This window comes from Rhamphochromis longiceps, linkage group LG20 (genome assembly GCF_057381845.1).
Source record: "Rhamphochromis longiceps isolate RC_006_pf linkage group LG20, R_longiceps_female_GT1.1, whole genome shotgun sequence".
Lineage (NCBI taxonomy): Eukaryota > Metazoa > Chordata > Actinopteri > Cichliformes > Cichlidae > Rhamphochromis > Rhamphochromis longiceps.
This window is the reverse complement of record NC_140576.1, coordinates 4471359-4715504: the sequence shown is the minus strand read 5'-3', so window position 1 is coordinate 4715504 and position 244146 is coordinate 4471359. Positions and strand designations below refer to the sequence as shown.

General features: G+C 43.4%; 5 protein-coding genes, 1 long non-coding RNA gene and 1 pseudogene across 16 annotated transcripts; 1 reads left to right on the top strand and 6 right to left on the bottom strand.

The window, feature by feature from the left end:
* Positions 1-15535: 15535 nt before the first annotated feature.
* LOC146644737 (uncharacterized) lies at positions 15536-18512 on the bottom strand. The gene is made up of 4 exons (XR_014909016.1): positions 18447-18512; positions 17393-17446; positions 16481-16541; positions 15536-15635 (listed from the first exon to the last, which is right to left on the bottom strand). It is a non-coding gene; the product is annotated as an uncharacterized LOC146644737 (long non-coding RNA).
* Positions 18513-34017: 15505 nt separating this feature from the next.
* On the bottom strand, positions 34018-164334 carry rerea (arginine-glutamic acid dipeptide (RE) repeats a). 6 transcript variants are annotated; one of them, XM_085393043.1, is made up of 23 exons: positions 164022-164334; positions 131670-131750; positions 105873-106383; positions 98157-98227; positions 73480-73585; positions 70897-70993; positions 69173-69277; positions 61381-61429; positions 60275-60399; positions 58258-58357; positions 57458-57556; positions 50512-50592; positions 41520-41682; positions 41305-41397; positions 40562-40761; positions 40222-40383; positions 40014-40127; positions 38540-39918; positions 37678-37900; positions 36857-37577; positions 35906-36076; positions 35616-35796; positions 34018-35505 (listed from the first exon to the last, which is right to left on the bottom strand). In XM_085393043.1, exons 3-23 carry the CDS (start codon positions 106237-106239, stop codon positions 35472-35474), a joined length of 4641 nt encoding a protein of 1546 aa, XP_085249169.1. In that variant the 5' UTR covers positions 106240-106383; positions 131670-131750; positions 164022-164334; the 3' UTR covers positions 34018-35471. The 6 variants fall into 6 exon arrangements, with proteins under 6 accessions (XP_085249169.1, XP_085249170.1, XP_085249171.1 ...); XM_085393044.1 differs by lacking the exon at positions 164022-164334 and adding an exon at positions 155113-155161; XM_085393045.1 differs by lacking the exon at positions 131670-131750.
* Positions 164335-167096: 2762 nt separating this feature from the next.
* Positions 167097-175685, bottom strand: eno1a (enolase 1a, (alpha)). 2 transcript variants are annotated; one of them, XM_085393238.1, is made up of 12 exons: positions 175553-175685; positions 173420-173514; positions 170987-171082; positions 170808-170866; positions 170011-170080; positions 169560-169693; positions 169191-169413; positions 168622-168819; positions 168054-168255; positions 167865-167973; positions 167706-167764; positions 167097-167614 (listed from the first exon to the last, which is right to left on the bottom strand). In XM_085393238.1, exons 2-12 carry the CDS (start codon positions 173502-173504, stop codon positions 167551-167553), a joined length of 1299 nt encoding a protein of 432 aa, XP_085249364.1. In that variant the 5' UTR covers positions 173505-173514; positions 175553-175685; the 3' UTR covers positions 167097-167550. The 2 variants fall into 2 exon arrangements, with proteins under 2 accessions (XP_085249364.1, XP_085249365.1); XM_085393239.1 differs by lacking the exon at positions 170808-170866 and adding an exon at positions 170452-170510 and having other exon boundaries at positions 175553-175683.
* An 11377-nt stretch (positions 175686-187062) lies between these two features.
* On the top strand, positions 187063-192409 carry ca6 (carbonic anhydrase VI). Its single transcript, XM_085393803.1, has 10 exons — positions 187063-187223; positions 187798-187977; positions 188922-189070; positions 189468-189563; positions 190463-190529; positions 190667-190824; positions 191001-191127; positions 191263-191346; positions 191445-191477; positions 191562-192409. Exons 1-10 carry the CDS (start codon positions 187133-187135, stop codon positions 192194-192196), a joined length of 1620 nt encoding a protein of 539 aa, XP_085249929.1. The 5' UTR covers positions 187063-187132; the 3' UTR covers positions 192197-192409.
* On the bottom strand, positions 192261-201024 carry LOC146644733 (solute carrier family 2, facilitated glucose transporter member 5-like; annotated as a pseudogene). Its single transcript, XR_014909051.1, has 12 exons — positions 200857-201024; positions 200655-200753; positions 200409-200569; positions 200205-200329; positions 199962-200114; positions 199725-199859; positions 199457-199644; positions 199221-199331; positions 199017-199118; positions 194410-194485; positions 194061-194188; positions 192261-192875 (listed from the first exon to the last, which is right to left on the bottom strand). The product of XR_014909051.1 is annotated as a solute carrier family 2, facilitated glucose transporter member 5-like (transcript).
* A 4636-nt stretch (positions 201025-205660) lies between these two features.
* Positions 205661-222257, bottom strand: LOC146644732 (solute carrier family 2, facilitated glucose transporter member 5-like). 4 transcript variants are annotated; one of them, XM_085393376.1, is made up of 17 exons: positions 221908-222257; positions 221444-221534; positions 221139-221232; positions 220574-220869; positions 220220-220405; positions 218112-218236; positions 217910-218008; positions 217664-217824; positions 217460-217584; positions 217217-217369; positions 216989-217114; positions 216006-216193; positions 215766-215876; positions 215566-215667; positions 209790-209865; positions 209384-209511; positions 205661-207471 (listed from the first exon to the last, which is right to left on the bottom strand). In XM_085393376.1, the coding sequence occupies exons 6-17, from the start codon at positions 218154-218156 to the stop codon at positions 207247-207249; spliced, it is 1539 nt and encodes a 512-aa protein (XP_085249502.1). In that variant the 5' UTR covers positions 218157-218236; positions 220220-220405; positions 220574-220869; positions 221139-221232; positions 221444-221534; positions 221908-222257; the 3' UTR covers positions 205661-207246. The 4 variants fall into 4 exon arrangements, with proteins under 4 accessions (XP_085249502.1, XP_085249501.1, XP_085249504.1 ...); XM_085393375.1 differs by lacking the exons at positions 220220-220405; positions 220574-220869; XM_085393378.1 differs by lacking the exons at positions 220220-220405; positions 220574-220869; positions 221139-221232.
* A 1390-nt stretch (positions 222258-223647) lies between these two features.
* gpr157 (G protein-coupled receptor 157) lies at positions 223648-240199 on the bottom strand. Its single transcript, XM_085394211.1, has 5 exons — positions 240001-240199; positions 232850-235977; positions 227614-227827; positions 225384-225578; positions 223648-225059 (listed from the first exon to the last, which is right to left on the bottom strand). The coding sequence occupies exons 2-5, from the start codon at positions 233230-233232 to the stop codon at positions 224853-224855; spliced, it is 999 nt and encodes a 332-aa protein (XP_085250337.1). The 5' UTR covers positions 233233-235977; positions 240001-240199; the 3' UTR covers positions 223648-224852.
* Between the last annotated feature and the right edge of the window lie 3947 nt (positions 240200-244146).

The window sequence follows — 244146 nt, the reverse complement described above, 5'->3', positions numbered from 1 at the left end:
AATCGCCACAGAAACAGAACCAATCAAATAGTTTAACTCCTGCAAAAGCTCATCTACAGCTGCATTAGACACAAGAAAGATGTGTTCCAACTTAAGGAGCACTGAAGCAATTTTAAGCTCAATATCCTTCTCTAAGTTTTCAGAATACCCATTGTCAAAAGCAGAATTTAAATTTACATCACTCTCTATAATTTCCACATCTGAAATATCACTGGCAACACTGGCAAAAGATTCATCAACAGAACTTATTCCAGGCTTAAATGTGTTCACTGTACCAGAGTGTTTTCTGTATTTATGACTTTTGAAGTTCTCATAGACATTGGTTTTATATTCACAGTTTTGGAACACACATGTTACAGTCTCCTTATTTTTAAGATGCTGATAGATATGTTGAAAATATTCTCTTTCTGTGGAGAGTTGATTATGGCCACAAATATGGCAAGTGAATGTGGACGCAGCTTTGGAGACTGCTTGTTGGGCAGGGTGATTTCTTGATAGATGGCTCAGTAGGGCGTTCCAAGTCTTGAACCTACATGCACAATTTAAATAAGTGCATGGATATGAGTGGCCTCGTCCGTAATGCCTATGAATCAGTTTGTAGTGTTTGAGCAATTCAGATCTTTTTGTTAATGTTGTCCCACAGTCCTTGCATCTCCACATGAAGCATAGCACTGGAGGAACAAAGAGACACGCTTTACTGGGTGTATATAAATAATTTGAGAAAACACAGAGGGAGAGTTGGGCAATATTACAATATATCAATATGGTGATATGAGACTGGATCTCATCTCAGCTTTTTGCCACATTGCCCAACACAAAGCGAATCATTTAAACACAAAATGTATTCATCAAATGTAGCCAGCCCTCTCTAATTAGATTTTAAAGGGATAAGTTCAAAACAAAAGTTTAAAAACAAAACCCAAATGCCCATAGGTACATTTTTTTTTTTTGCAATTGTTTTATATATAAAGCCGATTCCTGTTCAGTGTAAAACTGAATTAAGTTTAAATGAGACATTACTATTTTGAACTTGCATACCTTTGTTGTTGATAAACTGAAAGTACGCAAGTTCACAGGTAAAACGAGCTGCCTGGCACGCCTCCACACAGGAATGCCCCTCTTGAAGTAGTCAGAGCTGAGAAGAAGTTAGGTCAGAAGGTGGCGATGGGGCATCACATTGGACACCAAGCCAAAGGTTGTGGCACTGTCCAGGGTTCCAACCAGAGGTGATGTAATCTTTCTGCCATCAGCAGACACCCCTCTGGAGAGGTTGACAGGAAGGAAAGGAAGCGCTACCCAAAGTCCTAAAGATTAAAGATATGTTCGAGTTAGTCTGTCGATCTTTCATCATGTTTACAGTGTTCATCTGCATCTATGTACTTATATATGTATTCAGACACAGACCAGAAGTGTGCTAGGTCTACAAGAAATCTGATGGCTGTATTTTCTGTGTTCAATAGCGTAATACTTTCTTCTATGATTTCTAATTTTGATTTTCTGCCGCACACCATCTCCCTCTCACACGGCTGATCCGTGCGTGTACGAGCGCTGCACGCACCCTTTCTCCTCGCCTTCTTAACGTTATGTACATTGAAAGCAATGCAAGCGGCAGTAAATGCATGCTTCCTGGAGCCACCACAGCTAAACTTTACCTCCTACATCACCCGTGGCCGTGACCGCGTGAACTATTCGCGCCGACAGGCATACTGCGAACAACCACTCGTGTATAAATGCGCGCGCCCGAAGTAACGTATTCTGAAGAGAACCGCGGCCCAGCTTGCCGCTATAATGTGCTAATGCTAATGAATAACTAACAGTAAGCCAACACCGACACACTGCATGAATACACAACTTTAAGCTAGCGTTACGATATTAAAACAAGAGAGTACCGCCGGAAAACTACTAACTTAACCTACATGTCCAAGCACAAACTACCAACAGGTCTGACATTTCGCTAATGTTAGCAGGGCTGAATGATAGCGGTTTGGTCAGGTCAGTTTACTAAACACTTAACAAACTTAACAATACAGTTGGAATATTTTTATATCTAATATATTAAAATATGTGTTCTACATTTGACTTACCTTCAAGGACTATGGAAAAAGTAATATCTTCGTTACCTTATTGACCAAATTGTTCACGAGGTCTTGCCTGCAGCCAAGTGCCTCTCAAATTGTTGTTCTCAACCGCAAGTAGAAAATTCTGGAGAAGGCGGAGACGTCATGACATCAGATGCACTGCGTCAGGAGAAACCTAATTGATGCAGGTTGACTCTAATGAGAATAGCAGGTTACATGTGTACTGAGGGAACAACACGTAATAACAAGTTGATATACTCCACAAATTTAGACTGGCTCCACTAAAGCAGAAATCTTAATGAAACTGACTCTGAACTTTACATAACTTCAACTACTGCTGAAATACACTTTTTAGAGTGTAGCCATTCTCAGGGGAATGTTTTTGTGGTTGCTGTTTGTTAAGCCACCTAAAACTGACCCTTGTATTATTCAAGCATAAAAAGGCCCCTAACTCAAGGGATGAACCAGTGTTGGCATGGTTCATGCCAAGAAGCAATTCTTAAGAAAGGGAAACTGGGAGAAAAGATTGAAGTATGAAAAATTACACAAGAACTGGGCTTGAAGTTGGTGACAAAAGCTCTTATGGAGTGATGACTCCAAATTTAAAATTTTGGTTTCAAATTAGTCATTGTTATGCAACTTCAGCATTACAATGATCTTAAACACACCGCCAATGTAGTAAAAACTTACCTGGACAGTATGTTATTGTTTATTTTCCTATCAGTCACAGATTGGCCCCCTACATTACTTATTAAAGCACTTGGGGATCCTCTGCAGACAGCCAAAATTCAAGAAGAGCTTTGGATTTCCTTTAACAAGCCTAGAGAATTATGCTTTAACTATTAAAGAAATTACAAGAAAGCTCATCTAAGAGAGTTATGTTCAAGGTTAAACGTGGTCATGCCAAATATTAAAATATTTACTTTCAAGCTTGTTAGAATTGTAAAAAAAAACCCCAAAAAACCCTTTTTATATGTATGTTTGCATATTTCAATTTAATCGTTCCACGCATTTCCCATTTTGCTAGCAAAATATAAAGAAATGAGGTTCAAGTCTTTTGCATAGTACTGTACACCACACTCTTTTTGGTGTTCTGTTGTAATTTTATATTTTTTAAATATGGGGGAGACCACAACTTTAAATTGCTTTTGCCTTACAACCATAGCGCATGATAAATGATCGCCAATCAGAAATCCTGGGTCTAAGTTAAGCGTTGGTTCGCTCTTTGGTTTGTCAGGTGAAAGTTAAGGACAACTACTGCTCCCTGCAGTCAGAGCAAAGGAGGACAAGAGATCAAGATGGAAAGAGGAGGGAAAGAGATCCAGGAATGCACGGCAAGGCGGCTGCCTTGGCAGGTAGATGAAGTGAGGATCACATGGGCCAGCGTGGGGGGGTGATTAATGCGCGAGGGAATGCACGGGAAGGAAAACAAGGCTATAAATCAGCCGCTGGGCCTCCATGCTAATTGTAATTGAAATGAATTTGTCTGGCCCATAGTGTAGGGAGTTGCATTTACTATTGACCAATAGGGCCCCAGTGGTCTAAGGGAAATGAACAAGGAGCGGGGCATGTCCGTGCCAAGATCGATGCATAACCCAGCGCGGATATTTGTGTCCCGTAAATAAAGGTGATTTGGGACTAAAACATGTAACAGGTGAGTCACTGTGTTGGTTCCCATGGTAACTTTGGTCAATGTGATGATGGAGGCCTTAACTCAGCGTACTGGGTTCTCCGCCTCTGGGCCACAGTTCAGAAGTGAGGATGTTTTTAAAATAATAATACAGTCACATTCACAGTGGTATAGAACTTGTTTTAAAAAAATGTCCGTGTCACTGCCCTCTGAGTACAAGAAAACTTCATGTATTTGTTGTTATAAAGCTTGTATTTGGCTACAAAGCCGCAAAACTCATGCAGAAAATGTTTAAATCCCAAACTCCAGTCCACTACCCGAAAAGGGCATGTAGTCCTTTATTTATTAATCCAACTGCACATCATGTAAGTGGGACAAACATACACCTGCCAGCGTGTGAGTGTCTTTTAAATGAACCTGAAGATAAATAACAACATAGAACGAAGACACCAGTGTTGTGCTGTTGCTTAAAGATCTCCACAGGGATCGTGTATTCATGAGCCTTTTCTGGACATTTCTGGAAGTTCACAACCAAGCGGCTTTCAGCATATTCACAAAGAGTTGTCACAGTAGCTGGATCCCCCACATTTGATTTGGCAGACTTTTATGCTGGATGTTCTTTCTGACGCAACCCTCCCAGGCATTTGTGCTTCCTATCAATCTGAAACTAGGGATTTTTCACATGTTAGGCTAATGTGTTAACCACTACACTAATGAAATGTAAAAAACACTACTACTCACCTCATCTGCCACATTAAAATGCCTTTTTACTAGAAGAAATTTTGTTTTTCTATTGAGGTAGCAAAATATTTCACCAAAAAAAAAAAAAAAGATTAGATAACACATAGAAAATGAAACCCCAAATGAACAACCTTGCTCAAAGCCTAAAGCAAAACGAGCCTTGGATAAATGGGATGTTGTGCCGAGCACCCAGCAGAGTATTCCCTCCTTTCTCTCTCTCTGGGATTTGATCTCCATGTTGTGATCTAATAACATTCCCCCATGAGACTGCAGATGGCATCCCGATTACACTGCAGGAAAATAACATCCTTTCCCATTCGCACACATAGCGTTTCATAACATACCCTCATCAGGACATGGTTAAATGGCAACTGCAGTTGGGCAGGCTACTCATTCAAACCATTTCCAGCAGACATTCAGTGAAACACCAAGCACTGCGCTACGTATCGGCCAATTCTCTGCAACACGTTTGAAATTGCTTAGAAGATTTCACATGCTCCGCGACAAACTACACACACCAAAAAAAGAAAAAAAGAAAAAGTAATTCACCCCCGCAATTTATAGCTCTTTGAACCCTGCGGGTGCAACGAACAATAGGAACAAAGCATTGTCTTTCAATTGTCTGTGACAGTGTGGGCTGCTCAGCACAGAGGCCTTCGCCCTAACTATTGGGGCTGTGTTTGCTAAATGAGCCAGAGCAACACAGCGGAGCCCACAAGGCTCCACACTCTCTGATACGTCCAGGGGCTTTTCTCTGCCTGCACACTCTCTCCACCACCTTACCTCCTCCTCTACCCCCCAATCCTTCCCCTCCGTCAGGAATCTATATTTCATAAGCGAGCTGTGGAGCTCCAGTGCCCAATTATCAGCAGATAAGGCACAGGAAGCCCTGGAGCACCGGCACGGCTATTTAGACGGGGAGGGGGGAAGGAGCTGGAGAACGAAAGGCAGCCAGGCAGGCAGGCAGGCAGGCAGGGACCCAACCCCCCAGGGGCACTTCGCCCTCGCTATTTTTTTTCTTCCTTCTTTTTTCTTTTCACGCTCTCTCTTTCTCTCTCTCTCACTGACAGCCTCCTCCCCCCCTTACCTTAGCGGCAGGGTTCAATTAGTGCCGACGGCGGCTAGCACCCACAGCCCCGCTTAGCCCGGGAGCTGGAGCCTCTATCAGCACACACCAACAGCACGCAAGGCTGAGTCCAACGAGCAAACTAACGTCAAGACAAGTTTTGTGTGGGTCTTGCACATATAGGCATGCACACGTACGCACACACACAATCGCACAATCCGAGAGGCTTTTAGTATCTCAGCCAGGAAGCACCACAGAGTCATCCACATAAAATTTTAAATAAAAACTGAAAACTTTTTACTACATTTTTTCTTTTATTCTTGAGACCATGGCATGGAGGTAAGGGCGATTCATTGGCTAGCCTTAACATCCACGTCATGCATGAAAATGAGATATTATTCATTGTCTCCATGTAATAATCACATCTCACTAATCCCTAGGATGTTACTTTTAACAATGCAGGGATTTCCTAGTTAAAGAAAGGTCATATAAAAATATAAAAAGCTGACCAAATGTGAAATTAACAGCAGCCACACCAAATATTTCCTGTTATTTCAGTGTTTTTCAGACACGTCGTTGCTGCCTCGTCGGGCCAGCACATTTAATTCAGGACTTTTCACACTCTTCTGCAGCCCCAGACCTTTATTAGCGACGGGGTAAAAGTCAATGTGCCTCCTGCATTTTCAGACCCCACCGAAAAAAAAGAAAAAGAAAAAACCACGAACTCCAACTGCCAATGCTGAGCAAGGTCGGCCAGGGGTCAGGCACAGCTCACGGATACGAGACGGATATCGATTCGCCGGGACAGGCCACAAGCGCCACTTTCTCTCCTCCTCTTTTTCCTCTACAGTCACAGGGCAGGCATCAGCCAATAGATCAGCCAAGGGCAGGAAACGGCCGGGGTCAGAGGGGACGCTGAGAGTATATGTGTGTGTGTGTGTGCGTGCGTGCGTGTGTTTGTGTGCAGGCGCACGTGTGTGATGATAAGACTAACAGCCACCCGAAAGCTGCACCACAGCTATGGGACCTTCAGGCTGGGCCCAATCACCTGCGACCAACAAAGAAAATCACTCTGACCAAAAACTGATAGAGTCATCTTACCTTATCTTCTATGACTGCTTCAGCATCTTGCCTGTTATTGCTATGGCTTCTATCAATAGGCAGTTAATATTACCAAACACTTGTCACCACAGGACAGTGTTTGGGTGTATTTGGTTTGTCATTTTTATCCAGTGGCCTGGATCAGGGAATCCACCAACACCAGGAAAGAAGCTGGAGTCGTGCTCTTAAAGCACCAGCAGTGCACTGGTCATCATTGAGTACCATGTATGATTGTTATACTCGAGTAAATAAAAAGTTTATATTTCTCAGTTTTTATGGATGTGTGGTTAAATGCACAGGTGGACCGTATGTTTGCAAGTCTGAAACAGAGGAGAGCAGGCAATGCTCCCAGGCATAGAGAGCAGGGCAGCTCTATCTTCCACTACTATAAGGCAGGGCAGTATAAAGAAAACGAGTAAAGTGCACTGGGCTGCATCAGTAGAGTTGTGCGATATCTACAGTTCAAACCCAATAACTGCAACATACTGTAGCTCAAATGCAAATATGTGAATAAATTAAGTATCTGTTGATGCAAACCCTAGTTTCTATCCTCTTTGAACCTTCTCATTTTAGGTTTACACATAATTTTGGAAGACGTGACTGCCCTCGATATGTGGGGTACTCAGAAAGTCAATTTCTTGGTCATCTTGCTCATCTCTTACGCTCTTTTAGCCGTTTCAACCACAAACTGCAGAAACAGAGCAATTTTGATAAATAAGGAAACGACTACAAAAGAAAAGCTTCAGATACAAGACAGAGAAGATAGCGAGGCAGTGAAGGGGAAGTGAACTTCCCCCGCTGACGCTCTTGTTCCACAGCAAGAATCCCCCGGTCGGTAGCCTCAAACATCTGGTTCCAGTTAGCTCTCAGTGCTTTGACGCGTTTCCTGTGCTGCTGCTGCTCCACGCAGCCACGGCGCACACACCCCTCCCAACAAGCATGACAGCAAAACTCTCTTGAGATGATACACTGTAGGTCACACACAGACGCATACGTCTACTCTATGTTCAAACGAGCCAAGAGTGCTTGAGGCTGTACTCTGGCTTCAGACCGTCTGTTACAGAAACGAAGGGGTAATGACATCATAGCCAGAGTTACATTAATAATCTGTGGCATTTCCAAATAAATGTTTTGATGCCATCACACATTTATATAACAAGCAAACATTACTCATCTCATGAAACTTAACACTGTATCTTTTTCTATGAATAATAGCAGCCAGTTCTATATTAAAACCACGAATATGATGGAAGTAAGAGCTAGAAGAACAGGACAGTGACTTTACAAAAGAAATTATTTAGCCTTTTGTTCCCAATATGAAACTCATAGTAATACTTTCTTGAAACCAATCCGCAGTGAGAATTTGCTCAGCAGTAGTGGTGCGTGCGTCACTGTAAAGCAAACATCTAATGCTGTTTATGTTTCGTACCTTAAGCTGAACCGAGGCAATTTCCTGCCAGTTACACTGATGCAGCAATAAAGTATCGAAGCTTTGAGTCTGACACACGGTCACAAACAAGCTCAGAGGCACAGATTGTATTTTTGACCTGTCATGACACCATGTTATGTCACTCACTCTGTGTATGACTATAATGTTTCAGTGTAACTGCCCACATAATTAACAAAAACGCCTTCCAGTGAGGTGATTCCCTTTGTGGGGGAGTGGAAAAGGGTGAACCCAGAATGGAGAAATACATGTGAGATGTGCAAAAAAGAAAAAAACAAAAAACAAAAGAAAAAAAACAAAAACAACAAGGAGCCCACACAGCCCTGCTGCCGTGCAGAGGAACATTGTAACCTCGTGGGCTACACCGGGGATTACGGGTGGTGAAAGTGAGAATGAGGGGGTGAGAGGAGAGAAAGAAACAAAAGTGCAATGAAGAGGAGGTAAAGAAACAGGAAGGAGCTTCTCAAAGGCTTTCCTGCGTTGGAGGGACTCCCTGTACCACGCAAATTCTCTATAAACAGAACACAAAATCATTCTGTGAAATCACCATGTGACTGGAAATTTACTAACCTTCTGTTCGCCTACGCTTAAAAAAAAAAAAAAAAAAAGAGCCAGGCCAGTTTCCATTTCTATTTTAGATTACGCTACAGACGTAAAAACCCGGACATACAGCAAATCTAAGCAAACCAATATTTTCTTAGAGCTTCTTAAGAGTACAGTAACATTGCAACTTTCAATATATGAATAATAGTGCATAAAGATGTCTCCATCTAAATTCGGTTTGCGGTAAAGCCGTGCTTTTTCTAGATTTAAAAAGACACACTTTAATTGCTCCCAAGCGCGGGTGAGCATGACCAAATGAGGACAAATGAAAGTTTAAGGAGGCAGTATTGATTTGTGTGGAGGTCAGGGGTAGGTCACCCCTATCAGAGAATCAACAAACAGCCGCCAGCACCCTTCTCAGCTAAGCCAATCACCTTCTGACCTGGTCCACTGTTACCATGGCAAATGACCCTGAACCACACAGACCATAAACTCAGCTCCTTACCGAGTGAAAGCAGCAAAGCGGAGCTACGCAAAGATGGTGGAACCACAACAAATCTTTAATACAGATTTTACTCTGTTTTCCAATCTCTGGGACTTGGCGAGTATTCAAAAAAATAGTGCTACTTCAGCAGAGATGTGATCTGGTTGTGCTATTGATTCACAAAACGATGTATTAAAATTCATATTATTCCAATTGAAATGTAATTGAAAAGTAACAAATGAGGGCTTTTGCCTGTATGAATCATTAAGCCCTTAAAGGAACATCAATTTAATGGTTTTACATGCAGTTTAGCGTTTGCTTTTGGGATTTTTTACTCTACAAACGCAAAATTCTCATCAATACAATAATGACTGCAAAAATATCACTCCAGTCATGCCCTTCTTATAATCCAATTTTTTGTATCCATGTAGAAGGAAGAAATCTCAGACTCTTGTCTTATATCTACACTTTCCAAATTATCCTCCTCCTGCTCCTCCTTTTAGCCCACTCTCCTAACACCCCTCCTTCCCTCCGAGGCAGGCAGGCAGTGGTGGTAACCAAGCCTCTGGCAGTGTGTTCCTATCCTGCAGGAGCCCTCAGGTTCCAACCTGTCAATATCCCAGGCAGCATCTTGGCTCTGCTGTGGCTCAGTTAACCTCCTCACCCACCGCTACAGCACAAGAGGCTCCTGTCCCTCTGCCAGCCCAGAGACAAGCACATTCTATTCCCCCCACCCCAAGCACTACTTCTCCTTCACCTCAAATACGCTCCTGCACCACAAACACTGAGCTCACATCTGTAAAGGGCAGCACTATGGCAGCAAAAGCAAGCAAGATGGCAGCCGACGGTAGTTTTCTGCTCACTGACATCTCAGATGCTTTTGGATGACAGTCACGTTGGAAGCTCACTGAGGGTAAAGAGGGAGGATATTGGAGAAAAGCCTGAAGCCTGAAGGGAAGAAAAGCTCAGTGACTCTGTGACAAAGGTCCCATCATCTCATGGTCTATATCAGTTTCAGAGAGAAGAGGGGTCGCTGTAAGAAAATGAATACATTTTTAAAAAGAAATCGATGTATTGACACAGAAACAGGAATTTCAGAGTGGTTTAAGAGTATTTGTAATCTACAAACGCACACAGGCCTGATCCCAACCGTGGTAACAAGCGTGTGGCAGCATGTCACCCATCCCATCTCAAAACACACGCACTCTCTCCCACACACACACACGAACACACACTCCTCCGTGCCTGACTGCGAGGCACCGTGGCTGTCTGCTGGGAGCTCAGGTTACGGCCGACCAGACTTTATGGAAGCCTCTCTCCCACACCCACTCCCCCTCCGCAGGGCTCCGGAGGAGGTATCGAGTTGCCGGTTCAGCGCCGGCCAGGCTTGGAGCTGGCGGCGGCTTGTGATCTTGGGTGCCTGTGTGTTTTATCTCCCACTCTTTGAGGATATCAGCACACAGCGCTGCTGTCTCTTCAGGTATGTAGGTGTGATTTACATAGACCCTTCGTGCTCATGCACGTACACACAAAATGCGGCCTCCTTCTCAGCACCTGTATTTTATATTCCCACATGCAATAAGAATAAATGAGGAACAAAAGTATAAAATGCTACGTTTTCTCACTTAGAAGCAGGTGTCTCTGAGTCTTATTTGAAGATGTTCACATCTGATTTTGCTTTTACCTTTGTAGAAGCAACTTCAATTTTTACTCATTCATTTTAAAGCAACGGGGTTTCAATTTCCATCTTTAGATGGTCTCTAACTCTTGCTTCTATACACGAACCAAGTCAACAACAAAGTGACACTGAAGAAAATCTGATTACTTTCTGGATAATGAGTGAGATCAGAAGTCTCAGTAAAGGTTGCTCCAAAACCATGATGAATAAAACCAAAACTATCTGCAGCTATAGGGTGGATACTACAAGAGCTAAGAGAAAATACTGATATGTTGACTGACTCTACACCTTAATGGGACTGGTGTCAAAACCCAGCACAACTTTTTCACAACTGAAATGACACTTAAAAGCAATGGCGTGCCCCTTTAACCCTAGAACACTATCGCTATAAATAGTAACACGATCACTAATGCCGGGTGATTTATACCCGGTATAATATAACCAATGAAAAGTAATCAAATATATCAAAATATGACAACATCACAGATTAGAGTGGTCTTCTTTTACTTTCAACTGTGCCATGTCTAACAAAATGAAAAATAAAACTCCTAAAACAAAATAATGACTCTGGAAAGCTGGTCTTTGGTCCACCCATTCCTGGGACATTTGAGACTTCCCTGGTGATGGCACAGGCTCCTCGACACGCAAACAGCTGCAGGAGTGAGAAATCATGTAAATGTATTTTCTCGGGTGTAAATCACCCAGCGATAGTGTTCTAGGGTTAAGAAAGACTGTTTCGTGACTCCTACAATTATTCATACATAACCAAAGACCATCACCACAACACCTATGTCCCTTCCAAACCCCATGATGCTATCGGTTCTCTGAGAGAGTGACTTGCTAAAACCCCGTCTATGAGAATCTCATTGTGGCACATTTGCATGAAGGAGTCGCGGGAAAGGTGCACTCGCGGGTCAACATCGAACACACCATCTATATTCAGGGACCTTGTGACGGTTCTACCGCAAGCTCGCTTGCTAGCCTGGCTTGGAACGGCACTCATGAATATTGCATGGGGACATCTGCCACCTCTGAATTATAGATCTGTGGAGGCCCAGCATATGGGAACAGCCCAGCAAGTGCTAATGGCTAGCTCACCATAACAAAATATGGGTTAGAGGCACGTGAATGATAGTTGGGTCATGCAACCTTTCAGTCATCTGAATGTGAGGCGGATTATAAATGTGATTATTTACATGACTCTGTGTGTGTGCTCATGTATGTGGAATGAGGATGGATATAGTTATTTGACCACAAACAAGCAACCAAATTACAGACATCCAACTTGCTCATGTGACTGTGAGAAAGCCAGTAAATCACACCATGTGTAGCCCATGTAACTCTGAAGCTAATGCGACCTTCTCACATGGGGAAAAGGCAACAAACGAATTTCCACACAGGAATTAATAAAAGTCAGTCGATCATTTTAAAACACTTCCCAACGCTAAACTTGTGGATGTAAAAAATGAGACTCAGAAACCCTCAGCCTAACAAGCAATGGTTAATGTCCCTGAGCCTTTTATGTAGGCTTCCTCCAGCTGAAGTGCAGCTTGCTTGAATATTCTATACTCTGGTTGCAAGGCCTGCTCTTTAAAGAAAAAGAGAGAGGACAGGAGGGGGTTGGAAGGATGGGGGGTTTATTTTCTTCCGGCCCAGTCGAGCAGGAGGCCTGGTCTACCCGGGACCACTTCGATCTACGCCTTTCTCTCCGGGATTATCCTCTTATCAGCGCCGCAAAAGCCAGGCTAAGAAGCGCCAGTAATTAGCCTATCTTTAATTAACAAGCACTTTGCTTCAAAACCACCCACAGTCCATGTAGGCTCCCACTTGGAAGGCAGTCAGCACCGGCGCAAGGATGAGCAGACTTAATCTTGTTTTTGTCTGACTAAGAGAGAGTGAACATGTAGAAAAGGGCAAAGTTCATTTTCAAGTAGCTGGAGAGTCACACCATGCAGAAACGTCCCTCATGCATGCTCGATCGCAAACAAGCCTTTCTACACCGCAGGTTTCAAAGGGAATCCTACCACCCACCACTGTTCCACTTTGTTGTGCAAGTGTTTATAATGTGTGTGTGTGTTCATTTGAGTGTGTACACTAATGTGTGGATGGATAACCACACTCAAATTATGCTACCACTCACCATCATTCACAGACCTAACTTTCCAGGTTTACTGAAGCCTCCGCCGAGCCTGCAGTGGAAACTTGTGTGGGAGAAGATGAAGGACAGAAGTGACTTCCATGCACCTCGCTGAAGATTAGAAGAGAGAAGGTTCACAACCCCACTCTAAACTGCCACCTTTTGGAGAATACATAGTTCTGAATACTTGCTATAAAGTGATGTGGTAAACAGTAGCACAGCTAAGTGGCCTGCTAAGTCACATTATGGTCATAGATCACCAAGCACCGGGTTATGGCTGGAGCAAGATGACAGCTCCGGATGAAAGGAAGAAGTGCAGACTATGTAGAAGGTAAACCATGCCCTAGCTCGGCCTGGCCCTGGCAGTGCCAAGCAGGAGGGGCGGCCCCAGCGTGCATACATTAGCGGTGCTTAGGCGCACTAATTGCTTCTCACTTAGACAAATCTCCTGCAAATCACGGCTGTGCCGCCAGCACTGCCCGAGCCCCCCGGGATGGAGAGACGGCAGGCAGGCGGACGGAGCGAGAGGCAGGAGGAAGAAGAGAAGGAGGAGGAGGGGGGTGGCAAGTGGAGCATGTGTACCAGAGGCGCCTTGGAGAAGGAGGGAGGAAGGAGAAGGATGAGGGGGGGGGGATGCTCCCATGAGAATGGAGAGAAACGAAGAGGAGAGAAAGAGAAAGAGAGGGAGAAGCTTCAACACTTCAAGAGGCTCTCTCTCTCTCTCTCTCTCCCCATCTCTGCTCATCCATAGTCCAGGCTGAGTGCCCCCCACCCCAACCTCTTACACCCCTACGCTCAGAAGCCCCACCGCTGCTCCACTCCTCCAACGCTCCATCCCTCCACCTCCCCACCCCCACCTCTCAGATCTGTGCTCTGCCCCCTCGCTCGCCCCTCCTTTCTCACACTCCCTCCCTCTCCATCGCTCTACAGAAAAGTGGAGGAAAGATGAAACTCTACAAAGAGGGGGGGGAAAAAGAAAAGAAAAAAAAAATCAATAACACAGATGGATATCTGGATAACAGGGTCCGGCATGCTTCGGCGGTGAGGCAATCCAGAGGGTGCCCACACAACTTCCACAAAGGCGGAGAGATGGGCAAAAACAAGACGCTGGAAAAGAAGGTGGTGATCAGCCTCAGGAAGTCAACATCACCCGCAACACACAAATACACACTTGCTCACATAGAAGAGTGCTCTCTGCAATGTATGGCTGCAGCCATACACAGACACCCACACACACAAAAACACCCAATATTTCCACAGATGAAAATATAAACAAAAATAAATACGTTTGTTGGAATTACTCATTCTATCCTCAGCCCCACACGGCTAATTGGGGAAATGCTACAACACAATAATAGTCATCAGATAATCTGAGGTAAAAGAAAATAGCCCTCTGTAACAATAAGATAGAATACAAGAGATCAATATTATTGCCAGGTTTATTATTCTGCTGGTGTTAATTTGAATATTGGGTGGCTGAAGGCAACATTTCTCTTTTTAGCAATGGTTTAAAGTATACCCAATCACGAGCACTGTATACAATTTACTAGGGGGAAAAAAAGGACCAGGAGTTAGATCTAATTTTTGAGTATATTCATATATATGATGAAGGTTGACATCATATATATATTATATGACTTAGTACAAGTTTGTGGTACTTTTTTACTCAAACTTTTTAGTTGCTAGTGAGGTCTTGTATAGGGAGACACTGAGCTCATTCAAGTCTAAAGCAATTCATGGACAAAGTTGTCTGAGAAAGGGCAGAGAAGCAGTGGGTATCCAATAAAATTACACTCAGGAGAGGTGAGGGAAGAGCTTGGCAGTAGTCCCCAACAAAGAAGCAAACTTAGTTCTACTCAAGCGCACAACTAGAGCAATGGAAAGCATTTCCAGATATTTTCTGAGCCAAAGACAACAAAACGACGGCTCAAACTTTCTTAATTTCTTATACAAGATTACCATTCAGAGTTCAGAGGCCTTGAGGAGACAGATCTAAATGAAGATTAGCATCAACACTTGTGTTTTTTTTTTGTTTTAATTTAATTAATTGGGGAGATAAAATTAGTGGTAATGGAAAAACAGGTCTATATGTAATATAAATATAAAAGGGAGCTGATCTGACACCGATTACCTCATTTCTATTAGCTTGAGCTTTCCCCTTGTTCTTCTTCACCTTTTCCCCCATAAAGATGAAATGTGACGACATCCCCTCTCCTCTCCTGAGTGTTGCCACCTCAGTAGCTGCATAGGCAGAGGCCAAACTCACTACCGTCACTCATTTTGTTCTATAAGAAGGCCTGAAGTAAGCACCAAGTTCACAAAAAGTGCTTCAGTGGTTTCTCCTAGTAAGCTTTCAAGGAGTAAAGAGTTACAATTCACATTTAAGGAGACAAAATTAAAACAATGTTTCTTTCTTTAAGCCCTGAAATACCTGTTTGAGCCCTCTTACCTGGGATCACTGCAAACTAGCTTAACATAATCAGGCTTACTAAGAATAAACCTGGATTATCCATTTAGTTTTCTTGTAAAACGCACAGGCACTGGGATAATCAGGGCCATCTATCAAATGTCAAAGTGGTTTAAAAAAAACTGTTTGTAGTAACACACCTACTGTCTGTGTCAAACAGTACCTTATAACAGCCCTTTATCTCTCAGGCCATGTGTGATGCACTTCTGCGTGGTTTTTCCTCCCACGAAACCAGTGCAGATTGGGTGTGATGCTTTTAGCAACTGTGGGAGAGGTGACAGGGTGAAGACTTCATTATAATGAATGTCAGCGATGACCCCAATCTCCCATATGCACACATGCACATATACATGCAAATTCACACATGCACATATTCCACCCAGCTCTTCTCCTACAGTCCAATCTTTGCTGAAATTACTATAATCCTCCCTTGGGCATAGTGGTTCTTCTCTCTGTGGCCACGCTGAAGCTGTCCTCAGCAAGCTATTGCAGGTCTGTTACAGTTGGTAAGTGACTGAGGTACATTTGATTATTTACATTTAACACATTTTATTTTTTTCAGTGTATGAAGATTTCAGAATTCTCTTGTCTGAGTTATAATGCTGAAGGTGATTAGGGTGCTGGCTGCGCCCAAGTTTGAGGTTAAGCCTGTTAAGTCAAATCAGAGTAAGTCTAAACTTATATTTACACCTCTGAAGTGGTTTTGTTCAGTAGTAGTGATAAAGTTGATAATGAAAACTATTTAAACTCAAAATTTGTGATCAATTAACACAAACATTTCAGACATTTAATAATTAATCCTTCATTTAGACATTTTCCCCCAATATAATAAATCACCAGCACCATCTACTGTCTACTCCCTACCCTAAAACGAAGACACAAACTAGACCCCAACTCTAAAATATGTGCCTACTGCGCCATCTTATGGAGACAAGCAGACAGCTCAACCCCCAGCAGGCAGATAAAGAATATGCAGCTTTTCTTTGACTGCAATATTTGTATGGCCACATTTACAGAGGACTGAAACACAGGAATCTACAGTAGTTTTGGAATGATAAATATATTAGACAAAACACATAATGGGAGATGTTAATAAATATTAGCATACCTTATGTGAACTAGTATTATTCTTATACGAAATCCATGAAATCCTGGATTGATGCTCGATACTAGAAGAAGACAACCAAACAAGATTAATAGCTTTAATTTCATGGGGGTTTTGTTGTTGTTGTTGATTTTCATGTTTTCTAGCTACTAGATGGCTAATCCATCACTGAATACAGACCTGGATTAGGTCAAGCACAAAATGGAGTGGAAGTAATCAAGTGCTGCTGACTGTCAGAAATATAACTAGATTAAAACTTAAAATAGCGATTATACAAAAATCTGAATAGTTATCCAAATCATGCCAGCACAGCATAATTTGTAGAGGTCAAAGCTTTTGTTGCATTGTTGTGCAGGTGGGTTTTGAGCTGCAAGACTCTTACACCCTAGTATTACTGACCTGTGAGATCTACCCTGATTAATCCTGGTATGTGTGCAGCTCTCATGACTGAGGGTAGCTTTACACTGAATATTAATTGCAAAGAGATCAGATTTGCACATTTCAAGTGTTTAGTCTGTCCCACCTGTTAATGCCTGAAAAATAGTATTATCTGAAGAAATCTGATATTCCTTGGCTTGTGTGACACCTGTTACGAAATCAGTTTCACCCTGGTTATTTTTTATTCCTCGGGCATCCAGAGACGGCACCGGACTCAGTAGCCATTTTACAAAACTTTTATTCATCTTCAGTTAAGCATGCATCTTCTAGAAGGGAAGACGTGCAAGGCTGGTGTCCCTTTGCAGATCTCCCACTCCTTTGTTTGTTACAGTCAGCTTTATAGAAGTGACCTCATCATAAAACCCCCATGGTGTGTTGAAAACTGTGTTTGTGCATGTATGTGCGAGCACGTGAATGAGTGTGCATGTAGGTGAGGGTGCGTAACAGTTAAAGCACTGTGGGTGTGTGTGTCTGTACCTGTGGCTTCCTGCTGGTCATAAAAGTAATCTCCTCCCAATCTACACCAAATTCCTTTAGACAACATACAAAACACAGTTAACATATTACAAACACTGAGACCCCCACTCTGCATCCACTGGGCCATTGGCCTCTTGTTGTCTTACATTTACAGATAAGCATGTGGAGAGTCTCCTGCAAACCTACTTCCAAGTTATGGCAATTATGAACTTTTATTAAAGGTACAAGCATCAGCAACCCCCAACTGTAGCTTCCTGTCTCCTTTTATGACAGCAGACCCCCAGTGTCAATAAATTCCTTTCCCTGTACACAATTACACACACACTCTCAAGCCTACAGCTAAGCCAAACTAAAACACACAGACAAATCCTTCCCTATTCCTCTGATCTACTGCTGGACCGTCTCATCCAAGCAAATTTAACATTTTGTATTCTAATAATTGTTTTCTTGTACTCACACACCTTTGCAAGCATATCTACAATATAGCTGGATGTAGCTCTTTGAGTATGTGTGCAGCCTTCAGTGTTTGTATGGACTTTATCTATTTATTAAAAGCACAAAACTGGATAAAAGCTCTTCATTAGTGGTAAGAATTATTTTAAATGACATGTTTTTTGTAATCTTGAAAAAATGTTAAGCAATCTTTACATTTAGAGGAGTTTCAGAGGACTTCTTACAAAGTCTTTTGACTGAAGTGTACCTAGTGCTTGCTAGCACTGCTAGGAAAGGTATCAATTAGTAATTAAAAAGTTAATTTTATGTGTTGTAATGTCAATAATTTTATGGTTTAACTAACAGGGTAAAACACCATAGCTGCATTAGATTACCCAACTAAAAAGTGTCATACTAAAGACATGAAAACAGCTGCGTTTTAGACAGCTAACTGTTAGCAGCGTTAGCTAAGAGCTATCGAATATTTAATTGCTAGAAGCCATTTTTGCATTTGGTAACTAACTAACGTTATTTTATACTTTCTAGATTAGTTGTCTCTTTAACGAGGACATTATAATTATTAACTTTAAGTTAAATGCCCGTGACTGTCATCATTACTTACCGGTCACTGTTTTATTTAACCGTTTAAAATAGAGACTGTATATAAAAGAAAGCGGGAGCAGTCTTTGGTTTCTGTTTGTCATGGGATGCTGCCAGGAAAACAGCTGACTTCCTACTACCAAATTTAACAACATCCGGTTGCTTTCAGTGTAAAATACCCTTTTGGGATGTATGCTTAATTAGGGGTGAAATTATTGAATTAAAAACTCAACTAATGCTTTTTGCACTAGAAAATATATGATAAGCAAGAATGTTACCTCTTCTACAAATCAAATATCCAAACTACAGGCTTTTATTGTGAAAAAAGAGTATTTTACAGCATTAGCTCATTAAGTTAAAAGTCCACTAACACAATCCAAAAACAATTTTAAAACTAGGTCTAGTCAGAATCCAAAAAACTGTAAATTGGGCCGAAATCAAATAATTGGCCCACCTCTTTTGTTGAAGTCTGACAAAATTAATCTACCCTATTACCTTCTTATATTTTAGATCTTTCTTGAATCAGGTTGACTGTGTATGCACAAATCAAAATCCGGATCAGAAACAGCTTCAACAACACAAGTGAGGGAATCATCCTCTGCATGTCCTATTTCTTATTAATAGGTAGCCAGTTCACTTCCTCAGCTACAATCTTTCGTTCCCACCAGCTACAATGGACACTCTCTGATCACAAAAGCACAAAACTGCATGAACAATGTTAGTGGTAACTCCACATACTACTATTAGGTAAGTTGATTTTTACAAATTTTGTAGTAAAAATGCTAGATGAAGTGCATTTAGTGGATCCTATTTAGACTTTCTGTCCTGCTGAAATATTTGAGTTTTATATAATCAACCTTGGCGCTCTGTCGCCATCTTCTGGTCAGCCACCCATAAAAATGACAACAATAACATTAAGACTGGTTGTTAACCATCGTTATAAAATTAAATATTGTTTTGGAGTTTGGAAGAACCTTTGCTGAACACTGAAATGATCCTAAATTACCAGAAGTTGAAAGCTTTAAAGCCACTTCCAAAATTTGTGTTTTGGAAAAAAAAAGATTCATTTGGCATGAAGACTTTTTATTTAAAAGAACAAATAAATATATTGTTTGTAACTTTTTACATCTTGCCTCATGTGATGACATAATAGTAAGTCAGTGACCCTCTGGTTCACCTCCAAGGTGACAGCCCCCTCTAAGGGTTAAATACCTGGAACTCTCCGCCAGTCGTTTTAGAAGTGAAGAGGTCTCTTGGATGAGAGGCGAAGTCCAATCACCTTCTTTTCAAGCGCTCAAGACTGTTATGACCTGGAAGATGGAGATATGGCTGTATAGGTTCTCAATGTAACAGCACAACCACTATGTTTTTACATACATAATCTATTTTTGGATTTTTGCTTATTCACAAGGGTTCGCCAGCAGGTTTCTGCATGTTTGAGTCGGCAGATTTTACATTGGATGTCCTTCCTAATGCTGTTCCACAGGGACTGGTGTCTCCTCCCAGGAGATCTTTCACTTGTTAGGCAAATATGTGAACCACTACACCGCAGGACCACTATTTGCATAATTGCTCTTCCCGTGATGACAGAACAACTCCAGGTGGGGCACATACAAATCAGGCAAAAACATGAAACTACTTTGAATGAATATGATTTGGTAAAATTACATTTGAACTGGTTATTGTTAATGATTAAAAGGAATTGTGGGGTGTGGGGTACAAACAAAGTGGGGCTCAGCAGAAAAGGTGACTGCAACTAATTTGTGAAGCAAATTGTTTGAATTTTTTTGCTTATCAGAACTGTGTGACACAAATAAGTCTGTAAGGCTGCGAAGTATCAAAGTTTTTGATCATAATTATGTCAGAAAAGACTGATTCAAATGAACCAAATACAACTTCATGACTAAAGGTATAACTATTTTTTGGTTAAAACCAAATTAAGACTATAAAATGTGAATATTAACTCATACTGTGATATGGATAAACTTCCAACAGATTAATGTTAGGGGATCACAGCACATCCACAATATTACGCTTAATAATAACCAACAAGACCTAGGATGTGCAAAATATTCCATCCATCCATCTTCTTCCGCTTTATCCGGGGCCGGGTCGCGGGGGCAGCAGTCTAAGCAGAGAAGCCCAGACCTCCCTCTCCCCAGCCACCTCCTCCAGCTTTTCCGGGGGAACACCAAGGTGTTCCCAGGCCAGTCGAGAGATATAATCTCTCCAGCGTGTCCTGGGTCTGCCCCAGGGCCTCCTCCCGGTGGGACATGCCCGGAACACCTCACCCAGGAGGCGCATCCTTGTCAGATGCCCGAACCACCTCAGCTGGCTCCTTTCGATGTGGAGGAGCAGCGGCTCTACTCTGAGCCCCTCCCAGATGGCTGAACTTCTCACCCTATCTCTAAGAGAGAGGCCAGCCACCCTTCGGAGGAAGCTCATTTCCGCCGCTTGTATCCGCGATCTTGTTCTTTCGGTCACTACCCACAGCTCGTGGCCATAGGTGAGGGTAGGGACGTAGATCGACCGGTAAATTGAGAGCTTCGCTTTTACACTCAGCTCCCTCTTCACCACGACGGACCGGTGCAAGGTCCGCATCACTGCGGCCGCAGCACCAATCCGTCTGTCGATCCCCGGCTTCCTTCTCCCATCACTCGCCAACAAGACCCCGAGATACTTGAACTCCTCCACTTGGGACAGGAACTGCAAAATATTATTTTTATTAAATAAAATATATATCTTTATGCCTAATTAACCTTTTACCACCTGCTACTTTTAATCTTTCAAAGTATGAGTCAGCGGAGTATATTTTCTTATTGTCCATAAATCCTAGAGATTATGAATATATCCCAGCATGTGCATGTGCAGCTTAGAGTCAAACACTTAAACATTTTTTAAGATTTACATCTTCGGTGGGGATTAACCTGCTTGGGGTTGAGTAGCTTAAACAGGGTATCAGAAATGAAAGGCAGACTTTGCAGAATTTATTGACATTAAAAGGGTTTAAAAGTTTTACCTTTAAGCTAGTGGCAAATAAGAACTTGGTTTAGATGGTGTACAAAAATGACCACAAGCCATTTAGAGTCATAAAAAGGGAAATTAGTGAGGGCAATGCATTATATTTTATTTAGCTTTTAATTCCTGTTGTTCCACCTTGTCTCACCAACCCGCCATGCACAGTGCACTCAACTCTGTGTGCGCTTAAAATCTAAGCTGCCTTTTTTGGATTTAAACAATATTTTAGTACAATAAATAGAATCGTGAAAGTGATCTTGTAGGGTTTTTTTCTGTGCAACCTTTTTATCTTCAGCTCATTTTCATGGTGTTACGCTGTGAGGGAAGCGAAGCGTACGCAGGAGCAGCGTGGCCAGTGGGTATGTGTGCGCGGCGGGCGGAGAGGCTCGCGGACAAACAGAGTGTGACAGGTCCGCTCAGCCACGCTGGGATAGAGGGTCACGCCTACAGCAGCGCTCGAGACAAGGTCAGCCACGACGAGACTGACGAGCAGCACTGGTGGAGATTACGCATGATAAGCCACCGCTCACCCAGTGGCCTCTTCGCTCGCTCTCATTTTCCCCTTCCTCCCCCTTCACAGCCGGCCTTCTCATATCTCTCTGCCACAATGTCAAGTGTTTACCGTTTTAGTTTGCTTCACTGAAAGCCATTTGGTATGTTCAAACATTTCTGCCTCCCTGGAGCGCTGCTTGCGCAGGGACATATTTCCTTTAATGAGGGCAAGCAGGCAATGCAAGAGACATCTTTCACTGCCTGCTTTTATTCGTACACACCTAGAGACACACACACACACAAGCAAGCAAGCAACTTCTTGATTTAGACACCTTACACTGTACTGTTATGAGCACAGACAGTTAGCGAACCTGCCACATTTCCCTCCCACGCAAAAGTCGCTGAGCTGTTTCTGTCAGCAGCGAGTGGGATAACGTGGCTCCACAGCGTGTTTGCTAACAGTAAGGAAACCCAGCAAAACGCACACACACACACTACACAAACACAACCTTATCAGTGTTTACACATATTGCCTGCTAAAGCTCGTGTATGCACAGCGTGCATGCTGCAATAAAACTTACATTGGCCTGTTTCCACTACATCTGCTAGCTGTGTGAGTAATCACACTGCATGGGCAGGGTGTGTGTGTGTGTGTGTGTGTGTGTGTGTGTGTGTGTGTGTGTGTGTGTGTGTGTGTGTGTGTGTGTGTGTGTGTGTGTGAGAAGAGAAGCCACTTCATGCCATCTGCATGTGCAGAGCATGCTGTATTTGAATCTGAATACAGATACAAGGCAGTTGGTTTCTCCCCCTTTTTTTGCAGCTCAACACTCAACAGAATCAGTGTGTGAGTGTTGAGGATCACATGTTTGCCAGAATTAATTAGTTTACAGCTAATAATCTGACCATATTTGCGGCCAGCAGTAGAGCATGTTGCCAGATCAAATGGAAAAAAAAGACTCCGAGCAGAAAATCAGCTCAGTGTTCATCTGCCTGAAAAAGGAAAAATAATGACTTTTCCTGCTTTAAAAAGAAGAAAATCAGAGTGAAACTTTAATAATTTTTCATTAATTGGTGCACATGCCATCTGGAGAAAGCCACACTTTAAATAAGAGAAAAACTTTTCCACACAGAGGCATACATGTGCATTTCCAGTAGAGGACTCTCTGCACCGCCTTCCCTCCGAATGACATCATGATGCACATTGAAAGCAGATGTGCTGGACGGGTTACAGCGCTCCCCGAAGAGGGCGGCCTTGTCAAGTGCCTTTTAAAGAACCTTTGAAATACACCATGCTCTGCTCTTGTTTCATGAATTAACAGGCTTACACACCCACTGCAAAGAGAAGGTTAACCGCTGCCTCGCGTACAAACACCTAAAAAAAAAAAGGAAAAAATCTGAAAACAAAATCAGCTCTTTTTGTCATATGGGAGGGAAATGATCAAAATATTCACAGTAGTGCTTTAACTAAACAAAAACAAAAACGTCAATCAAATAAACTGAACGAGCACAAGCTGTAAAACGGTTTAATGGTCGAGTGCAGCCCCTGTGCCAGCGCCGCGTTCAGCTCAGGCAGTTGCAGCTCATGTGGCGAGCTCGCTGCTCTTTGTTCTAACCAGAGCATATGCCACAAGCCCTCACTGCTTTTCCTCAACAGCTGCTAAGCCCATTAAATCTGCAGCCAGCCACAGGAGTGGAGGGCGTGCAGGGAGGAAAGGAGGGAGGAGGGCTCGACTAAGCCGTGCACTGTTCCTCCGTAACCCCGGGGGCTGCTCCGCAGAAATGTTCAACACGAGAACACATAATCGGGATGAGCGCTGCGCGTTGACGTGCTATATCTGTTCATTAGATTCACTTTAATCCCGATTATTACGGCATCGTCGCTGTCATATGCTTGGATCATGTGACCTAAAGTAAAGCTATATAAAGAAGATGCACTCAGGCTGCTCTACGAGGTGCCTTTAAAGGAGAATTTATGAGCAGTGTGGTGATTATCCGGCATCCATTCCGCATCATTTAGTGAACTAACACTGCCTGTTTGCTCTGCAGTCCTGTGCCTCAGGCTCCGGAGCTCAATGGCTCCCAGTGCCTCTATTTGCTGTGCTGCAGGATATCACAACACTATTCATTTCCAGGCTTCACATCACCTCATTAAATTGACCTGTCCCTCTGCACAGTATTAAAAACAGCTTTATGAAGACTTTCCTTTCACACACGCACAAATAAAAAAAAAAAGGGGGGGGGGGGGGGGGGGCAGTATAGCTCTTCTATTTTGTCTCTGTATGGCTCATTTCGAGGCTCAGTGATTTGCCTGGATTTGCTTCACACCTCCATCTCGAGGGGGCTTCAGCTTGTCCATAACCTCGCTGCTCTCAGCTGGTGAAAAGCTCCACAGCCAAGGGATTAACCACATCCTGTGATTAGCAGCCCACTACTTCACCCAAAGGAGGATTTTACACTCAAATCACAAACACCGCCTGGATCACAACGCTTAAAAGAAACCGTTTTCATTCGAGTCATTATAGAGATATCAACGTTTCTGCCATTACACTGATGGCATAAATATTTACACTCAGTTATACTTATTATAGTGTTATCAGATCAAATATTAAACTCTAGTAATCTGTGGTAAAAGCAAACAAGGGACTAAGCTATATTGTAAATATATAAGTAAATCTATAATACTGCACTTTTAGGAGATGTTTCATGTAACAGTAAGAGAGAAAAATGGATGATTTACATTTTCTTTCCTTTATAATTGGGCATAAAATGCCGCTTTATGCTCGCAGCCTTCATTAAACAAACCCGTACCAGTGTAATGTGGATTCTTTGCAGCCGCTTGACTTACACATTCAAACAGAGCGTAAAAAAATAGTAGCACAGATATGTCCATTTGCTTTAAGACATTTCAGCCCACAGTCTTATTATCTTGTGAAATGAAGCAGAAAACGTGTGGTGCGGGTAAGGCAATAGGCAGAGAGAAACCAGGCCTCAGTGTAAAATATATGATGACAGTGGTGCTGGAGATGGTCTATTACTGCCGAATCTTCCCAGAGATGCTATTTTCATCCAGAATAAATTGTATTCTGGAGCAGGGACAAATATTGTGCTCGCCTCCTCTTCTTTTGATAACCAAGGTGAGCGAGGAGGCCTGGGGCAGCATGCATTTAAACATCTTTTTTTTTTCTTCTTTCTCCATCTCCGAGGTGGTGCTTGTCCTCGGGGCCTTGAAGGCTGCTGCTGCCCGCCCGCCGGTGAGTTTATCTGCCAGCACAGTGGCCGAGCACTCTCTTCCATGGACTCCAACTGAAGATTAATTACACAGCAGAGGTGAGGGGAAAAAAACAAAGGCCAATCCATCTGTGTCAGGGCAAGTGGACAGCCCCACGGCGCAGTGGGTGAAAGCACTGGCAACGCCATCTATCACGGGGTCGGCTACAGCACAAACACAAGGTCAGGGTGCTCCTTGTCCCCAAGCCGCAGCGTGGTAGCCCCACTTGCACCCCAGAGCCCTTATTTGGCCCCAAGGCCCCCTTCTTAGTCTAGCTATAGTCCTTAGCACAGCAGTAGGTGAGGCTAACCAGTTGCCACACCACAGGAAAAACCAGTAGCGGGCTTCTCCGTGGTAGCAGGCGACTGACAGCATACTATCAGTCCTGGCCCACAGACTGATGATAGCTGAGGAAATTGCTAAGGAGTAGAAGCCATTTACTGCCTGTGATTTATTTAGCTTTGGTGCTGTTGCTACCCATAGACAGGCAGGCTTTTATAAAGCCACCACAGCAAGCATGACAGGCCAGGGTCGAACACGCGCTGTCTGCATAATGGGAGACTGTGAAGCTGCTCTATAGCATGTTAGGCCAGTCGGTTAATGACAACCTGATTCCCCCAGAGTCACATCTGTTGTGCAAAATAAAACACATTTATGGTTTGATTTATCAGGAAAAGTGTCTGTGTGAGGATTTGCAGCTTTGCTCTTTATTTCACTCTAAACTGAATTTTTACAGTTTTTACTCCTGGAAGAGAAAAAAAGCTAATAATAATCGTTGGTTACAGCCCTAATGGGAGTATGTATCTATACCGAGATGATCATATAGCAAGCTCAGCACAGCAGACAGTAAGGACAATAATAAGCATTCCTTTAGGGGAGAGTGGTGCTGTTCCCCTGCTCAGACTACAGGGAGAAAATGCTGTCAATAAGCACCTTTTATGTGTGGGACAGGCACAAGCTTTGTGGCTGTGTTGGCTAGTAAAGCACCTTTATATTGCAGAGAAGATATTTCAGTAGCTGCTTAACAGAAATGCTCAAGTCCAAATGCAGAAATCCACCTTTAGGAAACACTATTAATTAATCTTAAACTCACAATCATGATCTTGTGGGTTTGAGCGGCTAATCTGCTTTTGTATGACTATTATTGTCTAGAAAAGATGCACAGCAAACCAAATTATTTCTATGAATTTTACTGTTTTTGTTCCTTTTTCAGATTATGTCTTTCTTTAGACATCAATATATGAAAAATATAGCATGTAAACAAGCCAGATTATAGCAAAACTGCTCATTTACCGCGGTAGTCTCACCGCGGTAAATGAGCCACATTCCTGGAGCACCATCCACAGTTTGCCTGTAAGCAGCTTCTCCGGTTTATATGTTCAATGATGGTGAGACTACAGCATCTATATATAAAAAGAAGACATTTAGCTCATCTTGGTAAAGCGATGCTGTGACCTTCATCATTTTAAGTCTGTGCAAAGGAAAGCTCTGCTGAACCCTGGGCAGGAAGGAGGTAAGATTGCCTATTAGTAGAGTTAAGCTATCATTTGAAGGTCAAGGCAACAAATTTAGAGTAAAAGAGTGGGCATGACTGTAAAGGTTTGAGGTTAATGTACCACCATGTTAAATTTTAATGGACTTCAAAACACGGAAATGAGACAAAGGCAGAGAACGCTTTAAGTTTTACTTCACACATTATTCAAAGAGCTCGAGTGTAAAGATGGAGGCAGATTGTCAGGGATATGTGGGGGACATTTAGGCACCATGGTTTGGGTCCAACCATCACCTTAGAGGTGAGGAAAAAGGAAAATTCTGGGTGGTCACCTGTATCCTATGATGGAATATTTCCATCCTTATAGGAGTAGTGCTTTTCACGATGAGTAGCGCACCTGTAAGGCACTGATTGGTCTAATGAGTATAATGGCCTTCACAGCTCCCAGATTTTAACTACAGTCATCAGCATTTTGGTTTGGGCGTTCCATCCATCAATCCATTCATCCATCGGTCCATATCCAGTCCAGAGTTGCTGAGGGCTGAAGCTTATCCCAGTTGCCATAGGATAGGTAGCATACACCCCGGACTGGTTGCCAGTTTGTTGCCTGACTTGCATTCTCCTTTAATTTGTTTCACATCTGTGTATTTCCAAGCATTACATGTACCACACATTCAAGGTATGTTAGCTATAGGTGGACATTTTGATGTTATGTAAACAGGTCACCAGTAGCTGGCTGCCTGAGATATCAGACAGGCTGTTGTTCACCATGTAAAAAAACAGGAAGTTCGTGGGACAGTGTGATATGTCTATAAAGACTGTGCTCATCAAAACTGGGTTAAAAATAGTTTGTTATCAGGTTTAACAAACATCCGCTCCGATGGCAGGAAGTTGAATCAAGTCAATAAACCTGAAAAAGAGGATTGAATGTGACCCCAATCTGACCATGCTGTTAGCTTCCTGTCTCTGATTATGAGATTTATTCTGGTGTTAATTCTGATTTAAATTATTAACTTTGATTTGACTCTGATATGGATGATATACAGTGCAGTATTGTGCAAACATCTCAAACCGACCCTCATTTTTTTGTGTTTTGCTTCTACAGAACCACGCTTTGTTGTCATTTTTAAAGTGGCCTTGAGCAACAGTTCTTCAGGCTTTCAAAGTTTTTCTCTGGACACTGGCTGCTTTTTCACTCATGTTCAGTCCAGTCCTGTGGACTACTCAACACTGACCTATGAGTCATTCAAGCATAACAAGGCACCTAACTCAAGGGATGAACCAGTGAACTTGTAAACTGTATCTTTGTTACTTTGTTCCTGTTTCTTTAGTTAAATCTACAAAAAAAGCCAAAGATAACACAGTATGTTATCAAAGATAATGTGTTGTTAAAAACATTGAGGACAAAAGCAGAAGTGGTGGGCTTAACCGCAGATGAGCTGTATCTGAAAGAGAGAGGAAAAAATCCATCAAAGTCCTGACACAGGACCTGAGAGATGTATCTGACCCTTCAGTTGAGCATCTACTGTTCACTGAAGCCTCATCAGAGATGATTTCAGTGGAAGGGTGGCAGTCAAGAAGCCTTAAAGGAGGAAAACAGAGAGAAAAGGCTGAGGTGAGCAAAATTACACAAGAACTGGACTGAAAATCAGCAGCAACAGGTCTGATGGAGTGTAAATCTCTTCTACAGCCATCGATAAAACACAGTGGAGGCTCTGTTGTGGTTTGGGATGCATTTTTTTAGCATGAAAATGATCCCAAGCACAATGCATAATGCAGTAAAAGCATACCTGGATTGAGCAAAAAAGAAAGTTAGGATTGTCAAGACTTTGTTTTTGCCTTATTTGCTGTTCTTCCATAGTAACAGTACAAAAAATGAGTGCATGTCCAATTTTTCTAGTGAAATATAAAAAATAATGGGTGGCTCAAGAGTTTTGCACAGTGAATATAAGCTTTGTCGTCCTCCCCCAGCTGTAATCTGTGTTTGTTGCTTAGTAGCATAAAGGTGTGTCTGCCGTGTGGCATTCACACTTCTGTAGTTGTGCATTCAGATTAAAAACTGTGTGAATAATCTGTTATGAATAGTAACAGTACACTGCTGTGTTTATGTCAAAGATGAGGCTGCAGGGACGCGTTACAAACCCTGTGACCGGCAACAACAGCAGAATCAGTTCATCAAGAAGCACTGATGTACTAACCTGCTGCTCCTGCACAGAATCAAAGCAGTTCGGGGTTTATTATGCACTTTCTGCTTTAAGGACTAAAAGAATTTATTTACAAATGCTGCACTAAAACGAATCTGTTTTTGAGTTCTCTGGGATTTGAAACCCATTAAAAGGGTTCGGGTTAGCCACATGGCAGTATGCAGGCTGTGTCTTAAATTCACTCTGGGTTTCTGTGCCCTTTAAGCAGAGGAGAAGTAAATCAGATCACAGCCTGAAGTCTTTATTTTCATCTGAAAAATAAATTTGACAAGAGTGCACTGCCAGAAGAACCAATATCCCCTGCACTGTCCCACTAGTCCGAGATGACAGTAGAGGACATTTTTGGTAGACTGCAGTCTCGGCAGGGCTCTTATTTTCCCAGGTTTTCCACTGGGTGAATGGCGAAGTGAAATGCTTTGCTCTGAAGGAGCTGAAATGTCATGTCTCTGCGACTCTGACAGTGTACAGACGCCACAGTAAGAAACATGCACGGGGACGGCTGGAAGGGCAATACCCGAGGCTCGGTGTGCTGCGGCAGCCCCGAGTCCCACTGAACGTTAAGTATGTGCCAGCTGCATGCTTTATGACAACACAATAAAGAGGAGCCTGGAAGTCTAGCGTGTGAGCTTAACATTGTCTCTCTCCTGCCAACAAGGACCCGAACCTGGCACGCTTTATTGAGCAAAGAGTTCCTACGACTTTGGCTACAGGCTGCTCCCTTGAAATAAAACTCAAGACAATAGAGACAGAAGGGAGAACGAGTGTGGGAGAAGGAGAGGCAGTCTGTGTGAGGTTTGTGGTAGGCGTCAGCGCAGAGGCCTGCTGAGGGCGTTTATGTGTGTGTGTGTGTGTGTTGGGGGCGAGTGAGGAATGCACAAACCGGGCCAGTGGGTTGATCTGCTGGTGCAGACAAGGGGGAATCCAGATTGGCTATGACACAAATGTGAGGGCAGGATATCATTAGAAGCATGGGAGCTCCAGCCTGAGCCTCAAACACACAGCAGGCAGCAACGCAAACAGATACTCAAAGATAAACACACACACGCACGGCGAATGAACGTTAAAGTTGGTCAAAACGGCAGCAAGCTCTTAACAAAAGACAGGGGTTATGATGCTGTGGTATGCAGGCCTGCAGGATCCTCCTGGGATGGTGCAGAACAGCTCCTTTGTTCTTATCATAAATTATATGCTGCTCTGAGTGGACCTAACAAGCAACACAGGCTTGTTATGAGAGGGTCGTATGAATTTTTAATGTGGAAAGTAACTGCAGTAAAGTTGCACAAAAAAAGGTGAGCTATAGAAGTCTGAAGCAGCGGTGGAGGAAACACCCTGATTATTTCCCAGTGTGTCGGAAATGTGAAGACGTTTTGGATTTAAAATGTTACTTTTGATTAAAACAGCCCCAAATCATGGTGCTACCACCACCATGCTTGACAGCTGGCACGCCTCACCTTCACGCCTCCAAACATACCTCTTGTCGTTGTTGCAGAATAGCTCAAATTTTCCTCCAGAAGGCATTTGGCTTTTCTATGTAGACAGCTGCAAATTTCAGTCCAACTTGAAGGTGTTGATTTTGGTGCAGGAACTTGTTTCTTGGTCAGCAGATATACAGTTGGCTTCACTGTGGACAGTGACGCTGGTCTTTTCCAGTTCATGGCAGGATTCATCCTTGGTGATTCCTGGGCTGATCTTTAACATTATAACAAATTTCCTCCCGTCTGAGGGTGACAGTTTACGGAAGTATGGAAAAAGAACCAATGTGGTGACAAATCTGAATAATTTGGACTTGTATATATTATTGTTTGAACTGATGATCATGGAATCTGCTCTAAATCTATAATTTTCCTTTTTAAATCTTCACGGAGTTCACCTTTTATCAAAATTATAGCAGGAAAAAAAGGAGCTGCAACGTGATCAACCTCATGTATGAGCTCAAGGTTGTAGTCCTGATAGTGAAAGAGTTCACTGATGACTTCACAGCTTGCAGGAGCAACATTGGGCTTCCATTTAGAAAAGATACATCAAAATTAGTTGGATAGCATTTCATTATTTAGCATCACAACCGTCCAAAAAACCCCAAAAACCAGCCATTGAAGCAGCCAAGGAGGTTTTCGGCTTCAGTCGGTGAGATATTCTCATCCAGTCAGAGTTCTGATCTCCCTCTAAACTTTGGGATCAAGAGCATCATTGGTTAACATAAATAAATAAACTATATTTGCACTTTTATGTAAACCCATTATCAAACTATCCACCCCTTTCAGGGTCACATTGGGGCTGGCGCTTGTCCCAGCTGTCATAGGGTGAGGAGCGGGGTACACCATGGACAGAACGCCAGTCCATCACAGGGCCAACAGACGACCACTCAGGCTCACATTCACACCTCATTTAGAATCACTAATTAACCTAACAAGCATGTATGCACCATAGGAGGAAGCCAGAGCACCCACAGGGAACTCCACACAGGAAGGCCCCAGCCGGACGGTGGACCTCCTTGATGATGAGGTTAACCAGAGTTACCCACCAGACCACCGTGCTGCACATCCAACCATTTGTTTCAAATAAAAACAGACTCCCATAATCAACAATAGTCAGCTGTTTTTTTTTTTTGGTTTTTTTTTTTTTTTGGGGGGGGGGGGGATTAAATGATAAATCAAAGGTACGTTAAAAAAGGGACTTTATAAAATCAGTCTCATTTTTCCTCCCCTCACATCAGCTTTGCAGCAGAGACAGAAGTTTCTGCTGCAGAGTTTTCATTCTGGAGTTTTATCATAAAACCTCGCTTTAACCTTTTGGCCGTGCCATCCACATAAATATTCAGCTAGTTCCGAAATGCAGGACTGAAAATAAATTACACATATGTCTGTTGGAGATTACCTCATTTGCATTTTAGATGGGTTTAATTATTATTTGCATGCATCAAATTCCTACAGCTGTGCTCAATTTATCGAGGCTTTATTTATTTTTTATCCTAACTACAGGTTTCCTGTTTTTGAAATGACTGAATGGTGGCCCAAATGTGAATGAGGAACTTCTGGAACATGCACATAAAACTAAAGAGAGTGATGGCACTTGGCTGGATAGCAGACAGAGAAAATGTACAGTATCATGTCTCCTGTCTATGTATTCCAGATAGTGGATGAGGGATAAAAGCAGGAGCAGAGCTGTAAGGGTTTTTTGTTATGTCACCACAGCTCATTTTGAGATAAACAGGGTCGTGCTCAGCTTCAGGGCTGCTGCAAAGCTACCCGGAAGAATGAACCCAGCTACCTTCCGACTGAATGCTCTAATGGCGCGGAGATTCGTCTCCGCCGCCAAGCATCACACTCTGCAGCAGGCAGGCCCAGTGGAGCGAAAGAAAAAGACAGGACGGTGGAGATGAGGAGGCTCTGTGTCCACGACCTGCTGCAACAGACAGAACAGCGCGAGAACAGCACAAGACATATTGCTGCTCAGAGTGAAAGAGCAAAAATGTTTCAAGACCGCCTATCCCCCTTCTCTGCCTGCCTGAGGGGTACACACAGCATTATGAGAAGGATTTGAGCTGACACAAGTCACAGTCGCTCCATCGCCGGTGTGGAGGAGGAAGAGGAGAGGGAGGAGGAGGGGGGGATGAATAATTAAACCAGCCAGTGCTGCTCGGCTCTGACGTCTTGTGTTTTATGGGGAGGTGAGGCGAGCCGGCAACAACAACAACAAGCAGCACCTCCTCACATGACAGCCCGAGGATACAGCATCCAAGGAACCTCGATTTTCCCGAGGACAGGGCATCATTTCAGAGAGCAGCAGTAGAATAATAGCTCCCTCTCAAAATGACACCCGTCGCTGCGGCACACCATCACAGATTGCCGGTCTATCACTCCCCACACACAGGATGAAATGACAGCCCTGCCCCGCTGATAGCAAGGCATCTGAGCCTGAGTAGGTGCTCCTTCTGGCTTAGCCCGGCTTTGATGTTATTATACCAAAGCAGTGCAATATTCAGCTCTGAGATTCACTACCTGCTGCTGAGGTGATCTATTAAAGCTCAGTATTTGTGAAGCTGAGAAAACGGAAGGGTGAAGAAATGTAAGAAGCAGGTATCCTTTTTTTTTTTTAAAGCTTGTCAAGAAGAAGAAGAAAATCCTTTATTCAGGAGCAAATGTGGAAACAGACCCGGCAACAATCCCGTCTGCTCAGCTGCAGAATTACATTTCAATAACACACACACACAAACAAGAGGAATTAAGAGCACTTCCTGCTTTCTTTCTGAGCAATAATCCAAATAGTTTACCCCTAAAACAGGATTACTGTCTCTTTCCCGCTTGGATTTCGCGCGTCGCTTCCAGAAAAATAAATAAATAAAATAAACCTACCACGTGCAGACGGAAAAAGAAAGCGTGAAGAAGAAAAAAGATGAGGCGGTCTTGTGGTGTAACGTAGTTGTTTATTTTAATTCCACAAATTTTTCAAAAAAATTACAAAATACTCAAATGGAGAGAACACAGGACTCACAATTTTTCTTATTATTTCTACTTTTTTGTTTACATTGTGTCATCCCATGGTGACTACTCATATATACAATAAGCTTCAAGATACCAGTATATATATAAATCTTAGCAGTCAGAATTTACATTCTGCTATTGCCGCTTTGAAACAAGAAGCTAAACCATTGACAACACTTAACATCAAAGGCTTCGGAGACACAAAAAAGAGGGAGTAGGAGGTGAGGGATCGTCAGGAGGAGATGATGATGATGATGCTGAAGAAGAGTAGGTTGTGAGGAGACATGGTGGGGCGAGGGATAAATTGGTGGGCGATGGAAAGACAAGAGTGGACAGGCTGTTGTCAGAGCTTCAGAGACGCGAGTGTGGTAAATGATAGTGCTCCATAGGACGATATGGTCACTTTTAAATGCAAGTACAGTTTCTTTGATTAGTTAAAATAAAATTATACAATTATAAAATCAAATAAAATCGTCCATGACGGTCAAACAGTCTTAGTGCATGGAATAATTGCAGAATCTGTGTCATGGGCTACAGAAAGAAAAACGTGGGCTCGTGTGCACTGGTAATGACGGGTCAACACTACATGTAACAGTCAGTGGCAGAAACAAACACCACCTCTGAGGCCTCAGAAGGCCATGTGTATCCCTAAGGAACCAAGGCGTACAAAAAAATATACACACACACACACACACACACACACACACACACACACACACACACACACACACACACACACACACACACAAACATCATCGACCTTACACCTCCTGGAGGTCAAGTGTCGGCAGGCCCCCCTCTAGTGTCACAGTGAACATTATTACAGCCTAGGTGGAGGATGGCTCAGTCGGATTTGAGCCCTGCAACAAACACCGATGACGGGACGGGGGAAAGAAAAAAAAAGGGGGGGGGGGGGGGGGGGGGGGGGGGACATTTAGAAGACAAACTAGAACAGACTCACAGCCACTCATTCACACAACAAAAACAGTCCTGTCAGGCTCCTGTTACAGTGAACACTGTTTAAAAAAAAATCAAAGCAATTTCCCCCCCCCAAATTTCTTTCATTCAGCCGATGTTTCAGGTGACCACATATCCTTTAAAAAGAAATCCTAAAAGTAGAGGATTCATTTGGCTCTTAAATAGTAATTTCAATCAAAATGGATAAAATCAGCTGAGCTCGAGGACGCTCCTTCAGTGCAAACTCTTTTTTTTTTTTAATATCTTCCCTCCATCCTCAGCGTGCACTCCACAGAAGCGCCAGCGACCACGGTGTCACTTCTTCAAGTGCTTCCCCCATCGTTAAAAGTCCACACGCCGAGTTCAACCGGCCGAGCGTGGAAGGCGATGAATGGATGTGGTTGGCGTGACAGGCTGATGGTTTACATAGTGCATGTGTGGCTAAATCTAAACAGTGATGTCAGAGGAACGTCACAACGCAACCGTAACTCTCAGAAACTGCTCGTATAATGCCATGGTGCTCCCCTCTGAAACAAGGGATAATGCTTTGAAACAATTATAACTGGAGGTTGAAACGACTTGGTTTGGAGTCCACACCTAGTAATAATAATAATTATAATAATAATTATATGTTTATATATACTATTTACAGACTCAAAAACGCCATGCTGTAGCTTTTCTTAAAATTATGAAAAACCTCCAACAATGTATTAAAATAAATGTTGAATTTAAGATAGCACTTGTTATTTTTCCATAAATGGTCTGACCGGTCTCGGCTTTTTCTTTTTTTTTTTTGTTTGTTTGTTTTGTAATAAGCACAGTGTCTTGTTCTAGCACCTACAAAAAAAACATCAGGGAAGCTTGTCATGCAGGAGTCTTGAGGATGTTGTCACTACTGGCTATATACCAAAGAAAGTCAATGTCTTGGAAAATAATAATTAAAAGAAAAGAAAAGAAAAAAGGTCCTCGACATGAACAAAAACAAAAATCTCAGGAGAAATCTCAGACGATTCACTTGGCTTTTTCTGTTCGTCAAAACTGAAAGTGTTCAGAGGATCCTGAAGAGCCTCTTTGAAACTGCTCTGTAACAACTTCCTGTGTCCTGCACCTGTCAGTCGCCGCCTCCCTCGGCTCGTTACAGCTGCTTGTCGCTCTCCTTCTTCAGTCGACTGAAAGGACAAAAGAGCAATGTTTTAAAATAAAAAAAAAAAACAAAAAAACAAAACATAATCAAGCATGCTCAGAAAACCCGACTACAACAATAATTAGGATAAACTACCTGTAGTAGTCCTCCTGGCCAGGCAGTGGTCCTCCGTGCATGTGATGGTGCCCGTGCAGCCACTGCTGCTCCATGGCTAGCCTCTGGAGCTCGGCCGACTGGGCGTGCATGGCCTGCAGCTGATGGGCCGCCGACATAGTTGGTGGAATACCTGCTGGTAGGTCCCGTGGGTATGGAGTACCTGGAGGAAGACCCAACACAGAAAATGTGAGCAGGCTCAGACTGATAGATGATAGAAGCTCAGACTGATAGATGTGAGTAAGGAGAGTCAACACTGGCTGAGAACCTACCAAAAACTGGGTGTCGCAGCATCTCGTGTTCGTGCGGCGGCTGGCCCAGGAGAGGGTTGGGGATGGCGCCGGGTGGGTAAGGGAAGCGTGCCAGGTGAGGTCCGGCCAGGGGATCTACTGCCAGCGGATGGCCGCCGGAACCTGGAGGACACACAAGACATTCACCACCACCTTCTGGGAGTCAGAGTCTTAGGTTCAGGGTACACTCATTACAAGATAGTGTATCACACAGCATGCTACAGACATTAATGATACTCAGCTTAATGTAACGTTACTCCTCAAGGTTGATTTAAAGACTGCAGGGACTACGTTACTATATTTATCCATTGTAAAAAATCTGTTGGCTCTGTCAGTAACTTAAGGAAGATATGACTTCCTGTCATCCAGCCTGTCAGTGATGTACACTACATTACAGTGACACTGATCACAAGTCCCTTTGTTCAGTCTTTAATGAGAGGAGTAACAAATTAGTGCAGTACATATTATATATATATATGTATATAAATATAAATATATAAATGATACAATACCATGACAGATATGCTCACTTCGATACTTAATACAATATATCATTTGTTCATTTCACTGCAACAACTTTGTCAAAACATCTCTTTCCTTTTAAACAACATCAGAATAAGTGCAGATAAATGGCAAAATTTCAAACAGCAACATGCTTCCTGAACTCAAAAAGCAGTCTGGCATCTGTTATGTTTAATCAAAATGTAGTAATTAATACTACATAACCAAAAATACAATATATATATTTATTTCAGAGTGATAACAGGTTAAATTGACCTGTGAGTGACTCAGAGCTCTACTTTTGGTCTTCAAACATTTAATTAAATAAAGTATCTGTTCATTCTTAAGTTGTCATCTGTAATTAAAGCTTCTAAATTCAGTTTTTAATTTCACTTGTCATGCATTTATGAATTAAGCAGGGCTTTCGTTTACCTTGGTGTAAGGGATCTTGCTGGTGGAGGTGGAGATGGGAGTGAATATGTGAGTGCTGGTGGTGGTGCGGTGTGACATTGAACATCTGCAGACGAGCGATGGGATCATTGGCCACTGTTGCCATCCTCTCTGCATGGAGTCTCTCTGCTGCCAGCCTCTCTGGGTAGCTCATTTCTGGGCGCAGCTGGGGCCCCGCAAGGGCTAGCCGCTCACGCTCTAATGGGTTCAGGCTGGGATGAAAGGAGGCGAAAGGGTGAGGGCCGGCCATGGGGGGCAACGTGATGGCCCCGTGGCGAGCAAAGTGTTCCATGGGGTTTGTGGAAGGGTGGAGTGTGTCCATCTCTGGAGGCTTGACCTCAAAACCAGGTTTCATCCTTTCCCTCAGCTCCCTCTCGCGGATTTCCCTCTCGCGCATCTCCCGCTCTCGAAGCTCACGCTCCCGCATGGCTGGGTCAGCGTTGTATAAGCTGGGCATGTGATAAGCTATCAGCGAGTCTGCGGGGTTGAGTGACACAAAGAACGGGTGGTTTCGATTGGTGGGGGACATGACGTGGGGCCGGGCATACTCGCTGAGGGTGCGTAGGGCGGGTGTGTCGGGGCCAATGTAGGGAGGCACAGCTGCAATAGTAGTCGGGGGACCGTCGAAGGGTGGACGCATGTGGGCGGGGCCGGCCATCTGAGGTTCGCTCATTCTGCCTTCGTGAGATGAACTGGAGGCTTTCTGTGAGGAGAGGAACATCATGCTTAGTTTTTCTTACTTTTATTTTTTTTAACGAAACCAGTGCGAAACATAAAAGTAAAAGAACGATTACACCACTCACCGCGGCTCTCTCAGCTTCCTTTTCTCGTTCCCGCTCTCTTTCTCGCTCCTTTTCCCTTTCCCTCTCTCTCTCTTTTTCCTCCCTGGCTTTCTGTTCTGCTTCCCGTTTGGCTTTCTCCAGAGCTTCCTCTCTCTTCTTGGCCAGTTTAGATGAAGCCAGGGGCGTGAAGTAGAAATCGGTCCGAGCACACGAGTTGTACCCCCGGTCCAAGTGCTTGTAGAAACTGTAGAAACACAGACACAAAAATAAAAACGTTAAAATAATGTCTTACGTTCATAAACTGACATTTGTTTGGAGAAAAAAAAAAAAAAAACTGATAAAAGAAGGTTTGATCATCATATCCATGTGAAATTTTGTGTACTGAATGGCAGGATAAATGATGAAAACACCGCTGGTATTAGCTTGCATTAGTCCATGTTTTAAAAGCAAACAAACTCCCTCAGCATTCACTTTTCCTGCCACGCTGAGCCTATAATAAACTCCTCATTGCTATTCATTGGCAGTCTGAGAGTCACTTAAGCGGGAGGCAGCAACACGTACTCATATTCGGATGCTTCATACACTTCCATCTCACTGTAATTAATCTCCCTGTTTTCCATCTCTGATAATTCCGAACCATCAGCTACTCAGAGCTCGAGGCTAATTGTGGCCTTGGATGCCTGTTTTTACAGAGGACATTTGATTAGTTGCCTACATTAAAGACTTAAAACCTGAGGGCGACTCTTTGTTGGAGAGCTAATCAGTATCCCCTGATAAGAGAACAGGCAGACTACTGATAAACAGCCACCTGTGCAGGTGTATGTTTTTCTCTTTTACAGATGTTTGATGTTCTGTTGTTTGCTCAGGCTGTTGACAGACGTACCGTGCTGATTGGCTGGCATGGCTGGGCGTATTGACGACTGTAGGCTCCGGGGAGGGGCTTCTCTGTGGGGGTGGCGGGCTCTCTGGCTCTTCCGACTCGTCCAAAGGCTCCTCTTTGATGTGCATGGGTGGGACTGCTGTGGCCGGGCCAGCACAGGTGACAGAGGCAGGAAGTGGCATGGAGATGGAAGAGGATGGAGCCGAAGAAGAAGGAGGCTGCAAGCCAGGCATAGAGTTTGATGATGATGGGGGAGGGGCGGTTGGAGGTAGAACTGTACTGAAAGGATGAGATGAGAAAGGTTGCTGAGGTGGCCCGCTGGGATGTGAGGCTGCTGCGGAGGGTGGCAGAGGAGGAGCTGGAGGAGGTTGGTGGCTGGCTGAAGGTGGGAGGCTCTGTGACTGGGTGAGAACTGGAGGCTGGGCTGGGGGAGGCTGAAGCTGCTGGCCTTGAGGCATGAGCTGGAGGGGAGGCGGATGTGCTGATGGAGGATGATGGTTGGATAAAGAGCTGAGAGGCTTGAGGGCAGGAGGCGGAGGCAGGTTTGAAGGCATCTGAGGGAATGGAGGTGCCGATACGTGGGGCGGGTGTTTGTGAGACTGTGGGTTGGGTATCTGAGGGATGGGTGTAGTTGGCGGGGGCTTGATGTGAGGCATAGATATTGGTGCGGGGGGCAAGGGCTGCTCTCTGGGAGGCTGGGCGCCGCTCTGAGAAGATGACTGGGACTGAGAAGGAGGCGTGTGAGCCCTCTGTTGTGATTGGCCAGAGACCGGCGGGAGTGGGACCTGAGACGGACCCACAGGGAATCCCTGAGGGGTGATGGAGTGAGGGTGAGCCATGTGTGAGGGGCCCGGCTGCAACGGGTGAGGCATGGGAGGCATGGGTCCGTGATGCGGGCTGGGTAATGACTGAGGTGGAACTGGGGGGCCAGGAGGCGGAGCCTGAGTCATAGGTGAGTGTGGAGAGGGAAGCCTTTGAGGGTGCAGGGATGCTCCTGACTGGATTAGAGACATTGGGCTTGCCTGGGGCAGAGGCTGGGGAGGTAGAGAGCTGGAGGCTGCAGCAGGGGAAACCTGCGGAGGCAGTGAGGGGGCTGAGGTTGTGGGTGGAGGGGGCGCCGAAGAGGCGGCTGAGATGCCCGGTTGACACTGGATGACTGGAGGGTGCTGGCTCTGCAGGAGCTGCTGCTGTTGGGCAGAGGAGTCCGAGTCGCTCTCATTGTCACGGGGGCTCGGGATGCTCGGCGAAGAGCTCCGGTTGTCCTGATCAATGTCTTTAGGATCACTACTGAGCTCCTCGTTGATGCTCCGCCCATCAGAGCTCTCGCCCTCTCCCTCTCCTTCTCCCTCGCATTCTGAAGGCGAGTCTGGCCGACTCAGCTCCTGTGGGGACAGAGGAGAAGAAAGGAAGCGCATCAGCACACCAACTACACAACCTCCCCTTAACACATAGAGATAACACAAGCAAGCAGACTCACTTGTGTCTTGGACTTTTTGGCGTTGGCCCTCTCGGGCTCCTCTGTGTCTGAAGCTCCTTTCTCCCGTTGCCGTTTGGCACTCTTCATAGGTGAAGGAGCTTCCTCTTTAATCTTCTGTGGAGCAAAAGCAGCAGAGACACAGAAAGTATACATTACAGAGGTGCATGCAAGGAAAAACGAGGGGTCAGCGACTCTCTGCTGTACTTACTTTGCTTGGCTTCTTCATGGAGTCCGTCTTGCTGTCGGTGCTGTCAGTGCTGGCTGCGCTGGGTGAAGTACGTCCGCTAGAGCGCAAATCCTCGTTGGTGGGTGAGGCTCGGCCATCAGGACTGGCTGTCTGCTTCTTACGACCACTACGTAGCGTCGACATCTGTAGTTTGAACGAAGGAAAATTTAGCCCAATTTATAAAACTTTCAAACTTTGAATAAAATAAACATTTGGTTTGAGATTATGAGCTTATTTCTTTGTAATCTGGGTCTGGATTGCTCCAGGGATAAATCTCAGGGTATGGTTCCTAAAAGTGAAAATAGAAGGATAGCTGGCGCACCGAGCCTCGGTTCCGTCGGGTCCTCATGCTATGCTTCCCGCTGAGTCCATCCTCTTCCTCTTTGACAGGTTTGAACATAAATGGCGGAGGGTCCACGGGCTTCTCGATGGGGGGCAGCTCACCGTACTTCTTGAAGTGAATGCGGCAGTCGGTGCACAGCAAGATGTTCTCGCGGCCCCCGTGGTGCCAGTCCTTGGAGGCTGAGGAAAGCCATTTACAGTTGTGAAATAACACAGTCACACAAGCAGAGAGGCACAAACATCACACAGAAATCATCTGACAACCTGCAGTAATACTGAGGAATACAGGCACCACCTTAAAATAATTTCTCCTTTCAATATTTAACAGAATAAAAATGTTTGTACTACAGGCTCTACATCAATGTCTAATCTGTCCCCTGTTTTATACCCCATTTAAACTCCCAGTAATCTACTAATAAGAGCTTGATGGGTTAACACTATAAAGCCAAGTTATTAGCCACCCTTGCTTGGATGGCAGAAACGTCAGCGTGTTCAGATGGGAGCCAGCTGTGTGCAAAGAGGGGGAAGGATAATGAGGTGGAGAGAGTGAACGAGCTGTGGGTTCATGTCTGATTTGATCAAATTAGTCCTGACATACTCTGATGCCCATCTGTCACACAGTGCTGTGTTGGGTGGGCTCACACCGATCCCAAGACAGGACGGGAATAGCCAAGCAAGTCCGTATGACGGGTGTGCGCACGAAAAAGAGATGTGGCATCTTACTGGTCGTGAAGCAGTGGCGGCAGGCGTAGCCTTTTAGCTCCTGTTCGCTGTCTTCACTGTCAAAGTCATCTTCACTGGCTGAGCTGAGGTCCACTAGAGAGAAGAAGGAAGGAGAAAGATACGTCACATACATCTCTTTACCGACCAACGAGTATATGTCAGGCCAGGCCGTCCCCTCTCCTCCCAGCTGCCACCATGACGTCAAAGCTACGTACAGAACTCGCTCGACGGCGGGCGTGAAGGAGTGTTGACGGGAGTTGAGGCGGTCCGTGTCTTGATGCGGCGGAAGACGGGCTGACGACGGTGTCGGCGATGGGCTCGACAACTGGCCGCCTCGGGAGTCTTCTTCCAGTAGTAGTAGAAAGTAATCAGCTCTCCCTGAAAGAAGACGATAAACAGGCACCGTTAAAACAGGCAGTAACATCTTAGGAACGCAAACGAGCGTCTGTGATAAGGGGGAGGATTCACTTTTGATTGCAAAGAGGTGAAATATCTGCAGTTAGGTGGAATGAAATCTGTGGAGGATACACATTAGCAGTGGGTGCTGCGTTTCACAGTGAAAGGCCATGGAGCGGGTCAGTCCATGCCAGGATTTGTAGCTGGCTGGGCATGTTTGTGCTGCGGCCCTGTCTGTCCCAGGATTAGGCCAGGAGACTCACTGAATGCAGGGATATTAGGATCAGTGCAATGGTGGCTGCCTGGGTGGCAGGAGGTTGAATGGGAACAAAAGAACATGTCAGGCAGAGCTTTGGCGCTACAAATAGGGAGTGAAATGGCTCCTCGCCCCTTCACTGGAAGAGTCAATTGAACTTTAATCAAACATTCGGAGGGGTGCGCTTGCCAGCGAGCGGGGCGGATAAATCCAGTGTACAAAAGGCCGTCAGGAAATCAATACCCAACTGAAACATTAACACATGCAATCATGGATCAGAAAGCACTTTGCTGAGGCAGCCTGTGCATATTAACTGCAGCTTTCCTGCCACACTCGTGAAACACAAGCCCTAAAAATTGGCAACAGGAGTCGGTGGCAATTATGTAGTTTCCTGTAAAGCTTCGCCTTTTCTGCCTCGCTGTGAACTCTCACTTGTTAGTCATCTTCCACTGACTCTATAACAAATTTACAAAAGGTGCAGTGTGTGTTCGCAGGGTGAGCAGTAAGTCACCTGTAATCTCAAAAGCCCCGAGGGCACCCAGCCACTGTCTGAGGTCTGTTAAACCGCTGTTCAACAAAGCTCCCAGGGTTTAATGGCTATTGATTGTTTTCCTTCTCTGCTTCAGCCGAGAAACTTGACATTAATTAGTCACACCATTACTCTCTGAAATGCATTAACAGCTTTTCAGCAACAGCCTGATATCGTCTATCAAAATGTAGCGAAACATGAAAAAGGAGGAAGTGATTTGATGAAATGGCTAAGAAAAGCCCCCCCCCCCACTTTAACAAAAACAGAAAATAAAGCCAGTGAACCGTAGCACACGTACACATACAATGTAACTCTTAGGGGAAATTCATATCTACCAGAGCCTGCAGGATCCACCTTATCAGGCAAAGCAGTGCTGGAAACATTTACTGAGGGTGTCTGAGCTCAATGAAACCTCCTCACATTTCAGGGTAAATTAAGGCACTACACCAGGAAAACCACTGCTCCAGCCGAAAACAGTCTCAAACCCCACGAGCTGGTGGAGGCTTTATCTGGATTGGTGGATGGATTCCACATGCGGTGGGCTTTAAGATAAAAAAGCACATGGATACTGATCATATTATCACCTAAAAGCTACATTATGCTGCTGCCGTTTCAGTCGGCGACAGAACTTTGTGGCCTTTCTTGTGCGCCTCCCACTTCAACCTGCCAGCCAGTTGGGAAGGGGAAGGGCGCAGGTGCTAACTGAAAGAAGGCGGGCATCCTGATGTGAAATCTAATTGAAATGTCCAGATCAAAAGTGTCGAGTGGTGCCGAGCGCTGGCTTTGCTCTGTGCTTAATGACTGTTCTCAGCAGTGCCTCTCTGCCTCCTCGCTGCGGGTTGACAAGTACACGGCCTCAGCAACAGCTTGGCAGACACAAGGAAAGGTCACCCTGCCTCTCCATCACTTACGCTGTGTCAAGTACCATTACATTAGGCAGGGGCTAATGAAAACATTAACTTGGGCTTTTGAATGGGAATTAACAGGTGTGGTGATGAGCTGGTGCAGCTAGATGTAAATAAAAAAGAGGAAAACAAGAAGCACAGTTCAGCAAATTCAGTACAAACATGATGCAGTGGAAATGTCTGCAAGTACAATAATATCTGTAATATACACAGATTTTAAATTTGAATGCAGCAAGTATAGCATGGTTAACTAAAACTAGGTTGCAGGTAACTAAAATGAATTAAAAAAAATAGATGTTTGTGAACCTAATTCAAACTAAAATGAAAATAAAGAGAAAATATCCTCAATTTTAGTGTTCGGTGTTTTTTTTGTTTTTTGCCAAAACTTGCCTTATGAGGCTTTGATATACATGTCCATTAAGACTCAACTGCTTTCAAAATCTCCTGTTTTTAAAAAAAAATTATATCTGTGGTGACTTTCCGAAATCTCGCTTCAAACTGAAATGAGCAAACCTGCACTGAAAACTAACTGAAACAAGACTGAATCCAAAGCAAAAAATCACAACAAAATAAAAATAATAATAAAAGCTCGTTCAAAATCATAGAACTGTAATAACTGTGTAGTGCAGTCGCACTGATAAAGGAAGGACTGTGAGCACAGTGAACGTGTTGTGCAGAGAAACAGCCCGATGTGAACATGCTGCACGTGAGAGAAGCTTTGTGCAATACATTTGTGTCACAGTGAGACTGACAGATTTGGGTCCTCTGAAGTTGTGCAAGTCCCGTCTCTCACACCGACTGAAGACTTTTCTGCATCAGAGCCACTTTATCATGCTGCCACATGCCCGCAGCAACAATTTAACTCCAGTTACCTCGCAGTTTATTCTCCCCGTTTGGCCGTTGTGGAAGCAGGTTTGTGTTTTACCTACTGATGCCATGTCTTTTTCCCCTCCCTTCATAAAATTAACACGTCCATAAAAGAAACAACTAAACAAACCTGCATCTAAAACAGCTGAAAGACAAATTTACATAGTCCCAAGGCTTCTGCAGCATAATTTTCTCCCTAGTCCACTAAATCGCTGCAGAGCGGCACAGAGTGTGCTGCTGCTGCTTTGCAGAACATGAGATAGTGACAACATAAGCTCAGTATTATTAGGCCTTTTAGGCTGCTTCCATCTGCAGGAGCTTTCTGGCCGGTGGATTATCCAGCAAGGGAAGGGCTTACCCTCATATCAGGGCGCTCAGGCCTTCCGTTCCAGTTACTGCCACTTAAAATGGTCATCTACATAAAGATGTGCAGTTATTTAAAAAAATATGTTCATAGTGATTGTTGTGCTATCGCTTTAAATTAAATACTTGCAGTTCGAGTTCATAAAGCATGCATATAGAGATGCGTGACTTTTGTATTTTAACCTTACTGTAATATTATTCTCACAAACAGCTGCTAACAGAGGTTAGCAGGTGACGAAATTAGGAAAATTCCTCCTGAGGCCAGATTTTGACTGAAAGGGTTAACCACTTTAGGCTGCAGTGTAATTGTGGGTGGGAGCGCTGGTTGAGGGTGAGCTCGGTGGTCGTATGTACACGGGTAGAGCTGAGGGCGAGGGCTAAACTCGTGTATTTACACCCTCATCTCCTCTCAGGCCCAGGCCTGAACAGATGGTTTCTGTTTTTCCTGGCAGATTTGTGACAGAGCCACAAAAGGCCTCTGCTTTGACATGAAGCCAAACGGTTAAGGCCGTTATTGGCAAGAGCAGGGGAAGGAGGAGAGAACAGGGGAGAGCCGAGGAGGGGGAGGGCCGAGTGCCGAGGAGAGTCGAGAGGGAGGAATATAAAAAAAAAAGAAAAAAAGAAAGCCAGCAGCGGAGAACAATGGACAATCAACACTGAATCCCAACCACAAACCAGTCCTGAAAATCTCACAGCAAATAAAAATCTCTGCTAAAAATTTAAGGCGGTCGGGGAGCAGAGAGGGCTGGGAGCGTGTGATTTCTAGGTTCTGGTGGCTGACAGCGAGTTGTGTAAACAACCATTAGTGCAGCATGAACCTGCGCTACTCCTGCTTCCTCCACAGCCTGCAGTCAGAGCAGGGAGGACTGCTTCCTGCTTCATTTCAGTAAGGTGAAAGGGGAAGTATTTCTGAGCTAAATCAAGCCAGGGCTTAATTATACATGAGCTGGACCTGTGGACTCCCAACTCTTCCGTCGCCCATGACAGACTGTCTGGAGCGTGCGCGACTTCGCCATCATCCTCACCATGAATGTAACTGGAGGGCGTAACTTTATGAACGTGTATGTGCTTCAGTGGGTTTGTGCGTCCCATTTAATATGTTTCAGTGAAAGTTTATTTTAGAAATTATCAGGATTTTTATTAAAGTTGCCGAAATGGTAAAGATGACAGAAATGTGCGCTTCCAAACTTTTTATATTATATGCAGCCAGTGACACCAGAGTCTAGTTCTGGATTTACAAATTTCCAATAATAAATAAAACATCGTTATGTCAGGTGGAATAAAAACTATTAGTGCTTAGCGTTACCAAACTACACTTTCCCTCCTTACGTCATTTATTTGTGTTTGTGTTGTGTGAAACTAAATGACAAGGCCAAATATTTAAGCTACTAGGCACATGTACAGTATGTGATGAATTCAAAAACACACCTACACCATAGCGATGCCTCAAAAACGAAGAAAGACTGAATAGTGAAAAGATCTTGGCTGGTGGAGCGGGGTGCATGTGAAAGGCGGCTAAATAGACAGCCGTTCCCTGCTGCGCAGCGCCTTTCTGCCGGAGAATGACTGAATAAGCTCTGCTTTCACAGGTCAGGGATGCACATGCTGAAGAATCAGCACTCGTGTTTTTCCTGCTGTAAGCGATTTGGCCAGTGAAAGCAGATTGGATGGCAACAGTGCCTTTTTTGCTGGAGGGTCGATCCTGCGTGTTCTGCTGATAAGCTAGTCTCCCCTCCCCTAAAAAAACAAAAACAAAACTCACAACATGAAGCCTACCAAAGAACTCAATTACACAGGAGCTCTGGCTCTCTGGGCTCCGTCTATTAGGCTGAAAAAAGATTTTGCCTACACTCAGCTGCGCTAAATTGCCTGTGGTCTGTTAAAAGAACATCAATACGTGCTGGTTGAGCTTCCATCAGCCGGCAGCGATTTCACTGCCTAAACAAGTTATATCATTTACCAAACGCGGAAGCTGTTCTGTCACACCGCCGACAGCTGCTGCCAACTGGACCAGGCTCCTGTAGTTTGCCGCTGGTTTAATTAGTGTTTCAACCTAAGTATTTATAATCACACTCATCCCCGAGGTTCTGGCTGCTGAGCTGAGGACATGGCAATGAATTCAATGCGACGTTTGTACAGATTGTACCGGGGCAAACATCTGCTGCGTGAGGTTGTGTTGGGAACACCGTTCTCCTGTTGGGCGTCCCATAAATGACAGGGCCTTCGGGGACCGAGTGGTTCCTTTTTTCTCCGAGAGAAGAAGATGCTGTAAGGAGCGATCGGCACATCGCCTCCTTTAAAAATCAGACATACAGCTCAGATCTAGCATCTCTGTGTGGACCTGAAAATTAGCGCACGCGCTAGAATGATAACAAACTGCAGGAAGCTGATAAATTAAAGCTCCAATAAACTCACCAGTTGGTGTTGGATGCTAACTGTTTGCTGACTGAGAGCGCTTGTTCAATGCGTGACGTTAACAAGAAGAAAACGCACACTGTGGCTTCACCTGTGTTAGCTTTTCTAATGTGCTGCCAAAGCACCTTTCTGTCTTTTTCCCGCTCTGTGCCAAAAACAAAGCAGGAACCAGCAGCATAAAAACGTCTCACCAAATCAGTTTTAGTGTTTTATCTCCCCCCCCACCTTTCCTGCCCTCTACGTCTACACGGATTACAGCTGACATTCTGGGCTGTAACATTACTAAAACGACACCACCATCTAATATATATGACCGAACTACAATTACGGAGTCGTCTTGGTGATAATGCTAGGCCTTTATGAAGTTAAATATTTAAACATGGAGCAAAGAGAAACCAGTAGGGAAGCTGGTAGGGAAAGAAAGCTCTCACACACACTCAGATGCTTTTGTCCTATGCCTGTAAATTGTTTTACACTGCTTCACTGACTTTATTAGATTAAGGCTGCTCTGAGTTGTATTGTGAAACACTTTCTTGATCTATAAATATAGAGTATAATACACTTATGTGTGCATGAAGTAAGTAAATTACCAGTGTTTTCATGCAATTTAAAATCTCACAGGACGCAAAGAGACAACCTGTACTGAATATAATTTCAGGCATGAGTTGCTTTTACATCAGTGTTTTTTACGCTGTCATGCATATTTTACTTTGCTGAGTAACACTGTTGTCTGCACACTGAAAACAGTCTGTCTTTAAAGTAGTAAAAGCCCAGGTATTGCAATACGTTCTCATTTGCAATCTGCTGCTGCTCGTGCTGTACCCTTTTCCACCAGTGACGTCGTCTGGGCTCGGTCCTGCAAGGAAATGGGCCAAAACTCTCTAATTTGATCTAATTTTCAGCTGTCAATTTCTCTGTCGAGCTGCACGGCAAACTAAGCAGTCGCCGATTTAAATCAGTTTGGCAAACACCGTCTGTTGATGTTCTTTATGAAAACGCTCCCAGTGAAAATATCAGGCGCGTAGTTATCTGTGATCTACCATTTCAGCATATTCGGTTGTTTAAACACTGAAGGCAGCAGATCGTGTTCCATGACGTCCTCTCGTGAGTGAAGGAAATGGTGGCCAGTTGCAGACGGTCAGGCGACACACCCACCCACTTCCCCCTGTGGGCCTTTATGTGACTTTATATGAGGCATTCCTGAGTGCTAGTCGGGCCTGGTGTGTTTACACAGCGCTGGGTGCTTACCCTTGGCACTGGCTGTTCGAGCCGTGCTGACGCTTCAGGGGCAGCGCGGCTAATAGGAGCTAGCGGGAGGAGCAGTGAGGGCCGGGCGCGCGGTACCGGACTTCTGGGCTTTGTGCTGTGCGCTCCGCTCAGGACTCATACATCTTCTTTCATGCAACTGGAATAGTGTGTGTGTGTGAGAGAGAGAGACAGAGAGAGACTGGAGATAATGGGAAAAATCTCTGTTATTTCCCACACCTAAAATATCTAGAGATATTGTTGTTCTCATGTTCTGGAGATCTGGGATTTGGGAATGAGGAGGGAGAAAATAAATGGGCACTTTCCTCCGGGTATTAGCTGGCACTTGCTCCGATCAGCCAAGCAGCACAAAAACAAGCTCAGTCATAAGCAAAGATGTAAAGTCTGTGTGAAAACACAGACTTTACTGGCTCTTTTGAGCCAATGCCCATTTTACTCCCTTTTTTCATAGGACGCTACTACCCTCTCCGTGCTCTCCCAGTCATCTTTTCATATTTAAAGGCCAGTTTATTTTCCATTTGCAGGGGGAAAAATTAATCTTTCTCTGCTCTGTGGTGGTGGCAGGCCCATATCCTGGAGGAGGTCTATTACCTCTCCTGCCAAATAGACTCCCCCCTCCAGGTTGAAGTGCATTAATACCTCCTTTATAGCCAATCAACTGGACTAGTCATATATTTCAAAACCAGTAAAAATAATTGAAGAAACCCTCTGCGAGGAAACAGTATTCATACACTTTAATCTCTTATTCAAGAGACTCAAATTGGTTTTGAGGAATAAAGTATGAAAAAAAAAGTAGCACAAAAGGAGACGACACTAAAGAGTTGGGGTGTAAAAATATTACAGGATATGTTGCGGGTTTTAGAAAAGGAGGGCTGACGTACCCTCACCTCAGAGCAGGCGAGGAAATGAAGCAGATGAAAAGTATGACAAACACCTTTGATTTTCCTTTGATGTCTGTGTCAGCACTATATCGGCACACTTCCAGCAGGAGCAGCCTCGCAGAAACAGCAAAGTCTGCACTGTTTCATGAATCAAAATGTATATCTAAGAATTATTTAACAGCCGAGTCTAAAGGCTTTGAAGCAACATGAACCTGTTCGCTCTGCAGCCAATTACAGGCAAAATAAAAATGCAGGTCGAGCCCTTTACGAGGTTTTATATCTAAAGAAGTAAAAGCACAAAAACAGTGTGGCTTCTGTGTTTTGTTTCCAACACAAAGTTCACACTGAACGAGGTGAGCTGCTGTTAATCATTGCCAGGCCTGAATCTGACCTGTTTGTACTGTGGCACGGGTCACACGGACGTTCAATAACGATTACGACACACACCCGCACGAAGAGCAGGGAGCTGCTGACAGGAGGAAATTCCCTCTGCTTATGTACATAAATAGCACATTTACAAAGTGCGAGAGGTACAAAACAACTTTGGCAGTCAGTGACAAAGCTTTTGTTTAAAGGAGGCATACGATACAACCAACAGGAAGCTACCTCTAACCGCAGGCACAATAATCTCCAGTTGCAAAAGTTTGGAGTGTACAAACATTTTCCTCTCCAATCAGCTAAGAAGGAAACAATTCTCTGAATTTATAAGATTAAAAAAAATACTAGCTTAGGTTTGATTAAATGACAGTAATCAAAGTTATGGCCTTTGATTCTCTCTACCAGGCCAGACACAAATGTAACTTTGTTGATGTTCAAACAGTCACGTTTATTGCTTTGTAATCCTAGTGGAAGACATCGCATTGCCCTTTAGTTTGCTCTGAAAATGGCTGAAAGACCAAGAGAAGGAAAGGAAAAATCCCAAGTGCTAATAATAAAGCACTGTAGCACAAACATGAGATAAAGCAGGCTTCTCCACAGAGCTGACATATGCTGTAAACACAGTGGTTCAAATCACATCTGCACTACTTGTTTACTACTTGCTAACAGAGGGTGCTAATTAATGTTGAGTGTGTAACTTGCCTGGGAAGTACATTTAAGCTCAGGTTTACACTCAGGTGCAAACAAGTATTTTTAATATTAATATTATTATTTTCCCCTGAGCCTGATGTGATAATACTACGCTAGAGTTGTTGGCAAGCAGCGCTTCTTAACAATAAGGCCTCACAGCATTAAACTAAAACTTGCTTTCTGTAACTTACAAGGAAACTGCAAATGCTTCAGTTTCTCTGTTTTTGTATCAGTGGCACAGAGAGAAATAAACGAGCTTACCGTCTCTTTGTTGGGCAGCAGCTCTTTCCGGATCCTGAAGAAGTTTTTGCCGAACTGTCTCAACCCTTTAATGAAGCGCTTCTGCAATTTTTTTGCACAGAGGAAGAGAGAGAGAACGAGAGAAAGAGGGGGGGGAGAGGGAAAGAAAAAAAAAGAGAGCAGTGAGTATATGTTAAGTCAGCTAAAGTACCACAGAATAAAGTTTTCTGCTTAACACCATGACAAAGAACATTGTTTTCATTTCGCTAGTCTGCGGTCGTCTGAGGTTTGCTGTGTTTTTTATAAACCTCTACAGCCGTTTAAACTCCGGAGCAAACACAGCCATGTCAGGGCAAAACCAGAGAGGAAATGACAGGCAAGGCAGGGAGAGACGCTGAGATTAAGCTCGTCGTTTCACGAGCGCAGAACATACAGTTAGACAAACACGATCTAATGTGAAAACAAACACAACAGCAGACGTGCCAAACGTGTTGTTAATCTCCCAAGTGAAAGTTCAAAGTCAAAAGCTAAACTTGAAGATGCCTCTCTGTGCGTGGCACTCCGTTTCTAATTCTGTCGTTATATTTTGGCAATCTAACAAACCCCAGAAAAATTTAAATGTCCAAAAAAAAGAATTCTTTCTAAGTGAGGTGAACTACACGATGACAGAGAAGGCTACTTTGTGACACTGGATTTAATCTGACATTAAAAATAAACTGAACGTCAACGAGAGCCCTTACCTCAATGTGAGCACAAAAAAACAAAAAGAAAAAACAATGTCGGAAAGCCCCCAAAAATCAGAGCAACCTACATATATTTCTTCTCCTTTAAGAGCCACAGACTGCGAGCCATAAAAAGCGACGGCTGAAAAACATTCATAACCAGCGAAGCAGACAACCAAAGGGTTTACTTTCTTGCTCCAGAGGCGAGCCCCGTTCCACAGTGATCTCAGCCAACCGTTTCCACCAAGTAACTCCAGCAAAAAAAAAAAAGAAAAGCAGAGAAAAGTCCTCGGGGAGCACAGCACAAATCTCTACGTCCACCCACAGGTAAAGGGAAAATTAAAGGGGGGTAAATCCACAATGTCTCCGACAGGACGTCGTTCTTCTTATGTTTTTTTTTTTTAACAAGAAAGAAATAGCTTGTCACTCTCTGCTCTTCCACTACAAAGGGGAAGGCTTTACATGTGATCTTTCTGCAAGAGAGCCTCTGGTTTGCAGCAGGATGGAAAACCCGAAGTGGAGTCCTGTGCTTCATGTTAGTGTTAGGCACAGCTTTCATTTCAGCCTCTAGCACTGAATGGGCAAGCTTTACTTCTCTACCCACCCCTCACACACACACACACACACACACACACACACACACACACACACACACACACACACACACACACACACACACACACACAGAAACCTAAGCCAATGCTTGCGACTGAAACTACACAGGTTTCTATTTCCTTGTGAGGAAACTACAGCATGGAGTGAGCCTGCACAGAGGCAAAACTAGCTGCCCGCCTGAGAGGGGAGCCAGGCTGACACAATTTGTGTGGAGAAAGGTCTTGGACACGGTGGAAAGGACACAAGTGGGCGGGAAAACCAGATATGGAGCCTCTCCTGTGTTGTCCGGAGTTCATTTTCCATGCCATGTACAGTATGTTATGCAACCACAGATTGTTTACATACCTCATTTTGGTGGGGGAACAAAAGCCAAATTTACAGAAGTAACGCAGCCTGCTGCGAAGCACAACTGTCTTTCAGGGAAAATTACAGGCGAGAGAGAGCTTTGTGAATTACTATACTTACGTCCTTAACACAAGCAAACTTGATATTCTCAAATTTTCCAGCTCTGCTTTGTTATTGTGCAGACAAAAACATAAAGAAAGAAGGCACAGGTCGAAATTAAACCAGACTAAACAAGCAAACACAAAAGGGCCTGATCAAAAAGCTAGTCGCGCTCAGCTGACAGCTTAACAAAACGGCCTGTCCTGTAAGTGTCATGAGACAGCAGCTAATTTGCATTCATCAGCTTGAAGGTGTAGCGGCTGATTAGCCAGTAGATGGAGCCGTCTCTAACACCAGCACCACATGCAACGGGGAAAAAAAAAAAAATTTCCGACCACTCAAGGGGGTTAAGGGGGAGATTACTATTTACACTGTCACTCAAAAGCAGTCTAGAGACCCTATTTCAGGGTTTGTTTGACAGGCGCTGACAAAACCGAGTAAATAACCAGCTGAAGTATTAGCTTCACAAATGTTTGCGGGGGAAAAACAAGAGGAAAACTACCCGAGGATTCACAAATATTTAATAAACCTGAACCTGAGGTAGACCAGATGATAAGGTGGATGAGGGGTGAGGTGGTGCTGAGGATAAATTTCCATGTCTCAGCTTTACCTGAGCCTGCAGAGCTTCTACGTCAAAAATCAATTAGACCTGCCCGTGCAGCCTGCATCTGTCCTAATTATGTCACCTTAATTATGTTTCCCCCCCAACTGTACTATTTACTCAGTGCGCCCGTTCATCTCCACAGAGGAGCTGCATGCGTGCTCTCCCTCCCTCTCGTTTTCTTTCTCTCGCTGGCTCCCTCCTCCCTTCTCTACATGTCGGCTCCAGTTTAAGGCTCCATTTCAGCTGCCTGGGCTCACTGCTCTCCAGCCCAGCTAATAAATCATCTGCCAATCTGCTCCCCGAATCGCTCTGCCCCTGCTCCGATTGCTCCAGCCCTTGGTTGCTAGGCAACACAGCGGCAGAGGAGGGGCTCGGAGAGGCAGAGCAAGCTGAGCAAGGGGGGGGAGAGAGAGAGAGGGAGTGAGTGAGTGAGCAAGAAGGGGAGAGGGGGGCAGCTGGGTGGTGGAAGCGCTACCAAATAGCCATCCGCTGTGCAGAAACAACAGGCGTCTCTCTCTGAGCGTGTTCCAGAGCGCTGGCGCTTTTTACCCGCCCCGAGTTTCCGCCCCGAGTCCAACAGTGCACTATTGTAAGCCCAGAGAGGAGACGTAAAATAAGAAAAATAAGGAGGAGAAAAGAAAGGAAAAAAGGCATTAAATAGCCCTTTGTTGCGTGCAGGCACTTCCTGCTTGAGAGGTGATTGTTCGAAGCAGTAAAACTGGTTAAGATAAATGCAAACATGGGCGCAAAGATAATATCACAAAGACACACACACACACACACACACACAGGACATAATTCCCGCTAAATGTCATTCCATAAAAACACTGACGCAAGACCAGCACAGCAGCAAACAAAGCTACTTCCACTCAATATGGAGTCATTATACTTGACTTGTTGTTAAAAGCTGACCTTTCCGAGCCTGCTGCGAATAAACACAGAGGGCTGAGGGCAATCAGTCAGCTAGCCAAAAACAAAAAGCAAAGAAAAACACACACACACACACACACACACACACACACACACACACACACACACACGTGTCTGTTATGAAACATCAGCCCGTTACATTGGGCCTGGTGAGCAGAAAGGAAATCACAACAGTCTTGAATAGGGGGAACCGCACTGACAGACAAGAGACTACCCACATCCTCTTTGTACAGACACCTCACAGAAAGCACAATCTATGTAGATATGCTAAAATTTGCACTGTTGTCCCGCAATTACAACCATAAAGTATATTTTATAAGCCTTAACTTTTCTGTAAAAGACCTAAAAGTCACCCCGCCCTCAATTTATTTATTTTTTTAAAACAACAAATGTGAGAGTATCCTGATCCTCTGCAAAGCAAAGCAACATCCACTGCTTTCTTTTGCTTGCAGTGACACAAAAGGTGGCAGGAAATTCCAGCACACACCCATCCTGCCTGCTACTTAGTTATCAAACAACAACCGTCTCCTAAATAAAAGAAACACACTGCTGGCACAATAAAGGGAATAAATTTTGCTGTTGACATTAAACATAGCCTGCGGCACGGGAAACAGGGAGGTGTGTTGCATTTTATCCGTCTGCTGGGTGTCAGCTCGGCTCTGCAGGTTTGTATTCTACCACTGGGGGGCCGCTACTCTGCTCTTCTCCCTCGTTCCCCCCCTCCCCACCTCGTTGCTGTCGGAGGCCCTGCTCCAGTCATCCATCAGCCCAAGAAACAGCCGGAGATAAGCCGCAACAGAGTGCAGCTGGCTGAGGAATAGACCTCCCGCCCTGCAGCAGTCGTAGATCAGCCTCGCTATCTGTGACGTGGCGACACACACGGCACGGCTGCTGCTTCTGATTGTTTATAGGGCACCTCCTGTTGGCCGGCGCATTATTAGCACCGCTTATTTACTAGAAGGAATGACAGCAGCCTCGGGTGAAGCCACATTTCATTATGATGACCTTCAGCAAAGTCTGAAGGGCCAGAAGGTGCAGAGGAATCAATTTACTGATAAAACAACTGGATTTCCTTTGAATTCTACAGACACACAGTGGATCTAAATGAATAACTTTAACTAAAATCAGCTCAATGTTACCTCTTTCGATCAAATAAAATGATAATAATCAGAACATATTTTATTTTTACGATTAATTATTATTACTAAATTAGTAACAACTAATTGAAGCTGCAGGAAGTCTCCAGTAAAGCCTGAAAACACTGAGGTACGAGTCAACTTCAAAGCTCAGTCCAAAATTTATTTGTGTATAAAGAAGATTGCAAATCTTGCAATTGTGGTTAAATCAACCACACGCGCCCCCCAACCACCCACTGAGAAACAGCTACAACGAGCTCAGACCGCATAGTAGATGTTTCTGATAAATTATTTACAGTTTCATATTTTATTTTATAAACACGCGAGATTTTTCTTGGGCGTAATCTGCAGTCATCGCCTTAGTCACACGTCAAAGGGTTTTGGTTGGCGCTGGCGTCAAGGTGATGGATTTCCGGTGTCTGACAGTTGCACTAATAATGTCACGGTGAAGGATTGTTCGGGGATTGACTGTCACAAATCTTTCTGGAGTGAAATAATGTTCTGTTCCTGCGAGAGGACAATAAAAATCAAACGACACGCTGCTTTGAGATGTTGTCACTTCGTCCAGAGCTGTAATGAAACGCCAAACATATGACTGTGGCAGCGGTCCTGTCGTTTGAATGTGTGTGTGCGCGTGTGGGGGGGGGGAGATTATTCGCATTTCACTCAAAGTTTAGAAGGTTGAGACGAGGTCCAGGAGTATATGCTGCTGCAGCCGTAATCACACGGAGGACAGGAGATGTGAGTCAAAGAGGGAGGAAGGGAAGGTGGCAAGTGACCCCGCAGACAGGCTGATTCTGTCATTTCAGCGGTCCCTGCTGTCACTTTTATTCACATCTCTAAGAGAATGGCTGGGGTGAGAAAAGAACAGGCAGGGATAATGAAGCCAGTCCTGGAGGCGACGAGATACAAGAGGGAGGAGGTGGAGGAGGCAGAAGAGCGACGGGGGTGATGATGAATAAATGAAGAGCAGCAGGGCTGGTTTCTGCGAGTACGTCAAGGTTGGAGCTGCATTTACACCTGTCCCTCAAGGCTGCAGGGCTGAAAAGGCACAAGTGGTGATCAGATCAGTGGAAGCCGTGTCCTTGGCCAAGAGTCAAGATGCTGCTTCCCCCCCGGGCGGCAGACGCTGTGTGAAATCCTGCTGACTGCCTCCACCCGCAGACACAAAACGCTTTCGGGACAGAACATGGCAGACGCTGCGTACCGGACTCCCCAACAGCTCCTCGGCTCTTGTTACATAACGCCGTCAGCACGGTGAGATGAATCCGTATAAATGAATGAGTGAATGGAGCAGAACACAGAGAGCAGCGGGGTGACGGTTTCAGCACATCATCTCCCAGTGGAACAGCAAAATAACACAATCAGACACACATATATGTACATAATAATGGATGTGACTGTAATGGAATATTCGGTCTATTCAAATTGCCCAAATGATTTGCTGTGAGCTTGTTTTAGTGTCTGAGTCTCCTGCTGCCGAGACAGCGTTTCTTTGACAAGTGGTCTGTGGTCGACCCCGCTGTGGTCGAGTGTGGCAATAAAGCCTCCCATCACCGCGCCCCGTCCCTCGCTCTGATTACCTTTGCACAGCTGTGCCTGCCATCGGCAAGTGTAAATACGAACGCACAAATAAAAGGCAAACTCATAAGTAGTCCACAAAAAAGGAGGGCTCACTTAATTTGTTGTGATCCACCGCAGCACTGCCGTGGGCCGAGGGTTTAATTTAAACGCGTCCGTCGTGTTTGATTACAAGACAAACGACGCCCATTCATTTCCACTGGATACGAGCTGGAATCAAAGTCTGCCAAGTGTCAGGATTACGAAAACAATATCACCGAGAGGAAAGGCTGATTCATTGAGGAGGAGGAACGACTAACAGCAGCCATTCAGCGAGAGAGGCGGGTGTTTGTTTCTAAGATCTACAGTCAGATCCTTCAGCAGTGTTATCTTTAAAAGAGCCCGAGTATATAAACATGCAGCGCAGTGTGTCATAACGCATCAAGGCCAAAGCCGGAGCGCTCAGTCGTTCTGACACAGTCTAATTTGGCGCTTTCATTCCCCTCCTTCCCACTCATGATGCAGTGTTTGATCAGGGAGAAGGGCTGCCATTTTCTGATCCCAGCCCTTCAACAGCTGTGCTGAAATTCACATTGAAATTGAAATGGAGGCAAACGTTACCAGCCCCCCCTTTTTTCCCCTCTTCTCCCCCTTTTCCAGGCTTCTATGCTAAAGATTTATTCTGTGGGTGATAAACAGGATGCAGCTGCTCTTGAGCCTTGGAGGAGCTGGAAACTGACAAGTGTTTTTACTGATGTTTTGTGAGGCCAGGCCAAGAGTCTCAACAGCTCCCTCTAAAGTCAAACGGCAGACGAACAAGAGGCGCACAGAGTGAAATGAAATGACAAAAACAGCAGCTCGCTGTGGAAACCAACTAATATTTATGCAGCCCGTGTTATTTTTAGATCAGCACGCGTTTGCTAATGCGTGACAACATAAAAGAATGGCTCTCTTACCACTTCATCCTCAGACCAGCACTTCTCTATCAGTTTGGGTACCGGCTTTTTCACCAGACGCTGCAGAGCCTTGCCGGCGTCGTAGCTGCTCTCGTGAAGCTAGAGGGGAAGAAAAAACAACAACAACAAATAAATGAGAAAGCAAACAAACATAGCTTTTAAAAAAAAACAACCAGTCTCACTAAGGGCACCTGAGTAGTATCCGCACCTTTTAATGAGCTCAGAAAGCAACGCAAAAAGATTTTACATCCAGGTGTGACTGAAGCTGTTACTATAAATGAGAGGGATGTCACACACTAAAGACCCAAGACCCCAGCCTAGATATAACAACAATAACAGTGACAAAATCAATTGCCGTGCTTCTTTTAAGCTTTGTGTCACATTCGGCTGGGCGAAGCAGACAGCGCTGGAGCTCTTCCTCTGAGAATAAACAAGCATCACTCATTGGAATTGCAAATGGAGAGTAAGGTCAAGAGACAGTGACCTGCCCGCTATGTTAATTTTCCAGTTTATAGATTTGGAATATAGATGCCCTGTTTATGGTGATTATAATCTCTTTCTTGCTCTCAATTCCTCCAGTATTCATTATCAATCCGACGGACAAACCTCGCGTTATGCCTAATGCACTGCCGGCTCCTGAGGATGGGTTTGCTGAAAAGGACTTATCACTGCAAATCACTGCACAGTGAAATCACAGCTGAACGCACCGTACAAATCTCTGCGATTCATCGTTAACTCTGTTCATTTTCTGTGATGCACGCTCGGCTCGCAGTATTAAGACTTGCTGCAAGGCTACTTACAGTGTTAAGTGCGTTTAATGTAGTGTCATCTCGAGACGCTGCTAGACACCCATCTTCTGTTGAGCCTCCATCACACATCCCTGCGAAGGCAGCCATGCTCCTGTGGACGTGACACAGATGATGTAACGTTTTTAAAGGAAAAGCCACAAATCTAGCTAATCATTCCCACACAAACATAAGCAGAGGACACCTGGAAACAGTTCCTGCCATTCAAACGTGGCTACCCACATAATGTTGAATAAACAGCCTGCACACTACCTCAATATTGAAACACAGAGGTCACCTGACTGAACAAACATGATCGCGCAGTCCATTTATGTGCATATCTGCAATTATATGATTACGTTTTAGAGTCAAACAAACATGTGATTCAAGTGCAGACTTTCAGCTTTAATTCAAGCAGTTTAACAAAAGTATTTCATTAACCCTTCAAGAATTATGACCATTTTCATAAAGTCGCATATTCATAATAGGGGGCCATGTATAAAATTTAACTGGACAAACTAACCCAGTATTAAATAAAACAGCTTGTCTGATGTGATCTCCCTGTTCTTGAGTGTAACCGGTGGTTTGCACCTTATTCTAAACTCTATGTGCATTAACGAAGACGTCTCTAGACTGTAGACTGACGATAAGCCAACCTACTTGAGCTCTTGACTCGGTTACATCTTACAAAGTTGTTTTTTGTAACCATGGAAATAATTTAATCATCATGCAGTTTAGTTGTTTTCTGTGGTCTTTCAGGACTTCTATCTCACTGGGCTTCACATTTAAAATGATAGTGAAAGGCTACAAAACATAATTTCAACACTTTGAATCGAATTCAGATATTATGTCTGCCTCATTTGTTAGGAAATAATAAAGATATTCAAAAAAAAGAAAAAAGGAGTGTTAAACAGTAGATCTACTGAATAAATCAGTGCTGCTGAAGTGAGATGCATTTTGCTGTAGTTTCAGCTTGTCGTGCACCTCTTCATTTGTGTAACCTGCTGTGGGTGGCACGCTGCCGGTATCGTGCCAAAAAGCAATTGCCTGCGAAAAACTGATTTCTGGTATTTGCCAACAAATGATTGTGGAAATTTAAACTAAATAAATGACTTGTTGGAGTGTAATTTGTCAAACACATCTCTCATGAATAATAAAAAAAGTCACATTGAGCCAGAAAGAACAGTAAGGCGAAGCTGCAGTTTGTGGCAAAATGACTTTTCTATATAGTTCCCTTCATTTATCCAAGTAAAAAGTATCACTGACATTTAAAAAATGTTAAAACAGAAACCGTAAATAGATCGTAACTCACAAAAGTTACTGCTGGCACCTGCGGCGTGCTCGTGGGCGCGCTGCACCTCATTTGTAGAAAACATGAACAGCTTTGGAAAATTTTACTCGCACGTCATAGTTTATAAATCATTAACAAAATATTGTTGTTGAAATTCTTGAATCACGCAAAAAGGTAAACACTGGTGTTGTTATCAAAGTTTGTTCTGTTATGTACTGATTTTTATGACAACACCTGTGTTCACGGCAGCAATTATGATCATTACCTCACTGGCCAAAATATTATGGACCCGAGTGTAATTGAGGTAAGGCTAAACATAAACTTCAGTGGAAGTTGTGCAATGCTGTCTGGCATGGTGGCATGGTGATTAATTACACTGTGGCCTCTGACACAGAAACCTGTCAACACACATCACTGGAACTGGAACAACATCCCATCGAGCTCTGATGACCGATTGCATCCCAAGATACCGAATGTGATCAGAGGGCAACACTAATAAAAAGCAATAAAATACCAATGTTGAGACTTCAGCAATTCCCATCCTGGAATTGATCCTGGACAGAGAGACATGATCATGACATTTACTTTCACTGACAAAGAGTATTTTATTCATATTTGTAGGTCAGAGGTCAATTTAAAAATCACTTTTTCCCCCTTTTTTGTGTGTGTGTGAAAAACCTCCAACAGCTTTAGACCTTGCATAACTGCCAAGTCTGAGGCCCTGTGTGTCTCTGGGCTCACCTTGCAGCTCTGAGGTACATGAGAAGGTCACAGTCATTGACCCCTGGCATCCAGACCAGCTCCTCATTCTCGGTTACGGCCTGGCCACCAGGGGAGGGGAAAGGCTGCAGCTCCGGGAGCTTGGCCTAATTAGGTCCACGGAGGAGGAGAGAGACAGATGGTGTCACACTACAAATAGCACACAGGCTTGAAGAAAATATCCTCTTTCAGCCGCCTGTCATCAACTTTTCACTGTGTGTTCCTGAGTGGTGGGACGGCAGGAAGCTACTGTCATAATAGTTTAATACACAGTATATATGACACCGAATTATAAATACTCTGAAGGTGTTAGTTTAAGACGGGATTATGTAAAGATACCTGACATTAAGGGGAGGGTAACACACACACACAACTTTGTAGAGTTTCAGCACAACTAAAACCAGCAGGCGCAAACATTACTGTGAACAATCATGCAAACTTAATCCAATCAGTAATTTCATTCCAATGTTCCCAGGCAACATGTAAAGATTTATAACCGCGTGATGTTTGCTTCAAGAAAATTTGTAAAATTAACAATAACTGGTGCTGTGAGTCCTACTAAGTGCAGGCCGGTCATTAATGACTACACAGTAAAATACAGCTTTAATCTGTCAAATAATACACATGCATAAATCACAATGATTCTGCAAAACAAGGGCACAGACTGTTACACTAGTGCTCTCTAAAATCCGGATCTCCTGAAGTAATTAAACAGTAAATTCTCAAAGCTTGGTTACATTTGCTGCCTGTGCTGTATTTATTGCAAAAACTGTAACTCTGAGTTTTTGCTGGAAACCACTACTTACGTCTGTGACGCAGTACTGAACACGAGACTTTTCTGAATCTAGCCACAAAGTCGGTGAACAGAAATATGATAATCGCTGCAACGACTGAGCCGGATATCAGGCGCTCAATCTGAGAGTGTGTGTATGTTCACATAAAATAAACAGATGAACAAAAAAAACCCTAGTATCTCAAAACTAAACACATAATTCCCACCCAGAGATCGAATAATGCAATTATTAGTCTCTTATTCAGGTGAAGCCCTGCGGTTCGAACATTAATGTGTGTGCTGAGCAATGACTTACTTGGTGACTGGGTCCCACTCGGATTTCCCCCTGTGTGCTGTTTAGTCGCCTGAGAAGAAACAAAGAGAGCAGATTGAAACAAAATATTTACACGTCACCATTTCAAAAGCCGGCTGTGAGAAATCTGTCAGCTCTGCAAATCCTGTTTAATTAACTAAACAACTGCTCAAACGGCAAAAATCACAAACTGACGATAATAAAAATCTAACCACTCATGACCAAGACTAGATCCAACAGAGTGGGGATGGTCTGTATTTATTCATTTATTTTCAAATGTGGAAGTCTTTACGGGGAAAAAGTACAAAGTGTTTACAGATTTGGTTCCTGCTCGCCTGCTCCTGCACAGCGAGCCGAGCAGTGCACATTTGCAGGCATGATAACGTGGATGCAGCAATAAAACAGAATCCCCAAAAAGGAGAAGGGGGGAGTGGAGGTGGAGGGGAAACTGGCTCTGGATATGCAGGGTGAAAACGGCTGCTGGTGCAAATGTTGGTAGCCATAGCAACTGCAATTTAATAATAGTGTACCGAATCTCCAGCTGCAGTGGATTAAAGAAAATGACAAGATGTTCCTTTTGAAAAGCCTTTTCCCCTCGGTCGCCTAGGCAACAGCGCCGATTTTCATACAAGCGAGCGCAGAGCAGCCCAGAATCTGTCAGCGTGATTTGCACTGAGAGAAGCTCGCACTCCATCACTGGAGGAAACTCGAGAGGCCGCAATCCTCCCGTCCTCTTTACAGTCCTCAAACCACGCAAACCCTGCGACGGGCTCAGGTTTAGCCTGTTTCCCCTTCTTAAAAAGATCCCTTCAGACAGGAGAGTCCGATTAAAGGTTTAATCCACATCCATCCATAGATGTTATGATCTGCCAAAAACCTCCACACCAGCACACTCCAAAAACCCGAACCTCAGCTGCCAAAACACCACCCGCCGCTCCGAAACATGTCGAAATACTTCACTTGGTTTTATTACCAACGCTCTCAGCGAATAAGACAAACTAAATATAAAGCACTCAGAAACTGGCAGCTACAGTGATGAATAGTGCTGATAAAGATGAAATACGGTGGTTCTCTGCGTCATCAGCACTCCAGATAAGACTATAAAGGTTTCATAACAATTTCATAATCCCACTTAAAGCCGGGTTTCAGACACCATCATATGCCTGAAACTTCCCAAACAGTTGTGAGTGGCGAACAATGAACAAACAATAACCATTCCTTTTGATTTATTAGAGCAGAACAGATATACCATCCACATCTGCACATCTAAACGCCTGCATGACAAAGGGAGAAAAAAAAAAAAGAAGAGGAAGAAAAATTATTTGATTTACAGAGTGTGTTCCTGCACACAGTGAAAAAAGTTCTCACAAAACGCGTTTCTGACAATGTGCAGTCGGGCCAGGTCCACGGCACATTTGGCAGGAGGCAGTAAGGATGACAAATGAGGACCTGTGCTCCAGAATGAGAACAGTGTGTCTGAAGACAGCCGTGCTTTAATGCTGCGCAGGTCCTGAGAGAGGAGGCAGAATACAGATCGCAGCAGGAGGCTCGGAGGAGTTTCCATAAAGACTGCAGGTACTCTTAAACAAAAGCAAGCCTGCAACACAAGCACTGATGCCTGTGATAAAAAAATATATGCATATATATCAAGCATTCCTTAATCATGCATCCAGCAGCTGATTTTTATACTTATTGAGAAATCCTGGTCATCAGCTTAATACAATTATTCATAGCAAACAAAGGAAGGCATGGATGGATGAAGCACTATCTGGGCAGCTGTGCTGAGTATTCATAAAACACTGCCCCCACTAATAATGACCCCCCACCCCCATTAAGCAGCTCAAAGCCTGTTGCCTAGCACAGTAAACACTATGAAAACATGGCCACTTGTTACAACAAGTTCTGCTCTAACTCAGCATTAGCACACAATCTTGTCAAGTAATTACAGGCTTACTTATCAAAACCCAAAACAACAACGTGACAGTCTGGGCAACTTTGTGTGCAATCAAGGATAGCCCCGCCCCCTCCGCCATCAATTCCAGCCAATCGCTGAGCTAGACTGTGGCACACTGACATAATTGTAGCGCAGCAGAAAAAAAAACAGAAGAAGAAGCAGCAGACTCAAGTTGGTGTTGTTGGTATCGTGATCGGTAGGCTTGTGTAAATCGCAGCTGGCAGCACAGCCGTCTGAGCTTTGCCTGCACCCCCTCCCCGGCATTGCTTCATACGCCATGTCATCATCCCGGTTGTAAACAGGAGATGCAAAATGGAGCCAGGGAAGCCTCTGCTGGTCTTAACGCACACCATATAACCACACCGGCAGCACGTTCACCAGCCCCACACTTGCGGATGAACACCCCGACAATGTGCGTTTATCGGAAGCTTGAATGAAGCGCATGCACAAAAAGGTGCGGAGCGACTCCAGACGCGTAACGGCATGCGAGGCTGCGGTGACAGCCTGCGCGTCCAGAAGCGTTCGGGCTACCGACACTCGGTTTTTTTCTCCCCCGCCACCGACACACAAACACAGCCGGTTAACACAATGACAGCGGCGCGGACGGCTCTCACACACATCACACAGTCCTGTCAGACAGCTGGAATGCGACTCCATGAAAATAAGACGAGCCTAACACTCGCGCACTCGCAACCGATAAATGGCACGGGGAAAGCGCGACAATGTGATCGCAAACCTACCTCCGGGGACTGAACAAATCGTCCATTTCTGACATCAAGCCCTAAGGTGGGGGTGCTGACACTGTGTGTGTAACGCTGGTTGAAATTAATTCCCCTCTCACACCTATTCCTAGGTGCTCAAAATGGAGAACCACGCATTCGCTCCCGGAGAGGTATTCACTGAGCTTGTGCTGTGACCTCAGCCAGCACGTACAGCGTCGCAAGCTCGGCTCGCTCCTCTACACACACTACTGAGCATGTGCTGCGACCTCACACACGCACGCACGCACTAAGAGGCAGGCAGACACAGCCGCATGCGGGATACGGAATTCATCTCTCCTCGTATGTCTGCACCATAATAAACAAGAGTGAAATTGCAATGCTGCAGACGCAGAGCTCGGAATACCAAACGAGGAGGGAGGAAGGGAGCGGAAGACCGAGAGTGGAACAGGGGGCCCCGATGAAGGGGGGTTCCCAGCTGGCAACCATCAGTGCCAACAACAAGGACAGCTGTCACTGCAACACGTGAGGCATTCCCCGCACAACCAGTGATAATAACACAAAGGGGGGTTCTCTCGTTTTGTACTCGTGCACTTGAATGAATGAAAAAGCTCATCGTGTCCAAAGAAATGTTATATTTATACTGAAGGGCATCAGCGTAAAAATGCATCAGTTAAAGTGAAGATCAAGAGATCCAACATATTAAAAAAGTTGAAATATTCAAGTGTAACAGAAAAATAGTGGCGGGCGGGTCGATACCAACGCTGGTATTAGTATCTGATTGATATTAGCCCGATAGGATCGATACTTTGTTTCTATCCTCCAAGTTCAGTATGTAGAACACTGAATTGTGCTTCATAATAATTGTTTGGGGGGTTTTTTTGTTTTGTTTTTTGGAAAAACTATGAAAAACGTTGGAACGCTTTTGATTTGACTGTCATGTCTGTTTTATTTACAGCTTATAGAACATTTAAACAACATAACTGGATCCAAAGTGTTTTAGAGATGGACACGTTTACATTACAGGTCTCCAATAAATAAATAAATAATGTCAAAATGCAGGAAGAGCAAAAGGTGTGTTTCGTACACAGTGAAATCGCAGTGATTTAGTGGTCATTAAAATGTGCAGATTAATGATGATTCATCTCAAATCATGACATACTCCTACCCCTATACAGGGATGGGTACCGGTATCCGGTGCCATGATGGCACTGGTTCTAACATAAACGGTAGTAACCAGACCGAAAGCACATTTCGGTGCTGTTTTTTTTCTTGAGATGTCATACACTTTCGATTTTAGCCAATAACTTTACCTTTGCAAGGATAGTGGGCGGGTCCAGGTACATACGTTCTTTTAGAGCAGAGCTACAGATTAAAAATGCCCAAGGCGAAGCGGTCAAAGTCTGGCTGTACTTCACAGCAAAAGATGCAAACTCAGCAGCCTGCAACAAGTGCTTTAAGGTGATACTGTGCAAAGGAGGTAACACCTTGAATCTGATGAAACACCTGGCGACGCATTGCGTTTTTTTAAAAGCCGAAAAATGCACCGTATTTGATAGCTTGCTGCAAGACCTCACACCGGGCACATCTACTGCGGGTGTGGTGCCTGTTATCGGACCCGGAGTTAGCAACATCCCCCCAAGAACCCGAAGAGGAGAGTCCTGGCCCCTAGCCCTGCCAGTGTAGCAGCAGCAGCCGTTCTTCTCTGGGTGAGTAGCTTAATGTTGTTCGTGTGTAATTTACGTTGAGTAGGCTAACCACGTTATTAAATTAATGCATGTAAGGTGAACTAGCAAACACCGTCGTAGTTACATGCAGCTGTTTTCTTATTTGATAGAGTGATACCATATATGCCCTATAGCTGCAGAAAAGGCTAACATTGTTATCTTTTTACAAAAAAAAAAACAGCTAAACATGAGAGGTTTTAGGACAAAGTTTGTGTTTTCCATTGTTTAAGCACTGGTTCCAGCCAAAGGAGGTATGTTGTATCAACAGAAAAGGCTAACTTGGTTATCATTTTGCAGGAAAAAAAGAGACTGCTAAAAATAAAAACATAAGAGGTTTTTGGACAAAGTTTGTGATCTCCATTCTTTAAGCACCGGTCCGAGCACCGTTCGAGCACCGTTTAAGCACCGGCATCGTTTCAAAAGTACCAGTTTGGCAGCGATATTGGATAAAACCTAAACAATACCCATCAATATTGGAATTGGTAATAGCAATACTAGCTCTATATTTACTAAAACTTTGCCGTATTGCATAGCACTACTGAAACACAGCGCTGTGCTAGAAATCGATCCCATGAAGCTCCTGGTGCACAGTTTTTGTGCTGATGTTAATGCCAGTTCAGATTTAAAGCTCTGTAGTTACTGAGTCAGCAGAGTGTTGGAGACGTTTACGCACCATGAGCTTCAGGTCTCCACTCTAACTTTGCGGCCGAGCTCCTCTTGGTTCCGAAACACGTTGCAATAATAGCGCTTATAGCTACGTGTGGAAGATCTCCAAGAGAAGAAATTTCACATACTGACTCCTTTCGGTGGTGACATCATGTCAGAGCATCATGCTCAAATTCATTCAGCTCTACAGAACGACCCATTCTTTCAACAGTGTTTGTAAAGGCAGACTGGGTGGCCAGGTGTTTCATTTTATACACCTCTAGCGTTAGGATGTAGCATCGACTTTCCAAGCATTGCTGTGTTCAGTTATGACACTTAGTAAAACTGCATGCAGTGTCCCCCCTCCCTCATGTTCTACGATAGCCTCCTTGCAAACCTGATGTGCGGTTAAGAAAACGTATGGAAAGACGGTTTGACAAATATTTTGATAATATTCTTATTATAACATTTTGAATATGACTGGGGTCATGCAAGCAGAACATTTTGACTTGATATTTATGATTCAGACAAGGCCTCCATAAATACATGTGGGGATATCCTGGTACCATTCTGTGGACATGTATATAGTAGGGGTGCAACGATACACAAAATTCACGGTTCGGTTCGATTCTTTGGTGTCACGGTTCTATATTTTTTTCGATACAAATTTTTTTTAATGTCTTTCAATTTGTCATTTATTAAAATTATAAATATATATTTGAACTCAAAAGTACAGTTTTTAAATGTAATGTTGCTGAAACAACAAAATAATTAAAAAATAAAATAAATCTATCTGATCGAGAAATCACTCATCTTTGGAAAAGAGTTTATTACAGAGAAATGGCTCTTTCCAAAATAAAAGCTATACTATACGCTTCTTCTGGGCTATATTCTCAGCAGCATATTAAACATATCAGGTCCCCATAAGGAGAATCATGTGCTAACGTCTGTCTAAATGACTCGGGTAAAGTTTGTAGCATTAATCTCGTTAAAATGACATTAACGCCATAACGCGGCAAATCTCCGTTAACGAGTTACCGCGGATCGCCCCGTGCGTGGGACTGGACGGCGTCAACACGTTAACAAGCTAACTGCGCTAACGCACTAGTTCCCACCAATTGAGCATTGCGTGGCACATCCGACATACTGTTTTACTTTTGTCCATGACGCGCTTACCTTCAGGGTCATACGTCACATGAAAACCAAGATAGTTCCAAAGGCCACATCTGAATGAGGGTGGGGGAGGTTCAATTTCGGGTAGCGTTGAGGCAGTTGCCATGTTGCAACTAGCTTAGCTTCTGTCTTGCTAGCAGTGCAGCCTAGGCGGAGTAGTGGAACGCAGATCCACTGAGCGCTCAACACAGACAGCATCGTCAGAAGGAAAGTTGATAAAATAAATAAAAAAATTTGTATTGTTCATACATACGCGTACCGAACCGAAAGCACTGTATCGAACGGTTCAATATCGATACGAATATTGTTGCACCCCTAGTATATAGCACAATCATAATGTGTAATCTGTTGATTTGTTTTGCCTCTTGTCTTAGGGGCTCTGCAAACCCACATTTCTGCACAGAAGGAGAAACACACCTGGATATCAGCAGGCCTGTGGATAAGCACTGCCAGAAGGTGATTGAAAGAATGAAGAAGTGAGGAGTGTTTATGTGGTTGAACAAGACAACCGTCATTGGAAAACTCCAAAACATAATCTAATGCACAGAAGAAAAACAGCAGAAGAGGCTCCGCTTTGTCATATGTTGATGTGCTTAACATAAAATTAGGGCATTATTATCTGAGCATACAAAACTGCGTGTAATGAAAATATGTTTTATTTTAATTAGCTACATAAATATTGTGAATTTTGTCTTCTTCTTTTTTTTTAAAGAGTGTTTTCTAGTTTTCCAGGATGCACAAGGATCAAGATCTGGAAACTCAATCAACATTATTTTTCTTAGTTAACACCCGTACCTTTCCTGTAGTGGCATATCAAAATGTTTTCAGTGAAACCTTAATCAGACGCTTAACGTGCAGGATCTTGATTCTAATCATAATTTTAACGCAAAAGATCAATGTTTAAAACCTGACATGCAACATGAAAAATATCAATACATTCCCAATAAAATTACAAACCATGGGGGGTTTCCCTGGCTCATTCCCCATAATTGGATCACATCGGGATCATTCTTTTTCGTCATCATTAGACATTACACGTTTTTTTAAAAAAAAAAAGAAAAAAGAAAGAAAGTAGAGACCTCAGGTCTCATGTGGGGTAAAAATAGCTTCTCTGTATAGCTCCTGCATGCGTAAGCTTGCTAAGAATGTATTATTTAGCAAGTTATTTAACACTAATGCAAACCCCAGCAACATGCCTCATCCGATATTAGCTGCATCAAAGTGTCTTTATAATGAATGGCTATTTTTGTCTCAACATAACAATGAGCTGCCTCATACAGGCATCGGTTAGCATAAAATTAGCTGTCACCTACATTGATAATTGTGTAGTCATCTTAATCACTGCAGACCTAACAGGCCGGAGACCTGCTGCTTTTCTTTTTCTGATGTGAAAATGAATATTTTTAGATTTTAGTTTTTGTTTGTTAAAAAAATGCTGAGGATGTCAACCTGAACTTCTGATGGCTCGATGTTGTCCTGATTTAATAAACGTGGTGTCAGTGTTGTGCAGGGCTGACTGAATTTCAGAGCTTGGGGGAGAATTAAGACGGGTGCACCATCAGTGCCGGTAAGCTCACCTGGTCTCTGGGTTATATCCAAGGATATAGAAAAAGGAGTCCATGCGGGCTTTGAACTCCCGGGCAGCGAAAATGTCAGAGAAATGGGAAATGTTGCATTTCCCCCTGCAAGAGAGCAGACAGGCTTTATTAGACAAAAACAACCAACATGACAAAGTGACACCCCAGCATGAGCACAAGTAGCCCTAATTAGAGGCTTCTGGTATGTTCGCCTATAGGAGGGGACAAGTGCGACAGCAGGTATCTGCTGCTTGTCAGCACCTGCTGACTTTTGCGGTGAAATATCAGGCTCTGGCTATTTAAGCCGTAAACACCAGCTGAACATGTCAGCGTTGCCTCATCTGCTGCAGACGCAGAGATCTGGAAAAGGAATTCAACCTGCCTGTCTCCCCTCCTAACACGTTTACCCCCCAGTGAGCCGTGGAGGCCACGGCTCTGACCACATCTTGATGCCATTTCCTGTTTCCAGCACCCTGGTGTCTGGCTCTATCAAAATAACAGACATCACAGCCATATGTAGCTGGGCTGCGTTGCAGAGAAATAGTATCTTCCTCCCCCTGAAAAGATTAAAGGGTGCTAAGGAGAGCCGTCTTTGGAGAGCTCAGAGCTGCGGCATTACAGCATCCCACTGGAATTCCCTCCCGTTTATCTAAAGCCCAGAGAAAAAGACAAATCAAAGGGAGCTCTGTGTAGGAGAAGTTGCAGCTAATTTTCCCTAAAATCTGTGGTTTCTGGAAGACATGGCTTTACCGCTTGCAGATGGTTTTGATTAAAGGAAAGGGGAAGAGGAGGGAAAAGGAGGGGAGGGGTGGTCAGCCAGGAGGGAGGAAGAGGCAGGGACAAAGACCGAACAAAGCGTATTTGTTTCTAGACAAAGAAAATTATTAAGTCGGCGAGCATTTCCAAAGACATTAAATATATACAGAGGAGGTGCTATAGGCTGCTCTCTAGCAGCTTGTGCAGGTGTGTATTGATGCAGAGCTGTTTTAATCAGTGTTTTAATGTTCAACAGCATAAAGGTATGTGCCTCAGTTATGGCTTTGCATCTTTACACATCTGCTCTATTTTAGCAGCACCTGCTAAAACCAGTAAAGCATGCTATATGATCACTTTAGGATTGTAAAAATGAAATAGCTCAGTGTGTAGTGCTATAAAGCAATTTGGTATCAGAGCAACATAATTATTCATGGAGAGGTGGCAGAAATATGGGGATAATGGAGGTTTACGTCTCAGAAGGCAAAGGGATAAATAAAATACACTATATTATATCCTGAGTCTGGTTCAGACCCGCCATATGTTTTATGATAGCAGTGTTTCAATTAAAAGAAAAGGGAACTGATTTGCTTTACCATTGAATTAGTCAGCAAAAGTATAATATTTGCTTCTTCTTTTTTCCAATTTCTGATTAAAAGGCATAAGATTATCTTTATCTTGCTGACAGAAACACAAAATCATAGCAGAAAGTGCCACGAAAGTTGAATGACAGTTCTGTAATTTGTATACAAAGGCACCAAAATCCACAAATAAAAGCTGTTCCAGTTACACTGTTATAAATTCAAATACTGTAATAGCCTAGATGTTACCAGAGCTCTAGAAGCAGAAATCTCGGTGTAGAAAAAACCTGTGAAGCCTGTGCTGAAAGTATTCCATTTTTCTGTAGCACTGTTTAGAAAGCTTCCAGTCTTTATGTGCAGTTTTGTTTGCTCGTGTGTGGGTTTGTTTACCTGAGAGCAGCAGCATGATAAGTGTCCACGTAGTCCGAGATAAAGAGTTCTCGACTCCTGACCACTGGATCTGTGATGACCAGCTCCCGGCCAGAGTCTGCAGGAGGGAATAGTGCCTGTGGTCAGTCTACATCATATACATAATCTGTGACAAAAATAATGATTTGAGATAAAGTAGCTCTGTAAACCACAAAAGTATCAGCACAATTCTGTGTTTACCCACAGTAACAAGCACCTCTGTGGAATATTGCGCCATAATTCAATAAATAGTTCAATTCAATAAAGCCAGTAATATGCTATCCCTTCAGAAGAGAGCATAATGTTCAGTTCTCGAGTGAAATGACCCCTATGGTAGTTACGATGCATCACTGGCAACAAGAGGAAGTTGGGACTTGTCTTTGACAAATGACCTGAGCTGTGGCCAGTGAGCTCCGGCCTTGTGACATCAATTCTAATAGTCCAAGTCCCTGCTGCCAGGACAGACTGCTGATAGTATAGCACTGTGTGGCACAATCCTTGTATTATCGTAGAAAAAGAAAATGGCACAACACCGTACTTAGCTGCAACCCTGATCCTATCTGGATTTTTTGTTTGGTTAGGAGGCTGTTTTTACAGCGTGTAAAGGTAGAGATGATTGTACTGTGAAGCAAAGAAAACCGAGCCACTGGGGGCACTCCGGCTAACAAGAACTGCCAACTGTGAACAGGATGTGTCAACAGGTGAGGTGTGTTATTTTATCTCAGTTTGAAGAGAAAATTGCAGTTTATAATCAGGCTGAGAAACATTTCCGGGAACACGCACATTTAAAAGGCTAAAATTAAACTTGTGTGCAACGACAAAGTGTTCAGAACACCGAGTAACACTTAACTACAAAACTAATTTAACTTCAACCATGTTTATAGGACACAGAGTTCTTGCTGCAATAAAACCAAGTAGAGTAGTTGACATTTTCAATTCTGACAGTCAAAGAACACAGAGAACACAGATATATGTAGCCATGGGGTACATGGAGAATAGGTCAGCTAGTTTCTTTAATTACACTTAAACTACTGAGTGGGTTTGAACATGTTTCAACTGAAAAAAAAGTTAAGTAAAAATAATAAACCAATAAAAAATAAAAAGCCCCAAAGAAATGTGGGAATGATTAGAATAGTAATAGTGTGGAACCGTGGACGAAATACGGAGCTAAAACTATGGCTAATAGCTGATTTACTTTACATTATGGATAAGTAGCTTATGTTTAGCTAATAGTAACAGACAAATGTATTAAGTTGCTAGCTAAACACTCTAGATCACAGGTGTCGAACTCCAGGCCTCGAGGGCCGGTGTCCTGCAGGTTTTAGATGTGTCCTTGAACCAACACAGCTGATTTAAATGTCTAAACTACCTCCTCAACATGTCTTGAAGTTCTCCTGAGGCCTGGTAATGAACTGATCACTTGATTCAGGTGTGTTGACCCAGGGTGAGATCTAAAACCTGCAGGACACCGGCCCTCGAGGCCTGGAGTTCGACACCCCTGCTCTAGATGAACAACTAAGGACTAAGCTGTTATAAATTATTACATTTCAAAACAGTAAGGCTGACAACTGAACTCGTGAGCTCATCATTTTGTTTACCAGTTGAATTTGCTTAAAGTTTGGATAAACAGTTGAGCATACAGTAAGAGTTTGTGTTGATAAATGTATTGATAAGCACTTTCAAGCCGTCTGAATTTCACCTTCTCTCTCCTTTGGCTTGTTTTTTTATCCTTTCTCTCTATGCCCTCCTTTTTCCTTTTCCCATCACCCCGTAACCGGTTGCAGCAGAGGAGACTCTCTGAGCCTGGTTCTGCTGGAAGTTTCTTCCTATTCAAAGGGAGCTTTTTTCTTCCAATCATCACCTAGTGCGTACTCACAGGGCGAGGTCATCTGATGTTTGGGTGTTCTAATACTGCAGGGTCTTTACCTTATAGTATAAAGCTCCTTGAGGCGACTTGTTTTGAACTGGCTTTGGTTTTGACTCTGAATCCAAAAGGATGATACGATATTGGTTTAGTGATATAACTAAACAATTACTCATTTACCTGTTGCAGGCCGTTCAAAGATTTGCATGTATGACTGATGGCTTCATTAATTAAAATATGTTTTTAAAAAATACTAATAAAAATCTAAAAACAATGCATTAGAGTGCTGCGAGGACACCCGTTACTCCAACAATGTTAAATTTCTCTCAGGATTTGATATTCAGTGGCTGCAGATCACTGGCAGGCTCGTGTTCCTGTAGATGTGAATGTGCTGAGAGTGTGATGAGTCCACTGGCACTGACTGGGTTGAGAGCGTGTACACTGAAGGGCCACATGACACTGCGGGTTATTAACACTCCACTGTGCTGCTGTCTGGCCTGAAGCAGTGTTACCCAGGGAACCAGCACAGAGCCACGGTATTGGCTCGGCTGCCAGGGACACAGCGCGGAGAGCACAGCCAGGTGTGTGTGTTTGTAGAGGAGGAACAGCACAGAAAATTAAATGGATTTACTCTCTTGCGTGCACGTTCTGTACATGTGCACATGTGCAGGTGTGTTTAAACGATCAATCGGCGGCCTCACCGTTCTCATTGTTGCGATCCTGCACCAGGTGCTGGTAGACGGAGTCAGGCACCTCTGACTGGCGGTAGTACCATTTCACATTCATCAGCAGATGGTCCCGTTTACTCTGCAACACAGAGAGACACAAAGTGAGTGAGCAGGAGACTAAAAAGATCCCACGCTAAGATAAACAGACATCGTTCTGTTTGATTACGACGTCACAAATTGGCCTTTTGGCAAAGAACGAAGCCGTGCAGATGCACCGTTTATGGCTCACACAGGCTGATGCCAAGACGCACGCAGAGAGACCAAGTCAATTAAAAACGGATTGTGGGGCATTTAGAGCCTTAATAAAGTAAACAGTGGGATGGCCGTCGCTGGAGGAAGTATGGAGTGAGAGGAACCATGCGGGGAATGGATGAGTGTTCAACCTATGCCTTGTGCAAATCAATCCTTTGCCTTGATTTCACTTCACTTAACGATAATACTCTAATGAGCCATTATGTATTTAACACACTACTAGGGCTTTATAAAGCTTTTTGATGCACATGTACAGTATCAAGTTTTCTATGCCTTTATGTGCTGCCACCCACTGGCTCTTTGATAAAATGCAAGTCAGCAAATCTCTTTTAATCCTTCAGCTGGCCAGCAAGTGGCAGCACTGAGGTGAGAACAGAGCCTTTCCACAGGGTGAGTCAATGAAAACACACAGAGGGAAGGGAAAAAAAACAGCAGGGGGGGAAGGTGTGGGGAGAAAATGGTAGAGACTGACACTAGTGCTGAGGTGAGGGATGAAAAGGGCAAAATACTGTTTTCATTTCATGTTATAAAATATTTATTGTGACTGCACATAAACCCAACTGACCGTCACAGTGGTTTGAAAGAACATTAGAGAGACTGCCAGGGTGGGTGCTGGACTGCGACACAATCCTGTTGGCCCCAGCCATCTTTATTAGGGGCTCTGCTGCACTGCACTGAACTAACAGACCGAGACACCTGCACCGACACCACCAATGGAGTACAGGAGAAAAACCACAAGGGGAGAAAATAAAAAGGTGGGGAAGATACTTCAGTAATCCAAGGCAGACAGTTTAACATCCACCCTTTCCAGGCTCTTGTGTATATATGTGTGTGCGTAGCAAGAAACATGAGGTCAGGGTAAAGATACTTAAAGCCTTTGGAGTACATTGTTCTGTTATGTCACAGGGGAGGAGACTGAGAGCACACGCAGCCAAGCAAATCATCACCTCCCCTTAAACCTCGAGACCACCTCTGGTTTTCTCATTCTCTCCACTGCTTCCATATTCCATACCCCCCCCCCCCCCCCCCCCCCACCCACGCCATTCTTCCACTGTAAACCTTTTCACTCCACCACTTTTTGTTTTTTTCATTTCTTTTCCTTTCTCAAACCTTTAGCAGGGAGGAGGAATGAGTGAGTAAGTGAGCCTGGACGTGTTAAACAGCAGCTGGCATGCAGTCAAATCAGCTGCATTTACTGCTCTGGATGATTATATGCACGCAACATCGCACAAGCAACACACACACACTGCTTGTGATCCAACACTGATGGAGTAAGACACAGCCCCCCCCCCAGCAGTAAGGCGTACTGTGTGTGTAGAAATGTGTGCAATGATGTCATGCCACTCCCCCTCCCTCCAAGCAGTCAGCCCACCCTTCCATACCTCTTGTCTATCCAATGTACAGACACAGTTGCCTTCTAGACTAACAGGGCTGCCTGCCACAGCGGAACGAGTAGTTATCCGGTGCTTATACATAATTAATACTTTAAAGGCAGACTGTAAATGCTGCCGGTGTGCTACCCGAACATCTCATTTTCTGTCTGTAGAACCCACAAAATGCAGAGCCTGATGCAAACAAAAAGGCACAGGCAGACGGAGAAGATGCAAAGAAGAAAAAGAAGACAAACAAAAGCGCAGGTTGTATGTCTCATTCATTAGCCTGCATTGTTTCAAACCAACCAAAGCAGAGACCAAATGTTGCTTCCACTATCATCAGTATCCTCGTTGCTAGAGAGTAGCCGCCACTCTCCAGAGCAGATTGCTGTTATGAAGCTCACAGCGGCGTTAAGCCCTCTCAGGCAAAAAGAGGGAGGGAGACGGAGAGAGACTCTGAGAGTGCAACATATGGAGCACGTAGTGGGAGTGGAGCGCAGCTTTCAATTATCACAATTCCATAAACATGCGGGGTGGAAAAATGAGTAGATAACACTGGGAGAAAATGAAGGGAGATGATAGACAGCTCAGACTCGCCGCGCGAACTACTACTCGCATTGTCTGGGCTTTGCTAAGCCTGTCACAGAAAATGACAGAGGGAGAACATAAGAACCACAACGCTGAATTGATTAGAGGCATTCCACGCTGCCTGTAGAGAGCCGAGCCCCGCACAGTGTCGGCCATCTTTGTCTGTCCTGCCAGAGGCTAAACATGGCCCTGCCCTCCCCCTCCTCCTGAGGCCCTAAACCCTGGGAGTACCGCTCACTGCAGAGAGGCCAAAAGACTTACTGAGAGAAAGAAACGAAACAAGGCGGAGGGAAAGAGGTGAAGAAGCAGAGCAGAGGAGACAGAAGGGGAGAAATTAGGAGAGAGAAAGGAGGCAGATTAAGGTGAGAGCAGTAAAAAAAACCCATCTCATTTCTTTTCACTTAAAATCACAACTATCCTCCTCACTGCAACCCGCAGGGTACAAGACTGCCCCTTTATTCACTGAGGTGATATAAATCTGAGAGTCATGCTTTGGGGCTGAACACAATAGCACCTCCCCTCCCTCCCATGGCTCAGCTTGGCCTGTGGCATTCTTTTAGCACTCCTCAGACAGACAGGGGTTCAACTATTTCTCAAAAAGGATATTTATTAGGAAAACATAAAGTATGTTTCTTGTGGAACAAGCTAAAAAAAAAAAAAAAGAGGCAAGAGTTACTGTTAATAAAAACGAATCAGTGCATTCATCACTGTCCTGAAAGCAGTCAAGACAAGACAAGCCAGTTAATTCTCCCCTTGACTAGCTAAAGATGGCTGGCCCCTTGGGTCCATAATGGCTGTGCAGTTTTCTTTGTGCAGTCAACTCTGGAGCGAGGGCCCCTGTGTACGACCACAATGCTACAAAGACTGGGAGAAGAGGGATACACAGAGGGCAGACTTTTCTCTTTACAAGGAAAGGCTTTAAATGTGAAAAAAAACAAAACAAAACAGCTCCGTTATTCGAAGGAGAAAAATCAGTCAAAGATCGGAGAGCGCGGGATTAAGTCTGCGTTTTCAAGTGCGAGAGTGTAAAATCAATGCAGTGCTTTTCAACCCCAAAACCCCCAATCCCTGTAAGTGTTTGAGCAGCAACCGGCTTCTCTCGCGACTGTTCACAGCGGCCTTTGCAATATGGCAGCCAGAGAGCGTTGTTACAACCTGTAACCCTCAAACCTAATGCCCAATTCCGCCTCCTCCTCCTCTTCCTCCTTCCACTGTAACACTAGAGCTTTGCTTTAAACAATACCAGATCCTCCCTTCTCCCACACGACAGGCCCCCAGCGCACCTCGTTAACAGGAAACCTCTGTTTATTTTCTCTGCCTTTCAAACACACTTCTTCCTCTGCAAACCCTGTTAGTGACCACCCCCTCGTGCACTGGCGACAACACCAGCCAGGATCTATGACTTCCTGCAGGAGGTGGCAACCAGAAGTAAAGAAGGAAAGACATATCCCAAACCCGCAGACAAAGGAGACGGCAGGGGAGGGAGGGAGGGAACAGGGGAGGTCATGCAAGCAACGGCAGCAGCAGCAGCTTGGTGTTAGCAAGGAATGTCAAGCAGTTCAGCTAAGCTAGCAGGCTTGCTGAGCTAACAGCTTAGTTAACGAATGCCCCGAGGACAAGGGAGGCTCGAGTATGTGAGATCAGGGCTGGTACTGGTGTTGACACACACACACATACACATAAAATGGTAGGGAGGGCATAAAGTTGGAGTGTTCACCTAGCCTGTCGGAAGGGGAAATAAAGCACAACCAAAAGAACAAAAGGGCGATTGTGGCATTTGGAGGCAGAGATGGGATCTGGGAGGACTAATCTGCTGCTCCAACATGATAAGATTAGAGAAGGGGGAGGCAGGAAGAGCTGGCTGGGAAGATCACACGTACACTCGCGCAAGCACACAAAGATGATGGATATGATTGGGAGGGTTTTCCACTCGCCTTTTCTCCCTTCCCCATTTTTGTTCTTCCTCTCCCTCTTTTTTTCCCGCTCTCTTTGAGACGGAGAGATCTGCCAGCACACCAGCACTCAATAAGCACTTCCATCTGGACGGCACACACAGACAAACTTAAAAAAATAAAAATATATATTGCATGTGTGTGAACATGCAGTTGTGAGGTACAAGAGATCTGCTGTGCTCACGCAATCTCAGACATCTCAGTGACTGACAAAGGAGGTTGTTAAAAAGTAATGCTAGCGTGCTGTGTGAACAAACACACACACACAAATACACACACACACAAATAACAGGCTTTCAGGATAAGCACCTCTATTCTTCTCCCAAGCCGGCAGCAGCAGCAGGCTGGGACTCTGTGTCAGAGGTAAGAGAAAGCAACTCTAAATCAGACTGTCAGAACCAGCAGCAGCAGGATCCCTCTCTTCAATCCTCCTCTCCTTATAGGCTTCACCGTGTGCACTTGGCTACTTGGAGGAAGCCTCTGCCCCTCAAGCCTCATTCTCTGAGCCACACATAATAACACTAAGCAAATGCTGATTACAACATTTGTTGGGCGGAACTGTGCACAGCCTTCTTGTATGCCTGGCAACAAGAAAAAAATGAATAAATAATTAAATATATAATGTGTGAGATTGTGTGGGAGGCATGGGGGGTGGTGGGGGAGGGGCAAGGTGAGTCCCAGCTGTGGTGGCAATGCTGGCAGGACCTTTTACACCATGCCTACACATGGGTGTCTCTCTCTCTGCCTCTCTTTGGCTTGACCTGTTTGGATATTAAATCGGCACCCTCTGCTTTGAACACACTGGGCCCATCTGTCAGCCCGGCTCCATATTGGATTGGATGAGCATTAGCCGATTCAGAGTGGGCAGATTTGCTCTCGTTTCGCTGTGTGTGTGTGTGTGTGTGTGTGTGTGTGTGTGTGTGTGCGCGCCTTTGAATGCCTGTCTTAAATTTAAAACCCACTTTCACAGAATCAAGCCCACAGGGTTTAGATCACTTTACGATGGACTCGCTGGCCGGGTCGCCGTACAAATTGATGACATACAGCAACACATGTGAGGATGTTAACAGGTCCTCTTGTCATCGAGGCAAAAAACACAGCAGAGAATCGAGGAAGGGGAGGGGGGGGGAGAAGAAGAAGAATGAGTCACGCGGAGCTCACAGATGATACTAATTAAGACTTCGGGGCTGAGGACCACTACTGGTGGATCATACTGCCAACCACAGGCACCCTTTTACACACTAGAGAGTCACAAGCACCCCACATGACTGCGACACTGAGGTTCACAACTTTTTCCAACCCTCTGCTTCGCTCCACAGTCTGTTTCACTTCTCCTTTATTTCAAATGTGTCCTCGAGGAATACAGCAAACTAATAGCAGGAATAATAAGATATCTGCTTTAAAGGATCGCGCTGGATTCCTTCTAGAAAGAGAGAGGCAGTGAGACTTGAGAACACTAGCGCTGGCTGTTTGCGGCATAAAACAGCCGAGCTGCGTCCAACTTAAATATTTGTCTTTGCCTCCAACACACTTCTGTTTCACGTCAGTTTAAGCCAGGAAATTTAACACAAGTTAAGTGATGGTGCAGATAGCAGCACTGTTAAAAGTCAAAGGGAGAGAGGGGTTATAAAATGATGATCACTAACAGCACAAAACAGTCAAAGAGCACCTGGCAACTTATGCTCAGTGATTTAGGCTAAATGCTAATACACACACATAGAGAGAGACACACATTAGCACAGTCAGAAATCTTTGCAGCGCTTTGCAGGGGTAGAGACTAGAATGCAGATCCGAGTAAGACTTCAAACGCAGGCTGCAGGAGGACAGATGGAGGCGGTTAGGAGAGCTCATATCTCAGTGTTCAGATCATAATACTGACTTTATTTCCCAAGCTCTCCCTCTCAGCCAGACATAGAGTTAAAGCCTGCCAGAAAACATTGTCATTTCTGCCTTCAGCCTTTCATTTAGCCGCTTCAAAGCCATCTCGCTTTGATACCTGGCTTCCCTGTGCGTGTTAGTGTATTCGCCAGCGTGCCTGTATGTGTGTGTGTGCTTGTGCATAGCCTGGGATGTTCTCAAGAGAGCGGAGACTTGTCTGGTCTCAAGGTAATGCCCGTGAGTCAGGATTCACAGAGAGACACAAACACACAATGAGGGAAGAAAAAAGGGAGGAATGCTGACGTTTTGAGAGGACACTGGCTTTTTCTTGCGCAGACCCTTTAAACTGCCGGGTGTTTCATTTCCCTGTAATCCATTGTGTTAGCTGTGCCTTGTTAGCATAGCCTGGTGAAGTAATGAGACATCTCACTAATACTTACTAGACTGCTGCTATAGAGAAAGAGAGGAGGAATGCTCACAGAGAGGGGCGCAGAAAGGATATGACTATCAGACTGTGTGTGTGTGTGGATTTGTCATATTGGACGTTTGCCCAGCAAGCTAATCCAAACCCTGCATATGTGTGTGTTTGTGCGTGTGCGTGTGTGTGTATGTGTGAGGACCAGTGGCAGCCTCTTGAGCAGGGTATGGCAGAGATGGAGCTGAGTGCTGTAATGGAAGACAGGAAATGAGAAGGCATGCTTAAGCCAGTGCTAATCGATGTCCCCCCCACCACCCCCGTCGCCTTGGTATAATTCACACACAAATTTATCACGTAGTGTGTGTGCGTGTGGGTCGTATATCTTCTCAACAATGCACTGGGGAGTCAGAAAGGTGCTGTGCGTGTGTACAAATTTGTAGCACTTCAAAGACTGACGCAGTGTGTGCTCATGTGAATGCTTTGGAGGTCTTTATGTGAGAGCAGCTGTCAGGCCATCAGGAGCGTCTAGAGGGAGAGCTTGTGACAGTGACACAGATACAAGAAGCTGAGGCACCTCCTGCACGTCTGTATGGTCAGAAAACGCACGTTAATGCACAATTATGATCCTTCTTGCAATACAAATCTCATTTCCGCATGCACACGCAAACAAAACTGCATCCATTTAAAAGAACAAACGTGGACGGAGCGGCGACAGTCAGCCATGGATAGAGAGAAACAAGCAGAGTGTATTAACACGAGCATGCAAAAACAGATCTTAACGCAGAGTGTGAAAACCGGACAGACAGCTTAAACCACCGCAAGCTCAAGCACTTGTGATTGTTTTGTTTTTATCTGCCCGCTGCTCCCAAAGATATCCATCTCTCCGGCTCCCTTCCCCTGCTTTATCTCGGTCTGAAGGTGACCTTGCCTGTCTGTCAGTCTCTAGTGATGACACTGGCCCTATCAGTAATACATCATGTAAGCAGTGTATCAGCCAGATGCCGCACTAGCTGAGCAGTGGGTGGTCTGTCAGGCATGCCTGCTTTGTACAATATGCAAATAATCACATGCAAATTACCTGACTCTGTGTGATTGTGAGTGTGTGTGTGTGTGTGTGTGTGTGTGTGTGTGTGTGTGTGTGTGTGTGTGTGTGTGTGTGTGTGTGTGTGTGTGACAATATATCCGGGTGGATGCAAATGAAGAACGCTATCAGATGTGCGCTAAAAGACTTAAAGACATTACGGGCATTTCACCAAACACAGTTACAGCTCACAAAAATCAAAAGGCTACTCAGAGAAAATGTCTGAAAGCTGGGGAGGAATGTGATTATAACACATGTGTGCACACACGCACACACACACACCCACATAGAGGCCAGGAGCTTTGAGCAGCCTCCTGCTGTGCTGCAACAAGAGATGTATTGTAGACAACACAGCTGCAATAACAAGGCTGGCCCAGTGCTAGAAGGAGCTGTGCTGCACGACTTTTCGTCTAGACCGACAAGAACAGCCGCCATATTGTAACATGATTATGGGCTGGAGTCTCTGCGTGTATTTTTAAGTGCAATGAATTTAAAGTGATAGGGATGCAGCTGTTTTGTTTTTTAAAAAATGCCTAAAATGCACATTACAATGCATCAAACATAAAAATGCATTTCCTCAAATGGATCCGACACCTTTTAAGGAGTCTGATGGAAAATACCGGACCTTTGTAATAGTATTAAAAGCTAAATATTTTGTAGGTTCCTCCTACATGATTAACTCGGGTTTGTTTTTTTAACTTTCAAGTACAAGAAAAATCAAAAGATGCTTTGCTATCATATCATCCCGAAGGTACTGAAGGTAGGCTGAGTTAATAAGAAAGGGAAAAATGTAAATTAGCTGGCTAGAATTACTTTCCATTTAAATCTAGTGTAAAATAATACAAATAAATTCACTGCGACTTTAATGTAAGTGAATAATGGCGAGAAATCTGACGCGGTTGACAGGATAAAAGATGCAGGAATCTATAAATGATTGATCTGAGTTGTAAGTTACATCCTAATCTGCATTAACTGAGCACCTGAACACCTTCAGATTTTTTGTCTGCACGTTACATATTCGGTGAAGACTTTCAATACGATGCATCACCTTTTTATTCATAATCGATCGTTTAGTTTAAACTCCTCTTCCACTGTGTTAGGTTATTTAAATGCAAGATAAAAAAGAAAAAAGAAAAAAAACATTCAGCTGACGTGACATTGATATAACGGGTGGCCGTTCTGCAAGGACAACCAACAAAGTGTCTTGATTGAATAGGAACAAACAGGCATATTTTAAGCCCTGCGAATTAAGAGCTGCAGATCCTTTGCGAGGTCTCGTGTTGCGGTTGACTTCCCAAACTCCAGCAAAAATAAAACATACACGGTTAAGTAAACAATTGCTCGCTAATGCAGAACATGGGAAAAACAACAGAGTCATGACGAGCGGCGTGTCAAACACGCTGGTTATCGTTCGCACGTACCCAAACACAGCACCCACAGCGAGAGAGAGGAGAGAGAGGGTGAGACAAAGAGGCTGAACAACACACCAACATCTCTACTTTCTGCAACCCAGGCACATCAAAGCCTTCTCCGCCCATTTATCTGCATGTGCCTGTAAATCAAAAGGCATACTTTGAACCTGCACGCACGCACACGCACACACACACAGGCTCAAGCAGCATTTGCTTTGTGCAGCAGAGTCCAAGACTGGGGTAGGGAAGGTAAAAGATTTTGCTGTAGACGAGGGAATTACGCGCCTCAGCTCACTCTGTCAAGGGAGGAGAGGAGAATGACTGTTTACCAAAAAGAGAGAGGGGGGTGGTGGGAGGGTCATTGCTGTGTCTCAGGCAGTGCTTTCCTGTCTGCGAGTCACCTCTTCACTTCACTTTCACCCTTCACTTAGCCCCGCCGCCATCATTGAAATGAGACACACATCTACCCCACCTTAAAAACGGCTCTATGCTCTGACAGATGAGGAGCCAGGTCAATGCAATTAGTTGTAACAGCATGTACAGGGGCAGACACTATGCACAGGAAAACAAGACGAATAAATGGACAAACACATTCAGAACCCCATGGAGAGAGAACCTAAGGAATGCACCCACACACACACTCACACAGATGATCTGTGCATCCCAGTGTGACCATATGGTTTGGCGGGGACTTCCTACCCACCGCAGAGGAAGTGTCCGTTTACAGTGCACAGTTCAGTTGTCTGCCATCACATCCTGTCTCCCAGCTTTAAACGGCAATACGAAGCCAGCTCTGCTCAGCCCAGTCACAGCTTTGAAGTTAAATCAAGCAGAAAGGAGACACAGTTCCCCATACCGTGCAATCAGCATTGGCATGAGATCTGGTGGGCCGCACGCAACCTCAAACAACAAAGCAACATAAAGGGAGATTCACTTTCTGCAGCTCGTATGTGTGAAGATGGTTCACTTTTCAGCCAGCGTTGCTGGTGGTGTGTCTGACACCCACCTGTCCTTGGGTAGAGTGTGATTAGGTGTTCTTAAAGCCAGCTTTTTGTAACAGAGTGGATGCGTGTAACAGATTGCGTGCGGAGAGCGATATGATAGGCTTATGATGGAATGATCCAGCAGACATTGACTAACAGTATGTGAAGTACAACGGGGCGGGTGTTATTGATGACTCTCTTAAAAAAGTGGGTATCATTGCCATGGCAGCCCATGCGTTTTCACCACGCAGCCACGCCCAGTCCCCCCGGTTCAGACCAATGGGTAGCCAGCTGCCAAGCAAACAATCCCCAGCAGTGCTGGAATGGTTGCGGGCGAGAGGAGAATGCTAAATGTGCCACTTCATCTGGTGATTGACACAGAGCCTCTTGTTTACAGGCGCCATGGAGATTTGCATCTTTTTACCACTGCCACTCCTTCTCCTCTTCTCTCTCATTTCTCGCCTTCTCCTTTGTGTCCCCTTGCTTCACTCCCACAATCCTCCCCGTTTGTGGCGGCTCTGCATGAAGTGGATATTACCCCACCCTGCTGCTATGATATTGATCAGCCTCCTCCTTCCCTCTCCTCCTTTTCTTCATAGCCCACTGCATTGATTCCACCTCTCCCTCCGAGCCCGCCAGCTAGGAGTGATTACACACGCTGCTCACATACAGAGATGCAAACACACACACAAGCATACACATTAGTCTTCGGTAGGGATGTGGGACATGTAGCCTTGCTTTACTTTAAAGGCTATAAAGCTCAGCGGCTGCTGCACCAGCCCAGTGAAAACACTGCTTCTTTTCACTCAATCAAACCCAGTGACTGCCAGCTTACCATGACATATTACCATAATAAACATCTTTGTTATAGCATGTTAGCATAGCACACCAGCCATCTGGCATAAAGCTGACTGTGCTCTAGTGTTTTCTGTCAGGTTGGTGCTAAAGATGGCTGTGGTAGGGCTTGACAGGTGGACTCCAGACACCTTGTGATTCTGTGCAGAGCCACACGGAGCACATACACACTCCTTATATGGGCCTGCGGTGCTGCACTCACCAGCTACACACCAAAAGCTCTCCTACTAAAGTCAAAACAGTGAAATAAAACAGCTAGGAGTGGGTGTTAGAACAGCACAAGAAAAATACCTAATCACAAACTCGGCTCATCTGTGTCCACTTGAGCATAAAAATATCTCCCCACGTGTGAATGGACAGCCATGAAGTCGCGCCCCCGCCTAAAAACCCACGAGCAGCAGGAGCTCTTGGCTCGTCTGTACACGCTTGGACGTTAATCTGTTAACCAACCCTCTCAAATTGACCAGACAGTATCTCTGCTAACAATAGCGCGTGAAGTGCGAAAGGTTTGAGGTGGGGAGTCCTAGCCGATGAGCTAACGTAGGCAGTGTGGGCTGATGCAGCAAGAACAACCACTTATCTCTGTGTAACCTCTCTCCGGCAGCAGCAACAATCCAGAGGAGTGTCTACACCAACAGGCCAGAGATCCCACATATTATACGCACCCTCGCTGCCATTTGGCATTTAAATGGCATTTTAGCATAGCAGCAAACAGTTTGCACCTAATTATGGCTAGCTGTTGCTGTGTAATGAGTTGAGCTAGTGTCTCTAAAAAAGCCACGGCTACTCTTAAGGGTAAGCAATATCTTTGCTTAATCCCAAGGTGGACTGGATGTTAGAAAGGATGGGCAGTCAAACCTGATACTGAACCAGCCTGAAGCTAAATTATTAATTATTAAATCATTGATAAGCTAAGACCTAATCAGTTCTGCTCTCTGCATTAAAGAAATTCAGAAAATAGATTGCTACATAATAGATTGCTACACAATGCTACGGAAGCATTACCTTGCACAACTGGTCTCCCCGACTCTACTTTTTTCCCTAATTTGCAATAAGATTAAGAGATTTGTCTGTGATGCAATTATGCTATTCCCAATCCAGAAAAGATCTCTCTCTCTCCCTGAGTCTGAGGGGCGGGGCGCTCTCCCTCTCTCTCCCTCTCTCTCACACACACACACACACACACGCACGCACGCACGCACGCACGCACGCACGCACGCACGCACGCACGCACACACACACACACACACACACACACACACACACACACACACACACACAGCTGTTTCATGCATCACACAAAAAGGCACTGCTCTTAATGACAATGCAGGAGAGAACCAAACGCCTCAAAAGCATAGTTACACTCCATCAGAGTCTGCGCTGACAATGCTTCTTGGCACAAGGGCAACAAGTCTTTTGCATTTGAGGGCACAAACAGAAGCAGACTGTTCGAAAAAACCAGTCAAAGCCAAGCGCAGAGATGTACAGCGTATGACTGCCGAGCTCACAGCCTATCTCGCCTTTCCCCAGCTATGCTATATATGCTAATATATGCCGGGTTATGGCTGAATTCACAAATTCAATCTGAAATGGTCAAAAGATCTTTTAAACTGTTGTTCGGAAACTGAACAGAGCAGGAGAGCATGAAGGGGTTAGCTTTTTGATGCAAAAACAATGATTTTGCAATTATTACACAATGCATATGAGCGAATAAAGCAATTCAGCTTTTAATTTTGCCTTTTCCCCTCCTAATAAGTTAAAAAGTACTAGATCAATAAACATTTAAATATCAACACTAACATTTGTGACTAATTAACAGGTAAGCACAATCAAAACTAAGATAAAGACAAAAGGGGAGGGGGGAACAAGGACAGTGTGAATGTGATCAATAGAGCTAATCAATATTCTTCCCCTGTACCTTCCACTGTTTGGATTAGTACTCGTATTGCACTACAACTATAACCTCGTAGACAGGGTCAAAGTGATTTAGAGAAAATGTCTCGCTTACAACTGAATGACACAATCAATTAGCTGCTTTCAAATAAGAAAAACAGTTAAAGCTGACAAATAAATAACATTACGTCTCATTATCGCTGTGAGTAGGCTCATCTAAAAACCCCACTAATGATCCAGGGAGGCATCTTTAGAGATGACGTTTTGGGCCAAAAAAAGTACTCCAGGAGACAGTCAGCCATCTGTTAACAGCGAGCTTCATCAGTCCCCCACCGGCCCTGTCAAAAGTCTACAGCTCAAACGGCGTAAGCACAAGCTCCACTGCGAGGTTGACGTTGGAGAAATGAGGTGTGTGTTTGGTGTAAATGTGCGTTTCTTGGCTCTGCGGGGAGGAGAGGACGAGAGGTCGCCGTCTATCCAAGGAGCACACCCCAGACATACGGGGGGTCTCGATCACCCCCATCAACCCTTCACACCCTCCGCCTGCTGATGGAAAGAGCCTCCGCACTCATCCGCCAACTCCATTACCTGCTGTGACAGGGCCGCGCATTAAATCATTCCGTTTCACCTGGAGAGGAAGGTGAAGGTAGGAGGAAAGAGAAGTGGGAGGAAGACAGTGAGTGTTTGTTTTTTTTTAATTCTTGCTGGTCTGTGAGCTAATTCTTACATGCCCTCGTGCTGGGCCGCCATCAGATCATCCCCATCCCAACATGCACAGACGCCACAAGATGAATCACAAGGGCCAGACAGAGGAGAGAAAGGAAAGAGGAGACAAAAGAATGCGGAATAAGGTGAGAAAGGTAAAATATAAGAAGACGTATTCAGTCGCAAATGGGTTGGCCACGATAGCAAACTATAAGTGGGCTATTAAGCTCGATAGCTAGTTGGTGCAGTTAAGAGTCTACACAGCTGACTGCATTATCCCTATAAAAGCACGCTGCCTGTTCAATCTGGATTAAAAAAAATAATGTAATTTAAACGTGATTCAATTAGCTCTGGAAAGAAAAAAAGAAAAGCAAGAGAAGGAATTAAATAGCATGTCAGATAAAGCTCCCAACACAGATTCCTATGCAGGGCAGAAGCTTGGCTTTAAAAAGGGGGATAGGGGAGAAGCCACTAGATAAAACGTAATGGATTTGACAACTGTACACAAAAAAAGACAGACTTAAGGGAGGTCTGTACTTCTTTTTTTTTATCATTTCATTAAGATAGTGCTTAGGCTAATTTAACAGTGGGCTTAATAACGCAGACTTTCCTCCCTTTACTCTGTACACAAGTGTTAACTGCCTGCTGGAACAAAGGCGGCTCTGTTCACAAACACAACACTGCCAAACTGTTAAGTACATTCCTATAAAGAGAGGAACAAAGAGCATTTGAGCGTGGCAGGAGGGGAAATGAATACAGCTACTGAGGGGATAGCACGGCTCGGCCCTTTGATGCCAGGAAATGTCTTTACCATCACAGACACTGTTTATACAGCTTCGTAGCATACTCTTCTTCTTTCTTTTTTTTAAGATCGAGGCAACAATAAAATAAACTGGTAGTACTGTGAAATCTCAGTAGGGATGATGTTTGGGAGAGATTACTGCTGAGAAGGAGAGAAAGGGAGTCTGAGGTATGTACTGCCAGACAGCAGACAAGTGGAGGAGATGGTGGAGAATTTAGAGGTTTGGACTGTTTTTTAGGGAAGCACAGCAGAGTACTTGGGAGGGGGGCGTTACACAATGCAGGAATAATGAAGTGTGCAACGTTTTGTGTGTGGATACAAGTCGCAAGAAGGCACAAACACCTATCCGCAGGATAAATGAAGTGTGTGTGCAAGTGTGGTGAAGCGTCTCCGAGCCTTCGCAGCTGCGGTTCCCTCAGTCCATGTGATCCATTGGTGGTGACAGACAGGCAAACACAATTTAGGCTTGCCCATCAAAGCACATGCAGCACCAGCCGCAGCCACTGCAGGCGGAAATATGACGCACAGAATGGAAAATACACAATCCTCCCCTCTGTGTCTAAGAAAAGACCAGCACAGATTTGTCATTACCTGAAACACGAGGAAAAACACATTTTATCTATGCTTTTCAACCCTGTTTCTATGCCCTATTGTACATGCGAGCAAAGGCAGTCACCTTTCTGTCAATCATCGGGCATATTGGTGCATTTTATGGTTTGAAAGCTTCTACAAAATCTACTAAAATCCTTCGATGAGAGCAAAAGCTGCAACCATGAGCCCTTCCAGTGTTTTATTTGTTGGTTATGGAGTACCTCCAGTGTGTAAATCTTGATAATATGTCTGGTAAAACTCTCTGGTCTCTGGGTTTGTTCGCATATAACGACTGAGTTGTTCTCAAGAAACTGAATCAGACTTGTCAAACAGACCAACATCACCCTTTTAATGATCAAAGCTCGAGCACATGTCAGCCAGTTGTGTTGGATTAGATCAACAAGCATTTTTAGATGGAGGACAGAGTTAGCAGTCATTCAAGCTGTAGCACATGTACAAAGTGTCAGAAGGTCTGTATGAGATCGCTGTGGTGCTGCAGGGGAGCTGCTGGAGATGACAGCCTGTGGTGATGTCACTGTTTTTTTTGTTTTGTTTTTAACAGCTTTGCGAGGCGAGCGAGATCCAAGCTACGAAAAGCTACATTCCTCAGACCTCACGGCAATCCCTGAAATTTCCTCTTTTCGTGTCTTCCCCTGTCTCTGACCGATGCCTTTGCCCTCTTTTCCTTCCTCCCTCTGCTCTCTCTGCTGGCAAGAGTTAATTTGCACCATGTGTTCTTTAATAGAGATTGGGGGGGGGGGGGGGGGGGGATAGGGCCCTGGTGGAAGCGTGTGAACCCGATACCACTGTAAATCTCCACTTCCACAGCGTTATACTCTCTCGCCCCTCCTCCTCCTCTTTCTCTCCTTTTCTCTGTCATTCTTTTTTTTATTGGCATGTCACACATTGGACAAGCTGGAAATTAAACTGAGCTAAGTTGAGCACCAGTGGTGAAGCATGCCAGATACCTCCTTAAGCTGAGAAAGGGAGGGGAAAAGTGAATGTTGGAAAAAGGGAAAAGAGTGGCGGGGGGTGGGGGTGTGTGTAGCTGTAATGTAATGTAGGAGAAGGCGAGGAGGTGGGGGTAAAATTAGCCATCCGTTTTCAGAGCAGAGGCCAATCCAATTAAAGCTTGACCAGTCCACGCAAATGTGTTTAGTGTCTGGTTACTACACTCAGCACTGGGTGGCCAGGAAGACACAAGAGATTCTCCAAGTACAAAACTCACTGCAGCGACCAGGAAGGTGACACGGAAAAAATAAAATCCATGGAAATGCTGAGTGAGCAAAGACAGAATGAAGAGTCTTATCTACAATTTAAGGTCCCAGTGGTTACGAGACGCTGTGAACATTAGCCTACTTCAAAGAAACCTTCACCCTCTAATTTAGTGTGCAGCCCCATATGGAGGACGAGGGGGAGGATGCTTTCTTTTCAATAGGAAGACCTTGGTTGAGTGATTAAACAGGCGCTGCCATTATTTTCCCATACCACCAGGTTGGGAGTCCTGTGTATTATGTGAGCATCAAATCTGCCTGCCTTTGTAGGCATCTGTGCCAAAAAGGGCATTTGTTTTTCCTGCTTTCTCATCAAAGTCAGCAGCAGAGAAGGCAGCAGTGTCTGTTTGCTATTAAGATAAAGTGTGGTGCTAAACTCCAGTGCATGGTGACTTCAGTTCATGTGATGAAAATGCAAAGAAATCAGAGTTGTTTTCAATTGTATTCAACTAAAAAAATTTTTTAAAGAGGAAAAGTGTCTGAAGCAGAGCAACCAAGTATTTTAACAAGGTGGCAACAAAAGATGAAAAAAGCACTTTGATTTTCAATGTTGGTCCCAAATGTCATTTATCCCTGGAAAAAAATAATACTAATAAAATGAAATCTTTGCATGAGGCCAAGCCGGTCAGAGTAAACTAATTAGACTCTAAAGTGGGGGGGTAAAGTAGTCAAAAGGCTTCTCTGCTGAATTATTTAGCAGTGAAGGGTCACAGAGGTGGCTATTGATTGGGCCTTTCTGAAAATGTTACGGCCGCTGGCCTGGCCCTTCAGTCCGACCAACCCCCCATTGTCCGCAGGCTGCGCCCACACCCCATCTGGGAAAGTAATCACCACTCATAAAAAAAACACACACACACACAAACCCCATTTTGATTTCAGTCTACTTCACTCCCCTCCCGTCTTCTATCCTAGAGAAAGAGATAATCCTATTGGTTGAACAACTAGTTTCCATAGCAGCGTTTAGCTAATGCACAGCGAGGGCAGTGAGGGTGAGAGAAAAAAGTGTTATCTGTCCAAAAAGATGAAAAGAGGGAGAGAAGAGTCGAAGAGCCATGCAGAGGGTTGGGCAGGTTTCATTTCATACCCACAAGGAGAGCTCAATCCCAGTTGCTCCACTTGCTGGGCCTGAAATGTGTTGTTATCTCAACCTTGCCATTTGTATTGCTTTATTTATTCATCACTGCGCTGGTGTGGACAATCAATCTAACCCGTCTCCCAACAGAGACGGGGCTCTGTAGCTGTCAGAGAGACGCATGCCTGTCTCCATCTGATTTGAGAAATGCACCACGCTTGCAAACCGACACCAGAGTAGAACTACGGCTTGTCAGTCTTGCAAAAATTGTAAGCGCATACATGAACAGAAAGAGCAGCTGCTTTAAGCTGGTCACCAACGTGGCAGCTTAATGACCTAATGTTTTTCCAGAGAATGACATTAATGGCTTCACCTCAATGAAAATTCAAGCGTGAGAAACGCGAGTGAAGTATGGAGGGAACGGGATAGGGTGCCTCATACCTCACACAGAACAGAAGAATGAATCGAAATGGTCACAATGGACAAAGTGGCACGATAGTACCAAAACAGTGGCAGAAAATGCTTTGCTCATTGGGTCTAGTCATAATCAAATGCAAGGAGAGGAAAGGGAGTGGGCCATTTGTCAAATGAAGATAGCTAATCTGAGCAGAATTTGTCCAAATAGAAAAAACCCCCAAACAATCCTGCTTTGTTTCCCTTTTGCAGCCAAGTGGAAGTGAATGGCCATTCAGTGTTTAATAGCTGCTGTGTTGTGCTTGTATTGCTTTAAGGCTGCCACTCAATGGGGGAACATTACAGGCAGGATGCTTCAATCACACAGTCTGCAGCAGGCTCGCCTGGCCGGCCATGTCTGTAGACGCCTAGATGCCCTTGTCAAAGCTGCTTCCTCACAGAGAGCACAGAGACAAGCACACACTTAAGACAGCCCCATGCAACTGTGAAAGAGTGCACCTCCACATGTTCATGCCTGAGAAATGTAGCAGCTCGCTTACAGCAGCTGAGTGGACTGTGGAATGAAAGGAAGAGCTGAGAAGCACACACACGAATATATACACACACACACAAACACACAAAATTGCCCCTAATGACTGTAGCGCCCCTCTCTCAAGAGATGGCAGCGGCTGCTGCTCTACTCAATAAATATTAACAAGAAGTACGACTGATGGTGGTGCTCACTGATCCATAATTGCATTTCAAAATGTTCGATGGGGGTGGGGTGGAGGGTGGCCGCAAAGGGAGAAAGGAGATAAAAAAAAAAGAGGAAGCTCAGCCTTCCAGGCAGTGACAAGAGACAAGTAGTGATGGCTGTCTAGTAAACCTCCCACTGTCATTTCGGTGGCTCAGCACCAACAGTCTGACATGCTTGCTTTCACTGAATCACCACACATGTGGGGATGGACCGCGGGGACGGTCGCAAGCTCCATTAGCACATATACACTTACAGATATCCCACGGATCTGAATACGTGCATGTGAGCTAGCCGCAAGCTAATTAGCCCGTGGATCTCATTGTTAAACTAATTCTCAGCACTTTGGATTCCATTAGGACTGTAGTCAGGGTCCACAGAAAACCTAATAAGTGCTCATGTTAAGCATGCGTATTTATGCACATAAATTTGCATCTTTATCAAACATTTTTAATTATGGACTTTGAATAGGAAGCACTTTCCAAGGCTGAACGTTATACAGCAGCTAAAACAGTCAGGGATCAGTTGTGAGAGATATAATTAGCATTTGGTGTGCACATGTGTGCGTGTTTATGGAGAAGGTATACACATGTTGTTAACATGACACATTAACTGTTATGTCAATCTAAAGAAAACATGTATGTGAATACCCACACACAGACGGTGCATGTGTCCCGATTACACAGATAGTAAAGCTTAACAATAAATGATTTACTCATTAAATCACACACACGTGCCACTAACTGAGCTTTAGAGGCTTCTAAATCTGCACCCCTGTCTGCAGTGCACCTTTAGCATTGGTAGATGGGTTTTTTCATATTTTTTTAATCTAGCACTAAAACTGAGATGGGATTTTGTGCCATCATTAAAATATTACAGCACATCCACGCATCTGATTTTCTATAATAGTCCCACAAACAACCGTGTCACACTGTGAAAATGCAGAGTTTTCCTCATTAATTTGCAAGCTCTTTGCTAATTAAATGTTTTGGCCCGCCAATTAATTATTCCAACCGGTTCAGGAAATAGACAATATCATCTCAGCATCACAAAAGAGAAAATGCATCAAAATGCTTTTGAATGAAGTTAAATAAAAGAATCCTTTTCATTTTAAACACATACATTCAGATAATTCAAAATACTGCTGCCATTATTTGTAAGAGTTCTATGATAAAAGAGGATGACGCGAGTGATATGTCGAAACAAATTGGGGCCATTTCTTTGCATCAAACCGGATTTATTAACCGTAAAGACAGAGATTAGACACTGAGAGGAGATGTAAATCACCCCATGTGCAAAGCTAAACCCTTACAGCAGGATAAGCTACGCTTCCTATGCAATCTGTTATCCTCTGCAGAAACACCTATGGTTTCGACACATCTCATCATTTAGACTTAACATCATTATCTCCAGTAATGCGCATCCACACATGCCAAGTGCATGTATTGACGTGTTACTTGACAGTGCTCAGACCTGTACAAACACGACATCACAACATGTTTTCCCTGGACAAACACAAAGAACATAAAGCGTGTCGCAGATTAACCTGTGCACATCTCGCAGACGAAACAGAGCGCACTCAATCTCGGGTGGTTATAACCTTACACTGCTGCTAAATGACGGGACATAATGAAAACCAGTGAATACAGTGTGCTCTGTACTGTAGCTGATCAGGACTGCAACATATGAGCACGAATCCTGGCAAGATAATTGCATTGTACGTGGCATCTAATTAAATGTCCATAAGCAGGAAGATCCAGGGGTGGAGATGAGCATTTGTTTGTGAGGCTAACAGTGGGAGAGAAAGACTGTGAGGGTGTGTGTGTGTTTGTATGTTTGTATGTTGGTGTACTGGGCTCCTCAATCCCTTGTTCCCCGAGGGAGAAACGCTGCAATCACTCCATTAACGAAAGAGGGAGGGAGACAGGGTTGCTGGCAGGGAAAGAGAAGGATGTAGGGAAAGGAAGGACGGGAGGGAGGATGGGGCACAGCTGACTTGGCCAATAACAGCAAATAAGGCTAGCTACAAGCAGAGAGGAGAGGTGGGAGGGTCAATGAGCGTCGAGGACACGAGCACAATGGCTTGAACATGGGATGGGAGGAGGGAGGGAGGTGAGTGACAGCAGATAAAGAGGAGAGGGGACGATGGGGGGAGGAGGGGAATGAAGTGTAGAAACAGACAGATGAGAGAGTGAGAGGGAGAGAAATGGAGACAGAGGAGAGAATTGAGGTAAGAAGAGCAGGATGGATTGGTGAAGTCAGGGTCAATGGGCAGATATGGCTGCAGACTGCTCAGCGCTCAGTTTCTGTCAGGCGGCTTTTTGTCTTCGATTCTTCTCTCACGGCGACATACGACTCGCGTGAGAACAAGATTAATACGTATCAAAGTACATGATCATAATACAAGCTGCGTGACCAGAATAGAAATGCGGCGCAAGCACACACAGACACGCACAAGATAAAAAACACACAAGTCTGTATCTGGCAAGCTCCCTGCATTGCTTTCATCCAGTATAGATTGTAACACATTACAAGGTCACGGCACTGGGTGTAAACAGAAACTAGCCCTTGTGGGAGAACAGCCTAAAGGACTGCAGGCCTTTAATTGACCTAACTAATCACATCCGAGAGAATGCACTGTGATGCACGTTTACAATACCCGCCATGTTACCCGCCTTAAACGAAACATTTCAATCATTCTTTGATTCATTTAAAGTCACAATTTCGTGCCACCATTTATTTCTGTTTTTTTTTTTAATCTCCTGCAAGTTTTGCAAATAATTTTTGTCATTTTCGAAAGCTGATGAGTTTTACTAATGTTGCTGCAAACTTTCACACTTTTAATAATTGAAATGTGGGCGGCAGAGATTTTCATCTTTGTAAGAGTGTTTTAACACTTCGCCACGCCACTACCGCTTCTAACGGTTTAGAAACAGTCCGCTGCTGCTCATCTCCGTATCTTGGCAGACATGTTAGGAGGGAGGGAGGAGGTGGAACTCTATATGGATGGATCAATGTGTCACAGGGGTTGCAGTGGGCACCAAAGCTGCCACTGTTGACTAAACGAGTCAGGCAAAAATGATTGCCCTCCAAGTCCACAATGACCCTAAAAGTGACGCAGAATTGATTTTTTTTTGCATGTGTTATTGTTGAATGGACATCTTGGTGTTTGTGTATGCATGTGGAAAAGGGGTAGATGACATATATGTAATGAGAACAGGCTCAGAATCACCTCGACGTGGAGAAAACGCCAAGTGAGAAAAAGATAAGAAATACATAAACAGAGAGGCCGGCTTCAATCCTTGTTCTTTGCGTGCAGGAGAGATTGATGGCTGCATTCAGGATTTCTACACCCCACTAATTGGATTCACAGGTCATTAGATAAAGTACACAACTGAGACTGTTATGGCCTAAAGACTGAGGAAGGCAAGTGAGAGTTGGGGAAAAAGGAGAAAGGTACGAGAAGGGCAATATTGATGAGGTTGTTTGGTTCAGGACCAATAAAATTTCTTCCCCTTTCTGCTGTGTCTCCAAAGCCCTGTTCCACCACGCAGAGGTGGGGTGGAGTGATCGATAATTTGTGCAGCAAGAAAAGGTGGTGGTGGTGGAGGGGGTTGGAGGCAGAAGGAGGGAGGGAGGTTAGAGAGGAGATGGGAAATAAAGAGAAGCAGTTGATGTTATACGACTCATGTTGCCTGTTGTCTCTTCCTTTCAATATATCGTGGCAGGGAGAGGAAATGAGATTAGCCTGACCATTATGTTCTGCAAAAGAGCCGAATGAGTGAAGGAGCATTTTATTCTCCCAAAAGCACAAGGCCTCTGTGCCCCAGTTTTGAGCGCAGGGTGACGGGGGTAGAATCGAGGTTGGCTCAGCTAGATGGTAGTTTATACAAACGTGCAATTACAACCTAAATCAGCCATCATCCTAAAAGAGGATTGTGTGCTAGACTACCAAACAGAGATTACGAGTTTTCAATGTAGCCTGGCTTTTTTTTTTCTTTTGTGTGTGTGTGTGTGTGTGTGTGTGTGTGTGTGTGTGTGTGTGTGTGTGTGTGTGTGTGTGTGTGTGTGTGTGTGATTTGTAGTTCAGTGACAAAGTGAGCTCACTGAAAAATGCTGTACGTGTTTAGAGAGCCAGCGGGGGCTTGTTGTCTTAACATAGGAGGACAAGGGTACAGTCTGCTCAAACACATACAGGCATGCAGATGGCTGTTCATTAATTACAGACGGACTGGGGGAGGGAGTAACAGAGAGACAGAGACAGACACAGAGGGAGACAGAGAGACAGAGAGAGAGGTCAGCTAATGTAGCTAGCATTCTGCCTCTCTCCCTGGACAATTACCTCTGCCTGCCCCAGACCTCTTCTGGCGCTCTTAATCAAGGTGCAAGTGCGTGGGTGTTCGTGCGAGTGTGTGTGCATGCGTTCATAAGAAAAGGTTCCTGCCATCCTCAGCAGTCTCTGAAAGCAATCCGATTAAAGCCTCGCTGCTGTGGGGCCTAGCTGCAAGGCCTGCAGCTCACCTTGAAAAACCTTCTACACTCAGCTTCCCATTGAGCACAAAAGCATTTGCAAGTGTGTGTAATTATCCTAAAAGACAATGATCACTTTACTAGAATTCATATATTCTCAATAAACAATCCATAAACGTGTAGATAAACAAGTAATTGGTCCACATGTAGCGGTTAAGAGGGGCTACTGTAGTCTTCATGCCTTGCCCCTCACAGCATCCACCAGTGTGTGTTTGTGTGTCTGTGTGTGTGAATTTTAGGCAAGGCTTAGGCATAGAAATAAGCGTTTGTATGAATGTGTGTGAATGGAAAGCACTTTAGCACTTTGGCTGCTCAAATTGAACAGAAAGGTGGTATATGAGTACAGTATGTTTACCTAACTTAATAGACATCTGTGCATTTTCTTGTTATTTTTGGCCAGTTTTACAAATATACATGTATTTAAGCTTCAGTGAATTAGCTGTGACTGTGAAAGACAGGTGACCTGTCTAGAATCCACCCCACCTAAAACTGAAAAAGTGCGACATTAAGCACAAAATGTTTATCTATATTACTTTAGAATCTCAATTCTGGTTTCCTTCGGTGGATGTTAGGCCACACACACACCCTCACCACTCCCCTGTCTCATAAAGCACCAAGTATGGCCTCTGACTCTAACAGCCATTCCTTTGGCCCAACCCTCCCCTCCCAAAGTCTTCTGTGCTCTGCTTAGACAACCAATCTCCTGAAAAACAGGTAATACTTGGGAGGCTTTGCCGTGGCTTCAAAAGGCAACACAAACCCATTCATTACAAATTCCAAGAGTCTTTTCCCAATAAACAGTGGTCACATTACTGCAAACCTGGACCGAAATGAGTTCCGCTTTTTTGTTCGCGGCAGTCGAATGCCACGCAAAAGACCAATTAAAAACATTCAAATTCAGTTTCATAATGAATTTCAAGCTTCAGTGAAATATTTCCATTTGAAGGTTGGCCCGAAAATAGAAAACAATCTTCTGGGTGCATCGGCCTTTAGGAAAGATCCAGCATGGGGTGAGCCACTGGTGCCATTAGTGTAAAAAGACACAGTGTGGCAATAAGACAATCCAGGATTTTACATCAAATTACAAATTACTTAAAAAAAGATAATCTGCACCCAGTCGTGAAACTCCTTCTAAAACTGTGCAGTGTGTCATTAAAGGCAATTACCATATAGCAAACTAACTGAAGCTCTCAAACCATAATACTGTGCCCTTTATTTTATTATTTGCATAGACAAAAACAAATCTATTACGGATGAACTCAACTTCCTCTTCTGGAGAAGGCAGTGTGAGTATGTGTGTGTGGCTGTGATGAATTTTAAGTGTCCTGTTGCGCAGAAAACAAGCACCGTCTCACTAAAGTGACCGAGCCTGATGAATCAGCTATTCTCATCAGCAAATTAAAAACTAATTTCTTTCTTTATTCAGCAAACGAGGCAATTTGGCCACATTAGGTCGTAAAAAAGGGGAAAAAAAAAATCAATTGAAAAGCGGTGAAGGTCTCCTTCGTTAAATCAATTAACCACATCGACTAACATCTATATTTCCATTACAGGCATTATTACACTGCCAGTGGACTGCAAAGGTTAGTGGTGTTTAAGATTCGCTGAAGGATTTTTATTTGCCAGTACAAAAAAAAAAAACCCAAACTGATGATATAATCCATCAGCACTTCAGTATGATCTGTTATGTAAATTTAATCAGCTTTGCCCCGATTTCCTTTGGAATTTCTTCTCAACAATAGTATGCTTTCCCTTGTATGCCATGTATGGATGGGTTGGTGTGAGGAAATGAGGACATGAAATAGGCTGATAGGAAGTGGAACAATAAAAAGAAATCTACTCACCAGCTTGAAATCCTGAATGCTACAAATGAAGTAGGGAGTGTTGGGCCGCTGACTCTCAATGTACACACAATCTGCAAGTGAGAAAAAAAAAAACAGGAGATGTTCACACTTCTCAAAGCTTTCATGCTTTTAAGCAGCCAGACTCAGTAATATAATATTTTGTGTGCTGTTACCTCTGCTGAAAAGACATTTTTTTCCTCCTTGAGTCAAATTCAATTGGAATGCGAGTAATAGGATTAAGGACTTTTGGAGCGCTACAAGGTTGCCTTTCCAAAGCAAACATTACGCCCCAGGGGAATTATGTTATTGTTCCACTCCATTTATACACCAGTGAGCAATACTAGCTTTAACCCCATCCCACCCCTCAAGTCTTCACTGTGACTTGTTTTTTACTAAAATGACAACTACAGCCAACAGTTAGCTCTGGGTTACTCTGAGAGAAACAAACCAATTAAAAAAAAGTGTGTGTGTGAGAGAGAGGAGCTGGGCCGGCTGGCTGCGTGGCTAAATTGAATGTGACTGGTGGTATGGCCAGGTCATGAACTCTCATCTCCTTAACAAAAACATTCACGCTGCAGAGGACAAAAAACACACAGCCACTTCTGTTAGGAAGGAGAAAAAAAAGGAGGAGGTGGTGGTGTTGGGGGACACAGCTAATGGTTACTGCTCACCCCGCCACAGTACTTTCCAGAAACAGCCAGGTTTTTAAATGATTATTGAGAGAGAGCGAGAGATGTGAATTCACAAAAGTCAAATTAGCATAACAGTCACCTTTGGCTCTTAACTGCAACACAAAACCAGGAGTGTGATCAAACTGAGTGTAAAATGATTTATTTTGGTGTAAAACAGGAGTTTATACCAGGCAGAGCAATCAAAAGCCATTCACTTAATTGATTGAGAAACAGATCGCACACACGCGGAAGCAGTGTGACAAAAGCTACTTGAATGCTCCCAGGGTCGGTGCTCCTACCAATTGGAGCAGCGAGGAGAGGAAAAGTGTAACGCTTCTGCTGCCATTAACTCGCATGCACACACACAGCCATGAAGGAGGGCGATATCTCGCAGCTCTGTGAGCTTTGACTCATGGGGGGGAAAAAAAGAAAAGAAAGAAAGAGAGAACGCCACCATCGACAACATTTACACTGACAACACAAATGGCTGGCGCTCGTCTCGCTGAAACACCTGCTGAGCTGCTCCTCACAGAAGTATTACGCCACACTTTTCCCTAACAAAAGATCGCGTAGCCGCCTTCTCTCAGCGACCGACGCTGCCATCATCTGTTATTTATTTGTGTCAACAGAGTTATCGATCGGGCTGTGGTTTATCTTACCGCTTGCAGAGGAACAGAGAGGTGGCAAAAGACATTAAATGACTCTGACACCCAAGACACCATTTGTAGAGGGGGGCTGCTGTGTACATGTGCGCCTGTGACATCATGGGCTTTGTTTTTTGAAAAGCTATGTGTGCGCGCGTGTGTGTTTGTGTATGTAACCTCGGGGTGGGCTTGTTATCTGCTGGAGGCTGAATGAGCTGTTCTAAAAGGGGGAAGTGGGTGTGTGTGTGTGTGTGTGTGTGGGGGGGGGGGGTATTATCGCCCTTGCTGGCTCTGAGTGACGCATTATCTCTCTCTCACTACTGCCCTCTTCATGCTTCTCCACCACCACCCGCCCCCCTCCTCTACACCATCCCTGGAAGTCATTTACAAGATAACATGAATGAAAATATCCATCAGTGCTATTGTGTGATCTGTGAACAACACACTGTGTGTGTGTGTCTGTGTGTGTGTGTAGAGGAAGAGACAGAGAGAAACGGGTAGAGGAGGAGGTGGAGGAGGGAGGATCAGGATGGAGGGAGTGGGGGGAGGGCAGAGAACAAAAGAGACTAATCTGAATGAGATGACATGTTTCGGAGGAGTCAAATCGGGGGAATTAGGGTTTAGTGTCCCTTCACCTCGGCAGCACATTCATTTAGAGAGGCCAGATCTCCGAGTCTGCACCCCAGAGTGCATCAACAGGCACAAAGAACAGACAGCAAGAGTGAAAAAGATAGGTGGAGGGCAAAAAAAAAAGAGTGAGAGAGAGAGAGAGAGAGAGAGAGAGAGAGAGAGAGAGAGAGAGAGAGAGAGAGAGAGAGAGAGAGAGAGAGAGAGAGACGGGGATCTAGTTTAATCATTCACAGACAGCAAGCGAGTCTATTCTTCGAGCATCAAAAGCACATTCTGAATTCATCCTGGGCACTAAAAGTCTACCGCCTCAAGGGCATTTCTCTGAAATTGACTCGAACACGAATCTCAATGAATGTGAAAGTTAAATCCAAGTTAACGCTTCAGACTCTGTCATCTGAACAAAAAGGAGGAGGCGACGGAGCTCGGGGAGGTTTGGGTGGGTGAGTGGGGGGTTAGGCGGGGAGGAAGGCTGAACCGGGCCAAGCGGTTCCTCCGGGGGTCTGCCTGGTTTGGTTAAACGTTCCTGCCATTTTGTGCATTTGGAAATGGGTCTCCTCGCTCAAGTGGAGAAGTAGAAAGGGGAGGGGGCGAGGTATTTAACAGAGGCGGGGGTCCATGTGGGGGATGGGCTTTTTTTTTTAGGGTTATAGTGTGTTCTGGCGAATGGATGCAGGCTTCACAGGAGGCAGGAGAGCCACGGCGGTGCTTTTTTTTTTTTTTTTGCACATGAGCGCTCAATCATTCAAAAACCATACGTTTACGCCTTTCTGCTTGGAATCCACTGCTGACTGCAACGCCGAGAGAGACGGAGCGCGAGCTTGATACTTCGACAAAGGGAGATAATCAAGAAGTAACAGAGTGCAGTTCACCGAAACCTGATCCTGGTGGCGGCTGTTTCTCCGTTTAAACTGTACCTGCTGAGTTCAAGCGGCTGAATTTTCACTGTTACAACCTCACAACACACACAAACACACACTCAGTCTTTTTTTTTCTCAGCTGTACTTCATTGTTCAGCCAGCCATTCTCTCATGGCTGCCAAGCATGTCTAATCTAAAACACACCTAGCCTCAGCAAAGGAGGCATGTCCTATTCTCTTCTCCGTATCAAGCAAATAAAATGCTGTTTAATTTGCTGCAGCATTCCAGCAGAGGAGGGGAGGTGGGGGTGGGTAGGAGGTGGAGTTCTTAGATAATATCTGCTTGGATTTCTTTTATGAGCCAGCAACAATGGAAAGGTCACATTGTGAACACAGCCATGTATGCCAGTGTTTTGTAAACAGTGGTAAGGGGAGGAAGGGGGGGGGTGCATATTTTAGGAAGCAAGACGGGCTTATTAAATCAAAAAGCGACTGTTTGTTTAAGCCGTGCTTGCAGGTGGTGAGTGATAACCAAGAGGCAGGACGCACCTGCGTTGTCAGAAGTGGTGCTCGGCTCAAACGGGCAATGAAGATGTGTGCGGCTTTAGCAAAGCTAGCAACAACGACAGCAACAACCCCACCCCCAACAATATTCTTTGAACCTACTGATCTTAAAATTAAACACACAACATGAAATACTGAAAGTACAGAGCTGTGAGACGAAATATAGATAGAAGAAAGATAAGAGTGGTGCAACTAGTGATTCACCTCAGCTCTCTTGAGCAAGACCAGCTGATGACCAAGGCCACTTCCTGCTGGGCTAGTCTCAGCGGGGTGCGCAACAGGCAGTCGAGCCCTGAAGGTAAACAGACACTTGATTCTTCCTCAACTTTCCTTCCTCTCGTCTCAACAACCAGCCCAACAAGTCTCCCTTCTTCTCACTGGAAAAGCAGTGGGAAATACCTGGCAAGCGATACCATCAGCTCTCTACAATAGGGCAGGCCTACAGCTGACTGAGCTCCTAGGGGAGAACAGAAGCTCTTTGACAACACCACCACCCCCCCCACCCCTCTCCTTTCCCTCTCGGCTAGCCCACGCTTTCTCATTTAGCAGTCGGCAGGTGGTTGGATTTCACTAAAAAGCCCTTTTCCCAGAGTCTCTAGCGTGGGGAGAGATGGGAGAGCGGAGAGGGCCCTTTTAAAAATAGATCTGTTCAGTTAACGACAGGCTACAGATTCACACTGCTATGTTTCAATATGAAATGACTCCAAGGGCTTGTCCCCTATGTTAGCTTGAATGGAAACTGCAAACTGATCGACAGCTAGCTGTGGTAGCGGATGGGTTGTGCTGCCTTTTCTGTACTACACTGGCTGTCTTGGCTCTAAAAAACTAGTCCAACATTCACAGATTCACAACTTCCTGGTTTCCCAATAAGATTCATACTGACAACAATTTAGACATTTAATGATCAGTGTGGGTAGTTCTATTTTGGATAGTAACTTTGCACAATCAAAGCTAAAACAGGTTGATGGTAATGAGTGTATATTTGAAAAGGATAGCTGAAGCCCTTATAAACATAAAGAACATGGCAAGTTTGTGGGACAACCAACAGTTGTTCTAAAGTTTGAACAACTGTTGGTTGTATTTGTGCGTTACAGAGATACAGCAAGACTCACAAACACACATGTAAGCATACGACCCCAGGGTTCTGTGGTGACTGCAGCAAGGAGTGCCAGTTGCCCACATCAACAAATCCTTCAACACACACAGTGTGTTTCTCAGTCTAGCCTCAATCTTTCTGCATATATGATTCACCTTCTACACAAATCTACACTTGCCAAGAAAAAAAATGACTAAAATGAATCAAGTGTTTCTGCTGCAGTAGCCATGTTGTGTGACATACAGTGAGGGAGAAGGACAAGGAGGAGGGGGGATGGTTTCCATTAGCTCCACTGTATGGTGTGTGTCTGCCAGAGATAGGAACCATGTTTCCAACTGTTAAAAGTATGCCTTTTTATGTGACAGGGTGTGTATGTATGTTTTTCAGTACACAAATGCTGGTTATCAGCATTCTATGTATGTGTGCGCACTGTTTCTATGCTTCTAGGGTGTCTTCTATTGATCCACCACAGCAGTGTGTATAATCTCTAGAGAGAGGATCTATAATCTAGGGTGGGGATGTGGATGAATGTAGAGAACCGGCTTTGGAGGTGTCTGGCTGGGCCCGGGGAAGTGGTGCGAGCTCAGCCACAGGGTACAGATCGATTTGGCATGTCTGCTCGAGCTAGCTGTTCACCCCAGCAGCCGATCATACAAATGGCCCGGGACACAGTCCCCTGGACACCACCAGGCAAACTCCTCCATTCCTTTTACAACAGCAGCAAAGCTAGAGTTAGCTGCAGGCCCACCTACTGGCCGATTGCACTTCCCCATCCAATCGATGTGCGCTAAGCTGCCTGAACCCATCTTCAAGGGATAGAAAGGCTAAGCAGAGAGATTGGAGGGTGGCTGAGGACCAGGAGTAGGGAGATGGTTTCAATACTAGCTTAACTGTTCTTTTTTATGTGATAACACAGGCCTGTATGTTTCTAAATCTCCCCTGTGACAAAAGCAATCAAAACGGCATTTTGGTTCACGATTTCTTTCGCTTTCTGCGCTGTTCTCCATCACATTCTTCCCCTCCCCACATCTGGGGTGGCGTAAATCCCTCTTGGAGGGTGGTCAGTTTTACATATTGTGTGTCACTAGCCGGCTATAAAGGGATTTAACATTTAGTAAAGCATAATCCATTGCAGGCTTTGTGCCTGCCTAAGCTGCACACATCAAATCTGATTGCAAGAAGGCTGCTACCAATGACCAAGCTGTAGGAAACAAGCACTCTCACATACACACGCACAAGCGAGCACACACGCGCGTGCACAAACACGACTTGTCACTTGAACAATAAGCAGAGGAGACAGCAGGAAGTCGGCTGCTGAGGTGGAGGATCTTCCATGTTGACAACAGGAGGTAAATTACAAACGAGTGTACCGACGCTGGGGCCGTCACTACCCTATCGTGGCTCATTCCTAATCTAAACCAATCTTAACAGCTTCAGTCTACATGACGCGAGGAGGCTGTGACATTCAGGCCACTCCACAAATGTCAAACTAATAGAAGGAGAGGACAGGAAACGTAAATATTCCACATCAACCAGACCCTGTCCGTGCTGTTCGCTCGGTTGTGGAAATATAAATATTCGGAGGAGCTAATCCACTGAGACGGTCGACTCTGTTTATATGCCTTTTGAATGTTTCATTGATATAACTGACTGCTTCTGTTTTTGTTTTCTCACCCCTTTCCCCCAGCCCGCCCCCTACCTCGCATGGTCGACTATGAGACCCAGCGTCGGTGCTCTCTCTATTAAACATGAAATGCCAAGTAAAAAAGGCTTCAGTGGAGACTTCCGCAGAGTGATAGAGACAGAAATAGTGTGAGCAACAACAAGGCTTGATTCAGTGTGACTGCTTGCTTGAGGACTTCCACTGATACCAGCGCAGAGATAATTTAGCTGACCGGATTACGCAGCTAGGCTGAAAGCGCAGGTCTGGCTGTTTCACTGCACCTACTGGAATTCATCTGTTTAGTAGATGAAATAGAATAAAAGGAGGCCTGAGGATGATTCTGGACGTGTGGTTTGGGTAGACTGTTGAAGAAGACAGCCTAACACAGTCGCTGTAACTTCTTACATCTTCCCATTAAATACCCGAGCAGAGTGGGCCACTCCCCTCCCTCAGTACTTGACCTTTTGCAAGCTCCCAGAGAAATATAAAAGCATGAAGGCAATGATTTAGGTGCAAGGCAAGATAACAGTGAGCGGTGTAAAAGACACAGCTAGTTAGCCTGGCTTCTTTCCGTCACTCAGTGCTGACATTTCCGCCTCTAATACAACTAATTTAAACAGCAAGTAAAAGATGGGCTGTGTTTACAGCCACGAAAAAGGTCGCTTCTCTTTTTATCCTCGTTTATTCGACATATTCAAGACATACCGCCGTAGCTCGGGAAAAAAAATCCTCTCCCAGAAAGTAGAGTACCTTTTGGCCCCAGAGGAGATAGCATATTTTCAGTGAGTCAGACAGCGCTGGAATGAAATCATTATCATGGCTGTCTCTATCGTATCATCTATTGAAGCACCACTTTGCTTTATTGACTAAGCTCAAGACAAAGCTCAGAGTGGGTCAACTTGGAATTGATTGTATGATGCATTGGCCTCTAGCCTGAAGGAGTACTTCTGCTGCTGGAGAACTGCAACTTTGGAGAATCTGCAATTCCTCAGCAGCTTATGGCAGCAGAGGTGACAAGAATCAATCACTGATAAATCAATGTCAGTTTTTCCCCTATGCCTAAAATAAACTTAGTCTAAAGAAAGTGGCTTATGTTAAAAAGTGCAAGTGACGCTGAAGCTAAGCTATGCAAAAACATGCACAGGCTTTCCTAAAACCCGTCATGATGGGGCACTGGCTCTAACAGAGGATGCTTTTGTATTAGAGCATGATCTCCAACTGTGCATGCTCAAAGGGAACTGTAACACTGACAACGCCATGAGGTTACTGTTGTAAAATGTAAAGTGATGCTGCATAACGAATATTAAACTGAATTGTTCAGGACATTTATGGGCATCACAGAGGGGTCCTTTTGTTCATTCACACTTGAGCTTGCTTAACCACCACTGCTTTCTCGCTTTTCTCACTTCTTGATTCAGGGAAGAAGAGCCAAATTTTAATGGTGTGTTTGCAAACAGCATCTGACAAATCCAGTGAAGTATGCTTTCGAAAATGTGGGCTTATGACCTGGGAAAGTTTAATCATTTAGTAGCCAAGCTGATGAATGCAGCCCACCGGCTCACACAACTAGATTAAGGGTTCCTGGGACTTACCTCCGGGTCTGTAAACAACATCATCTTCTGTAATGAAGGATGTGATTTCGCCGTTCTCTGTGCGCTCGTAGCGTGATTTCTTCTTAGGCATCTTCTTTTTGCCCTTCTTGCCAGCCTCCTCGGCCGTGCCGCTGCCTCCGCCGGTGCTCCCGTTGTCGTTGTCCTCGTCATCGCTGTGCTCGCTCTCTGCATAGTTCTTGGCCCCGCCCTCCAGCGTACAGCTGCGTCGGGGCCGAGAGCTTTCGCTTTCACGGTCGCCCCGGTCCCCATCCTGCCGGCGGGACTTGCCGGCCTCTCTTTTGTCCCGGTCCCTGTCTCTGTCCCTGTCCCGCTCTTTCTCCCGTTCCTTTTCTTTATCGGCCGTCATGATCCGCCACGTGCCTTCCTCAGTCCTCTCACGGCTGGGCCTCCGTGAAAGGTAGACTGTGAGCCTGGGCTTCAGTCTTCTGAATTTACCAGTCAAATCCAGGGAAAATTTGGCCACTCCAACAACCCCAGTGTTTCAGAAAAGCTGTGGAGAAAAGAAGAAGCGCAATTAACTCGGATCAATAACCACCATTTTTACAAAATACAAACAACATTAAAAGTGTTGTTCAATACTGGATGACACCTTTTTTGGGGGTAAGAAACGCAACATTAGTTCTTGGAGATTAGGCTGCTCTGCCGACTCTTCTCAGCATCACAGTAATTGCTGGCATTCTCCTCCACAGCCAAGTATGCTCCGGAGAGCACAGAGCAGCTTTATGAAAGAACAAAACCTTCGAGCTTCCTGATCTAACATATTTCCACGCTTTCAGAAAGGTGCTAAAACAGATTTATTAAAGGGTAAAAGAGAACAACAGGAAGACAAGCGCCGCGGCTAGAGTATTTGTAACACAATGAGCTAAAGGGAAGTCATAACTGAATAAGGTAGTAAAGAAGCTGCTGCCAGCCAACAGAATTCCTCTGAGATAATATGCTATGAGGGTTCTTTTTTTTTTTCTTTTGGCAGAAGTCGCTGTTTGTAGTTTATAAGGCCACGGGAAAGCTGCAGCATAAAGCTCAATGACAGAGTTAACAGGCTGGCTTCTCTGCAGACCGTTTCTGTTGACACCAGGCTCAATTCTGCTGGCTTACTGGACTCCTCCCTCACCCCAGCCCTCTGCCCTGGCTGACAGTCACCGCTGCGTTAATGTGAAGCGACAGCTCTGGAGGGAAGGATACAGCAATCCACTGGGTAAGGAAAGGCAGAGGATCGAGGCAGAGTCACTCATTCGCCATGCCTGGTCCTCAGCCACTTGCAGCTATCTTTGTCCAGCCACCACTTTCCCCACGTCATAATAAAAAAATCCTCCATAAACAGCAAAGTGTGCAAAGCTGAAGCAGCACGCTGTCTGCACCACACAGCCTCTGCACACAGCGCCTACAAAGGAAGGAGGCTACTCATTTAAAGCCAGTGTTTGCCCCCCCTCTACTACCCCCCACCGCAACAAATTAACTAGAAATAGTTATTACAGCCCCCAGAGGGATCAGACCAGGCAATCAGCACTCACTATACCATGGTCATGATGACCGGATGGAAGCCGAAGAGTGAAAAATGAGGGACGGATACAGATTCAGGCAGGTGAAGCAACGAAGGCTTTATAAAGCATATCTGGAAGTGGACGAGTGCTTATTGACAGAGCCAGAAAGAACGTGAGGTGAAGAATAGAAGCAAAGCAAAAGGTGAAAGAAAGGCTTTTGGCGCACGCACGCACGCACACACACACACACACACACACACACACACACACACACACACACACACACACACACACACACACACACACACACACACACTTACAATGAAGAACATTTGACAACGGCAGTCCTCAGCAGCGGGTGCTGTCATCTCGCGAGCAGACACCAACTGACAGGGCAGCTGCTCTTGTCGTCGGCTTCAACACAAACACCGGGCCTGATTAAACTGCAGCCTCGTCACAGCCCCATTAATCACCTAATGATGAGTTACCACAGCGACCACTGGGCTGCTGGCGCACACATTAGCAGACGCAGAAGACACGAGGGCTCTGAAGAGTTCCAACGGGCATGTGCATGCAAGGACACACAGCCAATGTAACATACCCGAGATGGTGTGTCAAAATACAGATCACACACACACACACACCTTTTCTCCTGTGTCTATATCCGGCAGCGTGTTTTGGAGGTGTGAGGTACACGAAAACATTAATGAAGGTAGTATTTGATAGCACAGCTCTAATCCTGAGGGCTGCCAGAATTGGCGTATGAGCTAAGAACCTCGTCTCTCCTCTAATCAGTAACATAAGCCTCTTCCACTGAAACCAGCAAGGAGACTAAACTGTTGCAAATGGAGGACTGACCCGTTCTCCTTTGAAGTCGGAGGCAGTTCTAAGCCTAGTTAGTACCTTTAACATCTAGGTGCTATTAGTTTACATCTGGATACACTCCACAGAACTGCCTCAAATTCTTTATCTCCAATTACCTTGCTTATGTTAACATAATTATACTAATTAACTCTTAAAGGGGAAAAAAACTCCCATATACACACACACACACACACACATATATATATATATGTATATATATATGTGTGTGTGTGTCTGTGTGTGTGCACATGTGTACTTTTGTCTTCACACAGACTCACTATGACATGTTTAAATGTGTTGAAACGCACCGATTAACAACATATTCAATTCTCTGTGGTCATTTTGTAGCTCACCGATTGCTTAGTTTGATGCAGATAATTGAAGTTGAGTAAATTGAGTGAGTAAAAAGCAGTTAGTCAGCTTAAAGCAGTAATGCTGTGACAATGAGAAGTCATAATGTATTGATGGCTGAGAGGGAAAAGAATGAGAAAGTGAGGAGCGAGCTGGCTCTACACCCGCTAGCAGAGAAACAGACTGCTTAGCAGAAAGCAGTGCTGACTGCCTGGCCGATGAATAAGGCTGTGAGGGGGCAGGTGAGGTTTGGAGCTATTACACATCAATCACTGGGCCAGGACCCTTTGAAAGATACCAGCTGTCTTAATGGAAAAGAGAAGGAGGGGGGGCAGTGGTAGGGTTTGGGAGGGGCGGGTGGGGGGTCCCAGCTAACGGCACCTAATCCACCATTTACATTACTGCAATGGAGTCAAGGGCTAGGAGCCAGAGGCGCCCCGCTCAAATACATTACTCTTTTCCGTGCCTGTTTAAATGAGACCTCTGGCCTGAAAAACCACACAGTTTGTGGCTCGATTAACACATCATCCCCACAATGGCCACACAGCAGGTTTCTGTTACTAAACATAGCTTTCCCCCCCAGTTCTTGGTCTCCTTGAACAGCCTTTTTTTTTTGTTAAAAAGCCATGTTTTATTCATTCCCAACAAACCCACATTACCCAAATCCATGCTCATCACTGTAGTTTTAATCAGAACCTGTTTAAAGGGAAAAAACCCCCAACAAAACAAGTAAATTAGCATGTTCTTCTTGAGCTCCTATACGGCATATACAGCTGTAGGATTTCTTTTTTTTAAATCCTACTAAATTTAAGTAATTGATTGTCTTCCATATAAAGTAAATGGAGAAAACATGAATTTCTACATTTAAATGTAAAAAACGGAGAGAGAAAAAGAATCTATGAACAATAATACCAACATAGTAATAGAGTCAGTTTTGGGAGAGGGACTGAAAAGTCATTCATGGCATATTCAATTGGAGAATTATGAAGTAGCAAAATGTGATTGGCAAGGATTAAGGGCCGGCTTTGCGAAGGGATTGAATGAAATACTCGCATGAATACAGATTAGAGGAGAACAATGTTAGCATGAATATACACAGGGTTATTAACAATGAGGGTAACTCAAATTGATCCAAATAAAGCAGCCAGATCCTGAATAGTGCAGGGATCCTAGCCATGGCGATGTTGGGCTGCAGCAGGTTTTCATCAGCTCCAATCCATTACTGAGTGCGATCTAATCTAAACTGCCATCCAAGCCCCCCTAGAAACAACATCACAATGAAAGGCTCAGCTGGAGGCGAGGGGCAGGCCGCTTCATAAGGGATTCACTGTGGACTCTGCACCCTGCCTGCTTTGTCTTACCTGGTGCAATCATGGCTTGCTGTATTCTCTGAGGCCCTCTCTGTTTTAGTTCACATTGGCAGGGCAAAGACACTTGTCTGCTCTACTTGTTTTTCAATTCACTGATGAGTAACCACATCTTTTTTTCCTCCCCCCCCCCGCTAAAGCTGCGCTCACAAAGCCTCTATTTTTAGACGGCATCCGGGGTTAGTTTAGTAGGTAAAAGCCATGCTAAAAAAATAAAACAGAGAGAGATAGACAGCTTGGGGCTTTCCAACATCAACATTTAAAACCTGCCTGGAGACACTCTTGAGAAGCAAAGCACTGCTGCACAAGAAATGATTCTCATGCACAATGACGATGTGTTCAATAAACTCGGAATGCCTAAAAAGATTAAACAAGACAATTTTCAAGATCTCTCTGGGCTAACAATAGCTTTCAAAGGCAAAATACCAATAAAGTACATTTTCTGTCCAACAACTCAAAGGCACTTTCAACCACAGACATAAGAATCGTACTGTGTGCTCCACAGGGTCTAAGCCTCTACTCCATCTCTAAAAGAAGGCTAAATCCCCCTCTAGTCCCTGTTTGTGAGCTCTCCGTGAGGGCTCCAAATAGCTCAGAGGGGGCCGCTCCACAATCCGAGATGTCCATTATCTGCAGGGTCTGTGAGCGGGGGCTTCATTTTGCAGCCTTATACCGGCTACTTGAAGACATAGTACCTCTCAGTCAGACACGTTTGTCTGGCTGGAGCTGACTGCTTCATGAAGCATCATGCTCTGACACGGCTCCTGAGGGAAATGCCAAGGTTGTCCGGTGTAACCCTTCCAATTTCTTTTAAATGAAGCGCTCTTGAGAAATGTAATCGTGAGCGGGACTGTAAAAGACTCTCCCAATGTGTCAGTGATAACACGAGGAGGGGAATGTGAGGTATGTGGCAGCAGAAAGCGCTCGGGTGAACGTGGCTCCTAATTGAGTTTCTCTACTGTCGTGCGAGCAGCTTTCTTACTGTGAATAAAAATGCCACATTCAAAAACATTTCTACTGCCTCTTACCTCAGGTGAAGGACCCACAAATTTGGGGGGGGGGGGGGGGGGGGGGGGGGGGGGTGTGCCCTAATAGAAATTATGCCCAAAGGTAAAGATGGGGTCAGCAAGGTATAAATACACACTAGGGACACATTTCAGAATGTTTGTAGTGGAAAATGTGTGTTTCTTCAAACATTTATCTCCGTAAAACAGAACAGAGCTCTAGCAGAGGGGAAAATGAGTTACATGAGTTTATCAAACAGATGTATACAGTAAAAAGAATTACTGGGAAAGCAAAAAACGAAATAAATAAATAAACAGAGATTCTGTGAACTGCTGAAAGGACTCTTAATATTTGTGCACTCAATCATGTAGCACTTCCTCTGATATTCAGGAATCAAATATCCCCACTCTTCCTCCCGAAATCTGCCCATCAGCTTAACGATCCTATCCATCAGTTCAACTCCAACTGGTAGTCTAAATGAGCGTGAGAGGGGAGGAAATGTATTCATACGGCTGCCCTACATCCTCCAGCTACTCTAATCATTATGCCACACAGAGTGACGTGCCAACACTGAGGAAAAACTAACATAAATAGATAAGAGTGACAGATAAGACAGCTCTGAGGTTTCAAACTGACAGCACAGGCCAAAGGGGGGGCACTGAAGGATGTCTTAAAGAATAGCTCCCCAAAACAAAGCCATTAGGTCAGTACACAAAACCATTTTTCCGCCTAAATTATTTAGCTGTGTGGTGGCAAACTGCTCCATCCTGGAGCAGATGGCTGAGGATGGGGGGTGGGGTAGTGGAGGACAATCCTTCCTTTCAGTGTCTTATAATGATCGGAGCCAAAAAAAACACCTCCACCTCGAGATACCACAGGATGGTATTACCTCTAATTAGGCAGGGCTATTATTTTATATGCAAACACCTCTCCTCCAACCACCAACTGCCGCCGCAACACCAACACTTGACTGATTGCCATTACAAACCAAATAAAACGCAGCATTCATCTCTTTAAAAATAGAACTCGCTTTTGTTTGCATCCTACATGCTAATTTGAGCTTCCTCGGAGCCAAAGCCATAACTCATGCAGCCAGTCGACGTATAAGCGCCGCAAATACGCACCGTCAGGAAGGCTTCCTAGGTTAGAAATGTGTTTGTTTAAGAAAAAGATTTAGAAAGCAGTCGACGGGGGGTACAATATTCAGTGTGGCATTCAACCTTGTCATCCACCATCTCAGTCATGCAAGCCAGTGATCTTAGGCGGAGGGGAAAGCACCCTCTGTACTGTGCATGAGAATAATATGAATGATGAATCTGTGAAGCCTCCACAGAGCTAACCACACTTTTTTAAACTAAACCCACAGATGGGGCAGTGTTGTTAACATTGCCTTCTTTTGGATGAGTCTCCCTCATCCAAAAAAAAAGGAGAAAAAAAAGGCATGAGTGGGGGGGAGGGGGGGGAAGTGGCTAGGAGTGATGAAAACAGTGCTGGAACAAGTAGGATCTGAGCTCAGAGCTCTCACATCCTCTGAGGACAGCTCATAAAACATGCAGTGGCTGCGACTGGGCCTCTTGCAGTAGTGGCATTTTAGTGCACCCTGCCACACACAGGTAGCCTACAAATACACACAATTAATTTTAAAGAGCATGGAGGAGTCAGACCTGCATGGTTTACTACTTGGAACACAAGCAAATGCTCAGGTCTTCCCCTAAATTAAGGCATCAGCTACAGAAGGCAACTATTTTCCAAGATTATTAACAGCAGGGGCCTGGAACAATGGGCCTCTGGGAAAATTTAAGAATAGAAGCTAGGCATTAGTCGGTGTACAGTAGTGATCCAGAGATTAACTCTGCCTGTTCATGTGTGAAATGAAGACTTGATCCCCAACTGATAGTGTGCTATGCCTCCAGCCAACACAAGCTGAATATTTTTCAGCCCCACATCCCAATACATAACAATTGCAATACATTGGATTACGCATGGCATCCTCCACAGTGCAACAATGATGACGCATTAAAAATACCAGCCAACACCAGAAATCTCAGGCAGGCTATGGTCCCGCTATTTTTTTCCCCTTTCTTTCCTCTAAACCAAAGGTGAACAGAGCTGGCTGTGTGTGTGAGTTGATGCGAATAATCCTCAAATATTCCAGGAATGTTAATGTTAGGCTTTGACCATGGCAGCCTTGCAGACTTCTCCTCTTGTCGCCGGGCCATTGATGACATTAAAAACACTACCTGCCTGTGCCAAGAGCATAAAATTTAAGAACAGCTTGCCTTCTTAATATTCAATAAAATAATACCAGGGGAAGAAATAATAATGTGCACTGCACTAAATTACCCCAGTGCTATGAGACACAATTGTTACCTAATCCCATGCTTGCATTCTGTTTAAATACAGCATATGCTCTGTTCATGCATAGGAAAACGGTCTTAAACACGTCTGCCATTGCCGTCGCTTTGGTGAAAATCTAGGGAGGGCAGGTTTGTGCAGCTACACGCTTGTTAAAATAGCTTCCCACTGCATCTGCGAGCTTATAAAAAGCCACTGAGAGCATTTTCACTACAGTGCTGCATTCATCTGTGTGTATACACACGTGTCAATCTGAAATGTGTAGGCCATTGACACGCACCACGTAGATATATAAACAAAAAATTGCTGCTGCTGCTCCCGAGCAACTGTATTTGCAGTTCGGGTCAGACTATGTGCTCAGCCAGTTTAATGGTTGGAGTGTAATGTGCCTTGACCTTCTATCTTTCTTTCAGCAGCTCCTTACATATATTGCTGTCTCTCCTCATATATCACTGGGGCAAATAGCGTCCTTCACCCTGCTCCCTGCTGTCCCCTCCTTAAAAGGCTGAGGGGACATCTTTGCCTGCTGTACTCAATTGACAGCCCTGGCAGCTTCTTCACTGAGCACGAGGGGAGGGGGGAATAAGGCTCGTCGAGGGGAAATGCTGCAATGAATAATTATGTTTCATAACGTGCCCCCCTCCCTCCTTTGTTAGCATCAAACAATAATTAATGGGGAACAGGGTGGGGAGGAGGGAGGGGAGGCAAGTAAGAGTCTGCTTTTTGCTTTCCACAACAAGAGGGTCAATATGCCCTTCAACCCTTTCTCTCTGCTCACTGTCAACGCGGGAGATGCCTCATCCCTCTAAAAACATGCTCTTAGCTTATTTATGATCCCAGTTGCTCTGTTGGAGAAAAGGCAGTATTCCTGCTACACTCAGCGAAAACCGGCCGGATCGCTTTACACAGCAGTTCACTGCTTCCATCTCTACACCTCTCTCTCAGCAAGCCAACCCAACAATTCAATAATGAATATGAAACGCCTCCTGATTGATGTCTACGGGAGTTGGAGGAGCTGAAAATATGGGGCTATCGGACATGGGCTCGACTTGATTACGTTTTTGTTTTAAGTTAAAAAAAAATCTCTGATCAGCAGTGGCAAAGCCAGTCCTGATCGAATTAGCGCCGCACTAAGAGCTCCATTGATCTTGGCGCTCATCTGTGCATATGAGGCCCGGAAAGGCAGCTGGTAATCCAATAGCAGCAATGGGAAGTGCTTCAAGGACTCTGCTGTGTTTACCCACCTATTTCCTACGTAGAGAGGCAAGATGTTAGTGCACGCCACTCACTGGGCTGATTGGAAGCCTCGGGGCCTTGGGAACGCCAGTGAAATGAATAAGAGCCGCAGTGTGACCAAAAGCAAGGTACTTGAAAGCTCAAAGTAATTGCTTTCACCACAGCTATCACGTAATGAGTAAACAGGATGAATCAAGCAGAGCGTAGATCAGTGTTTAAATGAGCTGTGCAGTAACATTCAAGTCCTAATAGAGGCTTCACTTCATAATCCTGGCCAAACCTCTAAAGCCAAGACTGATGTCAATTGAAAGGTTCTTTTTCACAAGAGATTTAAAGTGTAAAGTCAGGAGAATCGATGCTGGGAAATCTGTCTTTACACTGCAATAACTTCATTGCATTCGGCACCGATGCAAACCTTTGCAATCAATTTTGCATGACGTGAATGACATCGAACAAGAACCCACAGGGCAGAGATCATGTGAAATGAAACAGAGCAAATCTGAGGCAGTAAAGGGCAAAACATGCAGCTGTTTCTGTTTTGGAAGTAGTTCAAGTGTGGTGCACCTGGACAGCGTTCCTGTTGTGCATTAAAGATTGCGGCGCTGCTGCCACAAACAATGACGTTTCTCACACACGTGCACACACACATGTAATCCATCAAGGATTCATGAGTGAATGTTCAATAGCAGACCGAGTGCATTTCTCTCTGAATTTCTACGAACATTATTGCTAAGGATTGTCTTATTGCATTGGAGTCACACTGGGTTAAATATGTACACTTGGGTTTTAAGGGGTATTTATTATTTTCTTCTTTTTTTTTGGGTTGTATGGAAGCCCCAAACGCAATTTCATTGTTCTTGACAATGACAATAAATAAATAAATAAATACTAATACTAAATACTCTCCTTCATATCACTGCAGCAAGAAAAGAGTGAGAACTCTTCATCAGCCCACAGGCGCACCACAAACACACACTACTCTCATACCACACTAATAACCTTGGGCTGTCTACCAATGGCATGACTTTATGGAACAGTATGGGCTCTAAATAGAAGCTCAATTTCTCACCAGCAGTCTGTAACAGCTCTATTTCAGCCACCCTGTCATTAAATATTTATCTTAGCAGAGTGGCAGATACCAAGGTGATATAACCATTTAAAAATCCAAATCTAGGCCTTTTTTTCTGCCCCTCGCACTCTCACTCACTCCTCCACTGCCACAACAAAGACCTATTTTTAAAAGGATTATCTACAAGTGTTCCTTTAATCAGTGCACGGCAGAATTGTAGAAATCCCTCAACAACAGTCCCAGAGGAATACCTTTCTCTGAAGCCCTATCAGGAAGAGGATCTCCTTCACCGACAGCAGGCTGTGAGTGAGTGGGAGTGAGTGTGTGTTTGAGGATGAAAAGATGTGCTGCTACCTTGCTATGATGTCCTCTCTAACAATCTCAGAACAAAGGCCTCCATTTTGAAGTGGAGTTATGATGGCATGGGGCTCTTAAGGTCTTCTGTTGCTGTGTGTCCTATTGCTTTCTATCCTCTTTGTTAGCCTGCTGTTTGTTATACTTGCGAGATCAGCCACTGTTGTGGGTGGCTGGGCATACTACAGCAACCGGTGTAGGGCCCGAGTGCCAAAGCCGACAGTCTGTGGGAGGGATTGTGGGCGTTATAGATCACTGGGAGACAGATGTCCAGTCTTGCCCCTGTGCTGACACAAACACTAACCCCAAAAAGCTGTGTGTTTGCAAACTGGACTGTTTCCTGATGGGTCTTAAGTTCAACTTTATCAGACTTTATCAAGGCAGCATTCCACTGCTTTGCTATTTATAAAACATGCACTCAAGAGATAAACGTAGGAGAGCCAAATCAGTGATATTAACAATGAAAAAAATCTGGTTTGTGTTATTACATGAATCTATTTTTTCCCCCTTTATAAGATAAAGGTAGCTAATCATCTCCAGTACACCCACATACAAAAACCGATGAGCTTGTTAAATTTACTTTATTTTCAAGTAACTGCAAAGTGGGATGACCCTTGGGTGTTAACTTTTAACAGCAACCACAATAAGCACATACCCACTTAAATCACCTGGATAAATACATAAAACCTGTTAGTCTGCAGTAGCCTGTAGTTTCCCAATAATACTGCACCATCCCAGTGGCTGTGTTGCGTGAATTCCTTGTTTCAAGAAGAAGTCCTTAATGACGTTAGCTAAAGCGGTATACATGCTCTGTTATAATGAGTTGTTTGTCTATTCCCTCTTTATACTAGATCGTGAAGCTGTGACACCACCAGTGCAGTGGGCTGCTGGGTAATTTTCATTTAAGACTAGACTGAAGACTGAAAATTAGTTCCCATTTAAATGTCAGAAATTTTCATTTTAAAATGTAACTGACTGCACTGTCGCATTACTTCAAACAATAGATGCCATTTAACTCTTTAGGGTTACTGTTAGTTGGCTTTACGCTTAAAAGTCAGCTAACAGTAACCCTCGAAGCGCTTGAAGCAGTTTCTGTCTTTTCTGGTTTCTGTCGATTTCTGGTTTGCTTACAGAACAAATGACTGGGTGTGCATTAAAAGCTGGTGAGCGTGGTCTCTGCCTATGCAGGTACACTTGGAAAAACCCGGAAACTAGTCTAACAATGATCAAACCATGTCTTTACTGACATATACTGAAATGTAAAAATCAGCCTTATTAAGAGTACAGGGGATGTTGGCAAAAGTCATATTTATAGGGGAAAGAATTCAAGTAGCTTTACATAGAAATTTTAAAAATAAAGTAGAACAATTAAAATCCCACATGCTCAAAAAATGCTCAGTTTGCCTTTTCAAAATGTTATGGCTGTAGCGGTGTATTCAACAATGTATTTATTGGGCTTGCATTGTTTCCAATTTTTGGATTTGGATATTCTCTGCTTTTGTTTTTAAGATGCAGACATGTATAAGAGCTTGAGTATACAAGCTGAGACTTTTCTTTATGTGATCACTTTACACATATATTAAAAATCACAGCACAGTCATTATTCTTACTGTGCATAATTTGGCTGTGATTACAATATCAGGCAGAGCAACACTTAACGCCCAATCCCCACTCCCCCTTCCCTAACAAAGTTTGGAAGCCTAAAAACATGGATGTTCAGGACAGATTTAGTCGAAGTCTACGCATCTACAGTCTGATAAACATTACAAGCTGTCTTCTGCTGGAAAACAAGCAGCCTGATTTTGTGAGCAAAAATGACAGCAGGTGTGAGCATACGAAGAAATGCGAGTTTGGATAAAAGCATAAGCATTTAATGAATACAGTGAAAGCCTCTGGAGAACAGATGACTGGCAGGGCACTGGCAAGACAAGTATCATTGTCTCTGACAAACGCAATGAGATTCTCTGCTGCACTAAAAGTGTCATGCTCCAATAAGCAGAATCAAACCCTTTGAGCATCTGCTGTCTTTAACTCGGCCTCTCTTTGTTTTATTGTGCACTGTCACAGTTAATGATTTCCTCCAGATCTCCATTTTCCACATGCGATTTACATGTTTGAAATGCTCAGTTGAGCAGATGCAGGTTTGTGAAACAACCATTACTGCCAAGCGGAATCCTATGAGCGTTTGGGTAGAGCTTAGAAATTTCATTTCAAAAGCTAGGTTGATCAAGAGAAAACAGACAAGGTATCAGCATATTGCCTTTCAGTTTCTTCTTGTTTACATATCTGAGTTGTGCAGTCATCCCTTCCAGAGAGAATCGTGGCCAGCAAAAACAATTACACTACCCCCGCCCAAGCAAAAGCCTCTCACTGGCTGCCTCGACTCAGCCCGACAATCGTGCCCATTAGATCTTTCTGTGAATTAACGCTAGTTAACTTAAATCACTGACAGACATCAAGAATAGTCATTAGCCTGTCTTTTAAAAAAAGAGAGAATGATTTGCTGGTTCAGGGAGATCATCTCCTTACACGCAGCCTGGGGCAGCCCTCACTGTCTAGCTCATTATTTTGTAAGAACAAGGCCACTGATGAATCCTGTTGGATTAAATGTAAGGTGTTCCTGTTATGACCTGGCTTATACACACGCACACAACAGCCGCCTGCATAAAGCTGGCTCCTTTTACAGACAAAAGAAAATTAAGTTACTCGCCAACGCCGCGAATATACAGATAATTCTCCTTCGGCTGAGCTGCAAAATCAAAGTGAGATTTCTGGAGTACATCACTCCCACACAGCTGCACACTCGGCTCTGAGAAAAGCTGTCAAATGTTGGGCTTTTTGTGGATATTAGCTGAGCTGACAAGTGCCAATGATACACTGTGAGTGATAAAGACATTCATTCCTGCTCAGAGTTTTTCCAGATGTGATAGTCTGCAATGCTCCAGCGCTTCATTTACAGGACAGGAAAAAAGAAAAGAGTCTGTTGCTGTGCGCCCCCCCCCCCCCCCCCCCATTTACGTTGCCACGGTGACAAATGAAAAGCAGAATCACCCACACAACTAATCAAATGAGTGAGTGACAACAAGTCAATATTTTCTCATTGTGTGGACAAGCAATATATCTGCACAGTAACAGCCTGTGCTGCATAGCTTGAAGGCTTAGGCAATGCTAGACTCGGAGCATTATGAGGATAATGTGCCAATAATCTGGCTCGGTGCGGCTGTTAAGACCAGCGCCAATAAAAAGACACGGTATCAATAGAGAACCACTACCAAGTACGGACTGAATTACCAGTGCAACAAACATAGTCTAGACTCGTACTTAAAACAAGAACGGAGCATCATGTAATGGCTACAAGCCAACAAAGACAAAAGACGGAATTGGACATTGATCTGTGGAGGTTTAAGAATAAACAAGACATCCTCAGAGTAACCCTGAACAGTATGCAAACACACCGTACTCAGATGTGAGAGGAAACAAGAATAAACGAACATTTAGTGCTCAGAGAATTAAGACTGTGTACATTTTACGTAAACTTCTTAGGGCTCTCTTGTCATTTTTAAAAGACATCTCCTTAGAAAAAGACAGCAACACACACACATAAATTAGCCTCCTTTTGATTGCATCCTCAACATAAAATGGAGTAAACATCATCTCTACAAGCTTGGTTAAACACGAGCAAGATCAATGGGCAAATTTATCAGCAAATATTACCATTCGCTGCCTGGCAAGTAATCATTAAGGAATGGCACTGATGCATTATTCATTGGCTAATGTATAATTCAGACTTAATAGCAGATTTATGCATAAATAAAGCCGTGATACATTTAAACACATTTAATGTTTACTCACTAAAATAGGATATGAATGCACAGCATTAACGCATCCCCACTGGTGTCATTTGATTAGCTGCTACTAATCCAGAGGATGCGGGGACATCAGGTGGCAATAGCACATGGATTTTATGAATACATGCTACTAATGCAAAACATCTCATCTAAAAAATAAATATAGAGTAGCTATCTGGGGGTAGGTGCCTAAAACAATGTTACACGGTATTACGTTCTGAAGTAAATAAGAACAGGGATTGGTCAATAAAGCCCAGGCGTGCTGTAATTTAGTATTCTGTCATGCAAAGATTTGTGCGGCTGTCGCTTTATCTCCTTCAGACATCAGCGGTGATTAAAGCTCATATCAAGATTGCGGAGATGTTCTTGTGGTAGTGTCCGAGCTGGTGTCAAAGGGACAGTCAACAGGGAGGACGAGGGAAATAGAGAGGACGCACAGGCTCCATCTGACTGTGTTCAGAGCAGGCAGCCCTGTGGGGACCGCCATTCCACTTTATGGCCATGCACTGAATTAACAAGGCCAGATGTCCCCCCACTTAACATGTGCGAAAAGTGCCCTCTGATGGGCTCAGCTGCTTTAAGGATGTACAGACATAGAGCTGGAGGAGGGAGGGTGGAAGGAAAGGAGATAGGGCCTATTTTCAATTATCCCAATTTCTCACTCATCGCTGGCTCCTGAGGTTTTTGTTAATTAAAGATATCGGCTTTTCCTCTGTGCACACAACAAATTAAAAGGAATTTTCTATGAACAATCAAAGCACCTCTCCAGTCCTTATTTGCTCTCCATTTCAGTAGTCACCCACCAGAGGGTACTGCCTCCTTAGCAGTTCCAGTACCACTGTTTCATGTGCACTGTGTCAATCCGCGGCTAATGTATTCTAATGAGTCACCAGTACACCGCTATCTGCAAGGACAATAGGTTGCGAAGTGGTGAAGCAAGCTCGATCCATTTAGAAATGAAACCTGTCTAAAAAACTCCACAAGTCCTGGAGAGATTTATCATCGCTCCTCAAAACCTCCAGTCTGCTTCTGTGCAGTGGGGGTGGTGGAAATGGTAGGAAAAGCTAGGACTTTCATTGATTTTCCACCTGGCTTTTCTTTAACAAGCCTGTGCTTGCTGTTCTGTATTGTCGAGGTCAAAAGTGGGAGAGTAACTGCAAGAAATGCCTTTAATGTGGCCTAAGATATACACAGTTGAGCCCACATTCAGAAAAAAACGGAGATGTAATTTACCTATGTTTAAGCGATAAGCATCTCACAACAGTTTGTTTTTCAGGGAGTCAAAGGCCACATGTGTTTTCATTCATGCAACCTATTATAATAACAACTGAATCGTTTTCTTTGTAATTACAAAGGAATACAGTTGAGTCATTCAGGCTATTACCCGAATGGAAAACATATCAAGACCCCAGCAGACTTTCTCATTAGAGAGAAAATGATAGGCCCGCCAACACTGCATCAATTACAACTCGCCTTTCTCTAATTCTTCATGCGTTACATCATAATGCTAAAAAACAACATACAGCAACCTCAAAAGTGTGTGGTTTTTTTCCCTTTCTTTTTTTAAATTCTAGCAGCCAGCAACTGCCATCATCCTGACACCGAAGAGGGAGAAAAAAAAAAGGGGGCAGGGACACAGTGTGGTGCAATCCCACTGAGGGCCATCATGCGAGCAGATTAAATAACATTTTTCCAATGCCCTGTCAAACATTCAGCCGCCTCTGAGCAACCAGACAGCCGTTACAGCCTCACTCTATGAAGCATCTCTCTCTCTGCATGGTCAGAAACAGCCTCTTTGATCTGGATATCGCCCCTCAGATTCCTCAGAGGTGACACTCATACACGCGCCCGTATGTGAGCTGAATGTTTACTAGCTCTCTGTACCTTGTCAGCAGTGAGGACTTGTGTTTGTAAAGTGCGGTGGGGTAGTGGGGGTGGCGGCGGCGGTGACTCACGCCGCTACCTGCTTCCCCTGGTTTACATGAATCAAACAACACAGTCTGCGGACTCGGATCAAATTCCACATCAGATTTCATTTCCCACAAACACTAGTATAAAGCACTGCAAATAGACAAGATTGAAATGATACCGACAGCAGTAAGGCGGTGTGTACATAATTAAGATTTAGGTTGCTATACTCTCATCTGATAACAGCCTGAGTGCTGTGAAATGCTCGGCGCTCTCTTTCCATACAAATCCCACACTGCAGAACAACTCAGGCTCCTGTGTACAACTCCATTAAGAGGTCTGACCACTTCCTCTTTCGCTCCGTCCACAAGTAGTGAAACTAAATGGATATCCTAACCTCTGGGGAAGTGAAGAGGACGCCGCTTTAAAATGTGTTCACAAAGGCCAACTATGCAAGTTTTCCCACATGAGAGTGCAGGCTGAGACTGTGATTGCATGGTACGCAGACGTATATAAGTTAGAAATGGGCCCATTAGTGGCATAAAGGACTAAACCCAACCCTGCTGAAATAATAAAATAATACATATGGTGGGCCATCTTAATGAATGGCATTGGTTTACGTTTTTAAAAAAGCTCAGGATAATATTTCTGGCCTGTTTTAGTGGTGCAGTTAAGCTTAAAAGTAGTGAAATCAACTCAAAATCATCAACAGAGTGGCAGTAGGACCGGTCATAAACAAAATCAAATGATCAAAATCACAAATCGAGTCAAACACGGGAAACTAACAGACTGGCAAGCTGAGATTTACAAGTTAAAGGAACACTAGGAACAAGACACGCTGTTAAATTTTTAACCACACCTGCACCTTGTGCCTGATTCAGTGCCCCATATTCTCACTCACATGATTTTTTAAAGCAGTTGTGCCATACATTAATCACAAATACGCTGTCGTCCCACTCAAGCAAATTAATCGCATCTGAATCATTAAGGTAGAGGTCACTTCCTAGCTACCAAGGTGACCAAAAAGAAAAAACAGGCACAGGAAGCTTGGTGTGGTAGAGATTAACTCCTCGCAATTAGCAATGCAACTCTGAGTTTATGTGGTAGTTCAGCACAAAAATCCAGCAGAAGGATTCCAGGAAGGGACTGTTTTTACACAGCGCAGAATGAAGGCAATCACCGCTTCACTCCCCCCCACCCCTCCTTGATTTGAATCTGTGTTTGTGCTTATGTGCCCAAGTACCCAGTGGATTCAGCCTCTGACACCCAGACTTACTACGACCAATTTACAGCGGTTTAAGTAACCCCCCCCTCCCTCTGCCATAACTCGAAAACAGTGGATTAAGCTGCCTTTCAGACAAATAACTGTAGTCTGCTTTAAAATCCTAAGCTGCCACCTCCTGAACATACACACAAACACACACACACACACACACACACATCCCACCAGCCACCCCCCTCTTGCTCTTTTCAACCCCAGAGCCTCCCCCACCTCCACCCCCACAGTGAGAGCTGCATGTGCTCCAGCCAGAGTTCACAGCCTCTGGGGTGCTGAAGGGGGGGGGGAATCAAGTTAATTTGGTGGGTCCTTCCATAGTTTGCAACTGGCAAGGCCGTTCTCACAGACAGTAAACTCCCCCATCTTTTAAAAAAACAAAACGCTCCACTTAGCCTCCATTATTACAGCTGGATTACCAATTTATGACATGACAAAGAGTGAAAATCCAACAGTCGAGCCTATAATGTTACACTCAATCGACTCAAACTAGGGGGAAATCCCACTAGTCAGAATGTATGTACGACCAACTCACTGAGACTCATTTTGACATTTCTCCTGTAAAAATGCAACTTTTGTTTTTGGTCTTTCTTTTTTTTTTTAGTTGTTCCTCAAAGTTAATTGATTGCTAAAATGCTTGAGCACGAGGAACTTCCACATGTCTGATGTTTCCTTCCCTGGCAGCAAAAACTGCATTGCAAGCCCAGTTTCTGTTTACTTCATTTTTCACACTTAAAAAAAAAAACCCATTAGCTGCTGAAACTACTGTTAGAGTGCCCGCAGGGTCACGGAGGTTGTGTTGTGGGGGTCTGCTACAGTCCACAGGAGATACAACTTTGCAGCTCAAAAACAGTTGAGTGGGGGTCACACTTCCTCCTCTGGGTATAAACAAAAATAAGGGCATTTCAGACTCAAACTGTGCGTGTGCCACCCGGCTTTTCGCCTTGCTAGTGCCCAAATCCAGTGTCTTTATCACACACATACACACACACAGCTCCCAGTCTGCCCCCCCCCTCCAACCACAACTCTCCTACAATCTTTTTTTTTTTTTTGTATTCAACTACTCACCCGCCAGTCTGCTGATTCTTTGGGAGTCCCACAGACTGCTGCAAACAAGTTCAAAACGCGATCCTTGCCCAGGATGACCCACCGAACTTAAAAAGGCAAGCCAGCTGGACTTAATCCAAGACCCGGGACAAAAACGAGGCGAACACGGACACTTTTTCTTCTTCTTTTTTTGTATCCCCCCACTGAAAGAAGAAAACGCCACCCGCACGGAGGGACTCAGGCGAGCACTTGCTTCAACAAAAGACGGTTTCACTTTACTGATAGGCTGCTCACGTCCGGAATGAGCCCGATCAAAGGCACTACAGCGCTAGCGAGTCCCCCCTCGAAACTGCTCCTATTCCCTTTGGCCGTGTTGTTGTTGCTGTCGATGACAGTGTCCACAAGCAAAGTAACATAGCGCTTGTTTCGAGGGGTAGGAAACCAGCGAGTTCGCCGTTAACAGGCTCCGCTTCCTTTTTCCACACACACACACGCACACACACCACGATCTTGCTCTCTCTCTCTCTCTCCGTTTCGCACACACACACACCACGCGCACGCTCTCTCCCCCTTTCTCTCTCTCTCTCCTCCTATGCACACACTCCACGCTCCCTCCGAGTCTGTAAACCTCCCCCCTTCCTCCTCTTCTCTTCCTCCCCTCCTCCTCCCCCTCTTCAGCTGTTCAACAGACGCATCCACATGGCTGACCTAGTCTTTCTTTATCCAGACACTAGTGAAGGAGAATTACGCCGACCACACTCAAAAAAAAGGCGGAAAAAAAAAATCCGAGCGAAACAAAAACATGGACTGGATTCAAATAATCGTCATGGACAAAGATGGGGTGGGTTGGTGGGTGGTTGGGGGACGCCATTGGGGGCTGCTGATTGATGCCAGCGCCGTGGGGACACCGATGCGTGTGCGTGCGCGCGCATCAGGAAGCGAGGTGCAAGGCGGCCAAAGTAGCCCGACACGACCTTCATCATCATCATCATCATCACCAAGCGATCAATGACAACGCTTATGGGGAATGTGACTGAAACACTAAAGCGACACAATGAGAGCGTGCAGTAGCGCTGCCTTTGTAAATAATTGCTTAATAGCCCACATTTCCCGCGCCACGCGGCACTGACACGTTCCTTTTCTAAACGGTGACACAAATATATAAATAACTACATGTAACGCCATCCTTACGGTGCAGGTCGCTGATTTCTATCTGAAAACATTAGTACGTGCACCCCCTCCCCACCCCTCCAGAATATACACCAGAGAGACGTGAGTGGATGCCGCTCTGGTTTGTAGGAGCTCATTTGCATTTTTGGATAATGAATTAATTAGTCACCCCACCCGTTAAAAAGGCAGAAACAAGCAGGGATGATAATGTGACTAGTCCATTAGCCATAGTTCGTTTTTTTGCAGGGGGGGGGGGGGGTCTTTTTTATTTTTATTTTTTATTTTTCTAACGGTAAACCTGTACATTTTTCCAAGGTCCCTGCGCTCATTTTGTTGAATTTCACGGTAAAAAAACAAAAAAACAAAAAAAAAAAAACGCACAACACTATTTAGTCCCCCCCCCCCCCCTTTTTTTTTTTTTATTTAAATCTAAATGCCGCCATTAAAACCTGACGGCACACTAACACACCTGGGAAGAGCAGTGACACAAAGATGGACTGTGTTACCTTGTAAATTAATAGGATAATTTTCATTTCACCCAGTGAGTAGCTTGACACATTTTCATTGTCTTAAACATGATATTGGATCACTGTAAAAAAAAAAAAAAAATCCAATTAACTAAAGCAAATAGTGCATTGGGCTAGTTTCTTTGGCACAAACATGGGCAGCAGGAGAGACAGGCAGTGAGGATTGATAGAAATTGAGTTGAGGGGTGGTGTGCAGGGGGCTCTTCATTGTGCTACAAACCACGTTGGTCGTCTTCATTTCAATGGCAGCGGTGTGGTGGTGGGCTCTGCTGTGTAACAGAGTGCTGGTAAAAACCTTTTCCAGCTCCTGAGGCAACTGTCCTGACCCCCCGCCCCCACACCACTTAGAAACCCAATACCATGAGCAGCCACAGCTCCTCCCTCATCACAGTATGTATACATTTCACAGGATCAGTGTTTATGATATTTACACACAGTCTCCCCTCCTTTCCCCGAGACGCACAAACACTCAGAGGGTCCAGAAGGATGGATGGGGAGATGGAAACGCACGTCTCCCTCGGTTTCTATCACAAAATCAAAGCGTAAAAGATTTTTCAGTCTAGTGACTCAAAATGCCACCATTCCCAGCACAGCGCAAGGCTTAAGTTGGGCCCAAGACGGCAGTGAAGGGCGAGTGCAGCGAATCCACTCTGAAGGCAGTGCGAAGCAAAGCTGGATTGGCTGGCCCGGGCAGGCTCCCCTCCCCGGCAGATGAGATCCCATTATCAGGCGGACGAGAACTCCACCTCCAGGATTTCACAGCTCCTCTGTTTATCACATGGCTCTGTCAAGTTGGGCACCATTAACCAATAATGAAAGGAGACAACCGGTGCAGTTACAAGCAAAGCACTCCACATTCTACAGGCCTAAGCATGTATCTGGGAAGCTGACTGTGTCTATTCAATTCTGTTCAGCATTCAAACGGCCCATCACAATACCTTTTCCCCGAGCGCCCCTCTCTACAGCTATAGCGCCTTCGATCCCGACAGAGCAAAATCAGGTTGGTCTCTGTTTTTGAATTTGGAGGCAATGAAATTTAACAGAGCCGCTTTAAAAAGGGGGGAAAATGGCACTTTCCTATAACACTCCCTTCATAAAGAATATCAGAGGAGAAGAATTTCAGTAGAAGTTAAGAAAACCAGAAAAGGTGGATGATGACACACGCACGCACGCACGCACGCACGCACACACGCACGCACACACGCACGCGCACACACGCACACACACACACACACACACAAAACAGCACATTAAACCAAACACAAGCTATCATTTTGAAATACGTTTTCCCTCAACCACATCAAACACAATTAGTACAAGTGTTACTGAACAAAAAGACTGCCACTGAATCAAAGACCCACATGCCCCTCCCCGGTCTGTCTACTCCATTTATGGTTTATAGGACTCTGTAGCCACTTACCCTCATTAAAAATGAATACTTGACAAAAGCTGTGGCTGACACAAACTGTTTGCTTTAGCCTGATTTCTCTGTGCTGGAGGAGAAGAAAAAAACAAAACAAAAACAAGCCACTCAGGCAGCAAACGGAGAGCAGGGGAGACAGAGAGACAGACAGAAGAGGGGGAGAAAGTGCTCAGCAACACAAATAAGTCAGCCAGTAGCTGAAACAACAGAAAAAAGTGACATGGATGACTGAGCCAAGCCTGTGAGATAGTTGGCAAGCCTCAGAGGCCTTGGCCTCTTAAGCACTCATATCTAGTAACTTCATTTAATACATTCACCAGGGATGAGCAGACGAGTTGAAGGAGGGGGGGGGGGGGGGGAAAGGGATTTAGAGAAGAAAACAATACTTGTACACCAGGAAGAGGGTAAGGCTGTGGTGGTGCTGGTGCTGGTGGGGGTGTGCTTCAGAGGCTCGACTTTAACACATGACTAAATCTCTACTGTGTAACAAGCTAACTTCCCCCGCTCCCAGCACATAATAAAAGGAGGCAAAATGGATGTGCTAGCTTGATCTTTGTAACTATTTTACCATTCTTAGGCAGGTATTATCTAAAGGAGCCTTTATTCTTGTATTAGATATTCGAACAGTGCTCTTCCAGATGGGGGCTTTAAAGCAGTGACTGTCTCCACCACACGTACTATATCCATAAAGAACAAAGGCTCTGTGTGACTGCTGCTTCAAGTTACTGTTCCTCATACTGAGGCGAGTGCTGAAAGCCCCTCCCCTTTCTGAGCTGGCAGGCGAACCCAAAAGAAGGCTGACTTCAAATCATTCATTGCCCCTTTTAGCTTTCATAGATTCTGAAGAGAACACTTTACAAGTTGGGGGAATCCAAAGGGAAAACAGGGTCTTGCTCGACTAATTAAAGCACAGACTTTGCCTGGAGCGGTTTGAGAGAGGGGAGGAAGCAATAAAACAATCCTTTTCAATCTCCCAACAAAGTAACTCAAGGAAATTACTCAACTAAATATGGTTAACTATACGCTTGTGGATAGCAAGACTCAAGATTTTTAGAGGTTGTTGCTTCAGCTGAGGAGAATAGCACTCAACAGAGGATGTTTTCATTAGAGGAAAAAAACTGCAAAGGAAACGGAGGTTACGCATTGCTCTGAGTAAACTGCCTTATCAAGGTGACACAACTTACTGAAAAATCAAGTTGTCTGTTGGTTTTAGTCCAAACAGGCAGCTAGTAATTAAGCTGCTACCTAGTAGGCTTTATTTGCTGTCATTAACACAGCTGTAAAATGTGAGAGAAGCCAAGGAAAGGTATTTCACTTTAGGCAATCAGAGCAAGGTCTAGCCTTGCATAGCTATCTTGTTTACATAGCTATTCACAGTCACATTTGGCAGCCTTGCAACACTCTGAAAACCAAGACACTTGTAGGCTACATATGTCTAATCTCTTTGCCAAGCTACACAAGCTACTCAAGAGAGTGAAACTTGCTTGCAGCAGCCATTTGGTTAAAGTATTGCATATTTAAAAAATGAATGTAAGTAAACCTTACTCCAGATGGGGGTAGCTGCCACCTGGCAGATAAATTGATGAAATGGTGGTGGGAGACAGCACAGCATTTTTCTTTGTAAAAATACAGCACTAACTGATTGCTCATTTGCAGACTTTGATAAATGTGTGAGTAGAAAAAAAAACAGCTTTTAATAGAAGTGCGCCCTGTCTGAATTCACACAAAGAGCGCTCCGCAGCTTCCATTAGATCACAGCTTGCTGAAATGAAGACATTTTTTTTAAAGGGCCAAGGTAAGAGTAAATCGGGGTGTGAAACTATTACAAAATCAGATCATTCAAGTCTTTACATGGCTGTAAAATCTGATTCTAATACAGAGCAGATTCAACGCAGTCGCAAACAAACGCACGTGTGTAATACCTCAGATGCTACAGTCCCTGATTTTCCACAGACATTCTTCGAGCTCTCACATGGACTGTCTGTGTCTGATTCTCCAGGCAAAACAGGGCCTCATTCATCTGAATAAAAGAGCAGTTCAGCCTGCCGTGGCTGCACTGAGAACAGACTCTGAGGAATGAGACTATATTTCCAAGAGGGCCACAGAGGGACAAGGGTGCAGGCAGGCAAGGCAAGGCAAGGCTGTGATGCAAAAAAGAGGAAGTTTACATTTCAGGCAAATCCTTTTGTGTACAAAAACACGGCAAGATAAACAAACAGCACATGTGTCTGCTGCTCGACTCGGAAGAACCTGTTCCTGAGTGGAGCTGTGATTAAACGTGATCGGCACGAGCAAATGAAGTCCGCTGTGGTCGTGAAAGCAAGAAATGGGGGGGTGGGGGTGATTACTGTGTGGTCTGAGGTAGCCAGCGACTGCTCCATTTCACACAGAGCACATGGCAGTCTCACCTCCATACACTGCCACCCTGTGGACAGTGACAAGAGGTACAGCTTCATGCTGCTTCTATGGAGGATCCTGGAGCGAGTGTGTGAGAGAGAGGAGGTGAGCCAGCGTTCATTATGAGTAAAACCAAACATTTACTCCACACGCTAATTCATGACATGTGTATGCTCAATATGGCACAATGGCCCTTTAATGCTGTATTTTTCCCTCCAGTGCCGACGCTTATTCAGAAATCAATTATTCTCCTCTGGTCACACTCGGCTTCTCTCAGTGTGTAAGCTAATGATTCAGCCATCTAGTTTACGGATACATAATGGTAACTAGAATAACCACATCCATTATAAGTCAGAGTAACAAGCATCTAAAAGTCATTCAAGTTAATTTTTCACAGCTTTCCTTTTTTCCATTTGGCATGAATAATAGCAGAGAGAAGTAATCTCAAAGGCAAATGTACGGTCAGCATGTCAGCACTGGGTGCGGTGAGAAAAAGATGTGTTATTCAAAGAGACAGCACACAGTCAGGGTGTTGAGGCTGTGTTATGAGATTAGACTGTTTTTTGTGGGAGCGAACGGTTAAAATCAGTCTGTGTGCAGTCAGAGCAGACAGTTTGGAGATCAGTGCTGAGGTCAAGAGGAGCCACTTAGCTGTGCTTTGGCCTTCCAACCCCTACAGCATTCAGAATCCACTGTTCCACAGAGGGAGTAGATAAAACGCTTGGCAGCAGACTTGCAACAAGAGATGGCTACATTTACTAATGTGCGGTGGATTTATTTATTTCTTTTTAAAAGCTACAAAATGGAAATTAATGGGAATCGCTAGAAAGGTGGGAAGCTTTCTCATTAGAAAGGACATATATTAGCTTAGCCTCACTAATGCGGTTCCCCTATAGGCATTAAATCTTCGGTACAAACAAAGCAATAAGCAACCAAGACTAAAACCTATACCTCTCTCTCAATCACTGCTCAACCATGAAGGTCATCCTGCATTTTCCTCTTCCAGCTATTATCCCTGTGATTTCAGACTAGTGCTAAATGAGATGTACAATTGCGATGAGATGGGAACAAAAAGTGTCCTTTTTGTGCTAAAATCAGAAGATAACATGTTGCAAATCATTTGTGAATACATGACAGGGATATGAGATGCTAACCCAGTTGGAAAGACAGTTGATATTCAATGTTGAGCAAACTGGAAGCCTAAAATTGTAAGTTTCTTTATAGTGGGGAACAAACGGCGAGGAATAAACAGTGGTGGGCTTGTGCAGCTTTAGTTCAACGAGTCAGCTTGTACCAGAGCGGTGGATGGAGGGGAAATATAGATGGCTTGAGCGAGGGAGTGCAAGCTGTAGCTCTCTCTGTTCCTGCACACATCAGCAGCAGGAGGGTAGGGATGCGCGGAGGCCACAGCAAGCCAATTACCAAACTCATTAAGTAACCTGCTAGCTGGCTTTGAACTGCAGCTCCCTCCATCATATCACGACTGGATTCTCCACCGTTGTTGTGGACATCTCGCACCTCTTCTTCTTCTTCTTTCTTTTTTTTTGGTTGTTAAATAGCTCGAGAGTGAATCCAAAAAACTGACACAATAATTGCATTTTCACATGCGTTCTCTGGAATTCAAATGAAAGAAATCACAGATGAAACTGCAATTTTAAAAAAAGAAAGACAGACAGACTGGCAGCTTGAAGGTGTAAGTTTGGCAAAAAAGCAGCTGCAAACAAAGGAGACCTGCTTATACAGCAGGTAGAGGGAGAGGGGAGGAAAAAAAGCAAATAATGGATCAAAACACAAACACGAGAATTGATTGGCGTGAGCTAGCAACTGAGGGATGAATCAGCGCTGACAGGCTTGAGCCGTTCTCTCCGGGAGCACTGAACGCAAGAGTCAAAATGGCTGCAAACAGGGAGGAGGAGGTCAGTGCATGAAGATGATGATGGAGAGGTATCAGGCTGAGAGCACAAAGGCCAGGGAGAGAACATGATCAAGGTCCAGTGGGTGGGGTAGGAACAGAACATTTTTTTGGGGGGGGGTTAGAGCAGAGCAAAAAACACTGCACTCGCCAACGCTAGAGTGTCACAAAGCATTGTTGACTAACCTTGACTGCATTCACCTCCTAGCTCACTGCCACACTTCCTTTCAACAAGTATTGACACAACGACAGTCTGCAAGAGAAAAACTGGAAGGGGGTGGGGGAGGATAGACACACACACACAGAGAGAACAGGGGAAAAGTATGAATGAGGTGAAAATGGAACAAACGAGGTGATAGCAGATTGACAGTAGAGGTGTATGTGTAGGTGAAGATGGCTGCCATCTTTGCCGTCATGTTGAACATGCGGCGAATGTTGCCAGCGAAAGCCATGAAGCTGTACAACATGGTAATAATGACACTAATTATTTTGTACCGCACATTTTAAAACCAGCATTTACAAAGTGCTTTGCAGTACCATTCACATTTTCTATGTGGAGATTGTAAGCATTTGTTCTAAGCCAGTATTCATTTCCCTCTTCCCCAACAAACCACTCTGGATGCACACAGATCTAAGCACTTATGCCTGCAACACACACACACACACACACACACACACACACACACACACACACACACACACACACACACACACACACACACACACCCCTGAACCTCCCCCATTATCCCATGAGCCCTCTCTACTCTGCCTCGCTCTACAAGAGCTTGGAAATAAAAACATCACAGCTCTGCCTCGCAGCACCTGTTCAATAACATTGACATTTCACATTCAGCATCCGCACACTGAGAGATTCCCTGCATTTACTCTCTTTAACACGTAGAAGCACAAAACACACACACACACACACACACACGCACGCAAGCCAAATTCGTGCCAACGTATGCTTTTTAATGCCGCAAAGGCAGCTGCGTGTGTGCAGATGCACGTCCGTCCCGCGTACGTGCCTGCAAGACGAGGGGTAAAAAATTCATTTGACTAGCTGAGGTGCACGTCTTAATTTTATGAATTTTTTTTTTTTTTACAATTGACTAATTAAAAGATAGCAATTATTTCTTTGTGCGTTACAGAAACTGTGTTCGGTGTGTTTACGTGATATGACTCAGTAGCTTCCCTCATATTATTTTTTTCAGCACAAAACACATGCAAATCTCCTCAGGATCATTTAGGAACACTTGTCAATATTGTTTAGAATAATAAGAGACAACAGTAACTGTTTCACATGTTCATTGTCTTCTGTGCTTTACTGGAAGGGAGTGGCTGGGCTTTCGAACCAATCGTGTATCGACGGCAAATTAAGAACAAAACAAGACGACACCCCCAGATATTTACCCCACGTGCACAATTATTCTGTTTGTTCTCTTTCTTTCCTCGCCTCTGATGTAATACTCCACCTAAATTCAGCTTGCATGAAATGAAATGGTCTGTTTGATATTATTCACTGCACACCTGGTGTTATTTCTTTTAAATTCAAAAAACAAAGTATTTCTATTCAAGGCAGTATAAGCACTGTCGAACGGCAAGCTGGGTATGCTGTTGTCTGACATTTGGAGGGGAGGGGGAGGCAAAACACACTCAATAACCACCCGGACCAGCATGTAATATTTATATTTGCTCCCAGATCAAACTTGCCAAAGAAGATTTTGGGGTCAAACATGTTTGTTTTAAACATTTGGTATGATTTTCTTTTATGTAACATGCTGCTACAATGCCAGTCTTCATGTAATAGTTGCCACCTGAGGAAAGCTGAAATGTGCCTGCTTCCATGGCTCAATGGTGTCATCAGGTGCAGCCTAACCTGGAAGGCTGAGCAGGGGCATCTGTTTGACAGCATTAGAGAGCATCAGAGCCCCTGCCATACACAGATTAAATGGCAGTAAATCTGAGGATTAGATTCATGTATGAATAGCCCATATTGATTTTGCAATCTCTTCAGTAACTCTGGGATTTTCACGGTGCAGACAATGTGGGCATCAAGCGTGTGCGCGCACATACACACATGGGCTCATCTATCTGCCTGGTTTTTAAAAGCCTCTAAAATCAGTCTGTGACTAACCCATCCCCATTTTAATCTGCTCATGTCTCCGCCTACAGGATGTATTCGAATAGCACAAGGCATGCAACATCATTCCTTTAAAAAACTGCCCGTTCATCCAGCCTCTCTGAGTAGCCACAACAAAGCAGAGAGAACTAAACAAGCTCAAGAGGCCTAGAAACGTCCAATCCTATATATTGTTATGTGTGCTCATGTGAGAACAAGATCGCTTCCATGCTCTTTGAGTTGAGGGTTATTATTTGTGAGCACCATGGGTTGATGTGGACGGCCATAGCGCCAGGATTTCTCTTCTTTCGGTGCCTCTTCTCAGTCTTAAAAGCTAAATATGCATGCTCTCTCTTTCTCTGTTGCTCTCTCTCTCTCTCTCTCTCTCACACACACACACACACACACACACACACACACACACACACACTTGAATTCATTCAACCCTGACGCGACCTTTTTGACACGAAAATCCCAAAATCCTGTGCTGAAACTCAAATCCCCTCTGACCACTATGGCCCTTCGGAAGCAGGATGACATCAAAAAGAAGCACTTTGCTTTCATGACTTTAGTCCACCCCTCAGTATGTCAGCGTCTCTGGCCCTCTGCCACATGCTTGTCACACACACAAAATAAAAAAACACTATTTAGAAACATACGCAGCACATACAACATGAAGAAACCAAAGATAGCCTGAGCTGCAACTTCCCTATTTCCACACACAACGAGGTGGGCGTCAATTGTGCTGTGATATGAAGGGGCTTCCAAAGCAAACACACTATACTCCTTTCCCCTTTACAGCTACACAAAACATGGATAAAGCCTATATTTACAATATATGTACAATACATTTTTCTTGCTTGGCAACCTGCAGCAACCTGACAACCTCATTCAAAATGGCTGCTCTGGTCATCATGCGTGCCCTTAGCCACCTATGGAGGCGCATGAAACTGATTACCTGGTGATTGGTTTGTATTGGGAGATAGCTCTATTAACCTTTGGGTAACACAGGTGTGTAACCAAGTAGAACGCTGCTCTTACTACACGAGAGAGACTGAGAGAAAGAGAGACATGGAGAAACTCGGTGTGACAGCAGAGCTGCTCCAATTAGGTAAGCACATTGAGCCGTCAGGCCACCACATTCATCAACACACAGAATGCCAGTCAGCAGCACCAGAAGGCTCGCCCGCCTCTTTACCACGCTACTGTTACTGTGGTGCAGTCGGGAGAGTGACAGGGAGGCATTTGCAAAGCAGATTTGGACCATTCTCCCCAGCATTTGGCAGCGCAAATGTTTCTATGCATGGTTTGGGTTGTTTTTACTCGCATTTCCCTTGTCCTAATAGACTGACCACGGGCCGCTAATGATATCATTATCATACATGCACTGTAATTATCTCGACCCACCGTGTGCCAAGATCAATGGACGGCAAAATTTGGATCAATTGATGAGTCTGCTGCTGTTAAGCTGCCGAAACATATTTCGCACACAGTCGATGTGCTGTTGGATGGGCTGTGAATGAATTGGGTCCCTGCCTGTTTTCAGAGTGCGGCATCCAGACATGGGGTTAGGCAAGTGGATCTGTGCCATATAAGAAGTGAACTAAACTGGCAGGGCTGGTGAGCTTCCCTCTGCTCTTCATAATGTCAACCACAGCCACTACTGCTGGACACAAAGCCCCAAACAACAGTTTAACATTTCTAACAAAGTCAAAACAATGTAATGATTGTATATGTTTTTCTACTGTCTCTTTGTCACCATCATGTTTAAAAGAACAGAATTTGATCAAAAACCAAAGAATTTGCATGAAAACAACAGAATTTGAAAACAAACAACGGAATTTGAATGAAAACAACAGAATTTGAAAACAAACAACGGAATTTGAGAACAAACAATGGAATTTGAACGAAAACAATGGAATTTGAATGAAAACAACACAATTTGAACGAAAACAACGGAATTAGAATGTATAGAACAGAGTTTGAATGAAAGCAACAGAATTCTAAAACAAACAATAGAATTTGAATAAAAAGAGTAGAATTAGAATGAAAACAACGGAATTTGAATGAAAACAACAGAATTAGAATGAAAACAACGGAATTTGAAAACAAACAACGGAATTTGAATGAAAACAACCAAATTCGAATGTACAGAACAGAGTTTGAATGAAAGCAACAGAATTCTAAAACAAACAATAGAATTTGAATGAAAACAACAGAATTTGAGAACAAACAATGGAATTTGAACGAAAACAATGGAATTTGAATGAAAACAACACAATTTGAACAAAAACAACGGAATTAGAATGTATAGAACAGAGTTTGAATGAAAGCAATAGAATTCTAAAACAAACAATAGAATTTGAATAAAAAGAGTAGAATTAGAATGAAAACAAAATCATTTGAATGAAAACAACAGAATTAGAATGAAAACAACGGGATTTGAAAACAAACAACGGAATTTGAATGAAAACAATGTAATTAGAATGTACAGAACAGAGTTTGAATGAAAGCAACAGAATTCTAAAACAAACAATAGAATTTGAATGAAAACAACAGAATTTGAGAACAAACAATGGAATTTGAACGAAAACAATGGAATTTGAATGAAAACAACCGAATTCGAATGTACAGAACAGAGTTTGAATGAAAGCAACAGATTTCTAAAACAAACAATAGAATTTGAATAAAAAGAGTAGAATTAGAATGAAAACAACAGCATTTGAATGAAAACAACACAATTTGAATGAAAACAACAGAATTTGAATGAAAACAATGGAAGTTTAAAACAAACAACAGAATTAGAATGAAAACAACGGAATTAGAATAAAAACAACGGAATTTGAAAACAAACAACGGAATTTGAATGAAAACAATGTAATTAGAATGTACAGAACAGAATTTGAATGAAAACAACAGAATTTGAGAACAAACAACGGAATTTGAATGAAAACAATGTAATTAGAATGTACAGAACAGAGTTTGAATGAAAGCAACAGAATTCTAAAACAAACAATAGAATTTGAATAAAAAGAGTAGAATTTGAATGAAAACAAAATCATTTGAATGAAAACAATGGAAGTTTAAAACAAACAACAGAATTAGAATGAAAACAACGGAATTTGAATGAAAACAACAGAATTAGAATGAAAACAACAGAATTAGAATGAAAACAACGGAATTTGAAAACAAACAACGGAATTTGAATGAAAACAATGTAATTAGAATGTACAGAACAGAGTTTGAATGAAAGCAACAGAATTCTAAAACAAACAATAGAATTTGAATGAAAACAACAGAATTTGAGAACAAACAATGGAATTTGAACGAAAACAATGGAATTTGAATGAAAACAACACAATTTGAACGAAAACAACGGAATTAGAATGTATAGAACAGAGTTTGAATGAAAGCAACAGAATTCTAAAACAAACAATAGAATTTGAATAAAAAGAGTAGAATTAGAATGAAAACAAAATCATTTGAATGAAAACAACAGAATATGAATGAAAACAATGGAAGTTTAAAACAAACAACGGAATTTGAATGAAAACAACCAAATTCGAATGTACAGAACAGAGTTTGAATGAAAGCAACAGAATTCTAAAACAAACAATAGAATTTGAATGAAAACAACAGAATTTGAGAACAAACAATGGAATTTGAACGAAAACAATGGAATTTGAATGAAAACAACGGAATTAGAATGTATAGAACAGAGTTTGAATGAAAGCAACAGAATTCTAAAACAAACAATAGAATTTGAATGAAAACAACAGAATTTGAGAACAAACAATGGAATTTGAACGAAAACAATGGAATTTGAATGAAAACAACAGAATTTGAACGAAAACAACGGAATTTGAATGAAAACAACGGAATTAGAATAAAAACAACCGAATTAGAATGTATAGAACAGAGTTTGAATGAAAGCAACAGAATTCTAAAACAAACAATAGAATTTGAATTAAAAAAAAGAGTAGAATTAGAATGAAAACAAAAGCATTTGAATGAAAACAACGGAATTTCAATGAAATTAACAGAATTAGAATGTACAGTATGAAAGCAACAGAATTCTAAAACAAATAATAGAATTTGAATAAAAGAGTAGAATTAGAATGAAAACAATATAATTTGAATGAAAACAACAGAATATGAATGAAAACAATGGAAGTTTAAAACAAACAACGGAATTAGAATGAAAACAACGGAATTAGAATAAAAACAACCGAATTAGAATGTACAGAACAGAGTTTGAATGAAAGCAACAGAATTCTAAAACAAACAATAGAATTTGAATTAAAAGAGTAAAATTAGAATGAAAACAATGGAATTTCAATGAAAACAACTGAATTAGAATGAAATGAATAGAATTTGACTGAAAACAAAAGAATCTGATCAAAAACCAAAGAATTTGAATGACAACAATGGAAGTTTAAAACAAACAACAGAATTAAACACCCATGTCAGAGTGGAAGACAACAGCAATAGAAATCTCTTTAATGTGTTTTAACTACTTGCTTACATCTCTTAACACTGTTTGGAACCCTCATTTATGTTACAACGTGCAACAAATTATATGTAACAACCTCCCTCCTCACTTACTTTAAAGCCAGCAAACTCTAGAAAATATAAATGCATCTTTTTTTCCCTTTTTTTGCAGGGCTTTGGATTGCATTTACTATTTCTTCATCTCTTTTTTGCAGTTATTAATTCATCAGGTCCACCTCCTGAACAGTGTTCATGCTTAAATCATAAGCCCTCTTGCTGTTTCCTGCTCCTGAATTGGTCTCAATCATGACAACAATTTGAGAGCAGTCGGATTGTGTGATCGGAGGTACCTGATTGCGCTGATGAGCAGAGAGGTGCTGAAGAAAGGAAAGTGGGCCATCTACACTGAACAACTAATGATAATAATATGACATGAACAACAACCCAAAGGTAACACAAACAGATAGCATCACCCTTACAACACTGCCCACTGTGTACTCACCTAAAGAAAGACACAATCCAATATGAAATCATCTCTACTTCAACCTTGAGCTAAGGGTCTTGTCAACAGTAACACTTTTCCCATGCAAGTCACATTTTAGAGAACTCTGTATATCCAGGGGAGAGGGTTAATTCTTTTCATGGGTCTGCTTATCATCATCCTTTAGGCAGCATGATGCAACTTATTCCAGTATACAAAGGCTAATGCAGTTAAATCACACCTAGTGGACTTGAATGCTTGACACTAAGCTTCCCAGCATACTAGCTAGCTCGAGTGGGCGAGAAATGAACCTTGTTATGTGTCCTGACACTGGGCCCTGCTCCCCAGCAAATAAAAACATGCCTCTCACTTACTGGCTGCCTGCGCTCACGGCCCCATACATCAGCATTATAAAGGAGCTCGGCAGCCTCAAGGTCAGCTCAATTTCCTCCTGCCGTTATGAAGTATCAGAATCACAGCAAGAGGGGGCACCCACACACATGTAAAGAAATGATTTAGGGAGCGAGGGAGGGGAGGGAGAGAGAGAAAGAAAGAAAAAGAAAGAAAGAAAGAAAGAAAGAAGGGGGGGATTTGGAGTGTGAAGGAGAGGCGGTGTGTGATACAATAGGGAACTGTGACAAATCACCAGGAGAGAACCAGCCTCTTCTACAGTAAGGATGTGTGAATGCGGACAATTGTGAGAAAATGTAGAGAATATTAAGCCTACTTGCTCATTCCACACACTAAGAATGTAGCAGTCTGCAGTATATGTAATGGGATTGAGCGGTTTCTGTTTAACAAGCTGATTCCCCTCGTGTAAGCGCTCAAGTGTAGTCTGTGAAACTACAAAGCAATTAGGCCTACAGAATTATTGTTTCAGAAAATGTGAATACGATGTTTACCTTTGACTGTAATTAAATTCTAAGCAGTTACACAGGGAAAACAGCAACCTAATGCAAACCTAATGCCTTTTTTTCCTTTTGAGATCTAGACCCATTCATCACATGCCCAAGCAATTTGATAAATTACACAGAAGCATGAAAGCTGATCATGTGCGTAGCAGAGTGCAATGTGTGTATGTGTGTGTGTTTGTGTGTGTAAGCCTCTGCCTGAGTCGTCATACTTGGCTGCCTCACTGGCTGAGGTTTGACATCTTCAGCTAAGAGCCTGGGGAAATAACAGCAAATTCACTTAATGGCACCACCTCATCTATTCCTCATACAGAGAGAGGAGGGAGACAAGAAGGAGAGTTCCTTGAGGTGTTACAAAATGGCTGTGTGCTCTCGGCTGTGCTCGCCGCCTCTACCATCCGAGGAGGTGCAGGTGTGTGGGTAAACACACAGCGCATTGAGACCCATCACAGGCCGTGGTTGGCCACCAGCTGTAATTTGCAGTCCACTCTGACCCCTTTGCGAAAAAGCCAGCCAGCGCTGCCGCTGCAGAGCTTTTTGTGGTGACAGCCCAATCCAGTTTGATGTGTGTGTGTGTGTGTGTGTGTGTGTGTGTGTGTGTGTGTGTGTGTGTGTGTGTGTTGGGGGGGGGGGGGGGGGTGTCTCATATGGCTGTGCAAAGATTTGTACCTGCAATGTGCAATGACAAACATATGAAGACCTAAACCCAGCGACAAATGTGAATAGCTGCAGTTATGTGCGTGCTTGTTGGTGTAGGTGTAAGCAAGCATGAGTGTGTATGTTTATGTGTGTCTGCAGGGAGCGTTACAGAGCCAGAGGTATAATGGCCCCACTCCATCTTTGTGTGAGGTATTGCAGAACAATGCAAAGCAGAGCACAGCAGCTGGGAGGGAGCCTGGGCTTGGGATGGCATGCAGTTGGATAACGTCTCAGGGTAACAGCAGGTATGCTATCAGTGCAGCCTGAATCCCCTCAGGGCTATTTACAGAGACTCTGACCCCAGCGAGGCTGGGCTGATGACGTCTCCGTGCCTGCAGCAAAGGAAAAGCAAGACCCGAATTCATGCCACTGCTTCCTATCAGCTGCACAACATTTTATTCCAGCAGCCCTTAACAGCTCTGCAATTGTTCAAATGATTTACTAACGAAAAAAAAACCTCAATGGCTCAACGAGTATATTTACAAGGACTGTAGCTGTACAATAATTTACCCAATAGGGACAATACTCTGAACAATAAACTGCTATGTAGACATTCTTTTCCAATTAACCTAACCTGAATACGGTCAAAGTCAGAGGAAGTGTAATCACATTAAGGCATGTACTGCCTTATTCAGAAGCATTTTGGATATATGTTCACCTTAATAGAGCGATGAATCATAACTGGAGCTGACAGTGTATTGCAGCAATCAAAACTGCCTGACAAAAAGAGGCTCTAGCATCTGACTCAGCTTTCATGTAGCTGCCAGATTAATAGTACAAATTGCGGTGTATTTGCAGAATGTGTGGCAAGGCAGTAGCAACATCACAGAAAAATATGGTATGAGGCTGAGCACTGGGAAGAAACTGACGCTGCAACATAACATGGAGGAGGAGTCCAAAGATATTTACTGGGCTTTGGTGCGCAGCATAAAAACGGGAAGAAATAAATTAATAAAATACTTCTGGAGAATAGGCTCAATTGTGGTGCTATATGAGTGTAGCCAATTACACAATCACACATGGGTTACAAATAATTGTTTTCATTATCAATTAAGATGAAGATTATTTTCATCAATAAATTGATTTGTTGTGAAAAAAAAGAGCCTACTGTGACCATTTCCCGGAACCCAAAGGAGCATTTTCAAATTAATAATCTCATATTAATTATTATAATCAAAAAAATGTAAATGGTTTGCAACAACTTCTGAATGTTTTTCTGTAAATTGACGCAGCCTGGCCAGCAACAACCCTATTTTGGTATGTGATCTACTAGAAGAAAGAACACACACCAAGAAGACCTGTGCGATCAATACAGTTACTTTCATTTTGATCTGCCAACAAACTAAAGTAGGGCTGTGCGATATGACCAAAATCTCATATCCCGATATAAGAATTCTATCGTCCGATAACGATATAAATCACAAAAATGTAACATTTTCTGTAAATTCTGTGAATCTTGGGCAGCTCGACTTGCGGGAAGTGTTTCCAGCTGCGCATCGTGTAGCTGGAGTCGAGTGTTTTAACCGATGCATGAAACGATACATTTTTAGACATAAGTTGTAACGGCCGCCGTTTTCTTTGTGAGTATTTATTACACGGCGTGCTGCGGGGAAAAGTCTGTTCTAACGTTTGAGTCTAAGGTTTATTTTTTAGCACCTGACGGCTCTTTTCTACTTCTCATCCGGAAATAATCTGCTCTTTCACGTGATTCAGTATATTTTTGAAAAGTCTCAACAGAATCTTGAGCTTTATTGTGAAAGGTTTATGTGGAACATAAACAAGCGGACACGCGATGCTGTTACCGTCATTGTTGCTAACCACAACGCATTAAAACAGGCGCTTGTCCGTCCGTAGTGTGGTTATATAAAATATAAGAGAAAGAGAGAACTTTAAGAAATTAATATAGCCACTACAGTGACCATCAAAACCATGAAAAAATATTGCCGTAAACAGTTTATTTTGCGACACCACGAAAGAAACGATAGCGTAAAATGAAACGATAGACGTTTTTATATCATCATCCGATATATATCGTTATATCGCACAGCCCTAAACTAAAATGACTTCCACATCTCCTTCATTATGATGTTGGATGGTAACGTAGAAATAAACGGCAGCTGTGAAAGCTCACTCCACGTTAAAATAATTCGCTTGAATTATTGAATTGGATTAAGATGTTTATTTTACCGCTCTGTGCACTAAATCTGAAGATTAACAATTTTCTGGAGCTTTAATCTCTTATCTTATTTACAGCATAAAACATAAAAACATAACCGTGTTGCATTTTACGGTTATGTTTTTATGTTCTATAGATTTTTATCAACATTTTATCATCATCATCTGATATCATCTCTCATCAGAGTAGGTGACACTCATAGGGATCATTTTGTCTCACGTGATGTATGAAAACCTCACTTTTTGTGACCACACAGGCAGTTTGAATTAGAAAGTGTGGCTTAACAGAGAAAATTGAGAAACTCTTTGTCTCCAACTGGGGTTTTAGGTTTCATCCAGCCAGATAATGTAAAAAAAGCCTAGCTGTGTTGGACTTCCCTCTGACTCCTAAGCAGGTAAGGATAAACAAGCTCAGGCCAGCTGATTGGAGCTGAACTTTCAAAATAAAATACTTGCATATAATTAGGAAAGTGCATGACTGGTCGACTAGATGTCTAAACATTGCTGCCCTAGCTAGTCAATTACAGAAATACTATTCAGTTAAATGTATTATTCCTATTTTATTAATGTACAACAGCAGTTACGGTTTCAAAGACGGTATGTCGCCACCAATTCCATGACTGCATGATAGACAATCACGAGCTAGCTGGCCTAACGGAGAAAAAGGAGAATTTATAGCTAGTTTCTAGCCAATACTGACTATTTGTGCACCCTGCTCATCTATGGTACCCTGCCAGATCCCAGAATGTAAAGCATACTTGACTATAGGAAGGCATTTGGCACTTTGACAGCACTCATTTTGCAGTTGTGTCAGATTACATTCACACCATAAACCAACCGCTGTGGAGTTAGTTTAAAACCAGACCAAGATCATGCCCTCCAAATGGTCTGATAGTGGTTTTGGTTACGGACAGCATGTTCACAACTGCACAAGCAAACTGCACTGAAGGGGAGAACAGATTCAGTCCAATTTAAAAGGACTAAACACAGCAACATTTCTGCAAAGACCACATGTAAGATCACATGGCTTCAACTACATCTGTAGTGAGAACTGTGATTGAGGTCATGAATTGTGATTCTACTCAAAATGACTGCAATTCTTGAAGCCACATTGTTCACTCCAGGCCTAATCACAACCACCAAGGTGAACCATAGCAGGGAATAGAAGATTATGATCCACCAGCCAGTGTTGGGTCATGATGACAGGACAACTACACAAGAGGGAGCACATTTTTCATCCTCTGAATAAGTAATGCTACTAAACGTCACATTGTAAAAATGTACTGTTGATATAACGCCGCGGCCATATTGTGCTCTTTACATAAATTCTAGCAACAACGTCATTTAACAGACCAGCTGATAACTGCACGGATAATACATATTGTGTGTGCAGCGGTGCTGGAGCAGGAAAATGGATGCCTCCTGTGAGCTTTCCTCTTATATAAAGCCCTCTCCTCTCTCATTTTAGTGAATGGCTTCCCACTACTTGGCTCCCCACGGTTAGCTTGTCAGCCCCCTCTCCATCTCTTTTCTCTGCACCTGCATCTGACACTGCGAGTGTTCTGTCACCCACCTCTCCACATCCCCCTGGAGAAAATGTTCAGCCCCGCCCAGCTAGCTCCCAGCAGCCCCTGGGGCCTGGGACAATTAAAAACGAGGCAGGAGCTCAGTCGAGCTGTCATGCAGAGTCTCAGATGGCACCCTGCCTATAAGGCTCCAGACATAGGGGGAGTTTGGTATGTGAGCCCAAAGAAAATAATATTAGTGTCTGTTGTACTTGAGATCAACATTCACTCTAGTGCAAGGTGATGGCAGCATATCAACACTCTGAAAGCAATGCAGTCTGGCTGGAGCGATATATTTGGCCTTACAGTATTCAGACACTGCCTGACTGCACACTCACACAGGCACACACACACACACACACACACACAAATCCACTGCTATATTCCAGTGTCAGCCAATTACAGGCCTGCCCTGACTGCCCTTGACTACACTCCCTAACCTCCCTCCACAATCCATGTCAAACCCCTGTGCACGGATTTTTTTTTTTTTGCCCCTCTTGCTCCCTTCTTTGCTTCTTCTTTTTACTCAGAGTCTCTGTCTTCAGGGTCTGAAATATTTAGCAGCCCCATCTAAATACACCTTCAGGCACAGAGTCAGAGCTGTCTCCCTCACCAGGTAAAAAGTAATGAGAGCGAACGAGAGGGAGACAGTGGAGGAAGAGTCGGTGTAATATCTCATCAGTATTATTAAATCATTTCTTCCCTCGGCAGCCCCTGGGTGGTCTGGGGTTGCGTTATTTCTCAGTCAGGGTTCAGTGGCCTCATGCTCCTAGGGTTGAGTCTGGCCGCTCTCCCAGCTTAGTGCTGTACTAAGCAGGTGTCAGGGGAGTTTCCCCTCAATTAAGCAGAGGTAAAGTAATGCCTCTCACCGTGGCGGTGCCGTGAATACATTAGTCTTGCTGTCACCACAGGCTACAGCATCGAGATGCATGAAGAAGACAGACAGCTGCTGAAGCAGGTGAAGCAAACGAGCACATGGATACTAATGTATTAAAGCAGGGTTAGGTTAAAACAGGACATGATCTAAAACCCTTATCTTACACAGATGAATACATCAGTATTGGGGGGTTTTCTTCTTTTTTTTTTTATGTATGCCCAAGTAGTATGCAGGGTAATACAGTACTGTTTTAGAGGGAGCTGAGATAATGAGTTTGTATTAGCTGTCTGAGCAGATGACACTGGAGGACACCGAATCCTTGTTGTGTTAATTAAAGCTCAATGAAATGATGCCGATGAAAAATTAGCATGACCCACAGCCTCAGTTAGGGATACAGCCAGGAAAATGGATCTCTCCGTTGAGTTGTTTTCAAGGAGAGGTACACAGAGAGAATACTTTCAGAAACAAAAGCTGAAGTCGAAAATAAATCATTTTACACAATTAACTGATTAGGTTTAAGTGGCGGCGTCGGAGGAATCAACGACACCCGCGGTGAGAACAAAGAACCTCTCATTATACAAATGCATAAGATAGCTGAATCGCTGTTATATTTACCGTTGTGTTGTGTGCTTGCTAATTTTGAAAAAACAAAACTCAAAGCAACAAGCCAGCAATCATATCAATCCAGAACTGCCTCCTTGACATTTTTAGCCAGCACACTGCAATCACCCTGCTATTTTACTCCATCTGAAAAGCCATCTGAAAGGTGGTTTATAAAAAAAAAAAAAAAGATGTCAACAGAACCAATAATGCCTTCCTTTGTCAGTCTTTATGTGTGAGCATTACAGTGTACTGGACAGATGTATTGAAAAGGGCTGATTGATGGCTTCACTGCAGACTGTCTGTCCACCTCTCTCCCTGATGAGACATGTCAATGTAAAGACACATGAACGCAGCAGCCTGTCCTCCATTTTCTCCTCCTCTCCTCCTCCTCCCTTGTCAGAGGCAGGGAGAATGACGCAGTAAATACAGATGCTGTGTGCACCGTAATTCTGGCGCCCGCTACCTTTTATCTGCCGTGACAGCTTCTGCTGCTGTCGAAATCAAACACCCGGGCGCGAGGAAAAAGCTAGTATTCCTTTTAATAAACTGCCAGGCGGAGCAGAGTGAGAGCAGAAAAGGAAGGCACTCAGCTCCACTCTGCACTGGCCAGGCTTGGCTAAGCAGCAGCTGAGGGAAGCGGTGATATAAAAATGGGGAGAGCGCTCCTTCAGGCATTAGTCGGTATTATGCTGCTCACGCAGGCTAAGGCATCCAGCATCATTGCACTTACGGAGAGCCGTGTGAGCCAATCGGTCAGCGGGGAGTGTTTGGTGCTCAGCGGGGATACGCACGCTGAGACGAGGACCGGCGTGAGAGACGGTGGGCAACCCACTCAGCACCTGCTCCCCAACTCTACCTCAGCCCCCTTAAGGTGCCAGGGTCAATTAGTTACATCCCTCTATTCATGCTCTCAGCCTGGATCAACAGAAACAACTGAAGAGCAGCCTGACAACAAGAAGAGCTCTGAACTGCCCATCAGCAAAATAATAAATTCAAAGTCCTTAAACAAATCAATCAATGTATTAAAGCATAATAAAAAAAAACTATAATTCATCAACTAACATTACACCTTCTCAAAATGTGAGTATTTTTTATTAACAAAAATTATGTTTCAGTTTTTTAGTTAATCAGACAAACTAAAATATAAACAAATCACACTGAAACATTATTAATTCTTTGATTGGAAGCCATAATTGATGAATGCTCAACAGTGAAAACAAGCAATTTCCGCAAATCTCCAACTGGTTCTTTCTCTCTTTGTGTGTGTGTGTCTGAGAAAGAAGAGGGATGGCGGCTTCGGAAATAGACAGCTTTTTGTTCTGACCCCACAGCTGTCACTAGCATAAGAGGGCCAGTCACAGGCAGCACACATGAGCATTTTAGATATACAGTCCCACCCCCTTGACACTGCAGCAGAGGAGGAACAAGAGGGTTGTGCTTTAGGTGGCAAGACCCCTGGGGATGCTGTCGTATTTCACAACAGGGCAAAAATTCACGAAATACCTGGTCAATGTTTCGAATCCCGCACCATGACTGTGACCCTAACACCCGTAATGTTCTTCCTTATAATCCAAATATGAGCCATGTGTGTCCACATCAATCAGCCATTTTCATTTGAGCTTGTGCTCTTCTTTATCACCATTACTACTGCAGTAATTGAGGCGGTGCTATGGAGAGGCTGTGCAGTTTACCTCCATCTGGGAGGTCAAGAGGAATGCAATTGGTTGACAATGATTATGCTCTGCCTGATTAGGCTACGGGCTACCGCTGAATATTTAGCACTGATTAGACTAAGCCCTGTAGAGAGCCATGTGGCTCACTAACAAAAGGGACAAGGCACAGGGCAGGGAGAAAAGGCTACTAATCAGCACGAGCTTGCTGAACCGGGCTATCTCGCACTTAATGGCTCGATCAATCTGCTTTTCGCATTTGTACGTCGTCCTTAACAACTCCGTATTTGTGATGACTTTATTTAGCGCTTTTTTGGGGGTGAAAACAAACAACAGCTGTGAATAAACATTTAGTTAGTTTTAACAAAGAGCCTATTAAAATCTGCGTCTATGAAAATAAATAATTCCAGGGAAACTATCCATTTAGGTGCTGAAATGGAAAGGGAAATTTTACTGATAACTATGGAGGGTAAGTTGCATGTAATCCACAGGGGACACAGCATAAAAAAAAAACCCAAAACAAACAAACAAACATCCCATTCATTAATGAATGGATTCTCCATTCTTTTCTCTTCACTGATTGGAACGACGTCAAATAAGTGACATCAGCCTATTGACTGTGGCCTGTGTTTACATACTGTGTGTCCTTGGAGATCCAGTTTTGCACATTTGTAACATGTAGAGATAGATCGAAATACTTTCAAACAGTTATTTATTCATAATCGAGATTTCATTTTTTCCCGCAAACAAAAGGAGGAACCCAAAATGAAAAAACAAAACAAAAAAACAAACGTCTCCCACTGCTATTGGCCAAATTGTTATTTTAAACATCGCTATCAGTCTAGAATTACACAATTGTTGCCTCCTAAAGCGATTGTGATATTTACGCTGAAGTGCCCTCCTGATTGAAACGGTCGGGGGAGGGAGGTGGCGGCTGAGGAATGAGGAAACAGTGGAAAGATGTTAAGAATGCAAAAGAGACAAGCATGGTGAAAATGAGATGAGAGGAGGAAAAAATGACCGGGAGAAATGACAGCAGGGCAGAGGGAGTAAGGAAGGAAAACAGATGGAAGGGAGGCAGGGACACGTGCACTTATTTGCAGAGACTTTTAACTGTCTTGATCCTCAATAAAGAGGCGAAACTGATTAGGTTTATATCAAACGGCTGCTTGTAACACTGTGCCTGTCGCTGAGAGCGCAAATCACAGTCAAGTCAGGTTTTCCTCTTTTCCATTTGAAAGAGCCGGCTCTCTCCTCACTTGTCTTTCACTCTCTCCTTTATTCAACACCACACAGCCTCCTAAAGCGCCAGCTTGTCAGAGTGACAGATGCAGACACGACCACTGACCTAAATCACTCTTTTCCAGCACATTAACCTCCGTGTCCTTCCACCTTTTACGCAAAACACCAAACACTAACATAGGAAAACACTCCAACACCACCGACACGCTGCACAATGAGAGGCAACCCGCAAACCCCACCCAGCTCTATCTTCATCATCCTCTCTGATTCAAGACTACATCTCAAGTGTCTAAACAGAGAAAAAAAATATGTATCATGCCCTCAGGCTAAATAAATCACTGCCTATTGTTCCTAGAAGGACTTTTTCTACCCAGCATTGTGACAAAAAAATGTGTAAGTGGAGGACACGCAAACATTTCTCTTCACCTTGGAGTCAACGTGGAAGGGATCGATAACACTTTAATTACTGTAGCTCCATGTTTATGAAATGCAATAATCATTCATTAATGATGCAGACAGCGGCAAGCAGGCGGCCGGGGCCGGGCGTCAGGGCTGCGTGCAAAGGTAGGTGAAGGGAGGGGATGGGAGGATTGGCGTAAATGATTCATGGTTTGATATCTCTCCTGTATAATGGGTTCCTCCGGGGAGCTGCTGGGGCTCCGCTGCAGCGACTGACTGCCTGGCTGGATGGCTGCCTGGTTCGCTCCGACTCTGCCCAGGCTGCTTCTGCCACTGCTGCCCAAGATTAAAAAGGCCTGCCTTCCATGAAAAGCGGCTCAGTGAAAACAGAGAGCGGGGATATGCACGTACACACATAAAAGGCTTGATTCAATATCGTCTGACAAAGTATCTGAGGGGGAGTGAAGGAGGGGAGACAAGCGAAATACCAAACTCCTTCTAGGGAGAAAGCATTAGCTGCAGAGATAGTGAGGATACTTGTGACATCTAATGGGAATATGCCAGCATTTCTTAAAGGATGGGATTTTTCAAGACTCTGTGACTTAAAATAAAACTGATGTACCCACGTGTATGTGAGAAGCTGTGACTCTCTCTGCTGCTCTCCATCTGGGCACCAAAGGTTTTTCCCCAGAACACAACAACGCTCTAAGAAATAGGTGACAGAATGCACTGCCAAGTTTGTCCGAGGTAAAATGCCAATATTTCAGAAACACAGCCTATTTAGCAAAAACTCCCCTCTATTTCTTCCTTGCCAAGCTTGGAGGATGGACACCTTAAAGTAGCCACGTGTAGGTTTTGTTGGCCGACTTATCACTCATGTTACAAAGAGAACTGATGTCAAGTGCGGATTTGGAATTTAAGAAGAGATTTATACAAAAATAGATCAAGATCACAACCTCTCGATTACCATATCAATACATGCTCTTGGGAGATACACTCACTGACACTGTAGATGCGATTCTATATAGGTGAGGCAAATAATGTAACAAATGAGCTGCTAACTGGAAAGTAATCTCTGCGGCCTTTTTAGCAACATCTCGCCCTTACTTCTCCATATTACGCTGGCTGACTGATAATTACCAACACATCTAGTTTTTTGGGGGGTTTTTTGCACTTAACACTCTCTTCTTTGTTGGTAGGTCAGCTTATGATGACATAGCTGTGCTTTTCAGCCTTCTTCTCATAGCACCTCTCCTGCTGTGGCAATCCTTCTCCAAGCTCAGCTCAGCTGTGCCAGCAGTGTATTTATGTCAGTTTTCTCCAACAGTAGCAACACGGTCCGCTCTTGAGTAGGGCTGCCACAAACGATTATTTTGATAGTCGACTAGTCACCGATTATTTTTGCGATTAGTCGACTAATCAGATCATCATCCATTGGACGTACAGCGTACAGCTTATTGCACCAGCAGCATCTGCTCTTATAGAACTATCATTAGCTTACAGCTTTAAGTGTTTGTGCTAACTAAAAATAAAGACAAGATGGTAGTTTATTAATTTTTAATGAAATTTGCAGATTGTTTCGGTGAAGTTTAATAAACTCCTTGCTTTCTAAAATATAACAGGACACCGGAGTATATTCTCCAGCGTCTCACACTTCTGATAATCAGCTGTCTGCTTGACAGTTTTAGCTGTGCAAAAACTATAACTTTAATCTCAGCCAAACCGATTTACTCAGGAACAAATAAAATACTAAAGAAAGCCAAACAATAACATTTTTAAGTTATCTAAGTGACTTATATATATGTTTAACCTGACTAGCGGCGGTGGGTTTGAAAACGATTTGCCGGGAGTCCGGTGTTCTCACGGCTCTAGTTAGCCTTGCCCCCGCCTAGCTAACGAGCTAGTGGGTAACAGACGTCTCCGAAAACGTCGGAGCGCTTTTGAAAATATGTGGTGTCTTGATAAACTGAGCAGATATTTGAGGTTTACACAGCTACATTCTCGCCTGAAAATATGTTAAACGTTTTTTTTGTGACCCAGAAAGAATAATAAGAGTAAAGTTAAAACTAACTAGCTGCCGCCATTGTTGACAACTGCGCTGGGCTGCGCTATGAATTCTGGGACACAGCTTCTTCTTCTTCGGGGTTTAACGGCAGCTGGCATCCTTGTACATGCAGTGCTGCCATCTTCTGTTTCAGTCCGTTATTACACTCTTAAATCCTACTACTCATTCCTGCGTCCTTTGTGATCTTACAAAGCTTCAAACGATGCGTCGACTATTAAATTAGTCGTCGACGATTTTAATAGTCGACATAATCGTGACTAGTCGACTAATCGTGGCAGCCCTACTCTTGATCTCTCTAAGGAACGTCTTACGAGATCGCCTTTTACTTTCACAACACCTCAGATAAAAGCACAAAAAAAATAAAAGCTACTTTTGGCTGCTCCCTTATTCAAAGCAGGGTCACTACAGCAGGGCTTGTGTCTCCTTCGAGGATCAAACCAGCTACCGTCTGCTTATTACCACTACACTATAGAGCCCCTATAAAAGCACATAAAAATACTACGTCATAAAAGAAGAAATTAAGGCAAACAAATGGAAAGGTCTTAAAGCGCCAGTACACCCACCGTATTAGCCGCGTCACGGGCAGCTAGTAATGTCGTCACACAGCCATACTCCAAACACAATTAGACACATTATTACTTAATTGTTTCTGTCCCAAACTACAAATATGGAAAAAACTACTCATGCTATCACATCTGCTGGATACATTGACTTCCAAGTTAGTGATGAGAACAGAACTACTTTAAAGTGTCCTCCCACAGGAGCTCCACAGGGAGCCAACTTAAGAAACAAAAATGGAGGAAATTTGTGCTAAATAGATATTAACTCTAAAAAGATACCAGCTAGATTTAGCATAGCGGGACTGTTGAGGCTTATTATGTGCCACAGAGGAATTTAATGTGCACTGAAAGAGGGCTATGCAATTTACCCCCAATTTCTTACAGTGTAACTGCATTACAGGGAAAAGCATAAGGTCCAAAGTGGAGAGCGGGAATTGTTACCGAGATCAACACCTACACTCATGAGAATACAGGCAAATCAGCATTGCTTTAAGACAGACTTGAAAAATCATAAACTTATCCCTAATAAGCCACCACCTCACATATCCCCCAATGTATCTCCTCTTCACCCGCAGAAAGAGGGGGGGGGGGGATGAAGAGATTAAAGTTGTAACATGTTGGGCTAATCATAACATAGACAGTTTAGTGCCATCTCGCATAATTAAATGCTTTGCACTAACCACCTAATGCATACTAATTTGGAACAATCCACTCCTAGAGCTGGCAGACCATGAAGCTCCCTGCAAAGGAGGTGCTTGTCTCACTCTCCCTCTGCGTGTGTGTGTGTGTGTGTGTGTGTGTGTGTGTGTGTGTGTGTGTGTGTGTGTGTGTGTGTGTGTGTGATTTGCAGAGGAGTAAGGTGCTAAAGGTCAGCCTGCGGACTTGAAAGAAAAGGTCAAGCATTATTACAACATGACTAAATAAACAGGCTGTGCACAGCCCCCAGCCCAGCCGCTGTGAACACTCGAAGCCTCTACCTACAAGCCGTACTACCTGCCTGTTTGGCTGGTTGGGATTCAGCTTCATCTCTTGTCTTTATCCACATATCCCTCCAGCTCTACGACAGCTGACATGAGGACTGTCATATCCTGCCTAGATTCTTATCCCATGCTGGCTTTATTGCTCTTTTCCTCCTGAGTAACAAACACACATGCGCACACACACAGACACAGAGCAAACGAGAGAGGAGCGAGGGAAGCGGGGCTGCTGGAGCGTGCTTTAAAGCACATTAATATTAATTGCAGCACTAGCTGGAGTGATAACATAGACAAGATGCCCCTGCGAGGGAGCTGGGCGCAGTCAGTCCCTGCTTTTTGTTAGCAGCACTACTCATCTGTTGGCCGTGGTGAGACGGCAGGATGACGAGCATTTCGTCTTTGAATTGCTTGTTTTATATTAGAAGGGGTCTACCCTCAGCAGAGAGGGGAATTTGTGTTTGAGAGCGGTTACTGTGTGTGGGCACGTGTGCGTGTATGTGTGTGTGTGTGTGTGCACAAGGCTAGCCGTGATTTAAAAAAAAAAGACTAGGGAAGATGAATTATTAGACTAGTGGCTACATCAACAGCAATAGAAATGTGCTTTAGAGGTAACAGAGAGTGCTTAAGCGATCTTGCTTTTATCTCCTGTGCTCTGCCTGGCTTGGCTGCATTTTATGTCCTCCACACACAACTCAGTATTCTGTGAGAAATGAGCTCTGCTAAAGGATGTAAATAATCTGCTGTTCTGCTTAGAAAACCTGCTTTTTCAGGACAGTGGAGGCAAAAAAAACAAAACAACAACAGCAGAAACAAAAAAATAAATCAAGTTGAAGCCTGGGTGTTGAAGCTCATCTCCACCTCTTGGCTTTTTTCTCCCCCTGTAGCAATAGCAGGCAGCTGCAGGCATCAACAGATGACAGCTATATCTCTATAGTCCTCCATTTTTACCTCACCCTCTCTTTTTTCCATTTCTGTCAATTGCTATTGAGAAACTGACGCCGTGTTTGGTGCCGCCTCACTGTAGTGGGTTTGGGGCTGTACGATTTTGTGCCTTTTTTTTTTCCCTTCTTCTTTCTCCCCCCCGATTTCCCCCCAGACTCATCAATGCCCCATTACCAAGTCAAATCAGGTGGTGCTGCAGATATTTGCCGAGTACCAAGGCTGCAAGCAGAGACACACAGACACACAGAGGATTCGTTTAGGAAGCCTGGGAGGTTTTCTAACGGTATGCTCTCCACAGGATCACAAAACAGGGTGAGGAGGTGAGCGGAGGAGAAATCACTGCTGGCTAAATGCTTGTGAGTGGTTTATGGCTCAGAGGGCAGAAAGGGAAACAGAGATGTGGTAATGCATCTCTCTGACACTCCTTTAAGCAGCCGACCAGACTGTAATCTCATGGGCCCTGTAGTAGTCGCACGTTATTGTTTCTCATTTCACATGTCACAAACAATTAAAACGCGCCTGTCGATTCCCGTGCCCCATGAGCTCCATTTACCCATGAAACAAAAAAAAGAAAAAACGAAAATACACGTTTGAAAAAAGGAGAAAAAAACCAGCCAGTATGATCTCTTTTCTTACATGTATCCACATTCCTAAGCTAAATTCCCAAAGATTGCCACGTATATTTCTCACTTTCATCGTCTTTATCTCCCTGCGACAGCAAATATAAAGTGAACGAGCCCCGTGTAATGTAAGCAGCTGCATTAGCGAGGCAGAGTGATAAAGTGAAAAGCAAAAAAAGGGGGGGAGGTAAAGACAATTCGTCCTTTTAGTTTCCTCTGCCTGTTGTCATCCTCTTTATAGCAGCAGCTACACAGGCAAGACAAAAAAAGAACTCTGGGGAAGAATCAGGCAGAAGAAAAGAGAGAAAGGGAAAAAAAGTAGCACTGTGTGTTTTATGTAGAGATTTTCACAAGCCTGTTGTTGATTAGAGGAAAAGTCTGAGTGCTAAATACAGAGGGAAACAGGGAGAAGAAAGGGAGGACTGCTGGTTCTCCAGGAAAGGGTCTCTGAGGGCTGTCAGAGGTGCCGGTGAATCTCTTCCCTGTGAGCAAGCCGCTGCACTTAGGAGAGAAATTTAAACTCCTACTGTTATGAGAATTTTTGGCTTTCATTACACCAAGGGCGCATGTCGATGCTCTCGTGGATGCATCAGAGTGCACACGCACGATGTGAAGCCAGATGCCAGCTTTCTCTACCGGAGTTTTTGCTGGCTTTGTGCCGAGCAGATCGTTTGCTTTGTGCCAAGAATAAAAAGGCAGAGACTGAAACTCTTTGACGGCGCTCTCCCCGTGCTCAATCGCAATCATGAAACATGTGCACGGGAAACAAAACCGTCCACCACTTTGACTAGGGATCCGTGCGACGGCGTGCGACCATCTCGCCCGTCAGTCGCGCTGTTTAAAATTAACCGGAGCAAATCGAGATGGAGCGCAGCTGACTGGACCCATCCAGTTGGAATTATTTGAGATGTGACAAGCACTTAATCAAGCTGTCATCTGCAGCGCCACACTAATGCATAAACGAAGAAACAAAGCAGGATTGCGAGGAGCTGGAATCGAGCTCGGCTATGCAAAGAACCACACCAAATATCGTTTTCCTCATTTGAGGAAGTGGCGAAATGGAGAAAGGAAGAGAAACCGGCCTCCCAGTGAGCTGCTGTGCCCCAGCTCGACTAAGTGACAGTGAATCCTACAGTGAGTCGATTTGCTGCTTTTGAGTGCCTGAAAACTTGTCTGGCAGAGTGCTCACAGGGGAGAAAGACAGATGGGGAGAATGTAGGGACGGAGCCTCACCTGTAGCTGTCTTCTATTTGTCTGTTCATCCCTGGAGGCTTTTGGGCTGCTTTGGTACAACAAGGGAGGGTGGGGGTAGGGGGTAGGGACAAAGAAAGAGCTCTGAGGCCATCAACAGACAAAGCAAGAGACAAAAGGACAAGTTTACAGGTAAATAGTGAAGAGTAGCTGGCAGGAGGGCTGAGGAAAGCTCGGGTTTCAGACAATCGATGATCACTCACTCTTCCACAAAAACAAAGATGTTAATAACATGACATTCACCTCGAGGAGCATGTCTTGCTGCTGCTTTATACCAGAGTTACAGAGCAAAAAAAACCAAATTTTTTTTAAAAAAAACTACAAAAAAACAACATTACTGAATACAGTAAATCACATGTGCAAAGCAAGCTTTGACCTGACTTTCAGCTCCCCAAAGCTGACACGACGCCGTTTGAGCATGTGCGGCTGATGACAGGAGTCATTTGCTACATCGCTGATTTGAAAAACAGGAGCACTTGAAGATGACACAGAAAGACAACTGTATTGTCATCTTAAAGAGGATCTATGAAATCAGTGGGACGAGATCAATGCCGCCTCTCCCTCGCTCTCACGGCACTTTACATAAGCAGCAATAACCATCACAGAGGCCGTCATCTAGCTCACCGATTTCCTGTGCAGGACTTCCAGAAACCTCCAGGCTACAAAAAGCGCCTCTCACTCCGAGCAATGGTCACATCCACAACTTCACAGACAAGGCAGGGAGGAGGAGGTAGAGAAGGAAAGGAGCTGAGGAGAGGGAAAAATACCACAGGCAAGATAGAGAGAGCTGGAAGGCAGGGAGAGAGTGAGGGGAAAAAAAGAAGAGAGGTTGGGGGAAACTAGCAGTGCATCTTCATTACAGTATAGCACAGAGCTCTGGCATCGACTAGCCAAGCAGTGTAGTAAGAGCTCCTCATCCTCTCAGTTAATTAGGATTTCTGCTGCTTCATTTTGGGGCGAGGGACAGGATGTTGGAGGCTTGATTACCTTTTATTTCCCAGCCTAACGGCTCGGCTGCCTCTGCCGCTTTATTAACAGGAGATCTTGCAGATTTACAGCTCCACAGCAAACATCAATTTCAATAATTACAAGAAAACTGTTAGAGGGGACACAATGAAACGAGAGTGTGGTTTTTTTCCCCCCTCCCTCCTCCCCACCTTCACCGCTCCAAAGCTCCTCCCCTCTTTCACGGGATCTAATTTCCATAGATGTGCCCTTTTCATGATTGCATGCCACAGACACATTAAAACACACACAGATTTGCCTCAGTCACACTTGGCACTCTAAACGCTTTATAACCACTCCCTGGCCTGAAGGGCAAAGGAAATACTTCAACCTAAGCATTTGTGTAGCCATAAAACAAAAATGAGTGAAAGATGATCTGTTAGTGCTCAGCACAACCCCCGACCCCCCACCCCTGTGCAAAAAAACAAACAAATCTATCACATCACTGGATAAAACATATTTATGGTGTAAACTGGATAATACAAGGGATTACAAGTCTCCTTTTTAAAGCTATATCTTTACACACTGGCAACATGCCTAGATATTAGATTTCACCTTCTGACAAGGTGCAAGTGTGAGACTAAACTGAATGCCTCTCTCAAACAAAAGCTCCATCTAGGGAAAGCTATAATAGAAATCATTATTAAAAAGACATCGGATTCTGAACAGAAAAGCACAGATTCCATTTGAATAAAATCAATAATTGTGTACACTTGCAGTGCATTGCCTTCCTGTCTTCTCATCTTGCTTGCTAATGTTTCTTTCATGAGCCAGCCCACTGCTGGTGACATTATAGCTACAGCACTTCCACAAGTCCCCGATGGATCGGTGAAAATGGTTGGCGTAAAACACAATTAGTACGGTCCATATGGCTGCTAGTGGAGGAGGAGCCGGAGAGGTCCCATGTGGTTTTTATAGAGGCCTGCTCTTTTGTTACCCTAAAGATCAAACTGTTGTCATAATAATGGGGTCGTTTTAATTCTGTCGCTTGGTTTTTGTAAATCGGCACTTCGTCGACACATCCTTGCCCCGACTCAATGACTTTTGGCAAATAAATTGACCAACCTTGGCTCATAGCCTAATCGATAGCTCCTTCATCATGATTAATGGTTCATATTGGATAATGGGGGGAAATTTAATGTGAGGGGAGCGTTACTTCCTGATTTCAGCGCTCAGCCCTATTGATTGGTCATAACCCTCCTTTTTTGGCCAATGGAATGCGCTGATAAGAGCCGTGTGTTCGACCTATGTAAACTGAGCACAGAGAAAATGATTTACTGTGCTTTAGGCGCGTCTTATTCACTGATAGCTCTGTATGCCCAGCCTGACAAGCATTTTCTTGCCTGAGAAACGCAGACACCTTTTACTGAGTTGAAGCGAACAACAACAGCTTGAGGCAACAGATTTATTACAAATTGATCTATTAGATAGCACTGCTGTGCTTCGCTGTTTTCTCTCTCCCTCTCGCTCCCGCTCTCTCTGACAACCTTCCCCTGATGGTAGCTAGAGTGTATCAGAGTGGAAGTGCTACAGTGGCAAATCTAAACCCAATCCTCAGAACTCATTTTCTCTGTGCCGGCTGCTGGAACTGGGGTACAGAGACAAGATGTCCATCTTTAAACCCAGTCGATCCAGCTCAAAGTCCCAGTGTCTAAACTGAAGGCTCGGCAGGCTCAATAGGTGTTCCTAACCTGCAAGGGCAAGCAAGGACACAGTTTACCCGAGGCATCTTGTGTACAGGAGAGCGGAGAGCCACAATGTCACCCGGGTCGTTTCCTTATGGCAGTGTGAACCCTGAGATCACCGCTGACTTGCGTGACCGTCTCCATTAAAACATCACTCACAGGCTTTCCAGCCCTGCAAACTGTGCCTCGTGTGCAGCCGTAGCCGCAACTAGGGCTGCCACGATTTGTCGACTAGTCACGATTACGTCGACTATCAAAATCGTCGACTACTGATTTAATAGTCGACGCGTCGTTTGAGGCTTTGTAAGATCCCAAAAGACGCAGGAATAAGTAGCAGGATTTAAGAGTGTAATAACGGACTGAAACAGAAGATGGCAGCACTGTATGTACAATGATGCCAGCTGCCGTTAAACCCCGAAGAAGAAGAAGAAGAAGAAGAAGCTGCTGTGTCCCAGAATTCATAGCGCGGCCCAGCTCAGTTTCCAACAATGGCGGCAGCTAGTTAGTTTTAATATTACTCTTATTATTCTTTCTGGGTCACAAAATAAACGTTTAACATATTTTCAGCCGAGATGTAGCTGTGTAAACCTCAAATATCGGCTCAGTTTATCAGGACACCACATATTTTCAAAAGCGCTCCGATGTTTTCGGAGACGTCTGTTACCCACTAGCTCGATAGCTAGCCGGGGGCTAGGTCACTAGCGCCGTGAGAACACCGGACTCCCGGCAAATTGTTTTCAAACCCACCGCCGTCTTTCGCTACTCAGGTTAAATATATATGAGTCACTTAGATAAATTAAAAATGTTATTGTTTGGCTTTTTTTTTTTTTTGTATTTTATTTGTTCCTGAGTAAATCGGTTTGTCTGAGATTAAAGTTATAGTTTTTACACAGCTGAATAAACGTCAAGCAGACAGCTGATTATCAGAAGTGTGAGATGCTGGAGAATATACTCCGTTGTCCTGTTATATTTTAGATAGCAAGGAGTTTATTAAACTTCACCGAAACAATCTGCAATTTTCATTAAAATTGAATAAACTATCATCTTGTCTTTATTTTTAGTTAGCACCTTAAAAGCTTAAAGCTGTAAGCTAATGATAGTTATATAAGAGCAGATGCTGCTGGTGCAATAAGCTGTAGTTTTACGTCCAGTGGATGATGATCTGATTAGTCGACTAATCGCATAAATAATCGGTGACTAGTCGACTATCAAAATAATCGTTTGTGGCAGCCCTAGCCGCAACATCAGTGCGATATCTGTGTTAGTCACAGAGGCAGAGCGGCACAGCCAGCACATTATAAAAAGATCTATGTGCAATTTGTCTCATCCACACTGTTGAAAATCAATGTCCTGCATACCCAGTGTTGTGCAGAAAAACACAGCATAACGAGCCATTACGGCCACTTTTAATTAATGACAAAAGCATGTTTGTCTGGACAGCAGACAGCTGTTATTGACACATCTCTCTATAAAACAATCAATTAAACCAACTGCATCACTTAGACTAGCTAATCAAAGTGGCTCCCTGAAAGTATCACGTAGTGGCCATTTACCATAATCAGTTTTTTGTCTGGTTTTATTTTTTTGCTTTATGCTTTCATATCATTTTATCAAAAGATACATCATGCTGAATCTAAGCCTGAAGCAGATTTATTAATAACCAAGCTAATGAATCAAAACCCTGTACACACTTGTGTATATAATAATAGGTCCAACACATCTACAGAAACCTTAACCGTCACAAGCAGGAGGAAATTATGACATGCTCCGTTTTGCTTTAGGTTTAAACTGATAGAAACAGATAAAACTGGCGGGTTATGTAGGCCTAAATAAATGCTGTCAATACTAACAGCATATACTGATCGAGAAACCGCACAGGCTCCATTGTGCCCCCTTTGCTTTAATCACCCCCATCTTTCATCTGTGCTACAAAAGAAAAGAGGGCTATCGGCTCCCGGATGCAATAAATGTGCGTGTCGCTGGAAAGGGAGCGGGGAGTGGGGGGGGGGGGGGGGGGGGGGGGGGGGGTTCTGTCTAAGATGTTGAAATATTCTGGTTAGAGTGTATATGTCTATATAAACATCTTCAGGCAGGCGGCTGCAGGGAGTGTGCGCAGTAAAAAACACTGGTATGCATTGTTTGTGTTTCTGCACCACTAGCGCCATGCCGTGTCATTACATGAGGCAATCTCTTACCTAATCAGCACTGACACACACAGCAGCAAAGTACTCCTCCTCCTCATCATCATCATCACCCCCCCCCCCTCCCCCCCCCTCCTTCTCCTCAGGGGCCAGCCAGCTGATCCTACACCATTTCATTTTCCTCCTTTACTGTGATGGCAAATGGCTGACTATTATTTTTTTTAACTTTCCTTTTTAATTCACACTTCTTTTTTTTGCATGAAGTGCTATTAATAGGTCATGCCAATAAAGTGACAAACTAGGCCTGTCCCTACATGTTGCGTTTTAAATGGTAATTAGTAAGGCGCGCGCACAGGAAACCAGCAAATGCGTAAAACTCCCATATACTACTAAAGCCTCCTTTTCCAGTCGATTTCTACAAATTCCACTGTCCAACCACTTGTGCACATTAAGCACAAAGTGCACTGACAGTTGCTCGATGAAATATGTAGAAAAGTTTCTTTCATATCTTGAGATGCTTAGCAATAACACCAGACAAAATATATCTGATTAATTAAGATGTGAGTCAACGCAAACCCAGCCCAATAAGAAACACACAGCGTTTGTAAAGATGAAGTGAGACCAACTTCGCCACGGCTGAGCTTGTGCAGAAAGCAGATTTGATCACATCAAATACCACCAGCAGTATGTAGCAAGACAGCTCACGATTGTTAACACGAGCAGCGCTTGCTGATACCATCTCCTTGGCACAATTGTGGAGCTGCAGAGGCCTGAATCAAACAAAGATGAGATATGATGCGGCGTGCTTGGATCTCCTCTTATGAGAGGTGAAGGGAAGCTGTCAGGGAACACAAAACAACATCCTGCATCTTGCCTCCTCTGACTTGCTGGCAGAAGCCAGGAGGAGGAAGAAGAACAAGAGGAGGAGGAGGAAAGGGGAGTGTGCTTGCCTCATTTCTGCCAGTGTGCCCTGTGCGTGTCAGTCCAATATCTTAAAACAACACATGCAAGGCTTTGCTACAGCCAATTACCCAGCTCTTGGCACGGGAACTGAAAAACATCTTCGGAGAACAATAAAGAGAGCTTGGCTTGTTGCGCGTGCTGTCAGTAAGTGCTGACAGATTGTTATTTTTAATGAATATACAGCACTTGAATGGCCCATCAAGCGGTCTTTGAGCAAACATTGCTCCTTTGTTCAGAGCATTAATTTTCTATGTAACAACCAGATATCTTGCAAAGAAACTGATATCAAGCACTGTAAAAGTAAAAAGCTAAATCAGTTTATCCACTTGCCTTCTTTGTCCACTGCATCCTCTTAATGCTGCTTCAAGTGTGCACAGTCATTAGAATATAAATACAAGGCAATGCACTTGCTTGATTACAAATGTCATGTAGATGCTTGATTACACATCATTTCCTGTGCCGGCTCTTTAAAAGAAGACATTTCGCTGCTTACCAACCTCTCTCGCCAGCATAATCAAATACTGTATATGAAACCCTTGAGCAGAACGGCCTCGAACAAAACAATAAATCAGCCTAATCACCCCTCTTTGAAACACAACCCCAACCTTTCTGAATGTGAAATACACGATAGCCACATATGGACAGCTTCAAATGGCGTCAAGCACGGCAGAAACAAACCTCTAGCACTGACAATAAAGTGGCTGTGAGACAAGACTTGGAGAATCCTTCTTTATGGGGATTCACGAAGATACGACAAAGTAGAGGACAACAGCGAGATGCCGTTTGAGCACGGCATGTAAACACTGAATTGCAGCGCATGTGTATTGAAAGATCATCCAACAAAAGAGGCGTCAGAGCACAGTGAAACGGGCTTTTCCTCAGCATTGCCTGGCCTTTGCCACACATTATTTGCAGGAAGCTGCCATTACTCAAACGCGTATTAGTCATTAAAGGAAAATAGCAGGGTTATTACACTTCTCTTATCATTACTCTGCTGGCACTGCTGCTGCTGCTACTACAGCCACACAGCTAGATTAACATTCGATGGACGGGGTGTGTCATTGGATAGGTGACTCCAAGTAATTTTACCCACTGCTGCTCCTGAGATCCCACTCAAATTGAAACACTATAAAACACCCTGACCACTTAGCAGCTCTGCGAGTAACATGACAGAAAGAATCAAAAAAGGAACAGCACAAATCTTCTGCCTTCTGCTACTCTGAATTGTTCTCTTGGCCGGACCTAAAACATATTGTTTTAGAAAAACCATAAACCAAACATTAAGGTGCTTTTCAGCCAAAGCGGCGCTGAAGTAGTAATCAACATATAGCCTCTAATGGCAGACCTCTGTACCCTAGCCTAGCAAGTTTACAGGCTAAGTGGTAGTTAAAGAAAATCACAAACCACTAAGCTACTGGCAGCAGGAAAAGCCAACAAAACATCAGATGGGAATATGCAAGATGTAAGGATTAGCAAAATCCCAGTTTTTTCCCCCTTTTTCCTAAAGACATGACCAACAATAATCTTCAGTCTTTAAGTAATGCTCTATAGACACAAATCATTTCTGGCAACATAGCTGTATCTGAGATTGCTTTATTGCTAAATTCTCTGTTTATAACAAACACACAAAGTTTGTCTGACCTCTATGTTCAGTGTCACGTCACTATCAGGAGACTTGAACAAGCTGCAATGACTGGATAGATGTGGTGGCAGCAAAGTAACAAAACCTATCCAGACCAAGCTTTGTAAAACCATTAAACTTAACGTGGTGCTGGGTGTGTTTTACAGTGCATCGCTATCAGGATATCAGATCATTTATTGATGATTTCCCTATGCCCAGCCTAACACTGTGCCACTCTGACAAGTGAGGAAACGTAGGTTTTGTCCTTAAATTCATTTAGACTCTTTCAGTGGACTGAAAATAGCGTAGCATTTACAGAGCAAACGAAATTTTCACACTCCTTTGATCATTTACTATAGTGCGCTCTCTTCGTGCATTGTGAAGCCCTCAATTGTTCAGGGCTGTGTAGTCAGTGAGGTAAAAGAGTCAAGTATGAGTCACAAGCACTCAATAAAAATAAAAACACACTTTCCTGCTGGTTCTTCTCTTTTAAAGTTAGAGGTAGTAAAATGTGCATGGACTGCATAATATTTGGAAACTCTTGCCTTTCAAGGAGGAATTGTGCAACATATTTGTGGCCAAACACTACTCGTTTGTTTACTATTTTCAAACTTGCAATTGCAAACTTTGGCTTAACGCTGCAAAAAACAAAATGCCCCCTGATAAAAAACAAAAAGTATGACCTCTCCAAACACCAAGAAACCTTCACCTGATGTAGTCTCTTAAATGCTTTCAACTTTCTCAGGAGAAAGTGAAGTCTTAAACCCACTTCTGGCTGTTGTATTTGTTGACAAATATCTTCAGTGTAGATTACATCTTTCATTTTCTCACAGCAGCACGAATGTGCTCTCATCCGGTGTTTAAAACCAGGCCAGACCACACTCCTAAATAACCACGAACTGCGATCTAGATAACAACAATTGAGCACAAGTCAAAACACACAAAAGACAGCTAGTTAGCTTCGCTGGCTAACGTTTCCAAGGGCTAGTGACAATAGCTGAATGGCTAAGACTATTCCCTGGAAAAGACATAGCACACTGGGTATTTCAAAACAGGGAAAAGCAAGCTATGGGGTACTGCGATGTTATCTGTGCTGTCATACCACAAAGTGTTTAATAAATTAAAGTCGTGTTGTGTGTACTGGACGGGCTCTGTAATAACCGGTGCCAACGAGCTGTTTGTATCCAGACATTACTCTGCTCCTAGCTGGCATTCCCAATCAGTGCTAGTCACTGGCGCTAGCCGCTAATGTTAGTTCATAGTAACCAGCAACACCAACAGCAAGGGGCAACCAAGTCTATCAGCTAACTAGCTAGCTAATGCTAATAAGCAAATTAGCCAAATAGCTACCAAGCGATGATGTACGTTAACAGTCCAACGTTTACATACTCTTCCGTTAATTTGTGTCATTTCTCCCTCGTTTGCTGATGAACATCAAATGCAAAAAGACTGCTGATTGCAGCTCACAGCACTTACCTTAAAGAGCTTGATCTACAACATCTGTGATTTGTTTGATGAGAGAATGCAACAACAAACAATAGCAGCAGCAGCAGCAGCAACAGCAGCAGGGGCAATTAGCCAACGTTAGTTAGCCAAGTGTCGCCACTACAGAGAGTAGTACAACAGCTGCAGTGCCACCTGTATATCGTTTGTTATATAGCTATAACCGAGAGAACCACGTTTGGTATAACGCTGTCATAAATGATGGACTTCAGAATAAAGAGAGTAATCGTTGCCGGGATGCTCAGACTAGTGTATGTGAGAGGCACTCAGCATGACAGCATCCTTCTTCATCTTGGGGTGAGAACAGTTGGGGGGTTCTCAAAGTTCAACCGGTAAAATATCGTCACCCACTGGCCAAAACTGGAAACATCCAGCGACACTGGGAGTCCTCTGGATGTCTATTCTGTAGCAACACTTGGTCCATCTTCATCCTTTAGCTCAGAAAATTAGGATAGAATTCAAATGGGGACAAATTAATTTACGGTTAAATAATTTAAGTGTTACATTATAAAGCATATTGTAAATAAAGACAGAAATGGAAGACTACAATTTGGCAGTTACTATATCAGTACAAAATGCTGACAGACCATTTATTTGCACATACTTTTTGCTTGAACTGATAAACAGCTTGATACTATGCTGCATAAGAATAAAATATAATATATATAATAATGACTTTTTTGTGTATTGTATAGATATAAACCTAGTGTAAATACACAAATTAAAATAGAATAGAATAGAAAATAGAATACAATGTTTGTCTGTCACTGTTATAGTGTTTTTAAACATCTCACTTAAGCAACAATAGTAAGGTTTCGCAATAGAATAGAATAGTACAGAATGGTCTGGATACTGGAAAATACTCTACTTTTATGTTTCGTTATTGCCAGTGAAATTGTGAAACAATAAGAAAGTATACAAAGTAGCTATATACTTTTATAGAATGGTTACATTAGATTCTGTTTTTATTCATGAAGGAAAAATGTAGAATAATAACAAAATTCAATAGCAGCAATATGGAAAAAACTATAAAACTGCTTAAGAATAGAACAGAATAGAATAAAAAGATTACTATTTTGTTGTTACAAAGGAAATTGTGAAAGAAATAAAAAAGTAACTGGAGATATTCATAGAATAGCATCAGTAGAAGACGTTCTTATTACAATTATAGAATAGAATAGAATAGCTCTTTAGACACTTTAATCATAACAGAGTAACTATATACATTTATAGAATAGGAGAAATTTTTACTAGAATTGTTTTATTATTATTAGAGTAGAGTACAGTAGAATATTAACAGTGAAACTGTGGATTACAATACAAGAGGACAAAATAGAATAGAATACCTCTTTCAACACTTAAATATACAGAAAGAGCTGTGGAATAATAACAGAGTAAATATTTGTAGTTATTGAATAGCTGCACTATAAGAAGTTTTTATTATAATAATTTTTTAGCATAGAATAGAATAGAATATTATACTGCTGCTGACACTTTAATAAGCAGTAGAGGCTATGATACAGAGTAGAGTAGAACACATCTTGTAATAATTGAATTTAGGGTAAGAACTATGGAATACAACAGAATAGAATATCTCGTTAGACCCTATAACATACAGTAAGGACTTTAGAATAATAGCAGATTAACTATATGCATTTATAGAAAAGCTGCACTAGGATATATATATTTTTTGTCATTATGTTTTAGATTGGACTGGACTAGACTAGACTAGAATAGAATAGAAAATGTGATCATATGCAACACTAATTCTAGAGTACATTAAAGGTAAAAAAAAAAAAAAGAGACATATAACTCTTCAAGTGAGATGATCACAAAATTAACACAGTTTAATCCCATATAATTGCCTCCACTGGGCTGCTGTCCACTCCACACCTGCACATTATGTATTTGGAGAACTGGAATTATTTATTTAGTTTAGTTTAATTCATGTCCGGTAGAGTTAACAGTTATGCGTCCTGTGCATTTAATGCTCATTAGTTTTACTGTTAAATTCAGCTACATCTGAAGCCACAAGTTTGTTTATTTTTTCTCAGAACAAATATGAGTTTTGCTTTTAGAATATAAAACAGTTTTTTCTTTCCTAAATAAATGTGATGCTACAAAACTTTAATTTATTAGGGGTTATTGTCGTTTGAATGAAAATTACTAAGTTGATTTATTTTGAAATTGGAATTAACACGGAGCCATTTTGTTTAATTGGCTTAACACTGTTTAATTTTTCAACTTTTCATGTGCTCACGTTTGAATTTAATTGAGTGCCAAGACTCTACCTTTTTCAGAAAGGTGCACCGTTTCATCTGAACACTAGAGGGAGCAGGTCTAAAAGGAAAACATTGGGTATAATTCACGCTGTAATATCACTTTACAGTCTCCCACATTTACTTTCTTAGAGGATTAACTTTGTGTGAAAAACATTTATTTAAGGTTAAGTGTGAGAATGATTAAACTTACGCAATTCTTGCCAAGTGGTTCAGCTGACAGAGTCTGCAATGTGTGACAGGTAGCGTCTTTGTATCAGTGATTTGTAATACATCTCCTTGGTGACACCTAAACAATGGAAGCAGGTTCAGAAAGGGCTCACACAAAGTAAATTGGTGTGGCACAAACCCAGCTGGCAATCCCCTGCGGTACCATACCCCTGGTGAAAAGAGTCTCATTTATCTTGGCAAGGCTCAGTAGAGAAAGAGGCTGCTTCGAGCTTCTGGATTCTTTTACCCAGGGGCCAACAAATGGCGCCCTACAGCTCTGGGCTCATATTTCGCCTTCTTGGTGGCTTTCAGATTACGCCACATAGGTAGGAGCAGTTATGGAGCACAAGCCGTTTACTGTAGATGCTCTGACTTTCTTTGAAGGAAAGTTATGAATTATTAATGAACTGTTACAGTGACCATCATTATGAGATGCAGTAAGCATAAGTGGCAACAATTTCACAACTGTTTCAGGGAGTTTTCTTGCCATTGTGCATTTAGTGTGTGTTAATAATTTCATAATAAAGCATTTAAGTGAAACAAAATTAAAACTTCAGAATAACTTTTCAAACTATATTATTTATTACACGTTTCTGCAGACTTGTACATCAACACAAGACCTCGTCAGATGCGATACATTGCACATACAACAGTCTTACCAATGCTTAGAGCAGAGCCTCACTAATGTTACAGTAGCTCATTTACTCAGTAGAGGACCTAATTCACTACAACTCACGAAAAGCTGAACAAAAATCTCTCACACAGTTACACAGACAAAAACACAAGGACCAACACTATTCAGGAACTAAAGCAGAGATTGAAGATGAGCTGAACTGTGACTTCACTGGGACGTGCTGTCCCCTCCCTACGCCACAGACTTAGACCTTAGATGTCAGTGGTGTTTCTCTCCATCTTCTCTTTAACAGGGTAGGCAACCTAGTGTGGCGTATACTGTATGTGTGAGGATTATATATGAGCAATGAACACACAGAGGCCCAAGGAGGAAGACCAGCTCAGATGGGGTGTCTGAAGTTCTGGCCAGCAAAACGGGCCTTGTCGCCAAGCTCCTCTTCAATCCTAAAAGACAGTGATCATGGTTGGTTAAAGTGGACTTCCATGTAACTGTAAAACAACAACGGTAATGTGCATGTTTTTAGAAGGGACTCACCTGAGGAGCTGGTTGTACTTGGCCAAACGCTCAGATCGGCAAGGTGCACCCGTCTTGATCTGGGAAGGAATAAAGACACATAAGAGCAAGTCTGTAACATGCAAGCAACTACCTGACTAAGTGTAAAGTCAGCTTTGAAACAACAAGATATAGTTTTACCTGTCCAGTGCAGAGACCAACCACAAGGTCAGCGATGAAGGTGTCCTCTGTCTCTCCAGAGCGGTGGCTGACCATCACACCCCAGCCATTGCTCTGGGCCATCTTGCAGCTAAAAGAGAAGACCCAATAAGCCAACTAATACTTTTATGTAAATGAGTGGGATTGTGTTGCAGTGCTGTGGACACTCACGCCTGCAGAGACTCTGTGACGGAGCCGATCTGGTTGACTTTAAGCAGCAGGCAGTTGCAGGCTTTGTCAGACACAGCCTTGGAGATGCGTTTGGGGTTGGTAACGGTGAGATCGTCACCCACAACCTGGATGCTGGTACTGGCTGTGAATTTGGTCCATGCCTCCCAGTCATCCTGGTCAAAAGGGTCCTCAATGGACACCACTGTTAGGATAGGAATTAATGATTCAGTCAATAAAAGGCTAATCTGACAGGGTTTTTTTAAATACAGAAACCTAAAACCTTAAATTGGTTATTCTCTTTGTTGGCCACTTGGTGGCAGCAGAAACAAGTTTGTAACTGCTCCGCTTTTGACGACAGTGTACAATGCATTTTGCAGATGCATGGCATGTATGATTCTCTGCATAGACATGCAGAGCATATCTATACATCATTCATGTGCAACAACTATGGATAGAGTTGCAACAGGGCATTATGATCTGATGAGGATTCAAATGTCATGGAGCAGTACTCACTGAATAAAACAAAACAAAACAAACAACGACAAAAAAGTATCTACTTAAAACTCACCGGGGTAATCTTTGACGAAGCTCCTGTATAGGTCAGCCAGCTTGTCGGAGGAGATGTAGCGGTTAGGGTCATCGGGAGACTTGAAGTCCAGATCATACTTGCCGCCCTTGTAGAACTCAGAAGCAGCTACATCCATGCCAATGACGATCTTATCGGAGTAGCCGGCCTTAGCGATGGCATGTTTCAGCAGCTCCAGAGCTGATAAAACAACATACAATAAAAGGGTGACTGCATTTGTTGACAATTAAATCAAAGTTTTCATTCTGAAAAATGAGTCACCACTGAAAGCTCTGCACAACTAGGACAGCTGCCATATCAGCACATTGACCTGACACTGGAGGCTCATGCTAGCAGTACTGAGTTGAGACCTTAATTTAGAAACCGTATGTCAACTTCAGCAGTGACATAAGTGGAGATACTTTCCTGGAAGCTCTAAGAATTCAATGCTTTCAAGACACACCCTTTAGGAATATTCAAGGTGTACAGTAACAACTTTTGACTCTAAATGTTTGCAAAGATAACCATTTACTCTGTGTGAAATAACTGTTATAGCTGATTACTTCTCTAACCTTCTTTGTTCTCAAGGATGTTGGGGGCGAAGCCACCCTCATCTCCTACATTGGTGGCATCCTTTCCGTACTTCTCCTTGATGACATTCTTCAGGTTGTGGTAGACCTCAGCACCAATACGCATGGCCTCCTTGAAGCTGCTAGCACCAACGGGCAGGATCATGAACTCCTGCATAGCCAGCTTGTTGCCTGCATGGGAGCCACCATTGATGACATTGAAAGCCTGAAAGGAAGCAGAGAGGACCAGCTTTTAGCCTAATGCAATCATGGATGAATACAATGACCCTTTGAATTAGATATTAATGGTCTATGAGGCCTATTGATCAATAAAGTGTAAAAGGCCTTGGATAATTGTGCTATGACGCTCACAGGAACTGGGAGAATGACTTCAGGATTGCCAGCCAGGTCAGCAATGTGGCGGTAGAGGGGAACGCCCTTCTCTGCAGCACCAGCCTTGCACACAGACAGGGAGACGCCCAGGATGGCATTAGCACCAAACTTAGCTGCAGGATAGTAAACACAAATAATTCACAATATAATATATACTGTCAAGACATAGCTTGTGATGTTCTCCATTGTTTGTGGAGAGCATTTTTGGATTTTTGAGGTTTAGACACTGTTTAATTAAAATCTCCAAACACAATATATGCAATTCCATACTGAAAACTTTCAGGAGGTTACAAACAAATAACCATCACTGGAGCAGAAATACTGTTTAAATGGTCCTATGCACTGCCCAATATTTACCAAAAATATCTTTAAATATTTTTATTTATACATGTGTCCTCACAAAATATTGTAAAGTACACTGGTATCTTACACTTGTTTTCAGTGCCATCCATGTCCAGCATCAGCTTGTCGATCTTCTCCTGCTCCAGAACGTTCACATCCTGGATTAAACACAACATGACAGGTTTAATTGGACTGGGTGGGGAAAGAGGCTGAACTTAAACTGGTTTATTTCTAAATCAATAGTTCATTAGATCACACTACAAAGATGTTAGAGTAATCAAACCATGTCAGTTATTTTACTGAAGTTCTGCTAGTATAGACGGGTTTATAGATGCTTTGGGTATATCATGAGGTTAATGTAGAATTCAGTCACAACAAACTGTTCAGTGCATACAGTTATGCATTTCCCAGTTACTGCTACCAATAACACACTTTTGTGTTTTCATTTACTGCTGCATTTCTAACTTCTTAACACAATTCATTTGACACTAGAACACAGTTATATTAGTCAAACAATAAATGGTCCTACCTTGCTAACCAGTGCAGGTGCAATAGTTTTATTGATATGGTCAACTGCTTTTGAGACACCTGCAAGGAACAAGCAGACCATGACTGACTCAGACAGAAGAAGACCATGCAGAGTAGGCGAGACAGATGACCACAGAGCATCCAATTGTATGAGACAGTGTGTGAGTGAGCAATTAGTGGTAAAATGTAATTTACCCAGTGATTATTTTGCTCTTTTATTTTTTTCCCTTTATTCTTAGATCTGTGATCATCTGCTTGTGCCCGACGAGGTTAGTTTCCAAAAGCCAAACTCATTTTTCATGCTGCTGTGCACGGCAATATGTAAAGAGTCACTCCGTTACTCCACACTTTATTTACCTGGTTACATAATGCAGGGGCCAAAAAATCATTTATATATTTAACTGCTCTTTTGACTCCTAACAGGAGGGAGAGAGATGTAGGAATCAGAAATGAAGTAGTAAAAGATGAGGAGCGAGAGAGCAGAATGTAAAGTGGAAATGGCACAAAAGATTGTAAAATAAATAGAGATGTCTTACCTTTGCCCATGTAGCGTGTTTTATCATTGTCACGGAGCTCCAGAGCCTCATAGATGCCTGTGGAGGCACCGCTGGGAACTGCAGCCCTGAAGAGACCTTGGAGACACAGAGGACATTTCACATTTGTTACTTTTAAGTGCTATTTCACGTCACAGATATTCAACAAAAGATTGCCTGGACTTTGACATATGTTGAAATCTGATTTCACCATTATACCATACTTCCTGACTTTGGGTTTGTGCTTTCTACATGCTGTCTTCACAAAGAGGAACATGTTTGTTAGGACAACAAGTGCAGAGGAGGGGCTACTTGGTACACAAGGGACAGCAGTGAGTATCAGCTAAAGGCGTCTCCTGCTCCAAAATGAAATAAACCATGTTGGGAGGAAGTTGTAACGGCTGTGCTGCAAAATCTGTGATGTAACAGGCAAAGCCAGATGGCCAACTGAGCATGTGCAGTGCATCTGTGGGATGATAGCAAGCCACACCCATATATAAGAGGATAGCCATTTCAGATTCACCCAAGTGATTGGAAATTGGAGCAGAGCAAAAAAAATCTATTCAGCTTGCTCAGTGAAGCGGCAATGATGGTGTGAGTCTGAGGGGATTTAGGGCTTAGCACAAGAGGACACAGCCACTGTCAAGGCAGTGAGTTCAAGCTTAACGAATCATCTGCATCAAGACATCACCTGGATGCTTTTGGGGAATGCTGCCAAATATCCAGGTCACATTATTAACAGCTTTCTGGCTGAACACAATAAAAAGGAGAGCCGTAGAGAAAAGCAATGAATCAGCAAATCTTCAAGTACCTACAGTAAAAGTGAATTCCTTTTTTTGTGTGCCAACAGCCCATCACACAGATGGCATGATGGGCAACAAGCATAGTGGGTTATCTAATATGACTGTGAAGCTGGTTACATAACAGTGCAAAAACACATCTCGGTTACTATGACCGACATACTCTGGGTGCAGCACGCTCGCTTTGGTCTGTGCAGTTAATGATGTCAAAACAAGTCTGGTGGACTTAAAAGGGCCCAAGAAGAATAAGGGTGCTATTTACAGTAAACTGGAGCACGTAGCAACCATCCAAAACTAATGAAGAGACAGAAGGGCAGCAGAAGAGGGCAGACAATCTATTCAAACCAGTGCATTCAAGGCAGCGTAGCCGGCTTCACACATTTCCGTGTCAATGACCATTCAGGTTGCTTCGTTAAAATTCTCAGGACATTTCACTGGGTTGAGCTGTTCCTTTATTTGAGCTCTTATAACAGAATAGCTTGCCAAAAAAAACTTCAAACCCTTGCCAGGCCCTTTAGTTAGTTAAAATAAAATTGATCTCAACCTCCAGCATACGTGTGGAACAGTGCAGCGTTTGGATGCTTTATGGTCAACAGCTTAATTATCTTAACTGGTACACAATAAGGAGAGGGACGTGAACTGTAGATTTAATTTCCCTGACACCTGTACTTTACATAAAATGAAGATTCAACTCAACTCGCTGGTTTGCCAGAAGCACCTACTGTATGAGCTACAACTGCTTCCAAACAGGAACCATTACAGTAACAGAGCGCTGCAGAGGCAGTGTGACTTTACAGGAGCTATTTTCACACATCCATCATCTGATCTGATCCAGCGAGGGCCACTCTGAAGACGGCAACAGTGTAGGTTACCAAGTTGCTGGTCTGACTGCCTAAATACACACGCTAGCAGACAATAATTTCATGTGCAGGTTATACACGATTTCAATTTACCTGTTAAACACATGCATTTGAAAGTGGGTTTATGAGTCCCCCTTTTACGTCACCAGACTTCCTGAAAGGATTACTCATAAAATGTGGTCCATTGAGAGGCTACAAAGCCGGCCTAGACTGTGAGGCCCCCTCCACCATGCTTTAAAGCTGGAATAAGGATTTTGTATTGGGTGTTCATCGTTCTTTAACTCCTAACGTGATATTTTTGCCCAAAAGTTCAACTGCTGTCTTATGTGCCAACAGAACATTGTGCCAGAAGGGTTGTGAAACATGTAGGTATGCTTTTGCAATCGTCAGATGTGGTTTTTAGCAGGTTGTAGAGATTTTGTACATCTTTATTCATAAGGTGGGGGCACCACTACAAGCCCCACTCAGTCTCCTTTCCTTACTTGGAACAGTTGTTAGGAAAACGTTTTGCTTACTTTTTCCAGCATAGCCTATGAGTCAGTACTCATACTATAATATAGACATGACAAGTGCAGCTGTTTGCATGTGGTTCACAGCCAAAGGCTTCACAATGTCTTGCATTTAACTGTAGATGCACGTTAGGTTGTGAGCCGTGCCACCACTGACTAGAAGATCAGGTTTTACAAGCTGCAAGGTATAAAAGAACCTTTCTCTTCTTAAGCCTTTAATTCATATAAAACGAGTCCAAGAAAGCATGTAGTTTATCCATACAGTACCTTTCTTAGTGTAAAGATCAACTTCCACAGTGGGGTTGCCACGGGAGTCAAAAATCTCACGAGCGTGGATCTTCAGGATAGACATGATTCTGGATCTGCAGAAGAAACAAATGTAAGAGGGATTAGTGTAGGACTCCTTCACAGGTCAAGCAGACGGGCCCCTTTAGAGCTTCTACTTACGAATTAAAGCGTTGAGTAGAGAGGTGGCAATAAACTTGGGATACACGGCGACACACTCACAATAACAAGTAAATAATCTGAAGATGGATTTCAGAGAAAACAGCAATAAATCTTCTCGATGGTTCTCTAATTAAGTATATGGCTGTGCAGACCACCTAAACTGATGTGTACTGGCTGCGAGGGCAGAGGTAATAGCAGACAGGCGTGGCTACTGCAGTGAGGAAAATCTGTATGGGTTCCTTTAGTTTACTTATTACATCAGACTATAAAACAGCATTGCAAAATGTTTGCAAAAAAAAAAAAAAAATCCCTGTACGTGACAATAAGAGCGTGACCTAGCAGAAAACCTATTTGACTTCTTTTTGTTTCTTTTGCTTTCACTGCAATGATATTACAGGCACGAGATGTGGTCTAATCTCATGGAGCCTTTCATTATCTCGTGAAATTTCAGGAGCAGAGGTCAGAGAAGGTTTTAAGAGAGACTGTTTGCCCATGATGCCTGCAGCACTATTGATTTACATTGGTTTTATCCAACGTGGCCCAATTCCAATTATTGCCTTGCACATCTGCACATACTGAGTGCCTGAATGAACTCCCGAGTTCAGCCTGGAAAGCTGTGTCAGAGTGCAGAAACAATGGAAAATCCTCTGTCCCCAGAGATCTGTGTGGAAATTTACCAGAGGTGACAGTGATGAAGCACAATTGCATGCGCCTACAAAAAATCTTTAGGTACATAAAATCATTTATATAACTTCTGGGGACCTTTTGACTAACCAAATTAAAGATTTATGCCATTTTAAATAGGCATGTCGCTGGTAAGATTTCCTGTGTTTTACCAGCATGTTAGTTTTTTTTTTTCTTCAAAGGTTAATATTTCTCGAGTTACACAAAATGCTATCAACTGGATAATCCATCAATTATCATCCATCCTCATGCAGGCTAAATACCCTTTGGGTTCTTGACAGCTAGTCATATAGAAAGTATATTTGATATGACTTCATACATTTTAGCCTTCTTGGAGCAAATAACTAATCATCATATTTGTAGCTACCAAAAATTCTGCAATATAATAAGCAGTGGATGCCACGTGAATAGCTAATATTTGGTAATCTTGCTGTTTTTGGTGCACGGTCATTGCAAACTCCGGGAGCGAACATGTAAGCTGAGAGTATAATGGCACCTGGAGAAAAATGAATAATTAAGGATTGAAACTTGATGTGTGTTGCAAGCCTCCTACATATACACTAGTCTGAAACCTGAAAAAAACTTTTAAAGCTGCATCAGTAATCTTATAACCTACCGAGTGAGTGATTCATAAAAATACTACGAGGCTACAGAAATTACTCAAATTGACTTGAAGGGGAAAAATGAGACATTAAAGGTCGTGTAATCCTGCTACACACGGTAATTTTCCTTTACTCGGTGGACACACCTCCAGTCTGCTGCAAGCAACTGGTAGCTTACCCACAGCCTCAGCCAGCGTAGAATGCTTGAAGTGGCGCACGTTTGAGGTTATCAGGCAAAAACAGCCCTAAAAGTGATTCTTTAATAACAAACAGCAAACACAGGCTGCAGGAAGCTGGGCTTGCAACATGACGCCCTGTTCCTCCACACACTGCAGCTCTAAATGGACAGACATCTCGCCAGCTGACGGCAGTGGTTTAAAAATAGACAGTGGGCTACAAACTGCTCCAGCCTGTGAGCCACCGACCCATCAATGGGGTTTAATGAGTGGGCGTATAAATGAGAAATAAGCGCCCGAAGTGTAAGCTAACACAAGGACAAGACTTCGAGGATATCAAGGATGAAGAGCACTCTTTAGACTATGATATGAAAACTAAAAAACTTTATATTAATAAACGCTGTCATTAGAATAGGCCCTTTAAATCACGAACATCATCATAATGACTTAAAAGTATGAATAAAAAGCCAAAAGAGATTGAAATGAGTTACCTTTCCGGCCTAACTGTGTGCAAGGACGAAGCTGTCTCTCTCTGGTGCGGGCAGGCAGAGAAGGCGCTCGTGACGCTTCGGGTTGGATGATAAGCGAATGGAATCAGGAAGAAACTGAGAAACGGCGCAACGCCATTGGCTGGAGCTCACTCACGAGTGCAGACGGTTGCGAGAGGCGACGCACGTTCACCACCGTCAGGAGGCAGACCTTGAAAATGAAGAGGATGCGGATTTGTTTTAAAACCTCAGCATCACCTTAATAAAATCAGCATGTAGACAGTCAACGATAAAGTGTGCGTTTCTAATAGAGATGTCTATTGGGAAATTTATTTTTTATTTTTTATTTTTATTTTTTTGCGAGAATGAAAGAGTCGGTTGCAATGCGGAAAGATGACGCAGAGATGAGTACGTGCAGAAAAGCAGGCAGGGATCTCCGGTGGGGTGTTTCGCTGCTGGACACGTCACTTACGGTCACATTTCCTGGCAACGACTTTTCCCCCACAAGGATTTCATAAATGAATGGCAAATTTGGGGCGCATGCATTTTACACAAGACCCAGTCCACAGTGAGCCATCGTGCGGGTTACAGAGACTGCAGCAGGCACCTCAGAATAGAAATGGTAATTCACCATCAGGGCTGAAAGTCTTCTTACTTAACTATATAGAATTTTTTGAAGATTTTATTAGTCCTGGCACTGAGTTAGAAGGTGTAAACTTGGATATCCACAGTATACATTTAAAAGATTGGCTGCACTAGTTATCAATATCAAGACTGCAGTAATGAATCACGGCATGAATGAGTGAGTACCGGGTTTCCCCCACACGTCTGTGCTGTGACTCCTCGTCATTTCACGACGTGGGTTCATGCAGCTGCGCAGTGGAGGGAATGCAGCACCCATGACAGATCAGAGCGTGATGGTGAGAGCCTGCTGCAGTGACCTTGAGACGGTCAGTGTGGCACTCATGTGCAAGTGCGCCATCTGCTGCTCAGATACTGAACAGCAGATATTTTCAGTTGTGAATGACATTTATTTACGTTAGATGGAAGGAAATTGTATCCAAGAAGACTTCAAATTCTAAAATAAAAAAAGTCTTAAGCCAGCCTTTATTTAAAAAAACAAAACAAGAAAACATTTTACTTCCAAGCAGCCAGTAATTTTTTAAAAGAAATCTTGAGCAGTAGTTTTCCAGTCTTTCAGAAGGCATTTACATTTTTTCCTTTGGACATTGGCTGCTTTTTTAAATTCATTTTCAGACCCACTCTTGCACCTTATCATTTCAGATTAGTATTTTTTGTTTGTTTGCTAAGTCAATTAACACTAACCCATCATTCAAGCATAAAAAGGTACCTAAACCATGCTGTTCACCTAACTTATCCAGTACTGTGTTTATATAACACACGTGGAGATACAGAAATTCTTTTATTGCTGCCATATAACCTGCATCAATATAATTGCATTAATAACATTCTTTACAGCATTATTCCATTTAATAATATTTCTCACAGTATTGATATTGCATTAAAGTTGTTTATTGAAGATGTTCATTTAAGGATCCTTCCATTATGTTAACTTTTATTACAGGTACGGCCAGAAGTATTTCATACACATTGCATAGTATTTGTGCTCATTCAGAGTTGTTGCTTAGTCTACAGAGGGTCTTAAGCTTTGTGAAGCGCGATGTCTTCACAGTCTATTGTGTTAAAGACTAGAGCATAGAAGGATAACTGCAATACATGCTTACAATACACATATAATCTAGAAATGTGCCAGGCCTGAGGCCTTAACTCATTTAGCTTCTAACTGCATTTTAGTCTACTTGGTAACAGATGACCGGAGTCAACAACCAGCCCTCAGAGACCCTGAAGGCTTGAAGTTATTGCCTTGTTTGGAAGGTGTTATAGAAATGAGAAGTTCTAGGTCTGTTTATAGCCATCTAAGATGTACCATTTACTTTAACTAACGTCTTTAACCTATTTTTACGCCATGGAGGGGCGGATACCTCACTGCTTTAAAAGTGTTCTCAACATGTATTTTTGTCAGAAGACATATGCTGATGTTTTCTCTCCTGTGTGTTAATAAACTCATCGTTTGATTGCACTTTTCTGGGGCCTCTGTGGTTTGTTTCACTGCTCTGCATTGATTGATTTCGCGACACACACAATTTAGCTAGAAAACAATATTAGATTGTATCTTTAGGCACCCTGTTACTAGCAGCCTGTCACAAGAACACACCATCACTCCATGCATGGGAGCTGGAGCCCAAAACATAATGTGTTTCCATTTCTTCTGCCGAATCTATAAAAAATGCCCAAGATAACGCAGACTGTGTTATCTTGGGAGAAGTAGCTAGAAGCGGCTAACACTTCTTCTAACAAAAAAGTGTTAAAAGAAAAAAAACCAAAAAAGTGTTAGCCAAAAAAACATAGCTTATCTCAGCATGGCTTGCAGACAACTGAGTATGAAAAACATCTGGGAGTCATGTCATCAAGAACTGACACAGGACCTCAGGGATTCATGACCCTTCAATTGATCCATCTACTGTTCACTGAAGCCTCATCAGAAACGGTCTCAGTGGAAGGGTGACTGTCAAGAAGCTGTTCTTATGGAAGTCAAGCAGGGCTGAGGTATGCCAAATTACACAAGAACTGGGCTAAAAAAATCAGTAGCCACAGGTCTTATAGTGAGATGAATCAAATCTGTTCTCAATATATACCAAGAAAGTCGAGAGAGCTGACAGCAGTGAATGTCTGTAACCATCTGTAAAACAAGGTGGATGCCTTGTCATGTAGTGTTGGGGATTTTGTCAAAATTGGTAGAATTATGAACACAGAAAGTTATTGTGCATTTATGAGCCACCGTGCAATACCATCTGGAAAACATTAGATTTGCAACAGATTAATTTTTTCAGCATGAGAATGATCCCAAGCATGCAGTAAAAGCATACCATTATAGAAATACACACAATGGAAGTCTATAATTTATGGATAGGCCTCCCCCCAGAGCTGGACCTCGACATTATTGAAGCAGTGTGGGATCATCTAAAGGCAGCCAAAAACCAAAGAAGAGCTTTGGATGTGCTTCAAGAAGTCTGGAGAAATATTCCTGAAGACTGCTTAAAGTCAAGTAGAGTAGAGTTTTATTGTCAACCCAACAATATACACTCAAGTATACAATGGGACGAAATATCGTCCTCCTGGATCAAAGGTGCAAACTGAAAAAATAAAAATAAAAATTACATATATACAACTATAAAGAAATAAGATAAATTAAGAATAAGTACAACAGTATTGTGCCTGAATAGAAATAGAATAAGAAATAGAAAAGAATGAGAATAAATATATACAATAGTACACAGAATAAATACAATAAATGCAATAGTACAGAGACAGAGTGGAACAGTGCAATACAGAGTAGTGCAAGTATTGGAAGTGAGAGGAGAGTGTTATATAGTCCAAGAAGTGTCTGGAGAAGAGAGTCCAGTGTGGAGGAGGCAGCATGGTGTTCAGGAGCCGGACTGCTTGGGGGGAAAAAACTATTGCACAATCTCACCGACCAGCTCCTGATGCTGGAGTGTCATCTCCCGGATGGAAGAGGAATAAACAGTTGGAGGGAGGGGTGATGTCAGCCATGATGCTAGTGGCTTTACGAATGCAGTGTGAGGTGTAAATATCCTGTAGACTAGAGAGCTGCCAATAATGTGCTCAGCGGTCCCCACAAACCTGTGGAGGGCTCTGTGGTCGATGCATGGCAGTTTCCATACCAGACTGTGAAGCAGCTGGTTAGGATGCTCTCTATGGTGCCTCTGTAGAAGGTGTTAAGGATGGGTTTGGGGAGGCGCACCTTCTTCAGTCATCTCAGGAAGTGCAGTCGCTGGAAGAAATGACAAGAAACCTTGCCTATGAGAGCTTCTATGTTGCATAATAAAGGTGGTCACACCAAATATTGACTTTCAAGCTCTTTAGAATTGTGTTTTTGCCTTACATATTGTATTTGTATGTATGCTTGTGCATGTCTTAATTAACTGCTGCACATATTTCCATTTTCCAATATGAAGAAATGATGGTGGGTCAAGACTTTTGCACAGCACTATAGGTGTTTCAGTGAAAGCACCTGTAACAGTTCAAAGGTCATTAGTTTTCCTCATTTATCAGAAAATGCTCAAACTGTGAAACAAGACTTCTGTATACACTGATCCCTGAGAGGATAATTATGGGCACGATAATTCTTGAAAGAGTTAAAAAATGATTCAGCCATGACTTTTTTTTAAGTCCAGAGGTGACTCATTAGTGTTTGGACACCCAGGTTGTGATATTCTCCCTCGTTGACTGTTTCACTTCCTGTTTCCGTTTAGCTCTTCGATTCCTCAGAACTACTCAGCGGCTACTCAGTCCATCAACTTTGTTTAAAATCAACAGTAAAACCCAGAAACTCAAATTTTCTTCTTTAATAATAAATGGTGTATAACCTATGCATCGGTAACAGGTGTATTATTAGCATTTAGTTACAATTAAGTTCCTCAGAAAGGTTGATTTGTAATAGTTTTGCAACAATTGCAGCTTTTTAAAAGTTTATATTTGGTCATTAGGCCACAGTTTCAGTCTTAAAAGGGGAAGATGTGGCATTTTAGTGTGTGAAATGTGAAATGAGAGTAAGGTCTATTTATTTACTTCCTGCCAAGAGTTAGATGACTTTGCCTTTTTATGGTAATGTGGCAGACTATTTCTTGATCGGGCGCAGCATCTCTACCTGTTGGTGGCATCTTGCATATATATGTCACAGAGGCTTCCTGTCCTCTCTCCTGCCATCTACCTGTGAAACGGTGGGAGGAAGCTGCACTGCCACTCTCTAGAGCTGCACCTGGCAGTGAGGAAGCGTGATAAGAGAACTGATGCTTTTGATCGTTTCTGCATGCCAGTTTTAAATGTTTTCCCACAACCTAAGCCCAGGCTCTCTACACTGTGAGGATAGTTCGCTGAAGAATGAATAAGAAGCTCATGAAGCATGATAGGTCTTTTGCTATTGTACTAAACCAGCTCTCTTGTACATTTGGCTCTATTTTGTTTCCTGTGAGCTGTTTTCATCCTCTGACTCCAAGAAATCCCTAGTAAAGAGGTGACCTCTGCAGTGACGTAGAATATCCACTGCTATGAGAAGAGTGAGATCTGTGGGCACGTCAGCAGTTTAATGTCTTCCAGACACACAATTAAAACAGTGTTTGTCAAACCACAGACTTGGCTAGAACAGTGGTGTCAAACATAAGACCCGAGGGCCAGAATCTGCCTGGCAAAGACGCCAATCTAGCCCACTGCAGAGCTTTGGAAAATAAGAAGGAGGGCATAAACTTTTTTTTTAAACTTGTAATTGCATTTGAATAGATTTTGAAGCTTCTCCTACTCATAAAGACCTTCGATTATGGTCATTCATACTACACCAAAGTAATTAATTAACAGATAAATAACTAAATGACAGAAAATTTCCTGTTTTGTTTATTGTTTTCTTACCCTGGGTCTACACTAAAACAATCAGATATATTCTACGAATTAACTGATACTTTCTCTTTTTCTGTATATTTAAATATTTAGTTTTTACAATTTGAATCAATCACTTTCCTTCGGGGCCAACCTTCGGGATCAATAAAGTTTCATTGAATTGAATTAAATTGAATGCTGACACATTTCTTTCATTTACCACAGCATCATTTATTTATCATGTAGAAAAACGAAGAAGTGCCCTTCTTTTTCTTATATTCAAATACGTCAGGGATTAAATGTGTAGCTAAACTTCTTCACGCTGACAGAAAGGGGACTTTCACCAGTCACCGGTCACCGGTCTGGTCCGAGTTTGACATCTCAGGGTTAGAGGAAGGCATCTTCAGTTTTGCCACTGCTGAGCTGACCTAAATGAATTTGCTCAAGTGGAGCTGACTCAGACTGTGTTTGTACTGGGCAGCTTCCAGGTATGAGCGAGTGGATCTGTGTGAGCAGGGTTTTACTGGGGAAGAGCCTTCATGCTCAGTGGAGCCTGGCTGAAAATGTTAAATAAAGACTTGACGCCTTCGTTCTTCCTATACCGTGCTATTTCCTTGTGCAAAGGCCTGTTGATTCTTTCTACCATGTTATTTCCATTTGCACAGCTGCCCCATTAGCAAATATATTTTCACATAACTATCTCATACTCATTCAACTGTGTGGTTTCAAGTAACTTAACTTCCCCTCTTATCTGAGTTTGCATTTCTGTTTTGTTGTTTTTTATCTGATAGGCCAGTGTCTAAAAGGAATCCTCATTTTATTACCATTCTTCAAGAGAATGAAAACGGTGGTCATTTATTAATTTGCACAACTCAAATCAAATATTTTGCACGTCTTCACCTGCGCTACCTTGTTACACGTGAAGCAGTATGGCATGCGGGCCATTTTCTTGTCAAACACCTGACTTCTTTAAGATGATTATGCAATCTGAAAACGCGGTTAAAATTTTAACGGCAGAACAAGACACAGACCATTCTCTGCACACATATTTTACAACAATGTATGTGTGAGCTGAAGCCACAAATAGAGAGACAAAGTAAAGATGCAAAAAAGAAGAAGTCACAAGAAATAAAAGATAAAAATTAACATTAACATACTCCTATATCATACACAAAGGGTAGCATGTGGCCTTGCTCACTGCTGAACCGTCAAACAGCTGTTTCAACAGCATTAGAGAGCATTAGGTAGTCCTGATGCATGTAAAAAAGAAAGTACACCCTCTTTTAATTCTAAGGTTTGACATATCAGGACATAATGAAAATACAGTCTGGTCCTTACCAGGTTCTAAAATGAGTTAAATAAAATCTTCATGATGTGTTACACTGTGTCATTATTGATTTAACAAAACCTAGTGTAAAATGAAAAATAGCCATGGGAATAACTAAACGGTAAATGGACCAGTATTTACATAATACCCTTCTACTCAGTTTGAGCATTCAAAGCAGCTTCTACTACAAATCTAATTCACCTAATCACACACGCATTCATACAGTGCTTTTGTATATACCTAAGCATTTTTATCTAACATTCACATGCAGATGGATGCACTGGGTGCAAACTTAAGTTCAGTAGCATGTCTGAAGATGCTTCAACACATGGACAGGAGGAACCAGGGAGGAACCAAGGACTGATGCACTGATCTTTTGATTAGTAGACACACTGCCTCAGCTTATATGAGACACCTTTCCTGGTTCCATAGGAATTTAGAGGGTAAGTAGCAGCCAGGTGCAGCCATTGTGAGCATCTCTGTGAAATCAGAAGTGTTGGAAGTTTGCAGGTCTGAAGCATTCAGGTGTTGGTTAACACAATACCAACAAAGACAACAATAGTGACTTTTTTGCTTCCCATTAGTCTGGGAAGGGTTATAAGGGCATCATTCAACAGCCAGAATGTTTATTCATAAGTGGAAAACATTCAAAACAGAGGAAGTCCTCATGAATTCACCCCAAGGTTAGACCGTGGTCAGACGAACCAGCAAAAACACATAAAGAGCTACATTTCAGACTTTACAGGCTTCTGTTAGCATTTTAAATGTTAAAGTTCATGACTTTTGGAAAAAGACAAGTATGGCTTGTTTGGAAGAGTTCTCAGGAGGAAGCCTCTTCTCTCTAAAAGAGCATGACAGCATGGCTTAGGTTGGCAAAATTGGCAAATCTCAACAAACCACAGGGCTTGTGGAACAATGTCCTGTGGAGAGACGAGGCTGAGGTGAAAGATGTTTGGCCACAGTGCACAGCACCAGATTTGGAGAAAAGCAAACACAGATTATCACAACCCCCCTTACAGCAGCTGTCACGGAGGTGACATTAAACTCCCGTGTATATCTATAACTATAATTTTTCAAGAAATGTGAAACTGTCTATCTGAGAGCTACAGCTCGGCTGAAATTGGGTCATACAACAGGACAATGATCCCAAGCACAGCAGCAAAGTGACAACAGAATGACTGAAAGAATCAGATTGCTGCAATGACATAGTCAAAGTCCAGACCTCAACCCGATTGAGATGCTGTGGTGGGACCTTAAGAGAACTGTGCATAAACGAATGTCTGCTAACTTTGATGAACTGAATGAACGCTGTGAAGATGAGAGAACAAATTTCCTCCACAACAATGTGAGAGGCTGATAAAGTCACACAGAAAATGTATTGCTGCTAAAGTGTTTCTGCAAGCTACTGAATCGTTTTTAACACTGCTTCTGCATTATGGTTTCATTTTTTTTAAATAAATAATGTAAAGGTGGAATAGATCATATGTTGTTGTTCATATAAACAGCTTTAGGACCTTAAGTCATCTGTAAGGACAAGATGATTTAAAAAAAAAAGTATTGATATGTACAGTAAAACCTTTTTCACGTGACTGTATACACAGTAAAGTCAAAGTTAGTGGTTACAACTAACCAGCAGGTCCTCAGGTTTGTAACCTAACGGCGGGCTTGTCAGGAGAGTTTGAAAACAGGAAGGAATATGCGTATCTGAAATGTCAAGTGCACAAAGATGCCTGCAGTTTTATCCCATATTTAAATAATTATACCCAGAATAAATGTGACTTTGAAGCTTTTTACTTCTTCACTCCCTCCATGTACAGATTGTTTACAGCCGAATCCTTCATGTCACCCTCTCCACATGTAAGCTTTAAATGACCAGCTTGCTCTGGACATCATTACATCATTAGACTCCAGTACCGTAACAACTATTATTTACCTCAAGGCAATGATAAACCTAGTGATTTACTGTGGCAGAGGACAGCTTTGCTTCATTTCTGAGCCTTGGCGTGTTTAAGTAAAGACCTGAGGGGCTTCGTATCTGTGGGTTTTTTTAATGATCTCAGTGTTTGTCTGAGTAGAAACCTCCCCAGCTACTTCACCCGTAAAGGTCAATTCCGTTTCCTCAACTATCTTTTATCAGCCTTTGGGTGTTGGTAGTCAAACACTGGAAACAACTGGTATTAATCAAGTGCAGGCCGTAAAGAGGTTGCGGACTGCAGTCCAGAGAGGAAGGATATGCCTGGAACAATGAAAGTCTTAAATCAAGGTGAGTCCTTTGATCACTTTGTAATTTAATCAGGTCTTGGCACACACGTACACACACACAGATTTACCAGTGCAGAGATCTGTGTCATTCTGAGGTCTCTTTTTCATCAGTTTTACTTCTCAGTTCTTAACTTACGTCACCTTATACTTTGATCTTAACCTTGTTCGACAGGTCAAATCCTGACTGTTTAAGAAGATCAATGGCAGCATTAGCTTAGAACAAAGACTGAAAACAAGGATAAACAGCTGCTCCGGCTCTGTCTAAAGATAACACAATGCATCATTTGTTTTTTGTGTTTTATCCATACAGGAAGCAAAGTTTAAATTAAAAAAAACAACAACTGAAGCTGAAGTTTTACAGGCCTATCATGTGCATGAATCTTCTCTGCACAGGGATAGAGACTTTCTGTGATCTCTGCACCATTTTACGACTCAAGGGAAGACTCTGTCTGGCCAATAGAAAGGTCTGTACACCCTTAGTTCTGCGCAGATTAAAAAAAAAATCCTATACGAATATTAAGTAATATTTTAAATCTGAGCTACACAGAATCACATATAAAGGTAAGATAAGCCCTTTCAGTAATGCTGAAAGAAAACCAGCAAATCCTTATTAACAAAAACAAAGACAATGGGGAGAAGAGGAAGTACCTTCCAACAGGAAGATGTCTCCTTCAAAGCCGAACTCGGAGAAGGTTTCCCATCAATCTCAGCTGGCCAAAGTGAGGGTTAAAAGTGAAGAAAGAACTCAGACATATCTGCAGAAAGGTACAAGGGAATGCAGGGAAGTCAAAAGGCAATGCACAAAGTTTAGGAAATACAATGGCAGTGAAAGTGGGGCGAGTAGAAAGGAGCTCGGTGCACAGTGAGGGGTCATCAGCCTGACCTTGGTTCAAGGTCACTGGATCCAGTCCTAACTATAAGCTTTGAGAAAATACAAAGATTGAAGGCTAATCATAAGGAGAGTGGTTTCACAGAAGAAGACCCTGATATCTGAAGCCTCTACCTCCAGTTCTGCTTTTAGAAACTGAGGGCACCACCAACAAACCTACAATCTTTACTGGGACAATATGGTACTGTGGTGTCATTACGACATGACAGGGTCTGATCACTCAGGACTGTTTTATGCAAGGTGAATAATTATAGATTGTGAATATTAGAGGAGCTAATATGGGAGAAATATTGCCTCTCTTGCTAGAACTTTTACTGCAGCATTTTCAATCAGAAAGAAGCTTTTCAGGAAGCTACTGACAACCTGATAAAAGGGGAACTGCAATAGTTCAGCCTAAAAGTGATGAGTTTATGGACTCCTGTTTTTCAGCATCATTTGGCAACACTGAGCAGGATGAAAGGAGACAGTCCTTTACACTTTTTGAGTTTAGGCCAGCGCCTTTTTTCAGATCATTAGTTGCTGCTATCATCGCTGTCATGAGGTTGCAAGTCATAATGACAGATGCAAAAGACTTTATTAGCAATAACGTGCTGTACATTTTAATACTCAATGAAATAAAAAGAAACACTTAAATATTTACTTAAAAAAATCTACATTGTGCAACGTGAGCAGGGCTGACCACTTGTAAACACCTGAAAACCGAGGGTGTGTTTGTGCTGCATTGGGGCGAGGAAGAAAAAATATAAGGAAAGAAACGCAGAACTAACCTTTTAAAATTTCTCACTGGCCATTTCTGCACCCCCCCTAAAGACAAACTAAGCGTTTTATTATTAGTATTTTATCCTGGTAAGGACATTTGCTCCTCCGAGGCGAACTCTGACACACTCACACACCCCTTTCACACACTTTGACTGCTCAGGCGTTTAAAGCTGAGGCGTTGGGCAAGTTGCGACCAGCATGCACTAGCAGGTGATACAAGTTGTATTTTGTTTTTTGTTTTTAACACCTACCTGCCACTGGCTCCCACAGTTCCACCATATGGTGTTGCTGTTTTTTCTTCTTCAGTTGGACTTGTATGATTGTGTTTGTGGCATTCGTTTCCCACTAATACAGTTCTGTTAAAACCCTACGTCAGCATTTTTTTTTCTTGAGGCAATAACAAGAAATATGAGTAATCAGAACTCGCTGTGACAAAAACGAGTAAGTGTGATGCGACTAAAAAGACGTCGCCATGCCTTAGACCGTTCTCTGTATTTGGAGATTTTTCCAAGTTAAATGAATGCGCAGAGAAAATACTCCTAAATGGATCTTGTTTCTTGATAGAGAGGTGCTCCTGATTGATTGACTGATTTAATCATTTAATCATTGCCAAAAACCATAAACCACTGATAATGACATGACCTAGAGGACAGTGGATTTTAGAAATCAAATATGAGCTCAAACTTAAATTAAAAAGGGAGTTCAGCTGACAGCCAAAAGCTGCTCTCTTGACACTGTGGGACTGCTGGGAAGCGCTCTGGGCGTTTTCAGCAGTAGTTTCACCCCCCGCCCCCCTTTCACTTGCTGTTTCAATCTTGAGAGTAAACCTCTGTGAGGAGTCACTGTCTGCGCGACACAGCCAGGAGACGCAACGATGGAGCTTTTCTGCGTGTTTTTCTCCGCGCTTTTCGCCTATGTGGTCGGCGATGCCATCCCTCATCATGGAATCCACTGGACATACAAAGGTGGGCATTTTTCTTTCAGCGTGTCTGTAATTAGTTTTAATATAATTTACGGCACTATTTTTTTAAAAAAAATCCCCTAGAACTGTGCTTTCACTGGAGTTGAGGAGTGGTGCGTAAAGCGTGCGTAAAGCCGTTTATTGTGCAACACAATGAATTAACAAATAGCATTGTAAAAAAATAAAGTGATTGAAATGAAAATTGGGTTATTACTGTTTATTCACAAAGATCAAATTCCTTTGACTGCTTGGTGTCCCGGGTGACTTATTGGACAAATACTTTTCGGTTAACAGCTGGTTCACTCTTGTAAAAACCATGAAGGGACCATTTGGTGTACAGCGCAGCTGCTGCTAAGATTCTGGGGATGAATGTTATTTGAAGACGCAACATTATTCTCTTGAACAAGCCCCCGGCGTGCCAGGGAACCAGTAACATGTGAGCTAGGTGGTTAATCCATTTCAAAGAAGGCTAATGTAAATCGACAGTTCAAACAGTGTCAGTCTGTTCGTGCATGTATCTCACTCTAGGGACCTTTTGGCATTTAAGCGGATAATCAGCTGTCTGTTTTTCCATACAGAGGGCGCTTTGGATCAAATGCACTGGGCAACCCAGTACCCTGCGTGCGGCGGTAAGAAGCAGTCCCCGATTGACATCCAGCGGCGCAACGTTAGGCACAACCCTGACTTGTTACAATTGGAATTCAGCGGATATGACGCGCAGAAAGGGACTTTTCTCATGTCCAACAACGGGCACTCCGGTAAGAAAAGTCGGCAAAAATAATAATAGTAGCCTACAAAAAACCAAAAATTACCAAGTTTACTAAGTTCACTATTAACTTGCACAGAGACCACCAAACCACAGTTTTTTCTGCAATAGTTCCGGAACTATAAAGCCAATATTTACGTTGATGTTGAGGTAGAATTTGCATTTTTAGAAATCCTCTCTTTTATCTATATTTTCCGAGACTGCAATAGTTTTTGGAAAAGTCATCACTGCATCACATCGCATCAACAGCACTGATAACACTGACCAGCCTGCTGCTGAAATAAATGTAGGCTAAGGCTTTCCGGTGTTGTGCCAAAAAGTGATTGTCTGCCAAAAACTGATTTCCGGTATTTGCCAAAAAGCGATTGCTCATATTTAAAGTGCTATAAGTAACTTGTTGGGCTATAATATGTTAAACATATGTCAAATGCATCCCTTATGGATGACATAAAGTCATCTTGAGCCACAAACAACATTCGTGTAGCAAGATACAAGCCGCAATCAGTTTTTGGCAGCGACTTTTATATAACCTTTATTTATGCAGTAAAAAAAATCTCATTAACATTAAAAATGTATTTTGTAAGAGTAAGTTGCCCAACAGGACAGCAGAAATGGCAGCAAATATTACAATAGTTCTGTAAAAATATTTTAAGTGGGGATAAAGGACCGGATTGGTTATAATGTAAGTACAAGTTGTAAAGATACTTAAAAAACAGATAATTTTTTAATTCTTTATGTAACCCCTTTGTATCCCCTGTTCACCGAAGTCTATTTACGAACATACGTAAAGATATTACACATAAAAAATACACAGAAACACTGGAAATCAGTTTTTGGCAGACAATCACTTTTTGGCACAACACCGGAAATCAGACATACAGCGGCAGCTATGTAAAGTATTCATGATTTGTGATGATATATTGGTGTCACCATCAGTTCAAATCGACCTACCTCCCAGTATGAAGATCACTGAGGGACTCCCGGGAAAGTACACAGCCGTCCAGATGCACCTGCACTGGGGTGGCTGGGACCTGGAGGCCAGCGGAGCAGAGCACACCATAGACGGGATCCGCTACATGGCAGAGGTAGGCTTACAAAACACAAAGGCTGGCCACTGCAGTAAAGCCAGGTTTTAATGTCCTCCTCATGCTCAACCAACAATTGAGATATATTATAAATGTAGGTGCAGAAGTTTAAAGTGATGTTGGGTTTCATCAGAATGGAAACCAGAATGACCTGCATCTAGTAATCAGCACTCGTTTGTGAAACCATTTCTGAGCTGCGCACAAGCAGCTTCATGTTGAACAGTTTTAAGACTTTCTTTCATTTCATCAAACAGCTGAACAATCGATTTGTTCTTAGATTAAAACTGAATTTAAAGTTAGTAAATGCATTTCTATCTCCTGATGTTTCCATCCAAATCGCAGGTCACTTAGCATATTTGGCACTTAACCTCTCCTGACTCTTAACCTTCTCTTCCAGCTGCATGTGGTCCATTACAACTCTGACAAGTACAAGAGCTTTACTGAGGCCAGAGATAAGCCAGACGGGCTTGCTGTCCTCGCCTTTTTCTATGAAGTACGTGAGCCACAAATACCCCTTCCTCTCTTCTCTCTCTAACCACTAGGCTCGTACACAACTGCACAGAGTACAAGTGTTCTGTTAGACAGAAGACCACAACTGACACTGTGAGAAGTTTAGAAAGTGAAAAATAACATACTTTGCAGTGAAAAAACATAAATTTGGCAAACAGTCTGACAGTCTTTGAAGTCTGCGATACTTTGTTCTGCTCATCCTGCCGGGTTATAGGCTTTATTGAGTCTTCAGCTACACGGCAGCACAGTGAATGAGCGCTTGTTTCCACCGGGCTGCTCTGGATCTCAGACAGCCTGTAACCTTCAGCTATGAGACGCTTCCTTTCCTTTCCTTTGAGAGGTCATCGCCACAGCAACACCACAGCTGGCATCCACTGTGGTAGCAGCAGTTTGGAGTCAAATAATTTAGATGCATCCAAGTGAGAGTTTAAATGCAACTGGGACTTTATTTTCACTTCTACAGCACTTTACTCATAAGTTAATATCTGACATCTATCAAAGAAGGAACATGAAACAGTCAGAATGACTAAAAATTATAACTTATCTATAAAAACATGACCAAAACTGCCAGATGTGTGCAACAGTCACAAGTGACTCATCAAATGTCGGTTGTTGTATTTTTTTTTTTTTTAAAGAAATCAACTTTTTTTTGGTTTCTAGCTCTTTATAAAACAAGTTAATAAATCTGTATTTTTGGTTGTATTAATGCCTTTTAAGCATGTTAAATACAATTTTATGATGAATGTTAAAGCAACACAAAGGTTCTAAAAAACTGTAATAATCCTCTAAAGCCTGCATTTGTGGGGTCAAGTCAGAATTATTTCTTTTCAATGAAAATTTAATCATAAACTTTAACACAGCTTTGTTTTATTTTCTTTCCAGGATGGCCATTTTGAGAACACCTACTATAGTGATTTTATTGCAAACTTGAAGAAAATCAAGTATGCTGGTGAGTTACTCAATAAAACAAACAAACAAAAGAAAAAACCCACATTGCTCTACTTGGGGTCAGAATCCAAATGTGACCTCTAGCTGAGCCATAACTCACTGGTTTAGTTTAACGTGGTGTTTGTGTAACCCTCACAGGTCAGTCCATGAACATATCCAACCTTGATGTCCGCTCAATGCTCCCCGAGAACCTGAACCACTTCTTCAGATACCAGGGCTCCCTCACCACTCCGCCCTGCTACGAGAGCATCCTCTGGACTGTGTTTGATACGCCCATTACTCTTTCACACAACCAGGTAAGGCCGCCCAGAGAGCCCTCTGCTCCAAAACTATTTTTTTCAAGAACTGATGTTTTTTTAAAATAAAGTCATAAGCCTAAGTCCTAAGTGGAAAACTGTTGAAGGGAATTGGTTTCTTTTAAATCTATTTTGCTGCTGTGCCACAAACTTATCTGCTCTTCTGCGGCGTTCAGATCAGGAAACTGGAGAGCACACTGATGGACATGGACAACAAGACCCTCTGGAATGATTACCGCATTGCTCAGCCTCTCAATGGGCGTATTGTGGAGTCTTCTTTCTTGCCGCGCCTCGGGAAAGGAAGTGTGTAGCTTATCGTTACCACACGATTGCACAATGATGTTATTATTTTTATCCTTAGAACTGGTGTTGGGTGGAAGGAGATGTGCAAGCTTGAGTCTATTTCTCAGTGCTTCCTTTGACTGTTTGTTTTTTCAGCATTTTGTCGGCAAGATGAAATGGAATCCAGGCTCCACAAGATCGAGGGTCTGATAACATCCATTGGAAAGAACATTCATTCAGGTGCTTGCTCATCTTAAAAACTGCCAAACATAGCTATATGTAAGAGATGGCTGTATTTACTCTGCAGTGTTTGCTACTTTCTCATTTCTTCCCTTTAGGTGGATTTCACAGCTCAAGGCCTACCAGACATGGTGGGTGGTTTTAAAATTTGATATTGATCTGCAGTTAAAGTAAGATGGCGCTTCTCCAGCCTGATTCTTGTTTTCTGTCCTCAGAAACTGTCTCTTTGTTTCCTTTGGTGCTCAACTTTCGGGAGAAAGATTCTGGCAGTTATGCTTTGGCCAGCCTCAGCCACCCCATGGACCTGGACGCCTTCACCGTCTGCATGCACGTCCTGCCTCAGGTCGAAGGAGTCCACACCGTCATCTCCTACTCCAGCAACGGCAATGACAACGAGCTGATGATCTCCCTCGAAGAGGGCAGGGATGCGAGAGAAGTCGGCCTCTGGATTGGCAACGAGTTTGTCAACTTGCCGCACAACTTCAAGCCCAAGGACTGGGTGAACTACTGCATTACCTGGTCGTCGCACACCGGCGGTGCGGAGCTCTGGATTAACGGCATGGTGGGGGAGCAGCGGTACCTCAGAAGGGATTATACAATCAGATCTGGCGGTGTGTTCCTTCTGGGCAAAGACCAGGATGGCTTACTGGGAATCTTCAATGCTGATGGCTTTGTGGGGAAGATGACTGATGTCAACGTGTGGGACTATGTGCTGACCACAGCAGATATCCGAGACCAAATGCAATGCATGAATAACAGCATGGTGGTGGGAAATGTCTTCAGCTGGGGAAACACCAAACTGAGCATGTACGGAGGGGTGCAGCTGGACAGTCAGTACAGATGTTCCTGATGCTTCTGTTTGTATGAGCTTCAACATGCTGCAACAAGGCAGAATATCATCTGTTGATGTTGGGGATTTGATTGAATTGTTGGTGAAGGGTTCATGGTATGTTTTACAAAGGACAAAATGCTTTTCAAGGCGCCTACAGGCCAATATTAAAAAGACGTCACAGCTTGAGCCATGTACTGCATTCATATGTCATCAATAAAAGCTTACAAGAGACCTGCTGTCTGCTCACTGACTCCTTCACACGTCCTTAACGCTGCATCTAGTGCACTCACCGACTCACAGCAAACCTTAGCCTGCATGAAAATCTACCAACATCTGCAGGCGCAAATACAAAGAAAAGGCACACAGAGGCATCTAAAATTAAAACACTGTCAAGTCTTCTACCACACACACACTCCCTCGCTCCACACCCGCAGCGAATACTTCCTCTTCTATCAATGTTCTCCTTCTTTCTTCAGAAGGGCGTGGCCTTCTGTGCATCCTGTGGGCTCTCTTTGAGGCCTTTTGGCGGCAGATCGCCGTCACCCAGATTTAACTCCACTTTGTTCCTCTTTGCAAACATCTGGAAGACCTCCAGGAAGGTCTTCTTCTTTGTTTCTGGCACCACCAGCCAGATGTAGATCAGGGTGACCAGACAGATGACGGCAAAAATGATGAAGCTGTAGGGGCCCAGGCCTCGCTGGGGAGAGAAGGAGAGGAAATGTGATTTCTGGGTCCTCGACATGAAATGTAAATATGTCAGGAAGACAAACAGAGCAAACAAGGTGAGGTCAAAGTGAAACACTGCTCTTTATAGATGTTTCTCAAGCATCTTCTTCCCTTGATTACACTTTCAGGTTTAAACATGTAAGAGGAAGTAAACATGAGATGAAGCTTATGTTTATATCTAAGATCACGTCATTCAGTGAAAACTCCTACACATAATGTCTCCTCATTTAAGATTTTACAATATGTTTTCTGGTGTTATAGTATTCAAGCTCCGACATTATGTTTCAGGCGTTGTAAATGCAGTAAAAAATGTTTCTGGCACTCTCTGCATGTTTGCATTCCTCATGTATCTTCCTCCTCCTCATTCCCTATGTTGTGCCTCTTCTTGTCCTCCTCTTATTTTGTTTTCTCTGTCTGTGTTTGTGTACGAGGAGTAGGTGAGCCACTCCCTTTCTAGTTTTTCCCACTTCACTCGACGACCGAAACCAACACTGTTCTTTTGTGCTTAGATCCACCAGCTTCCCACCTGCCTGCCTGTTTTAATCAGCTGATTTGATCACCCCTGGCTCCAGTCTGCCCTGTTTACTGTGAGTCAAACAACAAGCTAGTTTTGCACACAGAAACCGTTCCTGACTAGTTCAGCAGCCAGCAACACTAAACCATCCACCCAAGAAAAATCACTCCTTTTTTGAGCATGCACAATAAATGTTCTAAATGTCACCTAAGGTGAAGTGTGCATCAGGTAGGTGAGTGATAGGTCCAAACTGCATTCTCTAGCATGACAGCAATCAATAATAAACAGGAGGAACCAACTGGTTTTTTTGTTTTGTTCTCAGTTTGATACCTGAATCAAACCTCGGCCTCCATCTCATCCTATCCCCAGCATCCTCCTGTGTCACACAACTTTCTGCATGTCCTCCTTCACTACATCCATAGATCTCCTCTGTGTTCTTTCTCTTTTCCTCCTACCTGCCAGCTCGCCAGCTTGCTTGCAAATCTATGCAAACTGAAAAGAAAATATCAAAGTAATCCAATTATAAGTGACACAAAGGATCACAATATATCGAGGACATAAACTGCCTTGCTGGTTATGCTTGATAAAACATCTGGAACTAATTCCACTGAAGTCTGAACCTGTAAAAATTGAGTGACTAACCTCGAGGAAGGGAAAGATTAAACCAACGACGAAGTTGGAGAGCCAGTGGACGGAGCCGGCCACCATGAACGCCGCAGGCCTGGCTGTTTGCCGGAACATCTCAGTGGCCACCACATAAGGAATGGGACCTGCAGAACAAAAATGCAATTAACCACAACCAAAACACTCGAGACAGACATCATCAGTCTTCACAGTCAGAGAGGATGCTCATGTCTCAAACAAACTGAGTGCTGATGTACAAACTTTGATTATATGCCTGGTTACATCTAAACAACACTTCAGCTAATGGAGCGCCCTGCTGTAATCAGTATGTGTGTAAATACCAACAGGTCTACTCAGACAGACTCACTCGGTCCTATGGCATGTCCGATGACGTAGACGATGACAGAGGCGATGCTGACATAGGGCATCCGTGTCACAGTCTCCTGCAAACACAGACAAGCAGCTCTCAGTAACTATTCCTTCTGATGTTTGTAAGCAGGAGCAACATTAACGGCTCCACATGGAGGCCTTGAGGATCAAAGGCAGATGATTAATGTGCCTACTCTCCATTGTGTCTCTAAATTGTGCCTTTACTGCTGCTGAAAATGACGCCTGTCTGAAAACATTGGCTCCAGGTGAGGTTGCAGGTTTGAAGGAGGGCAGCACTGCGTTGACGGTTCTCTCTAATAGTCAGTGTTTAGTGTCAGGTGTCATGGCTCCTGCAAACAAAGGGGCCAAAATATCACTTTACTGTCTCAGACCATGATGGGAATCCTAGACGTACAACATGATTACAGGCTGGTAATCTGTAGCACAGTGACACCGTTTGTTATTTTGGCTTTTTACTGGTTGCGTCTTGTTTAATTATTTTGCCAATCTGTCATCATGTCCTATTCTGCTGTTCCTTAGCTGTCCTGCAGGAGTTCTCACTGTGGCTTTTCAGAAATGGCCAAAACATGGGGATAAAGTGCAGGTGAAATTAAATCAAACATACAAAGATTACATCTTTAAATGGCTATCATGGTTGTCTTTGGCTCTGATCACTACTCGACTCAGCGCCACAGCTAATTATGGATATCCAATGAAACTCTCAACCTGGTAGCAGAACACAAAAGAACAAAACTGGTTGACTTTGATTCAGTAATCAAAGTCAAATTATTTAATTATTTACTATATTATTTTTAGTTACTATATTTATTATTATATTTATTAGTTGCTGCTTACTCAATCTACAAGTGCGCAGGATGATGAAGAGGGACGCATTCTGGGAAAGTGGTTGGAGACCTGAAGAAGCATTGTCAAGGCATGAAAACTGCACACTCTACTACATGTTGCGAGGTCTAAGTGACAAGTTGAATTCCACCAACGACAACACCAAGAAAGCAGATGGTACCTTTGTGCGCTCCAAACGCCTTCATTGTTGGAAAGAACATGGCCTCTACAACCATGACCCAGGCCCAACTACAGTGCCTCCCGAAATCGACCCCCACCATTTCCCATTGTCGGACACCGAACCAACAATCGAAGAAGTCAAGCATATGAATGGGAAAACACCCAGGCTAGACCACGTCGCTGCAGAGGCAATCAAAACAGGAGGGGATATCCTCATTTCTCAACTGCATGGACTAATTCGACTGATCTGGAGAACAGAGGAGAAGGTAAAGGCCACAGCCGTGAGTGCAAGAACTACCGTGAAATTAGCCTCTGTTCCACCACTGGTAAGATCACAATGAAAATCATCCGGTTGCGCCTGCAAAAACATTGTGAGCAGTAAAGCAAAGAAGAGCAAGCCTGTTTTCGACCTGGGAGGGATTGCTGCAATCAGATTTTCATTCTTCGCCAACTGATCAACTAAAGAGTTCAATGTAGACAGAGGACAGGGATTGTGTTCATCGACTGCAAATCGAAGATGATCTTAAACAACAATATCTATCCATCGAGCAAGCAAAGGTCAAGGCCATAGATCGCAAGGCCTTGAAATACATCGTTGACCAAGCTGGAACCCCTACGGCACCCACAGCCTTGTATTGGCTTCATAGACCTCCTTTGCCAACTGCTAGGTAGGGACAAAAGAAAAAGAAAAAAAAACGAATTATTGTTGTCTGACCTCCAATCCACCTGCATCCAGTTTCCTGCCATTTATCATGTGCCAGATGTTTGGTTCAGCTTTCTTTTTTGTTTTTTTAAATCACCAGAAGCCCTTCCTGTCACAGTCCCAAAGGGATTTGGGTCTCCTCACGGCACTGAACTGGGATGATTTGATCTCTAAACCACTACACTATGGAGACAAAGCTGTTTTTAATCGCTCATTTTCAGAAAACACATTCAGCAAAATTGGACAAATGAATAGCAGTTTCATGATCAGGTGCAGTCTTTACTCTTGTTCAAATTAAACTGATAACATATGTGCTTAATTTTTTAATTTAAACAGGACAAACTATAAAGTGTACAGGGCTATACTGTACACTTGATCTGTGCTCAGATCCGAAGTGATCAGACAACACTTCACAGTAAAAATGGATAAAAACCCAAAGCATACCACAAAAGGGACCCAATAGTTTCACAAAGAAGAAGAAGAAATCCTTTGATGGCCTGATCTCAACTTTGCAGTTACAGTAGATGAAGAACGATGTGGTTCCCCAGCTGCACCAAGGCCGATCAGCAAGCACTCCAGCGGGTGGTGAAAGAAGCTGGCAGAATTATTGGAACAAGTCTGCCAGAGATCAGTAATATCTTCCCCACTCGCTGTCTGAGGAGGGTGCACAGTATCCTGCGGGACCAACATCACCCTGCGCGCCACCTTTTCCATCTGCTGCCCTCAGGGAGAAGGTACAGGTCTATACAGGCCAGAACATCCAGACTGGCCAACAGCCTGTATCCACAGGCTGTGAGGCTCCTGAACTCTCTGCCCCCCTCTCACGGACAATAACCATATCCAACTTCTTAATAGCAATGAACTGGTCTGCATTGGTGCATCATATCTTTATTCTCTTCCCCCTCCTGCCCCCCCCCCCCCCCCCCCCCCCCCTCTTTCTTAAATAGATAACTATCATATCTGATATCATATCTCACAGTACAATAATATTGAATGGGTTGCATTGTTGTATTTTGTCATGTTTCTCAGGTCTTTGTCTGAATTTCTACGAACATTATTGCTAAGGATTGTCTTATTGCATTGGAGTCACACTGGGTTAAATATGTACACTTGGGTTTTAAGGGGTATTTATTATTTTCTTCTTTTTTTTTGGGTTGTATGGAAGCCCCAAACGCAATTTCATTGTTCTTGACAATGACAATAAATAAATAAATACTAAAATACTAAAACATAGCCTTGAACAGATATTGGATAAGTTTTTGTTAAACCACTTAAGTAAAAGCTGAAAGTTTTTATTTCATTTATATGTCATTTACAAATGTGTAAGAGGAAAAATACAAAAACCTGTTTGTAGAGGCCTTTTCAACAATGCAGGTTCAAACTGGGACCCAAGACCAACACTGAGGTGATGTTTTTGTGATGCTTTTGTAGTGAAGTAGATTTTGGGTAGGTTGGTTTCTTACGTGATGTCCACGAATGCAGCGCTAACATCCACACCCTTCCCAGCCAATAATTAGAGGACGTTATAAGAAAGAGCTGGGCTTCACTAACAGAGAGCCATTTGGCATTCTTTCCCTGTCCAAGGTGGCCAAGAGCGTTAGGCGGCTAAGCACTGCAGAGCGGTTTTATTTCTTCAGGAAAGCTGCTCATTTTAGTATTGCCCTTTAAAAAGTGGATCGTGCCACACTGTTGTAGGCTTGTTGTTGTTTTATGGACTGGCCTTGACTGGCTCCTGGTTTTATGGTCTTTTTTACTCTGAATTGTTTGTATTTTGATCATGCTTTTATAAAGAATTGTATCTTAGGGTGTATTTGTTCTTGTTTTGTTTACATCTCTTTTACTGACTTGTTTGATCTTTTATGTTTTTTTGGGTTTTTTTGCCTTAATGGCGGTACGGCCGCTTGTTGTGGGGCTAGGCACGTGAGGTGGAATCCCCCTGATACATGAGAGTGTACACACTGGGAAATAGGTAGATTGGACCCTTTAGATTGCAGTGAGAGTGACAGTGAGGTTTGCAGTGAAACTACACGTGTGAGTAATTGATGGCACCCTTGGTCACTCCTCTCTGTAGGTTGCCTCCTCAAGTTGCCGGTCTCCACTATTTTGTTCAGTTATTTTACCAAAATGCTATTTCACTAGAGTAGCACCGTAGCAGTGAGCCTTGTCTTTTTAATCATTGTTTGTTAATAAAGTGTTTAATTATCGGTCTTGCATTGTCAGCCCTGCTACCTTAAGAAGTTCTCTTATTTTACAGGTCTATGCTTTTACTAGTTTTTCCTAATAAATATTGATTGTAAAAATGTTCTGCCTCACCTCTGCTTGCTAATAACGAGCTTCTGTAACTAGTATGGCATTTGCATTGGCTATAGAAATCTCTCCTGGGGTGTAACTCCCTCCCCAGGTGGCTTTGTCAACACCCTTTAGTCATCTTTACTGGTTATCCTCCTTTGCGCCACCACATTCTGATAAAAGTCCATCCATTTTGACTTAAATGGATGAAAGATGAGTGGGGGGAAAAGCCATAATCATGGTCTCAACAGCAGCAGTGCCTCTATTTTTTTTTATTGCAGTTAAAACCATGAGTAACACCTTCATAATGTGCTCTTCATTGATTAATTATTCAATAGAGCTGGAACCCAATGGGGACAAAGTGCAGGTGAGGGAACAAAATTAAAATGAAACAGATAAAGATGAAGTCTTTAAAGGCCTGTCTATAGCTGCAATTAAATCAACCTCATGCGGCATTACTCTCTGATCCTGAGAGGTCTTACAAATCTCCTCTGATTCTTTCCAGGTTGGGGAACTAATAACTGAACCACTAGAGGGCAGCAGAGTGACAGGTTGCAGGCATTAGTAGTGCTGACAGGTCTGTACCATACCTGCAAGTTGAGTGCGACAGTGAGCAGCACACAGGCTCCGCAGCAGATCCCAAAACCACAGAGGAGGAGCAGGCGGCGACCTGAGGCTTCCACGATGAACACCTGGGATGACAAAACCCCCGTTCACAGTGGTTATCTCCATCTCACATGATCAAACAGCAGACAGACAAACAGCTCCTCCCCTCAGCTTTGCTGGGTACCTACAGCAGTTACACTCATAAAGACATTCACTGCTCCCGTTCCCACTGTGACATACTGGATGTCACTCTCCCTGACTCCTGCAGAGCCGTATATGCTGTCGGCATAGTAGTAGATCTGAGAGAAAAGAGAGAAATGCATTATGGTTATAACACGACAGCCTGTGAATAAGCAAGAACATAGATGTTGTCATGCATCCTGAAACTGAGAGGGACGAGGACAACTGGATGGGCACATCTCACCGCATTGACACCCGACAGCTGCTGGCCCATCATCATGACGACTATGGAGATCAGCTGCCAGCGAAGAGAGCGCTGGGACAGCAGGGAGAACACACTCAGGTGACCTTCGGCCTTCTCGGACTGGTCCTCCTGACGCATCTCCAACAGCTCGCTGTCCACGTCGTCCCACCCACGCAGGCGCTGCAGTGCTAAGAGTGGAAATGCATACAGTGCCATAAATGCTCAGTTTATCTTCGATGTGTAGTTGTGCAACATCGCACTTTCTTACCTTTCGTTGCTTTCTTCTCGTCTCCATTCTGGATGAGCATGTACCTGGGGCTCTCAGGGAAGAAGGGGAGCAGCAGGAGCAGCAGGAGCTGAATCGCGGCGGGAATACCAGTAAGGCCAAGCAGGAGGGTTCAGCCTGGACACACACAAGGAACACAGACACGCTTTTAAACTTATTCTTAAGACCATGTCTCAGCATCTGATGAATAAATGATCAAACATGTACAAACTTAACTACCTGTGCTGTTTCCCAGTATGTTTCTAATGCCCAGCACTTGGGCGCAGAGGATGCCAAAAGTGATGAAAAGTTCTGGAACAATGCAGAGAGCTCCCCTCAGGTTTTTGGGAGCGATCTCACCCAGATACATGGGCACCACATTGGAAGAGAGACCTGCAGATGGGAAAGCATGCATGGGTGAAGCTAAACCGCCTGATCACGCCTGATCCTTAACCTGGGCTGTTGTTAAATTCGGGAGCTGACCTGCACAGATGCCTACTATAAACCTGGCTACAATGATGATCTCGTAGGACTTGGCGATCTCACTGACTCCCATCATTATAGCAGGGACGATGGAGAAGATGTTGTTGAAGAGGAGGGTGCCCTTCCTGTAGCAGGGATGAAGCATTAGTTGCAAGAAACATGCAGAGCATGCTAAACTACACGTGGAATAAAGCAGATTCTCACCTCCCAAGTTTGTTGACCAGAGGGGCCACCATCAGAGAGCCGAAGAAGCCTCCGAGAGGGAACATGGACACGGAGAGAGACCACAGCAGAGTCAGGACGTTCTCCTCCATCGGGCTGTGGTAACGCTCCATGTAGGTTGTATTATAAAACTGCTGCATGAACTGAAAAGAGCAGGAGAGCACTGATAGGAACGAATTATCTTCCCAGCGAGTTCCATTCAAGCTTTTCTTTCTTTAATCAGCTTACCTGCGATGGAGAGTTGACCACAGAGACATTATAGCCGTACTGGAAGGACGAACCAAAGGCAGCTATGAGTGTTGCCAGCACCAGGACTACAGTTAGCCTCTGTTTTTTGTTGGGGAGAGGGGGACAACATCAGAGCGCTATTTGAAAAGTCAGAAAAGAAAATTGTGACCATGGTTGTGATCACACGTGGACTGTAACTCACCCCTTTCCTCTCCACAGGCTTTCCCCATTCCTCGGTGTCCGCCATGGCCGTGTTTGGGCTCGCTGTCACTTTCAGCAGTAATAACAGCACACTTTATTATTACTGCCCACTGGATCCTGCCTGCCCTTTGGACACCAGATTAGAGAGCGTGGCATTGGTTTATGGTTATCGCACTCATGTTGCTAACTGTGCTCTCCGGTTAATTAGTTTTTTAATTTTTCTTATGTAATACACCTGGAAGATTAAAAGCGGATATGAATGTTGATATCTAAATCTTACATTGCACTGTACCCTTCACTAAACAAGATCAATTGATGCAGCTGTCATTAAAGGAAAGAATGATAAGGATAATGCATCTTTATTGCTTTATTGATCCATGTGCAGGTGGATTTATTAAAATATAAATAATTATATAACATAAATATAAATTAATAAATAATTCTTATTAATAGTTTTAGAAGAGTTTTAGTCTGAGTATTACTGAAACAAACCTTTGTTTCCACGCAGCCACTTTTAAGCAGATAATGAAACCACAAAGTTTGATTTTATACATATATAATTGTAAAGCTCAGCAAATTTTCATTACACAGTTGTGCTAATTTAAATTTGTGGTTTTACAGGAAAATATTTTTATTATAAATAGAATTATTTATATGAGGGAATTAAGGTAAATATTTATATTCATATTAACCATTGGAAACTGTGCTGATTTGTCCAAACTAGAAGATGGTCTATATTAATTAGGCACTGGTTATCTGACAATTTCCTTCTTCTTAATGCAGATAAGACAGATATGATGGTCATTGGAGCACATAAATTACATTATTTGTCCCAAAACTTTGCGCATTGATTAATGTAACACTCTCCTTACTAAGCTACCGAAGAAAAGCTTTAGAGGTTTACAGATGGTACAAAAGGCAGCTGCTCACATTTTAACCAAAAATGAGAAATATGAGCACATTATTCCAATACTGAAATCTCTTCACTGGTTACTTTGTCAAGTTTGAGCAGGCTTTCAACGGTTTGGCACCCTCATATCTCTCTGACCTTTTACGGACGATACCTATCAACACTATTACTGAGACTAACCACCTGATCCTGTCACGGCGAATAGAGTGAACCGTGTGGGGAAAGATAAATGAGGATCCACACGCAGGCACTCGCTGAAGGTGTGAAGGTGGTTTATTGTAGAACAAAGGTGGGAATGGCAACACGGAACAAAACTGATCTATACTGAGACAAACTAAACTATTGAGCAATACTGGAAGAGCATGTTGGAGAAGGACGCAACACATAAAAGTGGCTAGTGGATCTAAGAGCAGACCACAGCAACCTGGCTCAAGAAGCTGACTCCACTCTATGAGTGTCTGGCAGTACAAGTGAGCCAGCTGCTAGTCAGTGAGAGACACCCAGAATGGCTAAACGAAGGCCGGACAGTCCTGATCCTCAAGGACCTCCAGAAGGGACCAGTCCCATCCAACTACTAGCAATAACCTCCCTTAGTACCACATGGAAGCTCCTGTCAGGCATCATAGCGGCCAAGATAAACAGGCACAAGGCTCATTAAGTGAGCAGGGTACAGAAAGGGATTGGCAGGAATAACAGAGGAGCATAAATCCACCCACTGGTAGACAGAGCAGTCGCCTGCAAGGCCAGACTGACCAACCTGTGCACTGCCTGGATTGATTACAAGAACTGGATGGTCCATATGACTGCATCCCCCACACCTGAGATCCTAAAAGCTTCACCAGGAACTCAATGGGGATGTGGCATAAAATACTAGAGGCCAACTTCAAGTCAATAGCACAAGTCACCACAAGCTTCTCCAGCTTCTCATGTTCCTTCTTCCTGATGTTGCTGTCATTCGGTATCGTTACATCTGTCACCACAGCCATCTTCTTCTGTTTGTCTACCATCACTATGTCTGGTTGGTTAGCCACCACTATTTTGTTCATCTGTGTCTGGACGTCCCACAGGATCTTAGCTCGGCCATTCTCCTCCACCCTAGGGGGCGTATCCCATTTTGAGCTTTTGACTTCCAGGCCATACTTGGCACAGATGTTTCTGTATACTATGCCAGCCACTTGGTTATGGCGTTCCATGTATGCCCTGCCTGCTAGCATTTTGCTGCCATGTGCTGGATTGTCTCTGGGGCATCTTTACACAGCCTGCACCTGGGGTCTTGCCTGGTGTAATAGACCCCAGCCTCTATGGATCTTGACTACACTTCTCCAGTCTGAACGACATTCCGATGTCATCGTTGTATCCTGGTGGTGTGGATCAGTGAATTGATATCTCGTTCACTCTTTGCATGCAGCTTGATGTCATCCATGTACAGGAGGTGGCTGAAAACTGCTCCATTCCATAGCCAGACTTGTCAATGATCTCACTGAGGGGGTTCAGGACTATGCAGAACAGCAGTAGGGAGAGGTCATCACCTTCTTACATCCCACATTTGATGGTGACTTGTGCTATTGGCTTGAAGTTTTACTTGCATCTATTTTACTTGCATCTATTTGAAAAAGTGAGTTTAAACAAAACAAATTATATGCTGGAATATGCAGAAAATAGATTTAAATGTTAAACAAATTTCTTCCATTCAGAGAATGTTGGATATAATTTAGTTTTTGCTTGATACAATGTGCATAAAGTTAAAATATTAAAACTAATAAAATGAGTTTTAAAAAGAGAAATTTTCATTTCATGGAATTTTATATAATGAAATATGCAGAAAAAAGAGAATTGGACTGAAATGTCTATTGTTTTATAACATATTCAGGTTGTGTATTATGTTTTTAAAAGCAACTAAGTAATAAAGTAACTAATTACTTTTGAAAATAAGTAATCAGAACACTTTATTAAAGGAAATTGTGTAAAGTAACGGGATTACTTTATTGGAGAAGTAATCAGTATTAGCAACTAATTACTATTTTCAAGTAACTTGACCAACACTGCTCATAGATATTTACAATCTTTATATTTGAAGATATTCCTAAATTAAACGAATGCGCAGAGAAAAATGCTCCTTAATTCATGTTGTTCGTGGTAGAGAGGTGCTCCCGACTTATTTATTTATTCATTGTCAAACTAATAATGACATGACAGAGATGACTGTCGATTTTAGAAATCAAACATGTGCTCAAGCTTAAATTAAAAACGGAGTTCAGATTACAGTCAGATGCACAAAAGCTGCTTTTTTGACGCTATAGGATCACTGGGACCGCTCCGGGCGATGTAAGCTTAACGTCTGTGCGGAGTCGCTGTCCTGCGCGACAAAACCGGGAGACGCGGCGAAGGAGATTTTCTGCGTGTTTTTCTCTGAAGAAAATCTGTATGCGATGCCATCACCTCATGATGGAATCCACTGGACATACAGGGGTGGGCATTTTTCATTCAGTGTGTCTGAATTAGTTTTTAAAGAATTTAATGCATAGTTGTATTTTTAATCACCTCAAACTGCGCTTTCATGGATGTTGATGCGTGGTGCGTAAAGCGTAGAGACGTTTATTTTGCAACAGAAATACTCAACAAATAGCATTTTTGAAAAATAAAAATAAAGTGATTGAAATGAAAATTGGGTTATTACTGTTTATTCACAAAGATGAAATTCTTTTGACTGCTTGGTGTCCTGGTTTAACGCGCTGTGCATTATTGGACCAATACTTTTCGTTTAACAGCTGGTTGGCTCTTGTAAAAACCATGGACCATTTGGTGTACAGCGCAGCTACGATTCTGGCAATGAATGTTATTTGAAGATGCAACATTATTCTGCTGAACAAGTCCACTGAGTGCCAGGGAACCAGCAACATGTGAGCTGGGTGGTTAATCCATTTCAAAGAAGGCTAATGTAAATCAAAAGTTCAAACAGTGTCAGTCTGTACAGATGCACAGAAAGGACCACACCAGTTTTTTCTGCCTGAACTATCAAAGCATAAATTTACGTGGACGTTGAGGTAGAATTTCCATTTTTTGAAATCCCCTCATTTATGTATAGTTTCCATGACTGCCATTGCTTTTTGGAAAAGTCACCACTGCATCACATCAACAGCACTGTCAACATTGAAAAGAAATGCCTGCTGCTGAAATAAATGTGGGCCAAGGCTTTCCTGCTATGTAAAGTATTCATGATTTGTGATGATATATTTGTGTCAGTTCAAATCGACCTACCTCCCAGTATGAAAATCACTGAGGGACTCCCAGGAAAGTACACAGCTGTCCAGATGCACCTGCACTGAGGCGGCTGGGACCTGGAGGCCAGTGGAGCAGATCATGCCATAGATGGGATCCGCTACATGGCAGAGGTAGGCTTACAAAACACAAAGGCTGTCCACTGCAGTAAAGCCAGGTTTTAAAGAACGTCTGTCTCATGCTCAACCAAACTGGGATCAATTATAGGTGCAGAAGTTTAAAGGGATGATGGGTTTCATCAGAGTGAATTCTTTTAACAAGGAAACCAGAATGACCTGCATCTATTAATCAGCCCTCTTTTTTTGAAACCACTTCTAATCTGCACACAAACAAATTTCTTGCTTCCTGTTGAACCGTTTCAAGACTTTCTTTCATTTCATCAAACAGCTGAAACAATCGAAAGTTAGTAAATGCATTTCTATATCCCGATAGTCTTCAGCTACACGGCAGCACAGTGAATGAGTGCTTGTTTCCACCGGGCTGCTCTGGATCTCAGACGGCCTGTAACCTTCAGCTATGAGACGCTTCCTTTCCTTTCCTTTGAGAGGTCATCGCCGCAGCAACGCCACAGCTGGCATCCACTGTGATAGCAGCAAATAATTAAGATGCATCCAAGTGAGAGTTTACATAAAACTGGGACTTTATTTTCACTTCTACAGCACTTTACTCATAAGTTAATATCTGACATCTATCAAAGAAGGAACATTAAACAGTCAGAATGACTGAAAAATATAACATATCTGTAAAAACATGACCAAAACTGTCAGATGTGTGCAACCATTACAAGTGAGTTATTGAATATCTGTTTAAAAAAAAAATCAACTTTTTTTTGGTTTCTAGCTGTTTAGAAAACAGGTCAATAAATCTGGAGTTTTGGTTGTATCAGTGCCTTTTAAGTATGTTAAATACAATTTAATGATAAAGCTTAAAGCAACACAGATCCTAAAAAACTGTAATAATCCTCTAAAGCCTGCATTTATGGGATCAAGTCACAATGATCTCTTTTCACTGAAACTTTAAGCATCAATGTTACACAGCTTTGTTTTATTTTCTTTCCAGGATGGCCATTTTGAGAACACCTACTATAGTGATTTTATTGCAAACTTGAAGAAAATCAGGTATGCCACAAAAACAAACAAACAGAAGAAAAACCCCACATTGCTCTACTTGGGGTCAGAATCCAAATGTGACCTCTAGCTGAGCCATAACTCACTGGTTTAGTTTAACGTGGTGTTTGTGTAACCCTCACAGGTCAGTCCAAGAACATATCCAACCTTGATGTCCGCTCAATGCTCCCTGAGAATCTGAAGCGCTTCTTCAGGGCTCCCTCACCACTCCGCCCTGCTACGAGAGCATCCTCTGGACTGTGTTTGATAACATCCATTGACGACAGTCATTCGGGTGCTTGCTCATCTTACAAGCTGCCAAACATATCTACATGTAAGGGATGGCTGTATTCACTTTGCAGTGTTTGCTTCTTTCCTTTTTCTTTCCTTTAGGTGGATTTCACAATTCAAGGTCTATCAGATATGGTGGGTGGTTTTAAAATTTGATATTGACATGCAATTAAAGTTAGATTGGTGATTCTCCAGCCTGATTCTTTTTTTCTGTTGTCCTCAGAAACTGGCTCTTTGTTTCCTTTGGTGCTCAATTTCCAGGAGAAAGATTCTGGCAGTTATGCTTTGGCCAGACCAAAACTGAGCATGTACGGAGGGGTGCAGCTGGACAGTCAGTACAGATGTTCCTGATGCTTCTGTTTGTATGAGCTTCAACATGCTGCAACAAGGCAGAATATCATCTGTTGATGTTGGGGATTTGATTGAATTGTTGGTGAAGGGTTCATGGTATGTTTTACAAAGGACAAAATGCTTTTCAAGGCGCCTACAGGCCAATATTAAAAACACGTCACAGCTTGAGCCATGTACTGCATTCATATGTCATCAATAAAAGCTTACAAGAGACCTGCTGTCTGCTCACTGACTCCTTCACACGTCCTTAACGCTGCATCTAGTGCACTCACCGACTCACAGCAAACCTTAGCCTGCATGAAAATCTACCAACATCTGCAGGCGCAAATACAAAGAAAAGGCACACAGAGGCATCTAAAATTAAAACACTGTCAAGTCTTCTACCACACACACACTCCCTCGCTCCACACCCGCAGCGAATACTTCCTCTTCTATCAATGTTCTCCTTCTTTCTTCAGAAGGGCGTGGCCTTCTGTGCATCCTGTGGGCTCTCTTTGAGCTCTTTCAGCGGCAGATCGCCATCACCCAGATTTAACTCCACTTTGTTCCTCTTTGCAAACATCTGGAAGACCTCCAGGAAGGTCTTCTTCTTTGTTTCGGGCACCACCAGCCAGATGTAGATCAGGGTGACCAGACAGATGACGGCAAAAATGATGAAGCTGTAGGGGCCCAGGCCTCGCTGGGGAGAGAAGGAGAGGAAATGTGATTTCTGGGTCCTCGACATGAAATGTAAATATGTCAGGAAGACAAACAGAGCAAACAAGGTGAGGTCAAAAGTGAAACACTGCTCTTTATAGATGTTTCTCAAGCATCTTCTTCCCTTGATTACACTTTCAGGTTTAAACATGTAAGAGGAAGTAAACATGAGATGAAGCTTATGTTTATATCTAAGATCACGTCATTCAGTGAAAACTCCTACACATAATGTCTCCTCATTTAAGATTTTACAATATGTTTTCTGGTGTTATAGTATTCAAGCTCCGACATTATGTTTCAGGCGTTGTAAATGCAGTAAAAAATGTTTCTGGCACTCTCTGCATGTTTGCATTCCTCATGTATCTTCCTCCTCCTCATTCCCTATGTTGTGCCTCTTCTTGTCCTCCTCTTATTTTGTTTTCTCTGTCTGTGTTTGTGTACGAGGAGTAGGTGAGCCACTCCCTTTCCAGTTTTTCCCACTTCACTCGATGACCGAAACCAACACTGTTCTCTTGTGCTTAGATCCACCAGCTTCCCACCTGCCTGCCTGTTTTAATCAGCTGATTTGATCACCCCTGGCTCCAGTCTGCCCTGTTTACTGTGAGTCAAACAACAAGCTAGTTTTGCACACAGAAACTGTTCCTGACTAGTTCAGCAGCCAGCAACACTAAACCATCCACCTAAAATAAACTCCTTCTTTTCTTCACATGCACAAGAAATATTCTAAGTGTCACCTAAAGGTGGAGTGTGCATCAGGTAGGTGAGTGATAGGTCCAAACTGCATTCTCTAGCATGACAGCAATCAATAATAAACAGGAGGAACCAACTGATTTTTTAAAATGTTGTTCTCAGTTTGATACCTGAATCAAACTTGGTGCTGAACCATTAGGAAAATGTTGTAAAAGGAAAAAATATATCTGAAATCTACTTTTTCTACTTTACCTGAGCACTCGAAGCACTTTATACAAAACGCTTAATTTGCCCATTCCAATGAAGACTTTTTTCTCTCTGCTGAAGTGCTTTCTATCTGACACTCACACTCCAATATATGCATCAGAGGCTTGAGGTTAGTATCTTGCTAAAAGATAAACATGAGGCAGTAATTTTGAGTACAATTCAAATCAGTATAAGTCAGCATTTTGGCCCACTCACTTTAGGGGTCACTACAGCAACTCACTGGTATCATGTCACCCTATCCCCAGCATCCTCCTGTGTCACACAACCCCTCTTCATTTCCTTCTTTACTAGATCTATGAATCTCCAAAATCCTTTGTCAACTATATCCATATAGGGTCTGCACATGTCCACAGCAGTTCAGTTCCTTAACTTTGGCGGCAAAACCTGAGCCGTTACTCTCATGTACTCTTCTCTAATCCTGTCCCTCCATCCTGGTCATGCTGGTTTCTTCAGCTCTGCCACCTCCAGCTCAGCCTCCTGACTTTTTGTTAGCACCACAGTCTCCAAACCATTCATCATAGCAGGTCTCACTACCATCTTGTAATCTTTCCCTTTCACTCTTGCTGCTATCTTGTTATAAATCATCCTTGACACTCATTTCTAGCCACTCCACCCTGACTGCAATCCTCTCCTCTCTTACGCACTGTTTGTTGCAGCATATTCTTTACTTAATTCTTATATTTGTGTTGCAAGGATGAAATGCAAACGAGTGCATTTAAATCTTTTCTAAACAGGTTAATCCCTGTTTAGAAAAGCAATCCCTTGTTTGCAAATCTATGCAAATTGCAAAGAAAATATCAAAGTAATCCAATTCTAAGTGGCATAAAAGATCACATTACAGTGAGGATGTGGGGGGAACTGCCTTGCTGGTTATGCTCGACAAAACATCTGGAACTAATTCCACTGAAGTCTGAGCCTGCAGAAATTGAGAAACTAACCTCGAGGAAGGGGAAGACAAGGCCAACAATGAAGTTGGAGAGCCAGTGGACGGAGCCGGCCACCATGAACGCCGCAGGCCTGGCTGTTTGCCGGAACATCTCAGTGGCCACCACATAAGGAATGGGACCTGCAGAACAAAAATGCAATTAACCACAACCAAAACACTCGAGACAGACATCATCAGTCTTCACAGTCAGAGAGGATGCTCATGTCTCAAACAAACTGAGTGCTGATGTACAAACTTTGATTATATGCCTGGTTACATCTAAACAACACTTCAGCTAATGGAGCGCCCTGCTGTAATCAGTATGTGTGTAAATACTGATTACAGTAAAGCGCTATATAAATACAGGCCATTTACCATTTACCATTTAAATACCAACAGGTCTACTCAGACAGACTCACTCGGTCCTATGGCATGTCCGATGACGTAGACGATGACAGAGGCGATGCTGACATAGGGCATCCATGTCACAGTCTCCTGCAAACACAGACAAGCAGCTCTCAGTAACTATTCCTTCTGATGTTTGTAAGCAGGAGCAACATTAACGGCTCCACATGGAGGCCTTGAGGATCAAAGGCAGATGATTAATGTGCCTACTCTCCATTGTGTCTCTAAATTGTGCCTTTACTGCTGCTGAAAATGACGCCTGTCTGAAAACATTGGCTCCAGGTGAGGTTGCAGGTTTGAAGGAGGGCAGCACTGCGTTGGCGGTTCTCTCTAATAGTCAGTGTTTAGTGTCAGGTGTCATGGCTCCTGCAAACAAAGGGGCCAAAATATCACTTTACTGTCTCAGACCATGATGGGAATCCTAGACGTACAACATGATTACAGGCTGGTAATCTGTAGCACGGTGACACCGTTTGTTATTTTGGCTTTTTACTGGTTGCGTCTTGTTTAATTATTTTGCCAATCTGTCATCATGTCAGATTCTGCTGTTCCTTAGCTGTCCTGCAGGAGTTCTCACTGTGGCTTTTCAGAAATGGCCAAAACATGGGGATAAAGTGCAGGTGAAATTAAATCAAACATAAAGAGATGTGGGTCTCCACACCCACCTGAATCCAATTTCCTGTTATTTATCATGTGCCAGATGTTTGGTTTAGCTTTTTAAAAAAAACAACAACAAAAAACAAAACAAAACAAAACACCAGAAGCCCTTCTTGACACAATCCCAAAGGGATTTGGGTCTCCTCCCTATACTGAACTGGGATCTTTGGCCTGTTAGTCAGATGTATAAACCACTACACTATGGAGACAGAGATGTTTTTATATATAATGTCTCATTTTTAGGAAACACAAAAGTAATTAGACAGCTGACAAACAGTTGCATAGTTAAGTGTGGCCTGTACCCTTTTACAAATTAAACTGATAACATATAAGTTTAATTTACTGCCAACAGCCACTAATCCTTTCAAAAAAAAATCCATATCATCGTTGTGCATATCAGTTTCAACATCTACAATCTGGAGACACCTTCCTGAATGGAAATAGAGGATTTATAATATCACCCTGGTAATAACCCTGGCAGGTTTTAGATCTCACCCTGGGTCAACACACCTGAATCAAATGATTAGTTTGAAGCCCTCCAGTCCTCTGGAGGGCTTCAAGACATGTTGAGGAGGTAATTTAGCCATTTAAATCAGCTGTGTTGGATCATCTAAAACCTGTAGGACACTGGCCCTTGAGGCCTGGAGTTCCCGTCCCCTGTTTTATAACAAGGTGCGAACTACTGGTTACACTCAAGAACAGGAAGGCCAGATTAGACTAAACTCTAAAAGGCCTGCACAGATCTGGAAAAAAAAATCTTGGGATAAATGAAAGCAAGATGAACCAGAATGACGGAAGAAAAAAAAAAATGGAGAAGCAGAGAAACAGTTCTGGATCTGAAGCATACTGCACCATCTGTCAAACATGGTGGAGGCAATGCTATGGCATGGGCATGAATGACTTGAACCAAACCACTGGCGTTTGTTGCTGACATGGCTGCTGATAGAAGTAACAGGACAAACTGTAAAGTGTACAGGGCTATACTCTGTGCTCAGATTTGAAGTGCTCAGACAATGTTTCACAGTAGTTTGATGGCCAATCTCAACCCAAGCACAGCAGCTTTGCAGTTTTAGTATATGTACAAAACTTCTGGTCTCAGATTTGCTTAAAAACTTTTAAATTAATTAAAAATCCCAGTCTGCAATTAATACAATACAAAATACTTCATAGAGTGCACTATACAGGTCATCGGATGTTCAAGATGGGCTTTACATCTTCCAACAACTGCTCACACTGTCAAGGCAATACACCAGACAATTACATCCACGCTCTTTGGTTCTGTCCACCAGTGCAAAAGTTTTGGCGCGAGATATGTGAAGACTTATCAAAGTGTCTGAAATGTAACATTCCAACTTCCCCCTTAGTGTGTCTACTGGGCAGCTTAGATAATGTCACTTCAGAAAAGAATATCGCCCATATGATCTTCACTGCCCTATGCATAGCCAAGAAAACAGTCCTCATGAACTGGAAAAATAAAAATAATCTTAATTCTAACCAATATAGAAATTATCTATTAGATTACATTAGTCTTGACACAGCCTCTGCCACCACATTAGATCAATTGCTCTGGGCCCCTTTTATCAGCTCCATCACCTAGTGGGGGTGGGGGGTCATAGTTTGGTCCCGCCTTCACTGTTGTGATTGGTGAGGGGGTAGGGACAGGCTTAGGGCGTCGGGGGGTTCCCCGGAGGCATCTTCCTTGGGGGGCTCAACCCGGGGTAGCGGTCACGTCCGGTTGGGGGCTCTGTTGGCTCTCAGGTGACTGTTTCCTCGCGGCTGCGTGCAGCGGGGCTAGGGGAGGGTCTGTGCTGACGGACGTGGGTTACTGACCTGGCAACCTGGCTGCCCCTGGGTGGGTCCGGGATGGGCGTGAGGTTCTGGGGGCGCTCCGTCTCTGGGCTGGGGCCCGGGCCGGGCCTCGGGGGCTTGGGTCCTGGTTGGTGTGTTGCCGGGGTTGTGGGCGGGTGGGTGCATGGGGGCCCGGCCCTGGAGCAGGGTGCCGCCGGTGCGTCGAGCCGCCTGGGGGGCTCTTCAACTGGTGGGGGGGGATGGTCACATCTTGCAGGAGCTTTCTTCTCTTCAGGAACTCTCTGCAGGAGGGGGAGATACAGGAGAGGTGGAGGAAGATCTCAGCCTGGGCGTTTACCGTCTTATGTAGTCTGGAAGATGTGTGGATGGTGGGGTGGGTGCAGTTTTCTCTGTGGTGGGGTTGGGTGGACTGTCCAGGGCTCTGTGGAGCCGGAGGGCGCTACTGCACTGGGCCCCGGTCTGATGGGCCTGGGCCCCCCTTCCCTGGCGGGTCGCGAAGGATGGGAGTGCCTACTGGGGTCAGCGGGGGAGCTGGCCCCAGGGAGGGGTTACCTGCCCCTCCCTTCCTTCCCTCCCCATCTCCAGCTGCCTCCCTCTTCCCGCTCCTCCACAACCACCCACACATGCAGGGCCTTGGAGTGGGGGTATGTCACCAGGGTGCAGAGGAGGCTACCCCCCCCCCCCCCCCCCCGTCCCCTTCTGGCTGCCTCTGCCTCAATTTTATCCCACAACTTAGACATTCACATTATTCACACTCTCATTACACATACATATAGGATCTTGGGGGTGGGCACAATCACGGAGTCCAAATTACCATCAGGGTGTATACCTCACCCCTGACGTCGTTGCCCACCTCTCAATTTTAAATACACTTAGTCATTGAGGGCTAGCAGGAGGGACTATGCGCTTACCTGCTGCTCTCTGGCAGGTAGCTCCATGCCCTCCTGGGTTTTAATTGCACCTTAGAACACACATGCATCAACACTACAATGAGCGGGTGGAGGGAGGTTTGGAGTCTTCTCCCACCCCCATTCTCTGCGGCCTGCTGGAGCGGGAGGGCTAGTAGGAGGAGTTGGCCGTCCGACTGCGGTCTGGGGTGTGGGGCCTCCCTGCTGCTGCGGAGTCGGGGCGGTCTGCCTCTCCCCACCGCAGGGAAAAGGGTAACACCACCTGGGTCTGGGTGCAATTCCCCCCTCCAGGGGCAAGGGTACCTAGACCCGGTTTGTAGAGTACGCTTGGGGAGTGTGATTGTGTGTACAGCGTCTCTTTATGTCTGTCTCCACGTTGGTTGAGTGTGGAGTGAGTGCATATGAGAGCATGAGGGTGGGAATGGATGTTTGTGTCTGTGTGTGCCTGTATGTCTGTGTCTATATGTCAGGTTGGGTATCAGACGCCACCTCTCTGGGGACACCTCAGGCCCTCCAAGGTTTGGAGGCCTATCTCCACCCACCACCACTTCCCCTGCCAGTGGCGGACTCCCTCAGGTGTCGGTGTGTTGGTGGTTCTTTGTGTCTGGGGGTGGGCGTCCGGGTACACACCGGCTCACTCCTTGGCGGCCGCTTGTTGGGGCCTGGGGCCTGGGGCTCGCTCGGGCCCCTTTGGAGGTGGGGTGCCCCCGGCCTCTCGGCCTGGGGCTCGGTCACTCAGGCACAGCTGGGGGCCGGCGGAGCTCACGGGCGCGTCACTGCAACTCCCCCTGACTTCTGCTCCGCGGCTGCTGGGCGAGCCCTCATCTGGGACTCTCCTCAGCTCTTACTGGAACAGTGGCGCGGCTGCCCCTCTGTTGGTCTTCCATGGTCTCTTGTGTTCTGGGGGCCTCTGGATGTCTGGAGTTTTGATCTCCTCCATACCCGCTTCACACCCTGGAGGACGGGGCTGTGGCCCCCCCACACTCCCTAGCAGATCATTACATGGAGAAACCTTTGGAATGCAAGCATGCTGATCCACACAGGTATGCACACATGGGTATTCACAGACGCGGACTAAAGCTTTCTTGGCTGCTGCGTCAAAGCACACTGTGCGCTGTCTATCTTGCGTGCTGCACAATATCGTTTATTATTTAGTAAATATTGATATCTATGACTAGCTAGTTTATTGTGATGGTGCTTTGTTTTCTCTATTATTATGTTGCTCTTTGTTGTTTGCTGTCTCCTCTGTTTGTTTTTTTTTTTTTTTTTTTTCTCCATACAGGTGACCCAGGAGTTCTTTTTTTTTTTTCTCTCTCTTCCCCCCCCTTCTCACCGTCTCTTCTCCCCTTTGGTTTTCTTTCTTTCTCTCCCCCTCTTTCTCTCATTCATTCCCCCTGTCCTATTTATTTAAAAAAAAAAAAAAAAATGACAAAGGATGAACTGAAGCTCTGCCATCACGTAATGTCGCATACTGCTGTTTCTGATGTCATTTAGAAAAAAAAAAAAAAAAAAAAAAAATATGTACAACTATGTATAAAACGTATGCAACTTCTGAACAGCGATTGGACAAGTTTTCGTAAAACTACTTGAGTAAAATCTGAAAATTTGTATTTGATTCATACGTCATTTACAAACATGTAAAGAGGCAAAACTACAAAAACCTGTTTGACATATTATTGACTAACTGTCCACAATAGAAGCCTTTGCAACAGTGCAGGTTCAAACTGGGACCCACGTTCTGGACTCTAAGTAAGCCAAAAGTCTGTCCACTCTGAGTTAAATGCATGAAAGATGAGTGGGGGAAAAAAGCCATAATCAGTGGTGGTCTCAACAACAGTAGAGTGCCTCTATTTTAATGCAGTGAGGTTAAAACTATGGAGTGGACTAACGCCTTCATAATGTTAAATTTTATTCAGTGCTTTTAATTAATTAATTATTCAACATAGCTGTAACCCAGTGGGGACAAAGTGTAGGTGAGAGCAGAAAATTAAAATCACACAGATTAAGATGAAAATTTTAAAGGCCTGTTGCTGTAGCCTTGTAGGAATGAGGATTTTGGTGGCTGCTGTTGGAAAAAAAAAAGAGTGTCCTGGTTATCCAAAAATATGCTGAACAATGTCAAATGACTTAAATTCAGTAACATAGAAGCATAATATGTGAAATGCTGTTAAAATTACAAGCAGCTCACATTTACAAACTCACCTCTAACTATAATTAGTACATTTTTAGACTATAGCTGCAATTAAATCAATCTCACGAGGCGTTACTCTCTGATCCACTGATCCTGAGATCATAAACAGGATCTTGCAAATCTCCTCTGATTCTTTCCAGGTTGGGGAACTAATAACTGAACCACTAGAGGGCAGCAGAGTGACAGGTTGCAGGCATTAGTAGTGCTGACAGGTCTGTACCATACCTGCAAGTTGAGTGCGACAGTGAGCAGCACACAGGCTCCGCAGCAGATCCCAAAACCACAGAGGAGGAGCAGGCGGCGACCTGAGGCTTCCACGATGAACACCTGGGATGACAAAACCCCCATTCACAGTGGTTATCTCCATCTCACATGATCAAACAACACACAAACAGCTCCTCTCCTCAGCTTTGCTGGGTACCTACAGCAGTTATGGTCATAAAGACATTCACTGCTCCCGTTCCCACTGTGACATACTGGATGTCACTCTCCCTGACTCCTGCAGAGCCGTATATGCTGTCGGCATAGTAGTAGATCTGAGAGAAAAGAGAGAAATGCATTATGGTTATAACACGACAGCCTGTGAATAAGCAAGAACATAGATGTTGTCATGCATCCTGAGTTATTGTGTGAGGGACGAGGACAACTGGATGGGCACGTCTCACCGCATTGACACCCGACAGCTGCTGGCCCATGTTCATGACGACTATGGAGATCAGCTGCCAGCGAAGAGAGCGCTGGGACAGCAGGGAGAACACACTCAGGTGACCTTCGACCTTCTCGGACTGGTCCTCCTGACGCATCTCCAACAGCTCGCTGTCCACGTCGTCCCACCCACGCAGGCGCTGCAGTGCTAAGAGTGGAAATGCATACAGTGCCATAAATGCTCAGTTTATCTTCGATGTGTAGTGTAGTTATGTGCGAAATGTGAATGATGGTGGTGATGATGATGGTGAAACCCTGGGTTTCGGCACCAGTGTGGTGTGAATAAGGTGGGACCACAGATTGTTATTGAGAGCCATCTTTATTCATTCCACGGCTGCAGGAACACCACCATCATTCACCAACCCGAGTCCCCGTGTTTTAACAGGCAGGTGTGATTGCGGATGTCGTGAAGGTGCGTCCGCACGGCACCGCCGACCACGGCTCACCACAGAGATTTTTCATCAACCCTGCTCAACAAAGATACCGGGGAACTGGTGACACTTGTTGGAGATGTGGGGGAGATGGAGCTAACCATTTCCATATCTTTTGGGATTGCAAAGTTATTCGCCAGTACTGGTCTCTAATCCACGAACGTCTACAAAATGTTTTTTCATTTGTTTTCCCTTTAACCTTTGAGATTTTTGTGTAACACACCAGTGGATAAATTGAATTCTAATGATAGAAGACGTTTGTATATCCTACTGGCTGCGAGTAAAAAGCCCCTTACGAGGAGATGGCTTAAGCCTGAACCACCAACGATGGAAGATTGGATACATTCTGTACAAGAGACATATACGATGGAAAAATTGTCATTTTCTCTTAAACTTCAGAGGGATACCTTCTACAGAATATGGTCTAAATGAACAGAATACGTTAAGCCTGTTAGGTGTGATTTTTTTATGAACCATGCTTTTTTTATGTTGATGACATCGCACTTTCTTACCTTTCGTTGCTTTCTTCTCGTCTCCATTCTGGATGAGCATGTACCTGGGGCTCTCAGGGAAGAAGGGGAGCAGCAGGAGCTGAATCGCGGCGGGAATACCAGTAAGGCCCAGCATGAGGGTCCAGCCTGGACACACACAAGGAACACAGACACGCTTTTAAACTTATTCTTAAGACCATGTCTCAACATCTGATGAATAAATGATCAAACATGTACAAACTTAACTACCTGTGCTGTTTCCCAGTATGTTTCTAATGCCCAGCACTTGGGCGCAGAGGATCCCAACAGTGATGAAGAGTTGCGGAACAATGCCGAGAGCTCCCCTCAGGTTTTTGGGAGCGATCTCACCCAGATACATGGGCACCACATTGGAAGAGAGACCTGCAGATGGGAAAGCATGCACGGGTGAAGCTAAACCGCCTGATCACGCCTGATCCTTAACCTGGGCTGTTGTTAAATTCGGGAGCTGACCTGCACAGATGCCTACTATAAACCTGGCCACAATGATGATCTCGTAAGACTTGGCGATCTCACTGACTCCCATCATTATAGCAGGGACGATGGAGAAGATGTTGTTGAAGAGGAGGGTGCCCTTCCTGTAGCAGGGATGAAGCATTAGTTGCAAGAAACATGCAGAGCATGCTAAACTACACGTGGAATGAAGCAGATTCTCACCTCCCAAATTTGTTGACCAGAGGGGCCACCATCAGAGAGCCGAAGAAGCCTCCGAGAGGGAACATGGACACGGAGAGAGACCACAGCAGAGTCAGGACGTTCTCCTCCATCGGGCTGTGGTAACGCTCCATGTAGGTTGTATTATAAAACTGCTGCATGAACTGAAAAGAGCAGGAGAGCACTGATGGGAACGAATTATCTTCCCAGCGAGTTCCATTCAAGCTTTTCTTTCTTTAATCAGCTTACCTGCGATGGAGAGTTGACCACAGAGACATTATAGCCGTACTGGAAGGACGAACCAAAGGCAGCTATGAGTGTTGCCAGCACCAGGACTACAGTTAGCCTCTGTTTTTTGTTGGGGAGAGGGGGACAACATCAGAGCGCTATTTGAAAAGTCAGAAAAGAAAATTGTGACCATGGTTGTGATCACACGTGGACTGTAACTCACCCCTTTCCTCTCCACAGGCTTTCCCCATTCCTCGGTGTCCGCCATGGCCGTGTTTGGGCTCGCTGTCACTTTCAGCAGTAATAACAGCACACTTTATTATTACTGCCCACTGGATCCTGCCTGCCCTTTGGACACCAGATTAGAGAGCGTGGCATTGGTTTATGGTTATCGCACTCATGTTGCTGACTGTGCTCTCTGGTTAATTTTTTTTAATGTAATACACCTGAAAGATTAAAAGCTTACTTGAATGTTGATATCTAACTCTTATATTGCACTGTATCCTTGACTGAACAGGATCAGTGGATGCAGGTGTCATTAAAGAAAAAAATGATAAGGATAACGCATCTTTATTGCTGATCCACGCGCAGGCTGCACTGCATCAGATGGATTTATTAAAATAATACAACAGCAACAACTTCAGCATTTACTGTCAAACAGTTTGAAAGGTTTATCTGCTTGCACCTCTCATCGATGACACTAAAAAACTGTTTGTTTGTTCGCCCTTGCACAAACACCACAGCTGTAAACATTTCTTTTTCCAAATGTTTGCTTTGTCAGAAATCTGTCATGCACACCATCATCTCTTATCTCTAAAGCCGAGCCTGCTTGTCGATACAACGCCCCTGAGGCTATTTGCTCCTGGAGCTGGATGTTACTTGCTTCAAAGCACAAACAAACAAACCAAAGAAAAAAAGCAAACAATTACATTTCAGAACTACTTCTGCTCAGAGTAAACTATTACTGAGGCAGTCTTGGAAGAATAGACTGAGTTTTACTGAAATAAAATGAATGAAACCAGAGTTTGTTTTTATACATGAAGGTAATAAAAAGCAGTAAATGTTTACTACACAGTTGCGCTATTTTAAATTTGCTGTTTTAGAGAAAACTCTTTTTATTTTAAATAGAATTATTTACATAAAGTAACAGGTTTCATCAACAGGTTCATTTTAGATTTTAAAACATGCAAATGATGCCTTTTACTCCTTTGGATACAAAGAGGTTTGGCTTGGATGGCAGTCAAAGAGTTTGAAACTTTAACAAATCTGACATAAGATGTGATAAAAAGAATTCCAGCTACTCAGACGAGCAAAAATTATGGAGACTGTTACCAACCTCCCTCAATTCGTATCAAGATGCTGACATTTTCTACATTGTTCACATTATCAGTGTAAAACTACAGCAAAAAGCTGTGGTCTGGAAGTGAAAGGTTAAGGCCTTGAAGTAAGGTTGGAGCAGGGTTATGGTGCTTTGATAGCATAAATTTTAACATTATGGGGGTTTACATATAGAACCAAGTGTAACCTTTATTAGGTTACACTTGGTTACATGTCACTTCTTTTGCTCATATCACGGTGAAAGAAGCTAGTGGAGCTATTGTTGCTGCTGGTAGCATCCCACCAAGGTGGTAAAGTGGATAAAGTGCAGGTTCACTTCCAGTTTAAAACCTTACTCCCATGTTTAAAAAAAGATTTACAGTCAGTTCAAGGGGTTAACATGCACATATCAGCACAGAAACATGCACACAACACTGCCGTAATAAAATGCTATCATGATAATGACAGTGTTGTGGAGATATGTGAAGGTGTTACTGTGAGGGTTGCAACAACAACAAAAAAATCTCTTGCTTTGGTTTGCTGACAATTCCAGGAGGTTTTCTAAGAGCGGAGTGATGAAGGGAGACCAAAAACCAGTTTTCTTAGAAGTGGCCTGGAAATCACTGAGCTCCATTCCAGGTTTTGTGCAATACCTTGTGCTTTAACACAGAGGACGCATTACATAAGAAGTCATATGAAGCTAAAGCTACTTCCAGCTGCTCCCTTATTCACAATGAGTCACCAGAGTGACTGAAGGAACTACTGAGTGTCAATAAACAAGAAAAAACGGCGTCCAGTGGACGGTCTGTGTATTCAACCCCACCTCTGGCGCCGGTGCCCACCTCTCAATTTTAAATCCATGTAGACATTGAGGGTTCTCGGGAGGGACCGTGCTAACACCTGCTGCTCTCTGGCAGCAGCACCATGCTCTCCCGTGTTTTAAATGCACCTTAGAACAACATGCAGCAACACTACACATGAGCAAGAGGAGGGAGGTTTGGAGTCTTCACACACCCCTGTTCTCTGCTGGCCTTCGGGGCGGGGGGGCTGGAAGGAGGTGTTGGCCGTCCGATTGGGATCTGGGATGCGGGGCCTCCCTGCTGCTGCGGAGCCTGGGGCGGTCTGCTTGCCTCCATCCCGGGGGAAAGGGTAACATCTCCTGGGTCTAGGTGCCGTTTCCCCCTCCAGGGGCGAGGGTACCTGGACCCGGGGTATAGAGTTTGTTTGGGGAGTGTGATTGTGTGTACAGTGTCCATGTATGTCTATCCCTATGTTGGGTGAGTGCTGAGTATTTGTATATGTGTGCATGAGGGTGGGAATGCATGTTTGTGTCTGTGTCTATATGTCAGGTCGGGTCTTAGACTCCACCTCTCTGGGAACTCCCAGGCCCTCCAAAGGCCTGTCTCTCCTCACCACACTCCCTGCCGGTAACTGATGCCCTCAGGGGTCGGTGCGTTGGTGGTTCTTGGTGTCCGGGGCTGGGCGCTCAGGTATGTACCAGCTCACTCCCGGTGACTACTTGGCGGGGCCCGGTGCCTGTTGTCGGCAAGGCCGTGATGATCCATTTGGCAAAGTAAATCCGTTGGGTATCCTTGCTGGTCTTCAGACTAGTGATGGGATTTTCGGCTCTTTTTAGAGAACCGGCTCTTCAGGTTGTTTTGTTGCTTTAATGAATTTATTATTAACAATAATATAAAATTATGCTCAAAAATTGGTTTTATTTATATATGTTTATATATAAATATATGTGGTGGCCCCTAGAGACAAAACACATACAAACTCCAAAACAAATTTCTAGCATTAACTGAACTTCCAAAACAGAGCTACTTAGATCACTTACATTACACAATTGAAAGCATGTGTGTATCGTTTGTGTATTTATACACAAGCACTCATATATATTCAAATAATAAAAAAAAAGAAGTTAATTTACCTGTTATTACCACACACCAAATCCAGTCGTTGGTACTTCCTGGCTTGTGTAGCCACTAGGTAACAAAAGCTCAGCTCAAATCTTACCTAGCGTGCTATAAAGCAGAACCGCACAAACTCATAGATAATTACACAATTGTTATACAGTTCAGACTTCATTCATTTCCAAAACAACTTTACAAGCAGTTACAAATACATTCAACCTTGCATGTTATACAATTAAAACATTTACCAATATAAGTAACCAATCCTGGGATGTCCTATTAATAAATAACACTTTTTCACGTCAGTGTGGCTGAAACCTACCTGCTGAGTGAGATCAGTCCAAAAACATTGTGACAGAGCTGATGGACTTTAAAACGGTTATTTTCTTCCTCTGATGGCTTCTTTGTTTTCCCTGTGCAAAGAGATCAACAAAAGCAACACAATCACAAAAACAGAGAAATAAATGAATAGCATTACTGTCATGGACTATGGGTCAAAGTATCATCAGAGCATTCTGCATCCTCCTCGTGTTTGTGTTCAAAAAGCTGCTTTTGGTTTTGTAGATACAGCTCCTTCTTTCCTAAACATGCGGCTGCCTCGGTAGCAAAATGGCAACCGCTTTTTAAAATTAAGCTAAAAAAAAAAAAAAAAGCTAATTAAAAATATGCAACAAAACAGTAATTGTGTTTGATTCTTCTGAGGAGTAAAGTGCAATAAAATAAAATAAAATACAATAAATGTCTGACCAAACATCGTTTGTAAGTAAATAATTGCAAAGTACTTACTGGACTTCAGCCACCAGTCACACACTTGTAGAAATACCCCCACACGACAAACTTCCAAATGACTGCGTGGATGTGAGCGTGTAGGCAACGGACCAAACCATTGTGAGGCAAATGGGTTGGGGGTGGTTGGGGTATAAGGTGTGGGGTGGGGAAACTTGTCAGATATTAAAATGACTTGTTTGGCTTCTTTAAACAAATAAATCAATCAATAGCAGCCTTGGTTTTCGTGCATATTAATATCAGTTCACCGTTCAGCTGTATTACTGCATAGTTATACATACAAATAATGAGGAGACAGAGTTTTCTGGTTTTCACAGGAGAAGGAGCAGGTTAGGACCATCGTGTCGCCATGTAATTTCCATCGATGGTTGCACTGCACTGATTGGACCAAAATTTTCTAGAGGTATGAGGGGGTGTGCACGGTGGTGACACTCCAGACCTCCTCTCCGCCCCCCCCCCCCCACCACCACCACCACCACCAATTGGGGAGAGAGCACAGATGCAAACCAGGAGTCAACAGCCCCTCGTAGGCTTGCTGACCCAGGAAACAACAGCTGCTGCTCCCCTCCTGCGGTATTTTATTTGTCTTTTTTTGTTTTTCTCCATCCCCCTCTGCGCATTTTCTTGCAGGTGGCCTACATTATCCAACCTCCACACCCCAGCGGTATTTGAAGCAAGCAACACTTCCATGTGTAGCAGGTCTACCTTGTTTGCTTCGGGCCTTTAACACTGCAGTGCTGTTCCTCTCTAATCCCAAAGACAAACATGATAAAACCCAGTCTAAAAGTTGCTGAGACGAAACAGGTTGCAGACTGTGCTGAAGAGACTGTTTCATATTAAACATGGAAGTGTTACATTCAAAAGTCTCTCACATGAGAGACTTTTGAATGTAATCTTCTTGGTAGATTTTTGTTCCCCTTATATTATGAAATGGGAGCTCCACGCAGAAAATTTGCATTGCTAGTAGTCCCAGCAGTAAACAGTTGGTGGCGCTAATGCGACGAGTAATGCCAGAACAAAGTGCACGTTCGCTGGGAACTCAGTAGCCGCCTTTTTGCTCACACACTAAACACTGCCACTGCTAATTTATTGCCTGTGGTGGACAACGTGCTTGAGAATGGGCTCCCGGGACCAATGACACTGCCTGTGTTACCCCCCCTCCAAGTTAAGTTTACTGGTGAATGGTCACCCCTGGTATTGTAGCACAGGCTCTCTTAATGAATTTAAGCAGGCAGAAAGCAGAAAAGTCTTTCTTAAGCGGCCCCCTCCTGACTCAAGTCACTTCAATGCCAGCCAAATCCCTGAACTGACACAACACATTACTTCCCGCAGGAAATACGGTAAGTGCTGCTCCTCTGTACGCCCTCTTCCATCCACAAGGATAAAAGACAAAAACTATTTATTGGCTGTTTATTTTAGATGTCATTGGCACAAACAACATTCACTACCTGCATTTTCCCAGACATGGTATCTGGTTATTGGTGGTCTTAGAGAATGAACTCTGCACTGTGTCCCGTTTCTTTAGACCTCAGATAAAAATTTGATTGGAGGAAAATATAGTTAGGCCTGTGATGTACTGGTGACCCTTCCGAGGTGTACTCTGTGTGCACCCACCGTCAGCTGGCATAGGCTCAAGCCACAGCGCAAGCCTGTTTTGATAAGAAAATGGATGGATGGAAAACTTTTTAGCTCAAAGAAAACTGTTTATTTGTACAGTTTAAAGCGTATAAAAAGTGCAACTAGAAATAATATGTGGGAACTATCCCCACGCTCCTTTGCATGTGCATAGTAAAGCACAAAGAAAATAAAAATGCTGGAGCAAGTACGCTGTGAATTTTAAACCAATATTTCGAAACTTTGGGAAGTAGAATCAGGGCACCGGGTTCACCCACTCATCATTAGTAATGCATTCAGCCTGCATTTTTAGTCAGGCGAACAAGAGCCACCAGCTCAAAGGAGAAGTGAGGCTCATGAGTGAAGCCTGAGTTTGAAAGAGGAAGGATGACATGTGATTATAGATCATGCAAAAAAAGAAGAAAAAAACAACATAAATTTGACCACGGTGATAGTAATCATGCTAATTATGGTGACACAACAGAAGCTGCCAATCTTATGAAACCGGTGTCTGAAAGATGTTGAAACTAATGCCTTGGGAAATAAGTAAGAGTTTTAAAAGTAAAAGGAGAACAGCAGTTAGAGCAAAGTTGATCATGTATTTATTCCTTTAAATAGAAAATGATGATCATCTACCCAAAAATGTAACAATATAGTATCTCCAGTGAAAGAGAAGTCAAGCTAACAGTTAGAATAATGCACAGCTCTTTAGATGTGAGTAAATGCATTGCTCCTGTCTTTGCTTCAGGAGTAGTGTATTTAGAGCTTCTGGCCACATTTGTTAATGATACAAAAAAGAAAAACACAAAAAATTACAGTATAATTGTGACCTAAAGCGACAAAGCTTTACCTGTTTCTCTGTTGTTTGTAACATAACCGGGCCAACAAAAGTTTCTCCCCAAATTCACAATACTCGGATACTAGAAAAACAAACAACAACAAAAATCCTTCACAGTGTTAACCTGAGTACAGTACATGATAAGCAGAGCTCCTTCAGACCTCCTTCACTTTCTTTGGAAGGGGAAGTGAAATCATCAACACACACCAACCCAAAGAAAAACCAAACAAAACACTTTACCCATGTGACCTACAGAACAATAAATGCAAATAATGCTTCACCTTATGTGTAAATAACATAAAATCAGGCAGCAACACCCCATCACCCACAGTGCAGACACATGACACAGAAGTGCATGCTCCTGCAGAACCTCAAGAAGCCATCGCATGAGCACTTTGTGTAATGAGGGCTCGAGGTGAAGTAGAGAACTCCTCCTCCCTTCATGTCAGCCTCTTTGCTTTGCCTTCATCTTCTCATTGCACCAAACAAAGTCTCATCTGTCGGCGTGGCCTCGTTCAGTGCTGTCTTCTTCTCTCCGGGCAGTTGCGTCCTGCTCGGGTAGCAGCCTGTGCGGGCGCTGCGCCTCTGCTCGACATTGGGAGCAGGATGTGAGCGCGGCGCAGAGGCGCGTGCGGATCGGCTGAGTGAACAAGACGAACATGACGCAGTTGGCTGCTCCCTGCAAGGTGTTGCCAATCCCCTGTGGGATCAGACGAAAGAGGAGTTTCAGATGAGGGCATCATGATGGCTTATTCCAGAGAAATAAAAAGTCTTTATGAGTTTTGATGGCAAATGCTTGTTTTATCGGTCAATAAAACAACACATTTTCATTTATATCATCGTGTTCATAGTGCGTAAAAATGTTTTATGCACACTTACAGTGGCACTATCATGTAATAAAACAGTCCAAACATCATAAAGGCTTCATTTCATTTTCAAGCCATTTAAAAGGAAAATTTACAGTATTTTGAAAATGCTTTGTTACTTTTTAAAAAGGCAAAAAGAGAAAGAAGCGTAAACTCACGTGCAGCGTGACCAGCGCTGGGTTCTGTCTGACACTTGAGTCGGCTAGCAGCAGGATAAAGCGCACCGTGCTCCAAATGCGTAGGACGATGAAGATGATGGGGATGAGCGTGAGCTTCACATCAGCCATGGAGGAGAAGGAGTGGGCGGGAGGCCTGTTGGCCAAGATGGGACGGTACTCAGAGAGGGCTGCATGCTGCGTCAGAGCATCAAGAGTGAGACCATTAAAAGGAAATAAAGAAAGAGAGAAAATGTGTCATCAAGAACATCAGATAACTTTCACACTACTAGGCAGATATTTGAGGGAGATACAGAAACCCTTTCATTACACTATATCATTTTTGTTTTTTTTAAAAAACAACAAGCCAAACTGCAGAAACTAAGTACATCCCGCGATTCAGTAGCTTATAGAACCACCTTTAATAGAAGTTGAAGTAATCATTTTCTGTGTGACTTTATCAGTCTCTAATATCATTGTAGAGGGTTTTGGCCCAATCTTCTACACAATGGTGCTTCTGCTCAGTGAGGTTTGTGGGCATTTGTTCATGCACAGCTCTCTTAAGTAAGGTTGGAATCTAGACTTTGACTGGACCTTTGCAGCTGTTCTGTTGGAGATTTGCCTCTGTGCATGAACCTGTTTGGATCAAGCTTTAGCATCCGGACAGATGGCCTCAGATTTGACCCTAGAATACTTTTATACAGAGGAGTTCATGGTTCACTCGGTGACGTCAAGCTGCCAATATCCTGTGGCTGAAAAACAAGCCCAAATCATTACCCATGCACCACTGTGGTTGGTATAACTCGTTAGTGCTGATATGCTGTGTTTGGTTGCAATTGTGCATGTTTGGTGCAACTTTGCATTACTAAGCCGTGGTGCCATGTTCTTTTTTAGAGAAAACGCTTCCTCCTGTTAACCCTTCCTGACAAGCCATATTTGTTCAGTCTTTATTTAATTGTGCTGTCATGAACTTTAACGTTTAACATGTTAACTGAGGCCTGTAGAGTCTCTTGGGGGTTTTTTTGTTGCAGTTTCTCTGAGCATGCACGGTCTGACTTTGGGATGAATATTCTGGGACATTCATTCTTAGGAATACTGGCAGCTGTCATGAGGTGATCCACACCTGCACACTGACAAAACTTCTGCTTTCACAGAGGTGCACACACTTGATGAAGAACCATTATTCCAGTACATTTGATGAGGAATTCCTGGCTGCTACTTACCCTCCTAATTCTTTATGGACGCGGTAATCGTGTGATTAGATTCTCACGCCGTTTCTTCATTTTTGGCCAGTTTTTGTTAAATAACGACATGGAGCTGTATGTTATGCGTTGTTGTTCATCTGGGGTTTTGCTTACTTCATTTTAACCTGCTCAGGACCAGATGATTGTCTTAACATGTCCTGATATGTAAAACTGAACTTTCTTTTTCCCATGACTGAAAGTTTCTGTTAGGATAAAAGTGCAATATAACAAAGAATGATTTCATCCACAGTCTGACTACCTCTGTAGTGTGTTTCATAATAGTTAGCGTGTTAGGGATAAAGTTTCCTGTCATCCTCTAGGGGAAACAAATCAGTTCCTTTAATGCTCAACTGCTGAAAGTCTGAGTCACAGATACAGGAACTGGGATGTATTGATATTCTGTGCATACATTCCTATAGAAGATTTCAGGCTGTGATCAGTATGTTGTTTGGTTGAAATGATTTATGAGCCAGAATGTTTTAAACAAACTGTATTTCCACTTTATGCCCAGGTGATGATTTTAGCTTTCCAAGACTAAATGCAAATAATGACAGGCCAATACATTTTGGGTTTTTCCCCCTGAAGACAACAGTGTCTCTTTCACTCTCTGACTATGATATTAATCATAATGCAGAAGGCAAGAGGGGAAGTTTGAGATCAGCTTTTTAATGAATAAAGAAACTCGTTCATGATTCACTCTGTCGACCTGAAAACAGCTGATCACCAGCAGATTTCCAATAAAGGTCAAAGGTTCTGGCTGATTACAGATGAATGTAAATAACAGATCCACTGTGGATCGCTCGTACTGAGTACCGGAGTATTAAGAAGGATGATTTTAATGCTTGGCAGGAAAAAGAGTTGTGTATCTGCAGGTTTGTTGTGGTTCTTAATGTGTAAACAGATTTTTGAACGCAAAGTGACATATTCAAATAGTCACAAAGCTCTGTGTACACATGACTGATGAATGAGGTCCCTGGTGTCCTCCTCACCGCTATGTGGATGTGCCTCTTGATCAGGATGTAGAGGAAGGGGAGGGTGAGGTACGCCAAGAACTCCCAGATCTTTCCAGTCAGCAGCATCCACAGGACCCGGTCTTGAACGTTGATCCTGACCCAGCACCAGCCCACCGACACCTCTGACGCATCGTAACCAATCTTGTTGAGACTCACAGCTGCAATAGTGATGGCCAGAGGAATTCCCCAGCTGGAACACAAAACAAGGGTCCGGAGAGTAAACACAACAGCTCCGAAGGTCAGAGTCACATTTTTAAACTTTTCCACTGGAGGTTTTTATGTAAATGTTTGACGGGCATGACACCAACACTTGCAGCAAAGACATGTGACAGTGTGTGATAGTAATCTTGTGCTTAAGGCTTTTGTGTGTTACATGGTGCAAACTGCAGAGTCACGGCCTGTTCTGTTGTAGAAGAAGATAAAACCACGAAATGAATTCTGCATTGTTTGCAGCGCTCGTTAGTTTCCCGCCCCCCCATGAAGCACTTCTCCTCTTATAACACCACTTTAAAAGGTTACTAGATTTTCATTGCAGTATACACAGCAGCAGACCTTTATAAATACCAAAAAGACAGTGCGTGTGTCTTAGTGTATATAAGCCTCCATAAATGCCTCTGTTGTGTGATCTCCAGTTCATTGCAGTATCTGAGAACTCACAGAGAGATTGTTAGGATGACAACGGCAAACACTGCAGTGAGCCATACCCATGGGTGAAAATGTTCCCGTGTCCAAAAATAGATCAATTAAACGATGGTACATCACAGTGAGTCAACTCGCTAACAATCAGTGAGGACAAATCATTAACGTGCAGAAGGAAAGTGGACAACAAGGATTAAAATGTGTAAAATAAAAAAATAAAACACTACAAGGGGTCGTCACACTGGGAGGCTCCGCATGTTTGATTGCTGTTTTTACAGTGGAAACAGTGAACCACTAAAATAAACACATTTGTTTTAGCTGTTACATTTTTTACAAAATTGACATGTTAATAAAGAAATATATCTGAAGCACAAACATGAGTAATGAAATAACTGCTTGTCAATAAAGTGGACACACAGTACTGTGTAAAAATCTTGAGTCACCCCTCATTTTTTTGTATTTTACTTCAGAGCCAGATTTTCTTGGAATTTTTAAAGTACTCTTGAGCAATAGGTCTCCAGGCTTTCTGAGCATCCTCCAAAATTTTTTATTTTTTTTTGGACATTGGCTGTTTTTTCACCCATTTTCAGTCCGGTCCGTGTACCTGACCATTTTCAGAGGAATGCGTTTTTTGTTGTTTTTTCACTTCTTAAGCTACTTAAAAATAACCTATGAGTCATTCAAGCACAAAAAAAGCACGTGACTCAAGGGATGAAAAAGTGTTGTGTCTACACATAACAGACAAGTTTGCAAAAAAACAAACAAACCCATTTTATATCTTATATATTTTATATCTTTAGGGATGAAAAATGTTTTTATTTCCCAGAGATTTATTAGTAGAAAACTTGACATGGTGCCCCCTTCCCCCTGACTCTTTGGGCTTGAATTGTAAAAAATGAATCTTTCTGGTAGCTCATTGCCCAGACTTTCCTGTAACTATAAAAATTCACCAAAAATGTCCTATTTTTTTAAATTTAGAATCCAAAAATGCATGCCCTCTCAGCATGGTGTGCAGTGTGTCCTTCAAAGAAAATGGGGAAACTGGATGAGTGGAGGACAAAAGAAGAAGTGGCAGGCCTAAAACCTATCTACAGCAGAAGGACAGTGTCTGAAGGTCACATCCTTAAAAACGGGCCTGAGAATGCATCTGGTCCTTCATTTGATTCCTCTACTCTTCACTGAAGCCTCACCAGAAATGGTCTCAATGGAGAGGTGACTGTTAAGAAGACATTTTTAAGGAAGGGAACAAAGTGAAAAAGCCAAAATACACAAGAACTGGAGTGAAAAATCAGTGGTAACATGTCTTATGGAGTGATGAATACAAATATGAAATGTTTGGCTCGTGTCATCTTCAGTATGTGTGGAGGAGGTCAGTAAAGAGTGTCTACACAACATTGAGGGTCAACAGTCATCTAGATCGGAGGCTGTATCATGGTTGGAGCTGCATTTCAGCCAGTGGCGTTGGAGATCTCGTTAAACTGATTAAATTATGAACACAGAAAAGTGCAGGCAGATTTTGATCTGTTATGCAATGCCATCTGAAGAATGTGACTGGCCACAGCTTCGTTTTTCACAACAATAATCTCAAACACCACACCAGTCCAGTAAAAGCATACCTGGATAGAATAACACACAATGGTTCACTATCAATCATGGCTTCCCCAGAGCTGGACCTCAACATTATTAAAGCAGTGTGTGACCATCTAAAGGTGGCCAACATCCAGAGAAGAGCTTTGAATGTCCTTCAAGTAGCCTGGAGAACTATTCCTGAAGACTACTTAAAGAAATTACAAGAAAGCTGCCTAAGACAGCTCAGACTATGGTGAAGAATAAAGGCAGCCATACCTAATATTGACTGTCAAGCTTGTTAGAATTGTATAAGGAGTGGGAGTCCCCACCAAGCATCATTTGAAGGTGAGACCTCCTTTTCTAGCAAATGGTCACTATAGCACATGATGTGAAAAGAAGGCGAGATTAGCTGCTGATTTAAAATGACATAAAGCACCACAGGGAACTGTGCTGTCCCCTCTTCTCTTCACCCTGTACACCTCTGACTTCTGCTACAACTCTGAATTATGCCATATCCAGAAGTTTGCAGACGACACGGCCATCATGGGGTGTATCTGGGATGATCAAGAAGAGGAGTACAGAAGTCTGGTGAGGAACTTGGAGTCACACAAACCACCTGCAACTCAACACCTCAAAGACTAAGGAACTGGTTGTGGACTTTGGGAGGTCCAGAGCAGGTCCACTGCCGGTTCAGATAGAGGGGGAGGAGGTGGAGGTGGTCAACAAGTACAAGTACCTCGGGCTGTGGGTGGACAACAAACTGGACTGGTCATGCAACACAGAGCACCTGTATAAAAAAGGCCAAAGCAGACTTTACTTCCTCAGGAGGCTGAGCTCTTTTAACATCTGCAGGAAGCTCCTGAGGAAGTTTTACCAGTCGGTGGTTGCTGGAGTACTTTTCTATGCTGTGGTGTGCTGGGGGAGCAGCACAGCAAAGAGGGACTCATCCAGGCTGGAGAAACTGATCAGGAGGGCTAGCTCTGTGGTCGGCATGAAGCTGGACACTCTGGTGACAGTGGCAGAGGAAAGGACACTAAAAAAAATTGCTGGACATTATAGACAATGCTGGGCATCCTCTGCACACGACCATAAACAACCAGAGGAGTCTGTTCAGTGACAGGTTGCTTCTCCCAAAGACAAGAACCAACAGACTTAAAAACTCCTTTGTCCCACACGCCATCAGACTGTTTAACTCCTCTCTGGAGGGGAGAGGGAGGGGAGACAGGAGGACAAAGGAGGGGGGGACAACTAAGCTGTAGTGCCTTTTCACTGTGCAATACTTTTTGTTAATAACCAACGGTGCAATAGACTTCAATACTTGAAATGTGCAATTCCCTTGTATTCTTATTCCTATTTATTCTATTTATCCCTTTTGTATATTCTTTATTTATATGTGTCTCTGTATTTATATATGTGTATATATGGTATTCTGCTCACATTCTGTAACTTCTGTTGGTGCTGTGCTTTGGAAACCGAATTTCCCAGAGGAATCCACCCGAGGGATTAATAAAGTTCTGTCTTTATCTTATCTTATATCGGCATAGTACAGACTCAATTTGATTGATTTTAAGGAATTTTGATAAGAAAAAACAAAAAATGTTTTGTTCTACGGAAGAAAAGAGCAGGGTGGACATGTTGGGGATGTTTTTGACCATGAAACCAGAAAACAATGAATGTGAGGAAGAGGAAGAGTGGGATGAATGAAAAGCTTTGAAAATAAAATATTGTCTTTTTGGCTGTTATTGAACTCATTCATCCACAAATAAATCACCAAAGTTTCAGTAACAGAAATTCTGACAGTATGACTGAATGTTGTCAGTGATACATTTTAAGTTGGGGTGTTTTCTTTTTTCTGTTTTTGCTGGTAGTGAAAAAAAAAAGGCGAGGCACAGTTTAGACGGCGATCTATTGCAGGACAAACACACAGAGACACTCACTAATTCAGAATCACCAGTTAGCCTGACTTGTATGTTTGTGGATGGGAAGCTGGAGCACGCTGGCACGCAGAGAACATGCGTACTCCACACAGGACCCTCGCTCTGTGAGGCAGCAGTGCTAACCACAGCACAAACGTGTAAATGCCTTTTCAGTGAAGTATGTGGAAAATCCCCCATACCTAAATGGTGTTAACAAAATATCGCTTTGAAAGTATTTATTGTATCATTATCTCTTCTAAGTAAACATAAACTTTTTAAAAATACAAATGAGGCAAGGCTTTACAGCCCCCCCTGTAGATCGGCCCCTGAGTTAGGACAACTCTGTAGGCTTGAAGTGTACAAAATAAATGCTTTAAATGACAGAAAAAGTTCTGGTAGCTCATTGCTCAGACTGTCCTGTAATTATAAAGCTGGAAGTTTTTGTTAATTCACAAAAAAGTCCTATTTTATTCATTTAGAATCCAAAATGTGTGCCAGATTGGATTCTTTGCCTGACCATTTCTGACCCCCGGGGCCTTATGTTTGACACCCTTGGTGTAATGGATTTGTAGGGAGTCCCTTATTCAGTGTTCCTATCCAGAGAAACACACACGGAGGATCCAGGTTGTCCTGGTAACACCAGCTGGTGAGAAAACAAGTGAGCACGTGTCATGCATCAGCTGATTTATGAACACTCGTCACGTGAACTGATCCAATAACGCCATGGTTAATATTTGAAAACTCACTAGGTCCCACCGTGATGTCAGCACGTCACCCCGTTATGCGGTGTAACGTCAGGACGTAGCTTGGCAGTAGACTGGAGTTTTGCGCCAACTTTCAGAGTGTTACAAAATAAAGTAGATGCACGTTAAGTGAGCCAAAGCGGTTTGTGTTTGTGGTCTAATTCTCAGTTTAAAGGAGCCGTTTTGAATGTGCAGCTTTTAACAAGTCACTGTTCAAAATCTCAGAAAATATGACGTAAACTCAACTTTAGGGGGGGGGCAACTGCCGAAATCCCAAGATGCTTCAGGGCGCAGGTACCACCGGAGCAGGTTTAGTAAACAGATAACACTCCGCGGGTTGCTTACCTGACGAGGTGGAACACCAACACGAGGCTGTCAGCGACTCTTTGGTTGGCCCTCACGATGAACACGTACAGGTAAACGGCGATGGCCACGGTCCAGAAGAAGGAGCTGGTGTTGGCGAAAGTGGAAATCGCTCCCTGAGCGACGCACTCCGCCGAGTTTGTGCGGAAGACGCTCCACACTCCGAAGGCGTAGGAGACGGCGGAGAGCCAGTCAGACACCGAGAGGTAAACCAGCAGTTTCCTCGGAGTTGTCCTCAAATCCGACCAAATAATGTAGGTGAGGATAATCAGAGAGGAGCCCAGGAAAGATAGCGCGCACGAGAACAGCACGATCACCTGCTCGAACAGATACACCTCGGTCTGAGTCTGAGTCGCGTTTGCCATAGTGTAGCGCGATCAGGCACGAGCTGCAGTCGTCTCGCGGACACCGCAGTCTCTGTTTGTAAACACCTTTCTTTTCCCGGCCGAGCGCACTGGTTTTATTCTGGATGTTCCCAGGGGCTCTCCACATTATTTTCCCTTAAGGCCAGGCGACGGTTTAAAAACACTCCGTCCAGTCGAGCCACATGACTTGAAAAAAACAAAACAAAACAAAAAAATCTTCTACTGCTTTTAAGGGAGTCAAGCAAAACTTTTCACCCAGCTTAAAGCCCTCCTTCCCCGCCGCCCCCTCACCAACCGGAACCCAAAGCAGAAGTTAAGTCAGCTGGTAACCTGCAGGCACTCAAAGGGTCTATTTTTGAGTGTAATTGTCTCAGTTTGTGCTGTCCAGCTTTGACATAAAGTACCGCACACGGCACATGACAGCATGATGAAACCGCTTCCCCATTCCTGTCATGGTTTCGCATAAAAGGATTCGCTGCTCAGGTTAGAAAATGACGTCTGATTTTATTTTAATAACTATTTTGTACATGGAAAAAAAAAGATACACTTCACATAAATATAATCTGGCGCAAGTGCATTGAATAACAAGACGCATTCATTTTTATATAAATGTATGTAGAAGTTGATAAAAAGTGACTGAATTTTGGCTTCAGAAAGTGCAGTATTGCAAAGTAGGCAATCAAAACACATGAATAGGTGGTGGCACCAAAGCAGAAGTGTCATCAAAGAGCACAGAGGAACTGAATAAATAAAAGCGAAACAAAACATAATTTAAAAGTACATCAGCTGTGAACATGATGGGCAGCAGAAAATTGAAACATTGAAATGTATTTATTTGAATTATTTGATGATCTTGTAAACTACAGGACATAGATTGCATCTAACAAATATTTTCATGGTTTCACTTCATTCTTCTTTGCAAGGTAAAAAAAAAAAAAAAGCATTTAAAATTGTGTATCCAAAACCTCCCTGTATTAATCCTCAGGTATACAAAAAAGGGAAAAAGCTGCAAATGTGTGAAAGTGATTAAATCTGAAGCATGGGTTTAATGACTAGTTATTTAAAACACCCGATCATGAATATAAAAGCCTTCATGGGTGAATTTAAATGTAGACAAAGGACCAATTAATTTTTTAAAGAGTGAATTCACGGTAACCCATCCTGCAGTAAGAGTTGGAATCTCAGCTTTCTGGGGCAATAAGTTCATTTTTAAATAAAAGCATAATTTTGCCTGAAATTACATTTCTATTAGCGACGAGTTCACTGTGCACAGAAATAAAGGAGAAGCTAACAACTAACATCTGGCTTGCCTCCTGTCCCGAGTGCTGATGATTCTTTGGTGGCCTTGTGATTTGCAGTTTACCAAAGAAGTGTGATGTAAAACGGTTTAGAGCCCTCGGAGCGGTGACCTTGTGTCAGAGCAGGACTTTTACTGCTTCTGCATTACTGCAGCCCAGAAAAACCTGCAACCCCCTTGTTTTAGTGTTTGCAGCAGTGCAGCAGAACATTGGGGGTTTTTTTTCTTTGTCTTTTTTCCCTTGCAGACTGCAGCCAACTCGGCATCTGCATTATCGCCTGAATCACACCATCGACAGACAGGTTAAGACACTGTTTTGTATCGAGCATCAACAATAACGGTGAGAGATTCTGAGATGGAGTGGAGAAAAAATCAGAAGAACATCGTGTGTGTGTGTGTGTGTGTGTGTGTGTGTGTGTGTGTGTGTGTGTAAGCCTAAATTAATGTGCACCTGACTCATCTGCACACATTAGGTCGTCTTTGGTCACACAGAAATATTCTCATCATGCACTAAATAAAAAGTGTTCTTTTTTAAATGTAGTCCAAAGGGCCTTTCTGCAACACTTTTGCATTATTACAAAATTCTTGTGTTAAGTAAGGAAAGAGGAAAATATATAAATCAGTATTTATCTAACTTTATTTATAATGCTCCTTTTCTACAGCAGCAATATGTCACAAATAAAATATCAGGCACATAAATCAAGAATTAATCATATCCACTTTCTTTTTGTTTGTGCGTTACATCCAGAAATATCTATGGAGCAAATTAAATTAAGGGATCAAAAACATGCATTTGCAACTGAAAAAAGTCATAGTAAGCCAAGTTGTATTTTCTGAATGAAAGGGCTTTCGTTTTGTCTCAATGAAAAGGAAAAAAAAGGCAAAGGTTTCACAAATTGGCGCAGCAGCGTTTGATCAAAAGCATGCCGGGAGGTTTGCTTTCAGTCACAAGATGGCAGCAGAAGATCATGATAGTGCAACAGACAGTGTGGAAGTTTGACGCTTTGATCCATTTTCTAAATATTGCGGAGGCCGTGCGCTCGGTCGATCTCTCCTCAGTTAATTCTCTTAGGAGGGTCGAAAACTTACAGTGCCAGCTCCCAGTTTCTTCCCTCTCAGCTGTGATCCCGGGGCTTCTTATTGCGAAGAATTTCTGCGGCAGTATACTTGCTGATTGCTTCATTCTCACTCCTCACAACAACCAGCTAAGACACTGCCAGAGAAACACCCACAGCAGCCGCGTCCAACCACCCGACTCCGGGCTTGCTCTCCCCAGCAGGGTCCTGACTGGTCTTTGGTGCATGTGTCCACCTGCGAGCCTGGCACTGCTGACGCTTTCCATTCCCAGCTTCGTGGTGATGGTGTTGTTGGTGGTTGTTGGAAGGCAGTGGCCTCACACTGAAAGCCCCCCCCCCTCACCTCGAGGGTGGCGTGGTGCTCTGGCAGCTCTGTAAGAAAGCAGGAGGAAATGTTAGTAGTTGTTCATTAAGTGTATAAGTATAGAGGCCCTTTCTGCTCCCTGACTGAGATTTACACAACTACAACGCACAGACGAGCCCACGTTCCGCTTCATGAAGTGAACCCCCGAGCTTGTTTCCAAACTGATTTCTTGATCTCCTCCTAGCCGGTTTGTGCAGCATCACTTTAAGTGCACACAACTTTGGCAAACACAAACACCCCCGAACTAAGAATAGGCTTGCCATGACTCATGATTTTGCAACAAAAAAGCTCGGTTTGATTTAGCTCTCAACTATTTGTGTGGCTGCCAGCCTTGCTTCTGTTTTTTTTTTTTTGGGGGGGGGGGGTTATGTCTTTTTTTTTTTTGTTTGTTTGTTTGTTTAATGTAATTTTTTTTACCCTAGCTCCATACAGTGCTAGTCTGTGTTTGTGTACCTCAGGGACCACAGCTACAACGCTATCAGTTGCGTTTGCTCGCTGCAGTGCTATTTTGGGCTGGCTGACCGCTCCATACTGGATACTAGAGAACGGTAGGCACATGCTCTTAAACGAAGGAAGAGAAGATGTTCCGTAGAGGGAGGAACGTCTGGAAAACAAACAGTTTGAATTACATCAACTATCCGCTGTTATTGCTTCTGAATTCTGCAGCAAGGCTATTTGTGGCCCTCTGCGTCGGCTTCTGGTCTATCTTGTGACGTACTTTTTGGTTGTATAACTGGAAATTCCAGCGTTTTTATTTGTGGTTTAAGCATTTTGACCTTTTTGAAATTCTAAGAAAGCACTTTATGACGCTCTGAAGCTTCTTGCCTGAAACAAACACAAAATTTGTATTTGTCAGCGTCTGTCTTCACACACACACACACATGCACAACTGATGTCCACAGACAAACGCAGAGGTCGCACCTTGACCTGCTTTCACCAAGCAGCTGCATCCTTGTCCCTTTGTGCGTTCGCAGCGAGTTAGATGCCGCCTTCGCTGAGCACATGATGACAGGAATTCCTTCCTGTTCAGACCTTGAGGTAATCCTGATACAGGAACGAAGAATGGCAGGGAAAACAAAACCCTGCCTGCTAAATGAATGGCCGGCCGCCCCACCGCCTCTCACGGCAAACAGCAGCGAGCCTCGACTAACAAGCCTTTCCACAAATGCATTTAAAGCCTCAGGCACGGCTCACCTCTCCTCACAGATTTCCCTATTGTAATATTTCCGTAGTATTGTCCAAACCTGGGGAAAAAAACCCTTTTTTACAAATATTAGTCAGAGGTGTGGATGAATACTGCTCGAGCGGACTTAGTAAGGGATTTAACCGGATAAATAAATGCTGTTTTGTGGTTTAACCTGTTAAGTACATCTTAATTTAGCTGGAGGGGGATGTGTCCAGACGATGCAGCTAACACTAAATTTTTGTTATTATCACCACATCTGCACAAGCTAAATGAAAAGATAACAATAACGCTTTTCATCGAGTGTTTTCTTTTTTTAGCGTTTTGCTTATTGTGCGTTTTATCTTTGTTGTGGCAAATTAATTGCACTCGGTGTGCACAGGGAGGTGGAGGAAGTGCACAACACGAACAAAATTGCATCTCATTTTCACGTGTGCATTGTTAGTGATATCAGGTTTTTTCATACTTATTATTTCACACCACTCATATCGCAGTACGAGTTGTTTTCTAAATTAATCGACTGTCATCTAACAAAATAAAACCTTGACAGTAAAGATTTGGGGGAAAAAGTGTTTTGGTATTTTTTGGAAGATCAAAACAAAATCATTAATGTTTAATTATTATAAACAAATTAAAGTCTTTTAAAAAATATTTAAAGTTTTATTTTATATTCCCTTAAAAATACCCTTGTGAAACTAAACATTTTTATTGTCCTTTTTGATCCAATATGTATTTTCCTGTTGCTAAATTATGATTTTTATTTATTTATTTTTAATTTGAAAAGGAAAACCGTGAAAGCTAATGTAAATGAACAAGCCTGGTTTAAGATGTTAACGTGTCATCGATGGCTTGTAAGAGAGCATCATTTGGTCCTTTGTGGTGTAACTAAAAGCTTTAAATATCAGATTAAAATTGACTCGTAAAAACACACACACACAAAAACACAAAAAGATTTGTGTTAGTGTTAGACGTGTGTAATCTGGAGTGTCAAACGTAACATTGCACATGGTCCACATAGCGTTTGCCTCAGAATAGCTTTTGTTTAAATAACCGTGGGACTCTGTAGGTCTACAGTTTCTGACATATTCAGCCTCCAGGCAACAATTTTCCCCAGCAACACTTCACCAAAACACACACACACACGTGTACAAACCCCAGGCTGGCCTATACTTCCTCATCATGGTGGATCCCTCTGCTGTCAGGCCTCACGATGTGTAATCCAAACGAGAGAGAAAAAAAATCACATTCACCCACTTTACCTCACTTCCCCGTTTCTCCTCATGTCACTGCTGCACATTTCTTGGTTGATCAACGCTTCCACAAACCTAATCATCTGATGGCAAACAGTGACATCAGTATGTACTGAAGGGCCGTGCTGCTGAGCAGTTTAACACATGCACAACACGCTCACATCGGCATACATGACACCTCCCACCCACTCCATGACATGTTGGTCAGTCACAGGAGCTCGTTCAGTGAGAGACTGAGATTACCGAAAAGCACCACTGAACGACACAGGAAATCATTCCTGCCTGTGGCCATCTCCCTGTACAACGCATCCACTTAACACACTGTTTGCTGCTACAACTACACATGTTTCTTTTCCAAATATTTATTTATAAGTGACTTATGTATGTATGTATGTATATATATGTATATATTGTACTATTCTTAGTTAGCGTATTGTCTGTCTTGTCTTAATGTTGGTTTAAAATGGAGCACTGTAACAAAAAATAATTTCCCCCAGGGATCAATAAAGTATTCTGATTCTGATTCTGATGACATGCGAGCTTAGCCTCTCGTAGTCTTTTTTTTTTTTTAACTTTTATTTTTAGAACAATTTTAAAGCATATTTGGGTTTGAGCTAAATGAATCTACACGCCAAACTGCAGTGTGTTAATAATTAAATAGAACGGAGTCTCACACTCAGCTTGCACTACCCCTGGTTGCCAGAGAGAGGGGAAAAAAAGAGTTTCCCCAGTAACTATCTTCCTGCTTGACCACACACAACTAAAATACACAGATCATAGCGTGTTGGACACTAAATGATTATCACCTGAGTTCTCGGGTGATTAATGTATTTGAGTTTTTACCGGCCTGCATGAGTTTTTACAGTAGGGTTTATCAGTGCTGTGTGATAATGTGTGCCAGCGTGGACAGACTGGCCTTCGTTTATCTGCTTCTCTGTGTACACTGTTCCTAATCTCATTTCGCTTCCTGACTGACATGCTGATGACACTTGTCTTCTGAGAACCAGGGCCGCTCGAATCGTCTGTCACACCGTCTAGTCGCAAACTCGAATCAGATCCCGCTAGATACAAATCACTTCTGAGAAACGAGGACCTGTTATAAAGCCTTTCGCTCTCGGCTCTCTTGGGGCTTTTCAGGAGGGGAAAGATGCGGCCTGCTGGGTCTCCTGTTGGAAAACTGGCTTTCATTATGAATACCAGAGAAAACAATAACAAAAACAGCTGCCCTTCTCCGTGAGGATCAAGACGAGATGATGAAAGGGTCACTCATCCTGCCACTGTGCAACTGGGTACTGTGTTTGGGTGTATCATAGCTTTCGCTAACCTTTTGTGTAGTCACCATGGGATTAAGCCAGCATCAAAACTCAAGCTTGGACGCTTCTACTACTTGCAGTGGCTTAAATTATCGTTTTCTAATTTAGATTTACAGGCTGATCTGAAGGCCTCAGCCTGGCATCATTTTAATTCCCCTGAACTAGTTGGTGTTTCTGAAAATTTCACTCAGTTTCAGCAGAAGTGCACAGGTCCTCAGAAGTGTTCAGCTGTAGCATTGTTGTGTATGTCAGAGGCATCTGTTTACACACAGTTTGGACACTCACCAGTTAGCCAGGCAGCAGCAGAGGTCCACCATCCAGCGTGATCTCCAGCGGGTGCACTCAACGTGTTGGCATCAACAGGAGTCTGTTCACGGGCTCTCCCGATGTGTGGGTCACTTCACTCTGGAAAAACTGTTGACCACCAGCCTCTTGCCTCTCCTCCTGTGGCTGCCTCTCTCTCTCTCTGTCTGTTCAGTCAGGCAGTACAACAAGTCAAGGCATGTTCCAACACGCCACCAACAGCCGGGCTGGATGTATGAGCCTGCACAGGGGGAGGAGCAGAGGATCAGAGAGGGGGGAAACCCAGAAAAGACCCAGCATGACTCAGCCTGCTTCGGTCAGTTAGCATAGCTTTCAGTCTGAGCACTTTAACACATGAGTTAGTCTTCGAAGGTGCATTATGACTTATTCTGTGTGACATGCTTAAGTCATTTAAGTCAGAAGCAGAGATGAGGAGATGCTCTAATGGGTGACGACTGCTGAAAATGTGTTAGACAGAGGAGCGCTTTTTTAAAAAACTGCTCTGACTTCCTGGCCCACGTCTGGCTGCAGGCGGTGACTGCTTTGTCTTTTCACTTTCTGTGTCCTGCCGGTGGAAGCAGCTCAAAATGTCTCTGTCCCAACCTCCCAGTCTTTGTCAGCTGAAGCTGAATTTAGATTAAAGTAGATGAAATGTCTTTTACAGAGCTGTTGTTCACCCATGCTCTTATTAGCAGTTAGTCCTACTTAATCTTTAGCACAGAAGAACAAATAGTTTATAGCATACTAATAAAAGGTGCTGATTCATTAAATCTTCGTTGGGTTTTTTGTTTTGTTTTTTCCAGTAACTCAGCGGGTCACATCAATTACAGATGAAGTCCGTCGGCATGAATTATGAAACTGCAAAAAATCACAGAGAACGCATCAGCAAAGATATGAAACGCTGTGAAAATTAATTGCTTCCTGGAAAAGTGACATTTTTTAGTGAAATCAAAATTTCTAAACTGTTTATTAATGCAGCGAGAAAAGAAAAGGTGCAGTATACAAGTGTGCTTTACGTGTCCATTTATCTGCTGACACATTAAACTGCATTAAATGTGCAGAATCATCAGCATCCATGAGTGCTAATTATTCAAACCTGCTTTGCTGTTAGCTGGGTTTTTTTTTTTTTCCGTTACTAGAGCAGGCCTGATGCCGGTTCATCACTGCTGTAGTGGAAGTTGATCACTAGGCAGATTCTGGGAACAGCGGTAGGAGCCAGCTCAGCAAAACTCACCTGCTACTATATGGTCTGAGTTTGGCTGCCTGAGCATCTCTGAAGCTGCACTGTACATCAGTGCTGCTGCTCTTCACTGCAGCCTGTCAACAGACTGATGACCTTATCAATGAAAGAGCAAAGTCACCGTGATGTTACACCCTGAAAGAGCTCAAAGCACTTTTGGCTCGGCTCGGAGCCTCGTCTTTGCCCACCCCTTAACAGCAACTAGAGAGGCAGCTTTGTAAAAGAGCAGACGAGGTTCATTTTCCTGCCGTTAGCTGCCTTAATTTATTGGAAGTGGTGTTGCGGCACCGCACAGAAGTATTTTCACAAAGTGCCGGCAGTAGTTTCACCAACTGACTTGGCTGATAATTTATGCAATTTACTCATGAGTGAAATATGGGTATCCGCTGACGTAGCCCCGCTTACTGGAACGTATCCCTGCACTTCAGTACAGAACTGTAGTTATTCATCCTCCTACCTGCAACAGACTGCAGCTGAAGCCTGAGATTTGCATCTGTGTCAGTTTGGGATGGGGGGGTGGGAGAAGGAACCCCTAGCCCAGCAAGTTCAAAGCTTGCTGCATTGATTACATCATCGGAACTGGAGTGCTGGAACGGGACAATGCACCATCAGAGGGGAGGGAGGGGGGGCAATCGGCTAATCTCACCAGTGCCTCCCTGTGGTGCTCCATGGGCAGTGTGTGGGGGTAGGGGAGGTTGGGGGTGGGGGGGTCTTTCCCTCTCGCTCTCTCTGCCTCTGTCTCTAAGCTCAGCACAGTCCAGCACATTGCAGGACGGCCTGCTCTGCCATGCAGGGTCATGTGACATCAGGACTGTCTGAGATTTTCTGAGAGGGAATGATGCTCTTTGGTGTATTTCCTCCTCTGTGTGTGTGTGTGTGTGTGTGCGCGTGTGTGTGCGTGTGTGTGTGTGTGCGCACTCTTGCATGTGTGCCATTACAGGCCAGCACTGCAGGAACTCAGCTGCTGCAGGACACTGCAGGATTGCTGTTCTGCTGCTGGCTCTCTGTCTCCTGCTTCTCTCTCCCTCCTTTCTATATTCACTCAAGCAAATTGCTCAAGGAGGATGGTGAGAGCATGTGCTGCATACTTTTTCAGCAGGGACGGAGGGGTGGGGGGTGCGTGGCTGAGAGAGAGAGGAGGAGGAGGAGGGGGCAGAATCACAGAGGTGCAAAGCATGCCGGTGAGGCGCTCTGCTGGGCAACTGTACCTCTGAGAGAGACTACAGTAGAGAAATTGGAGATGAGGAAAGAGGAGGAGGAGAAGGAGAGAAGGTGGGAGGTGGGGGGAGGGCAGAAGCGAGGTGCAAGGAACATCAGGTGAGTGCGGCAGTTCCCTTCGCTGGCAGTGTAGCACCCACCCTCAGAGAAAGTGTGAGCAGGAGAACTGCAGATGTTCCGAGATGATGTCAAGCTCCGGATGTAGCACAGACCCTTTAGTACAGTTTGTGATCATCATTGTGCCCGTCTGTCTGCAGTGGGGAGAAACAGAAAGTCCAGAGAAACGCCTTGGACTCCAGCCTCACCAAACTGACAATGCAGGGCCGGCTTTTTCAAGGTCTTAGCACAGTTACCCGAGGTGAACTCAGAGCTGACCGTGTAGCCAAGTGAATTCACCATTCACACCTTCCATACTGGTTTCCAAGCATTTGTAATACTTTGACTTTTATAAGAAGCTTTAACCCCCATAAACAATTTATACATTGTTTCTGAAACAGAGATGCTGCAATGAAACAAAAGTAGCAACGTCTTCTTTTAGAGCAAAGTTGCTGAAATATTGCTGCTGCAACGATAGAAAAGACTGGTCCTGCTCTAGGACGTCTTTTAAAAGACTAAAACTTAATATCTAAATGAAACAGAAAGCATTCATCTTCCACAGTTTAGTGCCAAAGTCTCTACAGAGTAGCACTCTGATGTGAAATCCCCTTATAGGATGGCAGAAAAGTCCCAGTAACTACAGCACAACTTCATGACTGCACCACAGCTCCCCTGTCCCAAACAGGCCACTGTAGCCTCATTCTCATTTCCCCATTTAGCACTCAGACACTCACACAGTCCAAGATCCCTGAAAAATCCTTCTCACCAGTTCCCAGCATCATACTTGCAATGAAAACACGCTGGTTAACATAAATGCACAGCTAGCCGAGAAAAGTAGAGCTCAGGCTGCCTGTCGTCTTCTTAAAAGCTAGGTCAGCAAAGATGAAACTCTCCACTGGTGTGGAGAACTCTGCATCCTGGTGAGTTTTTTTTGTCCTTGTGTCAAATAGCGAGTCCTCTGGACCAGCCGCTATCTGACACGCTGGCTGCTATTTCCAGCCTGTACCATGTGTTAAACATGGATGAGGGAGCAGTGGAGCCTGACTGCTAACTGACTGGTTTTCTGGCAGACTGCTGCCTGGTTTAATGCTGGTGCAGAGGAGGCTGAAACTGATGAGACAGAAGCTGCCAGGAGCTCTAACACTGCAGGCATGCACACCGACATACACATATCAACTCCTGCAAGGCTCGTTTAATAATAATAATAATTAAAAAAAGTATACAAACCTAGAGAAAGAAGAGCCCATCATAGAAGAAGGCAAACAAGTTAAATAAGACTAGAGAGGAAAGGAAGGTATACCTACGGACCAGCCTCTGACCGCATCTCTCACACAGGAAGGAGAGGAGGAAAACTTCTCTGCACTCACTCTGAGCCTCCTGGTTGCTGGTGATGTGCTTTCATGGCGCGGCAAACTTGACTGCAGCATTGCCTCCTGAACAGAATGACATTGTTTGCTCTCTCTCTCTCCCTCTCTCTCTCTCTTCCTTTCTCCTCCTCCTCTTCCTCCTCCTGTACACGCTTGCTCCCCCTCCTCTTCTTTGCACGCTTGCTGGCAGCATAAACTGCACAGCTC

Bases quoted from the DNA above. Each gene is read 5' to 3' on its own strand.
- rerea (XM_085393043.1), bottom strand. From the start codon at position 106,239: ATGACGGCCGATAAAGAAAAGGAACGGGAGAAAGAGCGGGACAGGGAC. The intron at 57,557-58,257 runs GTAAGTAGCCTT...CTTCCCCTCTAG, and splicing joins CATTAAACGCACTTAACACT to CTTCACGAGAGCAGCTACGA. The intron at 40,384-40,561 runs GTGCGCCAGCTA...TTCAAACTACAG, and splicing joins CCCGACGGAACCGAGGCTCG to ATGTCGACGCTACGTAGTGG.
- ca6 (XM_085393803.1), top strand. From the start codon at position 187,133: ATGGAGCTTTTCTGCGTGTTTTTCTCCGCGCTTTTCGCCTATGTGGTC. The intron at 189,071-189,467 runs GTAGGCTTACAA...CTTCTCTTCCAG, and splicing joins GGATCCGCTACATGGCAGAG to CTGCATGTGGTCCATTACAA. The intron at 191,347-191,444 runs GTGCTTGCTCAT...TCTTCCCTTTAG, and splicing joins TGGAAAGAACATTCATTCAG to GTGGATTTCACAGCTCAAGG.
- gpr157 (XM_085394211.1), bottom strand. From the start codon at position 233,232: ATGGCAAACGCGACTCAGACTCAGACCGAGGTGTATCTGTTCGAGCAG. The intron at 227,828-232,849 runs GTAAGCAACCCG...TTTGTGTTCCAG, and splicing joins TTGGTGTTCCACCTCGTCAG to CTGGGGAATTCCTCTGGCCA. The intron at 225,060-225,383 runs GTGAGTTTACGC...CTGATCCCACAG, and splicing joins CAGCGCTGGTCACGCTGCAC to GGGATTGGCAACACCTTGCA.
- LOC146644732 (XM_085393376.1), bottom strand. From the start codon at position 218,156: ATGGCGGACACCGAGGAATGGGGAAAGCCTGTGGAGAGGAAAGGG. The intron at 217,585-217,663 runs GTGAGAATCTGC...TCCCTGCTACAG, and splicing joins CTGGTCAACAAATTTGGGAG to GAAGGGCACCCTCCTCTTCA. The intron at 215,668-215,765 runs GTAGGTACCCAG...TTGTCATCCCAG, and splicing joins TCTTTATGACCATAACTGCT to GTGTTCATCGTGGAAGCCTC.
- eno1a (XM_085393238.1), bottom strand. From the start codon at position 173,504: ATGTCTATCCTGAAGATCCACGCTCGTGAGATTTTTGACTCCCGTGGC. The intron at 167,974-168,053 runs GTGAGTGTCCAC...CTTCTCTTTTAG, and splicing joins GTCACAGAGTCTCTGCAGGC to CTGCAAGATGGCCCAGAGCA. The intron at 167,615-167,705 runs GTGAGTCCCTTC...ACTGTCTTTTAG, and splicing joins AAGTACAACCAGCTCCTCAG to GATTGAAGAGGAGCTTGGCG.